General features: G+C 49.9%; 59 protein-coding genes across 59 annotated transcripts; 28 read left to right on the top strand and 31 right to left on the bottom strand.

Moving 5' to 3' along the window:
- Positions 1-4,912: 4,912 nt before the first annotated feature.
- Positions 4,913-5,688, top strand: MRS44_017285 (uncharacterized protein; the record flags this gene model as incomplete). Its single annotated transcript, XM_065617743.1, has 2 exons — positions 4,913-5,507; positions 5,564-5,688. 2 exons carry the CDS (start codon positions 4,913-4,915, stop codon positions 5,686-5,688), a joined length of 720 nt encoding a protein of 239 aa, XP_065473815.1.
- A 9,576-nt stretch (positions 5,689-15,264) lies between these two features.
- On the bottom strand, positions 15,265-16,353 carry MRS44_017284 (uncharacterized protein; the record flags this gene model as incomplete). The annotated part of the gene is made up of 3 exons (XM_065617742.1): positions 15,265-16,009; positions 16,062-16,159; positions 16,213-16,353. 3 exons carry the CDS (start codon positions 16,351-16,353, stop codon positions 15,265-15,267), a joined length of 984 nt encoding a protein of 327 aa, XP_065473814.1.
- Positions 16,354-21,129: 4,776 nt separating this feature from the next.
- MRS44_017283 (uncharacterized protein) lies at positions 21,130-25,070 on the bottom strand (the record flags this gene model as incomplete). Its single annotated transcript, XM_065617741.1, has 7 exons — positions 21,130-21,515; positions 21,572-21,764; positions 21,822-22,211; positions 22,816-22,947; positions 23,287-23,406; positions 23,484-24,543; positions 24,883-25,070. 7 exons carry the CDS (start codon positions 25,068-25,070, stop codon positions 21,130-21,132), a joined length of 2,469 nt encoding a protein of 822 aa, XP_065473813.1.
- A 1,462-nt stretch (positions 25,071-26,532) lies between these two features.
- Positions 26,533-29,661, top strand: MRS44_017282 (uncharacterized protein; the record flags this gene model as incomplete). Its single annotated transcript, XM_065617740.1, has 4 exons — positions 26,533-28,635; positions 28,695-28,785; positions 28,854-29,048; positions 29,108-29,661. The coding sequence occupies 4 exons, from the start codon at positions 26,533-26,535 to the stop codon at positions 29,659-29,661; spliced, it is 2,943 nt and encodes a 980-aa protein (XP_065473812.1).
- Positions 29,662-31,298: 1,637 nt separating this feature from the next.
- On the bottom strand, positions 31,299-33,258 carry MRS44_017281 (uncharacterized protein; the record flags this gene model as incomplete). Its single annotated transcript, XM_065617739.1, has 2 exons — positions 31,299-33,106; positions 33,180-33,258. 2 exons carry the CDS (start codon positions 33,256-33,258, stop codon positions 31,299-31,301), a joined length of 1,887 nt encoding a protein of 628 aa, XP_065473811.1.
- A 1,986-nt stretch (positions 33,259-35,244) lies between these two features.
- On the bottom strand, positions 35,245-37,566 carry MRS44_017280 (uncharacterized protein; the record flags this gene model as incomplete). The annotated part of the gene is made up of 2 exons (XM_065617738.1): positions 35,245-36,830; positions 36,906-37,566. 2 exons carry the CDS (start codon positions 37,564-37,566, stop codon positions 35,245-35,247), a joined length of 2,247 nt encoding a protein of 748 aa, XP_065473810.1.
- A 1,707-nt stretch (positions 37,567-39,273) lies between these two features.
- MRS44_017279 (uncharacterized protein) lies at positions 39,274-40,584 on the bottom strand (the record flags this gene model as incomplete). The annotated part of the gene is made up of 4 exons (XM_065617737.1): positions 39,274-39,948; positions 40,005-40,201; positions 40,262-40,462; positions 40,533-40,584. The coding sequence occupies 4 exons, from the start codon at positions 40,582-40,584 to the stop codon at positions 39,274-39,276; spliced, it is 1,125 nt and encodes a 374-aa protein (XP_065473809.1).
- Positions 40,585-41,994: 1,410 nt separating this feature from the next.
- MRS44_017278 (uncharacterized protein) lies at positions 41,995-43,257 on the top strand (the record flags this gene model as incomplete). The annotated part of the gene is made up of 4 exons (XM_065617736.1): positions 41,995-42,023; positions 42,477-42,651; positions 42,763-42,981; positions 43,036-43,257. 4 exons carry the CDS (start codon positions 41,995-41,997, stop codon positions 43,255-43,257), a joined length of 645 nt encoding a protein of 214 aa, XP_065473808.1.
- Positions 43,258-43,314: 57 nt separating this feature from the next.
- MRS44_017277 (uncharacterized protein) lies at positions 43,315-45,965 on the top strand (the record flags this gene model as incomplete). The annotated part of the gene is made up of 6 exons (XM_065617735.1): positions 43,315-43,625; positions 43,685-44,444; positions 44,556-44,799; positions 44,869-45,437; positions 45,507-45,637; positions 45,689-45,965. The coding sequence occupies 6 exons, from the start codon at positions 43,315-43,317 to the stop codon at positions 45,963-45,965; spliced, it is 2,292 nt and encodes a 763-aa protein (XP_065473807.1).
- A 206-nt stretch (positions 45,966-46,171) lies between these two features.
- Positions 46,172-48,015, bottom strand: MRS44_017276 (uncharacterized protein; the record flags this gene model as incomplete). Its single annotated transcript, XM_065617734.1, has 3 exons — positions 46,172-46,666; positions 46,781-47,242; positions 47,380-48,015. The coding sequence occupies 3 exons, from the start codon at positions 48,013-48,015 to the stop codon at positions 46,172-46,174; spliced, it is 1,593 nt and encodes a 530-aa protein (XP_065473806.1).
- Positions 48,016-49,802: 1,787 nt separating this feature from the next.
- MRS44_017275 (uncharacterized protein) lies at positions 49,803-52,808 on the top strand (the record flags this gene model as incomplete). The annotated part of the gene is made up of 1 exon (XM_065617733.1): positions 49,803-52,808. One exon carries the CDS (start codon positions 49,803-49,805, stop codon positions 52,806-52,808), a length of 3,006 nt encoding a protein of 1,001 aa, XP_065473805.1.
- A 7,911-nt stretch (positions 52,809-60,719) lies between these two features.
- Positions 60,720-62,078, top strand: MRS44_017274 (uncharacterized protein; the record flags this gene model as incomplete). Its single annotated transcript, XM_065617732.1, has 2 exons — positions 60,720-61,318; positions 61,373-62,078. 2 exons carry the CDS (start codon positions 60,720-60,722, stop codon positions 62,076-62,078), a joined length of 1,305 nt encoding a protein of 434 aa, XP_065473804.1.
- Positions 62,079-63,196: 1,118 nt separating this feature from the next.
- Positions 63,197-64,514, top strand: MRS44_017273 (uncharacterized protein; the record flags this gene model as incomplete). The annotated part of the gene is made up of 5 exons (XM_065617731.1): positions 63,197-63,406; positions 63,462-63,793; positions 63,856-64,130; positions 64,185-64,256; positions 64,312-64,514. The coding sequence occupies 5 exons, from the start codon at positions 63,197-63,199 to the stop codon at positions 64,512-64,514; spliced, it is 1,092 nt and encodes a 363-aa protein (XP_065473803.1).
- A 1,654-nt stretch (positions 64,515-66,168) lies between these two features.
- MRS44_017272 (uncharacterized protein) lies at positions 66,169-67,032 on the top strand (the record flags this gene model as incomplete). The annotated part of the gene is made up of 3 exons (XM_065617730.1): positions 66,169-66,736; positions 66,792-66,883; positions 66,949-67,032. The coding sequence occupies 3 exons, from the start codon at positions 66,169-66,171 to the stop codon at positions 67,030-67,032; spliced, it is 744 nt and encodes a 247-aa protein (XP_065473802.1).
- A 661-nt stretch (positions 67,033-67,693) lies between these two features.
- MRS44_017271 (uncharacterized protein) lies at positions 67,694-69,879 on the bottom strand (the record flags this gene model as incomplete). The annotated part of the gene is made up of 6 exons (XM_065617729.1): positions 67,694-68,289; positions 68,362-68,741; positions 68,809-68,862; positions 68,910-69,000; positions 69,051-69,291; positions 69,436-69,879. 6 exons carry the CDS (start codon positions 69,877-69,879, stop codon positions 67,694-67,696), a joined length of 1,806 nt encoding a protein of 601 aa, XP_065473801.1.
- A 5,872-nt stretch (positions 69,880-75,751) lies between these two features.
- MRS44_017270 (uncharacterized protein) lies at positions 75,752-76,477 on the bottom strand (the record flags this gene model as incomplete). The annotated part of the gene is made up of 1 exon (XM_065617728.1): positions 75,752-76,477. The coding sequence occupies one exon, from the start codon at positions 76,475-76,477 to the stop codon at positions 75,752-75,754; it is 726 nt and encodes a 241-aa protein (XP_065473800.1).
- Positions 76,478-78,039: 1,562 nt separating this feature from the next.
- Positions 78,040-81,348, bottom strand: MRS44_017269 (uncharacterized protein; the record flags this gene model as incomplete). The annotated part of the gene is made up of 4 exons (XM_065617727.1): positions 78,040-79,999; positions 80,062-80,704; positions 80,767-80,837; positions 80,888-81,348. The coding sequence occupies 4 exons, from the start codon at positions 81,346-81,348 to the stop codon at positions 78,040-78,042; spliced, it is 3,135 nt and encodes a 1,044-aa protein (XP_065473799.1).
- A 359-nt stretch (positions 81,349-81,707) lies between these two features.
- Positions 81,708-82,796, top strand: MRS44_017268 (uncharacterized protein; the record flags this gene model as incomplete). The annotated part of the gene is made up of 3 exons (XM_065617726.1): positions 81,708-81,717; positions 81,777-82,009; positions 82,074-82,796. The coding sequence occupies 3 exons, from the start codon at positions 81,708-81,710 to the stop codon at positions 82,794-82,796; spliced, it is 966 nt and encodes a 321-aa protein (XP_065473798.1).
- A 637-nt stretch (positions 82,797-83,433) lies between these two features.
- On the top strand, positions 83,434-84,500 carry MRS44_017267 (uncharacterized protein; the record flags this gene model as incomplete). Its single annotated transcript, XM_065617725.1, has 2 exons — positions 83,434-83,603; positions 83,666-84,500. 2 exons carry the CDS (start codon positions 83,434-83,436, stop codon positions 84,498-84,500), a joined length of 1,005 nt encoding a protein of 334 aa, XP_065473797.1.
- A 532-nt stretch (positions 84,501-85,032) lies between these two features.
- MRS44_017266 (uncharacterized protein) lies at positions 85,033-86,235 on the bottom strand (the record flags this gene model as incomplete). The annotated part of the gene is made up of 1 exon (XM_065617724.1): positions 85,033-86,235. The coding sequence occupies one exon, from the start codon at positions 86,233-86,235 to the stop codon at positions 85,033-85,035; it is 1,203 nt and encodes a 400-aa protein (XP_065473796.1).
- Positions 86,236-86,277: 42 nt separating this feature from the next.
- On the bottom strand, positions 86,278-89,982 carry MRS44_017265 (uncharacterized protein; the record flags this gene model as incomplete). Its single annotated transcript, XM_065617723.1, has 7 exons — positions 86,278-86,610; positions 86,713-86,985; positions 87,033-87,235; positions 87,531-88,149; positions 88,390-89,522; positions 89,579-89,881; positions 89,955-89,982. The coding sequence occupies 7 exons, from the start codon at positions 89,980-89,982 to the stop codon at positions 86,278-86,280; spliced, it is 2,892 nt and encodes a 963-aa protein (XP_065473795.1).
- A 2,096-nt stretch (positions 89,983-92,078) lies between these two features.
- Positions 92,079-93,822, bottom strand: MRS44_017264 (uncharacterized protein; the record flags this gene model as incomplete). Its single annotated transcript, XM_065617722.1, has 5 exons — positions 92,079-92,552; positions 92,649-92,780; positions 92,918-93,165; positions 93,312-93,571; positions 93,641-93,822. 5 exons carry the CDS (start codon positions 93,820-93,822, stop codon positions 92,079-92,081), a joined length of 1,296 nt encoding a protein of 431 aa, XP_065473794.1.
- A 3,767-nt stretch (positions 93,823-97,589) lies between these two features.
- MRS44_017263 (uncharacterized protein) lies at positions 97,590-98,435 on the top strand (the record flags this gene model as incomplete). Its single annotated transcript, XM_065617721.1, has 2 exons — positions 97,590-97,809; positions 97,864-98,435. 2 exons carry the CDS (start codon positions 97,590-97,592, stop codon positions 98,433-98,435), a joined length of 792 nt encoding a protein of 263 aa, XP_065473793.1.
- Positions 98,436-98,702: 267 nt separating this feature from the next.
- On the top strand, positions 98,703-99,266 carry MRS44_017262 (uncharacterized protein; the record flags this gene model as incomplete). The annotated part of the gene is made up of 1 exon (XM_065617720.1): positions 98,703-99,266. The coding sequence occupies one exon, from the start codon at positions 98,703-98,705 to the stop codon at positions 99,264-99,266; it is 564 nt and encodes a 187-aa protein (XP_065473792.1).
- A 147-nt stretch (positions 99,267-99,413) lies between these two features.
- Positions 99,414-101,414, bottom strand: MRS44_017261 (uncharacterized protein; the record flags this gene model as incomplete). Its single annotated transcript, XM_065617719.1, has 4 exons — positions 99,414-99,860; positions 99,924-100,292; positions 100,341-100,812; positions 100,930-101,414. The coding sequence occupies 4 exons, from the start codon at positions 101,412-101,414 to the stop codon at positions 99,414-99,416; spliced, it is 1,773 nt and encodes a 590-aa protein (XP_065473791.1).
- Positions 101,415-101,648: 234 nt separating this feature from the next.
- Positions 101,649-102,364, bottom strand: MRS44_017260 (uncharacterized protein; the record flags this gene model as incomplete). Its single annotated transcript, XM_065617718.1, has 2 exons — positions 101,649-102,179; positions 102,233-102,364. The coding sequence occupies 2 exons, from the start codon at positions 102,362-102,364 to the stop codon at positions 101,649-101,651; spliced, it is 663 nt and encodes a 220-aa protein (XP_065473790.1).
- A 45-nt stretch (positions 102,365-102,409) lies between these two features.
- MRS44_017259 (uncharacterized protein) lies at positions 102,410-102,928 on the bottom strand (the record flags this gene model as incomplete). Its single annotated transcript, XM_065617717.1, has 1 exon — positions 102,410-102,928. The coding sequence occupies one exon, from the start codon at positions 102,926-102,928 to the stop codon at positions 102,410-102,412; it is 519 nt and encodes a 172-aa protein (XP_065473789.1).
- A 1,988-nt stretch (positions 102,929-104,916) lies between these two features.
- MRS44_017258 (uncharacterized protein) lies at positions 104,917-107,179 on the bottom strand (the record flags this gene model as incomplete). Its single annotated transcript, XM_065617716.1, has 3 exons — positions 104,917-104,949; positions 105,102-106,053; positions 106,191-107,179. The coding sequence occupies 3 exons, from the start codon at positions 107,177-107,179 to the stop codon at positions 104,917-104,919; spliced, it is 1,974 nt and encodes a 657-aa protein (XP_065473788.1).
- A 1,387-nt stretch (positions 107,180-108,566) lies between these two features.
- Positions 108,567-109,405, top strand: MRS44_017257 (uncharacterized protein; the record flags this gene model as incomplete). Its single annotated transcript, XM_046280260.2, has 2 exons — positions 108,567-108,851; positions 108,902-109,405. The coding sequence occupies 2 exons, from the start codon at positions 108,567-108,569 to the stop codon at positions 109,403-109,405; spliced, it is 789 nt and encodes a 262-aa protein (XP_046127160.1).
- Positions 109,406-110,976: 1,571 nt separating this feature from the next.
- Positions 110,977-112,071, bottom strand: MRS44_017256 (uncharacterized protein; the record flags this gene model as incomplete). Its single annotated transcript, XM_046281600.1, has 3 exons — positions 110,977-111,202; positions 111,259-111,934; positions 112,035-112,071. The coding sequence occupies 3 exons, from the start codon at positions 112,069-112,071 to the stop codon at positions 110,977-110,979; spliced, it is 939 nt and encodes a 312-aa protein (XP_046127159.1).
- A 5,848-nt stretch (positions 112,072-117,919) lies between these two features.
- MRS44_017255 (uncharacterized protein) lies at positions 117,920-119,083 on the bottom strand (the record flags this gene model as incomplete). Its single annotated transcript, XM_065617715.1, has 3 exons — positions 117,920-117,961; positions 118,242-118,328; positions 118,382-119,083. 3 exons carry the CDS (start codon positions 119,081-119,083, stop codon positions 117,920-117,922), a joined length of 831 nt encoding a protein of 276 aa, XP_065473787.1.
- A 1,231-nt stretch (positions 119,084-120,314) lies between these two features.
- On the top strand, positions 120,315-121,536 carry MRS44_017254 (uncharacterized protein; the record flags this gene model as incomplete). The annotated part of the gene is made up of 2 exons (XM_065617714.1): positions 120,315-120,429; positions 120,794-121,536. 2 exons carry the CDS (start codon positions 120,315-120,317, stop codon positions 121,534-121,536), a joined length of 858 nt encoding a protein of 285 aa, XP_065473786.1.
- Positions 121,537-124,640: 3,104 nt separating this feature from the next.
- Positions 124,641-125,987, top strand: MRS44_017253 (uncharacterized protein; the record flags this gene model as incomplete). Its single annotated transcript, XM_065617713.1, has 3 exons — positions 124,641-125,285; positions 125,347-125,832; positions 125,895-125,987. The coding sequence occupies 3 exons, from the start codon at positions 124,641-124,643 to the stop codon at positions 125,985-125,987; spliced, it is 1,224 nt and encodes a 407-aa protein (XP_065473785.1).
- A 1,168-nt stretch (positions 125,988-127,155) lies between these two features.
- On the bottom strand, positions 127,156-127,855 carry MRS44_017252 (uncharacterized protein; the record flags this gene model as incomplete). The annotated part of the gene is made up of 2 exons (XM_065617712.1): positions 127,156-127,483; positions 127,593-127,855. 2 exons carry the CDS (start codon positions 127,853-127,855, stop codon positions 127,156-127,158), a joined length of 591 nt encoding a protein of 196 aa, XP_065473784.1.
- A 541-nt stretch (positions 127,856-128,396) lies between these two features.
- Positions 128,397-129,038, top strand: MRS44_017251 (uncharacterized protein; the record flags this gene model as incomplete). Its single annotated transcript, XM_046277397.2, has 1 exon — positions 128,397-129,038. The coding sequence occupies one exon, from the start codon at positions 128,397-128,399 to the stop codon at positions 129,036-129,038; it is 642 nt and encodes a 213-aa protein (XP_046127156.1).
- A 6,622-nt stretch (positions 129,039-135,660) lies between these two features.
- MRS44_017250 (uncharacterized protein) lies at positions 135,661-138,027 on the top strand (the record flags this gene model as incomplete). The annotated part of the gene is made up of 3 exons (XM_046282472.2): positions 135,661-137,035; positions 137,089-137,755; positions 137,811-138,027. 3 exons carry the CDS (start codon positions 135,661-135,663, stop codon positions 138,025-138,027), a joined length of 2,259 nt encoding a protein of 752 aa, XP_046127154.1.
- Positions 138,028-138,714: 687 nt separating this feature from the next.
- On the top strand, positions 138,715-139,599 carry MRS44_017249 (uncharacterized protein; the record flags this gene model as incomplete). The annotated part of the gene is made up of 3 exons (XM_065617711.1): positions 138,715-138,836; positions 138,901-139,536; positions 139,581-139,599. 3 exons carry the CDS (start codon positions 138,715-138,717, stop codon positions 139,597-139,599), a joined length of 777 nt encoding a protein of 258 aa, XP_065473783.1.
- A 989-nt stretch (positions 139,600-140,588) lies between these two features.
- On the top strand, positions 140,589-141,892 carry MRS44_017248 (uncharacterized protein; the record flags this gene model as incomplete). The annotated part of the gene is made up of 3 exons (XM_046284307.2): positions 140,589-140,634; positions 140,704-141,476; positions 141,530-141,892. The coding sequence occupies 3 exons, from the start codon at positions 140,589-140,591 to the stop codon at positions 141,890-141,892; spliced, it is 1,182 nt and encodes a 393-aa protein (XP_046127152.1).
- Positions 141,893-142,005: 113 nt separating this feature from the next.
- On the bottom strand, positions 142,006-142,431 carry MRS44_017247 (uncharacterized protein; the record flags this gene model as incomplete). Its single annotated transcript, XM_065617710.1, has 1 exon — positions 142,006-142,431. The coding sequence occupies one exon, from the start codon at positions 142,429-142,431 to the stop codon at positions 142,006-142,008; it is 426 nt and encodes a 141-aa protein (XP_065473782.1).
- Positions 142,432-150,158: 7,727 nt separating this feature from the next.
- Positions 150,159-150,928, top strand: MRS44_017246 (uncharacterized protein; the record flags this gene model as incomplete). The annotated part of the gene is made up of 2 exons (XM_065617709.1): positions 150,159-150,311; positions 150,362-150,928. The coding sequence occupies 2 exons, from the start codon at positions 150,159-150,161 to the stop codon at positions 150,926-150,928; spliced, it is 720 nt and encodes a 239-aa protein (XP_065473781.1).
- Positions 150,929-152,112: 1,184 nt separating this feature from the next.
- MRS44_017245 (uncharacterized protein) lies at positions 152,113-153,978 on the bottom strand (the record flags this gene model as incomplete). Its single annotated transcript, XM_065617708.1, has 3 exons — positions 152,113-153,033; positions 153,096-153,517; positions 153,597-153,978. The coding sequence occupies 3 exons, from the start codon at positions 153,976-153,978 to the stop codon at positions 152,113-152,115; spliced, it is 1,725 nt and encodes a 574-aa protein (XP_065473780.1).
- Positions 153,979-154,841: 863 nt separating this feature from the next.
- Positions 154,842-155,660, top strand: MRS44_017244 (uncharacterized protein; the record flags this gene model as incomplete). The annotated part of the gene is made up of 1 exon (XM_065617707.1): positions 154,842-155,660. The coding sequence occupies one exon, from the start codon at positions 154,842-154,844 to the stop codon at positions 155,658-155,660; it is 819 nt and encodes a 272-aa protein (XP_065473779.1).
- A 908-nt stretch (positions 155,661-156,568) lies between these two features.
- MRS44_017243 (uncharacterized protein) lies at positions 156,569-157,396 on the top strand (the record flags this gene model as incomplete). Its single annotated transcript, XM_046279672.1, has 1 exon — positions 156,569-157,396. The coding sequence occupies one exon, from the start codon at positions 156,569-156,571 to the stop codon at positions 157,394-157,396; it is 828 nt and encodes a 275-aa protein (XP_046127148.1).
- Positions 157,397-159,010: 1,614 nt separating this feature from the next.
- On the top strand, positions 159,011-160,364 carry MRS44_017242 (uncharacterized protein; the record flags this gene model as incomplete). Its single annotated transcript, XM_065617706.1, has 3 exons — positions 159,011-159,510; positions 159,759-160,197; positions 160,248-160,364. 3 exons carry the CDS (start codon positions 159,011-159,013, stop codon positions 160,362-160,364), a joined length of 1,056 nt encoding a protein of 351 aa, XP_065473778.1.
- A 1,565-nt stretch (positions 160,365-161,929) lies between these two features.
- MRS44_017241 (uncharacterized protein) lies at positions 161,930-164,712 on the bottom strand (the record flags this gene model as incomplete). Its single annotated transcript, XM_065617705.1, has 6 exons — positions 161,930-162,704; positions 162,768-163,111; positions 163,247-163,449; positions 163,521-163,801; positions 163,857-164,242; positions 164,308-164,712. The coding sequence occupies 6 exons, from the start codon at positions 164,710-164,712 to the stop codon at positions 161,930-161,932; spliced, it is 2,394 nt and encodes a 797-aa protein (XP_065473777.1).
- Positions 164,713-167,031: 2,319 nt separating this feature from the next.
- Positions 167,032-167,532, top strand: MRS44_017240 (uncharacterized protein; the record flags this gene model as incomplete). The annotated part of the gene is made up of 2 exons (XM_065617704.1): positions 167,032-167,392; positions 167,459-167,532. The coding sequence occupies 2 exons, from the start codon at positions 167,032-167,034 to the stop codon at positions 167,530-167,532; spliced, it is 435 nt and encodes a 144-aa protein (XP_065473776.1).
- Positions 167,533-168,971: 1,439 nt separating this feature from the next.
- MRS44_017239 (uncharacterized protein) lies at positions 168,972-169,430 on the bottom strand (the record flags this gene model as incomplete). Its single annotated transcript, XM_065617703.1, has 1 exon — positions 168,972-169,430. One exon carries the CDS (start codon positions 169,428-169,430, stop codon positions 168,972-168,974), a length of 459 nt encoding a protein of 152 aa, XP_065473775.1.
- A 911-nt stretch (positions 169,431-170,341) lies between these two features.
- Positions 170,342-171,940, top strand: MRS44_017238 (uncharacterized protein; the record flags this gene model as incomplete). The annotated part of the gene is made up of 2 exons (XM_065617702.1): positions 170,342-170,455; positions 170,510-171,940. The coding sequence occupies 2 exons, from the start codon at positions 170,342-170,344 to the stop codon at positions 171,938-171,940; spliced, it is 1,545 nt and encodes a 514-aa protein (XP_065473774.1).
- Positions 171,941-172,266: 326 nt separating this feature from the next.
- MRS44_017237 (uncharacterized protein) lies at positions 172,267-173,121 on the bottom strand (the record flags this gene model as incomplete). The annotated part of the gene is made up of 1 exon (XM_046270232.2): positions 172,267-173,121. The coding sequence occupies one exon, from the start codon at positions 173,119-173,121 to the stop codon at positions 172,267-172,269; it is 855 nt and encodes a 284-aa protein (XP_046127140.2).
- Positions 173,122-174,789: 1,668 nt separating this feature from the next.
- MRS44_017236 (uncharacterized protein) lies at positions 174,790-176,510 on the bottom strand (the record flags this gene model as incomplete). Its single annotated transcript, XM_065617701.1, has 5 exons — positions 174,790-175,201; positions 175,247-175,623; positions 175,687-175,799; positions 175,936-176,330; positions 176,449-176,510. The coding sequence occupies 5 exons, from the start codon at positions 176,508-176,510 to the stop codon at positions 174,790-174,792; spliced, it is 1,359 nt and encodes a 452-aa protein (XP_065473773.1).
- A 1,966-nt stretch (positions 176,511-178,476) lies between these two features.
- MRS44_017235 (uncharacterized protein) lies at positions 178,477-178,869 on the bottom strand (the record flags this gene model as incomplete). Its single annotated transcript, XM_065617700.1, has 1 exon — positions 178,477-178,869. One exon carries the CDS (start codon positions 178,867-178,869, stop codon positions 178,477-178,479), a length of 393 nt encoding a protein of 130 aa, XP_065473772.1.
- A 590-nt stretch (positions 178,870-179,459) lies between these two features.
- MRS44_017234 (uncharacterized protein) lies at positions 179,460-180,353 on the top strand (the record flags this gene model as incomplete). The annotated part of the gene is made up of 2 exons (XM_046279784.2): positions 179,460-179,786; positions 179,847-180,353. 2 exons carry the CDS (start codon positions 179,460-179,462, stop codon positions 180,351-180,353), a joined length of 834 nt encoding a protein of 277 aa, XP_046124393.2.
- A 2,400-nt stretch (positions 180,354-182,753) lies between these two features.
- MRS44_017233 (uncharacterized protein) lies at positions 182,754-185,123 on the bottom strand (the record flags this gene model as incomplete). Its single annotated transcript, XM_065617699.1, has 1 exon — positions 182,754-185,123. The coding sequence occupies one exon, from the start codon at positions 185,121-185,123 to the stop codon at positions 182,754-182,756; it is 2,370 nt and encodes a 789-aa protein (XP_065473771.1).
- A 1,114-nt stretch (positions 185,124-186,237) lies between these two features.
- MRS44_017232 (uncharacterized protein) lies at positions 186,238-187,292 on the top strand (the record flags this gene model as incomplete). The annotated part of the gene is made up of 2 exons (XM_065617698.1): positions 186,238-186,446; positions 186,755-187,292. 2 exons carry the CDS (start codon positions 186,238-186,240, stop codon positions 187,290-187,292), a joined length of 747 nt encoding a protein of 248 aa, XP_065473770.1.
- Positions 187,293-187,985: 693 nt separating this feature from the next.
- MRS44_017231 (uncharacterized protein) lies at positions 187,986-188,348 on the top strand (the record flags this gene model as incomplete). Its single annotated transcript, XM_065617697.1, has 1 exon — positions 187,986-188,348. One exon carries the CDS (start codon positions 187,986-187,988, stop codon positions 188,346-188,348), a length of 363 nt encoding a protein of 120 aa, XP_065473769.1.
- A 2,446-nt stretch (positions 188,349-190,794) lies between these two features.
- MRS44_017230 (uncharacterized protein) lies at positions 190,795-192,138 on the bottom strand (the record flags this gene model as incomplete). Its single annotated transcript, XM_065617696.1, has 2 exons — positions 190,795-191,634; positions 192,091-192,138. 2 exons carry the CDS (start codon positions 192,136-192,138, stop codon positions 190,795-190,797), a joined length of 888 nt encoding a protein of 295 aa, XP_065473768.1.
- Positions 192,139-194,821: 2,683 nt separating this feature from the next.
- On the bottom strand, positions 194,822-197,170 carry MRS44_017229 (uncharacterized protein; the record flags this gene model as incomplete). Its single annotated transcript, XM_046274353.2, has 1 exon — positions 194,822-197,170. The coding sequence occupies one exon, from the start codon at positions 197,168-197,170 to the stop codon at positions 194,822-194,824; it is 2,349 nt and encodes a 782-aa protein (XP_046123964.2).
- A 1,834-nt stretch (positions 197,171-199,004) lies between these two features.
- MRS44_017228 (uncharacterized protein) lies at positions 199,005-200,396 on the bottom strand (the record flags this gene model as incomplete). Its single annotated transcript, XM_065617695.1, has 1 exon — positions 199,005-200,396. One exon carries the CDS (start codon positions 200,394-200,396, stop codon positions 199,005-199,007), a length of 1,392 nt encoding a protein of 463 aa, XP_065473767.1.
- A 608-nt stretch (positions 200,397-201,004) lies between these two features.
- On the bottom strand, positions 201,005-201,493 carry MRS44_017227 (uncharacterized protein; the record flags this gene model as incomplete). The annotated part of the gene is made up of 1 exon (XM_046284306.2): positions 201,005-201,493. The coding sequence occupies one exon, from the start codon at positions 201,491-201,493 to the stop codon at positions 201,005-201,007; it is 489 nt and encodes a 162-aa protein (XP_046127139.1).
- Positions 201,494-203,550: the final 2,057 nt, after the last annotated feature.

Raw genomic sequence — 203,550 nt, 5'->3', positions numbered from 1 at the left:
AATCCTTTAAATAAGAGCTATTAATATATAATAATTATATATATTCTTAAGAGATAAATTAATTATACTAGGTTTATATTAATAGAGGAGAATATTATATTACCTTAAATAAGGTATCAATTATATCTAATAATATACTTAAAAGTATTAAATATAACTAAGTTATATTAATAACTAAGATAGCTATTATATAAAAAAATATAATAAGTATACTTTATATACTTAAGGGGTCCTTCTTAATCTCTATCCCTAGGATATTAATTAGAGTAATTATATAAGTAATTATAGGTAATTATAAAGTAATTATTATAATTACTTAGGTCTTAATAATAATCGCGTCCTAATTAGTAAGTAATAGTAAAGTCTTCCTTAGTTATATAGTGAGTATTTTATTAGGCTATGATAGTAACTGCCTTAATCTATGATATTAAAGAAGTATTTATATATAATAAGGTAGCTATATTAGTTATAATAGATATCTAAGGCGCGTTTAATACTATTATATATAATAGGCTAGTTTTGCGCCTATGTGAATAAGGCTAGCCTAATTATCTAGCCTAATAGGCTAGATCTTTTATGGGCGGCTGATCTATGCGTATTAAATATTAAGATATTATTACCACTTCCTCTCCCCTTTAGTATAGCCTCCCTTAGGGGTCGCTAATATTGCTAATACTATTTCTACTTTATACAAAGCTTATCTACTATCTAAATAACCCCTAAAGCCACTTTGGCTATATAGATGATATAGTTATCTTATTTATAGGTAATATAGTTAACGAGATTACCACTGCGGCGTTTATATCTATTAAAGAAATAATCCACTAGGGCGTAGCAAATAGTATCTCTTTTAACCCTAAAAAGACCGAGGTTATATACTTCTCTCGCAGTAAACTTAGATTCTCTTTAGTAATACGCTATAGTAATATTATAAAATAGCCTAAATTAGCCCCCTATGCTAGCTAGGGTATTTTAGCTTAATAGTAGATTATTATTCTAAGTCTATATTAAAAAATAGGCAGCGAAAGTAAAAGCGGTGGTGGCCTATTGCTTATAGGGACTCGCTAATATAAAACATAGTCTACTACTAAGCGCTATATAAAGCGCTATTAGAGTATATATTGAGCTAGTGCTACTCCATAGCGCCGAGGCGTGGTACCTAGGTATAACCCGGCCGCGGTAGAACTAACTATCCAAAGATATACTATTAAGTAACTAGTATCTTATCTAGAGAATAACCGAGGCTATAAACCAATCTATAAGAGCTATCCTATCTATCTAGAAGATAATACCTATTACTACCCTCTACCGAGAAAGCGGGATATTACTAATTACCTAGCTTCTCGAAGCATAGTAGCTCTGCTTCTCTATATGACTTAAATCGCTTAATAAGGCTTACCCCCTAGCAAGCTAGATACGCCTACCCCGCTAACCTATATACTATGACCTTATTAAACGAAAATACTAAGTAACGCCAGAGAGCAGCTTTAGGATATATCTTCGACGCGCCGACAAGTATTGAAATAAGAAGATTTAGATTGCTTTATTCCTTTTAAATGTGCAGTAGGGGAATAACTGTTTATGTATAGGCATGATCTCTTATAGAATGTTCCTCCTTCTTCCATACCTTGCCACTGACTTGGTCGCCTTACACTTGTGATATCTAATAACGAGCTCCTCGCACCCTGCGCATGACTAAAGCTCATCTAGTAACGCTTTAGCGATGAGCAAATGACGCCGCTATAGATAGCATTGAAAGAAGAGATGGCTAGAGCCTTCCTTCATTGGGCCTAGATACTTAACCCACTTACCCTAGTCGTATACTTAGATAGCTCTTTGTCCTCGGACGGAGCCGCTAGCTATAGCTTTACTATCTACTAAAATAGCCTCTCGGTCTTTAATGGATTAGGTTAACTTAGACCGGCTAAGGTCTTTAATGCCAAAGCCATAAAGGTATTAGAAGGCTTAAAAGCTGCCTTAAACCTATAAGAATTAGTAACCCGATATATCTTTATCTACCTAGATAACCTCGCTACTATTATATGCCTATGGGGTATACTATTAGACTCCTCCTAGAAAGTCTTTCTTAAGTTTTAGTCCTTAATAGTATCCTATAGGGCTACCTAGGTGCACTAAGTACCGGGTCATATTAATATCCCTAGTAATAAATAAGTTAATAAATTAGTAAAAGTAATATACTTACTGCCTAAGCCTAAGGGCGCTTAACTTATGCTAGCCTACCTATAAAGAATCGCGAGGTAGAAACTAAAAGAAGTATTTAAAGCCTAGTAGTTTTTTGCCTCCCCTAAGTAGTTAAAAGAGATTAAATCTTAAGGCGATAATAGCTTACCCGCTAGAGCTATTACTCCTGTGTATAGTCTTATATTATTTACTTATAGTAAGGTCCCTTTACGGGGATTTTGCCGCCTACTATAAAAGGTTTAACTATAGTAAAGTATAATTAGTCTACTTATATAACTAACGCAAAGCACCGGATTATATCTTTTACTATAGAAAGGTACCGCTGCGCTACCGGATGAGGTGTCGGATACGAGGGTGGTAAGTCAAGATGAATGATAATCTTAAGATGGAGAATCGATTAGTGATTGATTCAACTCTGTCTCTTCGTCTTCGTCCTTCCTCGTCCTCATTATATTCGACGAGACGAGGCTGTGATACGAGACCCGCCGAACCTGCAACAGATCTGTAACACCACTCTGACTCTCGTGGTGCACTCTTGTGACAATCTGGGTAGAGGCATATGCAACATGAGGCTGGTCCCTTCCCCGAATAGGGCAGTCAACTTCGCTATAAGAAAAGACTTTACTAAGTTTATTAAGCTATTAAAAGTAAGCGCCTTCTTTAGAAAGATCTGCCCTTATTACTAGACGTGGCTGACTTAAGGCGCGATTAACCTCTTCTCTCTTTTAACCTCTCTTTTTTCCTTTTATTATCTTTCTTATTACCTGGGCTCGGCCAGGTAGAGAGCGTCGCGACGCCCTCCACCTACCCATACCCACCAGAGGCAGCCTTGAGCTGCCATGCCCATGGCTCTGCTATAGCCATCTTAGTCATAGGCTTCGTCCTACTGCTACCTTTTACTAGCCGCGCCTGACCATCCCACTGACGGGTAGCAGGCTCGAAACGATGCGCCTTTTGTGCTGATGATATGCTAGATAGTGTGGTCTTCTGTCGCTTCTTGCAGAAAGTGTCTTCGCATGATGTAATTAGATTGTAGATAGACCCTTAGCTCAGCACGTCCTGTGCTCCCTTAGGAGACTTCTGGGGCCTCATGGCCCCCCGGACGAAAAATATACATATATACATACATTTAGGTTCATAGACACGACGAGACTTAAAGCAAACTAGACTAGATGACTTACTAACCAATAGCATTTAGCGGCCAAACCTGGCGATACTAACAATAACCAGCCTTAAGCTGGCAGACCATACTTTAGCTGCTGAAGATAGGATGCTAAACACTTGGAGAAATTGGCTGTCGCAGGGTAGGCATGATCTTCACGGCCTCAGGAAATAAGTGCGTTAGTAATCTAGCCGTATGCTTTAAGTAATTCTGCGGGATGGAGTACCCCGCACCAGAGATAACCTCAGACAACAACCAATTAACATACTGCTGCTGCTCATTATCGTTTACCTGACCCTTGATCCTTTTAGCACGCTCAGTGCGACATTGGCCTTCAAGCAGGCCTATCACACAGAGTCAAGCGAGGCGAGATAAAGCAGCAGACGAGGGAGTGTGGGGCTTCTGGGAGATGCGAACTGTCGCATATCACTAGGTTCGTGCGACTGGATATGAAACGCGGCCCGTACTTTGGGGTCGTGTATCTGGTTTCACATCTAACTTGTCGCATCAAGGATTCCAATCCTAACGATATGAGCTTAAATAGCTGTGCCCGAACACATGGCTGTTCAATTTCTTTGTTCTTCAGATAATTCTCATAAATTGACTGGTGCTATCTATGATCCCTGTGGAGCTAATTGTCTGACACGGCAACTATCCTGACTTTAAAGGTCACGTGATTCGGCTTTGGATTATTTGGCGGGTGTCCGAAAATTAGCCGCCTCTAAATACAGGTGGGAACGGGCCATCTCCTGAGTGCGTGTAGACCTCCACTGTGGTTACTGCAGGGGTAGTAGGCTAATTGGAGGGCTTGACAACCGCAGTACCTTCCTCTAGCCTACGTTTTGGTTAAGAATAAAGTATACTCATGATAAGATCTTAGCGATAAGCTGCCCATGACCACCTAAAACCGACGCCAATTGTTAAAGGACTAACACTGGGGCGAGTTACTTCGCGGAGGTCTACACGCGCTCAGGAGATAGGGCTGCCAAGGTCAAGTCATTTTGCTGTCATGATGATGCAGGGAAGCAAATGCTCATAGGATGCGAGATGAGGTGAGTGCTGATTAAGCAATGACAAACCCCGGAGGTTCCGACGTCTTTGAGCCAATCACGTCGCACAGATCGCCTCTGAATCCAAATTTGTTAGTTACGTGGTTTGCTAGCACATGCCAATTTTCATAGTGAATTCATTGCCGTCTGCCAGGCAGAGTTACCAGGGTTGGTGGGTGAGTGAGATCACTCATGCAAAAACTCATCATGGTTTCGTAATGCAATAACGCTTCTTATTCGGAAGGATACGAAATGGGAACAATTTCGACCAACTGATATGGAAGAACAAGTATACCGCCAATCACCTTGGACAGGAGAACAAAGGAATGGGGTCTTAAGGTGAGGGGTAGAACCTAGACCTTTCGTCGCTTCGTTCTTCAACGCATAAGAATAATGATGGTTCCGTTACTTCGAAAAGCCAACGAACACGATTCAGCTTAAACAACCTCTACCCATCATCAGAAGTCCTCATTTACTACACTAACATCATACTAGCAACATGTCCCCTCCTCGCCGAGCACTCATCAGTGTCACTTCCGCCAAGGCGACCCTTTTTCAAGGAAAAGAGACAACTGGACTATTCATCGGCGAAGCCCTGCACCCCTACAGAGTCCTTCGGGCTGCTGGCTTTGAGGTCGACCTAGCATCGGAAACGGGCACTTACACGGCTGACTGGCTCTCGCAGCAGCCTGACTTCCTCAACGGCGACGACCTGGTCACTTGGAACGACGTAGATAGTGACTTTCGAAAGAAGCTCGACAACATGCCCAAGGCTGCAGATCTCGATGGGTCCAAGTATGGACTTTTCTACGCTTCTGCTGGCCATGCTGCATTGATCGATTATCCCACAGCGGCCTCACTTCAAAAGATTGCAGCTCAGGTTTGGGCTAACGGTGGCGTCGTCTCGTCTGTTTGCCACGGCCCTGCCATCTTCGCCAATCTGATTGATCCAACCACCAATGAGCCTTTGATCAAGGGAAAGAAGATTACTGGGTTCACTACCGAAGCTGAATACACCCTGAAGATCATGGACGAGCTCAGGAGCTGGAACACCGAGATGGTCGAGGAAGTTGCCGCTCGCCTTGGTGCAACTTGTAGGTTTCACCTGCACTGTGAATGTGGTTTCTGGTTACTGATCAGCCCGTCTCAGATCAACGTGCGCCCGGTATTTGGGACGATTTCCATGTCGTTGATGGCCGTCTCGTGACGGGCCAGAACCCAGCTAGCGCGACCTCTACGGCTGAAGCCGCTGTTGCAGTGTTCGAGACGCTATGAAACTCAACTTCTTTCATCTAAGCGGATAGGAATGTTAGGAGGAGGACCAACATTCGTCTGTGAAGCTTCTTCAGGGCAAGGCTGTTATAGACCCTGTTCTTTCGCCTTGTTTTGGGCTGGCGGTCAAAATTTCCCTCTCAGTGATGTGGCTGTCTGTGAACCTGATAACATCACAAAATTAGCCCAGGGAGACCACAATTAACTCCAACATTGTTTATTATATCATCCATCTATTACATACAGTGGGGTGCGGGTTCAGCGTCAGTGTGTGGGGTTTGGGCTTTCTCGAATTCATTCTAAAATTGGCTACTGAGTGGGCCTATGCACCGTCCCGATACGGTGGGTTTTCCAGCAAAATCGACCTTATAACCAGCAAGGGCCTTGAATCTGCGCACTGTGCTTAGTCCGTTTTCGTCAAAATTGTAATGTCAAGTCACTGACGCTGAACTCGCACCCCACTGTACCCAAAAGTTATCCTCCAGGGAGATTAAGGGCACACAGTTACAGTGCGAGTTCAAAAGTCTGTTTCCACCCCACGCGATTGACCCACAACAGCCACGCGACCGCGAAACCCTTCTAAACTTCAACCTTACACAACTTTGTCCCATAATGTCTACTCCGCGTCGTTTTGGTACCATTATAAGTGAAAATCGTCAGAAAGGTCATGAGTTTTCTCCTGAAGCGACAGGAGCTATTTTGGGAATGTTGGCGGTCGTTATGTCCGTGCGGGCTGCCGCGACCGAGTTCGAGACCAACTGCACGGCAATCTTGAAGATTAAGAAACGCTTCGATGAGACCGGCATAGTAGACAATTTTCCTCGAAGTAGCCGGCCTTATTTACTTAGCCGGGCACAGAGACGATATATTCTACGACCTATCTGTAAAGACCGCCGTATCTTCTGGGATGCCCTTGTGAATTCTATGGAGGGCAAAGTGTCTAGAAGTATAATCAAGCCAGTTGTTAAGTTCTATTACGAACGCAAATAGAAAGCTCTCGAGAGACCAAAACTAGATAAAGATATAGCAAAGACCAAGCTATATTGGTGTTAAGCTTGGTTAGAAGATATTGAAGAATTGGTAGAGGTATGGCCGTTCGAAGGTAAACTCTCTGTCGCGTTACTTACCGAAGTAAGATGATTGACTCTAACGAACCTTCAATCTAGGATAAAAGTAGCAACCCTAATGCCTGGGCCTTCCGGATAGCTTATGAAAAGTATAATAAGGAACTGGTTAATAAGACTGACTATGTAAAACCGATAATTTCTATGATATTCTGGGCGGGCATCTGGTTGATAGGTCGTACCATTATTATCCTTATTACTAGAGATCTAAACGCTCCTAAGAAGGGATACTCCTCCTGGAGCTACTAAGTGGCGCTCCGTGATGGACTTCTGCCCTTATATGATGGCACTAGAATGTTTTAGCAAGATAAGGTATTAATCTATACGTCGGTAGCATGAATGAGTTGGCTTATGGTCAATGGAATCGAGCTCTTGGAGTGGCCGCCCAATTCCCCGGATCTCAGTCTAATTGAGAATGTTTGGAGCATTTTAAAAGGAAATTACGAAGATCTTTCCTTTATTTACGAGATCCCAAATGCAACGAAGTAGATAAGGCCGAATTCATAAGATGCGTTGATCTTATGTGGAAAGTAATACCCTAGGAGCAGATTCGGGACTGTTTAGATTCATTAGAGCGTCGGCTGCGTGCCTGCATCCGTGCCCGGGGCTGGTATACAAAATATTAAAAAGCGGGAATAGGACTACAAATTGGTATATGATTTATTTAAATTGAGCTTCATTTAGCTGAGACATGTGAAGCAAAATTGTGCATTGGAAATGGAGGATTTGCTTGTGGGTGGGGGTGGAAACAGGCTTTTGAACTCTCACTGTAACAATTACACAATAGCCACAACAAACTTGAAGCATTATGAATTAACCCCCAGCATAAGGCTACGGAAATGGTTTAAACATGACGATGGTGATTGGCTTTCATATTAGTTCAATGTTATAAGTCTTATCCCAATAATTCTCTGTTCCTTCACAAGAGACGCCTTATAAATCTGACCTCTGAGCACCTCTTTGAAGGAGTTACTTGAAAGTGTTGTATTTGTGATGGGATCTTGCGCGCCATGGTCAATTGATGGTGACTTTAGAAATCCTATTCCTTTTCAACCGGCTATAAAATCACAACCTACACAACTCAACCAGAGAGCCAAGGGTTATGACAGGACAGTCGTTGCATTCAGATGAGCCTCAACTGACGCGAACCAACGAAACATATGATAAACCCTACAATTAGCCATGAGATAATAAGATCAACCTAATTTAACGCAAGAGATAAAGACCATCTTCAAGCGAGGCTGAGGCATAGGGCAGGGTTGGTTGGTTGGTTGGTTGTATTTTACGCCAGGGGGAGTGCGAAGCTCTCCAAGTCTCCCGAGAGACAGTTCAGTTCAGTTCAGTTCAGTATATTAAACGCCGGGGAAACCAACTTAAGTGCTTTCGAGCCTCCCGAGGGGCATATGGCATGCAGTAGGCTGTCTAGAGACATAGTTACTGTACAAATTCCTTGGCTATCTAGAAAAACTGCAAATCAAACCCAGTGGCGCACTTGAAAGTTATACCGTTCCAAACCTTCTCTATTCGAGCTTGTATCCGGCTATTAGGGGCTTAGAGGCAGAATACCTTTTGATATGCCCCGTCTTGCTTTAGTAGAGACTGTATGTCCTGTAGTTGGCGTTGAGTCCTAGCTAGTAGAGACTCGTAATTCGTAGTGAAAAAAAGGCAAAGAAAATGAAGGAAATGAAATGAGAGTAAGCAGCTAGATAGCTCCTGCATATCGGGCTAGCGGGGGCATATCTTTTCGTAAAAGCTTGTAATCTCTAGGAAAGCGGCGAAATTCTTTAGGCTAGCTATTATATGTTGCTAATATTCCTTAAGTGTTTGAGGCTTAGGTTTGTACTTCGGCTAAAGCGCTCTGAATTTCCTAGTCTTGCGGCAGTATACGAGGTGTTTTGTGGTGTTAATACCTCTATATGTGCAGTTCCTTGTGTTGTCGTGATCATGTATCTTCTGATCCTAGCCAAAGTCGCCGTGTCCGGTCCTATAGGCGAGTAGCCGATGTAGGATGGGCCGTGGTAGCTCTAGCTCCTGCGGGTAGCGGAGGGAAGCTGTGGTAAGGCCTAGTGTCTGATATCGTTTATGCGGAGTGATCTCTGAATCCCACTACGCGGAGAACTGGTCCCTTGTGCGTGCGCGGACTAGGTCAAGAGCGCCTGTATAGGTCGGTTGGCAGTCCGACGGTAGGTTCAGCGCTGCCAGACGGTCGGCTTCCTTGTTTCCTTCGATTTCTTGGTGTCCTGGGACCCAATGTATGTGTAGATTTGCAATCATTCATGCATCGTGGAACTCACGGAAGACGGCCTGTGAGCTTTTTGGCATTTCGCCTCTTAGCCCTTGTATGACTGCTGTATTGTCTAAACAGACATGTATGCTGCCGTTCGGCTATATGCGGAGTGCGTGATGGAGGCCGCGCCGGGCTCCTTCAACTTCCCCGTCGAAGACTTCTGCCAGTCCGAGTCGGCCGTTGCCCTGGGCAATTTTCTTGCGCTTGGTGTAAATAGCGTAGCCCTAGCCAACGTTGTTTGAACTAGTTTTCAACCCGTCCGAGAAGACTACGAGGTGACCCGCTGGAAGCGAGCGTTGCCACTTTCGGAAAGATATTGCAGTTTCGGTTTTAGAGCTTTGGGCTGTTGGCCTCCGGGAGTTTGGTGTAAAGCGTTTTACACTGCAGCTGCAGTCGCGGAAGCTCTGGGAGCAACCGCGCAGCGGACTGAAGTTTCGTGCGCACAGGTTGTAGTTCCCAAGCCGCTCTGCCTCTCTGCTGTGGGATGCGGGAGAGAGCTGGGTGTTCGTGGTCGATGATGCGTAGGCGGAGTCAGTACCTTTGTCTAGGATAACTGTTGCTGTAGGCATGCCAGCATCTCTGTGTAGCGTCGCTCTGGGGGCGGTTCTGTATACCGAGAGAGCTGCCCGGATAGCGTTGCGGATTACTATATCGATATCGATGATGCTGGTCTGTTGTCTTGTGGCCACCTCGGTGTGGTTTTCATGTTTCTTGCCTGTAGGGGACTTCGTGGCCCCGCTCCCGAGGGACATACGGCGTGCAGGAGACTATCTGTTGTATATACATGGTGGAATACCCAAAATATCCTGCAAATCAAGCCCAGTGGCAGTTATGGAGAGAAACATACCGCACCCGTTGGCTCCGCCATTTGAGCCCGTGTTCGGTTGTGGGTGTCGTAGTAACAGGTTTTCTTTGCTTGCAGGTAAATCCGTCGAGTGTCTCATAGGCGTATCCTAGTTGGTTAGGAGGCCTAAGAGTCGAGTAGTTCTAAACCCTGCTCATCCGGGTTTCAGAAAGACCAGCCTTGGTAGGTATGTATAGGTTATAGGGAAGTTAGGAAGGAAAGGAATAGAATGGAAGTAGAGAATGTGGCGAGTCCGCGGGTGCCTGGGACTTGTTCGGCTTCCGGGGACAGATATCCTCATAGAAGCGTGTCACGGAGAAAAACTTAAAACTCTTTTGGGCTCGAGATAAGCCGCAGCCAGTACTCATGCGCTGTCTTTGGGGCAGGCACAAAGGTTAGCCAGTATGCTCGTAGTCGTATTATCTTTCGGCAGTGGACGATGTGGTCGGGTGTTTTTGGTCGTTTACACGAGCAGACAGTAGTGTTCTTATGGTTAAGCTTTCGATAATACCATTCGAAGTCGCCATGACCACTCCTCATAGCAAGGAGACGGTAGAGTACCGGTCTTAGGAGGCTAAGTTCCTTTAGACATTTGAGTGATGCTAACTTAAATCTAAGCTTTTCGTATCTCTGACGTGTGGCTAGTTTCTGCTCCCACCATGCGATAAATTGCTCGGTGGCTCTAGAATATGCGAACCGGCGGGCTCTTGCCAATGTCGGCTTTTGTGTGGCGTCTACTAGGAGGGCGGCTCCTTCTTTAGCTAGGCGGTCTATCTCTTTGGTCCCTTCGATACCTTCGTGGCCAGGGACCTAGTATATTTCAACGGCGGCTACGGAGGCTAGCTTCCAGAACGTCAGGAAGGCTTCTTATGAGCTATCTGGCATATCCCCTGTGAGTCCTTGAATTACGGCGGTGTTATCGAGATAAACGTGGATGGCGTATCTTGGATGGATGCGGCATATATGTATGAGACCGTGTTTTGCTCTCTCTGCCTCCCCGTCGAATACCTTAGCTATGCCTAAGCGGCCTTTGCCTTGGCTGAACTTCTTTTGGTTCTAGTAGATGGCGTAGCCCTAGCCGACGGCTCCGTCTGAGGGTTTCGAGCCGTCTGAGTAGACTGCTACGTGCGAGCCCGGTAGTTTTCTAGCCCATTCCCTAAATAGCTGGGCGGATTGTCATGTAGAGGAGCCACAATGGCAACATCAATCTCTCGTAGTATCCAGAAAGCGACAGCCCAAGTATTAATGCTGAGACCTACATAAGAAGCAAGCCCAGGAGCGACAAATGGTCAGCCGTATGCTTCGGTATCCTCTTTGATGGTACGCCTCGAGAAGCGAAAAGTATGACTCCAACGGCGGCAGCTTGGGAAGTGAATGGTGCGATGTAAGCAAGTTCGAGGGGAGTCGGAATCTCCGGAACCATGGCAAAGATTACAATTAGACTTACTTCAACGCATTCGAGTATTGCAATCCATTTCAACCACGAGTTTTTCCTTATTACAACTGCAAACGGATAGATAATTGCAGTGATCTGGTTATCACGTCAGAATGACAATACACTTGTTCCGGACTCCAACGGACCTGAATTATGGCGACTCCCCACATGGACATTGTGTCCAGGATGATATGTATAGACTCCACAAGAAACTGTGGAATCTAGGCACATTTGCTGTTGCTTGAGAGCAAAGAGGGTCAAAGTCGCCAGCTCTAACAAGCCCCATCCTCTTATCAAACACACCAAGTACGACTCCCGCGACCACTCGTGGTTGGACTAGACGAAGGCGAAAAGACAGACGCAGAACAGAGAAAGGCTGGACATCGTACAGGCCTCTATGATCTGGTATCAAGAAAGCTGGTTCATGTTCATCCAAATGAATCAAACAGGAGTGAATTCGCAGCTGGCATTGAGGCATGATGATGAGACGTCGGATCAACTGTTCCCCCTGGGTGTGATGCCTCGCTTCACTGGGGCCACCGAGTGTAAGGTTAACCACCCATGTATACTTTACGAAAGGACAGTAGCCCGACGAGCATCCCGACGAGCATCCAGGTATGCTGAAAATGCGAGTTTTTCCTGCAGGATGTTATCCGGCAGTGAGTCAATAACCCTATTCATAATGGTTGCTTGGTCAGGCTGAGCCTAGTTTAACAGGCCTACATCAGGACGAAGCCCCTAAATCCTACCCAGATAGCTCGCAGGAACGTGGCAACTATCACTTAATGCCTAGAAATTCTTCATGTTTCAGCCGCTCCCATATCGGGACGATCAGAACCAGGAAAGGCTGCTGCTCCTTCAAGTGTTAGGCTATGCATGAAGTTGTATCGAGCCTAGACACCCTATTGGTATCTTGGGGGTTTGCTCAGCAGCTATGCCGCAACCATGGATTTGGCTGATCGTGCAAGCTGTTTCCGTTAAATCCTGAGTGCGTTCTTCCTAAGGCCTCCTAAACCAACATATGGATAGTGAATAGCTTGATACAAAGGATCACTCAACCCTAGCACTCAACTGACATGAATTAAGAGAGACGTATACGAAATATGACGCGCCAGTGATGAGGTCTCATTGCTCGGTACCATGCGATACCCCTCCACCGATAAGACCCCTCTACCGACAAGCAAAAAAAGTTTCCCCATACAAAATTCATTTTTTCAACCTCATAAGAAAAACTTAACAAAATTAGCAAAAATAAACTCATTTCCAGTATTTAGGCTAGAATTCAATATATTTTAATATTTTCTTAGCCTTTTAACGTCGCGGCCTAAGCAAATACATATAACAAGTAACTCTTCCGCCTCCGAATTTAAACTTTCATCCTCCTATATCCCTCCCACCTCGATCACATCCTCAACAGCCCCTATCTCTTTATTTACTTAGATTAGCTAGGGAATAGTCTCACTAGCCACTAGAGCCTCAGATAATATCATAAACTTCTTATTGGGATTAGATATAGCTTTTCTCCTCTTACCTCTACTTAACCGGCCGACTTCCTCCTCTAGACTAGCGATTCTTAAGCTTAGGGAGGCAATCTTTAATTCTTAGGCTTTAATCCCTTTCGATATCATAAAATACCATCTTCTAGTTAAAGGGCTCTTATTTTTACCTAAGTCTCTAATATAACAGCTAGTTTTTAGCATATTATCAGAGTCGAGTTACCTATCCCTAAGGCCCTCTAATTTAAGCATAATTTCCTTATTATCTAGTTAAATCTCTAGATATATAAGGGCTTTATATTATAAAATTAGCTAATTCTTAGTCACTCTCTAGCCTAAGAGGATATTTTTTAAAGTAATACCTACTTCCCTAGCTTTAATATAAGCCTTAATAAAGTTAACCTTATCTACCGATACAAAATCAATCATACTTACTAGTTTTTAGAGTTCTTTGCAATATATAGCCTTAGAGGCATTAAAAGCGCTATTATCTAGTAGTTATAGGCCATAAGAGCAATATGCCAGCAAGTAATAATAATATATATTATTTAAAAAGCAAGTAGCCATCTACTTATTCTAGATTTTAAGTTAGCGACATTTATAACCCAGACCAGTTAGGTACTTGCAGATACATGGCTTACATGGCCATCTAATATAATAAGTCTGGCATCGGACTTATCATCTAGTCGGATTTAAGGCAGATAGACCTCTCTGAGCCACTTAACTGCGATATGGTTATCTATCCAGCCGTTCTCAGAAGTGATAAAATGTTATTGAATTGCGCAGTGATGCTGGGTGTATGTTAATAAAATCAAGACTTTTATTTTTATTATTATAGTAAGAGCTCCCTAGGGGTTTATATCCCGTGCGATTCCATCTAGGACTTTCAACTTTTAATTTAGGACTTTTTAATATAACCCTGAAGTAAGGGGGAAGCTCCCAATTATTCCAACATAAAATACCAGTCGGCTATCTTCTTAAACTCATCGATAAACCCTTACTGCTAAAGCTCTTTGCCTTTAAAAATAATCCTAGGTTTTAAAAGACAGCTATCTATAGTCACGGCTTCAATAAAACTAGTCTAAGCGCGGGACTAGGAGCCTTTAAGGAAGGCCTTCCTCTTAGGATTACTACTGCCGATAACTAAGGAATCAAAGCCTAGATTCGCTATAGATTAATAAGTTTTATAGTAAAAACGATAAATACTCACTAAATCTAGCTATAATACCGCCCTCATTAATATTAACTATATTCTTAGCCTTAATCTAACTATACTCTCTCTCCCGGATATCAAAGTACTAATTAATAGCTATTAAAGTAAATAAATTAAATCTCGAGGCCTCCTAGCATTTCCCTATCTTCATCTTAATAGATAGATAATATTTCATAAACCTAGCTATCTAGTATATACTAATTACCCTTTCCCGGCCTTATTATCTCAAGAGGGCAGCAATAATAGCGCGAACTTAACTATAAGAAGGAGCATAGCCTAAGGCCTCTTATCAAAGTATCTAGGTAACTAATATAGACTCCTAAGACTTAGATAATAGCTAGGTAGGATAGGTATCCTCGGACTTTAACGGCAGACCTCTTAATCGGCCCGAAAGAGTCAGCTAAGGGATACCATACTTCTAGGCGGCTTAGTTCTAGGAGAGGCCATTATCTATAATATCTAATATTACTTTAATAATATCATCCTCTATATAAGATATTCGAGGCATTTTTAAGGCGATTATGGAAGGCTAGTATAAATAAAAATCCTATAAGCTTTAGGGAGGACTAGTCGTGGAGGAGGCTTTAATAGAAATATTATATTAGCGCCATGCGACTAAACCGCTTATATAATATAAAAAGGAATAGCATAATATAAAATAATATAAAACTCTTAATAAGATATAGCTTATTTTATATAAATAACTCTAATTTTGGCTAAGCACTATATAAGTAAAATTAGGCATTTTATATAGGGAAACTTTTTTTATTGCTTATCGGTAGAGGGGTCTTATCCGTAGAGGGGTATCGCATGGTACTTCTCTTCAGACTCTCTTCAATGAGTATCTGTAAAGTTTAGTCTCTCGCGAAAATGAACCCTTCATCAATGCCATGATTATAAGGTAACTATCATCGAATCTTTCCATCGCCCCAAGCTGTTCTAAGAGACCAAGCTAAACACTCTGCGGCTTGGTCCCGACTTCACGCTGGTCTGGCTTGAACAATAGTTTTTAGGCAACCAATATCCCCCAAGTTTTGACCACTATTTCCAAGTACTCTTTCGGCGGGTTGCAGCTTCGGTGTGGACGTGTGGATGATTCCGGCAACGCCGTGACGGAGTCGAGCATGGGTGCAGGTGCACCAAGACGGCTTGCCGGTGCCAGAAAGCACCCGGGCCGTACTCATAATCGCATCGGTTCGCCGTCGTAGCCAGAGTAGATCATCGGATCGCCCATGCCCATCGTGACTTTGGGGTTGGGGCACGACAGGACGTGAGGCTTGATGGGGCCAAAGTCGGACTCGACAAGGCCCTGGTATAGCAGGTCCGTGTTTCCCATGACGCCGGGCTGCTGCAGGAACTGCATGGTCAGGTCGCTGGGCTGGGGCTTGGCGCCCATGGGCCAGGCGGGGAAGTTGGGCATTAAGGGCGATTGCGAGGGGAACATGGCCGCGGCGTCAATGTCGGGAGGTAGAGGGGCAAAGTCGCAGTCACTGGAGCTGCCGGCGAAGCTCTGGGACGATAGGGTCATGGCGTTATCACCAAAGGCGGGCTTTCGGTAGTCATACTCGAAGTCGGAGTGATCGAACTCTGATGATGATACCTGCTCGATTCGGTTGCCCACGGAAGAGTCTGCGTCCTTGGCGGTCTCCTGCTGCTCGTTCTCCTTCTTCTGGCCCTCGAGCTGACGGGCCAGCTCAGCCATGCCAGCTTCGTCTTCAGGGAATACTGAATGCACAGGCAGGTCGATGTCGCTGTTAGGTTGGATGCACCCCAGCTTCTGGGCAATGTTGTGGATCACGGGCTGGCCGCAGCCGTTCAATTCAGGCTCACCCAGCTCCCAGGGATGGTTATTTAGGACCATTGAGTAGAGTTTGTGAACGGTAGCGATGAGAGCTAGTTGGGTGTTCTCGAGGACTTCGGCGTATCTAGCTTTGGTATAAGTGACATGTGGGATGCGTAAGACTTTGCTTTACATACCCTTGTGGCAGCTGCTTATACTCAATCTTTCTTCTGATGGCTGCAGTGCAGACTGAACCATCGTCCTTGCATCGCTTGCAGGGAAACTCGCCATCACACTTTACCGTGTCAGTGACGAGGGTTAGATTCTGATGTAGGATGAGAGATATACCTTAGTCTTCTTCATTCGGCATCTCTCGCAAGCCTTCCGGACACGCTTGTGGCGGCTGTCTATACCCGCGGTCTTAGAAACATGGTGATGGTGGCGAATGGTAGCATTACTGGAGCGGGCACGCTTTGAGGTGCGATGCATGGCCGATTTGGTACTTGAGGGGTTCTTCTGGAAAATGTCGACTTGGTATCCTCAATGGGAGGAGAGGGCAGGTTATTTGAACTATTGCTCGTATTGCAGGACGTGCAGGTTGTATGATACCCAGTCAAGGTACGTTTGGGTGTTGTTTGTTAGGGATTGTGTGAGTGAGTAAGTGGAAGGCGTTGTGGCCAACCAGGCAATGCAGCATAATGTTTACTAATACGAAAAAAGAGGTCGAAGGGAGTTAAGGGTATAAAGAGGAAAGACAAAAGAAAAAAATTGAAGAGGTCGGCGAACTTAATAACGGTACCCGAGAAGCAGTCTCAGTATAAACGCAAGCGCGTGTGACTGGCAATGGGAGTGATTTAAGACGGCACTGCTGTAGGTCTGGTACAAGCTGGCACTAGATTATGTGAGACGATGGGCCACTACCGCGGTGCTTGGTGGGATTAGTGATCAGGTTCCAGGCACCGCGCGCTTGGGTGGGAAGAGAGAGCCGCAGAGAAGTGAAAAGGAAGGGGGGCTAGAACAAAGGGAACCTCGCGCCACAAGCAGCCAACTGCAACACCAAGTTCGGGGTTTTAGGTACATTCTGCTCCATAATTGTGCTCAGGCCCTCCATAACTTCAAGAGGTACTGTGAAGTGTAAAGGAACGAAAAGGAGACAATATCGGTCAGATCCTTGCCTTTAGGTACTTCACCTCACCCCCAACGGCTCTTGAAAAACTCGAGGAGCGTAATATCAGTCACCCCTCCAATAAATTCTACCGCCCTATCACCAGCCGTTACCTGCCGAGGTTCAAGACGTCGTCAATCATAGAAGCGATTATCTGATGACCATCCTTTCCGGCACTAACGTTCTCCAGGACGTATATCCCTGGTGATGGATTCTGCTGTTCCACGGGATTCATCGCGGATGGCTTTGTTATTGTGACATCTCTATCCGTCCGCAGCTCTTAATAGGAGGGTCTATCATAAGTCCTTGGGGCCATGCACAGTTATTTCTTGTAACTGTTTTATCATGATCTCCAAATGTCTATGTAGTTGGGCAGTCGTATCGTGGAGTTTATAACTGCATGCTTCCAATGTGGACAGCGTGATAAGACAAGTTTGTCTGAGACCTTCTACAGATAGATTCTATGGCGACTTCCTTGATAAGGAAGTTTTGCATTCATCTATGCAGCCCAATGCCTGCCAATAGACATGTAGACATCTTCCCGTCTTATCCTGCTCATCTCCCAGACGTACCTCAGTCGCTGTTGACAAGTGTTGTTCACTAAGACTTATGCTCCACAGACCGTAATGGCAGAGGTTATCTTGCAGTTCTTGAGTGGGTTCTTTCCTTGGTTTTTTTTTTTTCCTTCGTCGTAGATGTAATTGATGACCGCGGGATGGGCTTCGGTCTCTTTGAGCTGGCGTAAAGTCGAAGCACTCATCCGTGACTAATGGCAAAGCACACGAATCAACTTAACAACATCAAGATCCTAGCAAGTTTTGAATTTTACTGCATGATATAGACGATGCCATAGATTATTGTGGCGGGCTGAGATCAAAGTTCAATGGTCTGGAGCCAAAACTAGCAGTTGCAGCCACTGGATCATCATGCATCACTCCAGAGGTCACTCCGCCAATACCGTTGACTGGGAAGTTACATCACTAGCGACTTCGTGTTAAGGTATTCTGATTTTGCTCATTTTGCTGAGAACGCTCGGCACAAACGGCAGCACTAGCAGTGTGTGCTTATCAACACGACTTGGATTTGTAATAACAAACAACTTCCGGGAGAACTTGAGTTTACGCTAGATTCCACCCTAGACCTCAGCACTTCGCTGAGGCACTTGGTCTACCTGTGCCAGTCGGTTTTCCGGTATGTATTGCCTACAAGTTTCTACCCTCATAGCCGACCATAGCCTCATCTACGGCGAGATGAGAACCAGCTCAAAGAGCTGTGATGAGGCGCTGCCTCCTCCCAGGCCGCCACCAGACGGGTTTAAGGTATGGGTTATGGCCTAAAGGGGGCTCTTTCTGCGGTGGATTTAGCACTAACCCGGCGCGAAATACCCCTCCCCTTGGCGTTGAACGCCCCAAGAGAAAGCGAACAGCGGCTGGAGGAGTGAGAGGAAGAACGACAGGAAGAGGGAGCGGCGGCACAGCGAGGCAAGTTGACGAGGCTGATAAGGCTGGCGAGGTCATAGAGGTTAAGACTGACGGGGACAATATTATCGCCCTGAACTAGACTCAGAGCGTGCATGTTGCCCTGCTTAACCTACTGCCAAATACCACTTACAACGTCTTTATCGGTAACCTCTTCTCGTCGTCAGACCTCTTCCGGAGCCTTCGTCGGCACGGTCACGATGCCACGGCATAACCCGGCCTAATTAGGGTATCTACAAAAAGCTCGCAGGCTACAAAATTGAGAGATAGGTCAGGGAAATGAGGGTTCAAATTTAATGAGATTAGGGTCGTCCCTACCCCTGATAATAAGGTAGGCGGCTGAGATAAGATTGTATGTGAAATCCTTACTGACTTGTCTCCTCCTTCACCAGGTCAACCAAATTGTAGAAGGATAATGCCCCCGTATTATTCTTATCAACCGTGTTCAAAGGCGATGAGAAAAGTGACCATTAGAAAAGGAGGCCATAAACAAATAACATAACGGCACGGCCAATACGGCATGTATTTGTTAATGAGGCAGTTAAGCTGATTCGGATCCCTATAATTACTGCTACTTATAACGATGAGATGAATCGTGTGGGCCGAGGAGAACAGATGAACGCATCTGCAGGCTATGATCATGCTGTTCACCGAGGTGCCTGGCAGGATCTCATCTGGTCCTTCCTGCTTGATGTGATCGTCATCAATAGCTTCATCATTCAGCTTGCCGGAGAGCTTGATTGGAAGCGATTCACAAGTCAGGTTGGATGGTGCCGGCACCTTCATAACGAGCATTTTAAGGCATTCCATCGAGATAGTCAATCGCGGCGAAGGTTTCGAACTGGGGACGATTTTACGCCTGCTGAACAGCATAAATATATCTCAAGAGGGTAAAAGTCAGATTGCCTGGATTTTCAGGGTATACGGCTTGGTCAACCTTGGTCACAAAGCCCTAGGAGGCCGTTGGCGGAGGTCAGCTGCAATAGAAGGAGGCCCCGGGCACGGCAATCGCGGAAAGGATGCGATGAGTGTGATATCGTGATTTGCAAGTCGCCGAATTGTTGAGACTTCTATCGCCATATCATTTAGATGGAAAACAATGTACCGCTCATCTAGCCCATTTTGATTGCCTTGAACCCCCTGGAGTGACCTGCGTGGAGGTTTCGCGCACTCAAGGGGATAGGAGTCTCGGTTTATACCCTCGGATCACTGGCCGTGGCAGCTTCGTTATCAAGACTAACAACCGTCACTAAAGGTGCGACATGGATTAATATAAGTTTAGGAGTTATAAACGTTCGATTTACTCCCCCCCTTTTTTCCCTATTTTTCTTTCATTGTAGTTACCCAGCTAGTTGTCACTATACTCAGTTGGGATCGTTACATCAATGTAGAGGAGAAACCTAAATTATGGACAGGATGTTTAATCTATCAGTATTGCAAGGCCTACAGTCGTATCTACTCGCACATTTTATCAGTCTATACGGAGTACGTAGGTACTCAAGCGCGCCCGCATTCATGTAGGCCAATTTCTCAGCAGCATTAAAGATTCACGGGGCGGGGGGAGATATGATGATTCTGATTAGAAACCTATGGCCCACGACGTTTGGTGTGCTCAAGCTAACACAGCGAGACCATCCCAACAGAGAGACTGGGACGACACTTCAAATGCTCCCCTCAGGGAATCCCTTCAAGCCACCGTGCCCGTATTTTGGCAGTTGACGGCTTCTTCCGCTATCGCTTACGTCTCTTATGGCCCGTGAACACAGTTGACAAGAATAACACGAGGCCACTGCCTTTCCACTCAATTTGGTTGGCCTAGGGGAGGAAATGACAAATCAGAGCTAAAACCGGTCGTATGCCATGAACTTCATGAATGGGTAGGTAGGGCGTTGGTCCTCTAGTTGAGAAGTCTTCCAATGGCCCTCGATCGTAATTTCCTTATGTATTCCAAGGCAAATCAGGGTTCCGGGACAGATGCATACTTCCGGCACAGAAGTTGGCTTCTAGTCCTGCAATCTTGAGCCAGGCTGTAGCTCTCGGTTCCAGCTATGCGGCCACCCCACTGACTAGCAAGCTGGCGACCCAGCTATTGGTGTATTTTACCCATTTCCCGACAGGGCAAATAGGCGCAAAGTGTTGGAAGAGATACAGTGGCTCTTGGGGCAGCTGGTTGACCCTAAGGTCGCGAAATTGCACGTTGAACGGTTGTTAATCGTAGCCGCGGTCTTCAGCCGTCGGAAAGTTGGGCCGGCAGCTACTATCAGCCACCTTCTCACGGCTACAGTTATCTTCTCTGATAAAGCTACTATCATTGTAAACATTGGCTGCTGGTATCTCTGAGGGATCTGTTTGAGAACTCATTGATATCTTCAAAATAATTTGTATGCGGTTTTGGCTATAAACGATTCATGATGCAAACTTAAGGACCCATGTGTTGAACGGGGCGATGCGGGGCGAGGTACGGGCACGGAGGTTTATCATGCCGCGCTACCGTCAGATCGATCAGATCAATGTGGAACAAGATCTGCTGTAACCTGACATTTCCCACTCCAGTCTAAGCCAAAACTGTTATTACGCTATACGTGGACTTCCTTAAAGCATAATGCCTCCGCCGGAGAAGTTTCAACCCTCTTGAGTGCCATTTTCCTTTTGTGCTCCGTTCGTCTCAGGAAAGCCAACAACTTCCCTGGACTGGGCCAGATCCTGAGCCATCCCTGCCAGGTGAATCGCATCAGAGGTCACGATAATCATGCACATGCTCTCTGCAGCCTGCTTAAGCGCCTCAGGGGATCCGTGGGGAGGATTGACGAAAGCGAAGCCCGAGTACGGCTTGTCGTGCTTGTCGATAGTTGCAAAGAACTTCTCACGCGCGTCTAGCCACTCTTGCTCGTTGCCACCCATATCCATGTTTCCTGCGAGGTTCATACTGATACTAGAATCGAGGGAGCCGAGCCATACGATGTCGATATCGGGGACCTCAGTGAGGATGGCATCAAGGTTGTTGATTCCTGGGAGGAGACGGTTAGATGCCAAAGCGACAGATGCTTCATTAAGTTTGACTCACCCTCGAGAGATTCGATCTGGATCATAATCGCAGCTTGGTCATCAAGACACTTGTGGATATTTCGTGTGGAGTCGTAAGGGGGATCGTTGAGCACATGAACCAGCACGAACGTCGGAGCAGAACGAGTTCCATTCTGCTTCGTTCCGTATTTTGCAGACGAGACAACATTCTTAGCCTGCTCAACGGTTTCTACCTTGACGCGAAACAATCAGCTTTGTGTACCATCCGCTGCCGGTCTGTGACAACCTACCTGAGGAATGACGATGCTCGCGCCGGCGTCCAAGGCGTACCTAATAGCAGCATGGTCATGGCCTGGCACACGGACCCACGGGATGGTACGCCCTTGGCTCATGAAGATGGCTTCATGGACCATGTTGGTCATGGTCTCCACATTGCAGGACGTATGTTCCCAGTCGATAAACACGGCATCGAAGTTCATGGGCGCGATGAGCCGAGTCTTTCCAATGAGCCGACTCGGTGGGAGGGCGCTCAGACCAGCATAGTAGCCGAGAATAGGCGGGATCTTCTTCTTGTGGGCATCGCGGATAGCTTCTCGTGCTCGATGAGGCTGAAAGAATAACGGAGGGGCATAAGCTGCCATGCCTTGGGGAGCGTTCGATGCCATTGCGAATCTGTAAGTCTGATACTGTTGTAGCTGTTAAATGAAACGATGGACTGATGGAAGTTAGAAAAGGTGTCTTTATAGATTAGGGTGAAAATTCTACATGGTGGTACTTCCTTACGATGGTTGGTTACAGGAGTGGTCCACATACTCTTAACTCTAGTCTTTAACAAATAGTCTTCGTCGGTATGGACGTATTTACCGCTGCTGTGAGCACGAACTAAAGGCTTCTACTAAAAATACATTATGTGCTTGCTTATTAACTAACTTCTGCATTGTATGTAACTAATAATATCACATTCCCAAAATATCCATATCCCAGGTATTGTCCATTATTATAGTACAGTAATAAAGTAAAAGTAGGAGAGATATGCCAGGATTTACCAACTGTACCGAACAAAAGTTAGGGGCCCCCATACCTTGGTACAGGGGCAATAGGGCATGTCTGCATCACAGCTGCGTCTCACAAGATAAGCCGTGGGGAATCTAGTGACCACCGACTCCGAATGGCATAAGCTAGCCGGTATTAATAACCTGCTCATGGTCCGGTTTTAGCAATTACAAACTTTCTTCGTGCGGGCTATGCAGCCTTAAATTACGGGGTAAATGACCCCTCACTTACCAGAGTACTCCCGGGGTGATGAGGGTACCACGGCTTGAACGAATTCAAACCTGCGCAGAACGCGTATTCGTCAATCTCAGTGAAACCACACATGATCATGATATGTCGAGCCGCGACAACCTCCTGAAGTACCTGTATCGACTTTGTCAGTACCTCTGCTGATCTGTTGAACGTCTGTTCCCTCATTCAGATGCGCCGAACCACGGCCGTTGAAGCAGTGCGAGGATTACCTGCTGGCTCATTTCGTTGTTCGAGGCCTTACTCTCAGCACGAGCATGCGAAAATGTCCCCAGTTTATTAGCTACAACGATGATCAGAGGAGATATGTTCCTTCAGGCAACCAACCTAAGGTGCGTACCTCCGATTACCGCTCCCTATACACTTTTTGCTAACCATTTAACGGAGAGGTGAGATCCCTAGGGGCTTGGTTAACTCCGGGCTGTTATCTCACACGAATCCTATTCGACCTACCGACGATGTACTAGTTTTGTAGGGAGAGGGAAACACAGCCTCAAGCTGAAGCTGGTAGACCGTATGGTAGGGATAGAGGAGTCTAATGCGGGCTGGGAGAACACGAACAGCGATTTCAAACTATAGGGGACGTATACTGGTCATTCCGTTTATACAACTAAACGATTGAATTTGGATCACGGTTAGTCCTAGTCTACTGGCAGTGTTAGAATATCGTTGACGAGGGTCCATATCCTGCACCGGTTCCGGAGTCCCCAAGGCGCAGACGCTAGGGACGTCTCGTCCGCTTTCATGATGGCGTCGCTGCGCACCAGCGCCTTGGCCAGACACTTCCAGTCCCAACAGCCTGACTCGATGGGACGAGCAAGTTTGTCACCATCTTGTTCCTCTAGCGCCCGTGGGCGCTTATCAAGCCCTCCGAGGTCCCAGAGGAATGGAATCGCGCTGCCACGCAGGAGCTGTGTCCGCCAGAACTGTTGGTTTGCCCGTAAGAGAGATGCCAAGGCCTTGGAGCACTGCCGCAGGCTCAAAATAGACGGCGTCGGAAGAAAGGAGACGATGAGGCTCATTATCTCGAATGGCAAACCTTCCAAGAAAGGGCATGACGTGGCTTGGAGAGACGGGGCTGCAGTGACGGCGGCAGACTCGGGACGCTCATCGGCGTTTCCCACGGCACGCCCTGCCTCCGGTGTGATCTCAGTAAGCAGCCCCAAGACGAAGATAAGGAGACCCGGGATATTTACCGGATCGTTGCAGTACCACTGATAAGTAGTGGACCTGGTCAGCGCTGACACTCTATGGCTGTGCGTTATATCAATCAAGAGTGGGCGAACCTCGTTTGCTCTGGTCTGCATCCAACCTCCGAATGCCCAGAATTCCCTAGCGCCATAGTAGTCATGGTCGAACTCCATGCCATAGTTCATGTAGTCGCCTGTGCCATAGAAGCCCGTGGCCTCGGCGATCCTCCTCGACTCAGCCCTATTCCGGGCGAACTGGGCGCAGAGGGCCTTGTAGACGCCCACCAAGCTCGGAAACGACCCGTGAGGCTCCGGGGTGAGCTCATCACGCCATGCGAGCGCACGCCGGAGAATGCTCAGGCAGTTCTCATGGAGCGGGAGCAGCACGTCACTACTGTCATCGGCGTAGGCCAGCACGCGGTATGGGTCTTGTCCGAGTCGGAAATAGAAACCATCAGTGATGGCCCACTCGGCGGGCTCAGAGACGAAGAAGCCCTCGATGCTAGACTCGTTCTTGGGCCTATGAGTGCCGCAGAGTCAGCGCCTGAAGCGCATCATGACGTGAACAGGCTAAGATGAGTGGGCGAGGAGTTGTCACCCAGTCGTCGTCAGCCACCTGGGGGCGGGACTGGCGTACATTCGGAAAGGTGGAGTTGCGAACTGCTCCAGGCACGAAGTCGTGCCGATGAGCCGAATTCCGTACAGCCACTGCCGGCATGGTCAACGATGCACCACCACAAGTGAGCAGCGAGCGAGTGAGTTTGGCGAACAGCCCACGAGGAGTAAGAAAATAGTATATGGAGCTCACAGCACTCTCATACACTCAAATTCATAAGTGGTTCAAGGGCCAGTCGCTGACCCCGCGTAAGCGCGCGCGGGCGCACTCGCAAATGCAACGCGCTCATTGAGGCCCGAGAGATTGCTCACCTGTTTTGTATCATCCTCGAGAGGGTCGTCGGATGCCCAGCGGTCCTCGAGGGTTTCGTCAAGAGGCGGGATGTCGAACGGGCACCCGCAGACAACACAATACACAAAAGGAAAGCCCATGGCAGAAGACACGGCAAGGGCAGAGGTTGGGTAGAGTTGCAATATACACGGAGAGCGCGGCAGCTCCCAATTTAAGGATTACCCCAATAATTTGGGGTGGCAAATAATACTAGCTTGAAGACGTGGCTCCGCGTCTGTGGCGTCAGCCCCCATCTGGGGTAAAGAGTCTGCGAGTGGCTCAACTGCTGCTGACCCTGCTGGGGGGGCCTGCTATATCTGGACCTCTCACTGGGCTGACTGCATAGTAGTTGTTGAAACGGTGAGGAAGGCGGCCACCCTGACCTCTGGCCTATGCATGCGAGCAAGCTGTAATCCAGATCATGGCCTGCTTGTGGTGTATCATTCTGACAATTAAAGAGGCATGATCCACTGGCCTTCAGCGTCAGCAGGCGTCATCCCGCCTAACCCGGCGAACCTCCATTCGCTTCAACGAGCAAACTCGCATTCTAATTGCTGATCCGCGCTCGTCGCAGAGACTAGGATCACCAATGCATTTATTTATAAAACAAGCGGGCGCTCTACAAATTATACTGCAATTTGTCCCTACGTCTTACAGGCGGAGCTATTTATTTGTTAGGGCTTAGAGCTGCTTACAATTTAGCAATGGGGAGTTTACCATCACGTAAGGGTCGCGCAGCTCCTTTTCACCTAATATGATAGGATAGAACAGCACTCTTAAACTTTCACAACCAACTTTATTATCCCATCTACCATTGTAAGAATAACCGGGTAATAGGAAAGCCGAGCCAATAGCCAAGGGCCTCGACTGTACATGCCTCAGGGATCTGAAAAGTTGATTCCTGTACGGGACCCAGTTGAATCGGCGTCTCAATTCCTATCCCATGAGTGCTCCGAAGCCTCCAAGCCGGTCACGACAAGGGATTCAGGCCAATTGGAGCTCTCGTTAGTCGCGATACCTTCACCCATTACTACATTCCGCCCCAAGAGAAAGTAGACAAATAATATGGCCTTATCAGTCACGCTCCCTGAGGCCCCCTATAGCAAGCGCTAACTATTAACGGCATAACACTGGGGAAAGGAACGACTTGGAGGCTTAGAAGCACTCATGGGATGGGCTTCATAGCTCTAGTAGCTTGCTGGTTCAATGGGTGATTAATTTACGGTTTCACCATTGCTGACATCATGGTACTTCGCTACCAGTAATCATGTACGTGAGAGTTGATTCCAAGGGCCACTCACTCCATCATGCGCCCCAAGACATGGGCATGGCATTCGTAGAAGCACGCTCGTGAAACGAGAGGCCATGTATATAAGACCCAAGGCTGCAGGCTCAGCTGCCATCATTGTCCTTCCGAAGCTCGCAGACCCTGTCCTATATTCCAATCCTTTGTCTATATCTCTCTTATTTCCTTATCGCGTTTCGTTTCTGGCGTAACAGCCACTCCTACTTTCATCTCGCACCTTTTCTTCCTTCATTGTCGTTCGGCTATACCTATTAACTATGCTGCTCTCCGTGGGGATAGCGACAGCAGCACCGCTCCTATCTGGAGTCCAGGCCGCCGTCCCGCTAGCATTCCCGCGATTATCGCGCTCCTTTAACACAACTACAGCAGCTCAGCCGACTCCTACCAGTGCTGGCCTACCTATCAACGGTAATGGAGGCGTTACTATCTCTGGCATCGTAACCATCACGAGCGCCAGCATTCCCACAAGCTTCCAGACCGCGGGAAGTGTTGCATTTGCCGGAGTGCTCCCTATCGCTACCAATGCTGCCAGTTCCTTCTCGGCTGTTGCTGCTGCAGCATCATCCATTGCCGCCGAACCCTCTCCGTCGGTTGACGAGATTAGCTCCTTCAGGCAGCTTGCCCTGGCTGAGTTCAAGCTTCTTGACTCCCTGGAGACCGAATTGAGGGAGATCGACCGGGGCAGTCTTGACGACGATGACTCCCATAAGGTCTCGGACTCCATCATCGGTCTGGCAGCCCTGCTCGCTTGGTACACAGACCGACTCTCCGACCTTGCACCGGCCCTTACGGACACTGCCTTGGCGGGAGGCATCTTTGGTGACCTGGCCACGGCCTTCGCTGCCGCGGCCGCCGGTGATCTTCTGGCAGACGCCCTGAGCGATCTCATGGACGATGGGGTCGACCCCTCGAACACTGATAAGGCGCTGGGCGTGTCCTCCACCGAGACAGTTACCTCAACGGCGACATCGGCCACTGCTAGCTGCAGCGCGCTCCCTTACAGGCTCAGCCTGCCGGATGAGATTGATGATTTCGGCGGAGCTGACTTTAAGCGATCCATTGCCGGTAGAGTCATACTGGAAAAGAGGGGCCTTCTTGTAGCGAGAGGTAAACGGTTCCCCTTCTTCGGATCCTGCAGCCCGGCGAACAAACCCGCGTTCCCAGGCAACCCTGGCCCCACGGCCCTCGAGCAAGCGGAAAAGAATCCTAGAGGAGGCAACGGTGCTAACGCAAACTTCAACCGGGACGTGGCAAAGTGGTTCGACCGGCTCATAGACTGCGAGACTTTGGCGCCGGGCTTTGGCCAAATCGACACGGCGGCTGCCAAGGCCAAGGGGCTCAGCAATTTCAACGTCGATCACGTCTGGGAGCTCAAGTTTTTTACCGACTTCTTCGAGAGCTTCCTGCCGGGAAGATCCAACAGCCATCCCAGTCTCAACTGTGACGATTTTAACGCCGTCTTCCCCTCGTGTATCTTGACCACAGTGGTGAACCAGGTACCAGGTCCCAACAATGCAGAGTTTGTCGCCATGCAGAAAGATCTCAATAACATGAAGGGGGCTATGTTCAAGCCTGGTGAGCTGGCGAACAAGAAGTTCACGGACCATTTCTCGGCTTCGACCGATACCAAGATCCAGGCTCTCCAGGCCATCGGAATCTCGGTCGACATCTTCAACCAGGCGCAAGTCGTGGCCCTATTCGACAGGACCAACCAGCGAATGTACAGCACCTTCCAGGGTATCGATAGCCGGGTGCAAGTTAACTCTATCACCCTTTCGTCCTCCAACTTCAAGTTTGCCGACGCTTACCAACAGTTCATATCCGACCGGCTCGCCCAAGCATCTCGGGAAGCGTGGACCTTCGTACAGACCTGGATGAGCAGTGTCGAGAGCGACCTTTCCGACTTGGACCCCGATGATGAGGAAGCGCAGAAGCTGCGGAAGAGCTACAACGGATTCAAGCAGAGCCCCTATGCCTCCCAGAATCACTATTCCTTCCTTGTCAACACGGATCTCGCTGGCGCTGGTGGCACACCGGTGCAGTTCCCCAAGAGAGAGCTCTGGGCGAGAGACGGCTCATGCCCCATTGGCCAACCGTCTGGCACACTGACGTCCGGCCAGAGCACTTCTGTGCAGTCTACGGCAACGACCGTCTCCACGGGCACGCCGTCCGGCAAGAGCACTTCCGAGGAGGCCTCGCTATCCACGGTCACGAGCAGCGAGAACTCGACGACCCAGAAACAGATCCACGCCCATACGGTGACGTCCAACGGCATGGTGTGCGTGCTGATTGACGGGTCGACCGACCCACACTGCCAACTCCTGTCAACGCCGACGCCGAACCCTGCTGGAACCAACATCGTAAGTTATCTCCATTCTCGCGAAAACCTACCAAACATTGTCTGACTATGCCAATCTAGCATATCAATTCTGGCTGCGTCACCGTCAACGGCTCGCCGAGGTGCGCCTCAGATGCCGGCCACATCGCTAAAGTCTACCAGAGTACTTACAGTAAGCCGCGCTCTAAACCTAGAACTCGCTCCCTGGATTGTGGATTATCTGACACGACTGCTCTATAGACGTTGCCTCCGACCCTAACCAACCCTACAGCACCGCGCTAATCCTGTCTGGTTTCAACTCCAGCGACGACAACCACCTCCACGCCATGGCGACTTGCCAGCTCCAGGCTCGCTGGCCCGCGAACTACGGCGACATCTACTACGGAGCAGACGGCTGTCTCTATGACTCTAGGAGCAATAAGATCTTTGACCAATGTATGTATACAGCGAGTTAGAGGAGAGGAAATCATTTGACTAAAAGGAATGCGTAACAGGCTGTAGCACTCCAGACATCAACAACGACGGCCCCACCACGAACCCATACGTCGCCCCGGCGCCGCCGAACGTGTCACAGTCATCCGGCAACCACGACGGCTCGGCTATATGCCGCTCGATCTCCAAGGATACATGCCTACTCGCGGCGTCCCGGTATATTGATGACACCATATACCACCAGTACACGTCTGCGGTTTGGCCAGATGATAGTGGCGCAGACCTCGCCAACGACATCTTTCCCATCGCGGGACCGGTGATCGAGCAGCTATTCGGCATCAACTTCGGGTGCACAGTAATCTGGACGTGCGATAACGACGGCGCGTTTGCCCAGGGCATGACGGGCAAGCAGATCAAGGACTCGATGCTCAACATCTACAACCTTAACGGGGCCAAGGGTTGTGGCAGCACATACCTCGACAACTCGTGCCACATCACGGTCAACGGGTGCAACAACTGCCGCGACGAGGGCCGCTTGGGCACCCTGTGGAACCCGTTCTCGGTGGCTAACGGGTCGTATGCGGATGCCGGCGACGGATTCCCGCCCAAGCGCTAAGGGGAGCGGTTAAGTGACAATGGATCATGTCTGGAGGAGACTTGGACTATCATTTAGATGCTTGCTTTTGCTTTCTTTTGCTCTGGAGAGGTATCGTATCATTCGTACTGCACCAAAGGTTGTGTCAGACAATTGGCTCCACAGGGATCATTGATGGCCCCAGTCAATTGATGAGAATTATCTAAAGAACAAAAGAAATTGAACAGCCATGTGTTCAGGCAGAGCTATTTAAGCTCATATCGTTAGGATTGGAATCCTTGATGCGACAAGTTAGATGTGAAACCGGATACACGACCCCAAAGTACGGGCCGCGTTTCATATCCAGTCGCACGAACCTAGTGGTGATATGCGACAGGTTGCTTATCATTCGACGAAATACATAAGAAATTGGCCTGTGCACGGTGTCACGCGTGTCCTCATCAAATTGCACGTTTTCTTGTCTGTGCATGTGACCCAAACTTTCGGAGCGAGAAATTTTCAATTCAATTACACAGTCCTCGTCTATGCGCGTTTGCCAGTCCTCCCATGGGCTAGCCTCAATGTTTCTGAAAGTTCGCTTGGCGGTAAATGATCAGAGGGTGGTGATGTTTCTCGCGTGACCGAAGCTTTGAAGGAATAGATACCATCAACGGTTTGGCCCAGGCGGTCTTATCCTTTATCCTGCCAAAGACGCGGGCAAGTTCCATCTTATTGGTTTGTTTAATTCTCAGGTTGTACGGCATGCGCCCAATCTCCTGAGCTGTCCTAACCCTCCAAGCCGTACTCGGCCCCACTGTTGGATCGTTAACAGATTAGCGCCTGCTATAGAGGGGGTCATAGGCGCGTGACTGTTAGTGCGTTATTATGACTCTACCTTCGTCTCGGGCAGAATATCGCAGACGATGAAGGTATCGTCGCTACCGAGTGCTCTGATTGGTCTGAACCCCCGGTCGTGACCTGCTTGGAGGGCTCGGACAGCTCAGGAGATGGTGGGGGCGGAACTTGATCTCCTGCTAGCCAGATAATAATCTCTGAACAATAAGCTAGGTACTAGTAGCCAAGGCAGTATCGCTGATGCTCTGACTACAGCGACATGACAGAGATAAGTCTAGGCGATACAATTAGGCACTTAGGTTTGGTCTACTAGTAGCCTGAAGTAGGCTATGCTAAGATATTGGTGTCTTGGATACCTTCCCACGGGCTGTTAGTAGCTTTGATTGGTATTATTCTAATTGACGCTTACCCCAGGCTACTAGCAGCCTGATGGTAACCTCACTAGTGGTTTGAAACATGCTCAATGACAAAGTTAGGGCGTGGTCTACATCCGTACATGACTTCGATATAATACTTTGACTAATGATGCTCAGCCCTTGCTGTAACACTAGTAGTAATCAAGAGGACGGGTTGGTGGGGCAATAAGGGGGAAAAGAGTTTATTAATAGACCAAAGGAGTTGATTATCTAGATACCTTATTCATAGCAGACTGAACCGGCATGAGGTTTAAAACGGTGAGATTACAATGGGCTGTAATCTGAGCGGCCCTTCGGGACGACTATCGGTCTGGGGACTGAAAAGGGTCCTGGAGCCTGGGGTTTGGGTGACCTTTTTACCCCGCCCTTGACAGCAGGGATCTATAGGATCTCAACCGCATCGTTGGTTTAGAAGTGAGGGGTGTTGAGGGCAAGACCCATGAGGCAGCCACCAATAAGACCAGCAACGGGGATAGTCAGGATCCAGGAGAAGGCTAAGAGGAAGACTCGCTTCCAGTTGACGGCCTTATAGGTCCCGTTGCAGAGGCCGACACCAATAGTAGCACCAGTAATACACATAGAGGTAGAGACAGGTAGCTTATACTGAGAGAAGACGAGGACAGTGATAGCAGCACCCATCTCCATGGAAGAGCCACGGCTGGGGGAGTGGTAGGTAATCTTATTGCCCATGACTATTGCATTACGTTGGCATCCGATCTCAGTATCGATTTCGGGAATGTAGAACTTACCCTTCATAATATTATATCCGTAGGTAATGAAACCGATGCAGATAGTAGCGGCGATAACGCCAATCTGCCAGGTAGGGACGACCGCTTTCTCCCCGGTAGGCTCGCCAGTGGACCAGGCAGCGTACATACCAGCCCAGACACCGACAGCATTACCAACATCGTTGGCACCATGGGCGAAAGAAGCAGTGCAGGCAGTAATGATCTGGACGAAGGAGTAGAGGTACTCGACCTCGTTGGCGTACTTAGGGGCATAGGAGTAGACGCGCTCCATACGCTTACCCTCGGGAGTACCCTCAATACCGACCTGAGCAGTATGGATATCATAGTGAGCGCCGTAAAGACAAGCGACGACGATCATAGCAGGAATTCGCTTGATAGCGGCGATTAGGTTCTGAGTCTCGTGGATGGAGCCGGCACCGATGGGGTTGGCGTGGAGGTATCGCATAGCCCAGCCGAGAGGACCTTTCTTCTTGCGGAGCTTGGCGTGGTGGCGCTCCTCCGCCTGCTTCAGAAGAAGCTTATAGCCCTGCTGGCTATACTCGGCGAGGTTGAGTTCCTTCTTCTCGTTGCTGCTCTTGTCAGAAGCGACAGGAGCGGGAGAGATCTCATTGTTTCCAGTGACCTTGGACTTTGGGTCGAACTCGGCCTCGACCTCGCGATCGAACTCCTCATCCTCGGCATCGTGCTGAATGACGGCATAATTAGGAACACGGGCACGCTCAGCCTCAGGAGGAGCAGGGCGCTTGAATAGTAAGGGACCTTGCCAGGTATCCCACCATCGGAGAGTATTATCGCGCTTAATAACAACAGCGTGGACGAAGGGAACAAAGAAGAGGGCAGAGAGGAAGAAGAGGCCCCAACCAACACCCAGGGTGACGGAGGCAATGTACCAGGCGGGCTTGTCGTTAAGCTTGAGCTTGGGAGAGCCCTTGTAAACAATAGAAAGCGTGCAGATAGTGCCGGCAATCAGGAAGAAGAAGGGAGAGGTCCAGACAGCCCAGGGAACAGGGTTCTTGCGGATGTGGACGACGAACTTGACGAGTATGAAGATAATAGCAGCGAAGCAACCAGCGATAGTGGGAGCCATACCAAGGCCAGCGAAGATAGCACCGAGACCCTGGCCTCCGTTCCAGCCCCATTCGACCTTGCTAGCACCAGCAGTAGCGACACCAACACCAGCGAGGGAAGAAATGAGCGAGTAGGTCGAAGAGACGTGGGCGTTATTGCGAGTACACCACATAACCCAAATGGAGGCACCAGCGGAGGCACAGGCGAAGGCGAGAAGCTGGACACCAGCGTTGCCCTCGAAGACTTCGACGGGGATGATACCGTTCTTTATGGTCGAGGCGGTTCGGGCACCGACGGCTAAGGCACCGAGGAGTTCGAAGATGACACAGAGAACCATGGCGCCTCTGTAGGTAACAGAGCGCGAGGAAACGCTGGTAGCCCAAGCGTTGGCGACATCGTCTTCGGGGGAAGAGAAAGGTCAGTATCAGTTACTGCATGCGTCATCGACTCCAAGGGGAAGATGATAACATACTGGCACCGTTGTTATAAGCCTCGAGCAGGGCGAAGCAGGTGCCCAGGGCAAAGACGTAGGTGTAAGCTTCAAGCACCATTTTGACTGACTGATTGGCCTCTTTTGTCTGAGTATGAAAGAAGTAAACCCAAGCAGTCCAGGCCAGAGAGGCTGCTGATGGAGAAGAATGGGATGCTCGAGTGGATAGAAGCCTTGGATTTGAAGGTCTGAGATAGAGTCTTATAAAACTTTCTGCGTCGACCTGCGCGTCCTCGCAAGAAACCCTGGAGCTTCGGGGTCTGCGACCAACAACCTCGACCCTCGACTCAACTAGGTCCAGAACCTGAAGCATCTGCTTCGGTGAGACAATCTGGTTACCGATTACTTACTTGGTGTAAACACCAGCAGACGCCACGATGCAGTTAAAAGCGTACTGCTTTGCCACACTGAGTAGAGCTCCGTCACTCTGCCCGTGGTATCATGTGATGGCCTCGGGTGGTCCCCGGTGGTACATTTAAGCATAACACCGACCTATGAGATTGCCCATCTACCTACCCCACGCGGGGAGGTCTTGGAACAAGAAGACCAGCCCTAGAGAAGTGGGAGACAGGGGTCAGTGGAACAGTGCATGGATGGCTTCGCCACATTCGTCTACTGCGCCACATTCGTCTGCTTCGCCACAGTCGTCTGCTTCAACACCACCGCCGCTAGAGCTTTCTAGGGACCTCGGTGAGCATTCCCCCATACAAATGTCACGCCTGGTCTCCTCGTGGTTGCCTCGACACCATCTATCTCGCCAAGTCATGTGGGGCCGTCTTGGAAAAAAGCTTGTTGATCGCCGAGAGTTTGAGTGATCCGAGGAGCCGCAATCCTGACTCGTTGAAGCCTCGGCGTTGATACTGGCTGATGGCCATCAATGGGACGGATGCAACTGCATCGTGTCCTAGAGCCAACCTTGACAATTCTAAGTTATCTTTGTTTTTAAACAAAAATGTGAGGTAAAAATGGGATATTGCGGCATTCTCATAGGAAGTTTGTTGAGCACTAGCTTTCCACTCCGTTTTACGATCGATGGAGCACTCGAACCCTACGTCGAAAGATCAAATCTCGCTACTCTTACCGGACACTTCCGAGTTCCGCGCGCCAAGCACGTGAATCCTCTGGATTGAAGTTCTCGTCTTTTTGTTATGTTCTGTTCCCTTGAACGTTCTGCTATATCGGCAAGTCCTTTGTTAAAATTGGAATTGATGCTAGAATTGGTTATTTCCGTGAACTCGGACATCCTTCGCTCCTTTTGGATCGAGCTCTTCCTGCAAAATTTGGTTGTTGCGCCTCAAGGGAGCCGCCACCCTTGCTCGCCTGAAACCCTGACTCAATTACATCATGCCGAATCAAACTTTCTGATGTCAGAATGATCTATCTTGTCTCTCGTGATTGCCGCCACCGCAGTCTCGCAATGTGCACCTGTTGGTAATCCATCAACTGCGTCGTCGGCAAACATAACCGTGCCAAAGATGCTAAGTCTGCTAAACCCCTGGGGCGCCGGCTCCTTGGATGCAGCTGACAGCGCCACACTCCGATGCGCCCCAGGCGCCACCTGACGCTAGGACCTCACGTTTCCTTACACAATTCCATGTTGGGTTCTCGTCTAAGCTTCACTAATCATTAATGAGTGACGTGCGTGGTGCAGAAGAATATGCCTAAAGTTGACACCCGTGGGATAGCTTGATGCTGTGGTGGTTGGTCAGCTGCGGAGTATCCACCGTGTGTGATGATCCTGCGGAAACAGCAGCATTAGTCTAGCAGAAGATAAGCATCGAATCAAGATTGTCATGTAACTCAGCTATTCGAGTTTTGTCAAGGTGGCCGTTCACGTATCAATGGTCTAGTGGGGGTTAAGATCATCAATAGATCATGCTTTGGCGTAGGTATTGCTATCGTCAAGGTAATACAACGGGTCCAGGGTTGGGGTTCTCCTCAGCAGCTGTTGGTTGTTTATGAACCAGGCTGTCCTGCTCCCCCTCATTCATCCGAGCAAATGCTAACCGATACTTTTCCCTGGGTTAGCACTTATTTCCCACACCAGCTAAGGCACCCGACTCACCTGGAAGAAGAAGTTGAGAATTAGGCCCACCATCAGCGAGATGCTGATGATGATGGGCCCAACCATGTTGTCAAAGTCCTTACCACTCCGCTCCAGAATCATAGTTCTCCGGACCCTCAACATCGCATAGCCCCAGACGCCGGTAAAGATGGCAATCAGGACGTAGATGATGCCCATGGTCTCGGCAATGACATCCTTGCCCGCTGCCGTGTACAAGCCTACTCCCAGGCCGCCCTGGAGGATGCAGATGCGCTGCCACTTGAGAAACGTGCGCTCGTTGGCGAGCCACACCTTGGGTTCCACCTTGAGCTCACTCGCGTTCTTTATCCACTCGGTGGGCTTCACAACGCCCTCAGGCAGCACTTGTGACGCCCGCTTGGCCTTCAAGTACTTTGACAGCGAGGTGCCCGAGATCGCCGAAGACAGGGTTCCGTAAGCCCTCTGCTGCTCCAGCTGCCCGTAGTTGCCCTCGGCCGCTTCTTCCTCATTCGACAGTCTCGACGCTCGGTTGTTGAAGGATTGCGCTGGGGAATCGGTCGGCATGCGTCCCGTCAAGTACGACTTAGCCACGGGTGAGCTCAGCGCGGGCTTGTATGAGCCCGATTTGGCCCCGATCAAACTCCCCACCGCCATCACGTCCTCGGCCCGCTGGGCGCGACGCTGCTCCGCCTCCTCGAACGCCTTCAGGGGATCCTTGCGGATGTCAATCTCTAGGTCGGTGAGCCAGAATGGCAGGTTGCTGACGCAGTCCTCAAACAGGGACGCGACTCCGTGGACGAACTTGGAGAATCGCGGCGCGGGGTGGACCAAGTGGGATGCCATTAGGTCTTTGACCCACGATGGCGGCTTCTGATGGCCGTCCTCATTGAGTTTGATCTCCAGGAGGGCGTACGGGAATCGATTGACCTCGCTCTGGTTCACTTCCTTGAATGGATATGATATTTCTCTGTCGTCAATATCCAGGCGATGCCACTCGTCGGGGTCGCGGGTCGGACGAGCCTGGTCAAAAGTATCCTCGCGGATGAAGGTGAGGTTGGTATCGATGGAGATGCGGATGCGGTCGTCGGCGGGTTTCTGGAAGGCGCTCCGGAAGTAGCTGGCCCTCAGGACGGGGCTGAGTCCCTTTTGCTGCACGAAATCCTGGATCGCTGTCACGGTCGTCTTTAAGGCCTCTGTCTGTTCCACGGTGAAGCTCTGTCTCTTCATCTTCTGGATCGCCTTGTCCATATCGTAATCGCCATGTAGGAAGGACTTGACATACTTGTCCTTGATGGAGAACTTGAGTTCCTGGCTGCCGCCCTTGGCGTCCACCGTCTTCTGCTCGACAAAGATCTCGGGGCGAGAGCTGAGCTGGCCGTGCCAACGCAAGCACAGGGACGAGGCCTTAGGCCGACGACTGACCTTTTCTGAGTAGAGCTCTAACTCGCGGTTGTCTAAGTAGAGCGAGGTGATTGGGGGCGAGTTATTGCTAGCTAGCTCCTTGGAGGCTTTCTCGCTGTAGACGAGGGCCGGCAGGTATCGAAGGATGTCCACCTTGACCTCAAGGAGATTGTCGGGATGGACCCAAACTGCGGAGGCATGTTAGTTGATTCGTTTCTAGTGGTTCCCCGTGCTCTTGTGGAGTGGGAGTGCGGGAGACCTACACTTGTGAGTGGTATAGCGCTCGCCATGGTACGCCCCACTCGGGGTCTCGAGGTCGAAGGGAGGAAACTGCTCGCCGCTGCCCTCGAGCTGCTGGCGAATTGCAAAATACATGATGGACAGTTTGTTAAGAAGGGGTGAGTAGCCCTCTTCCGAGTTAAAGGTCCGCTGGGCGAGGCTCAGCTGCATCATGGGGCGCAGCTTGTATCGGTCGCCGCGCTTGCGATCATGCTCCTTGACAATCTTGAGGAAGCCGGTGTAGTTGATGTTGCTGTACTTTTTCAGCTCGCGAATCCCGTTAATGATCTCGTCTAGTTCCGTCTCGAGGGCGCGGAGGTGGGAGGCGGAGATCTTGTCCTTCTGAGGAGTGGCATTATCGTCAGAGGGCTCGACGGGTACGAGCTCCTTGAGCTTATCACAGGCAGAATCGACGCGCTGCTTAAGACAAATGACTTGCTGTTCCTGGAACTGGGTGACCTTTTCGAGCTGGATGTTGAAGATCTCGTCGCAGAAGCGGCTCTCGTCGTCCTCGGTCCATGGGTTGGCCTCGTCCTCGGAGCGGTCCCCGCGAAGCAGGCTATTGAGCTTAGCGTAATCGATGTACTTGTCCGTCCACGGCGCATAGACGCACTCGGAGCGAGCCCTGCCGGGCATACATGTCATCGGGCGAGTCTCGTCCTACGCCTAGTGCCGTGGAGTCGGCCTTGGAGACGAGACAATGATAGATGGATGAGGGTGAGCGGGAGGAGGAAGACGAAAGGAGCAGAATGTCTGGACAGAGCAGAGGCACACGACGATGCATCCGGAACGAGAGAAAAGGAAATTGACTCAAAGGAGAGACAACAGAAACAGAAAACAGACAACCATAAGTTTGTATAAGCGTCCGACCGGTTCCACGCTCTCCGCGGGAGATGAGTTTGGATTGGAAAGGCCGCTAGCCCAACAAGGCCTGTCTAATCCTAATGACATGAACTTAAATAGCTGTGCCCGAACACATGACTGTTCGATTTCTTTTGTTCTTTAGATAATTCTCATCAATTTACTGATGCCATCTCTGATCCCTGTGAAGCCAATTGTCTGACAGCCCCCTATATCCCGCGATTGAGAGCCCGAGAGTCGAGGCTCAAATGGCCACACCCATCCGCGATCGACTTCCCACATGCGACGTTTCAGGAATCGCGCTCGTGGGCTGAGGCCGAGGATTCAGACTTTTGGGACAGCACAGAGTGTAACTTACCCCGCACTTTTGCTCCCCAACCATCCGAGGACATCGATCTCAACAGATATTTGGTCCATTTGTTGGAATGGGTCCCGAATGAGCGGTGCCGGGAGGAATCCAAGGGTGAGATTAAATACCTAAGGGCATTCCAGGCTTCCCTGCTAATTATACCAAAATTCCTATGCATCTAGAATTGCCTGACGCCTCGCGACCTCGTCGGTCGGCAGGTCCAGAGTACTGACAAACATGTCAATCGTGTCGAGGGCAAGGATCACAACCATCGTGAATAGCTTCACGGTCAGCGTGAACGCTACACCACAACTAGCATCGGGCAACAGCCTGCTGCCTATGAGATCGGCAGACTGAACACAAGTATAAGAGACCAAGTCTCGTCACTCCTTTAGATAGAAAATCAAGCGCTCATTTGATCCTCGATTCCTCATGGCCCATCAGTACCTGCGACAAATCGTAATGATGCCAGCCCTCTTCCCGGAAGGCCGCTTTGGCGGTCGGGTTTTATACAGCCCTTTAAAAAGGTCTTTAATCGTGCTAGCTGAACTGAGGCGAGCCTTGATGCCCCAAAATCCGTGCTTTCGACACGCTGACCTAATTCCCGAAACGCGAGGTCAACGCGCGAATCTGTGGCTGTCAGGTCGGGATCTTCTCAAGACTGTTTATAAATAGGCTTTCGCCCTCTGCGAGTCTTGCGGTCGAAGGACTCATTGCAGCAATCCGCAATGGGATGTATTGCTAATTGTCGCGTGGTATGTCATGTTGACGATGTTAAAAGAGGGGTCGCCAACTTGTGTTACGGGTTCACCAGCTGCCATGGTAAATACTAACTATTATACCTTCGACGGATCTACAGACGCTGGGCTTTTTCGTGGCACGGCTGCATAAAGCGATATGGGGACCTGAGGGAATCCTGGATCCGTACGTCGGCTCCCTTCCTTTGGCATCTTCTTGGTAGGAAAGACTAGTCTGGGCTCAGTGTCAAACCCCCAACGATAGCATAAGGAAAATTTGTAAAGTCATTATCCTAGCACAATAAAGGAAACGTGTTTTTCTAAATTTAAAAAATTGTGATGGAATATCGTTGGCGAGGAACATCAATAACATGCCTTTAGGAGGCACGAGGCGGCGAAGGTACTTCAAACTATCAACCTATCGAAGAGTGGTGGGGAATCTCGCCGGTACAGGGTAATACCGAGGGCAGTAGACACGGAGATTAGACTGGCAACGATGCCGATAGTAACGCCTACGTTAACCTCGACACTAGGCTTATGCTTTCCGGTGATGATCAGGATGCCGGCGATAGCGAGGAGGATAAAGGATGCAATGAAGCAGCCAATGGTGCCACAGAAGAGAACGATTTCAAGGTAACGGTTGACCTGATGGTGGAGGTTTAAGACGGCGGCATAACCAGATGACAGACAACCTTCTGGGCTGACGCAGCGTTCTCCGTCGAAGTCGTCACTGACAGCGGCGGAGTAGTTGCCAATGGGTAAGCCATTTGTAGGGAGGAGAGGTCGTCGCTCGGCGGCTTTATTGAGTTTGAGCCACTCCCTTACCTTCTCGATGGGAAGTCTTAGGGCACCCTGCATATAGTCTAGTCCCAGAAACCTAGTGCCTTCGTCGGAGAAAGGCAGCTGAATTGATCCTGGTGAGCCGGGCTTGCTCACAGCGGCGGCAGAAGCGTGGAGTGTGAAGGAAATCTTGTTGCATTTAGTATGGAGAGCAGTGAAGTCGCGCCTGGTGAAGCTCTTGGGATCTGTGAGAACATTTTCATTAAAACGGGAGCCGAGCGTTGTTGAACCAGTCCATTTCTTCAACCAAGTTAGGCACGAGAAGGACTGGAAAGGTTTCAGCCAATATTACGCACCTTGTATTTTTTGATTATTTTACGGAAACCAATACCCTGAGCGTTGGCGAACCACGACAGAGACTGAATATCTCCACCACGGCGTACTAGCTGACGCTCGTACTTGACAAGCCTCCTTTGACACTTGAACGATGTATATGCGCTCAATTGGTCCCGAGAATTGCTGATCCAGCGGTGAATGCTCTTGGAGATGTGATCTAGCGACTGATGTCAGCACATTTGATTTCGTGTCATGTACAAGCCGTGGCTGAACGTACCTAACTGGCGCGAGATCTCGGCAGCCTTGCTGGCGACGAAGAGATCGAGACGGTCGTGCTGGCGACAGAGCTCCATGTACAAGCTATCCTCGAACTTGTGCAATGTCGTGTCCTGGTGGCCCGGGATGGCCATGGCTGTGGCCTGGTCGCGAGTCGTGTAGACCTTTATCTCATGCTTGAGCGAGGAGTAGTCGAGGTTGTCTGCGGGGCATTAATTTGTTGGTCAGCCTGACATGTAGGTAGCCGAGCCGAGTTTGGACACGTAACACACGGAGACTCCATTCCGGCACGGACTCATGCTCTAGCCGCTGGCCGTATTTCATATTTTGTACTAGAGGCAGTAGCCAAATAAGGGGTGGAGGTGGGGATTTAGTTCAAGCTCCTCGACTTCCGTTCACGGGAGGATGCGATATTGGAGCTGCAGGAATAGAAAGCCGGTGGGCAATGACGGCCGTCGAGCGAAGAGGAAGAGGCAGTATCCGAGTCCCAGGTATGACTGACGAAACCGGGCGGACCTTAGGTGCGCATAAAGCTGGAGTCTTGTGCGCCATGCTGGAGACAAGGAATTGGAGCTGTCTCAGGAAAATTATAGCTGGGCGTATTAGGTTCTAGAGCAAAGGGCACCAAACGGGGAAGAAGGGCCGTGTCCTAGGCATTATCCTGAGATACAGTTGTGGAGCTATTAGGTTCGCGAGTGCCACGAACTTAAAATGTCTCGGACACGCGATCCCATGGCTTTAGGTGCCCCAAACGATGACTAAGCACGAGCCTCACAATTGACCAGTACAGCTGGTACAACGACACTAACTTCTAGAGACCGACGGGAGGCAACCCTTTCAAATGCAATGCAATCAATAATAGACACTCCGAGTGACGATGCCTCTATTAAAAAGAACCCTAGGTAATGACAGAAATAGTTGGGAATGTTTTTATTTATAAAAGTTTTAGATGAAAGAATCTCTGCAGAGCCATGCGCTGAAGGCGTTGAAGACCGATCTATTTATGGTCGGGCCGCAGCAGTGTCTTGCTCATCTTGCTATCTCCTGAGTGCACGTAGACCTCCAACGCAGTCATGCCGAGGGTGTCGGGCCAATCAGAGGGCTCGATAAGGGAAGTACCTTATTCTAGCCTATCTTCCGGTTGAAAATAAAGTAGTCATACTAAGACCTTAACAGTGAGGCACCCTGAGACCTCTTGAAACCAATTTGGCTACTCATGGTATTGTGAGTTATGTACTAGTACGGATACAGGGCTGACGTTTTTTTTTTTTTTTGTTCGCGGGACCCGAACCTAATGGCTCCCATTGTCAGCAGGGTGGTTGGCATGAAGGGTGCCACTGGGATTCCAAGGGTGAGATAAATGCCTCAAGGCGTTCCCCGGCAGCCCTGCTAATTACCCAGGGATCCATTCGATCTACCGAACCTCGCCTGCGCCAGTGGGTTTCTGAGTTTTGAGTGGCTTCCAAACGGCGGCGTGGCGGGATTTGCACGTCCCTAGATCCCACCATGCAACCCCAAGCTAGCGTAATGGGTACATCATCGTAATGTGGCTTATCGTCACCATTCTTTAATTGTACTGTACCTGTGTTGATACATACTACGTAGTCATGACCTCCAAGCCGTACCTTGTCCCACATGATCCCGGTGATCCCGAGAGTCCGAGATGGGGTACCAAAAGTCAAACTTTAAATCAATTCTGCCCAAAGCACCATACAAATTTTTTTGAAGTCGACAATGAGTACTCAATCAATTCCACAAGACGGGTAAGGTGCAGAGACCCTGAAAGACTGTGGCCTGTCGTTTTGCGGATCAACAGGACGGATCGCGATGCCTTCTTTCTAGTTACATTATATATTAGGGCTCGGGGTACAATAGAGCCGAGCCAGGAACATATCCTCCCCCAACATCAAACGAGGCGCCCATGATGTAGTTCCATAGCGGATCAACTGAAATTTAAGTTATGCCCTCTCGACGGCATGGTTTGTCGAAGAATGCTCCACCATCCTAAAATTCCTAATGGGAGCAAGCTCGGGACAGACAGTAGTGGGTGGCTGGGGCAGTTCCTGCGGGCACCTCCCGTTTTGTTGCTCAGAGCCAACAACCCGCGCTCGACAACAAGGTTTTCCACTGATTGATGGATGAAATGAACGATGCGAGCATTCTCAGACAGAAAAATCTCTGCGAGAGCACGGCTCAGAGCCTTAATTCTTATCAAGTATAAGGCAAAAAAATACAAGCAAGGACAACGGCGAGTATGAAATGAGTGGGTGTGGAAGAGCTAGCAAAACGCTGGGCTTACTACGACGGGAGTGGCGAAAACTAGGCTATCTACCTAGAGAACATGATTTGACTCAGGATGTATCTCGGTGGGATTTGCTGTTCGAAGCGTGTGTACGTGTCTACCAATAAATCACCAGATGATACATTTATGACCAAAGGGAGCTTCCCCCGCATTCTACCAGCCGCGAATAGGATCGCATATGATACTACTTGGGATTCCAGGTTCAAATCTCACCTCCACTCGCGCTAGGTTATCGCCTCGTCAGTGCTGCGTCATTCTACCAAACGTATACGTTTATATATATCGGGACAAGTCGTCCCTCCCAAGTCGCTGGCTTGATTCTCCTGCCAGAGGAGCTCATCGTCTACCCTGCATTCGAGAGGCTAATAGGCTCAAAGGGAAACAAGATAGCAGACATTGACAAGCAGGAACACCACCATGTGAGTAATTGATACAATTCCTGGACGTTAGAGCGAGTTACTTAGCTAGAACAGGTGAAAGAGCTTCTCAAAGTATTCCAGGCCGTCAAGCCTAGTGATTCAAACTACGCCCCGAAGCTCAAGGAAATTTACTCGCTTCTAAGTAAACATATCCGCGGAGAGGAGGACTGCGACTTGCCGGCTCTAGAACAAGTGCTCCAGAATGAGACAGGAGAGTCAGAATCCATGGCCCGGAGCTTCAGCAGGACCAAAGAATTTGTCCCATCTCGCGGCTAGCCTTTCTACTTTCTGTTTTCTCCATCCTCACATTCATTATATCAGAATCCCATCTGGATGTCGAGCAATCGCTCCGCCAACCTGGCGAATCCGAATAAGCCCGAATTACCAGTTTCCCCGACTTCCAATCCGAACCAGCAGCCAAGAGCTTCCGCCATCAACGCGGCCTCCAACGATCGCCCCAAGCCGAGGAAGAGGAAGGGCCATCGCGGTGGCAAGAAAACACGAGCACGCAGAAAAAGTTTCGCAGCCTTAGATGACGACAAACAAGGTGAGATGGAGCAGGCTTCTGGACAAGGATTCTTCAATGTTCCCGACACCAATTTGAGTGACACAAGAAACGACAGCGAAGCATTGCTAGATCAACGGTAAGCTTCGCGGCTGCATGAGCGTGCTGCCCACAAGATCGGCCTAACCACATTGTCAGAGACCACCAGCCACTGCGTCCGAGACGAGCCTCGACAGTTCCAGCCCCCGGCCCAGTCTCACCCTTCACAGGCCCAAGTGGCAATCGCCCACAATCGATTCCAGCCGTTTCCACCGAGGACGAGCGTGTGGAACCTAGGCAATGGGATAAATCAGCTCTTTTGCTCGGCGAGACGAGACTACGGGGGTCACAGACTGGCCTCTCGCGTTATGATGCAAGTGACACGAGGTCAAGTCGACCTAGCAGCCGTCGGCCCTCCCATAAGTCTTCCACGACACGCTTGGGAATTTCACCCGGCGCCAGGGATCGCTATAATGTCAAGCACCCTCCTTCCATGCCCGGTTCTCCCGCTCTTGGCATCGCCGATCGCATTGAACTAAGTCTTGGAGATGCCATGATATTAAATGAGTTGCTAAGAGTTCGCGACGACTCCCCACATCGCTTTCTCCGCGAAATCGGCGGCCTGTCCGACGTGAGAAGTGATTTCAGGGACAACCGACTAGAGTTTGGCTGGAGGATGGCAACCGAGGCTGAGCAGGATGTTTGCTTTCCTGCCCCTGGCATGTCCGAGATCGGCGAAAATGAGGTCCAACCGCGAACTCAGGAGCCTCGTCAGTATCGAACGCGCAGGCGTCGCGGTCAGTGGCCCAACTTGTCTATCCTGGAAGAATGGAGCCATGTGGAAAAGGAGGATCGAACTGAAGAGCGTCGCGTCGAGAGGATCACCGAGCCACAGCTCATCGACGGACGTTTCCGTCCCGTACGTTAAGGGTGGTTTCAGACCGACGAGGAGTCGCCATATCGTTTCACCTATTTCAACGAGGAGTTTCAGAGCACGATCCATAGCCAGACTATTTCCGACCTTGTTCAGCCAGGTGGTGACTTTCGGGAACTGTTCATTCCAGACCCCAGAATTCTCTCAGGTGAAGAGACTGATGAAGAGGACCTGGACCCCATCTCCCAAACCACCAAGGTCCGCAACCAGAATATAGGCACGGAGGGAGAGTCAAAGATTCATATGCCGTCAATGCCAAGCGCTCGCAACACTATCGATACCAGACACGAAGGAACAACCTCACCCTCAAAGGATCCCCTAGCATATATGGCTTTAAGGAGTGAGTCAGGGTACACTACTACTTCTAGTTGCAAATCCGCAGATGGTAGTATGTTGCACGTCTCCCAAGGCCCCGCCGAGGGATGCAAGGAGAAGATTATCTGGTACGGCGAGCGACCAGTCTGGTGGCTTGACGTTCTCTGTCCTACAGAACCTGAAATAAAGGTCCTCTCCAACGCCTTTGGCATCCATCCACTCACCGCAGAGGACATTATGCTGCAGGAGGCCCGTGAGAAGGTGGAACTCTTCTCGCATTACTATTTCGTCAACTTCCGGTCCTTTTGTCAGGACCATAACAGCGAAAACTTCTGGAAACCTGTCGATATATATGTCGTCGTATTCAGAGAAGGTGTCCTCAGTTTCCACTTCTCCAAGACACCACACCCTGCCAACGTTCGTCGTCGAATTCGTCAACAGTGGGATTACTCGATGTTGTCGTCTGACTGGATCTCGTATGCCATCATTGATGAAATAACCGATGTCATCCAGCCCCTAATACAGAACATTGAGGATGAAGTGGATGAGATTGACGACGCCATTCTGATGCTGCACTCGTCTGCGGACAAGCGACTAAAGGACAGTTCGAAACCCGACGACGCAGTTACCACCTCCGATCCCAATGGAAATATGCTTAAACGAGTGGGTGATTGCAGGAAAAAGGTGATGAGCCTATATCGATTGCTAAGAAATAAATCGAACGTCATCAAGGGGGTTGCAAAGCGTTGCAACGAGCGATGGGAGTTCTCGCCGCGGTCCGAGATTGGTCTGTACCTCGGCGACATTCAGGATCACATTGTCACCATGACTGCCAACCTCGGCCATTACGAAAAGCAAGTACTGTGCACGCGTGCTCCTGCAGTTTGAGAACAAGGTTATGCTAACAAGCCCAGGATTCTCGCACGGTCGCACGGCAACTATCTCGCACAGATCAACATCCGCATGAATGAGCGCCAGGAACAGACGGCAGACGTCCTAAGCAAGCTTACAGTTCTTGGGACTATCGTCCTCCCAATGAACGTTATCACCGGTCTATGGGGCATGAACGTCTGGGTGCCGGGCCAGGAGTACGCAGGTGATCTTACCTGGTTCGCCTGGATCACTGCTGGCCTACTACTTTTTGGAGTGGAATGCTATTTGATTGCTAAGAGGGTTTACAATATTGTGTAGGCGGCATATTGCACGTGGGCCGAGAGACTCATGCTGCGGTCGTGGTTGTGGTGGCTATGCTGAAGATCGGCAAACTCCCGCAGAGTCCACATATAGCCGTTCTGTTCTGGGGCCTCCGCAATGACCTTCCACTTGCAACCACACTAGGTAAGACACCAATCACCACCCCTTGTTCGACTGCCACGCCTCCACTGCCAAGCCGAGAGCTAGAAGGGGACTCCCGTCGTTGCTTTCCATTTGGCATGAATGCCTGTGTTTAGTTCGTGGAATGTGCGTACCAGGGGCACAAAATCTTTGTCCATTTCTGCTATAGCACTCATGCTCTGTGCAACCTGCTCTAGCAACGCCATATCGGTCGCTGCGGCCGAGCCAAGCTCTCGGGGGTCGCCACAAAAAAGATGTCTTGCCAAGGAGCCATATGCGACGTAACAGCGGAATGCGCCGAACACAGTAGACGCGGTTGCCGGATGCGGATACTTTCCCAGGCTTAGTAGAGCGAGGTCCATGATGCGGCGTGCGGTGTTGATCGATAGAGTGGTCATGGGAACGTCCTCATCCGTATTGAATGTGCCAGATAGGTCAGACTGAAGCACTGCCATTTTGCGCCTCATGAACATGATGGAGCAGTATCCTGTGAGCGTCAGGTCGTATAGCATCCACCAGTACGCGACGTTATCCTCGTGTGCTTTCATTGAATCTCTCTATTTGCGGTACGGCCGGTTAGTCATATCGGATTCCTCGCCCATAACAAGCATATCCTTCCTGAGCGAGAGCGTTGGGAAGAGGCCAAGAACAGGAGAGCGTGCCAAACGTACCACGGACCATTCTTCAAATAAGTCTTCTATATCTGCACAGAGTCCCTCGACGCGGTTGATTACGCTGTTGTTGTCTTCCGCGCCATGACTGATTATGTCGAAGAAACGAAGAAGAAGAAAAGTCAGCCGTGACTTTACGAGGAACGCCATCGTGGGGACCGCGTGCTCGGTGAGTTCAGGGTCTGTGTTTAGCCGGGGAAGGTTGACGCGCCACTCGGTCAAGTTGGCGGTCAGGATGGCAGGCTTGTCGTAAAGCAGGCGGAAGAAGAGATCCACTAGGACCAATGCCCAGAGGCCCCTCCTGTGGTGATCGGCCTCATCCGAAAGAAGCTCTGGATCCATCAACGTACTGGAAATGCCCCGGTCAATATTGTGCATGTTAAGGTTTTGCACGTACTGATAGACAAGCTTGTACATGTGCCAGCTGAACTCGAAGTCACCCTGTTGGGATGCGGCTTGCATCTGAAAATAAATGATCAGTCACGGCTGTTTCTAATTGGGAGAATAATTTCACAAATCCTTGGGACATACGAGGAGGATGGCAGCTATCAGATCCGTCTTGGTCCCCGTGGCTCGTCGCTGCCAGGCTGGTATCGCACGGTGACAGGATAGGTATGTTCTTTGACTAAAGTTCTCATCTTGGGAGTCATCTCAGTGGAAGTCCGCAAGGATCCCTGGTAGAGTATGCTGTAATAGAGAACAAGTGCGGCTGGGTCAAGACTGATCTCTGGTATATCGATAATGTCTGGAATCAGGTACATAAGCTTTGTATTGATAAAGCCAGGAAAGCTGTCAATCTGGTAATGCTTGTAAAAAAAGTCTGCATAGGCTGTCAATAGAGGGCGAACAGGCTTCAAAACCAAGGCGAGAATTGAACCAAGCTGGTGCGCTGAGGTAAAGCCCTTACTTTTAAGACAGGCTTTGGCAAGCTCTGGCCGAATATGGATGTCAAAGTTTGCAGTCTGCTTGTTGACATTTTGTCGCCTGAGATCCAGAACTTTGTCAAGGGCTTGTTTGAGAAGCGCGCTTGCGTTCATAGATGGAGATAGATCACTGGCTGAACAAGCGGCATTTGGCGCTTCTGCAACGGTGTCGGTCTCAGTTCTCGATGCTGTCAACGATATCGTGGACTGTGCGGAAGGAGATTGCGCAGACGGTACCGGACCAGCACTAGACTGGCACCGGAAGACATCGCCGACGAGGGCGATGGACTCCCTCTCGCTCCCGGCCTGCATTGATGCAGCTAGGAGCCGCGAACATTGTGTCTCGACCTGTTGGACCCTCTCAAAAAGGGTCGATAGAGCAAGACCACTTGCTCTGCCAAGGCACGTTAGGCGTTAAATCAGGAATGATCTCTTAACGACAGCGTAAACCATCTGGGGGCGGGCCTGCGAGTTGAAAAAGATACAAGGAATACAACACGTACGCCTGTTGTGGATGTACAGTAGTGACTCTCGCCCTTTTTTTATTCCTCCGGCCAGGATAGATGCAGGTTTGACGCCGAGAGATGCATCTGTCGCAGGTTGGTGTAGCACGGTTACACCGAGTCTGGTGTTCGTGTAAGCAGACTATCAAATCCAAGTCAAACCATATGAGCGGAAGAGCGATGACAGTCGCCGTTGTCCAAGGTGGAAGCAGGCAGGCCAGCAGTGCTATCTCATTACCTTTCGAACCTTGCAGCCAAGACACTGTTCGGTATCTACGTCAGAATTCCAAGTGTTTACAGGGTGTTAGATCAAGGTGGGATGGGAGCTTGAGGCCGGGAGGCTAGGTTTCCTCAGACTTACGGCCAACTTGTTCAGGCCCCGGCTCGGTTGCCCTGTAGGATCCATTCGCAAGAAAAGGAGATATTTGCAGACTCGGCGTTCAACGAAGGTTCAGGGGGTGCCAAAGGCCTGACGGATCGGGGATTTCAGGACGTTGCGCGTGGGGCGGAAAACACGTATCAGGGATAGGACTGAAATACCATCCAGGGGCTCTCAGTTCTTTTGAGCTACTGCGAAGGCGGCGTTTGAAATAGGGGCTCGCTCCCTGTAATCGTTCGGCTTGAAACTAAGTGGCCTGTAGCACTAGAAGAACTTTAGTTCAATGCCGCATTCACTATCATTTGGAATCCCATCACGGCACTATCACTAATCTTTTTTTTCTTGACTTTAGTTCATGCCGCATTTACTCTCGTTTGAAATCCCATACGGCACTATCACTAATCTTCTTTTCCTTCTTAGTAATGTAGGGGTCCCATAGCCCGCCACCCGCCCCACCCGATTTTGTTGTCATCATCACCGCATCGCGAGTTGAACACTTCCCGATTTCTCGCGCTACGGCGCGTCAACTTTAATTTCGTTTTTAGATTCCAAATTAGTTAGTGATTTCTGAATTATAAAATGTCAGGCGAACACGCAATAGATCAGGCTCATGCCACGGGCTGGCCTGGCAGCTGGCGGCTGGCGGCTACGTGCGGCTCTTGGCGGCTCTCGCATGGCTCATCCCCTTCCATACACCACCGCCAGTTAGGCTGGATGCAAAGAAACTGGCTAAGGAGGCCGCGCGAGCAGTGCTACTGGGTGAGGACGGCTGCATCGCTTCTTAGTCTAGAAAGCAGCTGCCTGTCTAGCTCCGGCTTCCCGGTCGCGCTAAGTAGGAGGGTCGGCTTTGCCTCCGTGCCATCCCGTTAAGCCCGGCCGGACTGCTCGGAGAAGTCGGTCATTGGTTCTGGCATGCAGTGGTGTGCGGGGCATTCATGATTATTAAATTAATCGTGCTCTTCTTGGTTTATCCCTTCAGCTGGCACAAGACTTCGCAACAGTCATAGCAGTGGGGTCGGCCCAATCAGAGCTCTCGATAATGACGATACCTTATCCTACACCATCTTCCGTGCAAATAGTATGTAGACTGACAATAGGGCTATAACAGTGCCGTTTCCTGAAACCCCTTATAGTAGACGTTAAGCCCTCCCAATCGTGATGATGCTGACTGACCCACACCTTGTTTTTCCTCGACGCTAACTCTGGCGGTAAGAATAATGTCCAGCCTGAACAGTAACCCCGACGAGTCGATTGACCGTCAAGATGCATCGTCGAAACATGTGCAGCATCCAGGGAAGAAACTCCCCAAGTGGCTGGACCACTTCAACGTCCGTGACCTCAAAATCTTCTTCCGCTGCTGGGCCGCAGCCTGGGTCGCCACCATTATCATCTTCATCCAGCCGACTCTCGACCACGTCGGCCTAGCGGCGTTCCTCGGCGCCATCCTGCTATTCATCGCTCCGCCGGCCGGCATCTTGTTCGTCTACCTGCTGGCGGCCCTCTCGCTCCTGCTGGGCATGTGTCTGGCGTGGGCCTGGGGTCTGCTCACGATGAAGGCGGCGTATGCCGCGAGGCCGGCCTCGACCACCCAGGCCCAGCTGGCAGCCTTGAAGCAGCAAGCAGTTGCAATGGCCAACCAAACTGGGCAGACTCCTGCTTGGGAGGCGAACGCTTTGATCCACGAGGGCTTCATGCTGGATGCGAGCGTCACTGTCGTCTTCTACGTCATGGGCTGTGTCTTCATCTACGCCTTGTCCCGTCTGCGATGCGCCAACCCTAAGCTTATCCTTCTGCACATCTTCGGCATGATTGTCACGGACATCTTCATTCTTGTCGGTCCCACGCTGCCAGGCTTCCTAGGCAGTCTGGCTTCAGTCCTGGTCAAGCCGTGCGCTGTCGGTGCCGCCATTGGAGCAGCATGCTGTCTTCTGTTCTTCCCGCTGTCTACGTCGTATGTGGTTCTTGACCAGCTAGAGAAGCTTATTCGCATGACGGATACGCCTTTGCGCTTTACACGAGAGCGTTTTGATGACCAGAACGTCCCATTGGCTGCACTCAAGGGCACCAGAGTCGCCATGATTGCCCTCTATAAAGACGTACAGCCATCCATCGCCTTCCTCCCCCTCGACTTCTCGCGCGGCCGGTGGAATGCAGATGACCTCCATGGCCTGCAAGAACGAGCTCGAGAGGTCATGTACGGTGGCCTGTATCTTCTCGACTTCCACATTGCCCGAAGCATTGTCGCACAGAAGCAGGAGGAGCTCTTAAAGTCTCCGCCTGACGGCGTGGTTGGAGCAGCTTCGGAGAAGGAACAATATCAGATTGGTCGTCGCCATCGCCTCGAGATGGCGACGTTCTTGAACCTTCTTCAGAATCCCGAGAACGGAGAGATGAGCATCCGAACAAGGAAGACGATGCGAGAAACCACCGCCGACGTATTGCGACTTAGCTCCCAATCTATCAAGCTGGTGGCTGAGTATATTCACGCTGTCAATACTTGCCGATGGATCAGAAAACCCCCGCCAGCTCGATTCGACGAGTTGGCCCGCAACCTACAGGACACTCTGGCAGATTTACGTGCCGCTAAGGAACTTTGCGTGACGAACACCATAAACGGCGTCTTAGACAGCCATGTAGAGCTATTTGACGAAAATGAGCTCTTAAAAATGAAAGAAGGTGTCTATCGCCCATTTCTGCCGAGCATGATCGTCTCTATGGTTATCGAGGAGCGAATTCTGGGTATGGTTCGAGCAGTACAGAAGCTACTTGAGCACACCCTCCACCTCGCGCAGACTCGCACGACTCAACGAATCTGGGTTCCTTCGCGGCTACAATATGCTATATCCTGGATCGTCAACGGCAGAGTGAGCATCGGCGTTTCTGGCGCATCTAACGAGGAAGACCCCGACATCACCATGGACCCCGCTACCTTTGAAGCGCAAGCCCGAGAACTTCACCGACGGCTGAAAGTCAGCCGGGGCTATCACGGATCATCTGCACGCAGAAACAAGTTCAGTCGCGGCCTCATCGCAACGGTGAAGTGGTTCACCAACTCTTCCGGCATGTTCGCCCTCCGCATGGTCATCGCAACCATCGCAGTCTCTATCCCCGCCTCACTCTCGCAAACCGCAGGCTTCTTCTACCGCGAGAAGGGTATCTGGGCCGTCATAAGCGCCCAGACATGCCTGCTGGTGTACATGGCCGACTTCAGCTTCTCCCTCGTTTCGCGGGGGCTGGGCACGGTCATCGGCGGCGTGATGGCCATGGTGGCATGGTACATCGGTTCTGGCAACGGCCCAGGAAACCCATATGGCATGGGCGCTATTACGGCTTTCATGATCATGCCCATAATCTGGTGGCGACTATGGCTCCCTCCCGCATTTTTGCAGGCGACCATAATGAGCGGAGCGACGTTTGCTCTCGTTGTTGGCTTCAGCTGGGATCAGTACAATATTGATCAGTATGGACTACCAGGGAAAGGCTACGGAGCATTCTGGAAACGATTGGTCTCGGTCCTCATAGGATTTGCCGCCGCATCGATCGTACAGATGATCCCGCATCCCCCGTCTGCGACGAATCACGTCTGTAAAACGCTTGCAAACTCGGTACGCACGCTGTCCGACCACTACGCCCTCCTTATCTCTCACTGGGGTCGGCCAGAGCCGAACAGTGCCCTCGGTACTGTTTCAAGACCGCTATCTCTCGAGATAGCAGAAATCCTGTTGTCACTGAACCCGGCGATCGCCCTCCTCAAACTCGAGATCAGTTTCGGCCCATTCGATTCAAAGACTCTCAAACAGACCCAAGAGCAATGCGAGTACATGAACCAAGCGCTAGGAGGCCTTCTGAACCAGGCGGCTTTCCTCCCCGTGGAGCTACAGCAACGCCTCGTTCGCGCTATGGGTATCTTGGATGACCGAAGCATTAGCGATGTCATGGCCGTCCTCGGCATCATTGAGCAGGCGCTGAGAACAGGATCTCCGTTGCCTGAGAGATTGCCAGCACCGCTCGTTCGCAGGGCTGTTGACTTCTACAACATCCAGGACCCGGTATCCATGTTGACAGCGAGCCTGATGAAGGATGAGAGCTACCGGCGGTACTGCGTTGCGGTGATGTTGTATCTCAAGTTCTTGGCGACCATTGACAACTTGCTGCTTGTGCTCAAAGGGGCGCTGGGGGAGAGGCATATCATTTACCAGTGGGAGGATGTCGAGAACCGTTAGGGTATCAACTGCTTTTTCATGTCGCTTTTGTCCTAGTATTTGCAAGATTGAATCATATTTCCAACCTTGGATCTCTGGACCTTGTGTGGCTTAATAGTCCACTCTGGGTCCTGACTGGCAAAAGTTCTTCTCGAGTCTCGTCGCAAAACGAAGCCGGCTTGGCCAAAGCCATCACGGGGTTTTTGAGTTGCTGCTGTCTTGGCAGCTGACCTTGGTGTCCAATATTAGTCCCCAGGCTTACAGCTAATGGCCACAAGTTTGGAAACACCCCACCCACATCTTACCCCCAGCATTTTTACCCTCCATAAACACTTTATAATAACGCCATTAATTAAGATCATATAAATTAATAAGCTATACCGAAATAAAGCCCTCGTCGCGTAGATTAATATTTCGTATACTATCAATGTGCCGGGCTAACGACTTGCAGCTGGCGCTACATTGATTCCGTAAGCCTCCCAACAAGCCCGAGAGGTAACGAGGCCCATGCTTCCTCAATCCATTTTTGCAATAAAGCCACATGGGCTCTACTTATTCCTAATCGGTGAAAGTCAGGATGCAGTTTCCGCAGCTTAGCCTTAAGGGCGTCCCAAAGGTTCTCAGTCGGATTTAAATCAGGCGAGTGTGGAGGCCAGTTGATACGCTGAATCCCGTGTAGTAATAACCAATTTATCGTCTCTTGTGCCGTATACACACTATTATCCTGTTGGAAAAGCTCCAAATCGTCAATATAAGGAAGCATGCCTTCGGTCAATGCCTTGATATAGCTCCAGCTACTATATCACTTCCTTGGGGCGCGCTCATCCCGCGTCATGAAGATCAAGGGGAGCTTCCTTCTTCCAACGATGCCTGGCTAGACCATGCGGCTCTGACGGGCTTTCCCGTGGGCTATATTATTGATAAGATCCCTACGGAACTTTTCGTACGGCCGGCGAAAGACCCAACCTTCTGGATTGTTGGAGGCATTCTGGATCGAACACTCGTCTGTGACGAGGGCCTGCCGAAAGTCGATAGGTAGAATACTCATCTTTAGGCACGATTTACTAGCTTAAAATTGTCAATCCTGGAAGCCACTACCTAGCATATTGAAGCCGGGCTCTTGCATCGTCTTCATCAAGTCTAGGCCGTCTTCTTGAGCGCCATTTGCGCCACCACTGACCCGCGAGGCGGCGTTGACCGGTCCTCTTACTGATAGGTAGGTCTAGCACTTCACACAAGTCTTCGCCGCAACTCCAGCGGCTTTGGAAGGCGTTCGAAGCTATGAAGTCTCGGATTCGATACGCTTTGGGTGTCTTATCGAGACAAGCGCCTTGGTGTTCGAGAAGAAAACCGCATCTCTTGGGAACTCTTCATGGCTATAAATCCGTCGACAGCATCGCCTGTGGATCTCACCGCCCATTTTGGATATTGCTAACCGCCCACGTTAAAGACTTCATGCAATGGGAATTTAATCAACGGCTTTCTGCTATCGATTTTGTCCAGCTGTGAGGAACTCGTCGCGATTCCAGCTGGGAAGATCATTAAAGAAACATGATTATAAGTTAGCTATGATTCTCCTTCGCTCTTTGAAAGCGAGTGTTAATTGTCATCATGATGTGAAGCGTTCTCGGTTGTTCAAGGATAAGTACACCAACCGAGAGGGCAAATTCCTCCAAGGCCTGAACTTTGAAAGCAGTACGCGCAACACTGGCCCTGCTTGGCCGCCTCGTGATCTTTTTCATCGTCAGACTTCCATCTGGATGACGAGCTTGTTATATCAACCACCTGTACGCTTAACGGGCTACAACGTGTCTTCCGCAACTGGAAAGATGTGAATTCGATCAGCCGAGAGTATTACAAAGCCAGAGAACTTGAGGTTCGCCTGCAAACTAGCGAGCTGGATAATCTTCTGATATTCTGGATCATATACGCAAAATGGTCTATCAGCACTTCCCGCTTGAAGTGATAGGGCAGATTGGTGTTGCTGCATATCTCAATGGAGAGTCCGAAAATCTAAATGCAGTGAGCTGGCAAGGTCATGAGGGACTGAGCTACGATATCGTTCACACCTTGTTGGGCGAGCCGCTCCGTTTGTCATATGTACGGAAAGGGAAGCATGGTTTGGGAGGTACTTACCCTAAAAAGGTGCAAGATCTCTTCGGTCGGGATGATGGCATTGCCCGTACGTTCTAGGATTATTATCGCCAATGAGCTCGAAGATTCTTCATATCTATCTTAACCCATGTCAGCATTACTGACGCACAGAACTAGAAAAGTTGGCCTGGGAGACAAGCATCGCCATATTTTTGGATCATCCCATGTTACACCCGAAGTTTCCGCCGAGTGCTCGAATGGAGACGGCCTGGTGATGAGTTCTGCCACCTCGTAGTGTTGGAAGACTCACAGGAAGACGGACAAGTCTCGAACAGCATCTCTAATACAAATTAGGACTTTTCATTTAAGAAGAGACTGCCACAACAATAGATTTGAACCTTTCCTACCTAGCATTTTTGGGGGAACTTGGAGTGTTTTACTTACTCTTGTGGCTTTGCATCTTGGTGCTCGGACCGCCAAGGTTGCAGAAGACCAATGAGCGAAGCCAGCCGTCCCGGCGTCAAAGATGGCAGGACTTGGTGGGGATATAGAAATGCGTCCAGCAAGTCAAAATTCCAACCGAATTAGATCTCTCCCAAGCAGAAGGACGGATTTTCCAAAACTCGTATCGCTTGATCCGAAGCCTTGAGTGGCAAGAGCGAAAGAATGCAAGGCATATGCGTCCCCAAGATAAAACAAGTGACTCCCTCACTCCTCTCCCCAACCGCGCTAAGGCGTACGCACAAGACCTGTGTCGTGAGTAAGTGAGGTTAGCTCGTTGTCCAGCCTCAATCACCAGGAGGAACTAAGCAAGGAGTGTGTACTCCTAAGAAGCCAAAGGGTATTGTCGCTCCTAACCTTGACTGCAGTACAAGGGAATCAAGGTAAGGCTTCGCTTATTGTTGATGATCATTGCGTCCATCTAGTTGAACTCGTGAGAAGTCATTTGAAATACCATCAATTCGAAACCACGAAGAATTCAAATTCATCCTCGGATACACTCTGAGGAGAGGCAGTAAATGTTAGGGGCAAGCCTGAGTAGGTATATATAGTGAAATCGCCAGCCATTTTAGGACACTTGATAGATACTAAGGAGAAAAGAATGAGGGATGGTGTTGTGGGGCGGTGTAAATTGGCCTTAGCAGACAAGTGTATCTTTTCAGACAGCAGGCTAAAACAGCCCTCGAGATTAGGGACCCACAGTTCCGCCACATCCCCAGGTCCGTCATCACGAAATGCCCGACTTGCGACCGGCACAATTATAGCAATTTGGCCACTTCTCAACGAAAAAAGTCCAATTTGAGTAATCACAACTGGAATTGACTGTAAATTTCTCCTTTTCCATATGTGCCATTTGCGGCGCGTCTTCCATCAGAGTTGGCCCGTGATTATCCTTGGAAAATGACGCCACCGTTGCTTGTTGAAAATGAGCCAGGGCAATTTCTGGCGCTCTCGTGAAGGTCTTGTTGGGGTCGAAATCGACTGCCTTGCGGCTGGTCGGCTCTCGTGATTCAACGTTTTCTTCGAGGAATTGGACCCGAAGGTCTAAACCGGCAATAATTGTGTTCTTTCGGTCCAGTTCGTTGCCAGCTTTCCCTGCCAAAGTCCGGAACCCATAATATATGCCATTGAGGTAATACGCTGAAGGAGGTTGACTTGTGATTTTACCTCTTTTGAACTCTTTGGCGTATACAATAACTGATTCTTATCAATCTTCCTTTTCTTCGGCGTGTTGGGGGCTGCCGGCGGCGATAGTGGTCTCTTTGGTCCAACGACCTGATCCGGCGGCTTCTGCTAATTTGGGGGCCACCCGCCGGCGCCCCTGAACCCGGCACGGATGTTGCGGTTGGTAAATGCATTATTTGACGCATTCTCATAGGCAGTTATGGACCGTTACTTCTGGATTGGGGCTGTGGTGCTGAATGATGGCCTGAGCTCGGAAGTACGACTTAACCGGTGAGAATAAACCCACATCTAGCGGCTGAGAGATATGGGAAGAATGTGCCAGTAGGTATACAAGTTATACCCTGTTTAGCCAAGCTGTATACATAATATCAATCGTTATGTGCCAGGTGTGGCTGTCTAAGATGAGGATCCGCCATTTGCGACGTTCGTCGGGATGAGTTGACGGCAAGAACACCTGGGTAAACCACTTCCGGAAGAGATCCTTGTTAGACCAGCAAGAGGGGGTGCAGCCAAAGTACCATTTGGGGAGTTTCCCGTCTGGAAACCACGGTCCTTGAAGCTTGTTGCCGGTCATGACCAGGGCCGGAGGCAGTCTAATGCAAGGTTCCAGAACTTGAGCCGGTTTTCTATGGTCTCAGGGGCCAGGCTATGTATTCTACCGGTGAGGCTTGGGTCCAAATCCAGCACCGGACAGGGGGCCAAGAACTGGGATCAGCTATAGAGAATGACGATCAGGAGGGTCTTAGGGCATCAGAAGTCGCACCAGGTGTCAAGGAAATGACAAATTTGGGGCTCTATCAGTTACCAAGAGGTCCCATGGCTTAGTGTGACTGTGACAGGAAGTTTGCTTGGCAGCAGCGGAGCGACAAAGCCATGTTCTAAATTGGACCATGCCGACGATAGCTTAGCCCCTTGCAATTTTCACAGCGCTGAAACTAGCTCCCGGGGTGATCTAATTGTTCGGTCACTAGAATAGCATTCAGCCATGTGCTTAGAAACTCATCGTCTCAGTAACCCAAAAGAGGAACATCGGCTTAGACCTGTGGGTATTCTATCCCAAAGTCGGCCTGCGGCACCTCAACCCAAGCTCAGCACCAGCTCATAGAGCAGCAAGACCTCGGCTCTAACAACGGAAATGGAATTTCGTACGGTTGAGTATCGTCTCCGAGTTAATTAGTACACACTTGAACCTGACTTCCCAAACCACAGACGCTAAGTCAGCCAGTTGTTTGTAAGAGGTAATTGAAGACGTAATATGTGATGAGATAATTGTGATATCGCCTTTGACAGAGTGGACAAAGAGACTTTCCATGACTTCCGCTTGAGGTCCCTATACATTAAAAAAGCCGAGCCTTTCATAACTTCCTGGCTGTGACTTTGATTCAGCGAGTACAAGGTACCAAGACCATCGAGTGAGCATCTGGTCTTGTGTAAACGCCTTGGCCAGTTCTTTAGGAAGTGTTTTTGTAGTTTCATCTTCTGAGCCGCCGGCCGTATCTGTCCGCGGTTTCCTTTCTATGCGAGCTGGCAAACTTATGCCCACCGCCATCGCCCCTTTGATAGGCATAAAGTCCTTCGTGCCCAAAAGCATTGCCACTATGCCTCGAGGGTCGCAACCTCTCTCACAAACCATACTTTGGGAGTCGATAAGTAGTAACTTAATCTAGAACTCATTGTCACCATACTTGAGAACCGAAAAGTCATTGATCGTGCCATCACTAAAGCCAAGGTACATGACTATCAGCTCAAGATCGCGAGCGATGAAGCCACGTAGAGTAATAGAACCCTACATAACTTAACTACTTACTTCACCTGGCATTCTAGGCACAGTCTTAGCTTCTAGAACTTCTATATAGCTTTGAAATGGCGACCGTGGGTATATTAACAGGTAGGACGCAGGGCCATTCAAATGTGCCCAACTCCACGATGGGGCAATGTAGTCCTTTGTTCGGTGCCAATCCTCATGTCGGTTTCGTTCTCGCAAAATCTTGAACCAGTCCGAAGACACGTCTGGCAACGACTCCGAGCGCTCGGCTACCTTCCTGCTTTGGGTCGCCCTCATGAACGCTTCTAGATCGGCTTCACTTGGAGGTTCCTAGGCCAGTCGTGCCGCCAAATAGCCCCTCCAGAGGCCGGCGAGGTATTCATCATATTTTCCGTCGCCCATGAGGTTAGCCATTATGTGCTGGAATTTGTTACTAGACCCCGAAACGCTAGTAGTTTGTCCGTCTCATTGGACAGAGAGCGCTTTGTGTAGCAGCGTACGAGGAGACACCATTGGTCATACACACTCTCCATGTTTTTCATGCGAGCCGGCGTGAGAACTCGACGTGACCTCTCTGACTAGCGGTGATACTCGCCTTCCGTCAACGTGTTGCACTCCCAAACAAGTTCATCGGCAGTAAAATGCAGTACGCGCCGACTTATCAACCGTTCCTGCATCGTCCATCCGCGCTAATCAATCGGATGACTATTGGTCCCCGCTCGCGACTCCAAATTTAGATGAGCAGCTGGCCTGAGGAGAACAAAGGGAGTGTCATTTCTTCGTAAGTTGAGGTATAGCTAGTACTGAAGCGACGAGAGGGCTTGGTTGCTATGAAAAAGTCCATGGGTAGCCAAGTTGCCGCCGTCAGCGCTGTCAGAGCAGCCCCGGAATATACATCGCACATCAGCGCGGCCTAGTCTATCTAGTCTTCCGTGGAGTCTTAGATGATACAGAGGCGGTCGATCTATAGGCACCGCAGACCTAGCTCTTTAGTCGCGTGGATAGCATCTCGAATCGTGGGTGGGAGGTCCTCAATCGCCAGGCAATCGTCCTAGTGGGAGGGAAAGTGGGTCCTCACGGTGAAGATTCTTGGAATGTCTGGACCCCAACAGTAGCTGAGTGCGGCGTACTCACCCTCGACCTGGTGCATATCGCGGAGATAGATCCGGGATCGGTCCATGCCTTGAAGGTCCATCACTCGTATTGGCAGCTTCCCAGAGGCCGAATTGACATTGGAGTTCGCACACTCGGGGTGATTGTCTCGGTAATTTTGAAGCCACGCCCCTGCAAGTTGGAGAGCTTCATGGCTACCGGAGCTGTGTTGGACCTTCGTGATCTTGGCATCGTTTTGAGTTACTCCCAACCCAGTAGGTTCCTCATAGACGAACGTACACCAATGGGCAAGATCACATTCCTACGGTGTTACTACGAGGCGAGGAAGTAAGGAATAACATACAGTAACATCATCGCCGGCTGGAGGGCTTCTGGACTGTGGCCGGTATCACCCACGAAGGCCCTGCTGAGCCCTACGACAAAACCATTACCCGAGTCCCCAAAACCCCGCCAAAAGCAGCCCTTTTGCCATCTCTAAGACCTTTTCAGACCCCTCAGTCATCTAGGCAGCTCCGTGTTTCACTTGGCAGCATCCCCTCGGAGTCAAAGCTCGATGGTACGATCCGCCTTTTCCTAGAACATATTGGCAAAAGTGTAGACCGACAGAACGCCCTATTAACTAGCCAAGAACAAGAGTTATTACTCTTTAGGCATAAGAGAGAGGAAATGAAGCCAAAGAAGCGGGGAAAAAAAAAAAAAGGACCTCCTTCATGAGTGTAAATTAGAGATTACAGCGACGCCAGATTTAATATTGTCATAACGTTGGAGTGTTATTTAAATTGAGAGTGTTTATGAAGCTTGAGTGGTACGCAACTTCTTGGGGTGGGGGCTCATTAAGGTTCGATCGAACCCCATTCAACGGTTGCCCTCTCGCCTTATGACGAACTTCTTGAATCACCGTTTCCTTATAGAACGAAAGCCAGCCTATCACCATCTTGCGAAAATGAAAGTGAATTCATCAAAATTCCGTAGCGACAGGTTCGGTGCGCAGAAACCGTCGCCATCAATTCACAAACTTATTCGACGCCCACGTATGCAAGTAGCGGCCCTCAGACACCAAGCTTCGCTTTTAAAACTGCCCCAGTCCCCTGTTGCTAGGTATTGTGTACCTTAGGGCATCATATCACAATCGTATTCCCTCTCCTTCACCTTTGCTCATACATCTTTACACCGATTAATTCGCATTTACTCATCAGCGCTAACCATTTTGCATGCATTACCTGCCCAAATCTGAGCGGTAGGTCATAGGTAGCATCAGAGTAAGCACCGCCACAATGCGCTCTCGACAAGCCTCCAATTACGGAACCGAGACCGAGACCGAGACCGAACCCTTCCCATCCATCGAAGATGCATCACCGCGCGCCGACAATGCAACCCTTTCATCGCCCATCGAGAATCGCCCAGCCGCCTCATCATCGATAAGCGGTCGCCTTCGTCGCGCCTCCCAAAGCTTTGAAGTGTCTAATCCCCCGGAGGGCTTCATGGCCGCCACCGGAACCATCTGCTCATCCATCTTCACACGTCAAGCCGTGCCGCGTACTTCCTCGAATTCGTCGATACCGATGCAACAAAGTCCCGCTGCTGGAGATCCTTCAGGGCGGAGCACGTTTCCTGCTGTTAGTGAAGAGGTGCCTCCTGAGGAAGGGGATTGTCCGAACGCCGCATCCGCGACCAGGGCTTTCACGGGAGAGCCAGCTACTGCTGCACCTTTTGAGAATGGATACCATTTCCCCCCTAAGCACTCCGCTTGGAAATCGACAAAGTCTGGCTGCATCGCATTCTGGAACTATTTCGTGACGCCTCTGGGCTTTTGCGTTACTATCTATGGTCTGAATGTTGTTGCTTGGGGTGGCATGCTCTTCTTGCTGCTCTGGTAAGTTGACGCCCCTTCCACCATCATACAAGAACTCTACTAAATTTATCACAGTAATGCTGCCCCTGCCATGTGTCACCCCTCTTGCAATGATATCGACTCTCCCAGACGAAAATGGATTGAATGGGACTCGCAGATCCTCAACGCTCTCTTCTGCGTCACTGGCTTTGGGCTTGCTCCCTGGAGATTTCGCGACCTATGGTACCTGCTTCAATACCGAATGCAAGGGAAAGAAATCCCCCTCCGACGCCTGGGTGGAATTTACCGAGGCTGGTTCCGACTCCCGGGCTCCGCTGAGCTCAACCCTCACATAGGGCCGAAGAATGTGTCTAGCTCGCCCGAGCTCGCTTCGTCTATCGCTTGCCCATTCCCCGAGGATAAGATCCCCGACGCCCCCCTTACCGAACGACGCGCACCGGCCACGCCAATTTGGAAGCTGGACGCCGTCATCTGGCTAATGGTCTGGAATACCTTCTTTCAGTGCTGTCTCGCCGGCTTCATGTGGGGAATGAACCGATATAATCGGCCTAGCTGGGCAACCGGTCTCTTTGTTGGTCTTGCGTGTATGGTTGCTGCGGTCGGTGGAATCATGATGTTCATTGAAGGGAAGAAGGTCAAGGCCATTGAGGGAGTTCCCATCAGTGACAAGGATATCCAGCAGCTTCAAGAGGACCGGGAGAGGGGCATTTGGCATTTCAACAACATCAAGGATAAGGATTTGGCGGAAGATAGAAAGAAGACGAGGGCTGCCAAAAAATGAGGGTTGGTTCAGGAAAAACAGTTCTGAAAATGCTTTGGCGAAACGATGAATATCTTCTTGCATTGGATGACTTATACACATTCACTCGGTTCATTCTTTTGAGGTTGAGCAGGCGTTGGAGCTGCTCAGTTGGTTCATTTGATAAGGGTCACTTTTATCGCCTACCGTTTTAGAAGGTCATCTTGGAGATTCATTCTTCATGTTTCACTGCTGCTCTTCGTGACGTTACTGTCACTAGAGTGCCGGATGTTGTCAGACACGCGTGTTCGTATAATCATGGGGACAGATCGTCAGAAGATGGAGGAGGAGTGAGAATGATTGATTTTGGGATGATGATCATGTGTGTGACTGATCTGTAGATGTGTTGTCTCCTTGTTCTTCGTTCTCCCTCCTCGTCTCTATATCTGAAGAGGCGAGGCCAAGATACTAGATCTGCTGATCCTGCAACCGGTCTGTAACGCTGTTCAGACAATTCATGTATCATCATCGTGAGACATCTTCCCTTGAGGTGGCTGCCTGTGTAACATCATCATGCATGCCACTTCTCCAACACTTAGCAGCTCTATATTTTCCATCTTACAGTACTCCAGGACTCATAGTGATGGCGTCGACATTGCATGCTAATGGTATCACTAGGACGGCCCAGTGCTCTCCGGTTTCGAGCTAATGGAAGTAGAACGACCAGCGAAACTCGGGCCACTCAGAGGAGATGTCGTCTTACTGGCACCCGTTTGCTAGAGCCCCTTGTTCCTTGATACATCCTCTTTTGTTATAGATTTCCTGGTGCTCGTGGTCAGAGATCTTAAAGCGACCTCAAACACTTTCGGGAATGCGGCACAGGCGCAAGCCACGTTTCAACCTCGTGAAACGCCGCGACCCGCACTAGTCCGTCTTCCTTATCCGAGCTTTTTGGCGAGACAGCATCGGCAAACCGGCACAGGGTGCAGTGCTACCCTCTCTTGCTGAATCGCCCTTTCACTCGGTTCCAACGTTGCTAACTTGTCGAAGGCATGCGATGATAAAAACAAAGAAATCCCTGATGGATCGTTACATCTCTCGCTGGCTGTCTTTCACAAAAATTTCAAGTTTTCATTTCCTCACTCACTGATTAAGTGATCATGGTTCACAGTTATCCCACTACGAGGCTATTTTTCCTTCTTGCGTGGATTCTCTCGCATGTCTGTTCTGGGTTGCCGGGGCCGTATGGACCACGTCCTAGACAAGTGGTTGCATCTCCTGCCCCCGACCCCAATGCTGGAGGTGGCAATCAGACAAGCGACGATTCTGATTTGGCAGACTTTGGGCAGACCATCAAGGTGCTTGGTTTGGTAAGAATGCTCTCAACTTACGATTGTATTCCCACGTTTTCTCACACGGATGTAGATGGAAAGGACAGATCAGGATTTTGTGGACGGGCTCGCTCTAGACTTGTTTTCACCATCCAACCGCACTCTCGTCGTTGAACAGAATATGTCACCTCTACCTGGGAACTTTGTGTCCGGCAGTTCTGGTGAACCCTTCGTGGCGCTCTCAAATTACTCATGGGTGATCAAGCTGAACGAGACGGCGAACGATCTCATCGCTAAAGTCGAGGTTCCTTACGACCCTGTCATGCTTCAGAAGATGGGCATTGACCAAGGCAACACGTACGTCGGGACGCTAGCACCAGACGGGCAATCATGGGTCGTATCAGAGTCGCAGCGCAATGTGCATGTGTAGGTCCAGTCTATCCATTGCGAAGAAAACAAAGTTCTTGTACAGCACTAACATGAGACAGCTCTGAAAACAAAACTCGAATCATCAAAATGACTTCCCTTGACGGAGAATACATGCTTCTCGGCCGGAAAACCGAAGATACCTCGAACATCTTTGTGCAGTACGGTCAAGGTGCCACCCGGACTGTCAACGTGACAGGAGGCGGCGGCCTTCAAGAAGCCGAATTCATAGACGGGCTAAGGTTCAGCATAATGTCCAACAAAACTTTCACCATGAACGTCGATATCATAAACGGGATTCCTCAGGACGCATTGCCCGCGAATGCCATTTCTCTTAGTAAGCACCGACAGACTAGATTTATCGCGCCAAGATGAAGACTAACTTTACAAGACTCATTTGCATGGTTCGTAAATACGAGTATTCCTACGCAGACAATCGAAAAGGTAGAAATAAGAGTCCCGTGTAAGTCTCTGCTACCTAGGCTTGAAGAAAAGCGTGTCACTGATCTAGCAACTAGTTAATCGTGGTATGATTGCCGCCAACATGCTCAACGCTACCAACGGTCTGCCGCGGCTTACAGTAGCGAGACGGTCTTTGGATGCTACTGGAAAGTTTGCTCCTCTGGCACCTGAGGCTCAAGCCATGCTCATTTCGGAAGACCGCATCAAGTTGCCTGGTCTTAGCCAGTTAGATGGGCAGTACATCCTTCTTGTCAGGTAAGAGTTGGTTGCACGTAATTTCGCTGCGGCGAGATCGGATGCTGGATTCTGTCGGGCTATCGAAGTACAAGAGCACGGAAATTTACTGGTCTAGATCCTGCACAAACTGAGTTATTCTGCGACAAACTTGTTGTTCGGGGAGGCTCCAGTCTGACAGAGTGTATATTACTGAAATTATATTTGCTTGCTGTCCTACACCAACCCTCGTCACCGCTGGCTTCTCAAGCTCCTGCTCACCTTCTTGGTGCGGCATATGATCTTTCAAGACGTAAGCCTTCCAGAGTTGTGTGTACCCTTCAGCCTGCTAGCCTTCATAAACGCAGCAAGAGCTGGGTCTTGTTCATTCGTGCAAGTATGGCCAGCTGAGAGATACAACTTTGTGAGCTGATACTGGTAGCGATGAGTTATTTATGCCTAAGTCAGCAGCTCTCACGAGTTTCCAGCCGGGTATATTACGAACCAAAGCCCATACCAGTCATTACGGTATCTGATGTGCTGTACGAAGAGTTGCTGACTTTACCTATAATCTGTACTCTCCACCGTTCTTACGAATGCTCTCTCTACTTAGTTTTATTCCATAATAGCTCGCTCCGTAGACACCAACTGTTTCCTTGCCTCATATCACATCGCATTGCGCTTAATCGAGACCTTAAATAAGCCACTCAACATGTCGCGGCCATGCTAATTCACCGCCGGGGTTGCTTATCCTACTGAGAACCTGTCTCGCGTAAGCATATAGCATCTGTGTAAGCCATCCAAGGCGAGTGGCGGCCGACGGCATACGAGGCCGACGAAACGGTCCCTATATCGCCCGAGGTCCATCCTGGCTCGGGAGTCTCCGCGCCGAGCTTAAATCTGAGCAGGCCACATGGACGGGGACGTTTCAGGCCTCAATAAATGGCAGCCAGTGAAACAATTTCAAATTCCCAGCCTGCCTTAGTAACTCTTCCTATGCTGTGCCACGCACTCTTTAGCAGCTGGTTGTCAGACAATTGGCTCCACGGGGATCATTGATGGCACCAGTCAATTGATGAGAATTATCTGAAGAACAAAAGAAATTGAACAGCGATGTGTTCGAGCAGACCTATTTAAGCTCATATCGTTAGGATTGGAATCCTTGATGCGATAAGTCGGATGTGAAACCGGATACACGACCCCCCCAAAGTATGAGCCACGTCTCACATCCAGTCGCACGAACCTAGCGGTGATATGCGACACTGCTTCATTGGCGGTTCGAAGTCTGTCGCGGGCGCTAGCGGAAACGGCCCACCCACCCCCTTGCTACGAGCTGTGGGTTTATTTTATTTTGGCACGAGACGCGCAAGCTTCCAGATCGCCACTGCTTCAGGCCTTATCGGGTAACGTATGCTAGTGCTCCATCGCCGGTTGCACCAGCGTTACGTGTTTACTTCCGGATCCTCCAACGCGATTCCCTGCTAGTATCAGCTTGGTTGCACTGAGCAAGCAAGATATCGACTTGTTGCAAACAAATTCTTTCTCCGGTTTCTCATAGAACACCCTGCGGCTATCGGCCTTCAAGCGCAAAGGTAGCTTTTCAACCTACATCGCCCACATGTCAGTCTTGACAGATCAAGTTTCTCCTCGTAACTTGACCTTTGGCCTTTGACGACGGCATCATTCTTGTCCTCTCCAGGATGCTTCCACTTCAGAACAACCCACGGCGGCGGAAGCCAGCGCCGCTGATACTCTTGGGCGAGAGACAAGATGAAGGGCGAAAAGAATCACCCGCGACTGCTACCTTCATTCTTCGCACACCGAGCCCAACTTTGCCAAGATTCCCACCGACCCCAACATCGTTGCAACGACCCAGCTCGTCGACCATATCCATTACTCGCAGCAGCAACCTGGCTTTTCGGTCTTCTACCGCGGCGCCCCCTTCGCCCCTTTCGCCGAAACGAACGACGTTAATAACGCTACCAAGATCGACTACCACCTCCTCTAATAGAGGGAACATCGGTGCCGAGCCAGCGTCACCGCGTCGTGGAGCGACAACCGTCACAGCGAACCCAGCGACCGTGACTGTTACTCTAGCGTCGCCAAGAATAACATCGTCGTCGAGTTTCGCATCGGGCTCAAGTACTCAGCCGAGTGCCTCATTGAATCCTGCCTTGGAGGTTACGGCGGCTCCCACACCAGCTCCGGGCTCCGGCGCGACCGTTCCGCAGGCGGCTGTGGTCGCGTTAGGTTTACTAGGTGCTACTGGTAAGCCATATGAGGTCAGGTTCCATTAAGTGAATCAAGACTGACTTAAGTCCAGCTGGCATATCCGTTATTGCCACTCTTGCCCTAGTTCTCTGGAGGAGAAGAAAGCAAAAGAATGCCACGACCGAGCCTGACCCAATTGGTGATGTATGCAGAAACCACCTAGTCTTACAAGCGAAGGGGGTGGAAAGAAGCTAACAACCTCTATTCAGAACCAGGAAACCCGTCAAATTCCCGGGCCCGGGTTCTCGGTGTTCGAAGACACCCAGCCCATCCTTCGTACGACTCCATCGTAACGATCGCCCTACCCGGTTAAGAATGCGAGGACAGCCTCCAGGATCAGGCCTCTACTTTCAGCTTATCTGCCACGGGGCAAGATATTCGCTTTTCGCGGGGGCTTTGTAAAACGGCCCAGCCTCCAAGAGAGGATTGACTGTCGTTCTTTATATATTCAAACAATGCGGACATCAATTGCAAGGGAATTGAACTGGTTGACTAGAGCGCTCTGATTCGGTTCTGAAAATAATACCTTCTGAGAAGAACACCATGGGAATAGACAGCGATAACATGAAATATGCGCATTCTGTCATTTAATTCATGTCCCAAGAATGCCTATCCGCTCTTTCGGGCCTCAAAGACAATTGAGTCATCACTCTTCCGCCGAGCATAAAGGACCTAGATGTTTAACAATACGGTGCATTTTGATGGTTCTATGTTTCTACGTTTCTATTTGTCTCTATGATCTATTGTCTCTATGCTCTATTTCTTTATGCTGTAGTTTTTCCTCTTGGGTAGAAGCTCCACAAATGTACTCCACGATCATCCAAGCCAACATTTCGCAAGCTGCTGCCATCACAGCCATCCCCGCCCAGCCTGGTAAGGGTCAAGCCACCACTGACCCATGTCAATGATCTATCCCGCAGATGGATGGGGGTCTGTTCTGTCGTGGAATCAAAATCACGGACCATCCATCTCGGCCTTCTGCCTCATCCTCTCCTTCTCCACCCGCGCAAGCCTCCACCCCATCCCACAATACCACTCCAGTGTCAACAGCGGCACGCATGCCAAGGTGATGAATCCCAGGGCCAGAAAGGTGGGGCCGACTCGTAAAGTTGCAATCATCTTGTCGATAAACGCAACGCCTACCGCTGCTACGGTGCAGCGTACCAGGTTGTTGAGAGCCGTGCTGCTCGCTCCCCTGCCCGGACACAAGTCCGAAACCAAGGTCTGGTTAACAGCAAAGACAGCGTTGGATGTGGCTGCGATGAGAAACTGGAAGAAGAGCGGCAGTGCAATGGCGCCGCGCCGAGATGTGAAGGAGGGAAATGAAAGCGTCCAGCCATAGCCAGCCGTGGAGACGATGAACAGAGCTGTGATCCACCAAAGATTGCGGAGACGAGCACGTTCGATCGGAAAGTCGTCAGGCAGCGCCTTTTTTGAGAATTTGTGATTTGCCTTGAACCCATGGGAGGATTTGTAATTTTCCTCCGTCATTGCGTAGTCGCGGTTCAAGAGCTTTCCGATAATGGTTGAGCCAACGATGGTACCTAACCCTATAATGGGGAGGAAGTGTTAATGCATTTGGCCACTACAGAGCAGTGGTTGCGGAAACAGCAAGTCCCTACCATTTGGAAGAAATGTTAAGCCTAACAAGAACTCATTCAGGTGGAAATTCTCTGTAAATAGTCCGGTTGTGCTCGACGTGACCATGCTCCAAATGGCATACACTACACCGCCGAATATCAAGCTTGAGAGAATGTCTTTTTCCTTTAGGAGCTTTGCTGGCTCCACAAATGTTCTGAGAGTGACCTTTGGCAATTCAAAGCTCTGGTCTGGATCAACCATGTAAGGGGGCTCCTGTGAGAACTTGCGGATCAGAGGCTGATAAATTCCTCTCAGCCGTAACGTTCCATTGCCAGCGATGCTTCGCATTGTTTCCGGGAGGAAAACAACGATCATAGCAAGTGTAAGACTCGAGAGAATGAGGAGAAAGACAAAGATGGATCTGTGAGAACGGTAAAGTCAGTCGCCAACCCAGCACAAACGATAGAAGGAGGGCGTGCAAAACTCACCTAAATCCAAGAAAGTTCGAGAGGAGACCACCAAGAACAGGGCCAATAGCGATACTAAAGTTCCGGACTAGCTGCAAGTTAGTCGTCTCGCCCGGTCTGACTATCTCGTTTGGGAGAACATGCTGGCCTGATAGAAGCTGATAAAACCGCCTCTATCCGAAGCCTGGGTGATATCTTGAATAACACCATTTCCTTAACACTGTTAGCTCGTTGGTTCCGAATCATCGAACACCCAAACGTACCGATACTAACGGTCGAAGCGCTTCCCGCGGCCTGCAACCCTCTGAAGATAAGGAGGACTGCAAAGTTTGGGGAAAAGCTGAGCCCAATGTTTGCAGTGATGTAGACAGCAAAAGAGTAGATGTAGATTGGCCTGCGTCCAAGAGCGTCGGAAAACGAACCCCAGATCAATGGCGATATGCCCTGCACGACCAAGTAGGACGTAATGGTGAGTGAGACGGTGGCCAAGCTAACATTTAAATCCTGGGTGCTGTTAGGAGAGCGAACACACAATCATCAATAATGCTTGGAGCGAGAACATGCCTTCGCAATCGCATCCAGCGACGGGAAAAAGATATTCGAGGACAGGCCGGAAAAAAGCCCAGCAACACCAATGATCCAAATCACAGCCCATTTCTGCTTTTTCTCAAAGATATGGTACGGAGGTTCAGGCACCTCCTGTTCTACCTGTTTAACAGGTGGCTCCAATATCGCCGCTGCATCAGAAAAGGGGTCTCGGAGGTTCGTCGGCGTCCGAGGAAGCTCCCGAAGTACGAGAGACTCGTTCATCCCGTCAATGTTCCGCGAGAATCGCATGTTTCCCACGGTGGTATCCGATAAGTCGGCGCTGTTCGCAATTGACTTCTCCGAGGATGGCGGCCTTCCTGGCCTTGTAATCGATTCATTGTCGAAGGAATACTCGGGTTCAAAGTCTGGGTTAACAGTGATGGTACGGATGCCCGATCCAGCCGCTGCGTAGACGCCCTGGCCTACTTCCCTCCAACCCTCGAGGGTCGTGAACCTCCTGGAAGCTCTTCGGGCGGTGCTGACCCATGGTTCCGGAGATTCCATATCGCTTGCCAAAAAATGATGTTGTTGGTGTCGCTGTTGCAGAGATGAACAAAGGGTTTGCTGGCAGATCCTGTCTGCTAGACTTCACATAGACGAAAGGGAAACCGATGTACGATGTAGAGGAGTTCTTACATAGCCACAACAAAACGAAGCGTGTCACTAGAGATAAGAAATGATTGGCCCGAAGACCAGCCGCTGTGCAATGATCAGGGAAGAGAGAGATACGTAAGCTGAGAACTGAGAACCGCCTAACCCATCAGCGCCTCATCATATGTATGGATAGATGCGACGGCTACGGACAGTTTTTGAGACGGACTGTTGTTCCAAAGCTACGCTAATGTTTGGCAGTCGAATGGTTTCAGGATCGATGATTGGAAATACCGCCAGCGAAGGTGAATCAACTTTGGAAGCTCATGAGACAGGGATAAGCTCCTGAAACAGGATACCTGGAGAGAGCCCTTTCCGGGAGATGACGCGGCATGTTAACCAGGGCGGGCTGATTCTGCGGCCGAATGGCTGGTCTCGAAACGACAATCCCTGTTGCCAGCAGATATGAGGCTCTATGCTAAGCATTTGTGCCAAGACGGGCGACTTGCTTGGCGTCCTGTTCTTAGCATGGAGAGAAGGAATAGATCTAGCACTCATAAAGAACTTGAATCTGTCTATAGATAAAATACCTTACTGTTTGGTTTCTTCAAAGTAATGACAATTTCCCGAGTAACGCGAAGGAACAGAGCGCTGGCCAGGTGGCTCTAGAGCCATTACGCGTCACTGGTAGAGATTGTCAACCGGGTTGTTTGAAAAATAAAGGTATTTTTAGCAGCTTGTTTCTTAACAGGGGCGCATCCAATTACGTACTAAGAATCATGAGAAACGACAGGGTTAGGGAAGGTCCGGGGCTTAAATTGCCGACAAGGTGTGACGCGTCACTTTGCATAACACCAGGCCAGGACTAAAAGAGAAGAGTGTATATTTTTGTTGAATTGGGCCCTGTACGCAACAAGCTCACGTGGGACCCGAAGAAGGAAATTGGCCCAATTAGGCAAGAAGGAGGGGAGCTGCGAGGAAGAAAAAACTTTTCACAACAGCGAGAGCGAATTTTTGAAACAACAGCCCCAAAACAGAACTCATACGCCTCTCTGACGGGTTAATTGAATAGCCTGAAGTCTGGCGTATCGCCTAGTGCGTTTTTAGACTATTATAGCGACCTCATGGCCCTAAGAGGTAGCCTAGCCCGCTAAATTCCGCGAGTACGCTATGTAACTTAGTAAATACCTTAGGGAAGCCCTCCTATATATTAAATATGCAAGAGACTAGCCCATTCCCTAAGGCCTAGTCAAAGTCATAGCCATAAGCGCACTATCCCTTATTAATAAGATCTATAATATCTTAGACCTCAATACTATATATAATATACTCTAAATAATAAGAATTAAATTAAGGATTGCAATAGAAAGCATAATATAGGCTCTTAATAATATTAAGATAAAACTTAAACTAGTAGTAAATATAAGCTAATAAGTATTAAAAAAAAAATATAAGAATTATAAAGTATAAAATAAAATAAAAGTAATAATTAGAGAATTAATTAATATTAATAAAATAATTATTATAATAATAAGAGTTATTAAGAATATAGACTAATATAACTAACTAAGCCCGCTATAAACTTATATATCTATAGTAACTAAGAATAGGCTAATTATTAATATATATAACCTATTAAATTAGCTTAAGGCATTACTCGTATAAGTACTTTATAAGATTATTATAAATATTTAGAACTTACTTATTATAGCTAGCCTATAGGTAATAAACCCCTATAGCCTAAAAGTATATATAAATTATATTATCAAATAAAGTAAAAATAAGCCTATAGAGAAAATTAAGATAATATTAATTAATTAACTTAAAAGTAATAATCTTAGTATTAAGATAGCTATAACCTCTAATATAGAGGTATTCTAATAGTTCGCTAAGGATTAAGAGTATAGGCTTAGTAATAGAGCCATAATATATATTCTAATATATAGAGTTCTTATATATAGCATTTATACTAGCTTAATAGATATAAATTAATTTAAGGATATTAGAGATATTATTCTCTAGGAGAATAAGCTATTTATTCCGAGCCTTAGGATAAAATATATTAGCCAGCTCATAAGGAAACTAGCGGCAAAGAATACTTCCTTAACTATTATTAAGTTTATAAGACCCTAAGACGCTAATAAGATTATTAATGAGGGCCTAATCTAGCAAGGAGAGGTCTTTTAGTGCGAGCTATATAATAGGTTATGCCGACTAAGGCAATACTTCGGCTATTAAGGATATAGCCACTATGACGATTATGTATGTTCCTAAGGGATAAACTAGTCGTACTAGGTTTATATTAGCAGAGGAGAATATTACGTTATCTTAAATAGGGTATAAATTACGTCTAGTAATATGCTTAAAAGTATTAAGTATAACTAAGTTATATTAATAGCTAAGGTAATTATTATATAAGAAAGTATAATAAGCGTATTTTATATACTTATAATAGTATTTGGGGATTATAATATAAGTAGTAATCTAAGTTATTAGATTATTACTTAGAAAGGTAATCTAAGGAAGGGATTATAATTAGAAATATAATTTAGCTATAATTAGATAAAGGGTAGGTAGAGTCCTTATTATATACCGGGATATATATTAAGTCATAATATAATACCTCTTCTTTATTAATCTTATCCTTAAGACTATATTTATAGCCCTAGTGATTTTTCTAAAAGTAACTAACGTAACCTTATATTCTTATTTTCTCTTATAATACTAATAAGATATTAGGCTATATAATAAAATTAAAACCTAGGAAACTCTTTAATTAGAAAAAAAAATATCTAAGCGTAATTCCTTGCTTTATTTTATTATTCTAAATTTATATCTTATTAATATACTATATATATATTATTTTAAGTAAAAAATCACTTACTAGTTTAATAATTCTAGCTAGTTAGCTTATTATTAGGAGTATATTTATCGAGGCCGTGCCTATAATAGTATATATGTTGCTTTTTCCTATATATCTATAGTATTTTATTAGATTTTTTTTTATTAAAATTTTCTCTTAATTAATAAATTAATTAAGTAATAAGAGAAGTTAGAGGTAAAAAAAAGAGGAGGCTAGTAATAAGGTATTATTTCTTTATAACTAGTTTACTGAGTTATAATTATTTCTTACTGAGGCTATAAGCCGGTTATAGTATATTTATAAGATTAAGAAGAAAGTAAAGGAGCGGGGTATTAATTTATTTAAGCGCGGGATATAAGAGCTAGATAAGAAAGATAATCTTTTACTAGCGTTAGAGTCTTATAAAAATTAGGTAGTCTAGGACCTTTAGTTGCTAGGTATTTTAAATAAGGTAGATTAGTTATCTCTTAGGTTAAGTAATAATTTTATTAATATTAGTATTTTACTTAATTTCGGCGCTATTAGTAAAAGTTCTTTAGTAGGCGTTATATACTAGTAAGGTATTCTAATAGTTCTTATATATTTTCTAAGTCTAAGTAGTTTTTTTATTTAATAAAATATATTATTTTATTATTAACTTTATTTATATTAAGAATAGCTTCTATAATATATTCTTCTAGTCTATTAACTTTGGCTTTTAGCTTATTACTAGTTTTAATAATAATAATATCTACTAATTTAAGTAATAAGATATAAAAGATTAAATAAAGCTTAACCTTAGGAGGTAAATCTAGTTTATAGTTATATTCTAAGATTTTCTGCTTAATTTTATAAGGTTTAATATATTTATAATTAAGTTTTTTATTTTATTATTTTATTTTAATATTTTTTATTACTAATAAGACTATATCTCTCTAAGAAGATTAGTCTCTTAATTCTTTTCTTATTAGTATAATTTATTATTTTATTTTTAATAAACTTAAGTTTTATTTTTATTTCTTTATATAGGTTTTTTAATTAGTTACTAATAAGGATTACTTTAAGATTAATAGTAGTATCTTATATCTAATAATATATATCTAGTATAAATCTAAAATTAATATACGCTAATATAATCTTTATGCTTTTATTTATAGCTATATTATAAGCTAGCTATATAGTTAGTAGCTTTTTAACTTAGTTAGTTTATTTATAATTAATATAATATTATAGGTATTATTTTAGTATTTAATTTATATATTTAATTTAATTATTTATCTCCTTATAATATATAATAGAGAATTTATAATTAATTCTTAAGTATCTTATAAGGTTTTATTAAAATTTTAAAGCAAATAATAGTCTTTAATTTATAATAATTTCGAGTAATATATTATATATCTTAGCGATATAAAAGTAAAAAAGGTAAGTAAATTTTTTTGCTATTATTAATTCTTTATAAGGTATAAAATAAAAAAATTTTATAAGTCTATTTATAATAATAAAAATACTATTATAGAAGTTTTTAGTAGTTAATTCTTTTAATAGGGGTAGCTTTATAATAAAATCTATAGTAATAGAGTCCTATAGTTATTATATAACTAGGAGTAATTATAGTTTTCTATAAGGTTTATAGTATTATATCTTAGTTTTTATATAGAGGTTATATTAGTTAATAATTATTAAAATAGTTTTCTTTATATTAAGGAAAATAAATATTATCTTAATTTATTCTAGGGTTTTATTAATCCTTTAGTATCTATATAGTAGGTAGCTATATATTTTATATATAAGTTTATAATATAGTTTATCTAAGACTTATTATTTATTAGTTTTTTTATTATCTAGAAGTTATTTATTATATTACTAGATCTATTTTAAGAGTAAATTACCTTATTTTATTATAACGTACATGATAAGCTTATGTCCCAGATAAGTATATGTCCCAAAAATCTTTGCCCTTTATGATAGAAATCGCTATAAAAACACCACAAACCATTTGATCAATTAAAACTACTCACTATACTCTTCCCCAGATGTCTCAATCACTACCTGACAGGTCCTTGCATTATGTCCGGGCTTGCCGCAGACACCACAATGCCGAACTCCCGGTCGCGCCGACCTTCCTTGACCACCACTTCTCGACGATTCGGCCACTACCTGCGCATCAACATCCATTTGATCAATTGCCTGCCTTCCTTCCTCTACTGTCATCACGCCTCTTTTCTGTAGTCGGGTCCTTTTTGCCCTCCGGCGCCGGCTTAGTATCTCATTCGCCTGTTCAAGGTCTTTGACCCTAGCCTCGAGTAAGGCAAGCTTATGCATAACTATCTTTGTTCCCTTAGAAGAAGACCGTATAGCTTCTAGAATTGACTCTGGAGAGCTACTTTTGTGCCTTTTAACTCGTGTCTCAAGGTATTCAGACTGAGATTGGGCCTCAAGCACGGTCTTTGGGGTCTTTGAGACCCAAGGGGTCGACGGTTCAGCCACCTCCTCAGCCGGCGTTGGAGTCCGTAGCTGCACATCAAGCTTCGAGACCACACTTTCCGGGTCAAGAGGAACAAGCCCGGCTCCTCTGAAGGCTGACTTGATATTTTTTTCCGTCATAGTGGCCTGAAATGCGGCGTGGAAGGCCGGAAAGAACTCGGTCTTTGAAACGTGGGTTATAGAGCATCTGATCAGATGCTCTATTTCTCGACCGTAAGCATTCTTAAGCACGCTAAAGCACCCGACGTCAAGTGGCTGAAGCAGATGAGACGAATGAGGTGGCATACAAAGCCTGATGATCTTGTTCTCCTCGCAATATCTCTCGAATTCGATAGAGTGGTGACTTTCGTGGCCATCGAGGATTAGAAGACGATAGCGACTATTTGATCGCTTAGCTGTGCACCGATCAAAGTGCTTTAGCCACTCGAGCCCGGTCTCGTTATCGGTCCAGCCATTTTAGGTCGTCGCAATAGCCCAATCGCCCGGGAGGTTACTTTCTCGGTACCAGTTGGCGAGGTGATATTGGCCCGCACCGATGATGAACGGCGGGATCGCTTGGCCATCCGCATTAATCGCCTGGATGACCGTAATCCATTCTCGGTTTCCAGGCTGCACCGATTTTGGCTTTCCACGCCTATCTGTGCCTGTGACAACCATTCCGCTCTGAATTATGCCCATCATAAAGCCAGTCTCGTCAACGTTATAGATATCATCTAATCGGACGCCGTACTTCGCGATTGTGTTCGCTACAAGCGTAAACCAGTTACGGATAATGGTTGGATCTTCGCACTTGGCTCTCTGGTAGTCGTATTTCCGAAAAAAACGCGTCTTGAGGTCTGGGTGCCGCTTGATGAAGTTGGAAGCCCAGCGCTTGCCGACGGGTAGCGAGTCGCGGTCGGCGAGCAATCTGTTAGCCATTTCTTCAACACCACGCAGTCGCGGGGGAAATCCTCGCGAATCTAGGTCGAGGATGAACTGAATAATGATCTGTTCCTCTAGATCAGATAGTTTGCGTGATTTAGGAATCCAATCGCGTCGAGATTGCATGCCTTTCTGGCGGCGACCTAGCTTTTTAGGGCAGACATTGTAGATTGATGCAGCGCGTCGGATGCGTAATTTTGGGTTAGTTTGAAGCGCTTGAAGGGCAAGAAGTATATTACCCTCGCTATTGAATTCAGACATGTTTAGTGGTTGAGAATCAATTGATCAAATGGAAGAGAGAGAGATTGAGGGATTTTTGGGACACATACTTGTCTGGGACATAAGCTTATCATGTACGTTAATATATAAGGAATACCTTAGTATCTCTTAGATATCTTATTAATACTATTAGTGCGAGGAATATAAGAAAGAAAAGTAAGAGTAAGACTATTTTCTTATTACCTTATTACCTTAATTAAATAATAAACCTTATATATAATATAAAATAGAAGGCTATTATGTCACGGCCCATGCCGCGATCGAATGCGTGTCGCCACACGGCACGGATCAACGTATTCCGCTCACTCGCACCGAGTGAGCGGGACCCATTTTCTCACTCCGGGCAAGTGAGAATGTAACACTATCTCATGATGGGCATCGTGAGATGCTCCCCAGACCCTGCCTATAAAAAACCACACAACATCCCTTAGACAGACACTCTCGCTACCTCAGCTTTCAATACAACTTGATTACTCAAGAATACTTCTTGATATTATCAGACGTGATTTGCCACCCTACGCTCAGTACGTTACGCCCCGTTGCAACTGCCAACATAAACCAAATCAGGTTACGGTTTACTACGTTGGGAACCTTGACCGTCACACCCTGCCCAAGAGAACTTCCTTATATTAGCAATCGCCTTCCTCTAAAACATACATTATATATATCAAAAAACCCCCTTCTCTTCCTCATATCTCCACCCTCTAATATTTATATCACAATCTCGCATCCTCTACTTTAACCCTATAGTATACCTGACTACACTTCACACTAAGCAAGACACCTGATCGCCTCCAAGATGCAACAGGTTCCGCAGCTGGTTCCGCAGCGGGCGCCATAGCCCCTTCCCCTTTCGGAGTTTATCCTCCATAGCGATGGCATGAGACTGGCTCCTGAATCCTAGATTCACTGCGACGGGGCTAGATGCGCGTCGAGAAGAGGCATGGGACTTTATCAACCACCTCTTTTCGATCCATATCCTTAACAACACTGGCATTGCTAACCTTGCATTCCATTATAATGACGAAAACAGAGCACGCGCCACGTTGAGCTACCTACACCTCCCTGGCTACACCTGCAACTATCACCCTACAGAGCGCTACGCCACACATAGGTACTACACGAGCCGGGGAGGCCTACAATGCCTATCTCGGGCTGGTGTTCAGGTCATCGATGGCTACCCACACCACCGGATCACTCGCATGGGTATCAACTTTGTCTGGACTGGCCCCCGCTAGGATTACTACTAATGTACTACTATACGGAGGGGAAAGAGAATTAGGCGTCTCAGATTATGCCTTGCAGACTTCGTAGCATAGTTATTCACACATTCGTTAATACACATTCTATTCTTTTTTACTCTGTTTTATTCATGCTCTACCAAGTGCCTCACCCTGGCCACGGAGGAGTAGGTGACAAAGAGTCGAGCCTCTGCCACCAGCTCACAGCACATAACCATCATATAATATATAAGAGGCACGCATCTCACTTGTATTGCCGTCTACCTACGTGATCAACCGCCTGTCTCTGAGCCCGCCTATCCATCACTGACGTCCATCACCCCTGGCCTCCTGGCGACGCCTCATCCGTTCATCCCGAGACTCTGCCTGCGCAACCTGAGGTCGGAAGGGTCGCTCAGCCGCTTCCATGATCTGGATCCACTGCTCCATGCTCACCATGCCCGACGGCACATGCGTCGCAAAGCACCCGTTAGTGAGCACAGTGGTCATTCTCCCTTCCACGCGTGCAAGCTCCACCGATGTGCCGGGAATCCGGGACATGATGTTGGCTCCGTCGCCGATGTTGCCCGCAGAGCCTTGCTGCTGCGCCACCTCATCACACGGGACCTGCTCTGCGTTCCAGATCGGGGGTGGGCTATCCACGGCTGGCCTCATGCGCCGCCGAGGCACCGGATCAGCCAGACGCGAAGATGCTGGCCTGGTGCGAGGCAAGGCGGGCGCCTCCGACTCGGCCAAGGGCGACGATGTGGTTGAGGGAGAGTAGGCAGACCCCCCAGGGCTGCCAGGCGCGGCGGATCGGGTTGACTGCCCGGAACGGAGACTCCCTTGGCCTGGCCCGGCAGTGTGGCGAGACGACGTGCTCATGGGCGAGCCACTTCGAGAGGCGACAGCAGACCAAGTCATGACAGCGGTGGCTGGGCTCCCGGCGGATGGGGCACGTTGGTGGTCGCGGCCCGGCCCAAGAGATCCAGGCGAGTCATTCAGCGGGGAGGCGGGAGATCTGCTGTTCCTCGAGGCAGAGGCCACCGGCGATGGCGTGTTCCACTTCGATGACGGGCCGGGCACCTCGACGACGAGCCTGGTCTTGAAGACCTTGGGCGCGGGGAGGGGGTGATCCTCTGCGCTGGGACCGGGCGAGGGAGCAGCAGAGGCCTTGGCAGGCTTGGAGGGCGTGGAGCTCTGGGCACCGGCTGGCTTCGTTGGCGTCTGGATGGAGAGGCCCCTGAGGCCGAGAGAAGGTGTCTCCGCGGGAGGAGGGCGGGCAGAGACTCGGCTGGCAGGAGTCTTGGGCTGGGCAGGGGTCCCACGAGGCGTGGCGTCGATGCCGGTTCGACTGGGCGTGCCGGGTGGTGGTGGTGGTGTAGCCTCGAGCGCAGACAGATCGACGTGATCAACTCGGGGACGTGGCTGGCAGGGCAAGTTGCCCTCGATCTGGACGCCGCGGTCGTTGTACCAAGTCTTGGCCAGTACCGACATCTCGGGCACGACAAAGACCCCACCGGGGTCGGCGGCATGGCTCCTCCGGTATAACCCAGTGCCATGGGTGGCTGGCAACTTCAGCAGCCGGTCCCCGGGCCAGGCGTAGGTCAGCTCGACGTTGTCAAAGGCGATGGGCTGGTACCCTCCGAGGCTGGTGTAGAGCTGCTGGATGGGGAGGCGTGAGCTGGACAGGTCATCTCCCGGGCACTTGATCAGGTTGGCATGCTTGCCACTGTACGTGGTGCTGGGGTTCTTGCCCTTCTTGAGGCACCGTGCTCCCGGGACCCCGAGCTCATCCATGATGACACGCTGGAACCACGCACTGATGCGGTCGCGGGAGAGGACAGGATCACCACCCTTGACGAGGATCCAGTCGCGCATGGGGAGCTCTGGATGCCGGACGATGCCGCCCATGTGGTCTTGACCCTCGATCGCCACAGGCCTAGAGCGATACTTGATATCCACGTCGTCGTACTGGTTGCCAACGAGGCCGCGGAGGGTAAGAAAGAGGCAGAACACGCTGAGTATGCCACACTCCCATCCTCTGGGCTGCTCCGATACGGGAACGCCAAAGAAGTCGAAGAAGAAGGGCTGCCCAGCCCACATGAGCGTCTCACGCATGGCCAAGACCGCACAGCGCATGCGACCCACCTGATCAGCCCCCGGCGTGACATACGGCTGGTCACCGAGCGTGTCAAAGTGGTAGAAGTGCGCGCGGGCGCGGTCGAAGATAAAGGTGGTGAAGTGGGGGATGGAATGGAAGTGGATGATTCCGACGAGGAACCTCTTCCCATGCATGGCCCGGCGAAATTCGAGGGCGTCGAGAAGCCAAGCTTGGCATCACACGAGACCTTGTCGTGGTAGCCAGCGAGGTAGGGACTCTTGTCGTGGAAGGGTCTGCCCTGAGACATGCCAAAGTGCGAGTTGGGCTTGACCGCCGCGTCGTAGATGATGAGCTCCCGACGGGCAAGGCAGATCATGTCCTCCAAGCCGTACGAGAGGAGGGGGAGAAGCTCGACGAGAGAGGTGCTGGAGAGCTTCACCTCCTTGTCGATATCAACCCAGAGTTTCCAGAGGCGGCAGACATGCTCGCCCCAGCTGATGTCCCAGCCCTGCGGAGGAGGGAAGCATGACCGCTGGCGGCCAGAAAACTTGCGCATGATCAGCTGCGGGCTGTCGTCGAGGGCTGGCATGGCGGCGCCGGCGGCTGAGGGGGTGGTCGATGTATCCCACTCATCGCGAGGCTGGAACAGGGCAGGCTGCTGTCGGTATAGCCGTGGCAGGTCCAAGAGGTGGAGCTCGTCGGGCGCGATGAACTTGTCTGCTTTGCCGGGGTTCTTGAGCTTGCCGGCGAGGAGGGGGAGCTGGTTATTCTCTGTGGCAAAGTAGCTGGGAGGTCGGCGAGGGAAAGTCGAGGCCATGGTGCTGCTGGCGAGGAAGAGGAGACGGGAGGGAAGGCGAGGCAAGGCCACGGGAGGAGATGGCAGAGCTGGGCTCTTCTTGTCACGTCGTCAGCGCGCGCAAGGGAGAGGCAAGAGGGTGATCACGTACTGGGCGTCGAGGAGAACAAGAGGGCGTCTCCGCGCAAGGCCACGAGCCAGAGGGTGAGGCTGGAGGCTGGACTATGGCATGGTGAGCACGGTCAATCCGGCTTCGGCGGGGGAGATCTCACCTGGTGTCAAGCGTCTGCAGACCGGGGAGGAGGCAGAGTGTGCAGCGCGCAGTGGATGATGGCTCGGGCGGGAGGTATTGTTCGATGGACTGGTCGGCGGGGAATGATCGAAGAAGGCCAGGAGGCCAAAGAGGTCGAAGAGAGAGAGACGTGAGCGCCGAGAGTAGGCTGGCGATGATGCGGGCAGAGGAAATCGTGAGTGTCAAAGGCAGGCTGGCCAAGATGTGATGCCGCGACGGAGAGGAGGATGCGGGCGATGCGCACGAGTTAATCAGCCCATGCAGAAGAGAGAGATGGAAGAGGAAGAAGAGGGGAAGGCCAAGAGGTGGAGGAAGAAGAAGAAGAAGAAGAAGAAGAAGAAGAAGAGGGAGGGATGCCGCGCGCCGATTATTTACATCTTCAGCGGGGGGGCAGTGGTTGCGACTATGAATCACAGTCAATCCGATGCGGCAGTGAATCATGGTCAACCGTGGCAACACTCAACCACAACAATCTTCACGGGCGGGGCTCTCGGTGCAGTTTTGTTTCCTCCTCTTCCTCTTCAAACCACTTCAATCGGCGCGGGATCATTTGCTCAAGCCTTGCGCTAAACACCATCAAGCTGCGCGGGAGTGTTTGCGCAAGCATCACCAAACACCACTGCATTTGCCCGAGACTCTTTGCGTAAGCATCGCCAAATAACCACCCCATTTGCCCGAGAGCCTTTGCCAAGAATCGCCAAACCTCATCGCATTTGCCCGAGCCTCTTTGCGCAACCCTCCCGCAGGCGCGATCGCATTTGCCCATCGTGCCACAGGGAAGCCCAGGGCACAACGACAAGATGGCTCCCGGTATGTCTGCGATCCCCTCCCCTCCTTCACCTTCCCATGCTCCTTATCCCTCCGCCAAGTGAGATCGCGCCCGTCTGCACAGCGTTGGCTGATCATCTGGCTCGCAGGAGCACCAGCGACCACGGTGGACATCAGCAACGTCCCTCGAAAGCAGCTCCCCAACATCCAGGGCAAGGCCATCAGCCGCCTGGCCATGAACCAGTTCAACACCACGCCGACGCCCTCCAGCCGAAACAAGCGTGACGCGATCGTCATCAAGGGAGACCGGGTCCAGCACCAGTCTGTCCGTCTTGTGAGTGTGCGGAACCGGGGCGAGAGAGCCTGCCCGGCGGTGACTGACCCGTCTGATCACACAGGTGAAGGAGTGCCTCCGCTTCTGGATCTGCTCCCGGATGGCCCTCGACCGCGATGGGAATCCCCTCTACGTGGAGCTCGCGTTTGCCGACGAGGATGGCGACGACCCCAAGCAGCACGCGACCCGGTTCTTCTCCTCCATCGGCAGGGTCGACGGCGGCATCAAGACCATCCTCGACATGATCCCGACGACCGCACTCCAGCCCGTCTACATCCCGGCCGACTTTGCGCACCCACACGGCCACTTTGTCGACCAGCTGATCGACCGGCGGGAGCGCTGGCTGGCGCTGGCCGTGGCCTTCCTCGGCGTCCGGAACCCCGTCCTCTGCAGCCACTGTGTCAAGTCATATGTGGCCAACGTGAGCTGGAACAGGGAGCACATCCTCTTCCCCTTCTCGGCCTGCATCTCCATCAAGGGCTTCCAGAACAGCCGATGCGCCAACTGCATCTGGCAGAGGGACACCACCTGCGAGTGGGAGAAGTTGCCCGGCTACCTGGCAACGTCGGCCACCGAGGGGCCCCAGAGCTGGCCGCTGCTGGGCAAGGAGTCTCTGGTGCGGCGACCGGGCTCGTACGGGGTTGATCAGCTGAACCGCTCGAGCTGCCCGAGGGTCTCGTGCAAGTATCCCTCGCTGCGGAGCCATGAGAACGGCGGGGTGAGGGAGCTGAACCTGCTGGAGGAGGCGGCGGCGGAGGACGCCCAGGATGAGTTCAGTGAGTGCTGAGCGCGGCTGGGCCATGGGCCGTAGCGTACACGGCAGGACAGGTTGGGGGACGGATGAACAGGGAGTGTATGGTAGCTTGCCTTGCCTGTAAACCACGGCGATGACTCTGCGCGTGTTGTGATGGACTCTGTGTTGATGCGTGACAGCGTGATGGCTATGACCCCAAGTGAACCAAGTGATTACTTTGCGGTCAGACAAGTGTAGATGTTGCCCATGTGAGTGCGATATGGATTGTGCCGGCGGGAAGGTCTTGTTATCCAATTGTGCGACATGTGTAGGGTAGTTTGGTATGAATAATGCCATTGTCTCAAAGACCATGTCTAGGACAAAGGATTATTCAATGAGATGTGCCGTGGATGCAAAATAGGCACCAGAACATTCACCTGTTCAGCCCTGGAACATTCACCTGTTCAGCCCTGGAACGTTCACCTCTTCCGCCTCAGCACATTTACCTCATTCAACTACCATCCATATTCACTCCCTTTTCCAACTATAAAGATCCATTACTGCCTCCCCTCTCTTCCTTTTCCTTCCTATTATTTCTCATCATAACTTTAAACCACTACTGTCCACTACGACGACCTCAACCAACAAAGCTCTATACTAACCTTAGCCTTCTCGGACTATTTCGATAATAATGTCTGCCGCTATCGAACCAACTAGCCTTCGTGGAGAGGTTGCTCGCCGCATTATGCGCATATACCCTGATAGAAGCTGGGGTGCTCCAGAAGGATGCCACACGGCGATCTTCCAGATTAGTATGTTTGGAGGGTCTTTTGTGTATGCCAAGAAGCACTTTACGCCTCAGTATGGTCCCCCCATACTACAGGGCTTATACCCATTGACCCGCAAACGCCTGAATGGGATAGGCTACATGACGATATTCCCCAAGCCGACTTTTATTATGACCGGCCTTCCTTCACGTTTCCCGGGACCACGGCATCAGGCTCCTGGGGACCCCCGACCGCATACCCTCCCGATGAGAGAGACAAGGCTGCTCTTATGTCGGCCTTTTACAGGATTCTCGAACACAACGACGATGGACGCCATATTCTCATCCATGGCGATGATACTGTTGGCTTTTTCGCAGGAGAAAGAGCAATCTCTACTAACCCAGATCAGCCCACTGAATTCAACGCTTCACTCGGCACCTGGGGACTGCTCTCGCGGGCAACTCGGTTTATCTCTTGCCTCCTGAAGCACCAAGGTCCAGCGGCGCGAGGGTCCTCATCTTGCGAATTCCTAATTCAGCATATCCTCTATGACGGGATAATCTACCTGATCAACCCTACAGACCCACCTTCCCCTGGATTAGCCCTTGGCGCACCAGAGCCTGAGGACAGCTGGTCAGAGCCCGAGAAGGAGGCTATACGTCGCTGGCAGAGGTTTGTGAGCGGTACGAGAGCGGTCCTGAGTGCGCAGCCTGATGGGTTCTTATGGAGGGTCATTCGCATTGGCAACGCGGCAGAGAATAGGAGGGAAAGAAGGCAGTTGGAGGTCCCAAGACTGGCTCTTGCTATGCATAACTTTATGCAATACTCGTGGAGGTACTCACTTGACATTAGTCAATTCTCGGATGCGAGTAGGTTCCTAGAGGCCTATGATAATACCCTAAGTATCGACATCGGGGAGGCCGCTATTAACCAGGTGGATAGCTATTGGAGCTTTGCCGACGAGGATATCATGGACTACCCTAACTCTTAAGCCCTATACTAATACTAAGACTAGGGCTATATTAGACCTACTTAGATAATTATTACCGCAAGGGGAATAAAGAAATTAAAATTAAGGAAAGATACTTCGTGACTAAATAGCATACTTATAAATAAGTAATATATATTAACTCGTGAGATATTTACCTTAGAGCTCTACTAACTTTTATATAGAGTTATCTCTATCCGAGGAGTTATTAGATAATATTACTACCCTCTGTGCCTATTGCCGGCGCCTAGGTGATTTAATGCTAGGCAGAGATGATATCTTATCTTATAGTAGACTCTTATTATTATTATGGTTAGACCCGGGTTCGACCCTCGGAAGCGTCTAGCTAGCCTCGAAGAGCTTCTTTTTGCCATCATAATGATGTTACTTCTGCCTACCCTAGACCACCTTATAGCCCGCAATTGGTGTTTCTATATATTCATCATTGCGCCTCGCTCTATTCTTCTTCCATTCTATGAGCAAGTCTATATCACCCAATCCGCCCACATCACCTTCATCGTCATTCCATAGTCCCCTACCCTAGCTCGCCCAATATAATCGCCGCAACTCGGTTGGCCTGCACACAACGCGTGCCGTCCAGCGAGGCAGCCTTCCCGAGCCAGATCATGTACTCCTCCACCGTCTTGAAGCTCCTCCCAAAGTGCTTCTTGAACCACCTGCCGCTGTCTGGCCGCGTAAAGGCCCCGAAGCAGACCGGCATGATCATGTCTCGGTATCGACACTCTCCCGCCCCCTGGATCGCCGTATCTGCCTCGCGGCATACTTCCTGGGGCTGGTAGCACCGCCAGCAGACCGAGAAGCGGTCCATCCACTCGACCTTGCGCCCCTTGCAGTCCTCGAGCGCCTTCTTCTTGGCCCTGATCCAGTCGTGACGCCGCGAGCAGCTGCTGGCTCGGTGCTCCCACGGCATACACTCCACGCGGCAGTAGAGGCAGCACCCCTCCATCACCTCCAGATCCCTCTCGTATCGCCTCAGCGCCTCACCCCGTACATGATCCTGCCGGAGAACCTCGGCTGGTCCAGTAAAGGTCATTCCCTGACGCACCATGCCAACCCCATCCCTAACCCTATCCCCAACCTCGTCCTCGCCCTCGTCCTCGTCCTGGCCCTGGTTCTCCGTCCCTTCCTCCTCCTCCTCCTCCTCCTCGACTGCCACGGCACTGACGACAATCACCTTCTCACCACCCTCATCTAGGATAGTCTCCCGCCAAATGCTCCTGCTGCCCCGATGGCCACTGCCACCACCACTACCGCCACTCTGCCTCGTCGACTTGGCAGGCTTAGCTGCTGCACGAGGAGATGACGACGGTGGGGGAAGATCTATAGGAGGAGAGGACGGAGGCTTGGTTCCCGATAGGCTGAACTTGATACCCGATGGCCGCCTCTCGGAGTGATATCCAGGGCAGACTCCGCAGAGCTCATCCCCGGCCATGCACCATCTCCAGTCATCCAGCGAGTCGAGGAACTGGCTCATCACGCCGCGGCAGCAGTGCTGGTGCGTGAGGTAGAGCTGCATGGACTCCTCGTCCTCGCTGAGCGGCTCGCCCTCCAGCCGTGGTTGCCACGCGGCGCTGAGCAGGATGATGGACTCGGCCACCTTGCCATCACGGCCCGCCCGGCCGGACTCCTGCGAGAAGTCTGTCATGATAGATGGAGGTCCAGCGTGGATGACGAACCGCACGTGCGCGTAGTCGAAGCCGGGTCCCAGAGCAGACATGGCCACGATGACGGGCCACTTGTCCTCCTCGTGGCCGTGGATCTAGCGGTTGATCACGGCGCCCTTCTCCTCCTCCGACACCATCTCGCCCGTGTATGACTGGCAGCCTAGCTTCCTGGCCACCTCGTCCACCATGCTCTTGGTCAGGCAGTAGACGATGATCCTATCCTGTGCCCTGTCGAACATGTCTTCCCTCTCGCAGCAGTCCCTCACAACCCCCAAGACCCTCTCGGCGACCGAGCCCGGGCCGCCCTGGCGTTGGACGAGATACCGGAGGTTGGCCCGGTTGGTCGACTCATGCACCACGCGCGGCCGCACGAGCTTGTTGTGACCGATGAAGACGTTAAAGTATACTGGCGGTAGCGTCGCCGTGAGCTAGACCGTCTGCGTGCGGATCTGCCTTAGGTGCCACGCCAGTATCGCTATGGACCGCCGGTAGTTGCTCGCGGTGATGGTGAGGTGGCACTTGTCGATGACGATGCGGTCGAGCTGCTGGCGATCTACTAGCCGGTGGGCGTAGTCGAGGAACCCGTCTATGTAAGCCGCCTCGGCCGAGATGATGACGACCGGCGCCACCCTCTTTGACTCCCGCTCCCAGACGTGATGCCTTAGTCTGACCTCGTCGAGGCGGCCCACCATGTTGCCGCGGAGGGCCATGGTGGGTAGGATGAGCACTGTGGTGCCGGCTCCCGCGAGCGATGCGGCTACTATCACGATGAGCGTCTTGCCCGAGCCGGTGCCGAGGACGATCTGCCCTCGATCTCCAGCAGCAGCATATCCTCCATCGGCTTAAGCACCTCCGCGTTCCTCGGGTGCCTGACCCACGAGTCGCCATACTCCTCGCTGTCTAGGTCGTCCTGCACCCTCCGGGCCTCGACCGGGCTGATGTCCTTGCAGCCGAAGAGCAGCTCATCGTATAGGAGGCTGTGCGCCTGGCGGAACTCGGAGGCAATGAGCTGCGGGACCTGCTCTAGGTACGCGGTGTCGCTATCGTTGCGCGCTAACCGACTCCACTTCAAAGTACTGAATCCTACCCCTTGCCGTTGAGAATGTTTGCACAGAGCATGATCCATATTGGCCTATCTCATAAGCTCGCATCGGTGATATACCAAGCCGGTGTGTCGCAATATAGTCATGCATTCTTAGTCGACGAATAGTAAAGAAACGGCAGAGATTGCATCGGAAGGCTTCCTATATTTGGAGGCCGGGGACGGCGGTAACCTTCTCCCCTGGGACGTCGAGCTCTTCAAATGGCCGAAGGGGGAACTTGTTCAGCCTCTCAAGTAAGTCTTTACATATTTGGCCGGTGATGCGATGCTGGCTGTTCAGGTGTTTATAGAGAGATGCTCGCCCGGGTTGGATCATAGACTTGCATGGCACGCATATGAGGATCCCATATTGGCGATTAAAGATGAAACCGTTTATCGCGTCTGCTCCGGGGTAGGCCCCCCTCGACTGGTCTGTATTTTGCACCTTCCTCCTCTTCTGTATCCGCACGTCCTCGGAATGACTGCCTTGCCTCTTCTGTTTCCCAGCAGACGGCATGGTAGACGGAGGCGCGGACGGCTCTGCGGCGGCGACTCCTCGGTCTATGCAGTAGTCTCGAAAGTACCGCCAGTTCCAATCCTGCCAGAGGGTAGAGAGCTGGCGATACATCTCAAGTAGCTCCGGCTGCAGCCGTGCGGGCAAGGCTGTGTCGATGGCGTAGGCCGTAAGCAGTGTGCGTGGGTGGTGACCGACGCCTGCGGCGATCATGCGAATCGGCGTGCTGGCATCGGAAGGATAGTAGAAGTTCCTCTTCGTTATAAGGTCGCTTATATACCGCTTGGCGATTGCAAGCGCCGCCTGCCGATAGAGCGATAGCGTCCACGGTGTCCGCAAATGTCGGGTCAGGCTCTGGAGGGCTTTCGTCGCCTGCATAGGAGTTAGGTGCCTCTTTGCATGCTTCGGATTCGGATCCGGGTCCGGGAAGAAAAACTCGGTGCTAAGGTACTGTGATAGCTAAAGCTGATTCGCTAGGAAATCGAGGAATGGCCGGATATAGGCGAGGTAGGCGAATACATATAAGCCTAGACTGTTCGGAAGGTAACGCAGGGTATAAAAGGCGTAGTTATTCGAGGCCCGAGCTTTGTTGTAACTAATGACAATAAGAACCTGTCCCTCGCGGATGAAGAGGTTCCTGATCGCCAGCTTCGTGTTTCGAAGCCGGATGCTCGTTGCCTCGGTGCCCCGGCCGGGCAGCCCTGCGGTTAAGTGGAACGCGGCGAAGATCATCGTGGTAAGCTCGGCACCCGCTTCTAGGTACGCCTGGCAGGAGCCGGGCAACCAGTGGCCGCTCTTAGCAAGGGCCTGGCCGCGGAAGGAGGATGACCACGCACGGCGCGCCATCGCCTTGTAGAAGCCCATCAGCCCATTCTCCGGCTTCTCGAGGAAGCACCAACCAGGTAGCCGGCAGGTCAGGTCGTCACGGATCGCGGAAAGATCCACCGCTAGTTTCCACCCCAGCATCATCTCGTCGACTCGCTCCTGCACTCGCGTGATGGCGGCGTGGTGGGTTACGCAGAAGTCAGAGAGCTCTACCACCTTATCGTTGCCGATAGTAAATGATCGGCCGTCTTGGGCCCAGGTCAGGTTGCCCGCGGACCCTTCCTGCTTGATGATGCTCTTTGCGAAAGCTTTTAGCTCTAGAATCTCGCCGAGAGGTGAATGACAACCTCTGAGCATATGCTTTGTCCGGATCGCCTCGAGACGTTCTGGCTGCGAGGGGTAGATATCCCGGGCTGGCCAGATCTGCACGAGGGTAGTGTAGCTATATAGCGGCAGGCTGTACTCGAGGAAGAATAGCCGCCCTATCCACACGAGAGCAGCGAAACCCGGCGTTGAGGAATATGCGCTTCGGTAGGCGAGAGAGCGCGGGTGGATCCCCATGACAGCTGTGAAGTGTATCAGTGCCGAGGAGGCCATAACCCCAGCTTGGCATTGGTGCGTCCAAAACATCATCGAGAGCTGGAATAGAGCCTCAGAGAGCTTGAGCCTAGTGCCGCGGGAGATGCGGAAAGTATGCTGTCCCGGGGCGTAGTCTTGCTCGTCTTTTCCTTCTTCGTCGTCTTCCTCTCCGGCCCCATCGTTGTCATAATTATCTCCTTCGCCATCGCTCTCATCGTAGCCATCTGCCTCTGCCCTGTCCTCTTCCTCATCTTCTTCTTCGCCCTCGCTGCCTTCCCCCTGGTGGCTCCAATCGCCGTAGGCCTCTTCCTCTTCCGCTTCCTCCCCTCCTCCTCCTCCCCCTTCAGTTGTGATACAAGGTCTAGGATGTGCCGCATCATCGCAATCTCATCTGCACGTAGCGGCACATTGTAGATCTCTCGGCGCTGTCGTGGCTTTAGCGCAAAGGCCCGGAAGAGGTAGCAGGTAAAGTGCTTCCATCTCGACTTATACTTCTCCCTGGTACGTCGTGGCAGAATACGGAGCGGGCGGTTGCAGAACGTCTCCTGCCAGTAGCTCGATAGCCAGCAGCGTGACCGATAGGACGTGCATGCAAGGGTAGCCTCGGCTCGATCAAATATATCATCGACAGCTCGCATCAGCAGCCGCAGCCGCGCCTCTGCGGCAGCGGGACTCCGAAGCGGGACGCCCCGCCAGACCCCTAGTACATAGTCCTCATTGTTTTGGTTAGGACCTTGCGCAGGCTGCCGCGCAGAGGCCGCAATGATATCGACCGGTCGGTTCCGGAAAAGCTCTGGCCATTTTATGTGCTAGAGCCATGGCGTCGTCTCGTTGTCTTCTACGCATGAGTATTCTTAACTATCCCGCCATATCTACTCCGCCTAAGCGCGTAAACGACGGTCTTCAGCCGCCTCCTGCGCAAGCAGGATATGTTCGTGGTGCGGTTGGGGCGTTTGCGTTGACTCTCCGAATGGGCCTTCCTTATGCGACGAAGAGGCAGGGCTCGTGGGAGGTGGAGTCGTCGGATAGGTAGGCGGCTGCGGCGGCGGCAGTAGGCCAGGCCGAAGGGTAGGTAGGGACATATCAGTAGTTGAGGGATAGATAGGATATAGTTGGAGGGAGTGAGAGCCAGAGCGTGTCGTATCGTATCATATCGTACCTATCTAGATAGTAGAGAGAATAGCAGATAGAGAGAGAGGCTTAAGCTGGGTGGATAACCCCCAAAACTCCCCTTCTTCTTCTTTCCGTACATACGCGTTTCTCATTTCCCGGGGTGGGGATCTCCAGGCGGGCCGGCCTATAGGGATTTGCTCCACGCATGCATGTTCAGGGTCCGGTAAGTCAGGGGCAGCAGCGGCGCCGTCGATCGGGGGATCGGATCGGGGGAGGGGGGGGGGGAAGAAAAGTAAAAGAGGGGGCACCTACCATTTGACGGTGAAAAAGCAGTCCCCTGTAAGGGTAAGGCTTCATGCGATTGGCTGGGACGGCATGGTGGCGAATAGCAGCGTCGGGAAGCGACAGGGGACAGGGGCCAGGGTACGCTTTTTCGGGCAAAGAGGGTCGGTCTATACAGACAGTAAGGCCCATATAAGCTGCTTATGCTACTGGGCAGCGGCTACCACACCAATACCGACACAACGGTACGCTAGCGGCGTCGCCAATTTGTTCGCCAGGTCAGCCATACACTGCTGTATCTAGCTTCAAAGACTGCTAGAACCAACAGATACGAGAGACCTAACCCAGAACTAACTGAAACATTATTAACCCTGGATGACATCAGTTCCCACTTTATGACGGGGCATAACTATTCCATTACACAGCACAAATCCCTGAAAAAGGGGACCCTCAGGTGTGCTCGAAGCAACGACTGACGAGAATTCACAAGGTTACCCCCACACCTACCTTCTAAAAGCTGTGGTGTGGGTGGGTTTGTTTAAGCGCTTACGAAGAGAGTTGTGGGTCCCGGTTACCGGGGAGAAGTTCCGAGTCACATAGCCTAGACGCTGGACAGGTCATGGACCAGGTGCTGGGGTGTCCTCTTCTCTCTTTCCCCTTTCATCCCTGCGCTTGTCGACAGTAATTCATTCGAGAGCCCAGTGCGCGCAGCGAGGAGAAAAAGTCATTCACCACTCGCTTTCTAGGTTACAAGACTTTTGACGCCCAGGCCATGACAATCCATCAGCGATGCCACATTTTCACAAGGCAAGTCGACCGAGTACGAAGAAAATAGCTCGATACGAGTGATATGATCACGAGCCAACATCCAAAATTTCACCACTCTGAGCTACTGCATTGAAAATAAGTGCGCTTATTACGAGATCACCTGTTCTTAGCTATGTGTGACGCGAGGGGAACTGGACTTATTGTTCACAATCTGAGGCGATGGCTTACCTACTTGCGTAGAGAAATTATCCGTGATCCAGGACGAACCACGTGTGATCGATGATGACCGCCACTGGCCTTAACAACTATTCAGCAAAGACTTTGCCTACTGAAGCATGCACAGTGGAAGAACGGCGCATTTCCTATATCATACGGCGTGAGTGAGGCTTGGGCACCCACTCAAGCATGCAGAGTTGAAATGCGCCGCACCCACTTCTGCTCCAACCACAGCCCTTAGATTTTTACACCCCATTTCGCTTCCAGAAATGCGCCGCACGTCGAGTTTGAGCATGCTTAGCAGAAACGCGACATGCGGCACGTTTCTTACACTAGGGCCCGTGCCAACATGTAGAGTTCATACCATGCAGTACCCACCTGCCGTACGTACCCACCTACCGTACAGCAAAAAAAAATTCCCCCATACAAAATGCTATTTTTCAACCATATGTTGAAATTTCACCAAAAATAAAACCCGTGAAATGATTTTCGAATTTCGTTTTAGAATCAAGTGGATTTTAATATTTTCGCGGTATTTTGACTTCACGCCCTGCGCGTGTGCGTACCACAGCTAATTCTTCCTCCTCCGAATTTGAACTCTCAACTTCTTCCATCCCTCCCACCTCGATCACATCCTCAACAGCATCCGCCTCTTCAATTGCTTCGTTTGCCTCGGAAATAGTCTCACCAGTTACCAGAGCTTCTGCCAATGTCATGAATCTTTTGTTGGGATTCGGTATCGCCTTCCTCTTGTTGCCTCTGCTCAACCGGCCAACTTCCTCCTCCAGACTGGCTATTCTGGTGCTCAGAGAGGCGATCTTTGACTCTTGAGCTTCAAACCCTTTCGATATCACAGAATAGCGCCTTCTTGTTGACGGGCTCTTGTTCTTCCCCAGATCTCGGATGTGGCGGCTGGTCTTTGGCGTATTATCAGAGTCGACTTGCCCGTCTCGGTGGCCGTCCGACCCGGGCGTCGTTTCCTTCTTGTCCGGCTGAATCTCAGGATGTATGAGCGCTTTCCGCCGTGAAATCGGCCAGTTTCCAGTCACTCTCTAGCCTGAGAGTATATTTTTCTTCGTCATACCCACTTCCCTGGCCTTGGCATAGGCCTTGATGAAGTTTACCTTGTCTACCGGCGCAGAATCGGTCAGGCTGGCGAGTTTCTGCAGTTCTTTTCGGTAGGCAGCCTTAGATACATTGAAGACGCCATTATCTAGCGGCTGCAGCCCATGAGAGTAGTGTGCAGGCAGGTAATAGCAATATACGTTGTTTAAAAAGCACGTAGCCATCCACTCATCCTGGATTTTCAGTCAGCGCCGTCAGCGGCATTTCCGATCTAGAACAGGTAGATACTCACAGATACATGGCTTCCATGGCCATCTAATATGATGAGTCTTGCATCAGACTTATCCGCCGGTTGCGTTTGAGGCAGATAGACCTCCTTGAGCCACTCGACTGCGATATGGTTGTCCGTCCAGCCATTGTCGGACGTGATATAATACCAGTCGGCGATCCCCCGGAGCTCGTCGATAAACCACTGTTGCTGAAGCTCTTTACCTTTGAAGATAATCCCCGGCTTCAGAAGACGACTATCTGCGGTGACGGCTTCGATAAAGGTAGTCTAAGTGCGGGACTGCGAGCCCTTGAGGAAGGCCTTCCTCCTAGGATCGCTACTGCCAATGACCAAGGAATCCAAGCCTATATTTTTCAGTGGATTAGTGAGTTTGGTAGCAAAAATAATCAATACTCACCAAATCCAGCCATGATACCGCCCTCGTCAACATTAACCGTGTTCTCCGGTTTGATCCAGCCATATTCGCTCTCCCGGATATCAAAGTACCAATTGACCGCCATTGGGGTAAAGGAATTGAACCTTGCAGCTTCCTGGCGTTTTCCCACCTTCGTCTTGATATCGTCATGGCGTTTAATGAACCTGGCTAGCCAGTGTACACCGATAGGCCTTTCCCGTCCTTGCTGTCTTAAGAGGGCAGCAACGGTGGCGCGAACTTGACTGTGAGAAGGAGCATAGCCCAAGGCCTCTTGTCGAAGTATCTAGATAACCAATCTGGACTCTTCCGACTTGGATAGCAGCTGAGCAGGCTGGGTGACCTCGGATTTTGACGGTAGGCCTCTTAATCGGTCAGAGAGAGTGGTCGGAGGCACGCCGTTCTTCTGGGCGGCCTGGTTCTGGGAGAGGCCATTTTCTGTGACATCTAGTATGGCCTGGATAACATCGTCCTCCGTATAAGATGATTGAGGCATGTTTGAGGTGACTAAGGAAAGATGGGGAAGAGAAAAGTTTGGATGAAGCTTCGAGGAGGCTGGTTGATAAGGGAGGCATTTTGAGACATTTTATATTAGTTCTATGCGACCACACCGCAAGCGTCACTGTGGAAGCAAAGTGGAAATAATAAATTCCATGCAGTTCTTAATATAACAGACATTTTCTTATCAAAATATCTTTCATTTTGACAACGTACTCTATAAGTGAAATTAGGCATTTTGTATGGGGGAATTTTTTTTTTGCTGTACGGTAGGTGGGTACGTACGGCAGGTGGGTACTGCATGGTATTAGGTAAGTTGAGCAACTTTACAGGAGACGCAAACCGCTTGCCAAAGGTGTCTTGAGGAACGAGGTTTGATATAGAATAGTCATAGAGAAGAGCTTGCTACGTATTTCCAAATGATACTTATCCAGCAGTTTCGCCATCGCCGCCATGTTGAGGTGGTGTGTCTGTCATGTAACTAGTGATGCAGCCTACGAAGGCCGAAATAGACGGGTTTTCCAGCGAACAGAGAGAGAGAAAAGTGGAAGTTTATTGGGGCGAACGGATTGGGTGGTCGTCAATCGCAGTCTCAGCACGGCGGCTACTTTAGGCAAGTAGGCCGAAGGCCGTTTTAGTCCGCCGTCTCAAAAGAGGATATAGGGTCTGCCGAAGTCTAATTTACGCCGTCATACAATAAGATACCTAGTCCAGCGTTTTGCCTCATTGTCAAGTGTCCTAAAATGACTGGCGATTTCATTATATATACCTTCTCGGGCCTGCCTCTAGCATTCGCTGCTTCTACTCGGAGTGTATCTAAGGATGAATGTGGATTTATCGTGATTTCGAATTGAGGGCATGTCAAATGACTTCTCTCCAGTTTGACTAGCTGAATGGCGGAAGCATACTAATCAACAATAAGCGAAGTCTTGCCTTGATTCCCTGGTACTGCGGGCGAGGGTAGGAGCGACAAAAACCTTTGGCTTCTCTGGAGCATACGCTTCTCGTTTAGTTCGCCCTGGTGATCGGGGCTAGATAGAGGATGAGCCTTCTAGTTCACTCACGATATGGGTAAGATCCTGTGCTTACCACCTGGTGCAGTTGGGGAGCAGAGTGTGGGAATTACTTGCTTTATCTTCGAGACGCATGCGCCTTGTATTCTTTCACACTCAGCAATTTTATTTTATTTTATTTTATTTCATTTCATTTCTCGCCTTTCATCGTTAGAAACACAACCGTTTCTCGGCCCTCGTCCAGGGGGGTCCCAGCTTTCATTGCCACCGTTTGCGAAAGCGAAAGGGGACGATGCACCCGAGAGGACACTCCATTTTCTTAGTCAGCGGTCAAGTGCCATGGCTCGGAACAACACATCCATAATGCCATTGCACACGCCAACAAGACAAAAAAGACTATAGGATGCCTTACCAAGCCCTGCCACCGTTGACGCCGGGGCGGCTTGCTTCGTTCATTAACTTTCAACAACCTTGTCAGTCTAAGCATCGATCTACACAATCGCAAGAGTAAGTAAAACGCATCAAGTTCCCCCGGAAAGCCCAAATAGGAAAAGTTCGAATCTGTTGTTGTGGCAGCCTCTTCAAAAATGAAACGTCTAGCCCTGTATCAAAGGTCCTGTTCAAGACTTGTCCGTCTTCCTGTGAGTCTTCCAACCCTACTAGGTAACAGAACTCATGACCGGACCGTCTCCGTTCGAGCACCTCGGCCGAAATTCTGGACGCAGCCGGATCTTAGAAGCCGATCGGCTTCGTGCTTCAAAACGCTCTCATGGAAGGCCATGTTGGGAAGTGGCAGGATCATGTACCTGCGTCGTGGAGTAAGCTCTGAGGAAACACAAAATGCTCGCCATGTCATGAAGCACGCTCGTTGAATCGATAACGAGCTCCTAACGACCTAGGCTTCCAGATGATAGGCCATTCTTCTCGAGAAATTCCTTGTCACAAAGTTAGCCGAAGAGGCCGACTCTAACCCTACCGCAAAGCTACAGGTCCGAGGAGGCACGCAAATTGTAATCTCCTTCTCAAAGGCGGAAACGAGGGATAACTATCTTTGTAAGAAAGCACTTCTAACCAACTAATTCGTCCGTAAGGGCTAAGGGTAAGCAACGCGGAGTTGTCCGCCTGAACTCGCCTTCTCGTCTAGAAAGGCAGTGAGGACCCATGACCGGTAATGTTGACATTTATCTACTGAATTCACGTTCGAACCCTTACGTGTTTTAAGTGGCGATAAAGAGGACTTCCCCCCATCACGCGTCGATCAGTCGATGGGAAAACACGATTCTAATAACTTTTAGCAGCTTGCTAGACGTACCTTCGGGGGCTCGATTTTGAACTTGCCTATGCTAGACTCGTAGTCAATTCGATGTTACTGCGTGCTTATGACTCAGTACCCGCAGATGATTGTAAGGCTATTCCCGGTAATCACGTATATCGTCGTTCAGACAGCCCAGGTCCCTTGGCTGACAGAAGCTGCAGAATGAGCTTTTCGAGCAAAGGACACGGAATGCGTAGCTGATCATATGCAACGGGCTTCTAAGTCTTAAAGTGCTCGTGCGAGCCAGGTCAAGTACCCGCTGCATATTTATGCTAGTATCGAACCGATTGACGGCAATCGAGGACTTATCAGGCAACGATTGTTTGGCGGACATAATAATTAGACAGCGAGGCTAGCAAGCCTACGCACTCTCGGGTAAGTCCCTACTTCGGGCGGGACGTGAAAGTGATCAAGATACCTACAATGATCTACAAGAACAGTACAGATTGAGAGAAAAGTTTGTCCGCCTGGATTTCCGTACATCCCAACCCCTGACGGTCTTGCCACAGGATTTTTTTTTTTTTTTTTTTTTTTCACTCTAACTGTGCTTGAAAAGCATGACGTCTCCGAAGCCTGGATTAACCCTATAGGGATCTCCTGCAGGAAGGTTACTGACATTGCCTCAGACTGGGAATATCCCATAGCTGCCGACTGCGACGACTAAGACTGGGCTGGTAAGAAGTACGTGGCTCGAGTGAAAGAGCTGTGAGTGGCCATTAACGCGAGCGGTGGCGAATCCATTGTCACTCTTAATGCACCCTCTTTACTGGTACCTTCGCCATTTCGATGTTAAGGGCATCGAGGCCCATGTCGATTGGATTAACCTTATGTCCTATGACTTGCACAGGGACAGTGAGAACACTGCCGGAAAGCAAGTTTTGTCGCATACTAACCTGCCTGAAATCGACTGTGCTTTGGACCTGGTAAGTGTCACTGGAACACTTAGTATCTATCTGGCACTTTTGACTGACACACAAACCTCTTGCAGTTCTAACGCGTTGGCGTTGAGCCTTCTGGCATCGTACTCGGCTTGGCTTCTGTAATCAATGCTTTGAGTGCGAAGACCCTTTGTGCTGGAAACCCGGCTGTGGCTTCAAAGGTACTGGTTAGTCCGGTCGCTGCTATGCTACGGCTGAAATTCTCTCATATGTCGCTAAGTAACCATGGAGCCACTCCATTGACGAAACGAACCGTATCTGTCACCACTTCCTGACCAATAGAGATCATGGAATATTAGACGAAACCGGCAGATCTTCCTGCCGGCATTCGGACGAGGCTGCCGCTGCCCGATACCGTACATGGGCTACAGTGGCCACTGCCGGATCTCGTGAGTTCAAGAATGGGCGAAACAGATGCTTCATGTTCGCTCATTTTCTCTCTATTCTTAGATTCTACGACGCCGAGTCATCCTAGATGAGGATCGATTATCCCAGCAAAATGGGTCTTCATAGTTTGATGATCTGGGATACCGATCTCGGTACCCTTAATCTCGAAGTTCTGAGGGCTATATCCAAGGACGAGCATACTGGGGGCACCAAAGCTCCTTTCTCACTGGTCGACCACGAGCGGTTCTTCCCCGCTGAAATGCTCCCCCCTAAGGATGCAGAGACCAGCTACGCTCACACCAACTTTGGCAGCGATGCCAATGCCGACGAGAGTAGTCCCAATTAGACCGGTTTTCTGTTTCGTCCTCGTCACCTGTGACTCGCAGCGGTTATGTCGCTCAAGAAGCGTGAGGACGAGCCTGAGCCTCTGGCCTTCCTTGACTGCCCTCCGAACGTGCTTGACCAGTCCAAGAACGACACCCGTACAGCCAGAGTTGTGCGTCTACGCAAGGACGTCAAGATCGCTTCTGGGTCATGGAGCAGGGTGTTAAGGACACCGCTGTTGGGATGCCCAGTCATATTAATGGAACATCTCGAACTCTGTTTCCTGGCCAATCTTGCTGACATATACTTGCATAGTGCGCTCCTAACCCCTTGCCCGAGTTATTTCCTGAAAGAATCCGAAAGTCGACAACTTATCAATCAGCCTCCGCCTATTCTGCTTTTACTAGAGCCTTTTGCAGATCAAGGCGTGCCATCCGTTGACCTACCTAGAGCTGCTGCGTTAGAGGTCCTTGACTTCGCCTTCGATATGAACCTGCACCGCACACAACGGCAATCCGGGGAAACACAAGGTAAGGTCTGCATCGACTACTCCGGGGCCGGAGGCTACCCTAACACCACTGTCGACTCTCCGGGCATCCAATCGGGTGATTCTTTGCGCCGCAGGGATTCCTAGTTGAGCGCTGGACCGATTGACGAGACATGTACAAAATGCCGAAATGCACAAGAGCGTAGGTGAAAGTACCTTGACGAAGTTGAGACTCCCCTCTTCGGGACGCAGTGGGACCACGAACTTGGCTTTGGAGCCCGTGTTAGCGGTAAATTCAGAACCGAAGACACCTATAGCTTCTCCATGATTTTAAGTCGTTAGCCCCATGGCGCAGTCTGTCTGCTCGCTCTTGTGCAAACATGAATGGGATCTAGTAGGACAACACCGGCCTCAATGGACAACGTGTTCAAAGGTGAACAAGCCAACAGCTGGCTCAACGTAGAGGGAGAATGTGAGCTAGCCTCTTCCATCGGAGGCCTCGGCGAGGTTGACTTTGACAACGCCAATAGGGGTAACCCAGCCTACACCAAAGTCAAGCCCACCAAACCCGAGAGGCACATGGTGAACCCGCCCGGAAACACTAGAATGACTTTCCAGCCGCAGGGGAAAGTCAACTCCATGCTCGCATTCTTCAACGACACCGGTAGGGGTGCCAGCGGGCACAGCGCGCCCTACGTTGACGGAAAGCTCAGCACCCGCGTCAAGTTGGACTTTGGAGGCTTTGGTCTGAAATTCCCGCTTAACCTAGAAGATAAACTGGGCACTAGGAACGCCGAGCGTGACGACAACAAGGTTTCCATAGATAACGATCACGCCATCTACAACTCCAGGGGCGACAGTGGCAGGTTTGCGCGGAGCACTTACTTTAAATCCGGTCCCACGGTCGACCCAGGCTTATTCGCTGCCCTTCGCCTGTTCGAGGTTCCCATTTTCGATAGAAGTGCTCTTGTGGTATAGTGAAGGTTCGCTGAATGGAACAGAAATCGATGAATTACAGTGCATTCACGGAATGGGCCTTCTTTCCCTCCTCAGACCTTGCCCCTGTGGCGTGCTCGAAAATTACCGTCACCGTAGGTCCCTCCCAGCCTCGTTCAGCTTGCTTCATTAGCTCCCACTTAACCAATCCCCATCATCCCTGGACTTAACCGGTCGTCGTCGATTCCTCATCCCCCGATCCCGCTTGCGGATGAGCACATCTTGATCATCGTCATCATCGTCGTCGTCGTCCATGCGGCCGCGAGACATGGAATTTCCCCCAAACTCACCGCTGTGCTCGATATCTTCTAACCTGTCGCCAATGTCCATGGCCTGCGGCCTTTGCAAGCCAAGTGCCCTCCCCAGCGGTTGTGTCACTTCCGGAGTCTCAGTACGAGGCCGATCTGGTGTCATGGCAACTGATTGCTCGGGCATCGAGGCGGGAGCGGGCTTGGGCGCCTTGTGTGAATACCTTCTAGGCCTTCCACTGCCGGGTCTGGCTCCGCCCCGTTTTCCCCGTGTCTTGGGCTCACCTCGAGATTTGTCCATATGCTCGGCCATTGCTGACTTTAGAGGCTAACGTGCTCGTTTTCGAAGCCTATCCGAACCCTTCCCTAACACAAAGTCCGAGTCAGTTACTGACGGAGACCCGGCGCAAGACCCAGTCGCATCTGTTGCCGTTAGATGATACTCATCCTCCTCAGAGTCATCCTGTACCTCTTGCTTCCGCTTTCGCGGTAGTTTCGGTATGAATTCGGGCGACTCATACATTTCCGAGTCCTCGTCTTCAAGATCTTGACGCAAGGCCTTCTTGCCCTTGCCCTTGCCAGAATTCTTTTTGTCAGACTTGGGAGCTTTTCTTGCTACTCCCTGTCCATTATCGGCGTGGTTTGGATAGCGTGTCCGCTTCTTGGCCTCGTCAGACATCTCTCCCGCCTTATGGTCGAGCAGCTTCTTGGTCAGATTGGGGAAGTTCTCGCCATAGTTGAAGAAGAGTTCCTCGCCAGCCTAAATGTCACGCGTCGCAGTGAATTTGATCCGGTATTCGCCATTGACGTAAAGAATTCGAGGCGTAATGTTGCAGCCACGCTTGTCGCCGTCTGACTTCTCCGACGCATGGTTGATATAGCGGCTCAGGTTGCCATATATAGCCGCGTCCACCCAAATGCCTTCATTTTCGAGAAGCATAAAGACGTATGAGATGTTGGATTCTTCATCGAACACATCACCGCGTCTGGCCTCTCTCCGGACGCCTTCGTCATGGGTGATGAGTTCTCCGACATACTCAATGATGAAATCACCCTGTGCGATAAATTCAGCTGCGAAAAGCCCGTAGCCAACTCCCTCTAGCTGGCTTTGGCCTAACGCGAGAGCCCTGGTAAGACCACGCTGTAAAGAACAGTTCTGGCAGCCAGTCGCGTGGAGGAGTTCATCTTCGGCATTTTCAGGATCAGCCCTCTCCAGAACACCACAGGTACCGCAGAGATCCGGATCGCACTCGCGGTTCAGCTGCACATAAACACATAGTCTATCCTTTTGTTTCGAAAGACAAGTTTTACCTTGCGAATAGCAGGCGCAGCCAGTGAATTTATACGCGCAATTCTCCACCGTGCATCCGCAGTACTTCTCACATAAATATCCGTACTGGACGCAAATGCAATTTTCCAGGGTACATGGTCCTTCGTGAGAGCAGGGCTCAATCAGCTCACGCTGTTGATGCTCCTGGCTGCGTGTGCGATTTTCCCAGTCGCCAATGAGCGCCTTTTTGAAGCGATCATACCATGAAACCGTCCTAATTGGCATCTTCCTGACTGACTCAGGCGGAGGCAGTCTGATACCGAGGTGTTCATACTCGTGGAAAACATCGCGACAGTCGCGGTCGAGAAGGTAGGCCACAATGCAGAAGGGATCCGTTTTGACGCGACTGTGGTCGGCTGTCGCAACCGTGCATCGCATAACGATGTGCTCTTCCGGCGTCCAAGGCCGCTGCGCAGAGTTTACCGCGGAAGTGGTCGATGTTTGGTAGCAGTTACGTTTGCAGGGGTTAAGAGGATGCCCGTTGGCGATGTTAGCCCTGTCGGACAGAATGCGTCTTCTTCGCTTAAGGGTATCTGAGAGGCGAGGAAGCATCGAAAGGTTTCATTTGCAGTTGGAAGCATCATACTCTCCATGCTCGCAGGAATGACTAAAGCAGATGAGACAGCCAAGAATACAATAAGTTCCCAGATGGAATTCGGCAGCCTCGAATTCGTCCTCGTATTAAGAGTCAGAGCCATCCTTGGCCGTCTGTTTGGTATCCATGATGCTGTCGACAGACTCATCGAGTAAGAGGACGTCTCGGAGCGTGATCTGCTTCGTCGAAGGCTAGTTTTGGTGGAATACACGATAAAATGCTTCCGTGAACATTTCGGCAGCCCTATTGGCCTCGGGGTAGGTAGTGGACTCGGCTTGGCGATGGGAATTGAGGATGTCGGACTTCTGTCGGGGCGTGATTGCATTATCGGGTGCGCGACTTGCCATGTACCGGATCAGGGTTGATTTATCGCAACCGGGAAGCCTGAGCCTGTCCAGCCAGTTTTCAAGGTAGAGCGAGACAGTCGAGGCGAATTCCGAGCGGACAGTTACGCGCACTTTTTCCTCGCGACTCATTGGCTTAAATCCGGATTTGCGGTCAATGTCCTCCAGCTCCTGCAACCAAACGTTGTACTTTGACTCCTCAGAACTCTCAAGGTCCCTCAGGTGGGGAACAAATATCAGCATCGTATTTAGAGTGAGGATGCTCTTTTTGATTTCCACGTGGTGAAAGCGATACCGGGGAACGCGCTCTTCGTCGGTCTGGATGCGCATAACCTCATAGCGATCCTCACGTTTGTTGTTCTTAGGGGTGAAGTGTTCCTTTTTTTTTTTATGTTAGTATTGATTTTATCAAAGTATATGGGGTCGACTACTTTGAATTTGATTCTCATCGTTTCAGCCTCGTCGCTTGACGCAGGATTGCTGCTGAGGCCGGCAAAGAGATCGTTGCCAGTGAGAACACGGCGCTCCGTAGCCTTGGTGGATTCGATGATGTAGGACGTCATGCGTGCATGTCCGTCTTTAATATCTTAGCGAAATGTGGTTAAAGCTTATACGATGCGAGAGATATCCCATTCCGGCTTTCGCAGGGTTTGATACTTGGGGCTTATAGCTTTGGCATTTTTAGTTGCTTTGGGGGAATGATACTCCAAAGTCGGCATCACCTGTCGATGCCCCAGGTCGGGGGATCGCACGCCAAATAACCTCGGCATATCTTGGGCATCATCCCATTCATCATTTGACATGGTTGCCTTTTGCGCTGGCCTAAGCGTCGGTTGCGACGGGTGAGGTGGCTCAAATGAATGAAAGCTGAATTGGCCTTGGCCAGGTCGTTTCTGAGGCGGACTGACGGGCGCGCAGCCGGTCCCACTAGCGGGGTTGTGCAGAACAAATCGGGCATTAGTCGTCTCGAAACGAGCCGGCTGTGGCGATGGTGATCGTCGTGGAAGAGGAGAATTATCCCCAGGATTGCTTGGATCGTCCAGGGTCAGGTGGGTTACCTTGAGTCGTGTGGGAGGATGAGCGGGACCAGGAGCAGGAACTGCACCCGGAATTAGGCGTGGAGCCATGGCTGCGACTAACTTTGTCACAGTTTTCTAGGATTGTCCCTCTCCTTCAGTCACGGCTGCCTGCACCATTCCGCAATGAAAACGGTCTCGTGCTAAATAATAAAGTGAAAGGAAGGGCGACGCAGACTGCGAGTTTGCCCTGTCAGTCGGAAGGAGGTTTGCCTGGGTTGGGTCCTGAGAACCTGAATGAAAGACGCGCGTGGCCAACAGAAGGCGCAGGTCCTGACTGAAAAGCGAGCTGGCGCGGTTAAAGGCACAAGTGAACCCACTGATCCAGTGAATGTTTCGCAAATAATCCCTCGTGCGACGGGCCAACGATGCCGGCCAATCTAGTTTGCGCGTCAGACTTTTGTTAGGTTGCCTGTGAGGCTCGAGATGAAAGTGGCGATGATTGATTGTCCAGCAGGTGTTGACAGTCTGCAGGACTGGCCAGGGGAACGCGTTCACCAACAGAGCTTAGCGCGTCTCACCGGCCACACCTACGGAGGCCGATAGGGAACACTGTTGCAAAACTCCCCTGTCAGTTGTCTTTAGGGCCCCTTCCCACTATTAACCCAAATATCACCCCACACCTTATTTGTCCAGATACTTAGCCATGACTAGCAGAGCAGGTACTGCGGACCAGCAGCGGGCCCGCGCGACGTTCTAGAACCTCGATCTACACATTATGGTCTAAGTAGTTTAGTTCTTTCAAGCAATTCTTACCGAGCGATACGGTATTCTAATCAACCAGATTTTCATTAGCTATGGTTATAAGTCAAACGGCGCTGTGCCAAATGATAATCACTTTGTCCGGCTTCAAAAGCTGTGGACGTGTATATGCTAGCGTCCCCTTTTCTATAGCTTCAAATTTCAATTCAGCGACTCGCATTGCGAACCCCATTTGAGCAATAGGCACTGTCCTTGCATAAGCGATTTTCACTCTAGGTGCCAATATCTATGTGTGAGCATTTAGCACCCCTGCGTAATATTCGCAACAATTGAAAGCTCGCACGCAATAGGGTAGCAGTGCGGTTAAACTTCGCTAGGCTTGCGCGCTAACCTTATTAGGAAATGTAACGCTTAGCTTAGAAGCTGCACTATTCTATAACAGGAAATGTAACGCTCGACCGATTGTCAACATGCCGCGATAGTACCAATAGTTCTAAAAAATAATAGAAGTGTTTTTCCATATTCTTTAGATAGTAAATCATACATTAAAACTACATTTAAGTCTAACAATTGGCTGTGGTCTTGAAAACCTAAGTGCTGATTCACCCCTGGATTCCTCCGTAGCCATAGTCGGGCTAAGGGATGGGCCAATGTTGACTGAGTCGGCGTAGCTTCCATAAGAATCGGCCACTCTGTTGCGCTTTGAAGCGATTCTAAGTGCTTTAGTCGAATCTGGGGATCGTAGGCGCCTTCTTGGATTAATTGCTCGCTGGTCCGTAGTATTTATCTCATCTAAGACGACGGCATCACCTTTGCATCCATCCCCCAGCCGCAGGAACTCATGCCACCTTTTCGAGACATGTAGATATAACTGCAGGAGAGCGGGTTGGAGCTGATTTGGAAACGCACCATCGAGCCTATTTGTGATCGACCTCTGTAGTTGCATATGACCGCTCTGCCACGCATACCCTGCATCTGCGTCCCCGTAGGTGGCATGACTTCTGTACCGGTCGAAACTTTCTGAAATATCCCGAATATGCCTCTCGGTAATGGCTATAGAGAGCTGCCGATATAGCTGGACTCCAATGCCAATGGAAATGCCAGGGGTGGCTTGGCTAAGCCGCTGAAGCTCTCTGGTTAGTACCGCGGTGGTCCATGAGGACTTCGGTCCAGCAGGAGCGAATAGCAATGGAGCGGTGGCATGGCTCGCGAAACAGACTCGCAGAAGCATGTATGTTAACGGCCGAATATAGACGAGATATCGATACATGATGTCTGTAACTAGATCAGGCAAGAAACGGACAACATAGAATTCGTTGTTAGTAGATACTCGGGTCTTATGATGCCTCGTGATCAGACAAAGCCGCCCACTATAGAGGCAGATGCCACAGAGCTGTGAAGCCGTATTGCCATGTCGAATGGTTAAAAGCTCCGTTGCCCGTGCACATTGCCCCGACGATAAGTGGCATAATAGTAGGATCATCCGGAGGAGATCGTTATGTGCGTCGATATAGCCGCACACTGCTTTCTTATCCCAGGAACTGCGTTCGTTTTCCCCAACCAGAGTAAGTCGATTAACAGGCGAGAGACAGGCCTTCATGAGGAGCTCTAAATAAGCACTTGCTATTCCGTTGGCCGGGTCGGAGATAAAGGAATACCCAGCCGTGGTCGTCGATAGTCGGTCCCGCAGTGTTTTAAGATCGCGGTTTGGGGGCACCCAGTCATACATCAACCGCTCGCACTGGCGGGTTGCTGCCTGGATTGCGCTGTGGGTTAGGGTCCGAAACCCATCCATGGTAACTCGAAAGCACCCATCCCATGATATCTCTTCACCATCGTCGCTACATTCGAACTGGATTGTCGGGCCCTCCGATCGACGTAGGGACTGGCCATAGGCGGCGAGACTAATAAACTCCCCGAGTGGCGATAACGTCCCGTCACACATCTTATTCTTACGGATATCATTCAATATATCCAGCTGCCCATACTGAGGCCTTTGTAATAGACCAATGTAGTCATGTGAGAATCTAGGCAGCACGGATTCCATAATAAGAAGCCGAGTACAATAGATAAGGCTGGAGAGGAAGCTAGTGAATTGAGCTGGGCGGAGAAAGTCGGCCCCCATAGGCGATGTAAGTCCGCATGTGGCGCTGAAGTAAACAAGCATTGTCGACTTTGAGTTTCCATCTGCAAAATCCTCAGTCGCCATAAATAGGCAGAATTGTAAGATTAGGTCGGCCTTGGGGTCTTGTGGTGGTGGTGGCGGTGGTGGTTGTATAAAATGTGCATTGGGGTCTTCGTCCTCGCTATTATTCCCCTCCTCCTCCTCCTCCTCCTCTTCCTCTTCCTCTTCCTCTTCCTCTTCCTCTTCCTCTTCCTCTTCCTCTTCCTCTTCCTCTTCCTCTTCCTCTTCCTCTTCCTCTTCCTCTTCATCTTCCTCCTCCTCCTCGTCGAGTAGGGATACATTCTCGAAACTATCGTATTGTTCCTATGCAGGATCATCCCATAAGGTCTCTAACGCCATCCTCTGAGGCTTAGAGAGCGTTCGTTGACATAGACGCCTGGTCAGTGTCGGGGTAGACGCCAGAGTCGAAACCAGAAGCATAGACACTTTTTAAGCAGTTGGCGATATCTTCGTTCTGTACTAGGCTTGACGACTAGCTCAAATGGGCGTTTATAGGGTCGGTCAGGATATATGCCGCGAAGCCATCGCCGGAGGGAAATATCGGTGTGCTTGATGGTATCGTTGGAGCGTTCGAATAGACGGTCAAGGGCGGCCATCATCCGGGTCAGCTTGTGTTCATCCTCCTGACTGCTTATTAGAGCCTCGTCCTTATAATTGGCAAGCCATAGCGGCCCTGAGTTTTCTTTGGGAGGGCACTGAGCCATCGCGACGATTAGGTCTCGTCGCGTATTACGGAAAGTCTCCTCCCAGCCAGTTCGCCGCATCCAGTTCGTTATGAGGGCTGGGTCGGTTGCGCTTGTCGTCCGGCCGGTGGTTTGTGGCAGACTACCCCGTGCTTGTTGGGAGAGATATTGCTGCTCTCTGACAAAGAGTCCCTTGGCGAATACCTGTATAGCTTCTGGCGCCTGGTATATGGTGACAGGCGTGTGTGGTCCCTGGGGCTGACCGCGGTATAGATGAACCGTCCAGGAACGCCCAATGTTGCTCACGGTCCAGGCCTGGAAGCTAAGTCGGTCTAGGATATGGTCCTGTAGCCAGTGACTCTCAGGGAAGCCGCGTCCTCTGCTATGCTGGATATCCTGGGGGTGGACTTCCTTTAAGTGCCGAGAGAGAACCTCGAGGCTAGTCGATCGGAGCCCGCAATGCCTGCAGGCGGCGCCCTGCTGGATGCGGAGGTGAGGGTGGGGTGAAGAGCCATCCGACCGCACCGGCAGTGTCTCTGGGTCTGGAAGGCGAAGGGATCGGATGAATGGGCCAAGCCCTCGACGAGCCAGCTTGGAGATGCCATGCCGCTCTCCAAGGTGCCGCGAGACACGGTCTCTATCGGCCTTAAGGGCGAACTTGCATTGAATGCATAGGATCGCTGGCTCTGGCTGATTGAGGTAAAGTCCGAGGCGGTCGAGCTGCTCAATCATTGTTCACTTTGGCGAAGAGGATAGCTGATTGGGAGGAGGATTGCTAATAGATATTGGGCTGATTAGGAGGGAGGGCTCTCTTCTCTCTTTGACTTACCTCCTATAGAGAGAAAGGGGGGAGGGCATAGGTAGGGGTCCCTTGCTCCCTTGCGGGGTCTACCTAACTGCCGCGAAGGCTCCTATTCCTACTCTGGACTTGAACAGAATGATGATTGGCTGGATTAGTCTCACTAAGGAAAACGGGCCCCATTCCCAAATGATCCCTAACAATTTGGGGAAATGAGATGGATTTTGGGGAACGGGCCCCGTTCCCGAGGTGGTAGTAGACAAGGATGGTTGGGGATAGGTGATTGGCGCAGAAGCGGGAATGGGGCGCGTTCCCGACTTGAATACTTGGTAGGGGTAATGTGGGGCGAGCTTCCTACTGGAGCCTCCTGACAATCGAAGGGGTAGGGAGTGGCCTAGCCAAAATTAGAATGGAAGATGGATCCTGCAAGTCCGACGGAGGTTGTCGCGCCAAGGGTCTCCACTCGGTCGACAGGGAACGTCCAACGGGCAAGTGAGTGAGTGCAAGACAAAATACTCCCGCGGCAAACCTGGTCTAGAGAAAGGTGAAAGAAGGCAAAGGATCGCATTGGAAACAGGGCGTTTGTTCCGGGCTGTGTAATTCATGTAAAAGTTGGATTGAAGACCTCGCTGCGTGCACAGGCCAGATTCGTTGTACTTGATTAAATTACATGCACACCTTGCTACAAGAGTGCCCCCTTCTTCGGACCTGCTGCAGAATGCTTTCATATTTTCCCGTGTGAGAATGCCTACCACGCAATGTTGTCGAATGTTTGACTGCTATCTCATTAGTCAAGGCCAACAAATGAGCATCTGCGCACTTTCGGCTCCGTAAACGGAGAGTAACGCCGACGAAGCTTGGTATGCCGCCACGCTCGAAATTATTGTGGGCCATTACGGCGCAATGACGACATTAACATGCCATTTACATCGCTATTCAGCACCGGGTTGCCTAGCCGTCGCTTAGCTCTTTTCTAGGCGTTAGTGGATCGTTGACGAATCGCGAAGCTGAAACTCAGCGAACGCTCTCGTGTGGTGGAGGAACGGGCTGACTTGGTCTCACGTGGTTGTTAGCCGTTGACGGTATTATGAATATCATTTGCAGCCCTCCTCTCTCCCATGGTTCGTTTGCACGACTGATTATCATCGGTGGAGTCTTCTCAGCCAGCGCGGAGATTCGATGCGGAGGCGCGCGATCTACTTAAGCCACATAGATCCTTCTCAGATTTGCCTCACCAGCAATCTTGCCCGTATCAGCAATCCATCACTCTCTTAGTCATTCGCGCAAGGACGCCTCGCGAGAACTTCCCCAGCTGCTGCGATGAATCGACACGTGCTGATCCTCGGCGGCCACGGAAGGATCGCACAGATCCTTACGCAGCAACTGCTGAAGAAGTCATGGACTGTTACTAGCGTCATTCGGAGTCAGGACCAAGTCTCTCAGATCGAAAGCCTAGCCGCTGCTGGCCAGGGAAAATTGAACGTGCTGGTCCGCAATTTGGAACACATTAAGGATATTTCCCAGGCCAGATCGGTCCTTGATGAAGTTACACCGGACGCTGTTGTTTGGAGTGCAGGGGCAGGTGGAGAGGGAGGCCCTGATCGAGTAAGGAATTTGCCAACGCAAGGGAAGATCACTACTGATATTCGCCCCAGACTTTTGCCATCGACCGAGATGCTGCCATTAACTTCATCAAGGCGGCAGTTCAAACGCCTACCATCAAAAAATTAATTCTTATCTCGTATCTTGCCTGCCGTCGAAAGCCTCCCAGCTGGTGGGATAGGGATGCCTGGGAATACGCGCAAGAGATGCAGAGTGGCGGTCTCTTGAGCTACTGCCAAGCCAAACTAGCAGCAGATGAGGTAATTCTTCAGGAAGCGTCCAACCGAGCCGATTTCTCAGGAATAAGTCTTCGCCTGGGCATACTGTCGGACGAACCCGCAGGACCGATTGAGCTTGGAAAAACCAGAACGTCGAGAGGCAATGTTAGCCGGGCGTCCGCGGCTAAAGTCATTGTGTCGCTGCTGGAGCATAACACGGTGCGGACATCCTGGCTGGATATGCTCGATGGAGCTGAAGATATTGAAACTGCAGTTGAACGAGTAGTAAATAACTGGGAGGATGCGGCTGAGGAAGAAGGAAATCAAACGCAGACCTAGGCGGCTGCAAGTTGACTCCTGAGGACACAAGATCCTGCATGGCTATAATTGATCATTGAATGGGGCTCGATGTTTGTGTGGCAAACTTGAAGTGCGGCAGAGTTGACAAGGAAGCTAACTACGTGGGCATGTCACATTGGTTGTTTGCTATCTACGCACTACAGATCGTCGAATTCTACTCTGGTAGAATTATTTTTCGTCTCAAGGATATGGGCCCCGCAAGCTTTGTTCTATGGCAGATGAAATGGCTCACACGTCGCTTGCCCCTGGTGTTTGCCTCGGTTGCTTCTCGACCGTCGAGATCAGTGGCAGTCCAGTAGATGTTTCACTGTCAACGGAAAGTGACATTCCTAGTTAACCTGCAAAATGGCCGCAATTGTCTGCTCAAAGTATTTCTCCGTGATCTCGAGCTGTAACTGCTACTGTTCCTGGGTCTCTAAGTGTTGGGAACGTATATTTAAGATTGTCTGACCCTCTAACTAGTAACTGGGATACTATGTACTGAGCTATGCTCCCTCACTGACACACACAACTTGAACCTTTACTCATCGCCAACAACCACAAGCAGACGCTTTGATGTTAACATTCCGACAACTAGACCAAATTCGGATGGGCCGCCAGACCTAAAGGTGAGGACCAGCTAAGCTGCACCCGAGGCGTGCCTGAGCTCCTTTCATCAAAAGCGGCGTTACTAGGCGTCGATATTCTCCTAGAACAGATTGTGAGCAAAACCCTACTGGAGCTGACGAATACGACCCTATCCAAGAAAGGTTAGAGCCGTGGGCCGGTGCAGCAAATCCAGGACGCGTCGACGGAATGAAGAAGTGCGAAGCAGAGGTCCTCTCGCAGCTTCGCGCAGGGATGGCAAAGCAGCAACAGCTACCTGTCTAAAATAGGCGCAGTGAAGCCGGACGTGTGTGTTTGTGGTGGACAAACGGCCGAAACGATCGAGCAATTTCTTTTACGATGCAAAAAAAGGGATACACAGCGCAAAGGCATGCGAAGAATCGGACAGAGCAAGATGGGAAGCCTCTCATTCTTCCCAGGAAAAAGACGGCATCAGACGGCGGATACCGCACTAAGCTTTCTGGGACGATGTGGATGGGGAAGGACTTATTTCTTCTATCTAATGATGTTGCTAGTCTTAGTTTTTATGTTGCGAGTGGCGATGTAAGTGAGGCATGTTGAAATGCATCCCTCGGATATGCTGTTGCCTCCATTCCTTTGCTTATCCCTTGTGATAGCGGAAAATTGGCATCTCGGAGATTAAATTTGCAATGGAAACGGGGAGACTGCGCGTTAATAAGGAGAATTCGATATACTAGCAATCAAGATTATGGCAAACTTAAAGTAGCCTCTTGTTGACAGACCATGCTTCAGCTGCCGAGGATATGATGCTAAACTCATACAGGGTCAGGCGAGAGTTGAGCAGAAAAGAGTCAGGTGAGAAGTATGTGGAACCAGATTTACAACCCCAAAGTATGGTCCGTGTTTCATATCCAGTCGCACGAGCCTAGTGGTAATACCTATGTGACCGTTCCCCTTCTTGTAGTAATTTTCAGGTGGCCCGACTATGCAAGGAAGCCCTCAAAGTAACGGTGGTTGCAGGCCTGTTTAGCCGAAATACGTCTAGCCGGATCGTATATCAGCGTCATATCGAGAAGTTCGAGGCCTGCTTTGTTGAGGTTATTGCAGAGAGCCTGGTCGTAATTACGTTGCCACTTAGGAAACGAGGGCTTGAAATCCCGGTACGAGGTAACGCCAGGCCAGACGTCTTCCGTAGGAGTGCCCAGTGTGCTAGAGCATCAAGGTCAGACTTCTCACCCACAGCATAGGCGAAGGCCATAACTCACCGGAAGATTTTAAAAATCTCATCAATCTCAGAGTCACCAGGAAACAGCGGCTTTCGAGCGCACATCTCTGCAAAGATACAGCCGACAGACCACATATCAACACCCGTCGAGTATTGTCTTCCACCCAGTAAAAGCTCAGGTGCTCGGTACCAGAGCGTCACGACATCATGAGTGTATGGGCGCAGAGGCACACCAAAAGCTCGTGCCAGTCCAAAATCGGCTAACTTGAGATTTCCTTCCTTGTCGACGAGGAGATTAGCGGGCTTCAGATCTCGGTGCAAGATACGGTGGGAATGGCAGTATTTAACGCCAGCACAGAGCTGGAACATGAACTTTCTCACCACCATGTCGTTCATGCCTAGTTGCATGAGGTATGCCGACGATCCCTCGGGAAGCACCTTGCCTCGTCCACCATCACTGACCGGTAAGGCCTCCATGTACCTTTTCAGGTCAATATCAAGGAATTCGAAAACGAGGTAAAGCTTGTGGCAATCGGCGTGAACAATGTTCAGAAGACGCAAGATGTTGGGGTGTTGCAGTTCCTTGAGGAGGGAAATCTCCCGGATGGAAGTGCTCGGTACACCCTCGTCCTCGGCTTCGAGACGGATTTTCTTCAACGCGACAATTCGTCCCCCATTGACAAGGTCCCGAGCCTTATAGATGGCACCGCAGGTACCTGATAGATTTAATTAGTCTGGTTATTAAATGGGATATATTGGAAAATAAGATGACTGCATAAATGGTGGCCAGCGCTCCAGTGTTAGGCTCAGACCTACCTTGGCCAATCTTCTCTAACTTCTGGTAGTTATCCATGGTGTAGGCTTGTGGGTGGGAGTGTTGATATTTGGGGGGATAATTATATGAATGAGCTTGCGAGCTGTATCGCTGTATGAGAGGATCGGCTTCGGAGGCCACTGAAGACCATCTTATCGCACGTCGTTATCCCCCATCAAGGTCGTAAAGGTAGGATTGGTTAGCCAAGGGAACGCCCTGGAGATGCAATGGAGACGAGGAGGATAAATTATAGGGGAAAATGAAGGAGAGAAAGAGAGATGAGGGATTAGAGGCTTCTGCTGGTCAGTAAACGGTTGCTGCCATGTGCGGGGCTGGTAATGGCTGCGGGCGGGTGCTGTCTCGATGTGGTTTGCAAATAGTTGTGTTTACAAAGTTCCGCTTTAACAACAAGCCCGCTGAGCGAGTGAAGGTGGTACGGGATGCAGACCGGGTCTCTACGACAGTTTTTGTTGAGGCGCAACTAGGACATCTTCGAAATCACCGTCGTTAATCTGAATCGGTCCGGGAGGCTAACTGTCGTGATATTCTTGATTATAAGGCTAAGATCTTTTGCTAATGTCGGATCCAGGCCATCACTCAGTTAGGTCTACTGTACGCGTTGGGCCAAAAAGGTATGTGGACAGAAGTGGAGTGTCTACGACATCGACGAACCATTATGTAACGGTAGGGAACTCAAAGTCCCGGCAGTGTTGTACCGCCATGTATTCTCGTGCCGGTGGTGTTGAACTGAATTGATAAGCTTAGGTCAATATGACGGGAGGATGAGCGAAATTCTTAGTAGTGAAATTTAGTTCTCCAGGGAGGACTAACCCCATAAGGTCTAGTACGCTAGGCTATTTCCTGCTCGCATCTCCTTTGGTCTCGCCTCGCTTGACTCTGGGTGAAAGGCCTGCTGGGAGGCCAATTCGTCCAAGTGTTCTTATCCTCAGCAGGTGAAGCTTGGTCTGCCAACTTTAGATTCTTTGGTGTTAGTATCGCCAGATTTGGCCGCGAAGTGGGGTTGGGTAGTAAGTCATCCTGTCAAACTTTAACGAGGGATTCTGACTGTGCACTAAACCTCTTTATTTCCTAACTAAATGAATGACTGAAGTTGGTCTGTTTTATCCTTCATTGAATAGGGTCGTATTCCTCAGCTGTAACGGGTGTTGTCGTACGATCCGTTTCATCCACGTCTGATACCGTAAGTCACACAGCCTGTGTCGGAGAGGCCTTAATGATACGATGTGACACATCCATTCTGGTTTGCATCGAGCCTCTTTTTTGTCCATGGCGTAGGTCAAGGTGCTCATATTGGGCCATCTGATGCTGCCTTTCACCCAAAAAGAACGAGAGGTTTCCCATTGCTGTTTGTCTGAGTCATCGCATGCCGTCTCGCTGCGCGTCCCATTTCGTACACCGAACAGAAAAGTGTCCCATCATTTCGACTGCTTGCTCACAGTTGCACATGTCCGATTCTGCTGCTCCAATCCTGTGCAGGTAGTTGTTTATTCTAGCCATCCCCGTGCGAAGCGGTGAGAGCATGTGTGTTCTCGGTAAGACTTTATCGATTTGCCAGAACACATACACAGGACAGCTGGAAGCAATAGCGATGGCGCCGAGAGGCTTGTCGGATGGACTCCATGGTCGATACCTGACCGTCATGACGAGCAGTCGATCAGCATTTGAAGTGATCGTGTAATCGCGATAGCAGTCGGGATAATGTACCGCACAGGAGATCCACAGCATACCGAAGACTCCAGAGGAGTAGCAACATATTCAAGATGCTGTGGGTACCGCCCGAAGACAAAGACTTCCCCATGGGCAGAAACGCGAAGGCGGAAGCTTGAGGGATCACACGCAAGAAAAGTACACGCGAGAAACCAGCATATGAAGCTCGTTCCATGTGTATTTTTCGTCCGGGGGGCCGTGAGGCGAAGCTCGTTCCAAGCAGTTAAGACTGACGACGGCAGGGTAACAGCAGAAGGCCGCCGAATAGGGCGGGAAATTCTTCGAAACGTCCTGAAGGAACAATCTTCCTCTACAAAGAATTGGCAACACGGTAACGGTGTTGTTTTAAATTCCAATCATCAGAATAACAGCACTTTGCAGTAAGCATTGACACCAAGGAGAACATCGATCAACCATTTGCCGCGTCTTAAGGATTTATGGTATCGCATTGGCGGTTCTGACCCCCCGACACTATATCCTCCAGACTACGATAGTTAACGACTTTGATTGCGGCTCGTTCACTGAAACGTAACGCGTTTAACTTAAACGAGCTGGTGAATTAAAGACTTAGCAAAGTGTCTCTGCCGAGGATGGCACAAGCAGCCAGTATACACGGTGCGACGCATGTGGCGGCCTTGAATTACCCTCGGCCTGGCCGTTCAGAGAGTACGCTCTGATTTTACTTATGGTCTCACCTATGGGAAAATTTTACCTGGCAACATTGGCCTCGCCTCCGGCTGCTTGTACTTGATACAGCAAGGTACAGAGCTGTAAGGCATTCTGATGAGGCAGGTCCTAATACTAGCAGCTGTTTTTGATGTCATCTGTCTCCCCTTGACGCACCCCATCCCTTGGAATCATGTCGTTTCGTTCTCCCACTCGCCCTGTGCGTGGATCGGAGCATGTAGAGACCCTGAGATACGGTCTTTATTTGGGGTATGGTCAAGAGCAGCTGCGTAGGCGGAAACAGATCTTTTGTGAATTACTCTGGAATCACCAGAAGCCTGGAGTGCTTCTCAGCCCCTCGGCGCCGTGAACATGTAAACTAACCCGACATAAGCAGCCAGCGGCAATAGTTAATATCCAATCCCGAAAATCTCAGCTGCTGAACCATTTGCTACGTTTCCCCTCTTCCCCAACTGTAATCTCACCTACTACCTCATCAACGGAACGCCATCATTCCAAATTGATGCTAGAAAATACTAAATTGGCCATCCATACTCATCCCCTCCCCATTGTCCCTCCCACTCAATATCACCCTTGATCCGCTCCGTCTTTATCCTCTTTACACATACAACCTTTAACTTATCCAATCCTTTCCTTCTCAACTCTTCCTCTAGCATCTGATACCACCTGACCTTCTCCCGATCACCCATCTCACCCGTCATAATCTCCATCTCCACGCTTTCAACGTGAAACATCATCTCAAGACCCTCTCCGACCCACCGCCTTGCCGCCTCCGCTCGCGAGGCCACTTTTCCGGGATATGACACTGATGGCTTGGGTATTGTAGAAATCGTAGATACGGTGCCTAAACCTAACAGGATTTTCATCCGCAACCCTCGCATCCCTGTGGCCCAGCTTTTACACAAGGCATGCCATTCTTCCCGCTCCACAGCACAGAGGACATCTTGTGTTAGAACTTCTAGCCTCACTAAGCGCAATGCAGAACGTTACCAGGGTGCTAAAGCACAAGTAAATGCCCTAGCCGCCTGGAGTGCGGATTCGAACCAATTAATAAAGACAAATTCATTGCACACGAAGGGGATAAGTCGTGCTTCGTAGTAGATCTCTGTGTTTGTCTGTAGAAGGCTTGTTGGCAGGCCGGATAGCGGCCTATACGGCGAGAGTAAATTTATAGCCCAAAACGGCTTCTTTTTGCGGTGGATTTGACACCAGCCTGGTCTAAAATATGGCCCTGTAGGCGTTGAACCTAATAGGAAGAGGAGGACGGGAGTGGGAAGAGGAAGAGGAAGAGGCAGAGGCAGAGGAGGCAGAAGCAGGCCGGCGAGGCCGAGGGAGGTTGAGGAGGTTATAGAGGTTATGACTAATAGGGATAAGGTCATCCCTCTGAACTCGACTCAGAGCGTGGTTATTTCCCCCATCAATATGCTGCCGCCGACCGTATACCACGTCTTTATGAATAACCTCTTCTCGTCGTCCGACCTCTTCTTCTCCCTTCGTCAGCACGGCCACGGGGCTACAGGCACAGCCCGTGCTAACTGCGGTATCTATAAAGACCTGTTGTTGAATTGCGCAGTGATGCTGGGTGTGATTGATAAAATCAAGGTTATTATTGTTATTGTCATGGTGAGAGCTCCCTAGGGATTTATATCCCATGCGATTCCATCTAGGACTTTCAACTTTCAATCTAGGACTTTGTGATATGACCCTGAAGTGAGGGGGAAGCTCCCAATTGTTCCAACAAGACCTCGCAGTCTCAAAAAACAAGGATAAGTTAGGGAAATCAGGCTAACTATGAGTTTAATGAGATCCGGGTCATACCAATAGCTGATAATCAGGTAAGTAACTAAGATAGAATTATGTATACTTCCCTTACTAAGTTCTCTCTTCGTCCTAGGTCAACTAAGTCGCGTGGAAGGATAATACCCTCGTGTTGTTTATGTCGACCGTTTTTAAGGGGGATGAGAGAATTGAGTGTAAGAAGCCGTCAACAGACCACATCCGGGCACGGCGGATACAGCGTTTCTTTGGTGATGAGACCATAAAGCTAATTAGCATTCCTACAGTTGCCGCTGAGTACAATAATGAGATGCATCATGTAGATCGAGGCAACCAATTGAGGTCATATCATAGCTATGATCACCCGGTCCGCCGGGGCGCTTGGCAGGCCCTAACTTGGCACTTCCTCTGAGAGGTTATCCTTGTGAATAGCTATATTCTTCAGCTCTCCCGGGCAGCCAAGTTGGAAGAGATATACGAGTCAGGTTGAGTAGCGTGAGCGTCTGTATACTGATATCTTCAAGGCTTTCCACCATGACAGTCAGTCGCGGCAAAGGTTTCGAGCTGGGGACGAATTTATGCCTGTTCAACAGCACAATTACGTCTCAAGAGGGAAAAAATCAGACTGCATTCCTTGTCAGGGCCTTCGGGTTGGGGGGATTAGGTCAAAAATCCAAAAAAGAAAGCCCCTAGCAGGTGTGAGCGGCAACAGAAGGAGTCCAAGGCGGCCGTGGCAGTCATGGAAAGGGTACGACAAGTGCGATGTAGCGATTTGTAACTCGAAAGATTGTTAGGACTTCCATCATAGGCTAATTTAGGTGGGGAGGAGATGTACCTTTGTTTGCGCCATTTTAATTAGGTCGAGCACCCGGTCGTGACCGCGTTGGAGGTTTATGACAGTCGATGGGATAGGAAGATTGAAACTTTGGTGGCGGATTAGGTGGGAGTGACCATTAGGGGTGTGCTTGATGGTAAGGAATACATGGGTATTGCATAGTAATAGGGCGGAACATGTCAATATATCATTATTTGACCACATTAAAGCTGACCTATGACCAATACTTGATCATTACCATAACCCACAGAGGAAGGCATTGGGCTTCTTCTTCTACAAGGTTCGAGGTTTGAATTGGACAGGACATGGCCTGTAAACTTCCTCCGTCATGTAAAGCGGCTTATCCATTTAACTGAAAAGTAATTGGGGTTATGGACCAAACTCCTAACAGAGTCAGCCCTGTCGAGCGTTAAAAAGACGCTTCTTAACTTTGTTGGCCGATATTTCATGATAACGAGAGCCAACCGACAAGTTCCAAACAAGGACTCCGTTTCATTAGTGAGGATCTTGGTTCAGTTTCGTGCGGGGAACCCGAATCGGGTATTCAAACCGTGTGCATGCGTTTGTTTTATCAGCCTATTATCTTACTACTTATCATGGAGAACACAAGTATCACATTTGTTAAGAGTGTTCCAAGTGCCGAGAATTCGTCGATAGACATCTGAATAGCTCATTGCCAAATTGAAACTGGAGGAGCCCATTCCAGCACTCCAACTGCAGCATATGCTTCCGTAAACCACCAACCAGTCCAAACAAACCAGCAGAACACCCAGGTATATCCTAACCCTCGAAGTAGAATATGAGGGATACGGTCCCTGAGCCCCCGTGAAAGGAGATGCCTTTTGTCATCCCCGGGCCCAATCACGCGTTCCACCAATCCCGCTTTTTGACAAAGATGAACAACTGCATATTCGGTGATAGTGCCGAGCGGTTGGGCCATAAAGAACAAGCCCATGTTCGTTACTAGTTTTGGGGGTTTCAGATAGCCCTCACAAATAACAAACAAGCTGACTATATGAAAGAAACCACTGATGAGGAATGCTGTGACGAGGTGGAGAAAATAAGTCGGCAGTGACCTTCTAGGAAGCTGAAGCACATCAATTATCGCGTGACTGATGCCAAGAACGGGCTTAAATATCTCAGTATATGATACAGGAGTGTAGCAAGAGGATGCTTGGCTCACCTGGTGGATGTAGCCGTGCCAAACCTTTCCCCACACATTGGAAACAGTATAACACTCGGCGATGTTTCCGAACAAGGGAGGCCAGTCCTATACATTGTCAGTAGGCATACTGGAATAATCACAACAATGCTATAGCATACCTCTGGTTGGCCTCCAGCAAGTACCACAGAAATCATCGCGGCAGACTCAAATTGCAGTGTCATGGTAGAATACGACGCAAGCCCCATTAATGCCTCGACATAGACAATTTGCTTGATCGTATGTAGATCCCATGCCCAGGAAGCAGGAATAGCGGTGTTTCTCGCGGCTAGAATAACGGTATCCAAAGTGATGTATGCCAGGACTGCCCAAGCTAGCTTAGCCATCGCAAACCTGAGCCTACCAAATTTTTGTATTTTTATCCTGGCACGAACGTCATTTACCTTCCGATGACCGAAATTCCAACCGACTGCTCGGGGCGTAGTAACTAGCTTTGCAGCCCATCGGACCTTTCCCCAGGTCAACTCCTTTGGATGGCCATTGTTGGCTAAGCCTTCCCTGTCAAGGAGCCAGAAGTCAAGCTCAGGCGTATGCAGGAGCAGCCTTTCTAGAGCTGGGAGGACAAAAAACCATGAGGTTGCCATGCCGTAACGCATCGGGCGTGCGGCGCCGGCATTTGGTGGCCAAGGCGAGAAAGTACAGGCGTAGTCGTTGGCAACGAGGAGACATGCGAAAATTATGCCGCGACCTCGGAAAGGGGGACATGAGAAGGCGATAAGAATAAGAAAGGGGAGGGTGATAAAGGGTAATTTTGCCAGGAAGGGCTGGGCGCTTTCAGTTGATGAGGACGACGTAGAGCTCATGCTGTTGGTCCGGCCTGAGTCGAAGTGAGCAATACTACTGTACGGAAGAGTTGTGAAGAGGAAGTAATGAGATTTGCCTGGTTTTTGAGGGGAAGTTAATATCAGGCCACTGGGCTGAATTTCACTTTAGCGAATGGCGCAAGCATCCATGAAGGTGGCGCACAAGGCGTCCGGCATAACTAAGGTGGTGGTACAGGTGACTGGCCCCAACGGACCCCGCCTTTCCGAACTAGGCTTACGGCGTGATTCGGAGGCATTAGACGCTAGGTGCCCCGAGCACTGGGAGGGTCTGTTGTTTGAACCCCTGCGTATCCACTGTCGTATCGCAACCCGGGGTCTTTCTTAACCTGTCCCCAAGACTGAATTCAGACTTGACTCCATGGTACCTATAGATCACTCGAAATGGCACAAACGATCTGTTTTGGAAGAGTCCTTGTCCCGGAAAGGCTCGAAGGGCCGGAAGAGCTAGATCAAGCGCCATGGATTTTTTCTCGTTGAGATCGACACTAACGACAGTCCGTTGAGTCCTTACTGGGCCTATCGTTTATGCGACGCGAAGAGTCAGCCCGAGTTCTTCGCCGCTGCTGCTACGAGTTCGGCAGCTGACCACCTCCGCAAGTATGAGAATGTGACGTCGCGAGCTTGAGCATCATCGACCACGTGTAGGTCCCACAGGATCTTCGAGAGCAGTCAAGGCACCGACACAGACCCGTCAACCGATGAATCTAAACGGCCCAAGCGACGGGGTTTGCACTACCGGTAGCATCCAAAAAGACTTCGGCTCAAAAGGGGAACCCTCCATCGAGATCAGATAATAGATTAGACAACGCCACCAGTAGGAAGGGCTGGTTTATGGTTCCTGCCCTGCGCAAACTACATCGGATCGGGCTGTGGCTACGTAACTCAGCTATCCACAGTGACGCATGGGATGAGCGCATCAAATTACGACTCGGTATTGATAATGATACGCGCTGGAACTTATGGTATAAGATGATCGATAGTCTAACAAGGAAAAAACAGCAGGTATGGCAGTTCCTGCTTAACTATGACATGACTCCAGGTGATAATATTCTCACTTCTTCAGGTTCGGATTACCTAGAGAAAACACACGCATTTCTCCAACCTTTCAGCTCTACGACTTTGTGGGCTCAAGGCGTGACGGCGACGCTCCCGCAGAACCTCATGATCATGGATATATCAATTCTAGTTGCCGCGCCTTTCTCCTATTATAATGGACCAAATTAACGACTCTCATGGCTTCCCTGACGATGTTCTCCCCCCTGAAGGCCAATTCAGATCACGAGAAGAACTGGCCACCGCCATCAACGCTTGGGCAGCGCCACGAGGTTATGCCTTTATATCTAGAACCTCTTGGAAGACGCCCAACGGGAGAGTTGGGTTATCTTCAACTGTGACCGTGGAGGAGGGCCTCCCCCTTCCGCCTCTAAGAAACGGGTCCGGAAGACCGGATCACGCCGCACAGGATGCTGCTTCTCTGTGATAGCGAAGGAGAGCCTATGTGGGACTATATGGAGTCTGAAGCATCGTCCTGACCCCAAATTTGGCCTCCATAACCACCCACCGAGCTTTAGTCAACTGGCACATCCTGTACTCGTCAATTATCGCGCCCAGATGAATCGACAGTCCACCAACTCGCTAGTGCCGGCGTTGCGGCAAGGGATATCAGATCCTATTTACGCATAACCTCAGATACACTTGCCACACAGCAAGATATCTATAACTGTATTGCACGGGGCAAGCGGGAGCGTGCTAAAGGCCAAAGCAATATACACGCCCTTGCTGGTCAGCTCAACGACGACGGCTTCTGGAATCAAATTCGCCTTGACGATAGTGGCAGAGTAGAAGCAGTGATATTTGCACATCCGCAGTCACTGGGATACCTCAAATTATATCCCGAGGTGCTTATATTGGACTGTACCTATAAGACCAATAAGCACAACATGCCTCTTCTCGATATAGTTGGTGTTGATGCTTGTCAACGATCCTTCTGTGTTGAATTTGCCTTCTTAAGCGGCGAGGAAGAGGATGACTTCACCTGGGCTCTTGGGCAATTGCGGCATATATACGAGCTTCACGGAGTAGCGATTCCTTCTGTGATACTCACAGATCGCTGCCTTGCCTGTATGAATGCGGTTTCCTCTTCTTCTTTCCCTGAATCAGCCTTACTCTTATGCCTATGGCATATCAACAAGGCCGTCCTGACCCATTGTAAGCCCCCAATTGTTCAGGATAAAAGTAATCCTCAAAGGGAAGAAGAATGGAAGCAATTCTATGGCTTATGGCACGGGGTCGTCGCCTCAACGAGTGAGGATATGTATAATGAGAGGCTTGAGAAGCTGAAGAAGCGTTACCTTCCTGTGTACGTTGAAGAGGTGGGCTATGTTATGGACACCTGGTTTGACCCCCATAAGCAGAGATTCGTCAAGGCGTAGGTTCACCAATACCTTCACTTCGACCAATTTGTTACATCATGGGTCGAGGGCATTCACAAGCTCATTAAGAGTCATCTGGATAACTCCCAATCTGACCTATTTAAGGCCTGGAAGGCCATCAAGCTTGTTCTATCAAATCAGCTTTCTACACTCCAGACAATTCAGGCCCAGCAGCAGATCGGCACACCTCTTGACCTATCTGGGTCATTATATGGCAATATCCGCGGCTGGGTCTCACATGAAGCCTTGCGGAAGGTTGACGCTCAACGGGCACGACTACAGAAAGAGCTTCCCGCCTGTACAGGGGTCTTCATGAGGACTCTTAGGCTGCCTTGTGCTCATACCCTCCAGCCTTTACTAGCACAAAGTCGGCCCCTTCAATTGCATCATTTCCATTCACATTGGCGTCTCCAACACTCAGGAGCCTCCCAGCTCATTATCGAGCCTCGCAAGATGTTTAATCGCCTAGCAGCTAATTCAACACTGCCACCGTCAAGAACGCAGCGCGAGGCTTCTGCATTGGACGCTGTTGAGAATGCATCACAGCCAAGGGCACCGCCAAAGTGTTCCAGGTGCCATAACCATGGCCACGGGATCAACTCCAAAGCGTGCCCCTTACACTATGAAGATCTATTAGAGGCCCCTCCCCAAACCATCACGACAACACACACACAACGCATACATCTACTCGCTCTATAACCCGCTCATTATCCCCGTCATCCCCGTCGGGAGTCTCTGTGGTATCTAAGACTATAGCTTATACAACTACACACACCACAACGCACACAACAACCCGTGTGGTATCTCCTTCAGCAGCCAAGGCAGCAACGATCACTACACCACATGTGCCACTGCGACCTGATCCCCGTGCTATTTACCAACGATATAAAGAAGCACGAGAGGCCTGGTATGCGACGAGGCCTCGGGGCGCCGTGAAGACCAACCAGCTATACCGGAAGGCCATGAAGCTGCCTTCGCGTTATAGAAAAAAGGACTATGAGTGGTGCCTTGACTATAAGCAGATGGGGAAGCATTGCAGAGGTGAAAAGGGCATCAGGCCATGGACCAAGGAGGAGATGACGAGTTATCTTGATTAGGATAAGGCTGAGAATGAGAGGGTTGAACGGAATGTAGGGATAGAGATGGCAGAGCAGCCCTTTTCAGGGCGGCGAGGCATGCAAGCAATATGGGATGCTGCCGAGAGAGATCTTGAAGTACAGGAGAGATGGTACGGAAATGGGAACCCCCCAACTAATATACATAGAAGTAATGGGACATGCAATTCATATATATTGTTATGATAATAAAGAAAGAACCAATGTCCAAGTATAATTGCGGTGACCCAATTGGTTAATTGAACAAAGCTATGGCCGAGTTCATACATAGTGTTCACTGGGCTTGGTAATCGCTTATATGATAACCAGCGATAATGCAGCAACACCACGATTTGCATTTATTGGACTATTTACTGCGTCCCCTGCCATACCGACGTAATATACCCATTTGAATCAACGCTCCAAATGTGAATCCTTGATCCCTCCGCTGCCCGGATGGTTGGGAGGTTGGTAGTCATCCCCACAGCAGCTGTTGGCCATACCGTGCCCGGGACTGTGATCTGCCTATTCCGATATATAACATCGAAATCTTGGAGTTGAGTATGAGTCCAGATAGGAGCTGTATCCAGATGAGGGCGCTGTTGACGTTCATAAACGGCGAGATTGAGATACCCAATATGCCACTCTCCTCTGAGCTCATATCCAGTTGGCCGCATCTCTATAGTAACAGGCTGTCCCTGAGGAGGATATTGAACAGCTTGGGCTCTTGCAAGGGCCTGAGGGTCTCTGTAGAGCACGGTGGGAGAGACTGGGTCTGTTGGCAATGTCATATCAGACCGCCAAAGCTCGACTGGGAATGGCGCCGTTGTTGGATGCTGAAGGCGGCCTGGGGCATGATTCTGCTAGTTATTAGCAATGGGCCGTAAAACAAACTTATTGCTATTATTCCCTATCTAATGCCTCTATGGCGTCGCTGTATGATCCTGAAAGATAGGGATATCCGGGGGGTTCTGATGCTGGCTTTGATTGCGATTATATATCTTTGTGATAATGTTGTATATGAGAATAAAGAGCTTCTTATAAGGGAAATTGCCCTGCTTTATATATTGCACGCGTTGAGGTGATTTACTTATCTTCACTTATATCGTGATGGCCGTGTTGTTCTTTACGGCCTTGGGCAGCCTGATACGCCGCTAATCAGATGATATATTATTCATTGAAATGCCTTGCATCTAGTGAATCACTCATGCACTTCAATCACACGCATACATGCTGTTTCTTTATGTATATGAAGAAGAGGATATCTCGCTCTTACACTCATATACATCGGGCTTACATAACAGATCTTATTTGCACCGGGGCCGGTGCGGGTATGAGTACCCCCGGCTGTACGATATATCATGTAATCTTAATTGCACAGCCCGGCTGTGCGTGTATCTCCTTGAGTGCGTTAAGGCTTCGTGAGGTTACTTGACCCACATGACCTTAGTCATGACGTAGGTACGAGAGGGGTACCACATAGTGCTCCATTAATTATATCCACCTACAACACCATATAAATCTTTTTGAAGATACTCATGAGCTCTCAATCAATCCCTAGTCAGGCACTGAGTACCTCTGATCCAAGTATTATAATTACAGAAGAGAATAGCCGCCGCGAGCAGCCAGCCGATTTCACCTGCCGACCTATCTTCAACCCGGTCCCTAGCTGCGGCACCAATTTCCTCCCGGTGATGGTGCCCGATCGCGACCTCGAGGTCAAAGAGCTGCCCCCAGCAGCCTCTTGACCTCTTCCATCACTTTGTGCCTTATTTCCTAGTCGCAAAATGGGTTAAATATACGAATGAATGGGTTGATCATTTGCTTCGCAGTCGCAGCTGGAAGCCACGGGCTCGAATTCGCAGTTGGAAGCCAACCACCGTGCCAGAGGTATATCTATGGCTTGCGCTTCTAATTCATATAGGAATTCATAAGGAAATCACAATCCGAGACCATTGGAAGACTTCCCGGCTGGGGCACCAAGGTTCTGACCATTCAATCCTCAAAGTCATGACTTTTGACCGCTTTCAACTGCTTCATCGGCACCTTCGGCTCTTCAACCCCTTCAGCCTCGCCAAAGAGGCTGCCAAAGCTGGCCTTGCGAAGGTCTTCGCCGCCGTTGACGAGTGGTCTCGGCACCTACAATACGCGTCAACTGAATTCCTTAAGCCGGGCATGAATATCGCTGTGGACGAGTGTATGATCCGCTATACAGGAAGGTCATACCAGACAACACGAGTCTCAAATAAGCCTATCCCCGTGGGCTTCAAGATCTGGGCCACGGCGCAAAAAGGCCTCTTCTTGGGGTGGCTTTGGCACGAGCCGAAGAAGAGATACGGTCCAGTTAGCCTCGTAACGCGGCTTCGATCTCAGAGAAGAAGGCGACTTTACACACACCTCAACCCGACACAAAGCGTGGTTATTGCCCTTATTAATAAGCTGCCAAAAGCCATATATCACGTCTTTATTGATAACCTCTTCTCATCAGCTAACCTCTTTAGAAGCCTCCGTCAGTACGGCCACGGGGCCACAGGCACGGCCCGCCGCAACTGTGGTATCTACGCCCCCTTCGCGAAGCTCAAAGACAATGATTCTGCCGGCCAGAGGCTCCTTCAGTTCAACGAGGTCAGAATGGCTCCAACAGTTGATAATAAGGTAGCTAGCTAAGTCAAATTTACCCATAAAACCCCTACTAATTTGACTTGCTCTTCCCTAGGTCAACCAAATCGCGTGGAAGGATAACGCCCTCGTGCTCTTCTTATCTACTGTATTCAAAGGCGACGAGCTTGTCATACGGAAGAGGAAGAGGCCAAATACAGATCAAGCCCGCGCACGGCCAATACAGCGTTTTTTTGGTGACGAAGCCGTCAAGACCTTTGCGATCCCTTCTGTCGCCGCTACGTACAACGATGAGATGAACCATGTGGACCGTGGCGACCAACTGAGGGCATCACGGGGCTATAGTCACTCAATTCGTCGTGGCCCTTGGCAGGCTATAGCTTGGACCTTCCTTCTTGACACAGCCCTCATCAATAGCTATCTTCTTCAGCTTCATGGGCAGCCAAAGTGGAAGAAAATAAGGTCTCAGAGTGACTGGCGAGGCCGCCTTATAGATGACCTTATTGCGGCTTATTGGACTGGTCATTCCAGGCAGCGATTTCGAGCTGGCGACGAAAATACGCCTATGGAGCTGCATGAACGCGTCAAAAGAGGGAAAAACAGCCCTTGCCTTGCTTGTCAAGGACTCCGCTGCGGTCAAATTAGGTCACGAAGCAAGAGGAAGCCATTGGCCGGCGTCAACGGCAATACGAAAAGGAAGGGGCTGAAGAGGTCATCTTACGGCTGCAAGCAATGTGAGGTTGCGATTTGTAACTCACAAGATTGTTGGGACTTCTATCACCATAGAAAATAGGTGGGGATTAAAGTACCTCTAATTTTCGCTATTTTAATTGGACCGGACCCCCTGTCGTGACCCTCACGAAGCCTTAACGCACTCAAGGAGATGAGAACCCGTCTCAGGAGGCCAGATTAGTCACCTGGATACTTGGTGTGGGCTCAAAATCGCCCATCCCCGTCATTCGTTCCTCATGGTGGGGGGTCCGCTGATTTGGAAAAGGACAGTTGATTCGGAAAGGAAAGATACCTCTGATTACATATAAATTAGTATGTCGGTGATGTATACGATCTGGTGCCAACCCTAACCCGATCTGGAATTGTTAATGAGATACTTGTGATTACGTGAGGCTCCCTGCAAAATTGGGGTATTTTCCGAATCAACGGTCCTTTTCCTAATCAGCGGACCCCCCACCATGAGGAACGAATGACGGGGATGGGCGATTTTGAGCCCACACCAAGTACTTCGACAAGAGGCCCTGGGGTATGCTCCTTCTCACAGTCAAGTTCGCGCCACCGTCGCTGACCTCTTGAGGCAACAAGGCCGGGAAAGGCCTATCGGTGTACACTGGGTAACCAGGTTCATGAAACGACATCCGTCCATAAAGACGAAGATAGTGATACGTCAAGAGGCGTCGAGATTCAATTCTTTTATCCCAATGGCCGTCAATTGGTACTTTGATATCCGGGAGAGCGAGTATGGCTGGATCAAGCATGAGATATTATAAAGGGTAAATCCTTGGTCGAGGATCTGCTGGTAGAGGGTAATAAAGTCAGACCGCTTAAAATTGAGAAATCCGTCTCGAATGGGCGAACGGATCACTCGCTGATGTGCGCTTTTAGCATCTGGAATATGCCAACATCGAGGGGTTGCAGAAGATGCGTAGAATGAGGAGGAAGAACGAGTATCTCGATATCAAATGAGATACAATACTGCATGAATTCGATGAAGGTTCTGCCTGTGAAGCCATCACTAATAAGTAGTCGCCAAATCCGATCTCTCTCCTCTTTTTTGAAGAAGGGCTCGTGCCAGATACAGTCAAAGTCGTCTAAATCTCTCATAAATTCGTCAGAGAAACAAGTCCTCGAAGGTGGTGCCAATAGTCTGTACTTTGGCTAGGCTTTCGAACGGCTATCTATTAAAATGACGAATCCAATCAGAGGAGAGTCGCTGGCTCGCGGTTGGCAAAGGAGACAACGTCATGCCTTTATTCTTCTCTTTCTGAACCAAGAGGATCTCCAAGCGCTCCCGGAGGACACCAATACGTTTGCCACCCTCGTCAACGTTCAAAATCTGTGAGGCAGTGAGATTCCGTAACCTCATAGTGTCTGAGAGTTCAGAGAAGAAGTGTTCCAAGTCCCCAAGATCACCACTCTTGAAGGCGGCAGGGTCGCGGTCAAAGGGCTCGTATGAGACTCTTCTTCTGGAGCTCTGGGTGGTCTCTGACAAAGCGAAGGTACTAACCCTCACCTACAGAGCCGGCTAGAGGCGTGCGGCTTCGCCGCAAGAGATTGGCAGCTGCTTCCACTTGGATACGAGTAGCAGGGAAGCCGCTCCTCTCAAGTCACATAACGTAGGCGGCCAAGGCACAATCCTCAACGTCATTGAGGTTCCGTGGCCGGCCAACAGGCCTGTCACTAAATGCAGGTCTTCCTGAAGCCTCCAAAGCCTCGAGATGACGTTGAACATCACTCTTTGACATGCCAAAGGCCGTGGCCGCGACTCGCAGTGAGAGAGGCTTGCTCCGGACATCACGCTGAGGTCGGCTGCGGGGGAGGGGAATATGCCGAGCAGCCTGGACGCCGACCATGACCTTCAAGGAATAGGGCATTCTGATCTGTATCACAGTTAGCAAGGATAACGGGCAAGTGCTTGATTACACCAGAAAGGGGCCAATTTTGCGGGTTGAAGCGGGGGAGTGAGGTGTCGAAGGATTTTGCCGCCCAATAGAATAGTGGGTCTCTTGGAACCTAGACCCACGGGTAATAATCATATGCTAAGATCAATCATGATCTGATCAATCAAATCTGACCACAACATAGTGGCTTAAAATAGTCCTTCCTTAATCTCCAGCAATAACTTTACATCCCACCACCCCTGGATTATTATGGGGGATACCGGCGCGCGAGGCGTCACAAGAGCATCAACTTGATCTGATTGCCAGTGTCGTGTCACATGAAGAAGCGCCTCACGTAGTGGTAACAGCGCCACCCCCGCACCAACAGGATTGTTTTACTGCAGACGCAGAATATCCGGCAGCTCCGTATTAAAGACAACTGCCTCTCGCCCATTCTTCCTATGCCTGTTCCATAAACTCTTGACTTGACAAAACCATTCGATCGAAGTGGTCTTATACAACACAAATTTCCACCATGTCGACGAGCCCAGAGCTGCTTTTCCACACCACTCTGACCGTTATCGACTATCATAAGGACTCTGTTGGAGCCAAGCGCTCCGTCTACATCCTTGGTACACACGCCACTGTCGAAGCTGCCAAAGTCTTTGCTGCCAGGGCACTACACGAATTAAGGTATGAGCCAGGCGACTTCGAAGAGTATGCCACGCGTTCAAGCTCGGAGGAGTGGAAGCATGGCGATGGCGTGCTTGTCTATGCCAAAGCGCCTGCTGGCCAGGTCTTCCTGATTGGGGTCGACACAACACCGAACAACGAGTCCCTGCCAGCGAATCCAGATGGCTCTGTAATGCTTCCAAAGGGAGTCGAATCATTACACTATGTGGTGCAGACGACAATCGACTACAATAAGGACCGCACGGGCTGTGTGCAGGAGACGGAGATCGAGGGTTCATACATCCATCGAGCCGATGCCTTCTCCGCGGCCCAGAAGTGTCTAGACCCTGCCGACTTTGCCGAGTATGACACTATCGGGGATATGGTAGGCGAATGGCCATTTGGCGAGGATGTAGTCGTCCATGCGGTTACCGAGACGGGTCAGAATACCACCGTGGCAGTCACGACGGTGCCGGGAGCCCATAAGAGACACGATAAGAAATGAAAGAGAGGAGTCGGGAACGACGGTCATTGATTGTGAAAAATTAATGAAGGGAGAGTGAGGAAAGGGGGGGGGAAAACGGAAAGATCATCGCAGCATTTGGGAAATTTTTTCTTTTTTTTTTTTTTTTTAGCAGCGTCTTGGTTCTTCACTTGGTTTTTCTCGCAAACTGAATTCCTCCATGGATTTCTCCAAGCATGCCCTGCTTGCTGATATGACAATGAAATGGGGGCACTTTGATATTACTACATAGTGACGTTGATGTGAACCCTGTGCCACCTTTCGTCACACCTGTGGGGTATCATCTGATTATGGGTCAAAACCTAATGGGATGAATACAGAAGGTTTCAAAGGCAAGCCTTTGAAATTTGGTATTTCCGATCCGTATCCGAGAATACTGATAAACATTCGTCTTTGGCCACAAGTTTGAAGATGACACGTGATGTTACGACCGCTTAGGCCCGAAATATAGAGTTACACAGCACATACCACCTTGGCCAACCCGTGCAATGTTCAGTTGTAACAACTCCATCGAGTGCACAGTCGTCCATTTCCTCTTTCAGAGCAGTTGTAGGCATCCAAAAGCCTGGACACCAGGATACAGCATCCGCCGAAATTATGCACCAAATCCTCCAGCCATAAAGGACAGAAACGGGGCGTTGCAAAGCTCTTCTAAACTAGTAGCAGCCCAAGCAAAATGAATACACCGACAATGGAAACGAATAACGGCACTAGGTAGCGCAGAATACGGGCCAGGACCAGAGTGGAATTGCCGTCTCCAATCCGTTGGCGTTAAGGCCAAACGGCGTGGCGAAGAACGCCGGTAGTGTCTGACTCGAACAGGCTGGCGATCAATTCAATCTGGGGTGCTGATTGAGTTGAAGCAGGGGTAGCACGGTGTGTTTTATGGGACGTGCACGCTCGCACGGTTCATTAGCTGTTCTTTTGTCCACCAGATGTATGATTGAATTGAATTGATCGCCAGCCTGGACTCGAATCTGTTAAAGTCCGAGAAATCTTTTGCTCGCTGATCGAAGAAAGGCGCACTCACAAACATCACAGTTACCAGCATGAATAGTAGCATTTAGGCTGCCCATACGGTCGGCATACGTTTTCTATCGGTCCGCTCCGCCGCCAGTTAGTATTCTTTATTCAACATCCAGGAGATCATTATATTTTTAGTAGCGAGTTAGAGCGTAAATATGAGGACAAGAGCTTAAACTTCCAAAGTCCGCATTATGTCTTGCTTATCATTGTTCGTAGCTTGTTCGACGGAAGGACTATCGAGAGTGGTTTCAGTGGCAGAGCGTGACGGATTTTCTTAGCTTCAAATTAGTATAAGAAGATGACTGATGAAACCGGGGGGGACTTGCAAAAACATTGATGTAGGGCAAGAGAGAGTTAAGAATTGGTGGTTAATACTGATTGTCTGCGTCACATCGTATCACCAAGGCCGTTCTGACACACGGGCTGTATGATCAAGAAGGATCAAAACTTGGATGAAACAGATCGTGAGGAACACTTCGTTATAGCTGACGAATACGACCCGATCCAAGGAAGGACAAAACAGACCAACTCGTTGGTGAATGTGGAAATGATTGACGAACATAGAGATCTAACTCTCGTGTTTAACCTGAGACAGGATTCGTGAGTAACCTTTGAGACAAAGAGGCGCAACGTACTTGAAGAGTGAATGAGGCAGATAAGCGCGACAACGGGGACCATCAACTTTCAGGCGCGTTTTCCGCCATCAACAAGCATCGCCTCGAATAACAAAGAGGCTCAATTTGGTGCTGGCTGTTGAAGCTGTGAAAAAAGATCGATCACTCAGCACCCGAGCTGCAGCCAGAATTTATAAGTCAATCATGCAACACCCGATCGCCGCCTCCTCGTTAAACCATCTGAGGCGATAACATACCCGAATTACGGAAATTAACTGAGCTAGAGGAAGATACCATTTTAAAATACACCCTTGACCTGGATTTGCGAGCATTTCCTCCTTGGCTTCGCGACGTGGAAGATATGGCCAAGAAACTGCTCGCCCAACGCGACGTCCTTGCAGTCGACAAGCGGGGGCGTTCAACTTTGCCATGTGAGAACCAGAGCTAAAGACGTGTTATTTTCTGAGACTGAATATAAAGAGCGAAAAGCGAATATATAAAATCATTAATGGCTGGTTTGCCCTCGCGCAGAACACAATTGCTAATTTTGTCATCTATGTGCCAGACACATACAATTTCTACGAGACTAGCTTCATGATGGGAGTTTTCTCCACAGGTATAGTCATCATAAGAGCAGAAAGACTTTGTGGCGCGAAATTGGCTCAATAAAAATAGGGAATGGACTACGGTGCTCCAGGGCATCAATTCATCATTGTTGCGGGTCAATACCACCTCACGGCGTAATACGAAGATAACCCTCTACCGCTAGACTGGATCATCAGCACGACGACAGCGGCTGGAGGGCAAGAGAGAGGGCTAGGATGAGTTCAATATTTCGATAAGTGCCGCCACCATCAACAAAGTGTCAGCCGGCACAGTCCGTATTTCTGGCGCTTGTGGACAGCTGATGCTTGACCAAATCGTTCAAGTCGTGCGAGAACGCCAGATTAATCGAACCCTTATCGAGCAGGACGCCGGCCTGTTTACTACCTACGTTGCTTCTGTCATCACTCTCATCGCTATCATCACCTGGGTTGGGATGGTCCTAGGCTTCCCCAATGACGCACTGAACCATTAAGGCGAATCTGCAGGTGGCCGGGTTCATTCCAGCTTACCATCGCTGTCTCTATAATGACTTGTCCTTGTGGAGTCGCTCTTGCGGCACCGATGGTTATCTTCGTGGGTGGTGGCATGGGGGCCAAGCACGGTATTCCTGCCAAGGATAGTGGTGAGGTATTCGAGAAGGCGAGCGAGATAAATTATGTGGTGTTTGAGAAACGGGTACCCTGCCTGGGGCTGGAGAACCACAGATTACTTAATCCGTTGTCTCCGCCGATGGACGGGTCAACGAGGAAGAATGTCGGAGCTTGATGTATCCGCGTTAAGTTTCTTGGGGTGGGGGGAATGTATAATATGTTCGCGGTGCTGGTGGCGGCTGGTGTGAAAAAGCGATTCTTTCTGTGCTCATTAATAAATATTCAAGAGACGCTTAATACTTTTGTTGGTCTGATTTAGAAAATTCTACACGCCGACTTCAGAGACAGATTTAATAGCTTTGCCCATGAATTGGAGTTGCATGTGTTAAGCATTGCCAACAGGCAACTCAAATAGTCGGTATAATCCCAAGTTTTAAACTTATTGACCTTCTTTAACATGGATACGAGACCTAGATTATGTATACTCAGGGTATTAAGTCTCCTCTTCGTGGGGATTCCGACTTAAAATGATGCGAGGTCAATATCACCTTGTACACGCTGGTTTCCGGTCTCCAGGCAGCCATTGCTAATAGCCAAGATTGATACATGCTGCAACATTCCATCAGACGGGTGTCTTCTTCAAATCATACCGCTCCTTCCTCCATCAGGGTGCTAGCAAGCGTTTTCCACAACCCATGTGAGAGCGAGGAAACCTCCGACTCTACCAATCGCTTGATTGAGAGCTAACTGAGAGCAGCCTCGCGGAGGATTCGGGAACTAAGGTAGAACGAGGATTATACCGCAAAGTGCACTGAAAGAGAGAAGACACTCATGCCGCCTATTAGTTTGAAGGGTTGGAACGACCCGCTACTTATAACCTTCTTTAATGATGGAAGACAAAATGGTGATAAAGAACTACTTATAGCGGACCTACCGGAAATGATTAAGATATATAAGGAAATGCCTAATATCGACGATACACTGTATGAGTGGCGATAAAGAAAGCTATATGAACAGGCCGGCAATCAGGCGGACGATGGAAGTGCTTACTTCCTGTTTGTCCGTCATTAGGGCTATACACTACGTAGTTCATCACAGTTATAAATCACTCTCTACAATTGTCCAAAGTACATCAAAACCAAGCATCTGTGTATTCCCAACCTATAAGTAAGGCGCTGCAGGCAGAACATTCCTCATAAAAACCTCGCTACTTGATGTCACCTCCAATTGAACACGCCTCTAGTACCAATAATGGAACTTTACCTAATGAACGCCTTCTGGATCGTCAAGCCTATTTGGAATGAAGATCGACTTGCATAGTGGACAGTCGACATGGTGTTTTCGGAACCAAGGGTCGATGCAACTTGTGTGGAAAACATGTTTGCATCTCAGTCGTCGGACATAGTCTTGGTTTACGAGTACCTCGAGGCATATGGCACTGTACTGGTGTGAGTATTTGTAGGAAAGTCTCTGTTTATAGAAGGTAAACTTACCAGACTTCAGCTGAACTGGGCTGCGATAAAGCCGGGGGTACTTGTTTCTTCGATACCTTCACCGCCTTGTATTGGCGTGACGGGTTGACATTGTTCAGCGTCTGCAGATCAAATATAACCTTCGTTTTGCTCGTCGCGGCCTCGATGTCTCGCTGAGGCTGGCGATGATGGTATCGTGATCTTACCATGTAGCTATGTTCATTAGCATGAATATTAACGGGGAGAACTTGAAAGCAGTGTCGTACAAGATGAGAAATACCAACAAAAAGCCGAGGATACTGCCAAATACTGCTAGGAATGGTATTGGCGGGCCTGAGGTCGACACATTGTCGTCGCTCTGGTTTTCCGAGTTACCTGGGGGGATGTAGTTCATGAGCCGTGACTTTCAACGATAAATTTATGTGGAATTCTGGCCTTGTAGAGTGGGACATGAAGAATTATGAAGGCTCCGTTTCGTCTTGTTCTTATACAAGGGCTCAAACGCGGTGTCTACCGATGCTGACTGAGCGTAAGGTAGTAAGTTTCCGCTATAACAACACCATACCGGCGTGCTGCGCTGCATTATGTGAAAACCAAAGATCATAATAGAACTAACTAGCTATTTGTTGACAATTCTTTCACTCCCTCGAGATGTGCATTCGTAGCATGGATGGTGGTCTGATGGCGTTTTCTAGAACGCCTTCACCACCTCCTCTCCCCAACATCGCAGTTTTGGTGTGCATGAAATCCAAACAGCCACCGGTTTCGTGCATCCAGAATCATGTACTCGCTCATCACCTGAGATGAGATCAGCTGATTGATCGTACGAGCGTACTTGTTACAAGAGATCGATCTCCTTCCCGGGGGATTCTACTGGCGGGAGCTGTGGCACTAGTGACGCAATGTGACCGATCATGACTGTCGGCTCATGTATACACGCCACTGAGTGTGGGGACATCGCCTGGATTTGCCTGACCTGGATCGACGCGCTAGCTGGGCAGGATTCTGTGGCGGCTCAGTCCAAGTCCCACATCCAAACCCAAGCCCAAGCCCAAGCCTTTGGTGCACACATTTAAAGAGGACAGCTTCAAGCTATGTATTAGCTGAGTGTTCGCTGATGACAGTACCGATCAAGCAGTCACTTGCATGCAAGCGCAAGATCCAAAGGCTCTTGCGCAAAAGTTCTCCTGGGAACATTTCAACTTGACTCAGCAGATACACACAACAATCCACCCGAGACAATTCCTCGAGCATTGACGCGATATAAGGGAGTTCTGAATGACTTGAGAAGCTTCTAAAGTGAATATCATATGATACGCTTAAGTTGCGCGAATATTGCGGGGTAAAGTGCCTGCAGCCACATCAACCACCCCCACCTGCTCAAGGATGGTGTTAACACACTTGTGTGTAACAGCACACGTTATTGGTCCAATCAATCTTCGTGGCTTGACCGTTCTTGATCTTGACCTTGCTACTTGCTTCGCCCAAGACGGCCAATAGCCAGCAGAGCTTAGCCCCGCAAAATCCCTGTCCAAGGACCTGCTGCCGACGCCCACGTCATTGACCTGCTCCCGCTTCAGGCCTTGCGCAGCATGATGCTTCCAAGAATCTTTATCGCGATTTTTCGGGGAATACAGTGGCAGGAAACGCATCTGCTTCCAATACTAAAAAGAATATATCCCGCCTTAGTACTGTTCTCCGGGTTTGCTTTAATTCGGATCGAGTCGCCATCTGATTGTAAGGGAGAGTCCTAGTTCTAGGAGCGATAGAGTCTTAAAGTTCATAGGAGACGGTAACCGGTCGTTGGCCGAGTCAATCTTCTGAGCACCGGGCTTCCCAAGTATCGCAGACGTGCTTCTTAAAGCGGTACATGGTCCTCTTATCCTTACCGTCCAGTGCTGTAATGTCAAATGGTTGAGTTCGATGATGGTACAACTCCGTGTCCCTGCCATTGAGCACTGGGCATTCGCTGTAGGCCTGTGCCGAACGATGGCCCTCCAAAAGATCAGACTCTATACTATTAGGACCCGTCCCCTGCTGCACCGCCCACGAAATTTTCTGGTTGAAAGAGCATAGCCACCTTTTTATGTCTTCTATTTGCTGTGTTTCTGTTTAACCAGTTTGTCGCGCGTACTTAGTTTTCTCCTCATAAACAGCTACTGATAGTCATTTACCTTGCAGTTTCTCAAGCGGCATAAAATGATTATCGTGGGGTCAAACCACTAACCAGTCACAGATTCATTTTCATTCATTCCCAGAAAGGACTCATACTTACAGCCGACAACTTCACTCCACGATGAGCTATGATCAGATTAAATCAGGCACGCCTTCGACACAAGGCCAAGGCGCTGCGGCAACGGCCAACAACCAGCTACTGCTGCTTGACAAATTGCATGCAAGAACGTGCACACCTGACTCCGAAGCTCTCGCCAGCCCAGACGACGAAGGCGACCATCGCCATGAGTCTACACAGCCTGCTATACAGTCCGCATCCCAGATAGCGAAACCGGTCCGGCGACCTTCGTGGTTAAATGAAACCTCTCGGACGCTTGGTCATCCTCGCAAAGAGTCTTTTATTAGTAGCTCGATGTCGCCGACCGCTTCTCAACCTCGAACCCCATCTGCCGAAACTGGTGCCGGCGTGTGGGGTTCACACTCGGCGGCGTCTGTCATAGCTCGAACAGGCGCCCTCCCCTGGGGTCCTGAAATCTGGAGGGCAGAACCCAGAGATCCCGCAGCGAGGCCCAGTGAGGCTGTGCCTTCGCTAACATCAACCATCCCTCCCGGCGCTGCAAGCAATTCCTTCTTCAACCCTGACACACAGACGTCTCCGGTATCACGGGATTCTCGACCCAATTCCCAGATCCCTCCTGCAATTCCGCATCAACCTGTACCCAAGACATATCGATCGCAATTGTACTCCGTCGGGCAGTTAGATCCCAAGATAACAGCCGTTCCACCCGTCATGAGCTCCTCAGCCATTCTAGGATATGCTCGTCGCCCCGCGCTTCAGCCTCGATTTTCTCGCCCGAGCATGCTGAGCGAGATAGCGAATGACGGTATAATGCTTGGGAAGTCGAAGAAGGTTAAGGATGATGACGATAAGAGCCCGGGCGAGTCGCCGCAAAGATCCTTCTACCGAAGCTCTGACGCCAAAACCATTGAGCTGCTAGCTCAAGAAAACGCGATCCTGCGCCAGCAAACGCAGTATAATGCACGTACCAGACCCCGCGTGGTGACCAGATCAGCTTATATCAGAAACGGCTACTCCTTGCGGGGATCTGTGCCGGAACAATACGGCTTTGCCATAGATGATCTTGATGAAGCAAACGAATCGGCCTACATCATGGACAAACGGGCTTTAAATTGGCGGATGAGTCAGTTTGGGCAAGGATCACTACATGTTCCTTTTGGCATCGACAGCCGCAAGGCTGATAATGCCAATCCCAAGGAATTGTTTTGGCCAACTTTCCCTGGGTTCCCTATCACAGAGGATCCTCATTGTCAACGGCACCCGTTCGCCAATACACCTACTCGTCAGGGGTCCACCAGCTCTATCCCGAACCTAACCTCGACACTTGAGCGCTCTGCGACCGAAATGCAGCAACCCCAGAAGTATCCTCCGGTATATATCATGATGCTTCCTCATTTGGAGCCGCCGCTCATGATGAGTGGGAGGGTATAACTTATAGTTGTGCCTCGAATCATCTACCGTTTATTACAGCAAGCCAGTACTTCGGAGGGGCTGTTAATGTGGGAAATGCATATCGGCCTGGGTTTCCCAGCCAGTACCCATTCGCTTACGGCCTCCCAAACCCAGATGCGAACTGCGCAACGTTTCCTCCCCACAACGAGGACAGCATCGCTCAGCCTCGCCACAACGGGCTCCTCTATATTGTTTTATTCAAGTGCGCCAGAGCCGATGTGTTTTACATTCAAGAGGGAACCGGCCTAACGGTCAGACCAGGCGACTTTTTTATTGTCGAAGCTGATCGCGGCACTGACCTCGGAACCGTAGCCAAGGACAACGTCGATTGGCAGACGGCCAAGGATCTCAAGGAGTATTACACCGAGGAGCATTACAAGTGGTTCATGATATATTCTCAGGGTGCTGCTGCCGCCCTAGAAGTAGCTAGTGATGGCCACCTTGCCTCTTCCATTGATCTCCAAGCGAGGGCAGTTGGAGGCATGGCATCCCCAAGCCAGCATCACACGCGGAAGTCCAGTGAGAGTATACTGCGACCCAGGCTTATTAAGCGTCTTGCCCAAAGCCATGAAGTGCACGCGTTGCGGGACAAGGAACGCTTAGAGGCAAAGGCCAAGCGCGTTTGTATGCAGAAGGTTAAGGAACACGGTCTCAGAATGGAGATCCTAGATGCCGAGTTCCAAATGTGAGTGCCTGTGGTGGACTTGTTAACTCTGGTGTTCTGACAAGCTCGTTGATAGGGACTGGAGGAAGTTGACTTTCTACTACTTCGCCGACTCTTACGTCAACTTCAACTCGCTCGTAACAGACCTATTTAAGATTTACAAGATGCGAATCTGGATGTCTGATATCACCCCGGTCTCTTTCGCGAGCCCAACTCTTGCCGTCCAGACCCCGAGCTGTATGGGTCCTGGCGGCGTGGGAGCTGCCGGTGGTAGTGATGATCTCTGGAATTAAAAGAACCAAGGACTGCACCAAGCGTCGGCTTCCACAGCCAAGATACGAGAAGGCCGCAGATTTCGCCTTGCACAATACTTGGGTCAGGGTTTTGACGGGCGAGACTGGATGAGACCCCGAAGAAGCTGGCGGCGGTGCAGAGGGTGACTTAGGCTTTTCAGGAGTCAGTGGTATGATGGGGATTAAACTCGGGACGAGACGAGGAAGACCCTTCAGAGGCTTGAGGAGAATGGCAAGATTGGGCAGAAGTGAATGAGGCTTGGAAAGCAGGCTTGAGGTCATAACGTGAAATTTGGCATGAAGTATGGTTGATGAACCAGTAGTCGAACAACAAACGTGATTTCATTCGAGATCGTTCCTTGGATGCTTCGGTACTCACTTTTACTTGGATATATGTGCAGCTTCATTCGCCTTGTCCGGTTAAACAGAGCCGTGTGTCTAAAGAGGTGTTGTTGAATTGCGCAGTGATGCTGGGTGTGATTGATAAAATCAAGGTTATTATTATTATTGTCATGGTGAGAGCTCCCTAGGGGTTTATATCCCGTGCGACTCCATCTAGGACTTTCAACTTTCAATCTAGGACTTTGTGATGTGACCCTGAAGTGAGGGGGAAGCTCCCAATTATTCCAACACTTGACGGATAAACCTTCGCCGCATCCGTTGTCGCCTATGGCTACCTATTGCGATATGCACATCTACGGGAGAATGACGCTCGGTCAAGAGCACATCAAGGCGCTTTACTATCTCGTGGAGCAAAACGGAGGTATCTCATGTGTCGACCAGAACGCTTTTGGATACGTCTTGCCTCTGTAAGGCCCAGAACAACCCTATTAGTCTGCCCAGTTGAGTCAGTCCACTGACACTCAGTCACAGGTTCGATATTGTCTACAGCGCTCGGGCAGGGTGTGCGCCCAAGTTCTCTTGTCCACGTCAGCTGGAGCCACTGCTAGGTGGTGGTTTATGGGAGCCTGATGCTCAAGCCAGTGAAATGCTCGTGACTTGTGGCCAGCGTCTACGACAAAGTTCTGACGGCGCGATGCCCACGTATCTGGACCAAAGCCTGGCTGAGATTTTCCGAGTCATGTCCGAGGTCACTGTCGCCCTCGACCATTACTGCCGCGGTGGAGAAGGGGCTCCAGATTCCCTGGACGTGCTGCTCAATAACTGTGACTGGGCGGCTCATACGACCCTATCACTGCCTCCATACACGCCATTGCCTACGGCAGGTGAAGACAAGGACTTAAACGTAGATGCATCATGTACCCTTCGCGAAATATGTCGGCTTTGTGCCCTCCTCCATATCGACATGGTCCTTCATCCCACACCGCTCCATACGGGGATCAAGCTACGCCACGCACGGAGTATGTTGCGCTTATTGGAGACCCTGGAAAAACAAGAGACTACCAGAGGCAGTCAAGCCTCAGGTCTCTTGACTTGGGCCACGGCCATGGGCGCAATTGCTACCAGGTTCACGGAACTTGAGATTCGCTACAGCAGACGCGTTGAGAGGTGAGCGCAGGAAACGGCCTGGGACACTGTAAAACCTCGTTTAGAACAGTACCTGTGGTTTAGACCGGTACACGACGCCCTATCTTGCCACCTATGGCATGGTGTCACGAAAGAAATGCATCATTGTGATGGGGAACCGGCTCCGGAGGCTGGAGGGGAGCATGATTCTCTGTTGGAGGTTGATGAAACAACCCCTGGCTCATGAGACAATATCCGGCCATGGAAATGTTCAGAGGAAACATGTTTAGACCGGAAAAGGCAACACTAAAATAGAGGCTGGCCACGTGTGCTAGGCTCGGTTCTATAATAACCTCGGGCCGCGTAATCGTTTGCCGGTAGAGATGATATGATGATGATCGGCTAGACCACGAATGACATGAGACGGGCAAGCTTTTAGTGGCTAACTGGCTTTGGGGATGCATTGCTCGGGCAGGGGAGTGCACGGCGAGTCGAGTGCCACAACGAATCGACGGCTGGTGGCTTCGTATGTGCCTCAATGCGCAGCGTAGAGCGCCACGGCGTGAGTGCAAGGTCATCGCTAGCAATGTCGAAGCTATACATGGCTGGTTAGAGAGATATAGGGTCCAACAACTGACGAGGGAGTCGCGATGTGGATGCTGTCAATCGATGCCAAGACGGGATCTGAGAACCATGATCCGCAGGGAACGAGAAGGCACGAGACTGAAGGTGGCGGGAGCGTCGCCCGGTCCCCTTGCCATGGGAGTCCAGGGCGTTCTAGAACCTCGTCATCAAAATTGCCATGCCCGTCATTGGACGGAGGTGGCTTTGAGGCTGAGACCTGCCCTGCCCCGTCCCTTCTTTATAGCCCACCGTCTTTATCGTGGTGACGTACGCTCGCCTCCAGTGGCTTGGGCTATGGCCAGTTAGTGCTCTGGGGGTGGTTGAAAGAATTGGAATAATTAAGGCGTCTCGGCCGGCTCAATTAAGTTGCACTGCACATTCTGGCTTGGCATTCCTTCGTTCGTTCCCCTTCCTGTCACTTTCCATTATTTTCTATACTCTGTATTTCGCTGTCTCAGCCCTTCTGCGTTATGAAGTCCATCGCTAGAGTAGCCGTCACTTCGATGATGGCATTCCGTAAGTAGAAGCTCACTCTGAATTGCACCGTCAAACGCCATCTGACAGGCCTCCTTTGTTGTTTTACAGTTACCCAAAGAGCATCAGCGACACCGGCAACCTACTGCACCGGTGACTCCAACGACGTATGCTACGGCTGGGGCGTCCCAGAGTCAACCGCCGCTTCAGGCTCTGGCAACATCTTCTTTCGCCTCGAAGCTCCCGCCGACTACCAATGGGTCGCCCTCGGAACAGGGAGCGGCATGAGTGGTTCTACCATGTTTGTCCTGTACCAGGATGGCTCCGGAAACGTCACTCTAAGCACGAGGAAGGGACATGGGCATGACATGCCCGAGTACAGCCTGGTGCAAGGTGTCAAGTTGCTCGAGGGAACTGGAGTCTCCAACAAAACCATGATTGCCAATATCCAATGCGATGGGCTTACCAATATGGACTTTTCTGGATCCAACCATTGGATCGGGGCATGGAAGAAGGGTCAATCCTTGGACTCTGCCAACGTTCGCGCCTTCATTGAAGAGCACGACGGCACGGACGAGTTCTCGGTCGACTTTGCCAAAGCCAGCATCAGCGCCGACCAGAACCCCTTCACCAATTCATCGAGCAAGCAGGCCGGCTCTGGCTCTGGCAACAGTGCCGTCTCTGGCGGCGGTGGCGAAGAACACAGCGGGACAATCCATGGCATCATCATGTCGATAGTCTTCCTGATAGGGTTCCCCATCGGGTCCGTGCTGATGCCTTTGATCGGTAAATGGCTTGTTCATGCTGGTTGGCAGATCATCGTCTTTGCAGGCATGTGGGTTGGTTTCGGCATTGGCAAGATTGCCGCCGACAGAAACGGCCAGGTAAGAAAGCCCCGAGGTTTATCACCAAGCGTCGCATGCTAACATCTGTGCAGTGGTTCAACGAGCCTCATGTGCAGCTCGGTCTAGCCATCTGTCTCCTCATGATCCTGCAGCCTGTGCTGGGTTGGTTACACCACCGCAACTTTGTCAGGCACCAGAAGCGAACCCCTGTCAGCCACGGACATCTCTGGTACGGGCGAGCGTTGATGATCATTGGCATCATCAACGGAGGCGTCGGACTGCAACTGGCCGAAGCCTCTACCGGCCTGATAGTTGCATATGCCGTAGTTGGAGTTGTCGTGTTCTTGTCGTACGTGGCGGGGGCTGTTCGCAAGGAGATGATGCGGCACAAGGGTAAGAAGGGGATGGAGCAAATCGATTGCAACTCTAGCAGTGCTCTCGAGTTGATGCCATGAGAGATACCAAGCGCACTGAAAATTAAGACCGTCCCTACCGATGATTCTCTACCCACTCATAACAGAATATCCTTACTCTCCAAGTCCAATGCAACGATCCTTGATTTGTTCCCTTAACTAATATTGCGCTGGCCTTCCAAAGGGTATTGTTCCAGCATGGATGCTGGAACAGTGACTCTCCCACGAGGCGCAATCTTCGTGCCGTGCTCATCCCTCATCATTGCCCATGTGATCCCCCTTCCTCCCTCAGCGTTGATCTCGTACACCTCCTTGATGCGGTAGGCATAGTCGTAGCCTTCGTAATCCGCATGCTTCTCATTGTATTCTCTGTTCCCCAGGCCATCTTCGGGGAGCGGCGCGTCATCCAGGGTCCTGGTGACGGCCTCGTCGACGGGGCAGATGTGGGTGATGGCAGAGTGCGGGGCAGTGCGGTAGAGCCAGATTCTCTTGATGCCAGCCATGTTGTACTTTCGGAACTCGTAGGTCTTGGTGCCATCGATGATCTGCTGCATGTAGGGATCATTCATGGCCAGGATCATGTCGGTGCGAGAAGGCTTGGGGGGGAGATGATGGAGCGGGCGATTTGCTGCTTCTGCCTTTGCCGGTCATGGTGAGCGTTGGAGATGCTTGAAGGATTTCAGATGGTTGTAATTTGCGCGAGTGATTGAATGTTATGAGCTTGCTGTTGATGAGGAGACTGAAAGCCAGAGCAGTGATAAGGCAGTGTCAGGCAGAAAAGAAGGCTTAGATCGGATGGGCAATACCCGTTGGCTCCTCCCTTCATTGAACCACCCGAAACTTTCCGGGAGTAGTAGCCACAAGCAATCTTAAGGTCCTTGACCTGCACGTGATACCCCAGTATATGCCCTCCGCTCAACAGAAGCCCCAAGGAGAGGCCAAGCGCCGCACTTGAAGTGCAGGAGGACTGATTCTAAACCGACCTCTGCTTCTTCTCTCGATTACAAACTCATATATCCTGGTATGATTGCACTGATTTAGGATGCGCACCCTTCAAGAATGATGTATTCTTGAACGAGTTGAAAGGCAACAGTTCCTAAGAAGGACCGGATCGCATCAAGATGAGTTGGAAATTTCAATATTTTGAGCCATGACTTGCCTTTCGCCTCGGCCCCTTTCGGTCCAGGCTTCCCGCTTGATGGGTTACGTGTTCAAATTACAAGGCAAAACCGGATATGGCCTTGAAAAACAGAAGCCGAGGAAGAGGAGGCCCCTGAGAAACCCGCCGCCAGCATCTATAGCCAGGATTCAAACGCTAGCTCCGAAGCTGAACTACGAGCATGTAGTCAAGCATTTAGAGGATCAATTTTCCAAGTCTGAATATCAAATAAGGCGGATTTTATCATACTTGCACCATTGCTTGTCTGACATCTTCCCAGGCAACTCTCTCCATTCATGATCCCGTGAACATATGCCTCGCCGATCAAACGAAACCTCCCATCGGTGTGCTTTGCCAGGACGTACGGTACCTTTGCCCTTAATGACATGGACCTCGTATCTACATTCCTTTTCTGAAAGTATGGACCGAGGGCCAATCCCCAGCAGGCCGCCCGCCGTGGAGAACAACCTCCTTCCCTTTAGCATGCCGTTCATCCTCTTCTCAAATTGGCGAATCCCGGCTCTTTCCTCCCCGGTAAACTGTATTAGGGCCTCCCCGCACTGTCCATCAATAGCCGGCTGAGTCTCCCATCCGTCCTGGCAGCTCTTCACGCGGTCTGCTCATGTTCAAGGCCGCCTCCAGACGCGATGCAGAGGGCAAAAAAAGCTGGGGGGCCGTATAAGAACCCAAAGTCAGCCTTCTTTTTCCTCTCTGCGTCTGCTAGCCGCGAAAGTTCTGCCCGTTTGAGTGTGATTTCAGCTGTGCTCTTCAAGGGAATGTGTGTTTTCTCGAGGTTCGCTATCCCTTCGTTGACTTCTATGTTGATGTTTGCGCCATCTCCTCAGTGCCCAGGGGTACGGAAAGTTAGTTCAAGGAAGCAATTTCGGCAAAAACACCATACAAATTATTATGAAGTTATCAATAAATTCCCCGCCAATTCTAGAAGAGATACATATTATTAACGACTATAATGACAATAGCTTTATCGAAGAAGATCACAGTCGCCATATACACCCAAATAACCCGACCCAGATAGTTATTTTTCCGGCCGAAATAAACCACAGCACTAAATTCAAGCCTTTCCCCGTAGAAATACGCAGCTTTCGCATTAACACACTACCCCCAATACCGCTGCAGCTATTCCAGCTTTTTCTTCTTATTTCCCTTATTGAAATAGGGGTTTAATATACCAAGGTGTCGCATAACATTCGTGTGACCGGATGTAACTATCCGGTTTCACATCTGGCCTGTCGCATAATCCTAACGACATGAGCTTAAATAGCTATGCCCGAACACATGGCTGTTCGATTTCTTTTGTTCTTTAGATAATTCTCATCAATTGACTGGTGCCATCAATGATCCCTGTGGAGCCAGTTGTCTGACAGGGCTTCGACGCAGCTTCGAAGCTGGCTATGCGTGAGAGCGTAGCCCAGGGACTCCTGCCGCAGAAGCCAACGAACGAGTCGGCCCTCCTGACTCGTAGAAATACGTTGGTGAGGGTGGGTAGACTCTTTCTTGCTCTTCTGGCCAGAAAGTCTTTTTGAGAGGACTGGTTGAGGCACCCCGTACCTATCGGAGGCCTGGTATTGTGATAGAGAACCGTCGGTAATATCAAATATAGCATCAATAACGCCTCTTGGGCATAAACATAGCGACCCATTTTGGAGATGTTTTACGCGCGTAAACTACGTAGAGAGTCTTCTTAACTCTATGGGGGTCGAAGGATAAAAGAGCGAGGAATGCAAATTTTCAATGTCTTGAAACCCCGATAATACGTCCCCAAGTCGGAAGAAAAACGACCCGGGGGTAAGACACCACGTAAAAAATAATGCACCACAAGGTTTTTTTTTTTCGCGAATGGCTTCATTGTGCCAAAATGCGGTGCAAATAAAATGGTAGGGTTTGTATGAGGCAATGATTTTTTTGTGCCATACTTTAAGTGGTGCGATTTTTTGAGTGATTGGGGATGGTAAGATTAAAGATTAATATTTCGATACCGACATTATTCAAGATGGAAATATAGCGTCAGGACAGCAAGGCTCGCTACGGGCCAGACAACTTGGCTATGAAGATCGAGTATGGCTCGTAGGTATTGAGGGAAGAAAGACGGGCAGATCCTGACCTTGGTGTAAGGCTACAAGAACGACGTGGATTTCCTAACTCGCCTGCTGTCCTCGGCGCCCTACACTCGAGAGCCAAGCGCAGCATTGCCTTCTAGCTCCAGGCTTGGCAATGCTCCTCCATTTAATTTGGGTTTGCCTGTGGGGGTAAGAAGAGCTTTGTGTGTGAGTAACGTGATGCTCTTCAGCTTACGCAGGTGGTTTTTGGCAGCGGAGTAGCCGGGCAGTTCCTCTGGCATCAGCTCATCAGGCCACTCAATCTGACGAGGCATTAAAGTTCTGACGGCCGTTGATGATGCCTGTTAATAAAGTTCAGATCATGTTAGCATCTCATGATTCCCTGAGCAGTCCGCCTGTCCGGGTTTCCGAATCGCACGACGCGCGGCATTCTTTCACAAAGATTTGCCAAAGCCTCGCGGCTGCTACCAAGAATGGTTGTCGAATCTGTTGTTACTGTATTAGTAGCCGACGCTCAAAGCGCGCCATTCAGTACCCTTTGAGTATGATATAGACTAGCGGGACAAATATGTGTCCCTACTGCGAGATTCAGTTCAAACAGAGCGGCCCCATCTTATTAGACAAACATAGGACCTGCTACCAGCAATGCTGTCATCTTGTCTCTATCCACATCAAGTCCGGCCCGGGTACGATAACCTTATCAGCTCAATCAGAATACGTACACCGACCGCGAAGTTTGTCAGCTAGCGGAAGAAAAGCTTGTTGCCTTCGGCCCGCTGTTGCTAGGAGATGTGCCTCTTGATTTGAAGGTCAATACTGTGCCTGGATCTGGCGCGACACCAGGCGCTGAGCACTTTTGGGAGTCATCAACGTCGGGGCCAGTGAAAAGACCCGTCGCCTGGTGAGCTACACCTTAGAATGGGTATGAACACCCGTGAGTGAAGGAACAAGGTGATCCAAGAGCCAAAAAAAAAAAAAAAAAAGTATATATCCGTAGACCTCCCCGATATATTTCATCATGTATCTACACTCCTCAGCTATCCACGATCATTTTAGTTATATCTCCTTGAAATCAACACCAACGTACCGCCTACAGTTAGGATAACGTCCCAATATACCTTCGACCTAGGTTTATGCCTTCGGAAATTCAGGTCGTCGTACAGCTGTCGAACCCTGACGCACCTGAATCAGAAGTCTATGTCACAGTTAGTATGGGACAATCCCAGATCCTCCCCTCTTTTCTCTTCGCTTCTCCTCACTCCTTTCCCACAGGCCGGGCTGCGGATGTTGAAGCTGAGACGGAGTGAGCTAGACGATTCTGCAGCTCGATATTTTGCTGGAAAAATCTTTCATTCCGCAGCTCTAATTTTAAAATATAGTCCATTGCCCTTTTGAGGATCATGGTCTTGCTAGGATTGCGCTGGGGCATTGATCTGAGTAATGCCATCTCCAGGAATGCTTGGTCTTGCTCGTCCGCCTCGCTTGGTATTTCTTCTCTCCCCTGCCGAAGGAATTCTAAGGAGAGCGGAGAAAGATATTTGTGAAGCGCCACGAACCTGTCGTTTACATCTGTGTCGTCCCAGTCCTCGATGACGCTAGGCGCTGTCCCTTTGGGCAGGTAACTGGGTGTGTGGCGAGGAGAGGTTGAAGGGGACGGCGAGAATGACTTAGAAGGCGACGGTCGGGCATTGCCTGAAGGCTCTGGTATAGGCGAATGACGAGGTGAGAAAGCTTCGAGTGATGTGGATGCCGGCAGCCGCTTCTGCTCTTGTGATAGAGGAACGACAGGTTTAAAGTCCGGACGATCATGATTTATTCCCCCTCGGTCTGATTTTGCTGGTTCCATTAGACAGGCAGCTTGAGCGGTTGGAGATATATGTGGCTGCGGGAGCGGCGTGAGCGGGAGCCATTTTGGCTCCATAATTTTGTGAAACCAACAGATTAATATATGCTAGCTTGGTCGTTGGTATGATCTGTCTATTGCTCTGAGTAGAGTCATGCTCACATGCTGAAATTCGGACTTCAAAGAGTTCCTCACGTAATAATTGATCGCAGAAGCGAGAACTTGCCTGGCTAAATGGATTCCAAAGACTTCCAAAAGAGATTTTTTAACGCGGGTATAAGAGGTCATCAAATAGACTATCCATCAAGAGGTTGGGGCTAGTAATAACTACTGTATTTGATTTTTCGGTGGTCTCGCCCGTATGTCCATGAACTGAGCATAAGCTCACGCTTGCAAATAATTTGGCATGTACTCGCCCATGACGAAGATGAGCCCATTATGCCTACAAGGTGGCGTGTTTCCCACGTTGTGTTCCCGCCAAGAATCCTAACATTTATTAGCTCCTGTGAAGTCCTGGACTGTCCCCACCATTTTGAAGGTAAAGGTATCCGGAGCACCCCCCGTTCTGGAACCTCAGCCAGACGCGTGACTCGCGATGGCCACGGAAGGGTTCATAGCGAGTGTGGTGTCATCTGGGCTGTCATCGATTGAGAAGCCATTGTACTCAGCTCAGGGTATGGCTCAGCCACTTTTTGACGATTTTTATTTCACGGTTGATTGAGAGAGGGCGTTGCTGTTCGTAGAAATAATGAGGGTGTGATGGGGTGTTCTGATTTCTCCCCCTCCTTCTCCCCCATGTCGCGATTTTGATGCGCTCGAAAGTCAAAATAGACTTTGAACTCTAGCTTGAGCGTTCCAACTGGCCTCGTCTATGGATATCTGCATTTACAATGGGACTACTTGGGGTTTCTCAAAATCGACCATCCCCTGCCCTTCATACCTGAGTTTGAGACCCCCAAGTAGCCTGTTTCGTAGGTTAGTACCTCGCATTCCACATCCTACTAACATCAATGAAAACTCGAAAGGTGGGTTGATCCCTTGACTTCCATACTTCGTTGCCGGGCACATCTATACTGCGCTAATCGCTTAGACTGCAAGTACAGCTTTTATTGTGCTTCTTTGGATAACTATGTCAAATCTGTGATTACTGAAGCCGGCCATTATCCCACCACCTACGGATCACTAGAATCTCTTCTCATTGCAGACGTTGCTGCAGGCGTTAGTTATGGTATTGATGGACCGTAAATGGATGGTTTGAGCAATAGAAGGAATAAAAGGGATAGAGCATAACTGGGTTTGAGCAGATTGTTGTTACATTCTGTTTTAAAGACAAGATTCAATTCGTAACTTTCACAACTAGAACGCTACAGGTAATGTAACAAGAACTAAGGATAGTGGCTCTTCCGTCTATTGGAGCTGTTGTTGGCATCACAACATGCTCGGCGGATCTAAACTCGACCCTCCTCGATCATCTGGTGTCGTTCTTGACCCTTCATGTTCATTGTGCTGGAGTTGTATGATCAAGGAAGAGTCGATATAAGCGAGGATGGTATGAGGTAGTAGAGCTGTAATAAGTTGGGCGAGTCGCAGTAGCTATCGGATTAATTACGACAGCATGACAAGCAGAGGGGATGGTGGGTAGACATGGCACTGAATGCCAGGCACCGTAGGATCGCAAAGGGACCCTGAAGTGGGAGAGACAGGGCGATGGGTGGAAGGTTTGTAGATCTCAAGAGGCATAAGAGGACACGAGAGTGTAGTGCCAGTAGTTAAAGGGTCCAGAACAGGCTAAGACGGGGGCGAGGGGTAAGGCAAAAGAACTCTGACCGGATGCGAGGATCAGGGAAGTGATATGAACGAGGAGGTGTGGTAGAACACCACAAGCAGGCCCGGTCGCAGGGTGAGTGTGGCCATTACGTTGCCCGCCCTCCAGGATTTACTAACCCGGAATCTCAACTGATGTACATATTATACAGCGGGGAGAAGTCACGACCAGTTCTAGTACGGACAGGTAGCGCAATTATCGAACGACGTCGACAATAAGGCATACGTATTAGCGTTGTAATCGTGCATCCCCCAGATGTCGACTACCAGGCTGAAAGACGGCATCTGAATCAGATCATTTGCAGTTGCGAACCCGAACAATGTCGACGGAGGGAAGCGAAGGTTGTCGAGCCAAGCACAATGGTTTCCCAATCGATAAAAACCCAGACGACGCCACACTCGACAGATGGTGATGAAGGGTGAGCAGCCAAGAGTTAAAGCTGACGAGGGTGAGGAGCGAAGGGGTAGAGTCGGGGTTGTGCTGGCTTGATGATTAAGCTGGATTGGGCACATGTAAGCGGCCCAGGGGCCAGGATGATACCGTAATGACACCTGCGCCATCTCCTTCTCTAGCGCAGTGTCCATACTTGGATGCACACCTGACGGAACCAGTTCAAGTCCTCGCGGATATCCACGGCTGCCAAACTTGCGTACGTCCTGCGCCCCAGCGACACCCACGCCGCTAGCTGCACCGCCGGCTCTCCGGACGGCGGTCGTGGGCAGTCAAGTGGCAACACTAAATATCGTTGATAAGGTTTGTCTATAATGCCCTTGTGCTTGCAAAGATAATTGGATCATTTAGGGGTATAGCAGGCCCGCGCCGAGCGCAAAGATGAGAACATATCCTTCCAATGAAAAAGGCTTCATAATTGCCAGGATTGTTCAACTTATGTGTCAGCAAGAATCCTGGGGGAAACATTGATTAAGATACGTAAGTGCTACGGGGCCTGGGTTTAATATGTGATCGACAGCCGAGGGAACAGATAAGGGAAGAAAGACGTGGAAAATAGCATTTGTCTCGGCAACTATGCAGGAAACACCATTCCAATACATACTGTGTTATAAGAGTCATCAGGCCGCTGGGTGCACTCGTAATGGTATACATTGGTTGGTGGGTTGGACAGGGTTTGACCAGATCTTCGGGTGGGGTGCAAACCAGCCAGCCACTGAAGCCATACTTGGGTAACAGTTCCAAGTGCCCCGCTGGGTTCCTACCTCTCATTTTTTTTAATCTTTGGTAAGTTGGACTGCTCCAAGGTGAATGTCTAGCCTTCAACCTTTTTGATATCTTATCGCTTATCTACCTCTATATATAGCAGTATAAAAACATTTGTGATCCTCGCTTATTATCTCCACTTCTCTTGACCCTTATTCTCACGGGCCCCCTGGGAAGTCGTCTACAGTATGAGCGAGTCCCATCGCAACAAGCCCGACCTGGGCATCAGCGAGCTTTGCTTCATCCCAACTTCGCAAGACGAAAGCCCCTCCGTGACATCGCTCATCGAGACCCTCGGCTTGGAACCACACATTGAAGGTGGCTACTTTAAAGAAACCGACGTTTCCGTCGCTTCCGTTTCCTCGCCCTATCCTCCGAACCCCTATCCGAGGAGACTCTCTGCCTGACGGGTGGTCTCCGTTCCGACTTCGGACCGCTGTTCCGCAGGCTTTCGACTACCATTTACTACTATCTCACACCCAACCGCCCACAGTGTCACTTCCACCGTAACCGCAGCCGGATTATCCATTCGCTTCATCTGGGCCGCGGCCGGTACGTGCTCATCAGCCCCGATGGACATGTTGAGACATATATCGTTGGACACAACATTGAGAAAGGCGAACGGCTCCAATGGGTTATTGAAGGAGGTGTCTGGCAGGCCAGTTACCTGCTTGATGCCGAGGATGGCGAGAGCGAGGGACTGCTGATCTCCGAAACTGTCGTGCCAGGGTTCGAATACGCTGACCAGGAGTTTCTGTCTGAGGCGGGTTTGAGAAGCTTGTTGCCAGCAGACCAAGCAAGAGAGCTGGAGTGGTTAGTCCGAAAGTGCGACAAGGCGCATATGACGAACCAGGTAGCAAACCGGGAGTGCAGCACAGGGTCTAGGAAAATTCGGGTTAACGACAGGGGAGAGTATCCTCCCTGTGCCATAGTGCCGTCAAGGAAAGCTGAGCTGTAAATATTTAACCCGAAGGCAATAGCAAGAGAGGATTACCAGGATAAGTGCATGGTTAAATACCCATCTGCTGTTTGCCGTATGTCTTGTTATCGTTGATACAACCATTGCAGTCCAGACAAGCCGATATCTCGGCACCAACGCCAACAAGCTAGCCGACCTTGATGCTGGTGAGTTAGCTTCCAATATGAACGAAATGACTAGCGATTTCTTGAAAAAAAAATAAAAAAAATAAAAAATAAAATAAAATCAGTATGAATGGTCAAGGACACCGGGGCAAGGCATTAAAATACCATGACCTGGAATATCCGGCCCATCTCTTGTTTCCTCAACCTCTTGTCGCCGTGTAAAGGTCTGAGCCACAAACTCCACAGCCAATGATCGTATATCAATATTGTAGTCGACCAAAGGCCTGCGTTTAAACTGAAAACCAGCATAGGTGCTATGTTCTCGGGTAATGGCAGAGGCAAGACTTGCTGTAATCCGTCTAGGACTGTCTCTCACTTCGGTCGAGGGAATGCCCCAGGCCCTTCAAAGCTTTCCGGATATATGGTTTTTCAAACTGCGAGCACTGGCTGCAAGAGACTTATATAGCAAGGTCAGATACACTGGTGATTAAATGGAGAATAAATCACTTTGTATCAGATGGTTGGCATGACCAACCTTGATAGAGGTCTGTAGGTGTGAGTTTTACCTCACTGGGCATGGCCTCTCCGGATGCATTGTACGGCTACTCTTTTTACAAGGGGAAGCTGAGGGGATTTTGTGCCGTAAACGGAACGTCTCTCAACGATTTGATGAACGCTGGGGCAGTTACCAAAAGTGGGAATCCAATAGGAGAAGAAAGTAATGAAACTCTGTGCTTCAACAGCGCAAGACGGACAGGCAGGAATTTGAGTTATAAGAAACTATGATGTATGTATCTACAAATCAAAACAACCAATGGCCCGGCCTAGGTTTCCTAGTAAAGAAAAGGATTTAGAGAATCATAGAGAATGAGGTTCAGACCCGGTTACCATCTACGCTGGCTTGCAACTAAAAACAAGTGCCTCTGCCACCTAGTCGTCCTCCCTCAAACAAGTTGAACTCGTTCATATATAGCGTGTTAGCATGAAGAAGGCGTGGAATGCGAATTGTTACGGACTTCTGCCTGGATGTGGCTCAATCTTTTCCTCATGACTTCGAATTCATCCTTTCAAAGCCTCCTCTATAATCCGAGCCGCCGCCATCACAAGACTCTCATGTAATCGCGGAGCAACCACCTGAATCCCAACCGGCATCCCCTCTGATGTCGCAGCTGAGTACTGGCGATATATCTGTGCCTCAGTCTCATTCTTCGGCTCATACACTTCCTTAGCCAGATCCTGAGCGCCGTTCCCCTCACCCACAAGAGCTGCAGCCGGTATAGCAACAGCCGTATACTGCAGTAAGTTCCAAATCGCCGAGTAGCCCCAATACCTGCTCGTGCCCAGCGGGGGCGCAGTGCTCGGAGTCACGGGCGAGACAATGACATCAACGTCAGCCCTCCTCCAGTGCGCGGCGTATAGCCGTCTGAAAGCGTCACGTGTTGCCCTTCGTGTTTGCAGTGTTGAGCCAGCTTGAGAGGCACTGATCTCGCACTCATTTATAATCCGCTCCGTGAAGTGTTCCAGTGGTTCAGATCCTGCGTGGCAGGTTTTGCGGATGTCGGCGCTAGCGTCCTCGAAGTAGTTCGAGGCAACGATCCTCCAGGCTTTGGCGTGGTCCCATGGCGTGAAAGTCTTCACTTGCACGGAGGCTTTGCTCTTCAGGCGGGATCTCACCTTGTCCAGGACTCGTCGTATGGGCGGCAGGGGAGAGACAACACCGTCGTCTAATAGAATGCCGACGCGTAAAGATGCGGATGGGTCAAGCTGCCGGCCGATGGCTGGGCTCAAGATATCACTGGGAACAAGAAAGATATCCTCAATCCACGGGGATGACGAAGAGTATGCCTTGCAGAAGAGTTCGAGATCGCGTAGAGACCTGGCGAATGGGCCCAGAGTGCCTACAACAGAATCACATCCAGATATAGGAATCATGACTCCTTCGCCACTGATCCGACCAGGGCTGGGTAGAAGGCCGTAAATCTGTCAAAGTGTCAGAACCCTCATTGCCGGACAATGATTCACCTCAAGCATGGAGAACTTACGCCGTTCAAAGCTGCCGGGACTCGAATCGAGCCTCCGATATCTCCCCCAACACCAAGAGGTGATCCCTTCATGGCCATCAGAGCTGCCTCTCCGCCTGTGCTGCCACCAGCTGTGAGCTTCCGATTCATGGGATTAACCGTCGCACCGTAGATGTTATTAGACGTCTCAAGATGCATCAGAGACCGGGACTGATTCGTACGAGCAAAAACAACAGCACCTAATCTCTTGAGACTTTGGACGACATTGGCGTCTTCCGCGCTGAGATTTTTCACCCATGCTACAAAGCCAGCGTTCGTGCAGAGGCCAGAGACGGCGATTTGCTCCTTGACGGAAATGGGGAGGCCATGAAGGGGGCCCATAGTCTGGCCTGTTCGGGAGAGATATTCGTCGCAAGCTTTTGCATCATCGACTGCTTGAGAAACTAGTTCAGTCAAGCAGTTTGTCTGTGTAACGCTTGATGAGAAATCTGCCAAGCTGCTTGCGCTGCAGCGTGATAGTACCAAGGAGGGCTGGTCCAAGATGACTTACACATTGCTGTGCAATCGTAGCCCGCTTCCTGAACGCAGTAAGAAGTGCCCGAGCGGTAACTTGTTGCTTGGCCAGCATCTGCAGTAGATCCGTGGCATCGTGGTTCTCAGTCAAGTCAAGTTCCAGGTCTGTGAGAAGCCCACATGATCGAGGGACGGGAAGGACGTTCAGTGGCAGAGACGCTAGGTCCTCGGACTTAAGAAGAGCGCTTGGCTCTAGGGAGGAGCTCCTCGCGACTAAGGCAGGTTGAATACGTTCTTTTAGAGTTGGCATGTTGTTAGATAAAACCAGGGATTGAGGGAGTTCGAGGTCTGCAGACTTGGTCGGGGGAGGCTGCCCATCTGGAGAGGACATCGAGGGCGGCAAGCTTTATAGCCCCACGAATCGGCAGTCGGCCTACTTGAGGGGGCCTATAGTCCGGCCTATTCCCGTGACTCGGTCTTCCGCAACTCCGTTGTGCTCGGAAGACCAAGCACGGGGGGTACGTTGACTCAGGAAATGGCCGGTTGATTAGGGAAACTAAGAAAGATACTTCTATTTCTATAGAGATTCTTAATAAAAATAAGTACCTAAGGTAATTAAGAAAACTTACAAAGTCTAAAATTATCTAAGTAACTTAAGATAAAAAAGATATAATTACTTATTAAAAGATATTAGATAATAAAGTCTTGAGTTATTTAAGAAGATATACTTTATGTAGTAAAAAGTGACTTCTTTCTCTATATAAAAATATATAGAAAAAGAAGTATCTTTTTCCTCAATCAACCGGCCATTTCCTTAGTCAACGTACCCCCCGTGCTTGGTCTTCCAAGTGCAACCGAAACCAAGCACGGGGGACCGGGCCGGTCTCTAGGCCCCCTCAAGTAGCAGTAGGCTGGATAATCTGGTTATCGGAAAGCGGGGAAAGCTTCTCGTCCATCCCTCGGTAACCTCCAGCTCCATGCGCTTTCTCTAATCAGATATCGACATTATGTCAGCCCTCCCACCAAAACGGGAGCCAATTGGTTCATGGATACCCGTGATTCTACCCGTTGGTCAAGGCCCACCAGCCAACTTTCGGGTCAGGTTTCGCGCCCCTCAGTTGGTCACAAAATTCGCGGACAGCCACAAAATTCGCAGACACCTCAAAATACCACACGTAAACTCAAACACCCCCAAAACCCACCAAAATACGGCCATTTCAGTTCAATCCAAGTACTCAAACGTGTGGGGTCATTATGGCTCGAGTCTCGGCTAATCTACGGATCCAAAATGCCGTCAACGCAGCCAAGAATAACGAGAGGCGCTTCACGCGTGCCACCCGCAACACCACCAACAACGGCACACGGCAACCCGGTTCCTATCGTGATACGGCTGAGAAGCTCGGGGTCACTAAAGCAGCGGTTGAAAAAGCGATGAGACCAAAGCCTGCTGCCAAGGGAGGGCGCCCACCGCTTATTACGCCCGAGGAAGAGGCCGCCCTAGTGGCATATGTCGTTTGGCTTGAGAGATCCGGCTTTCCAGCTGAAAGGGCTCAAGTTGAGGAGGCTGCGAGGAAATTCCGACTTAGCAGAGGGTTCCCTGACAGTCCCTTTAACAAGAATTGGTATGCCCAATTCCGTAGCCGTCATCAGGAACTTACAACGTCACATATCAAGGCCGTGGATAAGGCACGGAAGTCATATGAGAACAATGACATCCAGAACACCGAGACTTTCTTCGATAACCTCAAATCCACCGTGGAAGAGCTAAATATCGGTCCCTCGGAGATGTGGAATGAGAACGAATGCGGCATCCGTATTAGCTGCCTCCGCGAGCGAATTCAAGTCCTGATCGTGAGAACAACTCGTGCCCATCGGCCAGAGGTTTCCGACCCTAACAACCGCGAAACAACGGCACTTCTGGGATCAGAGAATGCCGTTGGTGACGCTATTCCACCATGGCTCATTTTTAAGGCATTTCCTACAGAATCATGGTCAGAAATCGACTGTGTGCCCGGTATGCGCTTTGCCAAGTCAGAAACCGGTTTCAGCAATCGAGCTATCGCATTCGAATGACTTCACCACTTCAACGTTGAGTCTTGGAAAGCTTTAGCTAAGGCATAGAAGACCGGGTTATCTCTAGAGGAGTGGTTTGGCTGTGATGAGTGGTTGCGAGAGCCTGGAAGGCCTCATAACGTATGTAAGCGGCCACCCAAGTCTCGGCCGGCCAAGGAGAGAATTTATCGACTTCTGATCATCGACGGCTTCACTGGCCATACGGCCTTCGAGTTCGTTAACTATTACATCATGTTCGATATCGTGTTTTGCACCTTGCCTCCACATTCTACTCATATCCTTTAACCTCTCGATGTAGGCGTTTTTCAATTTTTGAAAAATGCACACCAAAAAGCTCTTCGTCAGTCGATAAGAGAGGGTAACTTGGCCTTTACACGACTTGCCTTTGCTACTGCCTTTCATGAATTTTATTTCGAGGGCTTCTTAGCTGCTCATATCATGAGAGGCTTCGAGAAAAGCGGTATCTATCCTATCACCTCCAAACCTGCGATCATATATATCCATAAGAAGCAGCTCAAATCACGCACGCCGGCCGAGCCCGCCTATGCCGACCTCTTGCCCAAGGAAACACGATTCCAATAAGCTGAAGATTCTCTCGCCGCCGTGCTTGAGAAATATGGCGACATTATGAGCTCGCCGAGCCGTGAGAAGCTTTAGTCGGCGAGAAAAGTGCTCTTAGAGTCGATTTTGATGGATAAGCTGTTGGAAGAACTGAGAGTTCCCCCTAAGCTTCAGGATCAAGATTAAAGTTTGAAGTCCTACGATTAAGGTTCAAAGTCCTAGATGGGATCATTCAAAGATGTAAGGCCCCAAAGGGCCTCTCATTGAGATCATAAAAACTTAACCAAGAATAATTACAATCACGACAACAAGAACTACCTGTCGTCAAGTGCACTCAGCATCCCTGCATGACACAACAACATAAGCAGCGTAATGCCTTCATTAGCAACTTCGAATCACGTATTAAAAAAGTCATAAGTAAAAGAAAGCCCGGAAAATTCATCAAACCTAGTGGTATATTCGTTATAAGCGTTAACCTTGAAGATATTAAGGAATATCACGAGGCCGAGCTCGCCGCCGCCGAGGAGAAGGAACAACGCCGTCAACTTCGCTCAGTCAAAGCTCTTGTTAAGCAGGAAAGAGACTGCTTTTTCAAGCTTTGGAAAGCTGATAAACTTGCTCGCTTTGGTACAATAAGGAAGGCTTGGAAATTCGAGGATTGGCTGAAGGATACAGGAAGAGAAACTGACTACCTTTCTATTGATACTAGTAGCTCCAAGTTCAATGAGCTCCTCAACCAAAAGCCCGATGGCTTCATGATCGATATTCCCGAATCGCAAGAGCTCCGACAAGCTAGGCAACGAGCCTCGAAGGCGCCGAGACCGATCCTCGCGATGAACTTCCCCAAGAGCGATGACACCGTCACTTCCACCGGCCTAGGCCCCTTCAATGACGAGGACGATGAAGATGAGGATACCCTCGTAGAAAGAAGGGATCCTGACGATCAGGATGACACTCAATTCGACTCGCTGCCCCCATTTATGAAGTCATCACCGCCGGCAGAAGTCATTGAAGTCATTGACCCGGATACACCTTGCCCGAGGCAACTACCACCGCAGCTGCCGCCGCCCTCACAGCCTAGGCAGCGTTGGAAGACCTTGACCGAGACCGTGAGAGCCATGAGGGCCAACTTGAACAACGATGCCGGTCAAAGTCTCAGCCAAATTGGCAGCTAAGGTGACCGAGGAAGCAGCCCGGGCTGGGCGAAGAGACGGGCTCAGAAGACCGCAAGGGCGCGATTTACGCTCTTTCAATCGATTGATTAAAAAAGGTGGTTTTTCCCACCCAAAATGAGGCATTTTGCTGTCCGCGAATTTTGTGACCAACTGGGGGGCGCGAAACCTGACCCGAAAGTTGGCTGGTGGGGCCTTGACCAACGGGTACTATCCTTATCTGTACCAGGGCCTTTACTAGGTCCCATGGGCTGCCCTGTATCCATACGCTGAAGACTCTACAAGAGCAGGGGGGAGTCCTTGTGATGGAACATTTTCATTCACATTGGCATCTCCGGAGTACTGGTGTGCCATAGTTACTCTTGGAACCTCGTCAGCGTATCGAGTCCATGACTGAAGCGTTTCCGAGGCCTAAGCAAGTCCATAGCACTAGGCGGAAGCCCAGCGCGTTTGAACCGGTTGAAAAAAGAGGGAAAGCGCCGTCGAAATGCAACAAGTGAGGCGAAATAGGTCCTACTAGGACATCACGAACGTGTCCCCTACGGCTCGAGGAATTGCTGTTGTCTGACGGCACATCGAAGCCGATATCGACGTCGCGGTCAACGGGGAGAACTGTCACGGTTCAGGCATTGTTGGAAGAACCGAGGGTTCCCCTCACATCATGATCAAAGTTAATAATACATAGAAGATTCGAGAACTCAAGGACAACTCAAGTATATAAGACCTTGATGATTCTTGAACAGAAGAATAACAATCAACAAGTACATTTTTATATACACATATGAACACCCAGCATGACTGCGCCTCATAACAACAGGCATCCGAACCGAATGATGGGTAGGAAACTGATTTGATAGAACTAGAAGCCCTTCCTTCTACGGTTCTCAGAACTGGTCCACTAGGTGAGTAAATATTCAGCAATACGCAAGTCATAGCTGGCCCAAGCTCACCACTCCGGAGTCTTCCGGCTTCTCCGCTTATGGAGTTCAAATCTCCACGCCCTCTTGAATTAGTCGATCAACGCCTACGATACGACTCTCCTCAAGCTATATATAAAAGATATATCGTTGCAAGAAGTTCATAGTATGCGGCGCAGCTAGCTAGTAGTATCAAGGCCAATTAGTAGTACCGGCGGGTGATAGGTCTACCGTTGAGATATGACAAGACGAGCTATGATTGGTGTCTAGATTACAAGCAAATGGGGAAGTGCTGCGTGTTATCCACAGAATCGAGAGACTGGACAAAAGAAGAGATATTGACTCAGCGCTGCCGTCAGATAAGATTAACAATCAGATATATCAATCAGACCAATCAATCCCATTCAGATATGGAACCTAGTCAGATCAAACAAATCAGATTTGAGTCTGAATATCTGATATATCTGATATCCCCTAGATGCCCTGAGGATGCTTTGATTGTGTTTGGTTCAACTGCCAGCCCGTACCCTAGAGTATTGAACGCGATTCCCAATACTTGCTTAGCCGTCAATACATCCCTTTTTCATCTCACTTTCTTGGCATACAAGTGTTAAGAAAGTGGCACTATCTACACCTAAATCCTTAACAAGTGCACAACAAACGCCTCAATCCGCGCTTTGCGCAGCCGCAAGCCGCGGCGATGGCTTCGTCTACGACGAACCCGCCCGCTGCTCCGGCCAGAGCCCACAGTAGCTACGCGATCCGGACCCTCATCCGTGAGAAACTCGGCGCCGTCTCATATAAGATTCGACAAGTATTCCAAGTCAGGTCCGGATGGGCCGTCCAGACCGCCGACCCTGAAACACGCGACTTCCTCGTACAAAAGCAGGCCGAGTGGGCAGCTGAACTGGGTGCTACGATAGTAGAAACTAACAAGGAATGGTTCACCTATGTGGTGTCAGACATTCCTAGAAGACTGACTGACTTCCATGGTAATGAGGTGGATAGCGACAGTATTGTCAGCGACGAGATAGAAATTCAGACGGGGCTCAAGCCTGTTAACGTGTGTCCGCGACAAATCTCGGACAACTCTTTGACCAAGACCCTACTTGGGTCCTTGCTGAAGCCTACAAGGAAATACTGGTCCCTCTTTGACAGCCGCGCGGCTAGACTTATCGATAAGACCGACCGCCTCAGACTGTGTGAAACGCAGTGCTGCCCTCAAATCAAACAAATCAAATCCGGGGTCATATTTGGGATATTTGATAGCCCTCGACGCTGGATTTGTTGTTTGAAATATTTAATCAAATATTTCAAATATTTCAAATCTTAGCATCCGCGCTCTCCATACCGCTATTTCCAATCTCCCACTAGAGCTCATCTCTCCCACCTGCTGTCGGGCCCAGCTTCACCGCACCATGCCTGACCCAGTTCTTGAGGCATTGCAGCTTCTCCAATGTTTCCGCAGTCATTGAAAGCCTCTGCGACGTCAACGTCAACTTGGCGAGGCTGAACGACCTCTCGCAATCAGTCGCCATCGCCGGTATCGCAAGTATATCGAGAGCCAACTGGCTGACCATTGGGAACTGCTTGGGGACGCCGCAGCCTCCACAATCGCCTTTCGCTGCTCATCGACCGGCCGCTTGCAGCGGTACCAGCGGTCAAGGTAGTCAGAGAGTCCAATTTTGGCGTCCCTCACCCACACAAGTTCAATATATATCCGTAGCAGCGCATACGTCTGGCCCGGGTGTCCGCCGGTCCCATCTCTACGCTGAGGCTTCCGTAGAAGTTTTGGAGACATTATCGTTCGAGGATACGTTGTCCGAGATCACTGTCCCAGCTCGACCCTCTATCTCGAATTCCCGTACAACTCGTGAAAGCGTTATGGTGAGGTTTTCACCGCTATGGCACCCGAGTTGGCGTCGGAGTGCCAGTAGGCGCGACTGGTGCTTGCCTTGGCGGTCAAGAAAGTGAGCAGTAACCGCCATGATAGCGTGCCGATTGGGCGAGGTCCACAGGTCAAACCCGAGATGGAGTTTGGTGAGGGCATCTAAGAGCTCCTGCTTGACCCTATCCTTCTTGGACTTGTACATGTCATCCAGCAGACGGCTCATCGATTGCCGGCTCCACGGTACCTAGCCAGACAGATAAGGGTCGAGCTGCCAGGCCAGCTACTCGAAAACTGGATCGGTAAAGAAAGAAAAGGGAACATCGGTGTTAATCAGAGGCCCCAGGCTCAGTTCCCAGATCATCTTAACCTTAGCCCGCGGCACGGCGCTATACTGCAAGCGCGGTCGCTTGGGACGGTCAGAATCATTGGTTAATAGGTCTATATCGGCGCTTTGACTGCTCTCGAAGGTCCTATGGGACCCGCATATGGTCAATGTTGCTCAAGCTCGCGATATCTCATTCTCATACTTGCAGAGGTGGTCAGCTGCTAAACTGGTAGCCCTTCGCATCGCACAAACGACAGGCCCAGTAAGGGTTCAACGTCTCAAAAGACGAGTTGTGCAACGGAGGGTGTGATCAGAAGAGATTTCATTGCGCTGCTTCATTCTATCTAAGGGAGCGACGAAGGTCGGCCTCTTATATCTATGTTCAGTCTTCCAATATCATAGGCAGCAGCCTGCTGCCTGATGCTAGTTGTGGTCGTTCACGAACATCGTGAACATGTTCACGATGTTCGTGATTCTTGCCTTATTTCTATCCTCATTCCAACACAACGGGCTATCGTTAGCGTCAACTTCAACAAGAAAAAATCCATGGCGCTTGATCCAGCTCCTCCGTCCCTTCGAGCCCTTTCAAGACAAAGACTCTTGCAAAACATATCGTTTATTCCTCCATATAGCTTGCGGGAGATCTACAACAGTAAGATAATCTAGCAATGCCATCTGCATCGTCAATTCAAACTCGCCAAGTTCCTCGGCGGTCAGAGAAGAGCAAAGGCAGAGGGTAGAGAAGGAAGTATAATGCCGTGGGTTCCGTTAGGTTAGGCGTCCATCAGAGCTAGCTAGCACGCGTCGAGAGAAGTAAACAAACTGCCAAAGATGCGGTCTGATGATATGGGGGCGAACAGCAAGGAAATTAAGAAGCTACTTTTGTTAGAAGTGGGGCAAGGATCACGACTATCGTGAATAGCTTCACGGTCAGCGTGAACGCCAGATCGCAGGCAACAGCCTGCTGCCTGGAAGATCGGCAGGTTGAACACAAGTATAAGAGACCGACCTTCGTCGTTCCTTAGATAGAAGAAGCAGCTTTAATTCAATCTCTTCTGGCTACACCCAATGTTGCACACTCTCAACCTCCGAGAACTTTATCTCTAGCGCATTTAGAGTGATGTCTGAAGGTAGCTCACTAATAGCGACTGTGGGCAATGGCTCTGATTGGCCAGGCCACTAACCGGATGCTATCACTCACCAGGTTCCGGGTAAGCTCACTCAGCAGCCCAGCCGGTTGGACCTCAACCTCATACCACGTATCAAATATATCAAATGGCATTTCAAATTCGGGATTTTGTATTTGTTTGATTTGAAATAAGATTTTGGCATATTTGATTGATTTATTTGGCAGTTTGTTTGATTGCATTTGATTTATGGGCAGCGCTGGGTGTGTCTGGTACTCACTCGGCAGCCTTGGAATCGAGAACCTTCTTTTCGGTGAACTGTCGCGGTAGGCGGTTTTCACTCTCGGAATACGGGCAGCCAGCCTCCTCCCGAGCCATGTCATTGACCCATCTCTCGTTGCCCGGCAGGCCGCCCTTGCCCCTTTCTACGACGCCGTTGTCGGCCCATTTGGCAGCCAGGTAGAACCAGCCGAGGGCATTGCCGACGGTGCCGACCTCGTCCGATACGCCGGTCCTGGCGGCATGGCTCATCTTTTTATGCAGGTCGTCATTGGTGCAGAGATCCATGAGGTGGCCAGCAACAGCCTTCCAATCGCCCGGGTCCACAAGGAAACCGTTCGTCTTATCCTTGACCTGGAGAGGGATACCGCCAGCCTTGGTGGCGATAACAGGTCGGCCAGCATGTAGGGCCTCTGAGACCTTAACCTCGAAGCCCTCGCGAATCGAGAGCTGGAGGACAACATGGGCTTTGGCGATAAGGGTGTTGAGTAGCTGATCATTTGGGCTTAGGCGCATGATGCTAATATCCCTGATGAGGTGAGGGTAGTATGTCTCAAGCTGGCCTATTGTCTGGTCGTAGACCATATTGGCGTCGGGATCATCGATCGATGCATTACCGCAGACGATGAGCTGAGGGACATCTGTAATACCGGCGGTCTCACATTGGCGACGGAACTCAGCATAGGAATCGATGACGGTTGGAATACCTTTTGAGGGATCGAAGCGGGCCACCTGGGTGATGTACTTGCGGGCTGGCCAGTCCAACTCGGTCCTTCAGAGCGGTCAATCAGAGATCTTCTCCATCATGGCATTTGACCAGTGTCTGAATACTCACATGCGCTGGGAGTGGCAAGCATCGTTGTACATGTGGCCATAAAAACCAGAATCCCAATCGTTCAGTTCCTTATTGAGGCCATCAAGCCAATCGGTAGTAGCAGGGAAATAGACGACCTTCTCCCTCGGAACAGTATGAGGGACAAAGCTATGAACTGGGTGACTAATAAACATGTCTGCCAGCTGGATATGGCTCCACAGAAAGTCCCAGATATCGGCCTGGGATGAGCCAGCCTTGGCAACCAGATCACTTCGGATCTGGATGTGGGAACGGTAGAGGACTGGACGGTCAGGGGTGATCTTCTTAATGAGGGGGATCAAGCCCGGCATCTGTGGGTCATCGATCTGTCCATATCGTCAGCGTGAACAGCAGCAACGAAGAGTGCCGAGGAGTTGGCTGGGTCAAAAGCAAGAAGGAAACAACAGCAGCCCGATCCATGATCAAATCTAAAGGCTGGAATCGGAATGTAAAATACTGACAATAACGATGTGAGCGCCGCCCTCCTCTACTGGGCGAAGTGGGCCGCCATCAGCGAGCCAATATCGGTGAGCATTCTCGGCAATCCAACCAATGATGGCATCCTTTTCCTCGGCAGTGATACGCTGGTCAGGAGGGCTGACACCCTGGAGGACATTGTGGATATTCTTGGTGATTCTGAAGACTCTAGGAAGCGGCTTGGGAACTACATCGGGTATAAGCAATCTAGGGACGAAGCCTGTGGCGATATGTTGGCTGCGGAACAGATCTACTTACCGTACCAGGCCAGATGAATACCCGTCAGGCGAGCGAAGCGGACCAGTGCGTGGCGCATAAGAGCGACACCGCCGCCTTGCGGAGTAGAGCTGAAGAAGGCAATGCGTATATCATTATGGTGCAGCTTCTCGGCATAGGTCAACATGGCCTTCCAGGTGGCAGCGCCACAGGTATCCTTATAGTTCTGCAGAGTAACCAGATTGGCACGGAATCCAGCATCAGTCTGAACAACGCCGCGGAATCCAACTTGCAGATGAGGAGCAAGGGACGGACCGAAATGCCTAGGTCAAAATGTCAACTCGAGCTGTCTTTTCCCATCAGAGCCTGAATACTCACATGACGCACTTGCGAGCCATAGAATCGGCCTGCTCATCAACGCGCTTAACATCCCAGAAACTCTTCTCTTTTTCCTCGCCGTCAGGACGCAATACAATTGGGATAATGTCCAGATCCAGCCACAAACGAGAACAAAGACTGGGGCTCATATACCTGAGCGTGGTCGGAAGACCGGCTCCAACGAACTTGGCAAAGTTTTCGTGCTCGTACTTCTCAACCTCTTCAAGGACGTAGTCGGCAATAAGATCCTGGTCCACCCTTAGAACGTCGTCAAGCACAATATGCTTGACCGAGAAGTCAAGTAAGTAGATACTGTCGTTGATAGCTAAGGAGACAATTGCAGTTTGATCATCCGAGAACACGCCGGATATGCCGAGGTAGAGTGTCTTGTATGAGGCATAAGGTCAGCATGGGGAAGAGGGCTGAGTTGAACAAATACTGAAACCCCTACCGTGAGAGCTGGACCAAATTGACCTTCCGCTTCCGCAATTGTACTCATCTGCCTTTTACGATGTACTGAAGTGGGCCTAGAGAACTTGCGGCTCTTCTTGAAAGCCATGATGGAGAGTATGAAGGGGCGAAGGCTCTTCGGCCGTGATGGTTCGTGCCGAGGTGTCAAGAGCCCCGGCTGAGGCTGAGGGTCAGCGGTGGGAGGAGCATGAGCCGAGGAAGACGAAGCATTGGAGGGATCTGCCGAAGGAGCAGGCTGAGATGAAGCAATGTTAGGGGCGGAAGGCGCAAGTGAAGCCGGATTAGGAGGAGAACTAGAATTGGAATGAGTATCCGGGCGGTGATGTAGATCGGTTGGGTGGCCGTGCGGCTCTTCCCGTTGTAGCTCCTGACATGGCTCGGACATTATTGAGTCAACCCTTAACGATACCTGATACGAAGAGGCTCAGCTTTCTCATAATATTTACAGGTGTAGGGGCTTGCCAGATAATTATGGGGAGAGTAGTAAGGTATATTCGAGCCGGCTAATAAGAGCCTAGAGGTATAAGGCTGGCTGACATGGACTACTATGATAAGAGTATGAGGTAAATACTTTCCATGCATCATTAGATTCTCTCCCTTTAAACTCCCCATTTTGATCTTGTATTGTAGCTTAAGCCCATGACTGCAGCCAGTCGTTAAGGCCTATACCATGCTCTGTAGCAAGCTAATCAAACCTTGACCGTTGGTGGCTTATTGCTGTGAATGAATCTGCCGTCATTTACATCCAACAGATCCGCCCGTCGATCAGAGGGTTTTTTATTAAGCAGTCGGGCAAATACATCTTTGCATGCCTAAAATCACGCTGTTGAGATGTACTCGGGTTGTGACCTGGACTCTTTGGCCGCCATGTAGTCGACCACGATCGGCTATGATTCAGCATTCACAAGAGGGCTGCCTTGATCGGCGGGCAAGTCATTGTGCTGTCATGGTGCTGTCATGGTGATGCATGGAGGAATCCAGATCCACGGAAGAAACAATATGCGGTGGTTCAAGCCTTACGTTGATTGCTCCACAAATTCCCATAGGATGAAAGGTAATGTGGCGGCCACATCAATGGCACACCAAGCGGACTCTGGCCGGTATTCCTGAGCCAGTCACGTTGCGTGGATCGCCTCTGAAGGCACGATGATTAGGCATCAGAGCTCCCTCTGGAGCTACTGGCCCGCTCCCACGGGAAATCACCGGACGAGACGAACTAGAGGACCCCACCAGTAGTACCCAGTACCTCTCAGACGATGGGGGTAAAGTTGAACGAGGTCGGTTCGACTCCGTTCGACCGACCAATAAGGTTGTCCGCCATATGCAAGTCGAACGAAGTCGGTTCGACTCTGTTCGATTCACAAAACCATGATCGACCAAGCAAATCAGAATAGTATATATAGCTTCACTTATTCCCACTTCCCTGTCTAGATAGCTCTCCAGCTTTCAATACAACTTGATTACTCAAGAATACTTCTTGATATTATCAGACGTGATTCGCCACCCTACGCTCAGTACACCACGCCCCGTTGCAACTGCCAACATAAACCAATCAGGTTACGGTTTACTACGTTGGGAACCTTGACCGTCACATATGTGCCTTGATGGTTTTCTGGCTGCATCCTGGCGGATCAAGATGATCGAGCAAATTCGTTAGAGCACTATAAATTAACGTGAGAAATGGATCCGTACGGCTGGTTACAATCTATTCGAACTCAAGAGCGACCAGGTCTTTATCGGCCTCTTCACCGACAGCGGGACTGGTGCGACGAGCGATCGCCATTGGGCGGCTTTGCTAATGGGAGATGAGACATATGCTGGATCATTTTTCTTTTCTCTGCTCGAAGGGAAAGTGAAAACACTGTTTGGATTCGAGTACATCCTTCCAGTCCACCAGGGCCGTGCCGCCGAAAACGTTCTGTTCTCCGTGCTCGTTAAGAGGGGTAACGTTGCGCCGGGGAACTCTCATTTCGACATTAGATGAGCTCATATCGAATACCGACAGGCGGTGATAGTAAATTGCCCCTCGACTAGCCCTTTTGCATCGACAAGCATCACCCTTTCAAGGGAAATGACTTAGCTAAAGCATCTAATTTAATTAGATTACCTGTTAGAGGCAGATGAAGCGGACAGGAAGAAGATAACGAAATGTCAAAGGCGAGACCAAATTTCGTGGAGAAGAAACGTGCCAGTAATCCTTTCTCGGTCCATAGAAGGCAAGCCTCCCGTGATGAACGAAGGCCAGAGTCACGGGCCAATGATAAAGACTCGGGATGCATCAGGGAGCTCCTCGACCTTGCGTCAAGCCGTCCATTCTTTTCCACAATTTTCAAGATGAATTCACCAACTCAATCACCAGAAACCGCTACTATCCTACCGGAGACGATTTTACTTGGAAACAAAAATGACCTCGGGTGGGGACAGGATCAATATCAGTATCAGTATCAGAATCAAGATCAGGTGAGGTTCCTATTTGATCACTTGCCGTGCATACTTGCACTTCCTCCCAAATCGCACTCTTTGAATATTGATGGTTTTCGTATACCCGCTGCTTGATGCTTGGCTGTTATGGTTTTTACATCCTCCAGTAGCTGACACCAATCTCAGATGGCCTTTCACTCGTTTAGGGACCAAGGTACGCTCCTAGGCTTCGGGAGAAACATTACTCATGCAGTTCTTCTTTATAGCTTCCCTCGTATCGAACATGTGGGGCGCGGACATATCATCAGGGTCCGAGCGCTTCGCCCACGATCCCTCTATAGCATTTGGACTTTCTGATATCTCACAACCCGGTCCCCCTTCGTTGGATCAGAAAAGCACCGACGGCAATTCCAAAGATAGCCGCGATTCCCTCGAGCTACGACGGCCGGCCACGGACAAAGTCAATGAACCCCCCCTCATGGGAGAAAATGGTCCTCTGGACTGCTTAGCATGCAATAGTGACAGCTCTAGTGGACACCCAGACGTCAAGCTTAGATCGGCATCGCGCAAACCGAAGAACTCGGGCTGTCGTAAGCAGCCGATCCCGAAGAAGGCATTACAAGTTCGAGAGGCCCACAATGATGGTGAGAAACGGAATAGAAATCGGTTAAGGACGGGTTTTGAAAGACTGCTTGCTGTATTGCCAGTAGCACGGCTGCAGGACGCAACTGATGAGACCGCTGCCATTACCCCAGGCCAATACTTTAGCAGGTACAAGTTTTAGATGCTGCGACGGAACACATCATGAGATTAGAGAAGGAGGTCGAGCTTCTGAAGGTAGGAAATGCCCAACTACCGAACAATGGTCCGAATCTAGAGGAACGGGAACTACGGTAGCTATATAAGCTATAATAATTTAACGTATCGAGGCGCTACACTCTCTGCGAGTTTTTGGATTGCATGCTGTCGCATCGATAGTATGTTTTACAGAGCGCGTTAGTATGCCGCATTTTGTTCTGGTGCTGAACAGCCTAATGCCTAGGACAAGGTGTTTAGACTCAACCTCGACTAATTACCTGACACGCCTAATGGTAACAACGGGTTTCATATCACAGTCAAACCTTCCTATGTAGACCACCCGTTTGAGGTACACAAAAATAGAGGTTGAAGGAGTTATTTCGATATGTTGATTGTCTTGATAAAAGACTGAAGTTGCTTCTGCTAGGTTTGGGGTCCTTTAGTTCCCAGAGTGGTAGCTCCGGACTTCCTTGTCTACGCGTTGGAGACCACAGCTGACGATGGAGGTACAGCAAGACACTTTCTGTGCCAAAAGGTACAATTCCAGGGCGTTGAAACCTTCCTCCTTCTCCTGTGGTGTTGTATGCTGCCATTGTAACTTGATGTCATGAAACTAGGAAGGAAGTCGAGCCTAGTGACATCAGTCACTCGGCTTCTAATGAAATCTCCATTTGCCAACCATAGGCTTTTCAAGGCGGCCCAAAGCATGCAAAGTCAAGTGGTTGAAGAATATGAGATAGATATGTCTGCATGCAGATTATTATAATGTCGTGGTCCTTTCAGTACAACTCGAATGCGGCCAAGCGGTGTCTTTCGTGATCATCAAGGATCAAAAGGCGACACTGACTATTGGAGCCATTCTTTGTGTGCTGATCAAGATGATTGATCCATTGGTGACCGATTTCGTTGTCAGTCCGGCCATTACGGGTTGTTGCGATAACCCAATCATTAGATTCAGGCTTGTCAACAAATAAATGAGTTCAAATAAATTCAAATAAATCCAAATCAAATCAAATCAAATCAAATCGGAACGAATTCAAATCAAATCAAATCGCAGGGGTCAATTTATTTGGATATCTGGATTCATTTGGATAAAAGTACTGACCAATCACGGCTGGCAATCCATGACAGGTTGACCCACTCCCGACCTTCGCGTATCGCGTCTCGTGTTGCCTGACGTAGCCACGTGTTGCTACCTGCAACATTCGGAATTGTGACCATTCTCGCTTACAATGACTCCGTCTACGAATACCAACATCTCAGCAGTAGGGATGGACACGTGTTTAATACACATGTGTATTAAACTGCTTTTTATTATATTGAAGCAGTTTTTTATTCCGAATAAAAAGCGCGCTTTTTATTGCAATATAACTACCCATATATGAAGGTGCCCAAGGGTCATATAATACAAATAACCAAGCCAAATTAGGTCAATTTTTCCCCCGTTCCTTCACTCTCTGACCCATCTTGGACCTCAAATTTTCCCACAATCGTCTCCTCTCCGTCGGAGGCGGGTTGGTGAGTGAACTCGCCGATAACAGCGTCAACTTCCAGACTTGATGCGCAATGGATTTCCATATACGTATCGTCGAGAGTAAGCCAGCCGTCTTCTGTCAAATCTTCCCAGCTAACCACTGTAGAATCAATCTCATTGCGATGATCAAGAGGTTGATTCTGAGACTGCGTTATCCTCTCTAGCACCCGTTCGTTCATGTAGATGAAGGCCAACTTGTCAGCGTTGGCTGGTGTGAGCCTGTTGCGTGCCTTGCTGTGGAGGAAGTTAACCGCCGAGAATGATCTCTCTGAGGGAACTGAATTGGCTATGGTTCCAAAGATTCGGACTGCAAGTGCAGCCAGCTTGCTGCCCTGGTTATCAAGAAGCATCCAAGCATCTAATGGCGTCTATTCTTTTGAATAGACTAAGCCCCCGGCAGCAAACTAGCCCCCCGATTGTGCTCGGAAGTGGTTAAATTCTCGAACAATATGAAGGTAGTCAGCAGGATTAACTGCTGACTTAAAGAACCGCAGCACTTTCATCATCTGCTGTTCTTCAAGCTTAGTCCCGACTGTGTCAGGCCGTAATGCAAATCCCGCATAATGAATATCATATGTCTGTTTATCCATACGGTTTAACCATACAGAATACAGGTCGCTGAAATTCACATCTTGATGTTGCTGAGATTCGTCAAGTGTTTTCCATTCTGCTTTAATCTCTAGCCAACGAGGAATCACATGGCCGATATGAGCCCGATCAGCTTCTGAGGCACGCTGACGACTGCTGACAGGCTTAATTATAGCCAAAACAGTCTCTAGGCGTATCCAGAAGTGAGGGTTATTGACAGACTCCAGCACCTTTGGAAGAAGCTCGAGAGAGCCGGAGGCTACCTCTGCCCTCACGTCAGGACGGCGAGCGTATGTTTAGAGAGGCTCTTTACAGCGTAAAACTGACTGCAAAGCATTGAACTGACTGCCCCAGCGTGTGATTACACTAAAGCGAGCGGTTAGTTATAGCTAGGAGTCAGAAAAACTTAAAGACCCACGCAGATAAAAACGCCTTATGGTGGCCCCAAGCTGCCTTTTGTGCCTCTCTCAATCGAGCCAACTGCAGTTTAGACTTTTTAAAGAAGGTGACAATTAATATAACGTACTCCACAAGCGAGCCGACCGCACAAGCGAAGCGATCAAAAATCCCTCAACCTCTCCTCTTTTCATTTGATCAATTATTTCTCAACCACGAAATATGTCACAATTAAATAATGAGGCAAATATCATTCTTGCTCTTCAAGCCCTTCAAAATGACCCAAAACTACGTATCCGGCCCGCTGCAAGGATCTATAATGTCCGTTATACTACTCTTCATGGTCGACTTAACGGCATTCCTGCTCGATGCGATATCATACCGAACTCACGTAAACTGTCTGATCTAGAGGAACAGATCATTGTTCAGTATATTCTCGACCTAGATTCGCGCGGGTTTCCCCCGACTCCGCGGTGTAGAAGAAATGGCCAACCGACTGCTCGCCGACCGCGATGCATCACCTGTCGGAAAGAACTGGGCTTCTAACTTTGTCAAGCGACACCAAGAGCTCAAGACGCGTTTTAATCGTAAATACGATTATCAGAGAGCTAAATGCGAAGATCCGACCCTTATTCGCGAATGGTTTGCGCTCGTGAAGAACACAATCGCGAAATATGGCATCAACCTAGCTGATATCTACAACTTTGATGAGACTGGCTTTATAATGGGCCTGATCGCAAGCGGAATGGTTGTCACAGGCGCGGAAAGGCGTGGAAGACCGAAATCAGTCCAGCCTGGAAACCGGGAATGGGTTACAGTCATCCAGGCGATCAATGCGGAAGGCTGGGCGATCCAGCCGTTCATCGTGGTTGCGGGCCAATATCACCTCGCCAGTTGGTACCAAGAAAGCAACCTCCCGGGCGATTGGGCTATTGCCACGACTAAAAATGGCTGGACCGACAACGAGACGGGCCTTGAGTGGCTAAAGCACTTTGATCGGCACACAAAGGCCCGATCAACCGGTGGCTATCGTCTTCTGATCCTCGATGGCCACGAAAGCCACCACTCGACTGACTTCGAGACATATTGCGAGGAAAACAACATTATCACGCTTTGTATGCCGCCTCATTCATCTCATCTGCTCCAGCCTCTTGACGTCGGGTGCTTTGGACCGCTCAAAAAGGCCTACGGTCTGCAAATAGAGCATCTAATAAGATGCTCTATAACCCACATTTCCAAGACTGACTTCTTTCCGGCCTTTTATGCTGCCCACGAAGCCGCTATGACAGAAAGCAATATCAAGGGGGGTTTTAGAGGAGCCGGGCTTGTTCCTTTAGACCCGGAAAGTGTCATATCAAAGCTTGATGTGCAGCTACGGACTCCAACACCTGTTGAGGAGGAAGCGAGCCTCCCCAACCCTTGGGTCTCAAAGACGCCAAAGACCGTCCTTGAGGCTGGCTCTCAGTCTGAATACGTCAAAAGACGAATTAGAAGGCACCAGAGCAGCTCCCCGGCATCTATTCTTAAGGCACTTGAGTCATTTTCTAAGGGAACGAAGGCAATAATGCATCAGATGGCATTATTAAAGTCTGAGAACCAGATCCTTCGACAGTCAAATGAGGCCCTTAGCAAGCGGCGCAGAGCAAAAAGAACCCGCCTGCAAAATAGAGGGAAGATGACTGTAGATGAGGGTAGGGAAGCAATTGATCAGGTAGCTGTTGATACGCAGGGAGTGGCCGAATCGTCGAGAAGTAGTGGTCAAGGAGAGTCGGCGCGATCGAAGGAAAGGCGTTGTGGAACATGCGGCAAGACGGGTCATAACGCAAGAACATGTCAGATAGTTGTTGCGATGTCTGGAGAAGAGTATAATGATTGATTTTAATTAATCAGAGGCTTTGTTGTGTTTTTATTTGATGATTTTTATTGATGGTTATGATTTTTGATCGCTTCGCTTGTGCGGTCGGCTCGCTTGTGGAGTACGTTATATAGAAAAAAAATCCTAAAAATTCATATTTATTAGCGCGCTAGGAACCTTATTCACACCGTGTTTTTTCTGATTTTTATAAATAGAAAGCTTGATAAATTAATTAAAAATCTGGAAAAAATACTGTCTCATGACTTTTTTAATAAGATATCTAAAAATTATTTTTTATATTTTTAATAATTATATAGCTTATTTTAGAAAATCTGATATTGCTATTTTTAGCTGTACAGTATAGTGATCGGCTCGCTTGTGCGGTCGGCTCGCTTGTGGAGTACGTTAGCCTTCGCGAAGGCGTTGACTGACTCGAGGAGGGCTTCGATTGTTGGGAATGGGTGGCCTGGGATCGGTGGATTCGGGATCGCGTCTGGGGCGGGGGATGAGGAAATCCGAAGAGGAGAAGATCTGATCTCTTGAGGGGATGGTGGCTGGCTGGACAGCTCTCGAGGCGGTGAGTAGGGAGGAGGGGATTCGAGCGCATCTGAATTGAGTGGTGACCAACCCCATCTCTCTCGCCATTGGCGTACTCGTTCGTACGACCGGGCAAGTTCAAGGGTCAGTCTCCGGTCTGTCCCAATTACTTCCCGCACTAGCTTAAAGGCAGATTGAAACTCGACCCTTGTGGGTGACGACTGCTCTCGTGGTGATTGCGGTGGAGAATAGGAAGGTAGGAGGTCGGTTTCTGGGCCTGGTATAGGTATTATGACCCGCTGTCGTCGTCCCCCTTGTGATGGGAAATCGTTCGAAAGGTATAGCTCGTGATCAAAACGGAGCTCCCATCGTGGCTCATGAAGCCCTTGCGATCCATGGGGCCGTGGAGCGGTCGTAAAGGTCTGTGGATAAGATGCGAAGAGGTTTCCGATTGCATCTCCGTCGCCGACTCCGTAGTATTGGCCGATACTTGTTCCGTTGCTGCTCGCTGAACGAGGTCTATTCGCGAGAAGTGGTGGGCTGAAACTGGCTTGTCGGATCTGCCGCTGTCGTTTTCGGGGACGCGATTCGCAGCTAGGACTGGGGCTTCGAGTTCGACGTCTTGAATTGCTCTCTGAGTTAAAAGGTGACTCAGACTGGAGCATGACGAAAGACCTACGGTTGATGGTTGAGAGACTGATGGTGGATCATCCGCTCATTTAGGTAGATTGAGAGCCAAACTCGAGGTACTTCGGGAGCGTCGGCAGAATTCTGCCTGCACTAACAAAAACGTGGCTGACGAATCAGAGGCTGCAAACCTGGCGCGTCCCTAAGGCGGATGCGCCCCTATCAATTCGTGATGCGTCCCTATCAATTGCCTAAGTTAAACCTCAACGTTTACGCAAGAAACTTAATTGCGTTTGATAGGTGGAATTGGCCGCCACATAACCGCCACAGAGTAACGAGGAGGCGAGGAATATGAAATTAGAATGTCACCGTGAAGGTCTAGACCAGTCCTCAATCAAACCTTGAAGAAACGTTCCGTCACTGGCAGCTAGCTAGTTCATGTGGGCTGAAGTTTATTGTAACCATTGGTGAGGGGACGAAGGAATGGAGTGGAGCTGGGCGATGGTAACAGCGAACGGGAGCGGAGCGCATGGAGCCGTGTCCGAATAAAGTGTTCGATCATTGCTGCGTACTTTGAACCGGAAGACACCCAAGAACCTGGCTCTTTGCTTTCTCCTTCTTTCATTCACTTTCAAACCTTGGGTTAACCCTTCATGCTGTGTTTGCTATTGCTGCATTGCCCCATCTTCTCGACACACCCGAGCGTTGGGCGAAGATCACAACGTCATAGACCGAACGCCACGGGTCAACAGCATAGCCACCGCCCCTGCATGTATGCTGTCACCACTCAATGTTCCTAAGCGACAAGCGTCTACGCCACGATAGAAACATGGAGCTCTCATCCGATATAAGATCTCTACTGCCGATATGGCGAAACAGCTCGTTAAGTTCTCAGCAGTCCTCGGGACACCACGACGATAACTCAACACAGCCTCTACTCGAGAAAGGAGCCTCGATGGTGCCAACTGAGATGGGTCTAAGACGGTTATTTAACAAGAAAGCCCTGCCGCTGGCGCTGGCTCTGCCATGGGTCATAAGCATGTTGATATCTTGGATTCCATTCACTAAGATCGGCGTCTCCGAGGCACCAAACTTTCTGTGAGTACACCATTCGAACAACTACCCGTGGCGGTTGTTCTTGGGAGTGATCCTAAGGCTCGCAGGCTGCTGGCCGGCATGATTAGTTCCCTGGAGGTGCTTAGCATCATTGCCGTCCTTATCTGCACCTCTATATACCCTGAGTCCTTCAACGCCGAACCTGCCCAAACCGGCCGCCCCAGCTCTTGGCAAGAGAAATTCTTCCAAGCGTGGTTTTGGTTTCTCTTTTCCAGTCCATTTTGCACGAGTATTTTAGTCGTATTAATGGTCAACGATATTTCCTGTGATAAGGACGACGATATGACGATAAAGCAGCCGGTATGCAGAGTTGGCATCAGGTTAATCAAAGGAACGGCTTTGTGCCGCGCTAGAATTATGTGAGCCCCCTCCTTGGTTCTCTTTTACCATCGTTTTGTAACCTAGCTATAGATTAATCTTTCTTTTTGCCACCTCATCATTGCTCGAATCGCAACGATCACGACGTCCTAAATCTCAACAAAGTCGACGGGGTTCATCCAATACAGTTTGGTAGTGCATATCTTTGACTTCATGAATTCTCTTCTCACAACAATGCGACGACGGTCTCTAGGTGTTCCCGTTGAGGTTTCTCACGAAAGCCCTACCCTTCCTGCCTTCTCCGAGGCAGTGGTTGCCACCAGGATGCCCTCCATCCTGTTGGCGGTTTCTGTCGCCATATCTTGGTCGAGGTCGTACCCAATGGGTAGGCGGCTGTGCCATAGTGGTAGTGTACATGCCTGGATTGTCTCCATTCGCTCAACTGTGTTCCCTTCTTGTGCCAGGGCGAGCTGCTTCTTCAGAGACAAGTATCTCCGGCTGTTTGATATCTTGAGACCCGCGAGCGAGTGCGTCTTTGGTAGGGTATGCAGGTTGATCCAGAGCCTAGTGCCGGCTCGAGTATGACGTTCCCCTATCGTGGGGATACTTGCCTCTGCTTCCAGCACCGCCGTCGCTGCCGTTCGAAAGGCGCCGGTGATCGCTTGGGCACCTACCTTCTGCGCTCTGTTTAGCCAGTTCAGTTTTCTTATCCCGCACGCATGCGCCCACACGGTGGAGGTATAGTCCATGGTTGGTGCCACCGTAGCTGTGAAGAGCTGCCTTGCAGTCTGAGGTGATAGCATCTTGAGCCTCCTCAGGCACATGGCCGCCGACAGGCCCTTGGCTGCTGCTCTTGCCATGTGTTCCTTGTACCGTAGCTTCCCATCCATCACCACTCCCAGGATCTTGGCGCTTTGTGTCGGTCTGACCTCTTTCCCTTTGATCATAAATGGCGTGTCGCTGGTGCGCTCGGCATTGTGCGCGAAGTGTATGATGGTTTTCTTATCGCCTTCGAATGTTGCACCGCTCCGTCTTTCCCAGTCTAGTGCTCTGTCTATGGTGGCTTGAATGCCTGCCCTATTTGTCTCCGCCGTTGGCCCCGTTACCTAGGCCAAGTAGTCATCGACGAAGGCCATCGAGCCGCCCGTTGAGTTTATTTTGCTCTGTACCAGATCTGCGTTGAAGAATAGGAACAGGACCGGTGACAGCGGTGATCCCTGCGGAAGGCCCGCTTGGGGTAGTTGCCGTCGCTCCGATGTATGGCCGTTCACCACAATGCTTGCTGTGCGATTCGAGCAGAAAGCATCGATCCATTTGACCAACCACTGTGGTATGCCTCTGGCCTCCAGTCTCTGCAAAAGTCGATCCTTAAATACGCCATTATATGCGCCTTTGACGTCGAAGCTGATGAGGCTAACCACCTTGCGGTTTCTCCACGCCTTGTAGATCTGCTCCTGCAGGGGCAGCAGTGCCTGCTCTGTCGATCGTCGTTTTCTTGCTCCAAAGTGGTTTGTGGGTAGGAGTCCGAACGTCTCGACGGCGTATGATATCCTGTCCGCCACGACCGCCTCGAGAATCTTGCCTAGTGTCGATAGCAGTGAGCAGCTCCTCTGCCTGGTCTGCCTTATCCCTTGTCTTTGTTCCATCCGGCCTCTTGAGAGGTAGAATCTTGTCGCTTATGGTATCGCCTCCCGGCTTGAGATATCTTGCTGACTGCCAAATGTTGGCTCCGTCCTCGCGGAAGTCGTCCCAATGCGCCTTCTTCTGCCTCCTGATCGCGTCATGGAATTCTTTGCCTGCTTCCTTTGGCTCTCTGTTCTAGTTCCGGCGACCGTTGACCTCTTCGACATCGCGATCTCGCCTGATTCCTCTAGTACGTGTACGCCCGTCGGAGCTGGGTTAGGTCTGTTGTCTACCACCTCTTTGTATACGGGGATGGCTTTGCTAGTGGCACGAGCTTCTTGATTGCTTCGAGTACGACTCCCATGAGCATGTCCGTTTGGGTTTGCACGTCGCTATCCCATGGCAGCTATCGGAGCCATTCCTCTACTCTTTCTCTAATCGCTATCTACGGTGCGTTCTTGAATAGCCGTTGTTCGCTGGGTTTTCTTTCTGGCACCCCTAGGTCGAACTTAGTCTCAATTGCTCTGTGATCTGAGCTATGTTCCGTCAGATGGATCCCGTATACTACCCTCTCAGCCAACTCGGCCGAGGCCAGCACCAAATCTATCGTGCTTGCGTGTTCTGAGTTCTCCCACGTCTTCGTCCCCCCGGGGGAGGAGGCCGAGCAAGCTGTGATCCTCTATGAGACTGATGATCGGCTCCGCCTCGTCTTGTCTTCTGCCTATCGCGTTATCTCCTCCCCAGAGCTAGTCGTGACGATTGAAGTCGCCTATGAGGATCACGTCCATTCTTCTCCCTGTTGCGTTGCGGAACGTCGTCACTTGGATATGCAGCATCTCCTCGTTTTTCCCGTCCACGTATACTGATATCACCAGCATATCCCTATCGGGGAGTCGCAGCACCGCCCCCTTTAGGTCTGCTGATAGTATCAGGATCTGTTCCGCCTCTATGTCTCGTCGGATCTATATCATGCTACGGATCGGCCACTGCGCATTATGCATCTGCGTTAGTATTATCTTGGTCTAGCTGCTATGGCTGTTTGGTATCGTTACCACCGCACCTTTCATGGTTCGTGCGTATGGTTCGGCAACGGCCAGCACTGCGTATTGCTGAAGGTCTGGGTCGTTTATCATGCTTAGCTGGACCATATCTCTCTTCCGTACGTTGAGTTGGAATATTTGCAGTTTAGTATGCATCACCCTGTGCCTCTCGTGCCCGGAAGTTTCGGCTGAAGGCTTCGTGAGGCCCTCCACAGGTAGCACATGACGGTTCTGCTACCTGGCATTGCCTATGCTAGTATCCTTGCTGCGCAAACCTTCCGCATGCCTGCTCCTTCTTGCATGCAAATGCTTTGTGGCCGATGTTCCAGCACTTATAGCACTGAACTGGTCCTTGACGCGGTTCAAAGATGTTGGTGCTGGCTGACTCTCCCGCCAGGTGAAACCACCTCTCCTTTAGGAGTCGCTTCGCATCTACTCCTTTCGTTACGTAGATCACCATTGACCCATACGTCTTGCCGTTCTCCTTGTTGCTAAGCTAATGGATCTTGGCTATTATCACTTCGTTTTCCTTACACAGAGCCTCCATTGATCCGGGGAGTATATCGTCATTCGAGTCCAGCACTGCCGTACGATTTGCGCCGTCTACCTTGACTGGGAAGAGTTGGTCCCTCAGCACTCTCGCGCCCTTGATTGCGGTTTTCTGTGCGGTTTGCTTGATAAGTTGCATTTCGGCTTCGTCCCTATAGATTACTTTGATGCGGTCCGCGTTGCGTATGTCTCTCACCACCGCGGCGTATCGCCATGTTGGCGCTCTTTGGACCGCATTTCCTCTTTAATGGCTTGTCGAACTCCCCCGGCCTGGGCCTTGCCTCTGTCCTCCTCGTTCACCCTCGACATGTCGATGGTATAGCACTACGTATCGCTGAACGCGGACGGTGTTGTTCGCATAGATGATAGGCTTTGAACGTTGCTTGGTTGGCTTGTCGGGGACGTGCGCGCCATATCTGCATATGATGGTTAAGGACTTGCTTGGGCACTGTTGGCCGTGACGCTTTTGGTCACCACCTCTAGTTGCTCTCGTAGCTGTCCCATTTCTTCTGCTGGTTATGGTCGTGCCTGCCCAAGCTGCTCGTTTATCTGCTCAGTTATCTACTTGCGCAGTTGTTTCGGATCTTCCGCTTCCTGTTCTCGCATCTATCTAAGCTGTTTAGCTGTCTCTTCTCGCATTGCCCTGAGCTGGTCAGACATCTGTTCGTGCATGCGCCTAAACTCTTCTATCTTTTTCCGGCCTTTAGCTGCCTCGGCCCTGACCGTATGAATTTCCTGCTGGAGGTGTCAGATCATCTCCAGCTGCTCACTCATCACCTTCGTCGCCTTTTGCTGGTTCTCAAGCAACGCATCCCAGAGCCTCTCCAGCATCTGCTTCTGCTCGCTCATGAGATGACTTGATGTTTCCCGGAGCATCGTACGGAGCATCGTCTGGATCAGCGACTCGTTGCCGCTCCCCGCGCTCTCCATGGCCTGCGATCCTCCGACTGCATTACCACGGTTGTTATCACCTGCTTCTATTTGCTCTACAGCATCATACTTTTGCGTTTCGGCCTTGCTTGCGGCTGCCTGCACATTTTTCTGGGCTTTCGCGGTCGGTTTCACGGCTGTCGGCGAGCGACGCGTCGCAGCCACTGAATCCCCAGTCTCGACAAAGATCTCCTCGAGGGTCGCGTCCATCTTGCGATGCAACGCTCACGGCAGTGCCAACCTCTCCTTTCGCGTGCAACGAGTGCAACGAGTGTCCTGTGATAGAGTCATCAACCCCGATAGAGAGATCTAGGGTATAGACATCATATAGTAAGCCGTGCTCCTCACAGCCACACACAACTTAGACCCTTAATAATCACCAACACACCTTTTCGCTTCGACGGGCTGAGACAAGGCTCTTCTAGTCCACGTGCCCTAACATCCTCAATTTTGTCTCAGCCTTCCCTCGGAGGTCGTTGATGCGCCTCCGCAATCCCAAGGAGCTCAGCCATTGGTTGCTCGACGCTTTGCGTCTATTCAGGTTATATAGTGCAGGACATTTCGTCTGCAATGACTTCTGAGAGTTGGCACAGTATCTTCTTCCATCTCCAATCATCACAGGCTTCTACTATAGGTCCACCATCAACTTAAACCCGTGGTCACTAGCGTAAAACAATAGGCTAGCGGTATATACAATACCCCTCCAGATAGTTAACAACTCTCATTAACTATTGTTTCACTATCGTGGCTAAAAGTCTAGCCTCTTGCACAGAAACATACCCCCTGCTCTCTACCATCTCATGGACGACAGAGCCCTAGGCGTGCTAAATCCTATGGGAGACGACTGGACCTTGGTGACATCCTATATCTCTCAACCTCTCCCATGGGAGCAATGGTGCTCGATAGACCAGCTAGGACCATTTGGTTCATCCCAAGATGAGACTAGCACGGCAAACAGCGTCCACACGCCGACCGTTCCCTCACCTCCTAATAGCTTTATGTATCGCAGCGATACCAGATTGACTGATATTTGGAGCGACAACAACCCTATGGCCGCGTCTCCCAATCTATGGAGTAGCGACATTCCCGTCACGGAGATTTCACCTTCTTCTATGCTTTCTGAGCCCGTGGGTTTTGAGAAATCACTTCCTGTCTAGGATGGCTGGTACTGACCCTGTTCACCAAAGAAACTGCATCAAAAGCGGAATCACGATACTAACGGCTTTCCATCTCGTAAGTCCGATCGACGGAATTCGTCTCGCGACACAGACACGGACCCACTGGCAAAGGAGAAGACACAGCATGCAAGTATTCGCGGCAATAGAAGTGCCAGGGGCAACAACGCTTACGCAGTCCAACAGCGCAATGACGACATGAAAAGGGCCCGGGAACGGAACCGACTCGCAGCCAATAAATTCCGAGCCAAACAGAGGGCCGAGCTGCTAAGACTCGAGTCTAGCGAGCAGGATCTGAAGCGCATCCATCGCGATCTTTCTACATGCGTGGCAGACCTAACTCTTGAGATTTATACGCTTGAGATGGAACTTCTACAGCATTCGGGGTGCAACTGCGCCCTCATCCAGAACTGCCTCGTCCACGAGTCTCAGCGATTTGTACAAGCGTTAATGGGGGAGACTCAGCGAGAGGCCACATCTCGGCAGCCAGATCAGCCTGGACGGAGCGATCAAGGATAAAGGCGGGATTAAAACAGGGCTGGAAGACGGATGATAAGGACATGACTAAAGGTGGGGGGAGGGGGCACATGATGGCATTGCATAATTACTAGTGACGGGAGTGCAATTGGTTTATTGGTACGGAGCATCCCGTTCTGAATAATAATTTCTTTTTCTTGCCTAATCATCCCACCTCCAGGTCCGTGCTATTGGGAGTTTGCGTCTCGACTGCCTTTCACAGAGTCTTTTCTTGTGGGTGACTGGGAGTACTAAACTCTCGGGAGAAAGGCCCGTGCGACCAAGGCTGTGTATTCGAACGTGGCAAGCACCGTCGGCGGCTCATGGGGCAGCTCAATGGGGGTGGGTACTTAAAATGTGTCTCCTTATCTCCACAATGATTTAGAGAAGCGGGGAAATTCTTGGCATGGGTATATGTTAAGCACTGCAAGACGACGAGCAGATAAGAACGATAAGAGGTTCGACTCTATTGCAAAGGGAGACTCTTACCCTTTGTCGATACCTCCCTTTCCTCCTCCACTTTCGAAACTGAAGCTGTTATTAGCAGCAGTAGCCTCCGACCTGCCACCTGGGATTTATTGACTCTCAACGGTTGAGAACAGAACTAAAGAGCAAATGAAGTAGGGACGTATGCAGGTTTGATCACCGCGTCAACATCGGATACGTCACTTCTCGCAGTCTTATTGCATGAGCTGGCACACAGTGATCTTCGGTTACACCACCGGGTGATACCCTGGACCCTGCAGAAGCCTTGTTGGCGACGTGGGTCAGCCACTCAATGCACGATATTGCTTTTGGATTTTACAATGGGTTAACCTTTATTACATCTTGTCCTGTAAGGCATCCAACAAGGCGTCTCGCCCTTCACTGTCGGCATACTATCCCACTCGAATATAAAAACCACCCGTGGCATTGGCAGGCTTGTCCCAACACACTTGGCGATGGGGAGTATCAAGCCACATTCCTGTGCTGCAACCGCAGCCTTGGATATCCTAGTCCAATCCTTGGTCAAGATAGATGAGTCTGCGGATCCTTACCTCCTAAAACACCACTGCACACTTGGCATGCACCCATGTGGTGTACACACTAGGGACATGTCACAAAGCAAGCCAATTGCTGCGTGAATGGTGTCACTAACCTCAATCTAGCCAACAACTCGTAGTTCCTGCCGGCCAGCAAGGGCATAATATCAGGCCAGATGCAACTTATCGCCTGTTTTGGAGGAGGGCAGGAAACCAATAGGTGCAACACGCTGTCTGCAACTTCCTGTGATGTCGAGTACTTCTCAGATATCCGCCACTGTTATGGCTTGAACCGCCCATGATGCTTCGTGTCAAGTCTGTGGAATCGATTAACCTACCGTTCAGACACCGTACTCTTCCCCTAAAAAGGTTATCGCATATCACCACCAGGTTCTATTGTGCCTCAGTGAGACATGCTACCGGTACTGGATGTGAAACCCGGCCCGTACCTTGGGGTCGTGTATCCGCTTTCATATCCGGCTTCTCGTATCAAGGACTCCAATCCCAGCGACATGAGCTTAAATTACTATGCCTATACACATGGCTATTTAATTTCTTTTGTTCTTTAGATAATTGACTGGTGCCATCAATGGTCCCTGTGGAACCAATTGTCTGACAAAAGGCGCCTCGGCTCGCCAATTGCTTGGCGTCCCGTAATGGGTGTACGACCCACCCTGAACGACACGGTTGCTCAGCCTTTCGCCACAACTGAAGCCGACGGAAAAGCGGTCGGGAAAACACTGCTATTGAAACTCAAAACACCATCCCGTTTCGTGGGTGTCAAAATGCAGAAAGTGGCGTATGGCATGTTGTCTAGTCACAGAATTGTATGGAGTAGGGCTGCATAATTGAGGCAACAACGCTAATACTTTTAGAAATAAGGGCGAAATTGCAATAAGCAATCAGCAATAGCCACAATAGAACAAGCGGCCTTGCCTGCCGCTGTCCGACCACCGAGGAAAAGCAATAAACAACAATGACGCATAATAAGCTCGCCGTGTCTGCCCAATAAGCCGCAGATCCCAACAGTTTTCGCCAGGCATTGCAGAGGTATGTATGGCCTGGCACCAGCTAAACCCCTCCAGTGACATGCAATCCGCATTTCCCGCCCCGTGATTCTAGCCTAACCTGCCAACTACCCAGGGGGCTGACTAATGATAGGCCGCCCCTCTGTTCATCACAGAGGGGGCATCACAACCTGTAACTGCGTCACTGCTGTAACCGCCTCGCACACCGTAATTGCCTTATTTCTCCACCAAATAAAGCCCAATTTCAATAAAAAGGTTATCAATGAATAGCGCTTAATCTGATCAATTGATTCTGTCAATTTGAGCCTTCTTGAGGCTATTCCCACATTGTTGTGTGTAAGTGAATGTGATGCCTAGTCTCGGGCCCGCGACGGCGGCACGGGAATTGTCATCCCGGCCACCACAATGCACGCCTCGACCCTCTCGTCATCCGAGTAGTTATTAGGCACGCGATCATAGCCGAATCCGCCCCAATCTTCTCGGCGTAATAGATCTTCTTCTTGATCGCTATTTCCAGGCGAATAATCCCTGCTTCCGGCCGTCAAAGCGGCTTGTGTGAATCCTTCGATCTGTGTGTTCATGATGACTTCAATATCGTCACAATCCTCCTCCTCGTTGCCGGGCAATAGCGGCGTTAAGTCTCTTGATGATACCGAGAGCACATCTTCAGGTATGTTATCTAGCTGACCTCGCAAAGCTGCCGCCTCTCGCAAGGCTGCAGCCTTGTCAAGGTCAGCCAAATAGTCGGCGGCCTCGGGAATAGCTTCAAGAACATGCCGACCCCAAATTCGATGCTGGAAGTCCCGTTTTTCCTCGTCACCTTCAATCCAAAGGCGCCTGCGATTCTCTAAGGTCTCCTTTTCCGTCTCAGACATTATTCTCTGGCGATCGGCCTCCTGTGAAGCCATCGCGGCTGCTTCTGCGGCCGCCTTTTCCTTCTTTGCTTTCACGGCCGCGCCGCCACGGAGACGCGGCTGGCCATCGTCACGAAGGTTATGGAGGAAATTATTCTGTTGCCGAGTTAGTTTCTTAGACTCTAGTCTCCGCTGCTCTTCCTCTCGTGCTTCAACCATACGCTTTAACTCTCCTACAGTAAAAGCACCATCTTTGACGCCCTTAATTTGGCGTCGACTTCGTGTGCGGCGTCCCTCGAGTCGTATACGCTCCTTCTGTAATCTAATGACATTCTCATGTGACTTTTGCGTCACAATAGCGAGATCAACACACGCTTCAGCGCTCCGGATAACCTTCCGCGTTGGTGTATCAAGGAGGGATATAGACCTTTGAACAGAGAGATCAGAGAGTTGCTTTTTGACTCTCCTCGGAGTCACCTTATCCCTATTTAAAGTCACTGGGAATAGAGGCTTTTGTCGCTCTTCAGCGTACCGGCGCAGCGGGCCTAGGACGACTTCTGGGTTAATAGGGAAGATGCCTGACTTTTCATAGCCAACGTATATATGACAGGCCTTAAATGCGGCTGCATACATACGATTCCACTGGTTCAGAAAGTCGAATCGAGAGATCTGCATACCGCCGGCTATCATGAAGTCCCTGAGAGCGCATTTTTGTTCATTTTTAAGGTGTTGATAGACGCCAACGTCAAGAGGTTGCAGACGGTGACTGAGGTGACTTGGGAGGCGATACGGGATAATATCAAACATTCCACAATACCAGATAAATTCAGGATCCTCATGAGCGGAAAAGGAGTCCATTAGTAGGAGCCGGTATGAGGTCGGGGCCTTCTTGACTTGGTAACGAGGTTTGAACGCATATTCCTCGTCAAATTGGGACTTCGTGATAGTCGTCGGGTAGCCAAACCACTCCTCAATAGAGGATCCGGCGAAGGTCTCGCTGGCGGCAAAGGAACAGCGGTTAAAGTGTTGCAGCCACTGGACAGATCGATGAGAGTTATTATAACCCGTATCTGTGAATGTGAGGACAACACGCTCGTCAATATTAGCACGCGTATATTCCTCTAATAACGTCTTCGCCTTAAGTATCAGGAACGAAGGAATTGACCTCCCAGCTGCGCTGGCGGCATCAATAGACGTCAAAGACTCCTTATTCCCGGGCTGAAAGACAGTCGTCCGTGTGTTTCGTTTCATCCGGGTAGAAAAGAGCTTCAGGCTACCATTTACCCACCCAATTTGTAAGGGGGTCTCGTCAAAGTTCCAAAGATCGCACTTTTGGATACCAAGGGTGCTCATTAGGGCGTCGAATTCCTTGAACCAATTGTCGATATGTTGTATATCTGTCTCGGCAGCGGCACGGGTGACTTCTTGGACCTTTGGGGACTTATGTTGAAGCTCTGGATGACGCTTTTTGAACCTCCGTACCCACGATACTGATACAGGAGGCTGTGGGTTGTCAAATCGGTGTCCCCGAAGGAAACTGGCGTAGTTACGGATAGAGGTTTCTGACACAGCAAAAGCGCTACTCTCAACTGAACGGATGAAGGTCACTAAAGCCCGTTCTTCCGGCCCAGTCAGCGCCGATGGAGTCCCTCCTTTGGAGTCAGAAGGCAGCGGTTTCCCAGCTTTTAATAGATATATATATTTCTTAGTCAGGCCGGCATTTGCGTGGTGAAGCGCGGCGGTGTCACTGATGCTGTATTTGCCTGGGGAGGGGTTCGCCCGAGTTGTCGGTGGCGCGGATGCCCCGGATAGATACGCATGCGCCGCACGCGCCGCAGCAGCGCTTTCTTTGCTTGAAAATCGAGGCATAGTCAATTTCAATTGAAAATAAAGTCAGGCTTTAATTTGAAGCTATTCGGACTTCAATTCGTGGAGAAATAAGGCAATTACGGTGTGCGAGGCGGTTACAGCAGTGACGCAGTTACAGGTTGTGATGCCCCCTCTGTGATGAACAGAGGGGTTGCGTAACTAGCTTACCTAATCCCCTGGGTAGGTAAGGACTGGAAGAGGCAAGTTCTTCAGGTTGTTCCGACTGAGTATAGGGAGGCAGGGCTACCCTCCTGTTCCATGCCAGCGCATTCCCTTTCCCTTTCAAGAAAAGGGGGCGCAAGCCACTTGCGGCTTGCCCAAAAGACCGTTGAGGAACGAAGCTGGATATGGCAGTATCCAACATGCTCGAATCATTCATATTAATGGCCAGAAATTTATCAATTAGATCTCCATAAGCGACATTCAGGAGCTGGCGCAGCTGCGTTCGTTAATGGCTCACACCAGGGCAGGATTTCCCGAATGCCGAGCTAGGGTATCCTTGTAACGCACGGTGATGCTCTGAAATGACTTGATGGAAGGGATTAAAGGCCTTCATTCTGTCAAGCTTGGGGGTGGGGGGGCGACAGTGGTCATACGAGTGCCAGCCACCGATGATCGTTGTCCGCCATCTTCTGTCCTCTCCGTGCTGGGTTGAATAGGGAAGGTGCGCATCTTATCCTCCCCGCACCGCCAGGCTATCCATTAGATGCATGGACTTGTCTACATGGAAGACCAGATATCTTGTTTATCGCCCTGTTCTGCGATTTGACGATGTTGTTTATTGCATCTGGAATAGGACATACCTTGTTAGATTGACGCCTGCGTGTGTTTAAAATGGTGATAGCATCTTTTATAATGATATTGATGGACAGGCAAGCAAGAGAAAACATCATCAAGGCCATGAAAATTCAATTAATGAGATCCACAATTTTCATCTCCGTAATCCACTGAACTCACCCCGTCATGCGTTTGAGATACGTACCGTGTATCCAACATATACTGGCCAATTTCTGTCTACTGTGCCCGACGTATCCAACAGTGGTCAGCCAAACCCCGCTGACCGGGCACAGCTGCTGACCAGGGGCGGCTGCAACGACTGACTATCGCCAATACCATGCGCGAGCACGCTATTGGAGAGGAAATGTTCATTAGCCAGCCTACCCCGAGGAATAGGGCCTATGTCTTAGACCGGGAAGAAAGACCGTTCTCGGAGGGTGTTTCAGGACTGCTGTGGGCAAGAGCGCCCAGCGTGTCTCGAAGCTACGTTGATCTCGACAGCGACACGGCGGAGGAGTTTAAGCTGGATCCATTTGTAGATGGTGGGTATGTTGACCGATGACCATCCTTCTTAGTCGGTACTCAAAATGTCTCTTAGGCCTCACATGCACAACACGGGAGACATTAGGCGTTGGCGCCCTAATGGTTCCCTCGAGACCCCCAGGCGGGTTAATGATCAAGTCAAAGCCAAGGCGAGTTTGAACTTCGACAATTTATCCTGGTCTGACACGGAGAAAGGGGCTTCGTCTCGAGGTCGACGGCGTATCCGCATTGGTTGCGTCGGCTTCTAATGTGTCTCGGGCTGCGGCATTGTTAATTAACGGAGAAATCCACGCGTTCGCATCCCCACGAAGCTGCAAAGTCGCCGTCATTGCCGCCCATCCGCAGAACCGTCTGTCGTACTTTGCTGTCCCTGCTCAGATACACCTCTTTAAAGATCGGCCGGTAACAGCAAACGGAAAGGCTGATAGCCAGGAGCTTCAGACACTGGCCACGAACAGGGTAAAGAATGGACCAATACAACTGGCAGGAAAGGGTAAAAGAGGCAATATAGACACCCGGATCGAGATGCATTCGCAAACGCCCATTTCGACATTGTCCATCCCCGCTGAGAGGCGGGATCTCACCCAAGACCTACCGCACAAAAAGTTGGCGCAGTCGTTCAGAGGCCTCAGGCACCGAGTTTTCATTGTTTATCGGACTCTATTTACTCTGGTGTGTGCCATGAACTTGGCGGCTTTGATACTTGTCCTCGTCCTCAGGCCCGGATCACAGTGGTTAGAGACGATAGCTGCTACCAATCTCACAACGACCGTTCTTGCGCGCCAGGACATGGTCATCAACGTCCTATTCACCATCGCCTGTTCAGTCCCTAAGCGAGCTCCGCTCTAGATTCGCGCTCGTTGCGCCAAGATATATCACCTGGGCGGTGTTCACTCGGGACCAGGTTCTTGCGCAGGCGCATGGCTCATCATCTCGACCATCAAGGACACAATCTACAAGAGAACTCGTCACGACGGGCAGCGGATTGAGTTTATTGGGAGGCAGGCAGTATCATGGCTTCTCTGTGGACTATTCTGTTTATTGGTCGGTCTTGCCTGGCCCTCGTTCCGAAAGCGACACCACGACATGTTTAAACGGTTCCATCGATTTGCGGGATAGGCTTCGTTAGCCCTGCTCTGGGTGCATGCAATGCTAGGCATCAACGATACCCGGCCCCATAGTCAGACCCTCGTCCTTACGACGGTCAGGTGTCCCCAATTCTGGCTCTTGGTAGTTGCAACATGTAGCATTGCCTCTTCGTGGCTGTCTCTCCGCAAGGTCCCCGTTGACGCCGAGGTTCTCTCTGATCATGCGGTACGGCTGCACTTCAACTACACCGTCCCGGTAAACGGAAGCTTCACGCGGGTCTCTCAGAGACCCCTCCTGGAATGGCACTCGTTCGCGACGATTGCTGCCCCGGAGGCTTCCGGTAGTTCCAAGGGGTTTTCTGTCATCGTTTCCAACGCAGGCGATTGGACCCGTGCCTATATTCAGAAACCACCTGCGAAGATTTAGGTGCGTGGTATTCCGACGTTTGGACTAATGCGCATCGCGACGCTCTTCAACCGCCTCGTGTGTATCGCCACAGGGTCAGGGATCGGGCCGTTGCTTAGACACATCAACCATCCGAGCTGTCCCACACAACTCATCTGGTCGGCATCACGGCCAGAGGCAACTTTTGGAAGGGAGATAATTGACCTTGTGCGAGAGAAGATTCCGGATGCCATCATCTACGACACTAAAATCTACGGACGGCCGGACCTCGTCCGCATGGGTTTAAACCTGGCACTGAACTTCGGCGCTGAGGCTGTGATTATTATCGCCAATGAGAAAATCACCAAGAAGGTCGTCCATGAGATCGAGTCCCAGGGGCTTCCAGCATATGGAGCTATCTGGGACAGCTGAGGCGATCTCCTATTCTCACCGGAATCTCGGAGGCAGCTAATATCTAGGATCCGGGGCAGAAACAGCGATGACAACCAGCGACCCTTCTCTCGGTGCGTCTTATTGAGCGCGCTTAGTCTTACTTTTCTATCCTCCCCTATTCCGGGTTCATGCCTGCCCGAGCTACCGGGAGGTGGACTAGGGACCGGTATAATACTTATGTCCACTAGTAAGCTGATACTCTCATCGCAGAGGAAAGTCTCAAGTCTTGTGCACTAGAACGATAAATGGACCATCACATTTGGAGCAAGAGGATAAGAATTCAACCTCTGCACCGCAGTTAGGGCGTACTTTTGAGCCGCGCTTTAGTTCAATTCGATTATTAGCAGCTTCATTCCTTTACATCTCAAGGTTCTCGTAGCAAAGCAATGGGTGGATACGCTCTTTGCCATCTTCGGTACCGCGACAGCACTTGGGGTGAACTGCCGATCATAAAGCCCAAATTTGATTTAGACCATATTCGGGAGAGTTCATTCTTTGGGCTAAGGTATCCAAGCCACTCTGCTTAACTTGATTTAGGTCGCCGGCTTGGGATATAACGGCTGAATGGCGTGCTTGTGATATTCTGATGGGCCAGTTCGTTTAACTACTATGCGGAATACAGCTCGCTAAACTTTACGTCTTTATGTTATCCAGACTTATCAAGTGCTTTCCATTCTGCTTTATTCTCCTGCCAACGATGAATCAAATGGCCGATATGAGCCCGATCCGCTTCTAAGGCATACCGACGATTACTAACAGGCTTAACTACAGCCAAAACAGTCTCTAGGCGTATCCAGAAGTGATAATTATTAACAGACTCCAGCACCTTTGGGAGAAGGTCGAGAGAGCCAGAGGCCGCCACCTCGAAAATTCCATGCTAGCAGTTACGAAGTGCCCGACTGGATTTAGCAGGTCGGTCCTAGGGGACTGCCGCTTGGGCGTGCGGGTACATTCACTGGCGGAATTGTTAAGGCGGCCGGTCTAACCAACATGTGGCGGGACTCACTAGCAAAGCCTCACCGTTACGATAACTTCGAAGGGCTCCGCGTTGCCACGAGAGCCTGCATCAACTCCTCAAACACCAATCCCGCCAGACAGCATCATTCGACGACAACATGAGCTCGTACGAATCGATCAAGGATATGCTAAGTGGGTTCAATTGGTTCAACAAGGGCACCGTCAGCAGTCTATCTAGGGCCCAGTCAGTCATCGCTGAAGAGCACCGTGATCAGATGTTCTAGAAATATTCCTTCAAAGATCTCATCGTCAATCAGGCGACCACTGCCAGTCGTACCAGACAGTCATCCACCGGATGCTAAACTGCCAGGCTGATGCCAGATTCCGTGACATTGCTGTCCTGGATACCGGGTATCTAGGGTCAGTTCGTCTGCATTTGGGAGACGGGGAGGGCTTAGATGCGCTGCCGGACATGGAGGTGTGGGTTCTGCCTGGGGGTGGATGGCCTGTTCTTTTGTGTGTGAGAATAGGGAATATAAAATGATTGGGCTGTGTTAGGCTCATGGCATGAAGAATGAGGAGCTACTCGAAACCGACCTATATCTACTTCGCTTCATTTCGTCGATAGTATTGTTGAAGTATAAGTCTCAACAGTCTTCTGGGGGTAACCCCATTTTTGTTTCAACAAGTATCGCACCTACCACGTCACATGGATACTCGAATCGTTACTCACGTTGTTCAACGCATCAGGAGACTCACCCAAGGGATCGAGATGACAGAGAAAACGGGCTGCTCATTATCGCAACTATGGATGTCGTCTGGCGAGATACGAACAAGGCTCCCCATGTCTGCCAGCACTGCGTACGAAAGATTCATGCGGTTTGCCAAGTGTTCACCCTTTCCAATGTGCTAAGAACAGCGGTCCAGAAATCCTACTTTCCAGGTCTGACCAACTGCCTAAGACTAAAATAACAGACAAGAAACCCTTCTTTTTTTTTTTTTTTAATCATGACCAGATTGGCTTACGGCTTGGCGTCGAAGCTTGGAAGCTTGGTTGGGACTAATCAACTCTGCCATTAATCACCCTTTGCACACATCTTCCTCTGGACTATTACGTGCGAATAATGCTTGCTCTTCTCACCTTCCTTGTCCACAATGATTGTTCTGCCCTACATTACATCAGACTTTCATGATCGATTGTCCTACGCAAGATGGTTTGGGTAATGCGATATATCCATTGTAGCATTGCCGGATTGCCCAGCAAAAGTGAATGCGCACTCCGCTTGCGGCTCGTACAGTTCTGAGGCAAAGAGTACAACGCATCTCAGTTAGTTGTAGCATATATCAACAGCAACAGAAGGCTCTAAAGGAGGAGAAGAGGAGACGGCTGGTGAAAGCCAATGTGACTATTATTTTCCCCGCCCTCATAGTCAAAGTAAGAGCGCACAGGGGCATTAAATAAAGGAAACTAAGTAGGCCCAGGCGGTTGAGGAAGCTGAGGAAATAAATAAAGTTGAAGAGGCTTAGGTTTGGCTCCCATTCGAAGATTGGGTGCTGACTTCTTAGTTAACATAGGGCGACGTTCCGAGTCAGGCATAAAAAGGTGGCTGGTGGATCGACTCGTCTTTAAGCCAATATGGACTGGCCTTTGATAAGGTGAAGCTTTGGGCCTGCTCTCGGGAGTTACTATTGGATTTCCAAAGGAATTGGTCCCAGTACCGGACTCGAGAGATGCTCTTGTCGGTCCACGGCTATGAATGGTGAGCGCAAGGGGGGGCTCTTGAGATGCTGTAGTAGGTCGACAGGCAAGAGTATCGGCCGTACGGGAAGTTTTTAAGGATGCTTTAGGTCGAAGGTCCTTTGGTAAGGATAGCTGAGAGGGTATGGGAGTATTCTCGTCCCCGTTATACCCTACTGGCGTTAAGAAAGGAGCCGATCCTCGAGGGCTTGTAGCCAAAGGCTGGGCAACCTTGGATCCGATATGCGTAATGACATTATCGGGGGAAGAGAGAAATTGCCGACTTTGAGAGTCTGTAATGGAGTTCTGAATAAGAGAGTTCCTAGCAAACCGTCCGAGGGGTTCATAAATAGATTCCTCCATAAGCTCCTCATTCTTCTTAGACGGCTTGTCATAGAACTTGGCGATATGTTGAGGGGCATGCGCAGCAGCGGTGGCATAGGAGTGAGGTAGTCGCTGGGGAGAGTGCGTCTCCCGAGGGAACCGCGACGAAGTTATGAGGGAGGTTGTCCTCGGAGGCACAGCGATGGGCTTTGGGAAGGCCGAGTGGGCCGTCCCGGCCTTTCGGGCCTGGGATTGAGTGTTCTAGAGGTTCCGCACGGGGACCCGAGGATCACCAACCACTTGGGGCAGCCGTTGCGGTGCTCGTTGGGGTCGAACTTATGTAGGGATTTTAGGCAGCGGTTTGCTTGGGGGTGGTGATGGTGGTTCTAGTAATTAAATCTCAGAAGGGGATAGCAAGGCTGGGTATTGCTTTTTCTAGAGGAGGGCCTTGATATCTTTATTACTTTCTCCGGGGCTAGGCCTTAAGAAAGTATCTAAGATCTCATCGTGGGCTTGGTGGTGTTGGTAATAGTCCTCATGAGAAGATTCTAATTCGGTTCGGCCGTAATGGAATTCAGTTGAACAGCAACTTGATCCACCTGATGCCTCACCCTCGGGTTCGGAATGTTGACCGGGGCTGCTCTGTGAGCCCCTCTCGCCACGTGGGTGCGTATTATTGCCCTTAAACAAGTACCTGCGGACCAGCTTTAGATTGAACAACCGGCTTGACTGCTTGGTGAGGCTACCCATGTTAGGAGGGCGATGAAGAGAGTCTAGGTACAGATTAAGACAAGGTGGCAGCTGACATCCGTGTGAGCGGTGGTTTGGTTTAAAGGGATCAGCTTACATTCAGGAATCGAGGGCGGTATTATATACTGCCGCTCGAGTGCCGGACAGAGACAGGGCTAACTGGGTGCTTCTGTGACACAGCTAGTCTGGGATGGTACACACACACGGCATTGATGTATGTGTGGTTTGTTCAGGTTGATCAAGAGAACCCCTTAAGTGAGAGAGTCGCATGGAGAGGGGCATTCCTATTTGGACAGCTTGCATTCGCTACCATCGCTTCTGCTAAAAACGCAGCTATGATCGAATATTTGGTTGCCTCAGACTCTCGGTCCAGGAATAAGGGGTGCCCTTGTTAGTTGAGTGATGCACACCTCGCAGATTAGTACACAGATTTGCGGGGCAGGTTGTCCGAGCACAAGCACTTGTTTGGACCACGACATGCTGCTTAAGCGCAATCGATCTGGCTGTGATGCACCTGTTACACAGGCGGCCTTTGCATGGGTTGTGAAACGAAGACGTCAAGAAACCACGGCCTAAAGCGCACCCAGAGGCGGGTGGAGGGAGGGGAAGGGGTTAGGGAAAGCAAGCACGCGGCACAGAAACAGGCGAGGCGCATCCAAGCAAAGTAAGAGAGACGGGAAGCACACCGCATATTTGACTATTGATGCACCCTCATTGGCGCGCCAGACAGGAAATACGCTTCAACCGAGGTAGCATATTCCGATTACTTCAGTTAACCTCAGCGAGACGAATCCCTGCTGACAAGCTATTATTGGGTGTCATTCGGCTGTCCAGAGCGCTAGCGGCCCGATTGTGCTTGTCAAACCCTAGCATAACGAGGATCTCCCAGGTGCGCATCAAAAGGGTGCCAATCGATCGGCTCTATAGCCTGGAGTTTGGACGGGGCACAGGCCAGTGGTGAATGACGTACAACGGAGGCAGTCATCAGAAAGTGCAACAAGTCCAAAACCGATGCGAGATGCGGCTCTGGAATCAGATGTTTTAAGCACGGTCCGCTGCATCCCTGGGGCCATTTCGGAGACAGGATGACAGTAATTACTACACTATGACGCTCAGGGTCCACATGGCAACTTTTTGATAAGGCCATGGGCGGCGACCAGGGTGTGATAAAACGGGGTGAGTTAGTTGGCCTAGTTCTTCATCCCGTCCGTAGATCAGGCGTGGTATTCCAGGCCCGGTTCTTTAGGGTCCGTGCTTTCCCCAGGGTGGAGGGACAGCCCAAGGGTTCGCTATGTATTCCGGCAAAAAGCAAGGCCACTGCTCAAAATTGCAAGGTGGAACTGGCAGTTGCCCCTTAGCTCATGCGCCATCAATGTTGAGCTCAGTTCCCCCTTCATTTAGCGTCCAACCGGGAGCCATGGTCTATCACTTGTCACAATTGACAGTCTGCCCAGCCTTCTCCCCTCTCTTGCTCTTTCCGGGCCTTTGCATGTGTGTGTCCGTGTGCAAGTCCGTCTCTCGACCTACCCACACTTAGCTTTCCTCCCCGCCAAAGTCGTCCGTAAAGTGCCGGTAGAGATCAGTACATATGAAAGGTCCTAGCGATTGGTTAGAGAGTGGAGGGGTTAATAAGAAGACTGAGTGTTTGATCACGATAGTGATGGCGAGTGAACTTGCGACTCGTGGGCGTACCTACTCAAGTATTCATGCTTAAAACGCGCCCTATTTTGACTTTTCCTCCAATCACCTTTGGAATCTCAAAACGGGGCGCGTTTCCATGCACAGGCGTTTAGCTGCAGCCCAAAACGTGTCGCGTCTTCCCTTCTAATAGCCCATGCCATGCCTGTAGAGTGAAATTAATTAAGCCCTTGACAAAGGAGGACGGCACGCGATCGTCACTCTCAACATCGCAACAAATTTACGCAGCTCTCCCTATACGGAATACTCTGCTACTGCTTGGACTCTCTGCTCGACTGGTAGCAATGCCGACTGATGAGCACCGTACCCACACTGGGCCTGGCACCCAATTGTCGCCGAGCCAACTTGCAAAGCTTAGCCGACTTAACTTATACTCCAACTCGCCTGAGCCTGCTATCATTTGCAAGGGATGCGGGTGCGCGATAACAGCGGACAAAGATCGTGTGTCTAGGCACCTTGGCGAGATCTACTAGTTCGATAAACTAGCCCGCAGAGGCCTAAATAAGCTCATTCGCTCGCTGAATCTTCCCGACCCTAAGGACCTTTGTCCGCGGCCCGAAGGTAGTATTCCTCATCCTCATCTGAAAGCCATGAATGGTTTAGCTTGTAAGCTCTGTGGTATTTGATCTACCTTGCCGTCGTAGGAGCTCACTACCCGTTGGTCGGCCCTGTGGGGCCCAACTAAGAGGCGTTTCGCTTTTCCCTCTTAGTTGGGGCCAAAATTCGTGGACAGCCCCAAAATTCGTGGACACCAAAATGCCTCAATTTTGGTGTTAAAACAGGCCTTTTTTAATGAATTGATTCACAACTGCGTCTGCATAGCTTGAAATCATAAAATGGAACTCAAGATGAGCACTATAGCTATCTTCAAAGTGGATTCTTCAATTGAAATAGCGGAAATCGCATTTTTGGCCCTCTGAGAGGCCGCATAAGACTGTCCCTTCGCCCAGCCCGGCCTGTGGCCTTGGTCATCTCTTGGTGTGAATTATATGTGATCTTGACCAGCAGGGCCGGCCCGACTGCCTTTTTCGACTCTCCAAGGCTCTAACATAGTATCAATCTGCTTCCAAAGAGGAAGCCGCTGTGGCGGCGGCGGCAGCGGCGGAAGAGAGGGCATCTCTGCCTGTGACTCTGACTCCTGTGTCGGGCACGGGGTGCCGAGCTCGATCGGCGGCGATGATCTCTCATAACGGGGAATTTCTTCGAGTTGTGTATCACATAGATCGTCATCTTCAGCGGCAGCGGTTACCGGAGGAAGCTCCTCATCGTCTTCGTCGTTGAAGGGGCCAAAGCAGGTGAATGTGACGGTATCGTCGCTTCCTTGCCAGTTCATCGCGAGGATCGGTCGGGGCGCGAGGCATGCCTTCTCGCGGGCAAGTCGCACTTCTTCAGCTTCAGGGATATCGATCATAAAGCCGTCGGGCTTCGTGTTGAGGATCTCATTCATCTTTTTATGATTGCAATCGAGAGAAAGGAATTCCTGCTGTCTTCCGGAATCGACGAGCCACTGTTTAAAGGGCATCTTCTTCGTTCTCGTGGTGCCGAAGAGGCGTATCCTCTCCTCACGCCACGCGGTGGTAAGGCGGTCGATCTCTTGCTTACACATCGATCTTATGTGGCGGACTTCTCGGCGATTCTGTCGTGCAGCCTCGGCGACGACTTCTTCTTCGTGTTGTTTCCGAATATCCTCAGCATCGACACTCGTAATGAAGTTACCTATGGGTTTAATGAACTTCCCTGGCTTCTTTTTAGCTGAAATCGCTTTGATCCGGGTCTCCATATTGCTGACAAAAGCTTGCCGTTGTTGATCCATGTGGAGGGCCTCAGACACGACCTTCTTCGCCGACCGAAGTGCCTCGCGACTTGGGGAGCTCATGACTTCGTGGTACCGCTCGATGATGCGATCAAGCTGATCTTCCGCCTCCTGGAATCGCTGATCCTTTGGCAGAAGGTGAAGATACTTCGGGTCGATCGCCTCACGGTTCTTTACCTTCTTCGCAAGTAGCCGCTTGACTGCTGGCTCCTCTGTAGGTGGCCAGATGCCGCCTTTTTCGAACCCTGACATGATATTATGTGGTGAGAATCCCTCCACATAGAAATCCGTGAACGCCTTCACGAATGACACTCTATCAAAGGCAAGATTCCCCGCTCGAATCGAGGCACGAAGTCTCTTCTGATGCGCGTTCTTCAGCGGCTGAAATACGCCGAGATCGAGCGGCTGAAGGATGTGTGTAGAATGCGGGGGTAAGGTGCAGAAGATGATATCGAACTGGATGCAATACATAACGAAGTCAAAGTTAGTGTGCCCGCTGAAGCCGTCGATGACGAGAAGTCGATAGATCTTCTCTTCTTCTGGATGGGTCTTTGGCGGCTTCTCATGCTGAAGGTGAGGAATATAGGGGTCCCTCATCCACTCGTCACAGCCAAAGTAGTCTCCTAAGCTAACTTCACGGGCCTGAGCCTGCGCAGAATGCTTCCAAGACCACCGGTTGAACTCTCGTAACCACTCTAGCGAGATTTCCTTATTGCTAAAGCCTGATTCTGACTTAGCGAAACGCATACCAGGAATACAGTCGATTTCGGCCCATGACTCGCTTGGGAAGGACTTAAATATAAGCCACGGTGGAATAGAGTCTCCGACGGCATTCCCGGCGCCGATAAGAGTCATCGACTCACGGTTATTGGGATCCACGATCTCAGGGCGTTGACTGCGGGTTGTGCGAGTAACGAGGACTTCCGTACGCTCGGCGAGGCATCCTAACCGGATTCCACACTCGTCTTCATTCCAAATCTCTGAGGGACCGATTCGATAGTTCAAAATGATATGTTGAAGATTCTCAAAGTAGGTCTTCACATCCTCAATATCAGAGGCTTCGAAGGACTTGCGAGACTTATCGACGGCCTTAATGAAGGACTTCTTAAGCTCAAGATGACGTTCACGAAAGCGGCGATACCAATGCTTGCTGAAGTCGACGTTATCGAGGCCTCGCCGAGCTCGAATCTCCCTTGCTGCCTCCTCAACCTGCCTCTTATCGGCAGGAAATCCTGATCTCTCGAGCCAGACGATGTACGAGACCAGGCCGGCTTCTTCCACCGGGGTGAGGGTCGGCGGGCGCCCTCTTTGGCGCGTTTCCAGCGGCGAAGATGATGAACTAAGGACTTTGCCGACGAGAGACTTCGAGCAGCTAGCTTTGGAGGCAATATCTCTCAAAGAGCCGGTGCGATGAGGCGTTGATTTGGTGATTCCTCTTGCCGTACGCGTGAAGCGTGACGCGTTGCTGTGGGCGGCGGCGATGGCTTTTCTGGCCCGAAGTTGATCCGTTTGACCGGGCATAATTGGGCTTGACAATTGAAGAAAGTCTTATTACTTGGTTTGAACTAAAAATGCTGAAATTTGGTGTATTTTTGGCTATCTAATGTTTGGCTGCGGTATTTTTGGTGTCCACGAATTTTGGGGCTGTCCACGAATTTTGGCCCCAACTAAGAGGGAAAAGCGAAGCGCCTCTTAGTTGGGCCCCACAGGGCCGACCAACGGGTAATCACCAGCTAATTCTATTGCAGTTTCGTGATGGCGGTCGCGCCACCTTTGCGGCACTTCTTGCATTTACATTGTGTTGCCTCAAGAGGAACCAGCTTGCCACGTCCACAGTGGGGACAACTGTCCCTCAAGGGCTGTTCTAAAAATGAATCGAGGAGCTCCTTGATAAATTCAGGGATTCCAGTGGTCATATTGTCGGAGATATCCTTTGTTTCCGGTGAGGCGAGAGACCCTGCATGCTTCTCCTTAGCGAATTCGAGGGCCTTGTCGCGGAGTCCTCTCAAGGAGTCCGGAGTCAAAGTATAGACCTCCGGTAGAGTGCGGAGGAAATTGCGAACATTCGATTCTCAACCCAATGCTTCTGAGTAATGAGCCGCCGATAAGGCTTGAAGCCCTTCGATGAGGTATTTGTCTGCCAGTGCGAGCATCATTGCGTGGATCCGAAGAGGAGAGATATAATCAGTTTGACGGTCTATGCCTATTCCGTTGGTTTTTTCAGCGTAGTTACCAGTGTATAAGTAATCGACCATCCGCCGCACCATTGAAAGAGGATGATCGTCTACGTAATACGCCCCGGACGCTTCCTACATGGTATGTTAGCGAAGAAGGTATTACAACCAGGAGATGGGGATCACCTTGAATGACCCAGTGCAAACGGCGTGGAAGACCGGGACTGACTGCATATGATGATGTTATGAACCGGTATTCTCTGTCCCTCACGGACGAATATAAACACTTCACCCTTCCGTGCCCTACAATTGAAGTCAGATTGCATCTCGTGGGGGGGCCCGGCAATAGCAAGATACTTTACGGTGTGCGGAATCGTCTTCTGAGAGTTCTTTGCCGCAACACTCTTCTCAGAGGGGGCGTAGTCGTCAAGAGGAAGAATATATTGCTTCTGTGCAAGCGCGGCTTTGCGTGAGAACCGAGGCGGTAAAGTCTTCCAGACTGTTGTCAACTACCCCAAAGGATTCGCGCTATTAAGGATCCCTAACACGGTGAAAGAAGACCTCGAACATCAAGTCGTCAATGCAAAAGTTGAAATGTCGAGTCAAGGTCTGGGCCCATTGCTTAGTATGATGATCCAATCCACTGCCAACTTAAACCAATCCCGACCGATACGGTACGCCGCGCGACTGGTCAAAGTCAATACTGCTTGCACTATGGCCGATGGCTATATAAAACTGAGTTGGCCCGTCTGTAAGGCGTTGATGCAATAGAACTGCAGCCTTTTTTTTTTTTTTTTTTTTACAGATCTGGACGACGACTTAGAAAGTGGCAAATGATGAAAACCCTGGGAGATTGGTAGTCTAGAGATGGTTCTCTAGACCCCTGTCTTGGACTCACCTGGCGTATATCCTAAGTCTTGCAAGCGTTAGAGAATGCCCTATTTGAAATTAATTACTAGAGACTCGTTAGCACAAGGCGTAAGTGTTAGTATATTTTACACCCCTCTCCCGTTGCTCATTTGTGTAGCAGACTCAAGCTGGGGAAAACATGTGAAGAGTACAATGAATTCGATTAACGTACTCCACAAGCGAGCCGACCGCACAAGCGAAGCGATCAAAAATCATAACCATCAATAAAAATCATCAAATAAAAACACAACAAAGCCTCTGATTAATTAAAATCAATCATTATACTCTTCTCCAGACATCGCAACAACTATCTGACATGTTCTTGCGTTATGACCCGTCTTGCCGCATGTTCCACAACGCCTTTCCTTCGATCGCGCCGACTCTCCTTGACCACTACTTCTCGACGATTCGGCCACTCCCTGCGTATCAACAGCTACCTGATCAATTGCTTCCCTACCCTCATCTACAGTCATCTTCCCTCTATTTTGCAGGCGGGTTCTTTTTGCTCTGCGCCGCTTGCTAAGGGCCTCATTTGACTGTCGAAGGATCTGGTTCTCAGACTTTAATAATGCCATCTGATGCATTATTGCCTTCGTTCCCTTAGAAAATGACTCAAGTGCCTTAAGAATAGATGCCGGGGAGCTGCTCTGGTGCCTTCTAATTCGTCTTTTGACGTATTCAGACTGAGAGCCAGCCTCAAGGACGGTCTTTGGCGTCTTTGAGACCCAAGGGTTGGGGAGGCTCGCTTCCTCCTCAACAGGTGTTGGAGTCCGTAGCTGCACATCAAGCTTTGATATGACACTTTCCGGGTCTAAAGGAACAAGCCCGGCTCCTCTAAAACCCCCCTTGATATTGCTTTCTGTCATAGCGGCTTCGTGGGCAGCATAAAAGGCCGGAAAGAAGTCAGTCTTGGAAATGTGGGTTATAGAGCATCTCATCAGATGCTCTATTTGCAGACCGTAGGCCTTTTTGAGCGGTCCAAAGCACCCGACGTCAAGAGGCTGGAGCAGATGAGATGAATGAGGCGGCATACAAAGCGTGATAATGTTGTTTTCCTCGCAATATGTCTCGAAGTCAGTCGAGTGGTGGCTTTCGTGGCCATCGAGGATCAGAAGACGATAGCCACCGGTTGATCGGGCCTTTGTGTGCCGATCAAAGTGCTTTAGCCACTCAAGGCCCGTCTCGTTGTCGGTCCAGCCATTTTTAGTCGTGGCAATAGCCCAATCGCCCGGGAGGTTGCTTTCTTGGTACCAACTGGCGAGGTGATATTGGCCCGCAACCACGATGAACGGCTGGATCGCCCAGCCTTCCGCATTGATCGCCTGGATGACTGTAACCCATTCCCGGTTTCCAGGCTGGACTGATTTCGGTCTTCCACGCCTTTCCGCGCCTGTGACAACCATTCCGCTTGCGATCAGGCCCATTATAAAGCCAGTCTCATCAAAGTTGTAGATATCAGCTAGGTTGATGCCATATTTCGCGATTGTGTTCTTCACGAGCGCAAACCATTCGCGAATAAGGGTCGGATCTTCGCATTTAGCTCTCTGATAATCGTATTTACGATTAAAACGCGTCTTGAGCTCTTGGTGTCGCTTGACAAAGTTAGAAGCCCAGTTCTTTCCGACAGGTGATGCATCGCGGTCGGCGAGCAGTCGGTTGGCCATTTCTTCTACACCGCGGAGTCGGGGGGAAACCCGCGCGAATCTAGGTCGAGAATATACTGAACAATGATCTGTTCCTCTAGATCAGACAGTTTACGTGAGTTCGGTATGATATCGCATCGAGCAGGAATGCCGTTAAGTCGACCATGAAGAGTAGTATAACGGACATTATAGATCCTTGCAGCGGGCCGGATACGTAGTTTTGGGTCATTTTGAAGGGCTTGAAGAGCAAGAATGATATTTGCCTCATTATTTAATTGTGACATATTTCGTGGTTGAGAAATAATTGATCAAATGAAAAGAGGAGAGGTTGAGGGATTTTTGATCGCTTCGCTTGTGCGGTCGGCTCGCTTGTGGAGTACGTTAAAGAAAGTGTTCTATAACGGGACTATGCCCTTAGGGCGGCGGAAGCAATAAGTCATGTCCAATGTCATAGCAGCCCTTTCCATATCTTGTCTTTCATGTAACACCTCCATAAATACAACCAAACAGAAAGAAAAACTCTAAAATATAACCCAATCCCTCCTTGTGTTGCAATATCTGTCCAATGCTAGAACAGACTGTCTTATTTATTGGCTCAGTAAGTTCGCAAATGTTTGTTCATCTGCTAATTACTGAGGGCACTGCAGGCTGACCTTGTCAGGATCGGCACAGTGGTAGAGCGCATTAGGGCAGCAGACCTGGCCGACAGGGCAGAAGAAAGAGTCTCCGCACTTGGGACCAAAGGTGGGAATGGACGGAGATGCAGCAGTAGTGGCCGTGGGTTGCTCGCGGCGCTGAAGAGCTGGAACAGGTGGGCATTCAGCAAAGCACCCAAGCTCAGCGACTCCGTTGACAATGACTTCGCAGCACTTGGCTCTATCGGCGGGACAGACTTGGTCGCCGCACTTATTGGGGTATGTCTGTCGACGCTGAAGAGCTTGAACAGGTGGGCATTCGGCAAAGCACCCAAGCTCAGCGACTCCGTTGACAATGACTTCGCAGCACTTGGCTTTATCGGCGGGGCAGACTTGGTCGCCGCACTTATTGGGGTATGTCTGGGGAAGGGCGTTGACAGCAACGCTAAGAGCGAAGGCGATGATGGCGTAGTTGAAGATCATATTGAAGAGTGTTGTAATGTTGTTGTAGAGGCGTTGATATGATTGGAAAGTAGAAAGATGCGATAGAGTCTTGTCGACTTTTCTCTAATAGTGATGTGTTTGACTCTTGTGTTGATGTTGTTGGGACCTATTGAGTTAATCCATTTGGTGCCGGGTATTGACTTGTATTTATAGACGAGAACGGCCGTATTGAGGCTATAGAGGACCCTAACGATGACGAATATTGAAGTTCTACGAATAGAACAAAGCGGTGTCAGCCGGATATGCCCCGAGCTAAAGGACCCGAATGTCACGCCCATCGGAAGACACGAGATGGGGAATCATCATAAGGAGAGCCCAGCTTGGCTATGAAAGGGCTCTAAGAGGGATAAAGTTTTTTAATGCCGCTACTACCGGCTCTCGCTGATCGAATTGCCTCTACATCAGAGATGGCTATCTGCCTCTGATGTCATATTGGCTAGTAAACTCTATTTGGTAGCGGTTACACTAGCCTCTGACGTGAGATAACTGTCTAATTTCCCGATTCAACCGTCTCCAGTTTATATTACACGAACCAAAGGACTCGCTCAACGTTGGCAAGATCCAGCAATCGTATTGTGTGTGTTGTAGTTGTAATGTTCTGAGACTTTAACTGCAATGCGGATAAACTCATTCGACCTTTTTCAGACTCCATCATCAAGAGTTGCTCCGATTCAGCATATTAGACTGCTAATGGAGTAAATTTAGTAGCACCACAGTTCTAATTTAGCATCACAAATGCTATACGTATCGCTGTAATAAGGTGTTACACGATTGATGCGGTCAGTGCTCTCGTAGCCATAGCTCTCATAGCTTCGATGCCAATGAGCCTGGAATATTATATTACTGAGGTGATAATTGGTACTGCCGGTAGTAGGGTATGGTAGAAAAAGGCTCTCACCGGGTGGCGCTAACCCGGAGCCTGCATTACTTCATGATTGGCTCTTGTTCAAACGCTTGTTAACTGCAACGTTTCCATGGCATTCTACCCAGCCGCAGATGGCTTTCGCACGGCACCGTGAGCGCGAGCCTGTGTCTATTTTCGGCGTCTAGTCAATATCGGCTGGTGGTGTGCACGGACTTCTGGTAAGCCCCATACCCCAGAATCGGCCCTTCCGGTAAGCCCCCACCCCAGAATCGGCCTACCCCAGATCCTGCCCACCATTTTCCTACAAACATCTCAAACTCAATTACATTTTAGACCGCGTGTTCTCGCGCATCTTTGAAGCTATCGTGATATTTTTAGATTTTTTGAAATCGTCATGCCTAATTAGACCGAGGAAAATATCTAAAATGCCCTACACGACGTTACCTGCGGCATGCCCGTGCGCGCAGCTATTAGCAAGTATGGCATTCCATATACGACCCTTCGAGCCCGGATCAACGGCACCCAGAGCCGCCGAGAGTCATCGGTGGCAGCAAAAGCTCACCAAAGATCAGGAAGATGTGACGATCGTATAGGTTCCCAAGGGATAAACCGGCGGGTTTATGTTGGCAGAGGATCAGGCGCGTTGCTCTGGGCAATGTGATTGTCACATCTGGTAATGTACTCAAGGTATTGAGTGTAACCAAGTTGTATTGATAGCTGAGGTAGCTTGAGTCTATCTATGGCCTTGCTCGTCCGTATATATGTTACTAGGAGCGCAGGTTTCTAGGAGCGCTGCGCTCCTGGAGCGAAGTCGCTCCTGTAAGTGTCGCTTCCTCTGGTATTGGTCGGGGTCCTTCTGGGGTTCTGGCTGGCCTGACCGCCTTCCTTCACGGTGGCTTGGACATGGGGTGAACCCCTGTGGGATGAACATGCGAGTGCGATCGGATACGTGCCCCTAGGGTTAGTAGCTTTCTCCGTGCAAACTCACCCTTCAGCTAGACACTTGACTGAGTCAGGCAGCACCCCTTGTCTTCGCGGGGGATTGCCGCTTGGTCAGATATTACATCCCGTCGGCATTGATAAAGAAGTTGCTTGGAGGAATACCTTTAGACGTTCTGCATTCCGTACCTGCGGAACCTATTACTCTAGAAAAGGGCTTCGCTAGGGGCCA

The sequence above is a fragment of the Fusarium solani genome (genome assembly GCF_023522795.1).
Source record: "Fusarium solani strain SB1 chromosome Unknown bctg00000013, whole genome shotgun sequence".
Classification (NCBI taxonomy): Eukaryota; Fungi; Ascomycota; class Sordariomycetes; order Hypocreales; family Nectriaceae; genus Fusarium; species Fusarium solani.
Note: the sequence above shows the minus strand (reverse complement) of the source record. Positions and strands in the feature narration are given on the sequence as shown.